Source organism: Miniopterus schreibersii, assembly GCF_964146895.1.
Source record: "Miniopterus schreibersii genome assembly, chromosome: X".
Classification (NCBI taxonomy): Eukaryota; Metazoa; Chordata; class Mammalia; order Chiroptera; family Miniopteridae; genus Miniopterus; species Miniopterus schreibersii.
Genome location: NC_138104.1, coordinates 94,779,818 through 95,026,342, shown reverse-complemented (window position 1 = coordinate 95,026,342; position 246,525 = coordinate 94,779,818). Strand labels below are relative to the sequence as shown.

Here is a 246,525-nt window from a genome sequence, read left to right as displayed (position 1 = left end):
GACGCTCTTGGCATAGTTGTTCTGTCTGTCCAAGGCACATGGCAGCAAGGTTTTGTTCTGTTTTATAATCCTCACCTGAGGATATTTTTTCCATTGCTTTTCAGAGAGAGGAAGGGGGGAGAGAGAGAGAGAGACACATTGATTGGTTGCCTCCCGCTCACGTGCGGACCAGGGCTGGGGATGGAGCCTGCAACTGAGGTCCGTGCCCTTGGCTGGAATCAAACCCGGGACCCTTCAGTCCTCAGGCTGGTGCTCTAACCACTGAGAAAACCGGCCAGGGCGACAGCAAGTTTTTGGACACAGAATCAAAAAACCTAACAGGCGCCCTGGCCTGTTTGGCTCGGTGGTTAGAGCGTCGGCCTGAGGACTGAAGGGTCCCGGGTTTGATTCTGGGCCTGGTCAGGGTGCGTGCAGGAGGAACCACCCGATGTCTCTCTCACATCGATGTTTCTCTCTCTCCCCCCCTTCCTCCCTCTTTGAAAAACAATGGAAAAAATATCCTCAAGTGAGGATTAAAAAAAATTAAAAAACAACCAACTTAATAGTATGAAGGTTCAAGGGACACATGTAGCACCCAAATAAGCACACACTGCTCTTAAGACCTGGCACGGGAGACAGTAAAATGTGATGTTCGCGAGGCAGCGGGAGTTCTGGTGGCGAAGTCATGTCGTGGAGGCTGACAGTCTGCTCCACAAAGAAAAAACCGCTCCCGCCGGGGCTCCCGCAGATCATGGAGGCTGGGGGCCTGCCCGAGATGTCTGCTGCGGTACAAATAAAGGGAGATGCCACCAAGGGTAAGAGGGTGGCTCTCTGTCCACACTCGGGGCCTTCTTTGGGTCCTGCTGGCTTAGAGACAGAAGGCCTCGGGCAAAGATCTTGCTTTCAAGACCCCACTGGCTCTTTGCTGGTGGGCATTCGTTCCTGAGCTGCTGAGACACCGCAGGGCACGAGGGCCTTATCTTTGTCATGTTGTATGTGGCGGAGGAGGGACAGAGTGAGACAGGGTCGGAAGCCCCCCCTTTTTAAGGCAAAGAGCCCTGTATTGTAATATTTTTAATTTGAAAATGGGATTATATTAAAAAGCTGTTCAATTAGTTTTATGAGAAAACTGGCTGAGGACTTTAAAAGGTTCAGCTGGCCCGGCCGGCGTGGCTCAGCGGTTGAGCATCGACCTAGGATCCAGGAGATCGGGGTTCGATTCCCGGTCAGGGCACATGCCCAGGTTGCGGGCTCCATCCCCAGTGTGCAGGAGGCAGCTGATCAGTGATGACTTTCTCATCATTGATGTTTCTATCTCTCTCCCTCTCCCTTCCTCTCTCTGAAATCAATAAAGATATATTTAAAAAATAAATAAAATAAAAGGTTCAGCTGGAGCAGTAGTTGCCCAGCTATTTAGAAATAGAAATAATAAAAATAGGGCAGTTCTTCTCAGTGTGTATAGGGATGGATCACCTGAGGACCTTCTTAAACTAGTCTGATTCAGTTGGTCTGGGGCAGGGCCCAGGAGTCTGCATTTCTGACTGTCAAATAGCTGGCCTTGATGCTGCCAGTCTGTGGACCAGGCCTTGGGTAGTACCGAGCTAGAGAGCTGGTGAGGGGGAGATCAGATGGGTTGCATTGCAAAAAAATGCACAAAGCTGTTGCATGAACCACTGCTGAATTGAAATGTTTGAAATATCAACTTATTGTTACAAGTGGCCTCCAAAGCAATAGATACTGCCCTAGTAATTGCTCAATTGAGTTCATGCCTGATTTCCAAGGGTTTAACATGTTCTCATAGATTTTGTTTAAAAGGCAATTGGATAAACCGTTAATCTGGGGCTCGATTTTTAGCCTTCCCCAAAGGCATTTATACCCCCCGCGTATGAATAATGACAAAACTGGTGATGGATGGAAGCCAATTAGTGGAGACATAAAGCAACGAGCAGTGCAGACATTTTCAAGTCCTCCCTGAATTCTGAAAGGTTATGCAGACCCTGTTCAGTGTGCAGATGTCGCCCTGACAGTAAGGCTCTAAACACAAGGACAAGGGATTATGCTTTCCATTCAGCTACACATGCAGCTCACTGAAGCCTGGATTGTGCTTTGATTTCACGGGTTTAGGTAAGTTTGTTTATTTCTGTGGAGAGTAAAACCAGAACGAATTTGCAATTTGTGCTTGGGTCTTTTTCAGATTTGTTCAAAATACAAAAAATAGTCCGGGGAAGGATTAGAGGTTACATGATTCAGTTTTGACATTGTGCTAGAACAGCTTTTAGTAGCACTTATTGGCCACTTTTGCCACAGCCTCTGTAGAGGGCCATAGAAGACAATGAGATACATTTAGGGCAATTGATAGAGGAAAGAACATGTGGGCAGCCTCTTCAGTAAACAAACAGACAAACAAAAGCAGCATGAAACACCAGCCCAAAGCAACGGGGTACTATTAAGGCTGCTGGAAACAGAAGCATGAAAGGAGTAAATGTAGACCTACTAAGGCAAAGGCTATAAGTAAGCACATATTTTAGTTCAGGGATGGCAGGGATGGAGGTGATTTACTACAAGTACTTTGTAAAATAGCAGACATTTAGAAGAAGACCGCAAGACCTAATATTTATCCCTGCTACAGCTATGAAGAAAGGTAAACTTAGATTTTCTGTTAGCCAAAAGGCCATCAGGTCCTTCCAGTCTTATTTCTCCCTTACCAGAAAGACATCTGGGATAGTGTTATGGTTAAATTGTGTGTGTCCCTGCCCAGAATGTGTCCCTAACCCCCAGTACCCATGAATGTGACTTTATTTGGAAATAGGGTCTTTGCAGATGAGCAAATTCAGGAGAGGTCATTAGGAAGGGCCTTTATCCAATATGACTGGTGTCCTTATAAAAGGGGAAATTTGGACCAAGAAAAACATGAGTACAGAGGGGGAGCGCCACCCTACAAGCCAAGGAATACCTGAGGAGAGAGGCCTGGAACAGATTTCTCAGCCCTCAGAAGGAGCCAACCCTGCTGACACCTTGATTTCAGACCTCTGTCCTCCAGAACTGGGAGACCATTCATTTCTGTTGTTTAAAGCCATCCAGTTTGTGGTACTTTGTTATAGCAGCCCCAGGAAACTAATACACATGGTCTTCGAAATAGGCAGCAGATAGAGGAGGGTGTATCTGTTAGCCGTTACTGCAATAATGCTGCATAACAGGCAAACCTGAAATTTCAATAGCTTAGATCAGTAAGTGCTCATTTCTCTCTCACCCATGTATGGGTTGGCTGGGCTCTGCTGGGCTCTGCCCTGAGCTGTGTGTGGGGTCTAAGTCTGCTTCACATGTCCCAGCCTCCTTGGATCAGTGGCTTCCTGAGACATGTTATGGTGACAGACCAGAGTGCAGGAGGGCAAGCACAGTGATGCACGCACATTTTCAGCCTCTGTGCCACGCCTGTCACTGTCCCATCAGCCAAAGCACAGTGCATAGCCAAGCCTGAGGCCGAGAGGCAAGGAAGTGTGCTCTGTCACTGAGGCCACAGCCAGGATGTGAATGACAGGCCAGTGAAGAATTGGGAACAGTAATTCAATCTAACACATTTAACTTGAGACCTTAATGTAAGATTCAAGGGGTGCTTAATACGCTCTGTTCAGAATTCATGGTGTTTAAGGAAAGAGGAAGATGTCTTACTGAGAGATAGCAGCACAATTTGTCTACCTTGACTGTGACAAATGTGGGAAGACAGAATCTTAGAGCCCTGTGGCACACTTTTAAGTGAAGCAGTCAACAGATGGCCTCTTATTAGCAGAGAGATGGTGAAATCCTTGAAGGAAGTAACCAAAAGCATTAACAGGTACTTGTAAGTACAATGGTGCAGTGAATTTCCTGGACATCCTACGCTGGTATGAGATGCCAAAGCTTGTGGCTTCATGGAAGGAACACTGTTCTGGAAACTTGGGAAAGGTGCCTTTTGGTGAACATATCCTCTTGGTGATGAGGGACCCTGAAGCACGAGACTGAATCAGAAGTCAAGAGTCACAAGGTGACATCGTTTCTTCTTTCTCTGCTTCTAATAGTAGGATCAAGGTTGGCTTGAGAAGCCATCCTCAATCTCCAGGCATGAGAGTCCGCAGTGCTTCGCACGTACTTAGCTACTCATGCCGGGCAAACAGTGCCCACTCCTGCATGTCACTTAGTCAGTGGATGCAGGATGTAAAAGCGGCTTTGAACATAGACTCTGAGCTCAGACCACTGGCTGGCTCTGGGACCTTAGCCCTCTCATGTGCTTCTGTAGAACAGGAGTCGTAATGGCACCTCTGTCTTGGTCCTGTGGGGCTGCTATAAGGGAACACCAGAGGGAAGTGGCTTGCAAACGACAGACATTTATTTCTCAAAGATCTGGAGGCCGGAAGTCCCAGATCAATGTGCTGTGTGTCTGGTGAGAGCCATCTTCCTGCTTCATAAATGGTTTCTCTGTCCCCATGGTGGAAAGGTCAAGGGGCCCTCTGTGGTCCCTTCCATAAGGGCCCTCATTCTGTTCATGAGGGCCGCAGTACACCCTCTTAGCCACCTCCCAAGGGCCCCACCTCCTGATACCATCACATTCGGGGGTAGAATTTCATAATGTGAACGTGCAAGGACACAAGCATTCAATCTGTAGCACCCCCGCCACTGGATCGTGAGCATGAAAGAAAAGAAGCCAGGCCTAGATTTGTGTCTGGCACAGAGTAGGTGCTCTAGCTTTAGCTTTTATTATTTACCAGCAAGTATCCGGTTTCAAAATTGAGTTATGCAAAATCAGAATTTATACCAGTGCAGCCAAACTGTCTAGTATTTTGAGCCACTGCTGCCTTTAAAAGAAATCAAGTGGTGAGATCTTAAAGAATACAGTGGTGCCTCGGTTTTCGAGCGTGATCCATTCCTGAGCCCATTTGGGCTCTGAAACGTTCGGAAACCGAGGGATCCGCAGCCCACAGCTGGGCCTCAGGACCTCGCCCTCAGCGGGAGCCGCGGGGCATGTTCGACTCCCGAGGCGGGTTCGAAAACCGGAGCATTGCCCTCCGGGTTACAGCACTTGTGACCCGAAATGTTCATCCACAGAGACGTTCGAGAACCGAGGCGCCACTGTACTTAGTGCCATGCCCTCTTCAGTCCTTACACTCAACAAGAGCAGTGATACAGAATTGGTTTTATGTAAGTTTTAAAATCCTACTATAATTCTCCCAAATGCTCATTTTTTCAGGTTCTCCACATGTCTTCAAAGTAACTGGCTATATTAAATGATAACACATTTGTGTGTTAAAATTGGTTCAAGTTAGATGTTTGTGTTACATAAGCTCTTAGAGAGTAGGGACCGTTCCCTATTGAGCTTTGCATCCTCGGAATTTACCAGGCACAGAGTTATTAATAATGAGAGAATGGAAATATAAATGGTCAGAGGCATACTGTGCAATAGAAAACATCAAAGAGATAACATCTGGCAGTTTGGGTATGGAAGACCCAGGAACGTACAGAGGACTTGGGTCGGTCAACATGACAGACAGTGAGAATAATGACTACTTTATGTTTTAACTCAGCACTGAGAAAGAAAGCAACCTCCAAAAAATGATGGCCAGCTTCTCTTTCATGGAACGAATGCATTTAACCGGCCGAAACCCACAGGCCTTCAGAATTTAGAAGACTAATGTCAACATCTTCACGGAAGAATTAGAATGCGCCAGTGCTGCTAGAGAAAAGCCATGGAGAGGCTGGAAAATGTTCACGTCACTGTGGGTTTTTGTCATGCACCAAGGAGCTCCTTCAAAAATACCTCCTTGAAAACATCACTGCATGTGAAGGGCTCGTAAACCAAAGCGATCAGAAGTTAGAAGGGCACTTGGCAAAGCTGATCAGAGGGGACCCTAACTGTCCTTTTTCTTATCTGCTGCCCTCCACTACTTGGCTCCTGGCCTTACATTTTCAATTTCTTCACCAATGGCACCTCCTTGTAGACTCATTAAAAACGAAAATCCCCAGCTCTTCCAGTACCTTCCCACATGTTTACTTCTCTAGGCTTCAGCTTTAATAGGTGTTGCCAAATTGCTTCGCAGAGTGGTGTACCAGTTTATACACTGAGGATCAGGGCATGAGAACTGAAGTTGCCCCATTGCCAATACTTTTATAACAAATTGGCATTGTTAGACTTTAAAATTTTTGCCTCTCTGGAGGTTTAAATTTTCATTCACTTGATTACTAATGATGTTGGGCACATTTTTGTAAGTTACTTGGCCAGCCAGTGTTCCTGTTTGGAAAAATGCCTGTCTTCTGTCCAATGGCAGTTGAGCTTTTATTTTCTAATTGATCTATTGTGTTTATATCTTCAGGATAATAATCCTGTGTCGCTTATTTGTTACAAGTATCTACTCCCAGTCTGCCTTTGTAAAATCTTTTTCAGAAGCATTTTGTTTTCATTACACTTTATAACCATCAGGAGACTAGCTTTGGCTGTGCTTTGTCTTTTCATTTATTAATGGTATTTTTGGATACACATGAGTTTTTAATTTTAATATAGTCAGATTTGTCAGTCCCTTTCCTGTATGGTTTGTATTTATTGTGTCTCACTTTAGAAACCTTTTCCTAACCTAATTTTCTCTTAAATTAATATTTTTCAGTATTTTAACCTTTTGCTTTTCATAGTTAGGTCTTTCATTTATCTGGCATTCCCTCTCACCCCCCCCCCCCCCTTTTTTAGTAGGACATGAGGAAGGGTGTTTTTTTTTAATTTTGTTTTTCATTTTTGTTTTTGGTATGCTGAGTTGTAAGGGATTTTTTTTTTCCATTGTGATCACCACTTGTCCCAATACCCTTGATTAAATTGTCCATACATTCCCCGATGATTAGAAATGCATTTGTTGTCCTACATTAAGTTATTCATTTATTCATGGGCCTGTTTCTGGGTCCAACAGCTTTTTTGCACTTGGAGAAGGTGATAGTTCATGGGGCTGTGCCAAAAATGTACTTTCAAAAAGCTATACAGATGGCTACAGCATGCCAATGGAGTATATTTCATCTTATAATATTACAAAAAGGAAAAAAGATGTTGATCACAGTCTAGATGAAATTTTTCCCTGATAGCTCACTACATAATTTATTTTTAAACATTATATTTAAACATTTGAATTAACAGCGATGTTATGTGGGATCAGTTATCAAAGGCTAAATAACTGCATTATAGCAAATTGTTGAAGATGCTGTGAATCAAACATTTTATCATAGGTGGTCGTTACACCTAAGATTGCTAAACTTGTGGACAGAGCATGTCAGCATGTGAAATTCCACCCCCAAAAAGTTGTTTCTTGGAAACTATTCAAATGTTAGTACACATGTTAAGCCTGGGCCCCATGTACTACCTTAAAAAAGAAACATTACTGGTTTTAAAAATTTTTTAATTGAGGTAACACTGGTTAATAACATCATAGAGTTTTCAGTTACATAACATTGATATTTGATATCTGTAAACCCTATAGCATGCTCGCTACCAAAAATCTAGTTTCCATCTGTCTCCATACATTTGATCTCCTTCACCCATTTTGCCTTCCCTCCCTCATACCCTTTTCCCTCTGGTAACCACCAATCTATTGTATGTACCTATGAGTTTGTTTTTGTTTTGTTTGCTCATTTGTTTCTTTTTTATGTATTCCACATATGAGTGAAATCATTCAGTTTTTGTTCTTTTCTGACTTATTTCACTTAGCATGATATCCTCAAGGCCCATCCATGTTGTCACAAATGGCAGCATTTCATCTTTCTTATGGCTGAGTAGTGTCCATTGTGTCCATGTCCCACATCTTCTTTACCCAGTCATCTGTCGAGGGACACTCAAGCTGTTTCTCCATCTTGACTATTGTAAATAATGCTGCAATGAACATGGGGGCACATATCTTTTTTGGAATTCGTGTTTTCATATTCTTCGGCTAAGTAGCCAGAATCGGAATTTCTGGATCATATGGTAGTTCTATTATTAATTTTTTGAAGAACTTCCACACTGTTTTCCATAGTGGCTGCACCAATTTACAATTCCACCAGCAGTGTACAAGGGTGTCCTTTTCTCCAAATTCTCTCCAGCACTTGTTATTTCTTGTCTTTTTAATAATAGCCATTCTAACAAGTGTGAGGTGATGTCTCACTGCGGTTTTGTTTTGCATCTCCCTAATAATTAGTGATGTTCAACATCTTTTCATGTGCCTGTTGGCCATCCACGTATCTTCCTCAGGAAAATCTCTATGCAGATCCTCTGCCCATTTTTAATAAGGTTTGTTTTTGGTTTTTGTTGTTGTTGGGTTTTAAGAATTCTTTAAATATTTTGGATGTTAATCCCTTATTAGGCATATCATTTGCAAATACCTTCTCCCATTTGGTTGGTTGCCTTTATGCTTTGTTGATGATTTCCTTTGCGGTAGGTACAAAAGCTTTTTAGTTTGGTGTAGTCACGTTTGCTTATTTGATTCTGATATTCTTTATGCCAGAGTAACTCCATACCATGTAGTTCATGAAGGCATCAAGGTGATCATTTGCTTATTCGATAACATTATGGACATTACCTATGTGTCAGGCCCTAGCAAGGGGACCGAGTGTACCCAGATGCCTGAAGGCCCTCAAAAAGATGCCCCAACCTACTAGTGGAGACTAATTCATAGACATAGAATAGTGGGCTGGTTGCTCATGATCCTGCATGGTGTGCCCCCTGGACACTTGAAACAGTGCAAGTAAAAATCTGGCCAGAAAAAGGAGGGAGGGAGTGCTCGGAAGCGCTCGAACAGAAGTTCTGATGGTTGGGTAGACGATGCAGTGAAGGGATAACTGTATATTTCCCAGGTTTCTTCTTTTTCTTTTTTTATTCATCATTTCAGATAGAAATGTTTAAGGGAAACAGCAGGGAAGGGCTGCCAGGAACATAGCAATTTGGTTTACCAAGATCATTATATTTAGTACTTTAATGTCTAGCTTTTGAGGTGGGGGTGAGGGGTGTTGAATTCAAGAAAAAGTAAACAGTTGTTCTTAATTACACCATACGATGGGACTTGTGTACTAGCTTCGAACAAAAATAATCCAGCTTTTTCGCCATTACAGGAATGTCAGTGATTAAACAGAATTGATCATCTGAATGGATGTGATTGAGAGTTATTACAGTGAAATAAGGCCTAGCCTTTGAAATGAGCAGCAAACTCCAAGTGGAATTCATGGCTAATAACATCATGAGGCAGTCTATTGTGTAATGTAGTATGTATCACCTACCTTTCTGTTTATATTATGTATTACATTTTTTAAATTCATATATCACCTGATGATTAAACAAATGAGCTTGCATAGATTACTTCAAGAACACTTTCTTGAGGTATTTTTCCTTTTGCTTTAGCTGTTAAGGCTCTCAGTTGCAGTAAGTAGCTCATCCCCAACATCCAAGATCTATATTTCTCTGCTTAAAAAATATTCTTGTAGTTTAAATCTATTTGGGCAGGTTTGATGCAAAAGGATTGAAATTGTAAGCTGTGTGATAAGAGCTCCAGTTTGGCCCTTGGCCCTGGGCAGAAGGGGCCCTGCCTTGAGCCCTGGTTTCAGAGGGTTTCACCCTGACCCTCCTCTGGCTCTGCCCCTCCCCGCGGGGTGAGGGGTCTGCAGTGCCAAGTGGATATGCCTGCTTCCCTTTCTAGAATAGTTTGTGTATTCCCGAGACCTGAAATTTCCTGCCCCCTTCCGGGGCCGTGGGGGTCTCTTTCTCAGTTTGTTATGTGGTCATCCTGATGGAAGACTTTGCTCAAGCTCCAGGGGCTGGGAAATGGTAAAGGCGCTGCTGCTGGGGGGGGGGGGTGAGCAGAGAGAAGGGAGCGGGCTGAGGGTCCTGTGCTGGCATGTTTTTGCATGGGACGTCATAGAGCCTGGGATTCTGAATTGGAACCTGGCCTTCCAGGTGGGAATGAGGCATATTTCCAAGGTAGGAGGGTAGAATGCATCTGATTCATTTGTAGCCTGATTTACAGCTTTAAATGCTATGTGGATGGACGTCCATATGTACTCCAGTCTCAGACCTCATCACGCAGGAGTAGGCCTGAGGAACTATATTATATTTTTAAAAAAATATATGGACTGTGAGTACTTATTAAGCTATGTTTGGAGGAATAATGGCAAATATTATAGTGTGTCAAACAAGCTCTTTTTAGAGTAAAAAAACTGTCAAAAGCATTATGAAACTGAAAGTATCCAGTTGAAATTTGAAAATCTTACAGTAAACAAGAAACATTGCCTATTCCTTAAGTAGGTTTCAATGTATGAGAGAAGTTGGCCACCTGGCTGCTTGCTTAGCGTCCAGAGCCGAGGCTCCCGGAGCTCCCTGAGCAACCTTCCCAGCCAGTAAGATGGCCTGTGGGTACGGGGTGGGTGGCGTGTCCGGTGGACCCTCGCGTTCATCCTGAGGTAAAGGCTGGTGTCTGAGGCCTTGCCATTTCATCAGGGCAGCCAGTCCTGATTTTCTCTCTCATTTGGGGATGGCTGGGACGATGGAAGAAGCCAAAAAAAAATCTTAATTCCCTTCCTCCATTTGTAGAAGATGCCTGACTTAATGTCCATCCAATCCTTTTATTTTTCTTTTCCACTGAGTACTGTATTGGCAGAAAGTTCTGGAGAATGGAGATGTGTCTTCAGTTGATAAAAACCAGGCTCGGTGTACCCAGAGAGCACTTGACATTCAGGAATCCACTGGTGAGTTGCTATGGCAGGCGAGGTGCAAACAAGACTCCTCGGCCACTGTCCTGAAAGAAATTATTTCCCTCTTGTCCTTGATCATGTCCAGTAACGTCAGAGAAAGGTCTTATCAATCCTCTGTCTCTACTCCTTTCTCTTCATTCTGGCTGCAAAATCATATCCGGAGCCTACCCTTTTCAGGCCCACTTCTGTCATCCCACTGGGACCCCGGTTGCAGCCATCCTACATCGTTAAGTGCCTTCTCTGTCGTGTCCCACGGGTGTAAAGTCCACATCATGATGCCAGCCCGGGCATCCAGCGGAACGTTGCCACCTGGAGGGCCAGGGGGCGGGAGCTGTGAGTGTTCAGGCAGGAAAGCAGAGGCCACTCTAGATAGTCGGAGGAGAGGGTGCTTAATGCAGGGAACCGGTTGCAAAGGTACTGGAAGGGCAGGAGGAGGAAAGGGGGTGGCCACCCGGAGGTCAGCCCTTCAGGCCGGCGCTACCGAAGGGGAAAGGCTGAGCCTGAGTCCTGGGCACACTCATCCCGGCTGCTGGGCAGGGGCCTGAGGTCACTGGCAGCCGTAGGCCTCTGCTGCTGTCGCCTCTGGCTCTGCTCCTGTAGGAGCCCGCGCTTGCCGGCCAGAGCTCCGGATAAAACCGGGAGCGGCAAAGGAAAACCAAAGGGGCGGACGCCGCCCGCGGACGGGACTGACGAGCTCCGCTGGCCAGGGAGCCGTTTGCCGATGCGACGTTGATGTGATAGAAGGTCCGAGGGGGGCCGAGAGCAAAAGCGTATCCTATACGCTCAGCATTGCAAAAGGAGATGCGCATACAAGGAAGAAAAACGTATTTTGTTGAATCTGTGATGGAACTGATCGTAAGATGTACCACAATACTATGTACCATTGAGAGAGAAACATGCCGTCAAATTTCATCACACCACCGGTTGTTAACTTTTAGAGATGCTAAAGCTTGAAAAAATGTCCTTAAAATTGACGTGATATCGCCCTAGCCAGTTTGGCTCAGTGGTTGGAGCACCGGCTAGCAGACTGAAGGGTCCTGGGTTCGATTCAGGTCAAGGGCATGTACTTTGGTTGCGGGCTCAATCTCCAGCCCCGATCTGGGTGTGCAGGAGGCAACCAATCGATGTGTCTCTCTCACATCGATGTTTCTCTCTCTCTCCCCCTTCTACTCTCTGAAAAGCAATGGAAAAAATAACCTTGGGTGAGGGGAAAAAAAATTGATGTGATATGGTAAATGCCTGCCCTCAACGTACCTGTAATTTAATGAGACAAATTTCTATAGAGGTTATCAGAATAGAATCTAAGTGGCACCAAAACTAGTCCTAGTCCCTTGGTCAGTACCGTTCCATACTGGTTATTAAATATTTAGAATGTCATCCCCACTTTCATTCCATAAGTTTAATGTTTAGTTTTGTTAGTTCTTCAGTTCACCTTGCTACATCATAAAAAGATTCAATGGTTTCTTGAATCCATTGGTGCTCAAAATGTGGGCCTTAGACCAGCAGCATTGGCATCATGTGGGAGCTTGTTTGAAATGCAAACTTCAGGCCATCCTAGGTCTACTGAATCAGACCCCAGAGGAAGAGCCCAGCAATCTGTGTTTTACCCAGCTCCCCAGGAGATTCTGGTGCCTGACCACTCGAAGTTGAGAATCACTTCTCTATATGCCTCTTGCTTTCAGAAACATCTGAGTAAGCTACCCTTGAACAAATGGCTGTAATTAATCAAAGGCATAAACTTCTATAGGTTAGTAGTCTAACAGAGGGGTTAGGGCGGGTCTGATCAGTTTGAGGATATAGCAGGTAAGCACTAGTTGGGCAAATAGTTATAACATTTTAAAAAGTCTATGCGGTGGAATGCTTTGGAAAAAGTCTTATAGGTTTTGAAACTGTATTAATCATGTTTTATATTTTCTCTATTTTGTGATTTATTTATTTATTTTTTGACATTTTGGGGCCTTGTGGACCCAGGGAGGGACTGCCCTTCCCAAGGTTGGCTAATTCCAAGAGATAGTGAATGACTTGAAATGCTTTTGAAATGCAAACCAAGCAATCCCAAATCGATACTCCCACCCACCTCCTTTTATCAAGCTCCTGCAGGCCAGGCCACTGTCCTTCTGCCCTAAACCACCCCAGGGCCAGGTACTAGACACAACTAGATTCCACTTCTATAGACCAGAGCCTGTTGAAATCATTCAAGCTATCCAATCCCGAACCTGCTCAGCTGCTTACTCTGCCTCACCCATTTCTCCCCTTGGAAAACTCAATACAGGCTGGCCTGCCCCTTCCTCTTGAAAACTGTGAGTAATAAACTCCTCCGTCAAAGACTGTCTCTGTAGTTGATTAAAACAAATCCCAGGTACATTTCAAAACAGGAGTCAGATAGATTTGAGTTCCAACTGGGCTCTGTCATTTACCCATCATGTGACCTTGGGAATATTTCTTATCCTCTGCCCGCTTCAGTGCCCTTGTCTGTGAAACATGGCAAAAGATTCCTATGTCATTGGACTGCTTGCTATAAGGATTGATAATACACATAAAGTAAGTGCATGCTGAAGAAATAGCTGTGTGGCCAAGGAGATGAGAATATCAAGGAATACAATCCCCCTTTAGGCTCAGAAATGAACAAGTACAATACATGGAACAATAGCCTTTCAAATTTATACGTTCTTCCTAATGTTCAAATCAGGAGATATTTTATGTATTGCTATTTTTGTTCCACAACTGAAAACCTGTTTTTGCCATATTAAATGATGGCTGCTGTCCCTGTTAAGGAAATGAAACCTGGTAATTAGTCTTTTCAACAAGAAAATTAGAGGAAGCATAGTTTATCGCTTTTCCCTGGCTCAAGTGTCATTTTGACACGCTACACCTACCTTCACTAATTACCTGAGGTAGATAGGCAAATTTATCAAGTAACATGGCAGAGAGAAAAAAGGTTGGAATTGGAAACCCCTCAGGCCTTAAGACAAATACCTGCTATGTGACCTTGGGCAAATCACTTAACAGCTCCAAACTTTAGTTTCCTCATCTGTAAAGGGAGATAGAACACTTAGCTAAGAAAGATGTTTAAAAAGATCAGATATAAAGTGAGTAATGAGTCTCATTAGTGGAAGGCTGGGGACTTCAAGCCTCCCTAGTCTGAAGGACCTGCCAACAAATAACAGAGCCCCGCGATAGCCCCCAGCTCTGAGTTTTCAGCATTTAGCTTTCCTCTCCCTCTTCTCTCTTCCCTCCCCCCTTCCTCCTTCCAGAGGATGGATGAATACATTTTTCAGGATTTGAATCATTTCCTTCTTTCTCACTGAAATTGTGGCCCACATGGGATTTTACTGCCTGAAACAGAAGATCCCGCACATGCAAATGATGACCAGATGCACTCTTCTCTAGCATAAAGACTCAGCTTCAGTTGTCATCTCGGCCACTGAAGTTGCACTGAGGGTGCAGGATTCAGTTAGCTCTGAATAAATCATCTTACCTGTGAGTCTTACAGGAAGAGACACAAATGGCCAGGCAACTCCCATCTCAGGGTGGGGCTTGACCTATATGCAAGCTGCCCATTCTGGCAGATCCTCCTTCTGGAAGTCTTCCCAACAAATCAGCCGCCCAGGGATTTCTATTTCTCTGGATATTTACTGGCTTTTGGTGTTCTGTAACTAAGTTGCTAAGGGTTTTGCATGTTCTCATGACTGAGCCCGGTTTACCAGTCCAGAATCTCCGGCATGGCTTCTTCAGCTTCCCTCACAGGGCCTTGCACAGGGCCAGGAAACAGAAATATTAAAAAACTTCTATTGATTCATTGATTGACTCCAGTTAAGGCTCCAGATAGTACTGGAGGTTCTTAATTGAAATAGTTGGGAGGGTGCAGGCCAGACTGTTAGCAGACTTACATGCATAGTGACTTCAGTTAACTAATTTTCATAGCTCTTGAGGAATTATAAAATTTTTTGACAATCCTCCCATTTTTTATCCCAGGATAATGACTTTTCACCCCCAAACACACTAAATAATATGCTGTAGTTTCAATATTGTAGTTTCAGACAAAGACACATCGACCAGCTTCCCAGACACAACAGCTTGTTTTATTATTTTTAAAAAATTTATCTTTATTGTTGAAAGTATTACAGATGTGCCCTGTTTTCCCCCCACTGACCCCCTCCTCCCCACTCCTGCCCCCTCCCCAGGCCTTCCCCACACTATTGTCTACATCCATGAGTTATGCACATATGAATGGAAGTTCTTTGGTTAACCTCTTCCTTCACCTCCCTCCTTCCCCGGCCTCCTTCTGAGATACCCCAGTCTGTTGCAGCAGACTGTTGCTTTCATGTCTCTGGATCTACTTTGTTTATTTTGTTCATTAGATTCCACATATAAGTGAGATCAGTCTTTCTCTGACTGGCTTATTTCACTTAGCACAATACTCTCCGGTCCCTTCAGGCTGGCTCAGAGGGCTTGTTTTTAGAAAACATTGAATGGAATGATTTCCAGAAGCAGGTGAAGTGTGAATGAGTTTTTTGTTTTAATTATGTGCGCCATGTAGGTGAGATGAAGAGGCAGCATCTTCTACTACTTTTCAGTCCAGGGGGTCAGTAAACCTTTCTGTAAATGGCCAGAGAGTAACTGTTCTAAGCTTCGCAGGCCATAACGTATGTGTTGCAAAACGACTCAACTCTGAACTTGTAACATCAAAGCAATAATAAACAATATGCAAACAAATGGCTGTGACTTTGTTTCAATATAACTTTATTTACAGGAACAAGCAGTGGGCCAGGTTTGGCCCAGGTGCCCTAATACGCCAACCTTTGCTTTCATCTTTTGTGAGCCCTCATTATTTCTCTGTGTTTTGGACTTCTTTATTTTGCTATAAGGGGACATTTTCCCCTGTGCTACAACTTTATTTTTAAGTGCAGTCTGAGTGCAAGATAATCATTATCTCCCAAAAGGTTGAAAATTAATGTGGAAAATGGCATAGAATGAAAAATGCACTTTATAATCAATGACTCACCAATACCCTTTCCTCTACCAATTCCCACCATCCTGAGTCTTCCTTTACTCCTTTGGTGAGAAACATAAACCATTATATTACATTATACAAACAAACTACTTATTTTCAATATCTTGAAAGCTATTATTTACTCTTAAGAGGTGTTTTCATCATTCAATTAATACATTTTTCTGTCAGCATTGGCATATCTTAGTTTGGGATGGAATGCATCATAATTTTTCTATTATGATTATTGAAAGTAATTTTTGGTTCTATGGCTTTTCACTTAGCAGTTGAATATTTGGGAATGAATTCATGCTGCTAAGTGATGGGTAGGTGTACTTCAGGGTAAGCCCCAGTTGCCCTCACCTGTGGAGAAATTTCCAGTCTAAGGAGGGTAAAGGCTACTGCAGCTAGCATCCCATGGCCACCACTGCATGTCAGTTTGGACCCAAAATGCGTGAGGAGGTTTGGAGAGTGTGTATGGCAGTGATCTTCCTCACTGTCTTGCCATTTTCTGGTTTTCCTATGCCACCTGAGGCTGGTCCTTGGGTCTCAGTGTTCTCATTTGCAAACTATAGATAGCTATACCTTTGTTATCAAGTATATGAGTTTGCCCTGAGGTTATAAGGATATGAAAGTGCTATGCCCATGTGAAGTATCATTATCATTTGAGCATTTAGAAGGAATTAGAAGGCTGAAAACCCCCCACCCACGAGCATCTGAGGTTTCTGAAGCTATATTTTAAGAGCAAGTAGCTAAGGCTAACTTGGATGATTTTCATTGCTCTTACTTCTCCCTTCACTGTTCCGGGCAAGGAACTGTAGATGTTGGAGCTGCAGCACTGAACTTGATGGATATGATTCTTGACCTCATGGAGCTCACAATCTAAGAAGTACTATGAAGTCAAGTCCAAAAACTCTTGGGAGAATCCCAGCCTAGGAGCCAAAGGCTGGCTAGGATGTGTTAGAAAATAACTAAAACAAAACATCAATAGCCAATGAGCACACATAGCTACAGCATACTATGATGTCATAATTTGGACAAGGCTTATGCTCTTCTGACTTTGTGGCAACATGAAGTGAACAGAAAGTAAGGTAGGATGTGTCATGAAATAAGTCTAAAACCTTGGGAGAATCCCATGAAAGGTCTGACCAGGATCGGCCAGATAAGACCATGAACGCGGGGCCATGCTACACTGGGCTCACCAGTGTCTGCTGAGCTCTGGTGTGACCTCCAGGCCCACAGGCACAAGTTTTGTATGAGAAAGAAAAGTGCTCCACTGGCTTCTAAATGTCGCTGAATGTTCCACCCCTACTGCCACTGTCCTATGACCTCCAATAAAACAAGAGCAGGTAAATAATAGTTGTGTTGTGAATTGATATCTATATACAGGGGTGGGGAAAAAGGTTAATAATAAATAATATGCTAATTAATAAAAAAGAAATAATAATACAAAAACAAATTCTGTGTTTCTTATACTCACAACTGTAAACGTACTTTTGGTGGCCCCTGTAATCAGATCATAAAATGCAGATCATTTCAATAGCATTGGAATACTGGTTGCCCTTTCCCATGAAGAAAGCAGATTTTCATAACTTAAAACGTTAGCATAATCAAAGAAATCAAAGACTCAGTCGTTAATCAGTCTTTTCAGTGAAACCAAATGCCTTTGAATTCATCCTGGGGAATCTGCCGAAATGGGTGCTTCATGTAAACAAAAAACATAGTAACCACCCGGCCAACAGAGGCACTCCGATTGTGGGGCTAGAGGAAAAATACACGGGGACACTTTTCATCAAAGCACGCAGGGAAGGAAACACACCCTTTTACCACAATATGCTTAATTTGAAAACTTACCTGTCGTTTGTACAATTCTTAGCACTACAGAGAGGATGTGCTTTTTCTTCCCCCTTAAAGAAAATGTTCCGGTCCAAACCGTCAGCCCCTGTAGGTTGTCTTAATTACTACTTTGCACTGCACTGGACTATGACTCTGATTTTTGGCACATGCTGTCATACACAAAGTTCCCAAAATAAAATGCTCCAGGATATCCCAGGAACCTTAGAAGGCTTTAAAAAGGGACTTGCTCACTGAAAGAAGAGCTTTGATGAAGGCGATTCAGGCGGGCAGAATGCTTGTCGTCAGAAGTCCGTGACCCGTCCGGCCCTGAAGCGGGGCCGGCGGCGCCCGGCCACCTCGCCGGCACGGGCAGGGGCCGTTGGACGGGAACCCAGTTTTGATAAAGACAATTGTTTTCTTCCTCCCCAAGTGACTATACATTTAAATAGCTAAAACATCTGTTCAGCAACACAGTAAAGCATGTCCACCCGGAGCGCCTGAGCGGAGAGCCTGCCAAGCAGCCGGCCGAGAGGGCCCTCGCTGGGGAGCCGGCGAGCGAGGCGCCCACGGCCGAGGCAGCCGAGGTCCGGGTGTCCTGCCTTTCGCCCGGGGGCGGCCGGGGCCACTCCTCATCGCGCTGTCGGAAGCTGCCGTCGGTGGGCGAGCAGGGGGACTTTGGATGCCAACACCTAACAGCCTCCTGGGAGCAGCCACCGAGCCTCAGCAGCGACCGTGCCCGCGCGGCCCGCGCGGCCCTCGCCATGGAAGCAGAGGCGGCGCGCGGCGCGGGGCCCGGGCCCGGGAGGCTGGCCCGCAGGGGCACCCGCCTCGCCCTGGCCGTGTTCGTCGGTGGCACCCTGGCGCTGGGCACCACCCTCTTTCTAGGTGAGCGGGGGTTTCCCGGGGCGGGGGGCGCGGCCTCGGTGCCGCTGGCCTCGCGGGCCGAGGAAGCCTTTTCTCCAGGAGGCGACGCGCGCCCAGGCCTGTGCTCGGCGCAGCCGGGACGGGAAGTGGGTGTGACGTGGCTGCGGGCGGCCGCGCGAAAGGAGTGTTTCTGCACCCACAGGCGGACACTTGCGTTCATTTTGTGAGGAAAGAAACCATGCGGGAATTGCTTCCATTGATTCCTGTCAGTGTTTGCCCGAATGAATCGTCAGGTTTAACTCACAAAATACAAATGAGTTTTTATACATGCGCCTTCAGTGGCATTCAGTTCCTTTCCATGCCAGCGACTCTGGTGGGATACAATTTTAAGTCCGCCTCGCCATTCGATTTAAAAATTAATATGAAGGAAAACAGAAGTTTTCTTTAAAGATTTGAATGGGACTCGATTATTTTAATAACTCTTGGTGAGAATAAAGTACCCAGGGAGAATATGTGGAGATAATAACATATTCTAATAAAAAAAGAATGAAAAACCTTGGAAAGATTGTAGGCATTTTATTTTAATTTTTTATGTTCTATTTTTCTAGGCATTTTAAACCCTTGGCTTTTCGCATACCTTTTTCTCAGGCAGCCCAGGCTACTTCGTTAGCTTGGAAGCTGTGTAGCACCAGGCCTGTGCTCAGGAGATTCTAGGTGCAGTTTGAAATGCAGCACGCCTGGAAACATTCCTTGGCACATACAGGATGCAGGAGGCCATGTTTATCTTGGCAGGGGAAAACCAGTAATTAAACTTTAAAAGAGTTAGGGTTGTGTGGTTGAAAACTCTGCTAAAATGAGCAAACCATCTTTCCATGTTTTCTGTGGCTGGAAATTTAGGGAATTAGGTGGGTTTATTGCTTTCTGGTACAGTTAAACCTCCTACTCCTGCAACCAAATTTGTGGCTCTCAAAAACTGCTATGAGATTTCTTGGCACTTGGGTTTTCAGGCAAGTGTCCTATCCTGAAATTCAAAACCGGAGGAAAAATGATATGAGCATGCCAAGGGACTACATACCGTGTGGGGGGTGACCACAAAGCTAGACTATTTGTGTTTTGAAAACACTCCCAACTTAAAAATCCAAATGATGATTGTTTATGTAAAAATATGTATTCTTTCGAATGATGTTACTGCCCCTTGAAACTTTTCTGAAATTCCATTGTTATGATTACATTCTGGGGCTGTAGCATATTATTTAGAATATTCTTGATGGCAGCAAATCTTTGTTCATTGAGAGAACATGACTTTTTAAGATCAGCTCTAAAGTTTTCAGAGCACGGTAAAGTTCACCAAGCCAGGCAATGCTATTATGGGTAAGGAGGTCTGTATATAATATATGAAAAAAATTATGTTCCAGTGTGCCCAATAACCTGGTTCTCACCGGGAGTCTTTAAGGGGAACTTTAAAGATGTTTGAGAGTAAGGGTGTGGCCATTCTACGCCTTTGCTACTCAAAGTGTGGTCCCAGGACCCACAGCATCAGCATCACTTGCAGGTCTGGCCTCCCCCACCCTGGAACTACTGATTCAGAATCTGCATTTTCACAAATTAAAGTTTGAGAAGCATTGCTTCAGGTGACCACATCCATTTGGATGTATACCTATGAAGGCATTTGCTTTAAAATATATTTACATTTTCAAATTAAAACTTAAATGGTATTTTTGTCAAATGTTTCTGCACTATTTCAGACACTTTCTGTTCCCCCCACCCTTTCACTACCTAGTTCCCCAGGCTCTGTCCTGTCCCCTCCCCACTTCTACCCTGTACGCAGCAAAGTCCTTGTCTAAAAATGTCCTGGGACTTGCCAGGCAATGCTCTTTGTGACAATATTCTGGTTAAGGTCGTCTCTTCTTCAAGGTGCTTCCAGGTTGACTTTGTGGTATATTTTTCTGCATGTTCAAGTTCAGTTGCATGTCTGCAATTTCTAGCATGTTTTCTTACCTCTTTGTATTTTAGACTCTGGAGTAATCTCTTTTCTAAACCTTAGTTCTTCTACAGTAAGAGGGATTGCCACTGACCTTGGGGTGGTCCCAGAGAACTTAGAGCACTGGGATTTAAGATGTCAGGTATAATGTATGCCTATAACCAGTTTATTTTAAAGTGTCCTTTCTACTCCTGCCCCTTCCCCTACCCCTCCTCCCCACAATCTATTTCTCAAATGCAATGATTGGCAAACTTTTCTTTGTAAAAGGCCAGGTAGTAAATTTTTTCAGCTTTCTGGGCCATACTGTCTCTGCTGCAGATGCTTGCTTCTGTTGTAGCACAAAACCAGACCTCTACAATAGGTATACAAACAGGCATGGCTGTGTTCTAGTACAATTTGATTTCTGGACATTGAAATTGGAAGTTAGATCATTTTTATATGTTACAAAATATTCTATTTTTAAATGATTTTTCCAATCATTAAAAAAATGTAAAAACCATTCTTAGCTCATGGGCTGTACAGAAGCAGGCAGTGGAATGGACTGCGCTGGGTCCGCGGGCCTTAGTTTGCTGACCCTCACTATGGTCATTCTCATGTTCTCCATCTGTGGATGACTCCATTGCACTCAGGTCATTTCTGCTGGTTATAGAGAAATCTAAAATGAGAAACCAAACTGCTCTTTACATTTTTAATAAGCTCCTAATCAGTAAAAACTAACATTTTTAATTTTTACATGAAAAATACTTCCTTGTGGTCTCGATTTCATTCACATACACCTTCACATTATCTGATTTAAACCTTTTTTTTTTTTTTTTTTAACTCATCATCAGATAAATATATTTGACTGTAGTTTTGCTTCCTTAGAGGTTTTGGGTCAAGAATTATTTTCCATGAAAGGAATAAATCTTTAATTAAAAAAAAATTAATTATTTTTAACAGATGTCCCCCTTTCCCCCCATTGATCCCTTCCACCCTGCATCCACCCCACCCCCAGGCCTTCCCCATACCAATGTTTGTGTCCATAGGTTATGCATATAAGCATATAAATTCTTTCATTAACCCCCCCCCCCCGCCTTCCCTCTGAGATCCCTCAGTCTGTTCCCTCAGTCTGTACACTGACATATGCTATTAGTTTCAGGTGTACAACATAATGATTTGTTATTTGTATATACTGCAAAATGTTCACAATAAGTCTATTGTGATCCATCATCACACATAATTACGTAGTTTTTTCTTATGATGGGAACTTTTAAGATCTGTTCTCTTATCAACTTTCACATATGTAATACAGTATTATTAAATATAGTCACCATGCTGTACATTATATTCCCATGAGCCATTTATTTTATAACTGGGTGTTTATACCTTGAAAGTAATATCTTTAAATCAAATATTTCATTATTTTTTTTCTAAAATGAAACAAGGCTAGTATCAAGAAAGTATTGTCCAGAAGCATAAAATTATTATTTACAATAAATTTTACTTTTCCATTATAAAATATAACATATGCTCATTAAAGAACATTTGGAAAACATATGGAAGTAGACTGAAGGGAAAATTTCCCCTGTGGTTCCACCACCCAGGCACTGCACAGATATATTTTTACTTAACTTTTTTTTTTTCTTTTTTTTCTTTTTAAAGAAATCAAAACATGCCTTTATGCTATAATACTTCATTTCTTAAAAACAGGCCTGAGCCCGGCTGGCGTGCCTCAGCGGTTGAGCATCGACCTATGAACCAGGAGGTCATGGTTCGATTCCCGGTCAGGGCACAGGCCCAGGTTGCGGGCTTGCTCAGTGACTCTCATCATTGATGTTTCTCTCTCTCTCCCTCTTCCTTCCTCTCTCTGAAATCAATAAAGACATATTTAAAACAACAAACAGGCCTGAGATGTCCCAGAGGCAGTTTCCTGAATCTGTAAGGTAACAGGTGAAAAGGCCATTTGGAAGATGGCAGCAGAGTTCAGAACAAAGGAAAAGCCGGCTGCTCTCAGGCCTTGCCACCCCCACCTCCCACAGCCGCGTCCCCAAATGATGCCTTATTTCTGCCCACAGAGGACGGCGGTAGTGAGTTCCCCGCAATGTCCTCGGCTACCAAAAATGTGTTTGCAATCCAAACTCACACCTGCTGGCCTCAGGTGCTCCCTGGGGCTTCCAAGCCGGGCGGCCTTGGGTCCTGCAGAGACTCACTCAGGCAACACCGGCGGGGGTGGGGTTCAGCTGTTGGTGAAGAGCCGCTTCATCCTGCCGGGTTCGCTCTGCTTTGTTCTGGTGGAAGAATTTGGAGGCTTGGCCCGCGGAGCTGCAGCTGCCGGGTAGCTAGGCTGGGGCTGGAGGAGGAGGGGGTGTGGGGTACGCAGCAGGCAAATAATGGCTCTTGCTAGATGATCGAGTTATATACAATGTATATTCCCCTTCCCCCTTTTGGGGGCCTTATCTGTCTGGGTGGCGCAGGTAAGATCCATAACTTTAAATGCCACACGTGCTCGCTGTCTCCTTCTACTCAGGACTTGGTCCAAATGACATGTTTCAATTTTGCCACCACTAAAACCAGAATGTAGAGTGGTGCCTCGGTTTTCGAACGTCTCCATGGACGAACATTTCGGGTCACAAACTCTGTAAACCCTGAGGGCAATGCTATGGTTTTCGAACCCGCCTGGGGAGTGGAACATGCCCCGTGGCTCCGGCTGAGGGCGAGATCCTGAGGCCCAGCTGTGGGCTGTGGATCCCTCGGTTTCCGAACGTTTCAGAGCCCGAACGGGCTCCGGAACGGATCACATTAGAAAACCAAGGCACCACTGTATTTGTAAATAAAAGAGTAAAATTATGAGACTTAAATCACAGATAATAGGAGATGGAAGAGACTTTAGGTATCTTCTAGCCCAGTGGTTCTCAAACATGAGCCTGCATCACGGTCCCCTGGAGGACTTGTTAAAACGCAGATGGCTGGGCCCCACCCCGGAGTTTCTGATTCAGAAGGTCTGCAGGGCTTGGTAATTTGCATTGCTAACAAATTCCCAGGTGATGGTGTTGCCACTGCCCAGGTGACTCCACTCTGAGAAGCACTGGTCTAATTGTGCCCACTCATCTTAGAGAGAATCGAGTTTCAGAGCAACCAAGAGTCACCAAGGCTACTTAGCTAATGCGCAGAGTCTGGTTCTGTGATACCGAGCCAACTGGATCTTTGAATTCCGTGTCAGTACTGGGAAGGATGAACTGGTATCAACTGTCTTGCATGTGTGCCTGATGGCGGGTTACCTGATGGTGGTCTGCTACAGGCCAGTCATTTCTTTATTTTGGTCTGTTTTTTCAGTGAGTCAAGGTTTCTTAAGTTTCCAAGCTAAACAGGAGTACTGCCTGAAGCCAGAATGCATCGAAGCTGGTAAGTCAGTTTTCCATCCTGTGTCAAATTATAATTATGGTACCTTGGGGAGTGGAAGAGAAAACAGGTGGTATTTTTAGTATTCTGTTTGCCTGAGGTTTACCAAGTACGAAATGCAATGCTGATGAAATTTTAAGTTTACTTTCAAGTCCTGGTGTGAAGTCTTGGAGCGCAGGTTTCCTGTTTTCTTTTTCCATGCAAAAAACAGCTGTGCAGTATTCCAGGTCATTACAGGCAGACCTTAGAGATATTGCAGTTCAGTTCCAGACCACCACAATAAAGCGAGGATTGCAATAAAGTGAGTTGTAATGTTTTCGCTGGTGGAGGGTCTTGCCTTCAGTTTGTAAAAGGAAAAAAGTAAAAGCAACACCTGTGAAGAGTAATAAAGCAAAGCGCAATAAAACATTTGAAACTTATATAATCTTATTAACCAAGGTCACCCCAATAAATTTAATAAAACGAAAGAAAAACAACACGCCAAGCTCCCAAGGTGTTCCTGTATAAGGAAATCAGGAAGGGGCTTGGAAGGCTGAATGGCCTCTCTTTAAGGCCCAAAGACAGAGACCATTGACTTTCCTATGGCCTCAGCTGGCTATAGATTCCTATTTATCTTAAACGGCCTTTCTGAATCCTCTGGTAAGTGGGTGCAGCCTGTTTGCATCGAAACGGGGACCCTCTGTAAATCCATGTTCCACTGTTACCTGGAATCTTTTCGAGTCCTTCTATTCCAAGTCACCAGTTGTTTTACTTGAGGGGATCAGGCCATATACCAGTGGGTTCCTTAAAGTGAAGATGAGTGCTTAACATTGCCTTAGTTTTGCCACAGCTATTAAATTCCCTCCCTAAACCAGCATTAGGGCCGAGATTTGCAGGACCCAGAACCCAGTCCCCCCCATTCCTCAGGTGGTCAGGGACACAGGTGTGTTTTCCAAAGAGCAAGCCATAGGATAAGTTAAGCACATGGCCCTTTATCTTTACTCTTGACCTTAAGAGATTAATGAATTCATTCACCAAATATTTCTCACACTCCAGGCACCGAGCTAGGTTTTGGGAATGCAGGCAGACCTTGCTTTATTGAGCTTCAATTTATTGCCCTTCACAGATGTTGGGGTTTTTACAAATTGAAGGCAAGACCCTCCACCAGCAAAAAGATTACAACTCGCTTTATTGTGATACTCACTTTATTGTGGCAGTCTGGAACCAAACCAAACGCTTAATATCTCCAAGGTCTGCCTGCACAGCAGTGAAGCTGGATGACCAGGTAAGGGAAAAGAGACAACAAGCACACAGGCAATCAGTACACAGGAAAAATATCGGCTGGCGATGCATGTTCTGCAGAAAATGAAAATATTAACATAGAACGTGTTAGCAAGTGATGAGATGGCTAGATTGAAAAGTCTAAGGAAATGTGGTTGAAGTCACCCTGAATGATGACTCGACTCCATAACACTTCTTAGATTGCTGTGTGCAGATCTAGGAAAGGACTTTCCAGGTGGAGGAAACAGCTGGGGAAAAAGTCCCATAGAGAAAAGAGCTTGGTGGACTTGAGGAATGGGAAGAGCTTGCTGCGTAAGGGACAGAATGCAGGTGATGAGGGTCAGTGGGGAAGCCAGGTGCCAGCGAGTTTGGGTGCTTCTTAAGTTTGCTCAAAAGCCTCTCGCCCGGCCGGGCGTGGCTCAGCAGTTTAGCGTTGACCTAGGATCCAGGAGATCGGGGTTCGATTCCCGGTCAGGGCACATGCCTGGGTTGCGGGCTCCATCCCCAGTGGGGGCCGTGCAGGAGGCAGCCGATCAATGACTGTCATCATTGATGTTTCTATCTCTCTCTCCCTCTCCCTTCCTCTCTCTGAAATCAATAAAGATATATTTAAAAGAAAAAAGCCTCTGGAAGTTTTTAAAAAAGAGGAAGAGATGATGGCATTAGCATGTAACAAGCTCTTTCTTTGGAGAGCTAGACTCAGGGGAGTCTTTCTACTGAGTAAATGGAGAAGAGACCATAGGGAGTAAAAATGGAAGAAGGTGCTCAGGTGGGAGGTTATTTTGGTAAGCCAGTTGAGGCGTGATGCTGTCTTGAATTCAAGAGATGGAAAGGGAGACTAGAGGATTTAGGAGATGAGGGCTTGCTGAAGATTGGATTTGGGCTGTGAGAAAATGCAGAGTCAAGGTGATGCTTAAATTTTTGGCGGTGGTGGCATTTATTGAGATGGGAGGGACCAAGGTGAAAGAGCTTTTAAACTGAGGCCTAATACAAAGGTAATGGGTTAGATAATTATGGTATTAGAATTCTTTTTTGTCCCATTCTGAAATATATACATATATATTTAACCAGGCAATGTGTTAAGTGACTTACATGTGCCATCTTATAAAATCTTCCTAAGAACCCTACGAAGTCAGTGCTATCACCAGGCTCAACTGCAAATGAGAAGATGTAGGCTTGTAGAAGCTAAATAACTTGCCCAGGGTCACATCCTGCGTTAGCAGCAGGGCTGGACGTCAAGCTCATGCCTGGCTCCTCTCCATCTGTGCCTTGGTGCCACAAGGCCATGCCATGTACCTCTCTTTGACCCTGGCCCTGTCTTGCTCTTTTTCCTTAATACTAGACCTATGAGTCTAGTGATTAGGCAAGCATTTAAGCTGCTTGATCTTGTCCCTGGAAGGGAGAAAGACTTGGGAATTCCCAGGCCCTTTCCTGTTCCCAGCTTGAGCTGACCTAGGGTTTTTTCCATTGTAGAGAGTATGACCTAGACACAGGTGGGACTATCAGAGGCCGGGTTTTAGACTTTATGTCACCTTGTGCTTTTCTGGTAGGGTTCTTGCAGATATGTGAAAGTAAAATATTTGAACTCATAGATTTTCAATTTGAGTTTAGTCAACCTTTTGTACAGAGGGCCACTTGTTTCATGAGTTTTGTCTTATAATAAATCATCATAACGTAAGAGTGAAACTTGCATAATGATATTTTATAACATCACACAGTGCCAGCTAGTGTTTTGCTTTGCTGTCTTGTTTTTAATTTTCATGTTGGCAAATGACTTTCTAACAATGAAAAAAATATTTTTGCTGTTTGTGTAGTGAAAGGCTCACCAAAGATACAGTCCTCTTTAGTGTAACATGAGCCCCACTATGCACAGGCGTCTGCAGAACAGCTGCAGAGTACACATAGCAAAATTGTTCCAGGGGAAGGACCCAAACAGTGCTGTGTGTGCACGCAGGTACCTTGGGTGTGCGTGGGTGCATGTGCGCACACCTGCGTGCCTTGTGCGTGCGTGTGTGTGTGCTGGGCACCTTGTGCATGCCTGAGTGGATGCCTTGTTTTTATGTGTGTGCGCGTGGGCACCATGCTGCATGACTGCGTGAGTGCCACGTGAGTGCGCCTGTGGGGGCCGCATGCATGTGTGCGTGCCGTTTGCGTATGTACCGTGTGTGTGTGTGTGTGTGTGTGGGGGGGTGCAGCGTGCGTGCGTCTGTGGGTGCAGCATGGGTGCGTGTGTGCCGTGTGCGTATGTGCTGCGTGCGTGCCTGCGTGGCCGCCGTATGCGTGCATGCGTAGGTACGTGCCCCGTGCATGCGTCCATGGGTGCCCCATGCGTTCATGCGTGCCGCGTGCGTGCGTGGCCGCCGTATGCGTGCGCCCGTGAGTGCCGCGTGCGTGCGTGCCGTGTGCGTATGTGCCGCGTGCGTGCGTGCATGGGTGCCGCGTGCGTGCGTTCTACGTGCATGCGTGGCCGCCGTATGCGTCCGTGCGTGCGTCGGTGCGTGCGTGCTGCGTGCGTGCGTCCGTGGGTGCCGCATGCGTGCGTGCGTGCTGCGTGAGTCCGTGGGTGCCGCATGCGTGCGTGCGTGCGTCGGTACGTGCCGCGTGCGTGCGTCCGTGGGTGCCACGTGCGTGCGTGCCGTGTGCGTATGTGCCGCGTGCGTGGCCGCCGTATGCGTGCGTGCGTGCGTCGGTACGTGCCGCGTGCGTGCGTTCGTGGGTGCCGCATGCGTGCGTGCGTGCTGTGTGCGTGCGTGCATCTGTGGGTGCCGCATGCGTGCGTGCGTGCCGTGTTCATACGTGCTGCGTGTGTGGCCACCGTATGCGTGCGTGCGTGCGTCCGTGGGTGCCGCATGCGTGCGTGCGTGCGTGCGTGGCCGCCGTATGCGTGCGTGCGTCCATGTGTGTATGTGCTGCGTGCGTGGCCACCGTATGTGTGTGTGTGTACGTGGGTACGTGCCGCGTGCATGCGTCCGTGGGTGCGGCGTGCGTGCGTGCGTGCGTGCCGTGTGCGTATGTGCTGCGTGCGTGCGTGGGCTCTGTGTGCGTACGTGGACCCAGCGAGGTGGAAAGTGCTCAGCCTCCGAACATTTTCCAAGATGTCTCCTCCGTAAGTTTCTTTTACTCACCTTTTCTCCTTCCTCCTATTTTAACCGTTCTTTAAAGTAAGACGTGGAGAAAGAATAGAAGGAAAGAAGGAATGAGGGAGCAGGTATGCTAATGATACTGGATAAGGGCAGTGTGGCCTGCGTTTGAAACATGATTTGGCCACTTATAAGGCACATGATCTTGGGCTAAGTACGTAGCCATCTGAAGTCTCAGTTTCACCATCTGTAAAGTGGGAGTAACAGTTCTTACTTATCATGCTAGTTGTGAGAATAGAAGGAAATAATAATTGTGGTAGTAGTAATAATCCAGGTCTACAATTCCAAACCGAAAACCAGAGAGCATGGTACCTCTCAGTTGACAAGGCTGGACTTGTCAACTGAGTGGCAAAACTGTGGTGGCAAAACTGTATCCTAAGTTATGTGAGGTTGCTTTAGACTTTGTTTTTCTCATTTATGAGAATATATATATATATATATATATATATATATATATATTCCCAATAGAATTATTAATGTGCTTGTTTTGGGAGTGCCACTCCAGGTGTTGCTGGAGGCATTATATAATCTGTGGTATATGCATTGTATTACTTTTCTAAAATCTGAAAATCTATGAGCTCTGAAACATCTGGCCTCAAGTTTCAGATAAGTGTTTGTGAAATTGTAATACTAAAAATTTATATGTATGGTTGACAGATTTAGCTACACACATAACATTTAGGATGCTCTGTTAAATTTGAATTGCAGATATACAATGACTATTTTTTTTGCATAAGTATGTCCCCATGCAATATTTGGTATGAATTTATACTATAAATATAGTTGTTTATTTGAAATTCAAATTTCACTAGGCATCTTGTATTTTACCTGGCAACTGTATTATTTGGCAGTGTTCCTGGCACTGTTCTAAGCACTTCACATGTATTTAAACATGAAAATCCTGTGGGCTGTTATGATCCCCATTTTACAGATAAGGAAACTAAGACATAGAGAGGTTAAGTAACCTGCCTGAGATTACATACCTACTGCATGATATTGCTGGCATTCACACCCAGGTGGTCTGGCTCCAGAGTCTGTGATGATGCCATACTGCCTTAAAAGGGCTAGCATAGTTCCTGACACAGCAGAAATACCCAGTATTTATTATTATTATTTCCACCCTCCTTCTCTTTCTTGAGCTCTGATTAAACTTACAAACTCAGCCTGGTATATGGGGCGGTACCTCCACCTCTACTACATAAACACTAGCTGGAAACCACATAACAATTTACTTTATATACAATGACTTGAGAGAGTACATAGCACATATTTCATTCATTGTCAATTTTTTTAATTTTTATTAAAACAAGACTCTGAGTTTTTTTCCATGAAGCTGAGTAGGGGAAAAGGAGTTTTGGTGTTTTGACAACTATGGTCCCTTGCAATTCGAAGTCACAGTTCCCCTTCTCAAAGTGCAGTTCTGTTCCTAGCTGTGAATTGTGAACGATGAATTGGGAGGCTGAAGCTCTTAGAGTTTTCCCATTTAGTGGGCTCAGCTCCAAATTCAGTGTGAGTGATGTATTCCTCCACTTTATATCAGGGCTGAGGTCAGAGCTGATCTTGCAGTTTTTCTAGGTACCTGCAAGAACACTGGGGAGATGGGAAGGGATACATTTGAGGGTTGGGAGCCATCCAGAAAACAATGTGCTTATGTGAATAAAAATGTGTGGGAGTGTTCCTTTGTGTGAGTGTAAATATTGTGGAGGACTGAAATTTTTATGGTCAGTGACCCTGAGGTGTCACATAGAAGATTCATTCTGTGGCTGCACAGCCAGTATAACTATAAATAGAGACTGAAATGAAGATTTTGTGTGTCCTAGCATATTTGTATATTAAATAATAATAATAAAATAGTAGCAGTAAGCAAAAATGTAACGAGAGACAACCAAATTCTGAAAGATGAAAATATTAGGCCAATTTTAAATTTATCACTCTTCTAAACCAATTTTTCGCTTTGTTCATTTTTTGGGGGGGGAGTTGAAAATGGTAGGGATTTTGAAGTCCTATAGAAATTAGGATGTTTGTATATTATTTACTTTATTGAAGACAAAAAGCTGTTTGAAATTTTCACAGAAAGTATAGGTAAGAGAAATATCTAGCCTTACTTTGAAACCTGGAGGAACCACACATGTAACCAAACTAATATGTGTATCTGAATTTATGCAGATTATACTTTTCGGGGACAATTTATTCACATTTAGCTGAAAACTCATTGGGTTTTCATTACTTTGAACACAAATGTATTCTGGCATTAATTAGAGTATGAAAACTACCCAGGATGTCATCTTTCCAATGTCATTAAAATATTGGCTGTCTTAAAAAAATTAGTTGGTGCATATCTCTGTGCTAGGGTGGTAGCCAGCAATTACATGATAGTTGGAAGAGAGTCTGAGTTCAATGTTGGGAATTTTGGAACCTTCTCATTTTGTAATGAAAGATTGTTTTTAAAGCTCATGGAAACATTTAAATTTGCACAAACTTCCTACCCATTGGCTGTATTTCATATGTAATTGTGTGGGGGCTTATGAAAGAGGAAAAAATCATACATCAGTCTATTTTGTCTTCTTGTTAACTTATTCACATACTCAGCTCTGCCCCTAGACCTGTACAAGAGAGGCCCTTGCCTTGGGTTTCTCATTTAGAATGCCTCACTTTGCCCCCTCCCTAGTCAGGGAGTCTTTGGGGCCAAGTCAGCAGCCTTCTGCAACCCAGAGTTCCCTGCTAGATAGCCCAAGCCTCCTTCCAGGGACTGTGTTGGTCTCATAGAGGGGTTCTTTACTCTGAGAGCTGCCCTGAATGTCAAGGTGCTCGAATTTATACCTGGCCTTCCAGGTCTTGATAGTGTATTGTAAATATATCTTTTAAATATTTAGATATGACATGTGGGCCTCTGTTTCATTTAGCCTTTGTTGTGGAAAACCCTACTTCAAAGGCCCGAAATGAGGGTGATTTAATATTTCTTATGATTCTGTGGGTTCAGTGAGGGTTCCTCTGCTGATCCTGCCTAGGCTCATTCATACAGCTGCATTCACCTGGACGGTTGCCAGGCCTGGAAGGTCCATTATGGCCTCAATTACATATCTGGCAGTGGGTGCAGGCTTGGTTATTTTCCATGTGGTCTCACCTCCTCCGAGAGGCTTCTTCAGAGCGCAGTCTCAGGGCTCCATTTAAAGGGAGTTAACATGGAATATGCAAAGTCTCTTAAGACCTGACTTTTAAATTTATGAAAAGTTACTCTGCCTCATCCTTTCGGTCAGAGCAAGTCACAAGGCCAGCCCAGATTCAAGGCAGGAGAAATCAATCCTACGCCTTGATGAGAGTGGCAAAGTCACCTTGCAGAAGGATGAGAGGGCTGGAAGGAAATGTCGCACGCAGCTTTGCAAACAATTTAGCACATACTCCACCTGTATGCCTGTCCCATGCCCCACAGATTATTAGGAGTGGTCCTGCAAAACCCAATAACAGTAATACCAAACTTTTAACCCCCTCCCTCAGAATGCAGTAATTTAGTATGGTGCAGTTGGTTCAGGGAGTCATTTACGGGGAAATATAAAAGTCAAGACTTGGGAACTGGTTGATAGGAAATCGTTGTTTAATTTGGAAGAGGCCAGTGCACAACATTCAGTGATTGTCATTAATCCTATGATTTTCTTTTTAAATAGCTGCTGCCATCTTGAGTAAAGTAAATCCATCCGTGGACCCTTGTGATAATTTCTTCCGGTTTGCTTGTGATGGCTGGATAAACAGTAATCCAATTCCTGAAGATATGCCAAGCTATGGGGTTTATCCTTGGCTTAGACATAATGTCGACCTCAAGTTGAAGGGTAAGTTTCTACTGGGGTTTACTGATGCAGTTTACAGGGAGCAATATGCAACAAGAAAAACATAATTTCAGATTTGAAGCATGAGTCTTTACTTTTTAGATATACTGAGTTTATGTTCAAGATTTTTAAAAATGGAAGATTGAAAAGTTGTGGAATTCCAGTATCCCCGGTCTCAACACAAGCTTAGTGTAGGTCATTATGTTCATGTTCACAGTAGTGATTTCTGCTGGTAAAGGATAAATAACATCTAATTGAGATTGGGAGCAAAGGAATAGTTAATGAAAACCATGCTATATCGGTGTACTTATTTGTTTGTCTGTTGTGTTCAGAGCAGACTTTATCACTTGCTCATTGCGTCCTAGATTTTTATGGCTTACAAAATATACTTAACACCTCATCGTTTTTTGACATCACTTTTGAGAACTCTGGATGACCTTGTGTTTGTCATATTGTTCCTGTTAACTTCTAACTTCGCTCTGGGGAGACCGTCTTTTCTCCCATGGCCTTTCTAGCAACGACAAACTCACACACACATACTCACATGTGTGTGTACACTCGCACACTTTAAAAGTTGAAAATGTCTTTTACTAGAGAATCTTCTGTTTGCAGTGGATCTAATTTTTATGCTGAGTTATTGGAGGAAGCCACTTCAGGAGGGAAATTGGTAGATTTCAAAGCTATGTAAAATCATTATTTTGAGAAGGCAAAAATAATGGGTTTTTTTGGTCATTTTGGTAACTGTGAGTTATGCCATATAGCTTACATTCAGTAATACCTACAAAGAATTTCTGAGAAATTATAAAGATCATCAATTATCTTTCTTTTCCAACTTTTTTTCCAAGATATTAAGTACATGAAAATCAAATATATGTTAACTTATACATATATTGTAACAACTGAAACTTGGCAAAATGGGTAGCTTTTGTCAATTGTAAGGAAAAAATGCTTAAATTTTACAACTAGATATAAATTCACATGGACTTACATTTTCTACTGAGAGGCCCAAATTTCGTCATTATAAATTATAAATGAGAATTTTCAAGAATGCCAGTTTTACCCCAACCCAACAGGTGAAATTCCCATACTATGGAACCATAAATAAGACTTTGAGGAATGAATTTACTAATACATATTTCCCAGTAAGATATTAACTCGTGTTGATTCTTCACCTACCACTCTTGCCTATTCCCTGTTTTCCTTCTCTGGCTTATTTTTTCCTAGACAGAGAGATTCATGTGTATGCAGAAGTATCACTGAAGGATAAGAAAAAGACAGGATTTCCAGATAGATACTCCTTTTCCATTACTTACAATCAAAAGATATCTATCTTCAGGGCATGAAGCAGCTACAGTAATTTAAAGAACTTTTTGGAGATGTATTAATGTAAAAATTAAAATCAGTATTGATGCGCTTTGTTTGAGGAGGATATTATATATGGGCTTCTTTAAAATTCATAGAAATAAGGATAAATTGTTTGGAGCAGCACTGGGGTTTTTTGTTTGCTTACTTCTTTTAAAAATGAAAAATTTTATTTCCAAGCTCAGTTGGGGAATGGAAAAGAGCAAAAATAACATGCAAAAAGTAAGATGATAGTCATCCAGAAATCCATCCCTAAAAATAACTACTAATGAAGCAATTTGGTATATATCTTTCCAAGATTTTTTTCCATATGTGAGTACGTATGCATAAAATTATCACACATTTGTATACTTAAAAAATTAGCTGATATGCATAATGTCACCTTTAAAAAATGATGTATTTCTTATAGACATGGATTATGCCAGTAGATATTTTTTCTTATTATAAATAATACTATAATAAATACCCATGTGTACACATCTTTATGTCCTTACCTAAATGTATCCATAGTATAAATTCCCAGAAATGGACCTATCATGTTGAAAGAGTATTCACAGTTTAAGTTTTGATGCATGTAGCTGAATCATACTTTAGAAACTTATTTCTAGGTCTTTTCATATTTTCTTGTGGTTTGACATGGTAACTTTTCTCCTTCAACTGTTGTGTGTGTGTGTGTGTGTGTGATATAAAGTAGGAGTCAGCAAACTATGGCCTGTGGGCCAGATCCAGCCCACTCCCTGTTTTTGTAAATAAAGTTTTATTGAAAGACAGATGCATCCATTCATTTATGTATTATCAGTGGCTGCTTTTGCATGGCAGAATTGAATAGTTGCTACAGAGACCATATGGTCTTCAAACACTAAAATATTTACTCTCTGACCCTTATGGTAAAAGTTTGCCAACTCCCCATGTGTGATGTAAAGCTTTGATATATTTATATTGAATCCGATTAAAACTGTCTTATTAATTAATAGCTTTTTGGTGGATTCTTTGGGATTTTTTTAGATAGGTTATCATAAAATTAAGAAGTAATTATAATTTCCTTTTACTGTATTGGCGAGAGCCTCCAGAACAGTATTGAATAATAGTAATGATGATGGGTGTATTTCTCTTATTCCTATCTTGGGTGGTAATGTTTCTAGTATCTCCCCCCAGATATATTTTTTTCTTCGTTTATAATCGGTAGTCTTTATTGTGTTCTGTTATCCCTAGTTTGCAAAAAGGAGTTGCTAAAGAAAAACCTCTCTTCATTGTTTATAAAGAGACTCAGATGCAGTACCTCTTAATTTCTCTATATTTTCTCATGTTGAACTTACCTTATAATCTTGAAATAAACCCTTCCTATGAATGATTTATTATTTTCTTTTTAGGCATTGCTAAACTTCAGTAAACTAGTATTTGTTTTATACATTTGGATCTATATTTATGATTCACGTTGGTCCGTGGATTTTTATGTGCTAGGTTTGTCACATTCTGTTATCAAGATGGTGCTGGCCTTGTGAAACAAATGGGAGGCTTCCTACATTTCTATGCCCTGGAAAAGACACAACCAAATAAATCGCAGGTTATTCTGTGACAAGTACTGTAAAGGGTGAATTGAAAAATTGATCACAGGCTCTTGCTTCAAATGCCCATAAGGAGACCAAATGGCAGAGTAGTGTCTCCTTTTAAATTGGTATAATCTTGCACCAGATTACATGTTGGAAATATAAAGTGTGTACTAGTTCTTTAAACTTTGAGGTAATTCACATTTACAAAAAAGTTGAGAGAATAGCACAAGGAACTCCAATATACTCTTTACCCAGGTTCCCTGATCATTACCATTTTGCTATATTTGCTTTATCATAATATTCTGTCATTCTCTCTATAAATATGTAGATATTCATTCTCTGTCTAGATCTGTACATTTACGTACAGATAGTAAGAAAATAATATGTCTATAAGTATACAGATATTGGTATACAGATAGACATACGTATATTTTTCTGAACTCTTGCAAGTATGTTGCAGATGATGATTCTTAAGGTATATAAAGAGAGCTGTTCAAATATCAGATATGCTTACAATCTTATTTTTTTAAACACTAGTTCTTTAAATTCTATCTATATCTCTTTATATATTCTCTATCTGTGTACTGACGTGCCTCTCTTTCTGTCTACCCATGCATCCAACCAGCCCGGTAATACAAGCTCATTGCACACCAACTATAAATGAGTTGGAGCATACTTCAGATCCCATCACCCAGCGATAACTTGAAATGCAAACATACATATAAAATCATACGTGATCTTAAAGAAATCATATAATATGTTCTGTTTTTATAATCCACTTTTTACTTGATGTTTACATGTTAACATCTTTTCATGTCAGTAAAAATAGATCTATAGCATCATTTGTCATGACTGCTTTGTATGGGTACTCTACAGTTTAAGCAATTCCTATATTGCCATTTAGGTTGTTTTTACAGATTTTTTTTCCTTATTATAAGCCACTTAGAGCATGAGTTTTAGAGCCACAGAGCAGGATTCGAATCCTGGTTCCCTTTCATTTCTCTTCTGTGTCACTTTTGGCCAATTACTTATCTCAGCTAGCTCAAGTTTTCTTATCTTTCAAATGGAGATAACAATACCCAATTCATGGGGTTTGTGAGGACCAAAGGAGATGACCCATATAAATTACCCAGTCCAGTTCCTTTCATGTAGCAGGCCGTCAATAAATACTTGGCCTTTGCTCCTCCATTTTATCTCAAAGATAGTTCTAAGGCTCACAAAGTAATGTCTATGAAATCCTTAAGTATTATCCTGGTCTTATCCTTTGTAAATATCACGTGCTTTTAAAAATATTGAATACTGTCTAGATATTTTTCCTCACCCTCGGTAAAGAGAACATCCAAAAATAAAATGCAGTACTACCAATCAAAAGAAAACCATTTTCTCATGGCTGATAGAGAACACACAGATATGGCTATCCAATTTGTGAAATAAAATGGATTTGACAGACCTGGCTGATGAAAAATTGCCCTCTATTGAAGTCAGCAACCAGGCTTTGTGAATTTTTTCTTTAAATGGCATATAAGACTCAGATTTCTACTTGGAAAATAAAATAATTTCTTGTTCTCTTCAAGAAGCAGGATTTTATTTTAAAAAGACTGAATGTAGTCATGTGTTTAAATGTCTTAAAATGTCCTTCCTACTAAACCTCCCAAATTTGTCTTTATGTGACCATGGAGATGACACAGCATGCGTTGCTTCTGAACGAGCAGATGAAAATTTTGCAAATGAGTACTTATGAAACATGAGGCAATGAGTGAGATAGAACACTTGTGTCAAACAGAAGACAGATGACTCAAGGTAGGGCCAGCTCATCTCTATTATGGAATAACAGTCTTTGCCAATATTTTGTAAAGAAATGCAGTGTATTATTATGTTCAAGCACAGACAGCACCAGCGGAACAATAAGACGAAGTAGGGTCTATGCATTAATGAGCCGAGAAAGATGATTGTGATTCATAGATCAGTTATTTATTTGTAAATACTTGCTGGTTGAGATTCAAATGATTCTCATAATTAAATAACCCCCTATAATCTTGGCTGTTTTTCCCCCCTGAAAATAATCCTAGCCAAATCAACTTTTACAGATAAGAGAAAGCAGAAAACTTCATTTCAGCTCCAGTAAAGTCATTTGATAATTAGGAAGATCAGATTATTGAAGATACAGTTAATTGTCTTATTTTCCAGATACCATGAACATAATGTAGTGATGTACCAATATGAGCCTTGATATCATTAAGGTTTTTGAAACAAATGATATCACACTGGAGAAAACAAGATGGAGATGCGGTGGGGCAGTGCTAGAGAACACCCAGCCATTGTGGTGGGCTTTGATTCCTGGTGAAAACTCAGGCCCTGTAAGTCTCAGTGAATCTGCTGTATGAACTGGGTGCACCCACTCAGAGAAGACTTCTCTTTTTCTGATCATGTTGACTCCTTTTCATGTGACCACACAAGAAGCAACAGATTGCTAGATTTTACATATGTCACCATCAGTCCTGTTCCAACAGACGGATGCTGCATGAAGATTTGGGCCTGTATAGAGGCCTCTCAGAATGCTGAATGCAATGATTTTACTTGAAAAGTTTTTAGTTGCTGTTATTTACATTTTTCCTAATCTCGATATACCATTTGAGCTTGGGTGGGAATGAGGGTGCATGGAGTGTGAGGAAGGGGAAAGAAGTCAAATTTTAAAAGTTTAGAAAAATCCTGTTAGGAGACATTCATTTCAGATATAGAAATGAATTTCTTCCTGAAGGCTGTGAAGAATGTTCATGTAGCTCTAAGATATGTTCTCTTTCTAATGGCTGAAGGAAGTAAAGAGGCCACGAGAATGGTCACTATGTGTAAAAGCTTGTGTTCTGGTAGTTTTCACAGTTGGCATTTTATGTTTTCTACTTGTGTTGTGTGTTTTTTCCATTCCCAGTGCATCTCCTTGTCTTTTTAACTCTTATGTGCTCCAAGCATATGATTTTAAGATCTGATCTTATCCCCTATGGCTTTTATGTAGCTCTTCTGTCATAGTGGTTAGTATTACAGATAAGTTGGGTATGCTTGATAAGAACCAGATCTATTCATTGCATTCATTCCAAGTATGCTCTTTGATTTGGGGAGGGGGGTGCATTCACTTTAAATAGATTGAAATGCACAGCATTGTGACTGTATTAATTAATCTGTGAACTGAAGATTATTTACTGAGCATTTACTTTTTTCCTGGCACCAATTGCTCTCAGTCACAAGTGACAAAATCCCCAATTCAATCTGGCTTAAACAATAAGGAAAATTTGCTGGCTCATGCAACCAAAATGTCTAGTGTACTTTAGGTAAGGGTTGATCCAGTAGCTGAACTGTGTCATTAAGGATCACATTTCTTTCTTTCTTTCTACTCTGACATCCGCTGTCTCATGCTTCTAAGTCTGTTTGGTTATAAGGTTGTTGCCAATAACAACCAGAATTTACACTTTCTCATTCACATCTAGCAAGGGGCATCGTGTTAGACACAGGAGGATACTGAAGTGCAGAGATTAACAAAGCTCCCAAGATTATCCTTGTGGAAATAAAAAATCTGCACAGCACAAAATGTTTCAATAGGTATTGTAATCAAGACTCAAGAGCTGCACAGTTCAATTATGGTAGCCACTAGCCAGCCACCTGTGGCTTTGAGCACTTGAAGTATGGCTGGTTGGAATTGAGATGTGCTGTAAGTGTACAATACACACCAAATTTCAAAGACTTTGTTTAAAAATATATAAAATATATGATTAATTTATTTTATAATTACACATTGAAATTACACTATTTTAAGATACATTGGGTTAAATAAAATATGTTATTAAATGTAATCTCACCTTTTTTACTTATTTAAATGCAGCTACAAGGAAATTAAGTTGCATATGTGGCTCAGGTAATATTTCTATGAGACAGTGCTGTCTAGATCCCTGAAGAGGCCATTAGAAAGGTGAGCTCTCTGGGAATGAATTCAGATTTGTTTTATTGATAGAGAAGAGTCAGCGAACACCTTTATTAAAAATAATCCCTACTCTAGTCCCCAGTGCCTCTGTACCCTATTACCCGTAAGCATCCCTTGCGGCATTTATAGCCATCTGAGATTGTCTTGTTTCTGTACTTGCTTCCTTGTTCCACGTTCTTCTCCCTCCTGTGTGTCATCCTCACCCCCGCCCCCCACCCGTGGGAGGTAAATTCCCAGAGAGCCAGAAGCTTGTCCATTTTGGCCTCACTGTGATCCAGCACACAGCCTAGTGCCTGGCACATAGTTGGTGCTCAGTAAATACTTGTTGAAGAAAGGAGAGAAAGATCATGCACTCTGTGTGTGGCTGAGTGAAGAGGTGGGGTGGCAGTTTGCTGGATGGGGAGAGGCGGCTTTCTCATCTCTTCTGTCTCCCCGTCCTCCTGTGCCTGGGTTTCTGCTTGTGCTCCCAGAAAAGCCCTGAGATACAACCAGAGCTTGCCCCTGCGGGGAAGGGAAGGGTAATTGTTAGTTCTCCATTTGTGCTCCAGGCCCCAGGAAGGCAGGACCATGAAACAGGGCAGAGCCCTTTCTGGGGCTCCAAGACTCACTGGTGCTGTGATCTCGTGTAAGTTACAACAAGGGAAATCAGAACTCACAGGATAGTGTTTGAGTTAAGGCTCTGAAAAAAAAAAATAGGACTCTGCCCCTTGTTGGCTATGTCACGGTGGGCAAACCACTTCCCTCTGAGCCTCAGTTTCTTTTCTGGTTATGCTGTTGGACGAATTCACTGAGATGCGCTGAAAATCTTCTGCACAGGGCTCAATACATAGCATCTGTTACTACTGTTAACTTCATGAGGATTAAATTAATATTTTAAAAGCACTTAGCACATAGTAGATGCTTAAGACATGTTAGTTTCTTAGCCAAATAAAAATTACAACTTTAATTTATAAGAAAACTTTAACAGCATTACTAAAGTAAAATACTGTGATCTGGTATTTTGCAAAAGTCTCAACATGCTTGTAAATAAGGCCCAAAATGGCAAACCTGGGAGTGAAAACAATAGGTTAGGGTATTTGTGTGTATTCTTAACTTTTATTGACAGACCATGGTCATCACCTTGAACCCTGCAAGGTCTTGAAAATCTAATTGGTCAGACAACACACTCATTGGGGAATGTAAGTTTTAAATCACTTCTACAGAAAAAGAAGAAGGAAGGGGAATTGGGGAAAATAAGAAAGAGTGTCATTGTAGGCTGCTTAGATCCTCTCTAGATGCCATTTAAAAAATTACACCTATATCCCTTTCTTCTCTCTCTTCTTACCCTCATCCCTAGGGGATCCTTAACCCAGGCCCGTAGCCCCTCAAGAGGGCTGTTGATAGATTTCAGGAACTTGCATGGGAAAAAATGCACCATTATTTTTACTAACCTCTGACAGAACTTTAGCATTTTCTTTAATTATGAACTGAGGCAACAAACTTTGATATTTCTCTGACTTTGTTATCAATGCAAGTCATCGTTATTTTTCTCTCAATATAGATGGTTCGGGTATCTTGAAATATTATTTATATACATCACTACTTTGAAATCATAGTGGTAGCTAGACCCAATGCTGGATCTTATTTAAGGAGCTAATGAAGTATCGCAAATATGTCAAACAATAAAACAACTGTTTTGTTAACTGTGTTTCCAAGTAGCTGGTTTCCTTTGTAAACCTGTGTTTCTTCCCTTATGCACTTATAAACATTATTCTGAGAATGGTCTGTAGGTTTTAAGAGTCTACCCAGGGGATGTATAGCACAAAGAAGATTAAGAACCCTTGTCTATGTAAGGATTGCCGGGGCAAGCCTCAAGGAAGTATAGTTTTATTTAATTCCAGCCTTTTGCTGCATCCTATTTCAGGTACTTTGAGTGGAGTTGGCTATTACATGTCCCCATGGGTTTACTCATACCCAAATCTTTGAACAGTCCACTGTCTAGAATCCCTGGATAATTAGCCCAGAACTGACAGTTAATCTGTGTTTGTAAGGATATTAAATGGAACCAGAGATTTGTGTTTGTAGATTTATGCTAATGCGAAGGCTTCAACTGATTAAGTGAAAACTTTATGGAATTACCTATACCAGGGAATAAATATATTTATAGGTGAGATTACTGAATGTTGCCACATGCCTATTATGAAAACAGAGAGTTAAAGGTCAATGCCCAACTGGAGATGATACAGTTTTTGCTGTGGTGTAATGATAGATATTTGCGAACAGTGCAAATGGTTGAAAATAGTAATATGCCAAGTAGAGTCTTTATTCATAAGTACGTGTTATGTGGCATATGAAGGGGCTTGCTCATCATCTTGTCTTGAGGACAGGGACTCTTGTTTGAACTTGGAAGGGCAGGGGCAGGAGAGGGATTACAGAACTGGAAGTTCTGTGAGTGAAGCTCCAAGGAGAAGACTGAATCAATGTAACGGCTTTGTTGGAAGGAAGGATTGAGCGAGGCTGTTGGTGAGAGATGACAGGAGTGAGAGGGGTGGATGAAAAATGTCGACATCCATTTGTGAGATTTTGACTTGCAACAGGGAATGCTGAGCTTGCTGAAAGTGGAGTGACAGCCTAGATATGCTACGCATGGGAATATTGACTGAAAAAATGGAGTGGAAAAGTAGATGAGGGGGCATTTTTGTAGCGTAAATATTGGAACACATTATGAAAAGTTTCCTGCTAGTGAGCTTGAATGTTGTAGGAAGAAAGTCACATTTTACTTTAGAAGATTGTCAGCTAAATTTAGGTTCTTTTGACTATAAGTTCTTTGGTATCACTGACACAGGATATGTGTGCATCCTGAGAAAGACATATATACTCTTACAGTTATACTTCTCAACCTGCCTACACCCAGGTCCCATTTTGCATGGTTGGTGCGTATAAGTATATTTTACTTTGCAGATGTTAGAGGGGTTGCATATTTTTAAAATTTTATTTTTCAATTACAGTTGGCATACAATTATGTTAGTTTCAGGTATACAATATAACGATTAGACATTTATATACCTTATGAAGTGATCATCCCAAAAGTGTAGTAGAAGGGTTGCCTGTTTTTGAAAAGCCACTTCCTGAAAGAGGAGGACTGTTTGGGAAAGGAAGAAAAATCCCAGCTGGCTTTGATGGTAACAATTTGGAGGCAAACCCACATGAGCTTTGGTGGTAACAATTCCTGAAGCTCCTGTAAGTCCCCATGTATTACTACTGTCAGTTGCTGGAAGCTAGAATAATAATGGAGCTGAGGATATGGGATTTTTGCAGGAACTTCCAAGGGTCATCCAGATTTCATACCAAAAACAGAGGACTCAGATTTCCTGGGCCTTGAAACCTGTGTCTTAGAAAAATGAGCCAATTATTTTCCTTGACTATACTCCTGATTGGTCAATGGCAAAACTCAGGCACTAGAAAAATTAAAAAGTTGGTTGCACACAAAAATGCATTGCCCATGTAAATTGAAAATTTTATCCTTGCACTAGCAAACTCTCTGAGGAGATGCCTTCAGCTGTGCTCTCACCCTCAATTCTGAGAACTTTTCAACTGCAACTTGAAGTTGTGGATGGTTTGAGCATCTTTACAATGTGGCAGGGTCCCCATTTCTTCCCTAATTTACTACTAATGGGGGTGTTTCTACTCTCTGTGAAGTGAGCTTTTAGCAAATTCCAAAGAAAATTTGTAAATGAGTGTATCACACAGAGAAGGACCTAACAGAACAGGCACTTTATAGAGAGAGATGACCTTGTTTAATAATACCCTTAGTTACCATTTGTTGAACTCTCTAAACTGAACTCCCAATAAGCCTAAAGTATGTAAGATTTACCCACATTTTGCAAATGAGGAAATCAAGGCATGGAGCAGTACAATAACCAGCCCAAGATTACATAACTAATAGGTAATGGAGCTATGATTAAAATTCGCACAGGTTGACCCTTAGGGCCTGGTAAAAACCCCATTTTGCAGTTGTGGAAGCTAAGGCTTAAAGAAGTTATGTAATTCATTTAGATCCACACAGCTTTGTAATATGAGTCACAAATGCAAGTTACATGTCATTTTACATATTTTCTAATAGCCACATTAAAAAAGTAAAAGGAAACAGGTCAAATTATTTATTTTATCTAACCTGACATATCCAAAATATTGTCATTTCATGTAATCAATATAAAAAACTTATTCACAAGGCATTTTACATTATTTCTTTCCTACTAAGTCTTTGAAATCTGATACTCATCTTATACTTGCATCACATCTCCACGTGGACCAACCACTTGGTGGACCAACCGCATTTCAAGCTCTCAGTAGCCCCGTGTGACTACTAGCTTCTGTGTCAGACAGGGCAGTTCTAGAGCAGTGCTTCTTAACCTCGACTGCATATTGGAATCACTGGGGAGCTTTAAAAACACAGATGCCCGAGTCTCATCCTCAGAGGTTCTGATGTAATTGGTCTGGCTGTGGCCTGGGCGTCTGGATTTTTAAAAACCACCTCCCCCATGCAATTCTAATAGGTAGCCAAGTTTGAGAACCTATTCAAGGGCAATGCCAAAACTAATCTGGTAGAGAACTGAAGCCACCACCCACTGGAGAAGATTTTATGAGTTTTCTGAAAAGAGAATCATTCAAAGAAACAACTGTGACAATATGCTTTCCTAGTTGACATTAAAGAATGCCAGGCAATGCCCTAGCTAATTTATTACTTTCTCTCAATTTACATTTGCTGACGTTTTGGCCAAGTCCTAGGATAATATAAGAAAAGAAAAGATTTCTTTTTTCTCCTTAATCTACACACTGGTCTGGATATGCACCAGTACAACTAAATTAAGGCAGAAAATTCTATTATTTTGCCCTAGCCGGTTTGGATCAGTGGTTAGAGTGTCAGTCCATGGACTGAAGGGTCCCAGGTTTGATTCTAGCCAGGGGCACATGCCTCAGTTGCAGGCTTGATCCCCAGCCCCAGTTGGGCCTGTCACTCTCACACAGATGTTTTCTTTTCTCTCTCAATCTCTCTCTCTCTCTCAATCTCTCTGTCTCCCCTAACCCCCTCTTCCACTCTCTCTAAAAAAGCAATGGAAAAAATATCCTTGGGTGAAGATTTTTAAAAATTCTATTATTTTAATTGAAGGCACAGGTATTGATGTCAGTCTGGAACCTCTGAGCTGTGGAGAAGAGGAAGTTGGGGTTTGAAAGCTGCAGGTTGTTGCCAAAATGAAACATGTTTAGTGGGGAATGCGTGGGAAGTGCTGGGTGAGGAAAGGAGGCAATTGTGGCTCCAGCTGAGGTCTAAAGGCTGCACAGCCCACGGTGTGGCAGGACGCCCACAAAGCTGCTCTTGCCAAAGGCCTCACACCACCTTCCTACTTGGCCAAACTTGTGTTTCTGTCTTGAGACCCGATATTCAGGAATTCAAAGGTCTCATCTCACCCAGAGGTTCCATTGTCCTTAAAATGCTTTTGGAGTCATTTGGAATAATTTTAATAATGCCTTCTTTGATTTAAATCCAAATACAGCTTTAATATTCTGGACACATTATTTCCCAGAATGAAAAAGATTTGGTCTTCTGTAGTGGTAGCACTATAGTTACATGCAGTTTTCTTGGTTTACTTTATTTGACTTAAAATTAAGCCAGAGAACACACAAACACTGATGAGTCATCTATAGCCTGAAGTAAATTAATACCATATTTCATCAAATAAAAAATACTGTCCAATTTAATATGTAGCATTATTTCATGTGTGCTAAGAAAGACTAAACTATTACACAATGCTTTCTTATCACTTGAGATTTTTTGAGATTTTTGTTTTATTTTCATCGAAAGGATTCTTTTGTAATTCCAGTTTTGTCCCGGGAGTATAGCTTCCACTCCATCGGCCACCATCTTTAATCTCTATCTGAAAGGATTCTTTTAGACTTAGACATTAATTTTATCATATATAATAATAGAATTTAAATGGAATATGCAAGCAAAAGATACTGGTTAAGGTATTCCTAAAACCTGTTCACAGTCTTTTTTGATTTCACATCATCAGTGCTCTTTTCTCAAAAAATATTGTCCTCTTTCCATCGACAATAGCAGTGATTCAGCACTTCTTTTAAAAGTGTTCCCAATTGTTTCAGGGATTTTCCTCCGTGACTGACTTTTTGGATGTGCAGTAAGTTTTCATTTCATTGCCAAACTGTGGTGAAATCCTTCTGCAGATATTTTAAGGGACAATTTACTAGCCATGCAACCAACTCATTTCAAGTGCTAACTGGAAGAACTGCTAGATTGGTTCACGCATGGGCAGCCAGTGGGCTACTACATCATGACTGTGCCTGGCTGACAGTTTTAAGATGGGTTCCAATTTCAGAGATGTTCAGATGTGAAACAAATGTGCTTCTTAGAATTGAGAAAATGTGGTATGTAAATTGTATTTCTGATGATCCAGGCTCCCCAACTGCTTGCCTCATCCACCTTGTGTATGTGCTTTAAACAGTTTCATTGAGATTTGTGTTATGTTTCTTCCTCAGCATACCCAGGCTTTAATATTCAGTGGTGTATAAGCAACACTCCCTACTTCCTTCTGCTCCAACTTGCAGCTACAAAAGCTGTACTATATACAGTTCTTCCTGACTTTAAATGTGTATACGAATCCCCTGGTAATGTTATTAAAATGCAGATTCTGATTCAGTAGGTCTGAGAAGGGACCTGAGAATCTGCATTCCTAGCAAATTCTCAGGTGATGCCCACCGTACTGTTATGGGGACCACACACTGAGTAGCCGGGCCTTACTACATCTAGGGAAGGACACTGTATATCACTGAAACAATTCAGCACCTTCCCATAGTACATGTAGCTTAGTTTTTCCTCTGTTTATATTACTATTTTGATGAAGACCTATATATTGTAAATGTCATTGTATTGCTTAAATACAAAGATTACTTAGGGTAAAATGGAAAGACTTTTCTATGTCTTGTCTTATGGTATAGGAAGAGATATTTCTTCCATTGACTTGCTTTGGGAAAGATTTGTTTATTTCATTTTCCCTTGCTTTCCTCCTCAAAAAACTTGGGCAACTTGAATTTATTAGGAAATCTGCATGTAATTGCAGATTAATAACCTACCCATTAATACCACATTAGTTCATTGTGATTAATAGCATCTGTGTGAATGCTTAATGAATTAATAATGAAGGACTATTTGCTTTAAAGTGTCAAGAGAACATTTCATGTTAAAAAAGGCACTACCCATAACAGGAAAATTAATTATATGCTAGTTAGATAATAGCTTGTCACAAGCAAGATATGTTTGTTTGGAAAGCCTTATTGGTGTTGATATTTGCACTGTGAAAGATACTTTCTAAAACATGCATGGACCTTTTAATTTATGAAATGAGAAGGGAATTTTATTTTCATCAATAATTAAGATAAATATGGGAGCTCATATTTATGAGAGAGAGAAGCATGCACATGCACACACACACACATGTGCTAGTGTTCTCACAAGTTTACCTGTGTCACTAACCAGAGACTTCCTGTAGTGGCCATTTAGATTAAGTTTCAGATCGAACTGCTTCTACTACCTGATGTCTATTCTGAATTCATAAATTCACTTCCTCAAGACCCAAATGGTTTTTGTTACTAATTTTATTCTGTTAGCATATCATTTGTTTTCTCTATGATTCCTCACTTTAATTCTGTAATGTCGGCCATCAGTGTTTATTTTTGTCTTTGCCCTACATCCGAGGAAGCGAAGGTCAAGGAAATTATGTGACTTGCCCAAACCAGTCCAGCCATATAATTTGTTCCCCACAGATTATGGGTCTAACATTTCAAATGTCTCCCATTTTAACGCAGGCGGAAAGAGCTGCATGAGCAGAGCTTCTGTCCAGATGGTGCCTTTGAGGAAACCCAAGAAGCCCAGTGTGTTGGAGCTCAGAGTTGGAAGGGAAAAGGGACAAAAGATAAAACTGAAGAGAAAGGAGGGGCCAGAGTAGGCAGGCCTTGCAGGTCATGTAAAGATTTTAGCCTCTGTCCTTGGGCAATGGGAAGCCATTTGTAAATGTCATGTTGAGGGGCTTGGTGAGTGATGCGTTTTTCCAGAGCATACCGACTGCCTGTGGGGAATGGCTTGGAGGAGGGAGTTGATGTATGGAGACCAGTTCAGAAGGCCCCATCATGCTGTTCTGTTCTCTAGCTTGGGATCCAGACAAAGGTAGAGTTTGTCTTCCTTGCTACAGAAATCCCCAAGCATTATTGGGTATCCTTTTCTCCCTAGTTCAGCAACGAGGGTCATTGTATCACCTCTGTAGCTCCTGGTTTTCTTGAACTTAGAAAGGTGCTTTGCCACGTACCCCTGGACACACAGCAGAAGGCTTTAGGGGAGCCACAGCGGGAGCCAGTGGGTGCAGAAATTAGCTCTGGCCCCTGGCCCTTTCCCCCTTGAATCCTTCACTTGCACCAGAGGTGCTACTGCTTCCCCTCTTCTGGAGGGAGAGGGTCATGGACAGAGAAGGAAAGAGAGCCCAGCTCTTAATCCCTCATTGTCAGAAGCCCAGTTTTAGAGGGACAGCATCCTTTCACCACACACTGTGGTTTGAACAGCCAAGAATAGAACCTCTGCTGCTCTCACCTCCTCATGGAAGGTGGGAGTGAAAACAGGGGTTAGTTGGGAAGTGGCTTTTTAAACCTGTGTTTACAGTATTTTGATGCCACAGTCACAGATGAGGGGAGGAATTGTGAAGTCTGCAGCTCAGATTTTTTAGGATTTCAGGGATGCAGTATTTATCCCACTCTTCCTCCTCATAGGGTGTGGTATAAGCTGGAGTTGAAAATAGCTGCCCTGTGTTGTTGTTTTCTTCACTTTAGGAGTCTTCCTGGCATAATGCTGATTTTCCCTCCCTCTTGAACCAGTGAATCGACCATCATCTCAAATCCCTATTGCATTTTATCTTTGAGGAAGGTAATGAACTTTTTATATCCCACATATGAGTGAGATCATATGGTTCTTGTCCTTTTCTATCTGACTTATTTTACTTAGCACAATACTCTCAAGATCTGTCCATGTTGTTACAAATGGCAGTATTTCATCATTTTTGAAAGCAATAATCGAACTAACCAAACTCATAGACACAGACAACAGTATGGTGATTGCCAGAAGGAAGAGGAGGTGGGGGGAGTTAAAAGAGGGTAAAGGGGGGATAAAAGGTTATGGAAGGAGACTTGACCTGGGGTGTTGAACACACAGTACAATACAGATGATGTATTATAGAATTGCACACCTGAAACATACAATGTTATTAACCAGTGTCACCCCAATAATTTTAATAAAAAAGAAGGGAACTTTTTAAAGCTGTGTTTTTCAGAACTGAGGAACTAACTTAGACCTAAATGGGCCAATGTAAGGAGAGTGTTCCAGAATAAAACAAAGTAGTGATCTCCTTGAAGAATGTTGGCATTGAACAAAAATGGAGCTGCAGAGTGAAAGTAGCAAAGAAAGGACAAAAGCTCCTTATTTGACCGTGGCTTGGGTGGAGAATGGGGGAGGAGGGAATCTGATCTGGGGATCACAGACATGAGAAAGGACTGGTGATAATTGTCAACTATACCTCGATAAAGTTGGAGGGGAAAAGAGGGCTGGTGAGTACTGTTGGTTTAAAGAAGGGGTTCTCAAAGTGTGTTCCCTCAACCTGCAGCATTGGCATTACCTAGGAATTTGTTAGAAATGCAAATTCCTGGGCCTTACCCAGATCTACTGAATCAGACACTGATGGAAAACTAATACTGTGTTTTAACAAGCTCTTTCAATGATACTGATGCCGCATGCTCAAGTTTGGAATCCACTGGTTTGGACTAGGGCAAAATGTGAAGTCCAGCCTTAGGGACCAGCTAACTTTGTTCTGTTCTAATTTTACTAGGCCTTCCACCTGTAGCTAGGTGCCTCAGGAATGTGTGTCTCTGGTCACAAATAGGGTGACAGGGCAAAGGGATTAGATGGCTCAGCACAGAGTCACTCCATCACTGCAGAAACAAGTCTCTATGTAACCAGGGAAGACCTTTTTTCCAGATATGATTGTGATATCTGTCAAGAAAGTCCATGAGGGCAGCGCTGCCTCTGGTTTAGCCACTGGGTGCTCAGTTTTCACACAGGAAAGCAGCTTGTAGAATTTTACTGGCTACCTGCAAGTGGAATGAACAGAAGTTAGAGACCTGGGTCCAAATCCAAGCTCTAACCTTTGCTAGCTGTTTCCTTGGATAAGCTCTTACAGGTTTCTCACCTATAGAATGGGGTTAAATACATGCCTCTTAGGGTTGGTCGGGGATTAATTGAGGTCATACACCTGGCTCAGAGTAGGTACTTAATAAATGAATGCTGTCACCATTGGGTCCTTGGATATCTGAGGACTGCTCAGGAAGGACCACTGCAGGGGGTATTTACCATACATGGTCTTTTCCTTGTAATGTTAAGATGTTAGAAACAGGCAGGAAAAAATATATAATTAGGGTTTTTACTATAGGAAAAAAACCTGAAGGTAGATTTTAATGACTTTAAGTTCAGGATAGGCCTTACAGTGAATTATCTGCTAAAATACAAATTATCTAAGTAAAAAGGCTAATTTTATGAGTTAAAATATATTGGCAGATTCATTGTAATAATATGCTATCAAACAGTCATGTTAAAATTTAATTTAAATTATTTTGAAGTGTAACCCTGATAAATATAATCCTTATAACTTCTCTTATAAGTGTACATAATAAAAGAGTTACTTTCTATTAGACTTTTGTAGTATCTGACAGTTTTATAAAATTGATTTCATTATGGACAAAGTGGTCTTTTGTGTTAAAAGGGGGTATTTTTATATTATTTGGTAACCCATGATTTAGGTTGATGAGTTAGAGGTTTTTGATTCCCCTAAAATAATCTCTGTTCCCTTTTCTTAAACTGATGCCATCCAACAGTTATCATTTATAAGATGATCATAAAAAATGATCAGAGAAAAGAATTCTGACAGTTTCTCTCCTTATACTTATGTGGGAGATTTCCAGAAGAATGAGAAATATCAGCTTTTATTGTCCTTTCAGTGTGTCAAACAGACTCAGTTAATCCCATGCTTGACTGGCTATGGGGCCTAGGAACTGCAGAGTTGAGTGTCACACAATTCAGGTGAAAACATGAGGGTTATGGGATCCACAGACCATGACTTAGTTAACTTGAATTTTATTTTTTAATGAGAATAACAATGGGCTTTGCAAACTGATCTAGAGTCTCCGGGTTTAACTGCATACGAGTTTAATACCCTGCATGTGTAAGTTAGAAAAATGAAATTTTTCACTACAGTAAATAAACTGAGGAGCCTGGAAACCAAATTGAAGTCTGTAGCCTGGAAAATCAACAAGGACTAAACATAGTAAGATTAGAGGAGACATTCAACCAGGGACCATCCGAAGGTGGTTTTTAAGTACCACCAAAGAAGAAACCAGGCCATGATATGATAGGTTTAAAAAAATATATATGTCTAGAGAACATTCTGTTCATTATGTAGGTGTAGAAGGGCGTACCCTTCCTTAAAATATAGATTTGGTTTTCCAAACTTGTTATTTTTTGTGTTCTTTCTCTCACTAGAATTAAGAGGACACTCCCCCTGATTTCTAAGGGAGAGATGTTGGCATAATGTACCTTAAGTTGAGGATTCACCTTGATGACGTTTGACATGAATGTTTTAGATTGCAATTACTGTTTCTGTTAAGCAAGTCAGACAGGCAGCCCCAACATTTGTCTCTCAGCAAGTAGGCAGAAGATTCCCTTTAGAACAGGTACATAGGAGTGCAGGGTCAGGGAAAAAACACAAAGGAGCGTGTGTTGAAAGAATTCCTGTTATCTTGAACCATCTCCTTAAAATGGCTTCAGCTCAACCTTGAGGTTCTTGGTAGGTGTTTGCTCAAAGGCCTAAAACACTATACATGTAGAGTTTTTGAAAATAGTATTAGTTGATAAGGTGCTAATTATTGCAGAAACTTCAAATGGCTGTCTCGAGCTCTTGACTTACCATGGGAGTGCCAAGTCCTCAGGAGTCTCATTTTCCTTGGGAATTCCCTCTTCCTGTTGCAGAGCTCTAAATAAAGGGACTGTCTGAGCAAGAGAATTGAATTGAGTGAATAGAACTGATAGTCCTATCTGGCTCCTCAGCTTGAGGAAGTCAAACATTATCTAAGAAATCCCCCTACCCCCTCCAGCAGAGAAGTAGAAGTGGATGATTAAGCTGAGACCATTGGTAAAACAAAACGGGGCTGGGTGAAAAAGGTGAAGGGATTAGCAGAAAACACACAAGCACACAAAAAAACTAAACACCCCCCCAAATCTTAAAGATAGACAACAAACAGTATGGTGATTGCCAGAGGGAAAGTGGGGTGGGGGAGGTAGAAGAGGGTAAAGGGGGGATAAATGGTGATGGAAGGAAAATTGACTTGGGGTGGTGAACACAGTACAATACAGATGATGTACTATAGAATTGTACACCTGAAACCTATATAATTTTATTAACCATTGTCACCCCAATAAATTAAAAACAAGTTAAAAAACCTGGTGTTCGTGAAAACAGATGGCCTCTTGAATTTCATTGAATGATACAGGGAATAGAATGTGAGAATAGGAGATTATAGATGTTAGCATAATCAAGACATTTCTGATTATAAAAAGAAATAAGCCAGCCAGAGAAAGACAAGTATCACATGATCTCACTCATGGGGAATCTAATGAACAAAATGAACTGATGAACAAGATAGGTACAGAGACATAAAACCATGGAGCAGACTGAGGGATCTCAGAGGGAAGGTGGGGGTGGGGCGTGGGGGGGCAGAGATTAATCAAAGAACTTAGTTTCGTATATACATGACCTGTGGACACAGACAATAGTGTGGAGAAGGCCTGGGGGGGATGGGGAGGAGATGCCGGGTGGAGGGGATCAGTGCAGGGAAAAAGGGGGACATCTGTAATACTTTCAACAGTAAAGAAATAAAATAAAAAAGAAAAAGTCAGTCTCACTTCTCCCAGTTCCTTTTCAGTGTGCTAAAAAGCTCTCTCAGACTTGCCTTGTAAGGATTTCAGCTCGGCAAACGTGCATTGAACATCAGCAGTGCCAAGCATTAGGCCTGGGTGTTCAAAGATGAATGTGACCCAGCCCCTGCCCCAAAGAGTACTTGATCTAGTAGGAAATAGTCATTGTTAATGCCAAATTTATGCACCAAAATTATTTTTTGATGATGATATTTGAGGCCCAGTGATGAAAAGTACCTTCTTTATTAAAATTCTCACATGATTCATCATCTGTGAAGTCAGACTTGTGTTGCAAAGGCATGGCTGTCTACTCCGTAGGCAAAAACAAATTTTACGTGGACTATAGATCTAAATGTGAAACAAGAAGGATTCTAGGAGAAAACATAAGAGAATATCTTAATGACCTCAGAGCAGGCAAAGAGTTCTTAAATAGGACACCCAATATGCTAACCATAGATGGGAAAAAATGAGCAAATTGGGCTACATTAAAATAAAGAATTACAGTTCATCACATGATACCATTAAGAAAATGAAGTCTATGGAATGGGAGAAGATTTTGCAATACAAATATTCAACCAAGGACTTGTGTATAGAATATACAAAGAACTTCTACAAATCGATAAAAGGTAGATTACCCAATAGAAATATAGGAAATAGACTTGACTAAGAACTTCACAAAAGAGGATGTTGGTTGTCTTGATTAGAGTTAGTGCCTGGAAGGTAGCACAAAGAGTTTCTGGGATTCTGGTTATAATGTTGGTCATGCGGGTGTGTTTACTTTGTGAAAACCCTGCAAATTATGATTGGTGTACTTTTCTGTAATTTCATTGAAAATGTTTACATCAAAAGAAAATGCCTTGTTTCCAGGAGGAACAAAATATTCTCAGAGGTTAACACTGACTAAAAATTATCCCTCCTCATGGAGCACTGACTCTACTGTGAAAGCAGAGGAAGTGAGTGAGAGCATGGGCTTTGCAAGGTGGTTAGAGCAGGTTCATTTTGTGGAACCGTCCTACACGAAGTGGCAGTGCCTTGGGTTAGCATAGGGCCTTTGACTACAATACCCTAACAGAGGGGAAGGAAAAACTATTTATGGAAGGAAGCACTAGAAACAAGCTTGATTACTTTACAATTTTGGGTATAGCTGACTCAGCCTGTAATCCTGTTTAAGCCACCATTGATGGATCACTTATCATGTGTCCAGGGATTCAAATGGGCACTTTCTGTGCATTGAAATGTTTGATACTCACCACAACTCTGGGAGGTAGGCACTATTATTATCCAGATTTACAGATGAAGAAACTGAAGCTTAGATTAAATAACTTGCTGAAGTTCCCCCTGGAAAGTATCAGCAAGCTGCAACTGGAACCCATGTCTGTATGGTTTGAAAGCTCATCCCCTTGACATGTGTGTTGCATTGCCTTTAAAAAAAAAAGTATTTGATTGAGCATAATGAGAAGAAAAAATACATAATACATGTAATGTTCAAATTTCATGATCAGGAACACTTTGAATGAAATCAGTTTTAAAGCCTGAGATCTGTTTCACTATAGGCTTTTATGAACTGGAGTTTTCCTTTTCTATTGTAATGTGGATAGGAATATCTGCATGTGGGCTTGGGGGAGGACTGAGAAATCTTCCAAGAAACAACACAGATTATGATAGGAATGGCCTTGTGTGGGTGACCCATGAGTCGTTCTCTATGCTTTAGGGACATTTTAATAACCTGAGCAATTGCCTTTGATAGGTATGCTTTGTTTTCTGCTCAATAATGACTCCCTAGGCTAGATTTTATTTCTCTTACCACTAATTCAAATATGGAGATAGAGAAAGTGGATGCTGCTGACTGATGGCCACATCATTGCCTGCATATCAGTGCTCTCTTGCCTGCTTGGGTATGAAGAGAAAGAGGAGATGGGAAAGGCTAAGACAACCTGCGGTAGCTGCATTTGTTTTAAAAGACAAATTCTGGTACAGAATTTTGACATACACAAATTATTGGTATTTGTGCATGGTTAGGATTTTGGGATTACCCTACTTAGCATATGCATGTCTTCTTTTTTCCTTCTTGTGATACAGGGTGCCTCGGTGTACACTCAGGTAGATATTTAATACTTTGAGTTCTTTTGCTGCCCTGGCTTGTTTTGGTCCTCGGGACCTTCACGTTTGTAGCCTTTGGATTGTTTATAGCATTGGAATAATATCACATCTTTAAATGAAATTTGGATTATTTACTTCCAAATGCGTCTCCCCAACAATCCAGTCAATAACTATGGAAGCAGTATGGCAGAAAGGCACATGATCTGATTTGAATAGAAATGTATGTGGGTATGGTTTTAGAACTTGCTGTTTATTTTAAAAAAATCTCCTTTCTTTATCATTGGGGCTAGTTATCCTGCTTTTATTGCTCTGTAATACACAAGAAAGAAGCACTATACAAGTTGAAGTCATTGAAAATGCCCATATTGAACTCAATTTATTTTATTTGAATCTATGTAGTTACACGAACTTGTTTAATTTACAGGTATTTTAAAAAGTTGGACAGGAGCTCTGGATTGCTTTTTTTTTGAAATGTAGAACTTCTAGTTTAGAAGTAGATTCCCCTTTGAGAATATATAATCATTTATTAATTTGATTAGCACTGTACATTGCATTTTGAAGCTATTCAAAGTACTGTAGGAGCATGTGTTGTACTGTCATTTGGAGGCTGCTAGGTTGTTTCAAAAATAACCCCCAAATGCCCTGACAACAGAGCTTGACACAGCTCGATGGAGGCAGTGCCACGGCACTGTATTGGGATTCTTCATCTTGGCTTCATGTTGGTAAATTGACACTCTCAAGTATAACCAAGGTGGTCTTTGCGAGGGAGGGTGGTTTTTATTGAATTCTGGCTTTCCTTGAAATAGTAACAACTGTCATTTTCCACCTTCAAACAATAGCATCAGTGATTTTATAAATAGAAAATCATTTTCCAGGCAGACTTATGTCTATGCTGGCAACCATTTTATACACATGGCCTCATTTAAATGGCCAGGACTCCGAATGTGTAAATGGGCACATTTTCAGGCAATTTGGGTAGGCTTTCCAATCTCGCCTCTCCATTTCCTGTCTAAACAACTTCTTCCATGTCCACAGCATGTTTATACAACATTGAATAAAACTTCTAATGGGAAATTTCTTCCAGGTGACCTCCCTGAGAGGCTAGACTATGAAGAAATCTTAAGAAACACGACCCTGATGAAATTGCCTCCGTTGAGAATATTACTTGGTGCAGAAACAAGGAACAGAATTCAGTTATTTTTGGTTCTTGAATAAATGAATTCTGTTTTTTTGTGTGTAGGTGGCAGAAAACATTAACCCCTGCAGAAGGTCCCATCTCAGTTGGAAATTGAACTTTTGGTTTCTTTGAGTTAGGAGAACTTTTGAGAAAAGAATGTTAAATTGTTTTTATTTGAACCTCAAGCAACTTGGAATTGGTTCTGCTGTCTGCATATCTTTTATAGTAGCGCCTTTTCTAGGGTTGTCTGTCTTTACATTTAATTTTCTGGAGGCTGAGACTGTGATTATCAGATGACCTCCCACTCAGCACCACATGTGGGCAGACACTAATGAATCCTTTCTTAACCTCCTAGCACTGTTGGAGAAATCAATCAGTAGAAGACGGGACACCGAAGCCGTACAGAAAGCCAAAATCCTTTATTCATCGTGCATGAATGAGAGTGAGTAACAAAGAGAAATAAATAAAATACTTACCACCCCCATTCTTCAGAGCTCTTTTAATGTTTAAAGAGATTGTTTAGCCCGGCCGGGCGTGGCTTAGAGGTTGAGCATTGACCTAGGATCCAGGCAATCGGGGTTTGATTCCCGGTCAGGGCACGTGCAGGGTTTTGGGCTCGATCCCCAGCAGGGGGCGCGTAGGAGGCAGCCTTTCAATGATGACTCTCTCATCATTGATGTTTCTCTCTCTCTCTCTCTCCCTCCCTCCCTCCCCCCTCCTTTCCTCTCTGAAATCAATAAAGATATATTTAAAATAAATAAATAAAGAGATTGTTTAAGGAAAACGAGAACTAAGAATTCTATTAACGTTTAAATGTTTTGTTTAAGGAAAGGAACAACTCTCAAAAACTGGGTTGTCACTAGCCCTGTCTTAATGTTCTCTTGCTGGCTTGATGGAGAAAATAATTCTATTTCTATGGCTTGGATTCTTTGGGTATCAATTACCCATGAGAAACCTGGGTAGGGTTGTAAGGGCAACCCCCCCTGTATGTGGTACAGAAACGAATCCAGAGGCCAGGTCTGGTCCAAGAAGGAGCCTGGGAGGGAAGGCACTTGGGAGTGTTGCTGTGTCCCCTAAGAAGCTACTGGGACCTAGAGAAATCTGGATCCCCAGGCAGTCCAGGCTCCTCCTGCTTGCCCATCAGCCCAAGAGTCATCTTGTTGGGTGTCTTAGGCATGTCTCAGTATCTTGGGTCTGATTGGAGTTAAAAGAGACACTTGTCATTCTCTGGTCTGCTTTTTTAAGGCCACTGTAGGAAGAAGCCAGTGCCTCTGAGAAGTGTGTTAACTTGTTTAGGATTTGGGGTATTATTTGGTGAGCTAGAAGATGCTAATAAAAGATGATGAAAGAGTATGAAGCATTAACTCACTTTTACTGGGGAGTGATTGGTTTTATTGAACAGTTTCCTTTAGCTAGGGTTGTTCCTTAGCATTGCAGAGTATAATCAGCTTAACATTGCTCATTGCCTGGGGTTAGTGTAGTAAGCCCATCTTTTATTGTAGGGAATATACAGCAGATTCCCTACTCAGCTCTCCTGGCAAGAACACCAGGTTTAGGCAGTGATATTGCAGTGTGAGTCATAGGTAGCTGTCTCTGGTTATGCTTAGTCTACTGCAGGTCTCTGTAGCAGCTGAAATGTTAACTTGGGGCCTTATGGGAATTTTCTCGTGAGAAGTTACCCTCGCATTCTAGCTTGGTAAGGTAATCCAGTTTGCAATTCTCACTCTCCCTTCATATTTGCACCCTTTCAGAAGCGATCGAAAAAGCAGATGCCAAGCCATTGCTACATATCCTGCGGCATTCACCTTTTCGCTGGCCTGTGCTCGAGTCCAATATCGGTCCTGAAGGGATTTGGTCAGAGAGAAAGTTCAGCCTTCTGCATACACTTGCAACGTTTCGTGGTCATTACAGCAATTCTGTATTCATCCGTTTATATGTGTCCCCTGATGACAAGGCATCTAATGAACACATCTTGAAGGTATAGTGAGAACTTTGTCATCCATTTGTTCAGTCCAAGGTTAGCTTTTTTGGGTTGCTTCCTAGGAAAAGAGACTCATACCACCTTAGTGAAATGATAAGGTAAAAATTCTGTTAAACATTAGGATCTAGAGTATTACCCCCTTCACAAATTTGCAGAATGTAAATCATAAACAAACCAGTTTTATCAGCCTTTCAGGAAGCCAGTGAGTGAGTTTCAAGTGACCTGTGATCTGGCCCTCAAATACCTACTCTAAGCATATGTGGGGCCCTAAATTCCAGTGGGAAGAAAGCTGCAAAGACTTTCTTCTTTTCATTTAGCCTGTTCTTTTTTTTTTTTAATTACTGACATTCAATATTATATTAGTTTCAGGTGAACAGCATACTGGTTAGACATTTATATAATTTGCAAAGTGATCCTTCAGTAAGTCTAGTACCCACCTGGCACCATACGTAGTTATTACAATATTATTGTGCAAAGACTTTCTGAACTCTATTCTTTCCCCCCACCTTCTCATTCCCCTGACAAAGGAAAGAACGCATGCCATGATTCCTTGTTCCTCCATTGCTAATGTCTTCTTGTGTACACGCCTAAAATTTCATTGTCAAGTTCAGTCTGAATCTCTCCCCCTTCCTTTCATAAGATAAAGTGAAACTTGTTCTAAGTGGTTGGCTTGCATTTTCTATCGGGAGAGTAAGTATCCCTTTTGTAAAGGAATGGACCGTGCAGACATACTTTGATATAGACTATTACATTAGTAAACTCAGGAGGCTGTCAGAAAACTACCAACAATGAAAGATTCATCAATGAAAGAGTTTGGCAAGACTTCAAATAACATTTCTCAAAATGTTTGTGTTTTGATTCTACTATTTCTTTTTGTTTTCTGTTACTTTGACGAATAATGAAAATTTTATTGAACCACTGATTCCCCCCTTTAATTCTGTCCTTTGTTGAGCTAGAAAATATTAATGACATATTGATATTCAAATCATAGAAGTATAAGACTATGTTACCCTCTCCTGATATGTCAATTTAAAAAAATCCATACTCTGGAGTTAATTTTTTTATTTATACCAAGGGGCTGTCAGATTTTTTCTGGAAAGGACCAGATGTAAATATTTTAAGCAGTGTGAGCCATATGATCTCTGTCTCAACTACTCAATTCTACTGTTGTACCTGGGAAAGAGCTGTAGACATGAGTGGGTGTGTGGCTGGCTGGCCTGCAGGCTGTAGTTTGCCCATCTGTAGTTTAGACAGTGGAAGTCTTAATAAAAAATATTCAGTCACTGAAAGAATCCTCATCTACTCGAGGAAATTTTTAGTTCCAGAGACAGCTGTTATTTCTATGTTGGGTGATAGAACAACATGGCACTGAGACATATTCTAATACTATCAGGGCAAGACAGGCTGTGCAAGACATAATGATGCTAATGGTCCAACTGACTTCTGTTTAGTGTCAATAGATTACTCTCTTTAAAAAACAAACAGAGCAGGTTTTAAAACCATCATTTTTATTTCAGAACTATTATGATATTTTTCCAAACACCTTAAGTGGTGTTTTCAAGTAAGCAGAAGACTATCTTTCTAACTTAAGTTTAAGTTCATACACTCTATTGAGTGATAGAAAATCTTGATTCACACACAGATAAGTAATTGCAAATGGCAACCATTTCATTTTTCACCTATTTCTGGACCTGGTTAAAATACTGAATTTATTTCTTTAAACATTTTATTATGGAAAATAATACACACAAAAGTAAAAAGGATAGTACAACAAACTTTCATGTACTTATGAACCCAGCTTCAACAGCCAGCAACTTTTGGCTGTTCTTGTTTTATCTAAACTCCTCCTTTTTGGGAAGAGGCTGGAGCATTTTATAGCAAATCCAAAAATATAATATCATTGCATTGGTAAATACTTCAGTGTTTAATGGAAAGGACTCTTATCACAACCAAAAAGTAATCATAATTCCATTATTGACATTTAATACCCAGTTAATTTTAAGTTTTCCTGATTGTCTCAAACATGTCCTTTGAAAAATTTAAATACTTTGTCTTTGATTTTCTTTCTGGATAGGAATCACATGTGCGTTTGGTTGATATGTCTGTTTTTAAAAATATATCTTTATTGATTTCAGAGAGAGGAAGGGAGAGAGAGAGATAGAAACATCAATGATGAGAGAGAGTCATTGATCGGCTGCTTCCTGCACGCCCCCTACTGGGGATCGAACCCGCAACCCGGGCATGTGCCCTGACCAGGAATCGAACCATGATCTCCTAGATCCTAGGTCAATGCTCAACCGCTGAGCCACGCTCGGCCGGGTGATATGTGTATTTTAATCTACAACATTCTGAGGGAAAATTCTTGTTATTGGAGAATCACAGCTTAAAAAATGTCAGAGAAATAATAGAATTAAAAAGTTATCATTTTAAAAAATTCTTAATGAAACAAACAATCAAGGCAGTTATCCTTAATAGCTGCTGAAATCTTTAGGTGAATGGTTGATAGGGAAATTCAAGAGAGATCAGGCTAACATCAAATGAACCCAAATATCAATGGTAGCATTGCTAACTCTGGGCAACCAGGTATTATGTGCCTCCTGATACTATGCAGTGGGAAGCATACACCTTCACCAATGACTTGCCAAAAGAAAAGAAAAAATGAACTTGATCTAATCAAGTCTCTAGTTTTAATACCAGCTTATAGGAAACATGGGGAATAGAGGAACATGGTAACTGATATTTAACAGCTTGCCTTGCATACTCACTATTCAGTTAAACTGATCCTAGAAACCCTGAATTTTTAGTGTTAGAATATTCTGCAAGTATAAGTAGGCACTCGTATACTTACTCCTGCTCTCCTTTGCCAAGATGGCAGCACTTGTTGATTTATTGACAGTAGCCATTCTGGCAGGTGTGATATTAATTTGTGTCTCTCTGATGATTAGTGACACTGAGCATTTTTTCATGTGTCTATTGGCCATCTGTAAAAAATCAAATTGATATTTGGGGCCCCCGGAGCACCTTTTAGGTTTATGGTATCATGGAAGAAAGTAGACTTTGGTGTTCAAGAGATTGAGGTCCATGGTTTGGCTTTATGATTTACTCGCTGAATATCTGTGTACAAGTTCTTTCACCCCTCTGAGTCTCATTTCCCCTTGTGTAATGAAGGGTGAGTTAGAATTTACTTTTCACTGTTGATGTGAGGTTTAAATAAGATTAATTTGGTGACAGTTTATAGGACGATACTGGTACACAGTAGCACACGACAGGCCCTCTTTTAGAGCATGACCAGGCAACTGGTCAGAACCATTTGGAGAATATTTCTCTCCAATTTTTGTACCCAACATACTACTAGATCTCAGATTCAGATGTGAGAAATAGGCATTTTCTTTAGTCAACCTCATCACTGACTGACCTCCTACCCCACCTTTTAGTGGGAAATTGAACCGGCCTAGACACTTCCCTACCTCCTGGTTGCCCCATTTCTCAGCCTTCTCCTTGGGTACTGGGAGACCCTCCAATCATCAGTTATCTGTTTCTCAGTATCTGTTTCTGAAAAAAGCCCCGCTACCACAGTCCATGTTGCCCTTCAAGTGTGTGTCTCTGCGGCTGGGGCCTTGGGCCTCTTCTCTCTCAGATCCTGCCACTCTCTAAGGACATTGACTAGTCCCTCTGTACAGGAGAAACTTTGACTTCTTTGGCTGCCTAGGAGATCCTCTTTTTGCCCTAGGAGAAGTCTCTTTTACCTCAAGCTCTCCTCCCTCAATGTACTTAGACTTCCTTTTCCCCTGTGATGAAATGGTACAGGATTTGCCATAGGCTTAAGTGGCAGAAACACACTGGAAACAACAGAAGTTGGTGCCCCAAAACTTGTCTTGTTACACATGCTTGGGTTTCCGCATGTGCGGGGATAACAGGAATGAGGATGTAAGGGACAGTGAAAGGCTTCCATGTATGTGATCCTGAGTTCCGAAGGCCAGGGTGTCTCAGTGTGTGACTGAGACAGTAACTTAAAGTCATCGTCATTCAGTGGCCTGCAGTTGCCTGACTCCAGCAAACTCCAAAAGGACAGCAAGGACAGGCTCTCTCGGAAACGAAGTTTATGCAATTTCTTCGTCCTTTCCTAGATCATAACTTGTCAGACGTTTCTTTTTGTCGGTTCGTTTCCTAACCTGAGGTTTATTGCAGTTGGAGAAAAACATTCATATTTCAGTTCCGTGTGTTAGGTTTCCTGCATACATATTTTATTTTCAACTTGCTATGTTCAGACAAAAGAATGAAAAATTCTAATAACACAGCGTCCTAATGCTGGCCTCTTGAGAAAGCCTTTTGCCTCAAGACTTTGTTTCTAATGAGGTTTAGTCGACAGACTTTATTCAATCTGTTTTGTGCATTTAAAGTGTTCCCTAGAAACCAAAACAATCTGAAGGTTTAAAAAAGGTCCGGTAACTTCACTTGAATCATTGAGACTTTTACAATAGGTGGATTAAACTTCATTTCATCAGAGGGAAGCTTTGGCTTTCTTAATATTGTCTACACAATTTCCTTTCCTGTGAGACTGAAGATCAAAAGATTCTCCAAGTGATCCAAATCTAATTGAAAGCCAAAACATCTTAATCATAATATTGTGTTTTGTGGTCCTGGCTTACTTAATTTTTGGAAGAAACAGTGGTAGATTGGGAATTGCATTATGATGAAGCTAGGCTAGCTTGTGCCTTGGTTGTTTTAGGCCAATTAGAGAAGAAGATTGAACACAATAATTTGAGGATTTTAGTAATGCACGCAAAGTAGATTTTATGGAAACATCTTTCCCCCCCCTAAACAAGAGCAATATTTTTCCTTGCATTTTTTATAACTTTGTTAACACTTAACTTGGCCTTTGTAGAATTTGTTGTGTATGAAGGGGATTTTCATGGAAAACTATGACTCTATGTAGATTTTATTATTAAAAAAGAAAATATTTGAGATTATAGTAAGTTGAAGAAGAAACTAGAAATAGATCCAAACAATCTAAAATGTATAAACTAATGATATGGGAATGTGGGATCCAGTTTTTATTAAGATACTACTAATCTTTGCATTTTTTTTAGGTTTTTATATAGTTAATTTGACCTAATTTTTTAATGTGTGAATCACATTTAAATTAGAAAATCTGTGGTTAGGATCTACTTTATTTAGTCTTTAGGCATTTGTTGATATTCATGAAAAAATGACCATAGATTTAGAGAAAGTTCTTTTTAAAAACTTCATTTTTAAATTTACGTGCAGTTAAATTCGGTTTTTGTGATGCATGTGTCTATAAGTTTTGACAAATACAGAGTCATGTAATCACCACCATAATCAAGAAACAAAATAGTTCCATCACCCCCCAAAATTACCTTGTGTTACCCCTTTGTAGTCAACCAGTTTCCTCCCCCCCAAACTCTGTTCTCTGTCCCTATAGTTTTCTCTTTTTCAGAATGTGGTTCAACTTCACCTGTGTTATAGTATGGATGAGTAGTTCATTTCTTTTTATGTAGTATTGCGTTGTGTACCAGAGTTTGTTTATCCATTCACCAGCTGAAGAATGTTTGGGTTGCATCCAGTTTTTGGCAATTATGAATGAAGTTTTGTAGGTTTTGCATAGGCATAAGTTTTCATTTCTTTTGAGTAAAAACCTAGGAGTGGGATTGCTGGGTCATCTGTAAGTGTATGTTTAACTTTATAAGAAACTGTCAAATTGGTTTCCAAAGTGGCTCTGCCATTTTGCATTTCCACTAACAATATATGAGTGATCCAGTTTTTCAGATCCTCGCTTGAACTTGGTGTTACCTTTTTTTTTTTGCCATTCTATTAGATGTGTAGTTGTGTTTTATTGTCGATTTAAATTACCTTTTCCTAATGACGAGTGATGTTGAGCATCTTTTCATGTGCTTATTTTCTCTCTGCATATCTTTATGAGTGAAGTGTCTGGTTAGATCTTTTGCCCACTTTTAAATTGGGTTGCTGTTTTCTTGTTGAGTTTTGAGGGCTCTTTATATACTCTGGATATAAATCTTTTGTCATGTACAGGGTGGGGCAAAAGTAGGTTTACAGTTATATGTGGAACAAAGTTTATTCTTGTTATTATTAATTATTGTATTATTTTCTATTTGAACAACTGTAAGCCACTTTTCCCCACCCTGTATGTGATTTTCAGATATTTTCTCCCTGTCTGTATCTTGTATTTGCATTCTCTTTCATAGAGCAAAACTTTTTAATGTTGATGAAGTCCAATTTATTTTTTCTTTTATGGATTGTGATTTTGGTGTGTCTAAGAACTCTTTGTCTAACCCCAGGTCACAAGATTTTCCCTTCTAGAAGTTTATAGTTTTTAGGTTTTACATTTAAGTCTGTGATCCATTTTGAATTAATTTTCGTGCGAGGTGTGAGCTCTGGGTTGAGGTTCATTTGTGTGTGTGTGTGTGTGTGTGTGTGTGTGTATGGATGTCTAGTTGTTCTAGCACATTCTTTGAAAGAACTATCGTCTTCCCTTTGATTGCCTTTAAAGTGCTGAAAGTTTTAATCCAAGAAATTATGCTATTCTTTTCCATAATAATTCTAGTTATTTTGTTTTCTATTATTTGTATTTTTATCACCTATCCTAAACTTTCCAGAGAGGGTTCTAAATTTGCTAATATTTCTCAAAATTATCATTTGATTCCTTTCAAATAAAGTAAATCACTACAACACAGTATTTTAGGGGTGGGGAGGTGAACAATCTGATTAATCAATTCCATCCAGATTGGCATTTTGCAAAATACTGCAGTGAGAGGAGAACTGGATCTGGTGAAAGGAAACAATGATTCTCCTCTGAGCCTCTGCCCAACTGTGTTATCTTGGAAAAGTCACATCACTTCTCTGGCCTTTGGCTTCACCCATCAAATAAGGGGGAAAGACAGATAATCGCTAAGAGCTATTCCCACTCAAATAGCTTTGATGCTATTTAGTATTGATAGAACCTTGAAGGGGGTAGAAACCATGAATTGGGGAGGCAGAGGCAGGTTTCCGATACTTTATAATATCTATCATTGCTGAAGTGTCTATATACCTGTAGCTCTGAGTGTAGTGAATTGTTTTTGTAATGATAACACAAGCTCAAAATATGACTGGGCTGCATATCTCATGACTCTTGTTAACATGGGTACGTAACAATTTATGGTGCAAGCAAAATATTTTGTTTTTATTTCAACAGCTGGACCAAGCGACGCTCTCGCTAGCTGTGAGGGAAGACTACCTTGACAATAGCACAGAAGCTAAGTCTGTAAGTTTTACTCATGTTCAACTCTGTACCTTGTCAGGCTGTTGATGGGTTCATAAGTTGTTCTAGAATTCTTGACTCTTTACCGGAAACGAGCAGTGTGGTTATTTGATGATCATGCTCCCAATGCAGGAAGCAAAAGCCTTTTATTCAGATACATAAATGGCACTCTCTTTCTTCTGAAAGTCTAGGCATCAAGGCTGTGCAAGTCCCTGTGCTCAGTGCCCTCATGATGGAACTGGGGAGTCAGCACACCCAAATGATGAAGTAACCAAGAAATAAACTTGCAGCCATTCCTGCAGAGAGCTCGCTCCACACTACAGAAGTAGCGTGTGGGGAGGGATACCCTGTCAAACAATGATTCTCAAATTGCACTGCTTAAGAATCACCTAGGAAGCTTCTATGAAATGTCTGATTCTTGGGCCACAGCCCTGGAGAGTCAAATTTAGTTGACTTGAAGTGGGGCCTAGGAATCCCTTTCCTTAATAGGTACCCCAGATTAATGAGAACCAGATGGGATCAATCAGGTTAGACTTGTTGGGTTGACTTGGAAACCTAGATTTTTTTCTGATACTGGATTAAAGCTGATTCATTCTTAACACTTTCAATTCATTTTGGAAACTTGGTTGAACTTCCAAAGGAGCCTCAGACCCAGGGTCCCTTAGATCAGGGAGCTCTCTGGTTTCTGGCCCAGTGTGAGACTGTAGGAACTTAGACTGGGAAGTGCTGGCTCACAATTGTAAGTCCCCATTCCTTTGCTGATACTAAACCCTCTATCTAGAAGGCTCTGGAGGGCAGGAAGGTAGCCAAGATCCTAGGCAATCTTTTGGCTGAGGGCAGTCATCAAAGAAGGTTGGCAAGTTTTCCTTCTTGAAATGAATGGAATGAACTTAAAAAATTTTTAATCCTCACCCAAATATATGTTTTTATTTATATTTTATTGATTTTACAGAGAGAGAGGAAGGGAGAGAGAAAGAAACATCAATGTGAGAGAGAAATATTGATTGGTTGCCTGCTGTGTGAGCCCAGCTCAGGGACTGAATCCACAACCTAGGTATGTGCTCTAACCAGAAATCTCTAACACACAACCTTTTTTTGTATGGGACAACGCTCCAGCCAACTGAGCCACCCAGCCAGGGTGAAAGTGGATAGAATAACTTTTGTCAGTCTGGAGGCACCTCTGTTTCTGCTGGAGTCACCACCCTACCAGCAAACATGCTTGAAATCTTCTCCCCCTATAACCAATCAGTCAAGTCCTGTGGATGCTGCCTTCAAAGTCTCTCTTTCACCTGGTCCCTCCTTTCTATTCTTATTGCTCTAGGTCAGGTCCTTGGTAACTTGGTTTGATTACAGTAGGTAGCCTTTCAGTCACCTTCCTCCCTTCATTCCTTCCATCCTCTTTATTCCCTTTGTTGCCTCTGTAGTACCACTTGATCAGTTCTCTTCTCAAAGTTCAGCTCCCATTATGCTTTTGCTCACAAGCTAGGATCTAAATTCCTTCTAGGGAGTTCAAGGCCTCTTCATGACCTGATCCCAAACCACCTTTGCTGTCCCATCTATTTATCCCAGCAAAGGCAGCTCGTACACCTCTCAGGAGGTCTCCTCACTACTCCTGAACCTGTCTCCTTCAAACACTATGTCCTGATTTCTCCAGGCTGGAATTCTCCAGCTCTTGGGTTTCCAAGCACTTAGCATCTTTATTAAGGAACTTATTTTGGTCTCTCTAATGTTACAGTTAGTAATTACATGTTTATCTTCCTCACACACTGAGAACCAGATCACACACTGGGAAATCAGACTTAAACATTATTTAATTTTTCATCTGTACTCCACCCATATGCACAAGAATGCCTAGCAAGACATCTTGCACATTTATTGATTGATTAAATGGTTTTTTAATCGAACTGGGAATTGCAAAACACTGCTTCTAATTAAGTTTATTTGCAGAGCTTGCTTACTGATTCAACAAATATTTATGAAGGGCCTGCTATATGCCAAGCACTGTATATAGGTCCCAACATCATAAACACAGTAAGAATAGCTTACAGATTCAAGATGTATGTCAGGAAGTCTTATTCCAATAACATAACTGTAAGATTATTTAATACCTAGTATATTGACAACTTATAAGTATATCTGAAAGAAGTGACCCCAGTGAGATTCCTCAATTCCCACAAAATAAGGTTCTCCCCTCCAGTGATATATAAGTATCATGAAAATGGGTTTATGAACATGCAGGGAGGAAATTCTGTATTTGCTCTTTGCTCAGTTTTGCTTCATCATTTCTCTCATCTCTCCCTTCTTTTTTCCCTGAGGTGGTGAGGAGAACTCTGTAAAAACTATACAAAACTGAAAAGACATAGTTGCTGGTCTTTTCTTTTTTAGTGTGAAGGTGGCTAAATGGAGCTGGAAGAGAATAAATCACTGTTCATACTAGTCTTTATGTATCATGCCTCCTGCTTTTAGCAACAGCTCTAGCCCATTATTTTATTAAAGCCTCTCTTGCCTGGAAAGAGAAGCCTGACCTTTAACTTTCTATTCTGGGCTCATTTGGAGATGTTTCATGTATCCATGATATTGTTGGTTGCTACAAAACTAATTCTCTTGATTCTTGGTGGCTGGACATCTCTGTCTCTCATGGAAACAGTATCCAAGTAGCTATCACTCTTCTTTCTCCCAAAGTGGTAGGTGGGTGGGTGGTATTGCATAATGCCTGTACCATACTTTGAGTACAAGTGAAAATGAAGGGCATTTATTTCCACCTGCTGCTTCTGCTCTGTATGTCTCTGAAACATATTTTCTGACAGACCGTTGTCATGGTCACTTGCTTCTTCATCTTTTACAGTATCGGGATGCCCTTTACAAGTTCATGGTGGATACTGCCGTACTTTTGGGAGCTAATAGCTCCCGAGCGGAGCATGACATGAAGTCGGTGCTTAGATTGGAAATTAAGATAGCTGAGGTAAGACTTAATCTAAAATCTATTTTTTAAAATTTTCTTTCTTTTAAAGGCAGTATGTCCTGAATGAAAAAATGTATATAAAATAGCATTCTGCGACATTGCCCTTTGGGTCCAAGGTATAACTAATAGCATCCCCTCTGGAAAGTAACAGGAAGAAGAACTGTGACAGAAAGAAGAGCTCTTCATTCCTTCTCCCTCTCTGGTTGAAGCCCATTCAGTGTACATACGCTGCTCAGCTATGGCCAAAGACTCTCTGACTATATTTTCCAAGAGAAACTACTCTATGTCTCCAATAGAAAAATAGTTATTTAATGAATCCTTACTGATTTGGTTTGAGTGGAAGGTGATTTTTAATCTAATCTACTCTTCACGCCATTGCCACTCAGGGTCAGTCTGACATAAGATAGGGACTTAGAGAAGTCTGTTCTGCCATACTGGATACACAAATTTGATGTAGAAGTATATAGGGTGAGCATTTTTCACTGCCTTTCTGGTACTACTTTGTACCCAGCCCTATTTTTTCATTCTTTTCTTGCTATGCTTTAATGAATATCATTGTGTCATATACTGTGTTCTATGTAAGTCACCTTAAATTCTTTCAGGCTAATGGTGGAGACAAAAAGATATAAGAACAAACTTAAGGGAGAGTGAGAAATCCTAAATGGTTAACTTTGTTCATAGAATAACTTTTCTTCTAGAAGAACCAAAATGTAAAATCCCTATACCCAGAGAGAACAAATATAGTGAGATCTGCTTGTTGGGATACCTTGTAGTGGAAAAAAAAGCTTTTGTCAAGAAACACTTGTATATGGGTTGGTAGTCTTTTATAACAAGTTGGTAAAATTCCTAAAGTTCATGGGACTTCAAGTGTTGCTTGGTTTTGTGTTTGGTGAAGTGATGGTGGGGTGTTGAGGTGTGGAGTTGGGATAATGGATAAGGGTGAGGAAGAATTAGTCTTTCTCTCAGCAGCAGTAATGTCTATGTGTACCTCTCTCCAAATTCCTGCTTGCAGCACAAAAAGTTCATTCCTGCACGTCACCTTTGAAGACTATGCGAGGGCCACTACAGATGTTCTGGAGTCAAAGACTGTACCTCTAGGCCTCATCTAAAGGCTGTCTGGATTCCCTTCCCAGGCAAATAGTAGACCCAGAGCTCTAATTTGGACTGAAGCTTTGATACATCGGGGAAGGCCTTGCCCTGAGCCAGGGATTTAGACCAAAAAGGGAACTAAAAACAGCTGGGCTGAGGCAAGACTGGGAATTGTCAAGAGGCTAAATGAAGTGACAAATCCACGGAGTGGAGGGAGGTAGCTGGCAGAGAGCTGAAAACAGCTTCGAGGCCAGAGGGCTCCAACCTGGGCCTGTGAGCCTGAGTAGAGGGAGGAGTGGACAGTCTCTGAGGCAGTGATTCAGACAAAGCCAGGACAATGTTTGTAAGATACATGAAGCTTCTCCTGTGCAGGGTGAGGAGGGAGAAGCTAAGGGCACTGAAGCATTTAGAAAAAGGGGGCAGCTGTCTGCCATCCAGCCCTCTGTGTCTTTGCCTTGAAAAATCTGTGGTACATGAATTTTTGGCATGATAATAATGCTCACCTCCATTTCTTACAGCCCAGGTCACTGGGGACATTCAAAGTTAGTGGGACAAATAGTCCTAGGGAAACTTCTAAAGCTTCCCTGGGGAGGCAGGACAGCCTCGTCGAGCACAGATAACTCATTGTAAACACAGCCATGGAAGTGTGCATTTGAGCAATCCCAGCGAGAGAGATGTGTGCACTAGGGGAGATTTTTTTTTTAATCTTTTTTTTTTTTTTTTTAATATATCTTTATTGATCTCAGAGAGAGGAAAGGAGAGGGAGAGAGAGATAGAAACATCAATGATGAGAGAGTCATTGATCGAGCCCGCAACCTGAGCATGTGTCCTGACCGGGAATCGAACCCCATCGCCTGGATCCTAGGTCGATGCTCAACCGCTGAGCCACACCCGGCCGGGCACCAGGGGAGATCTTATTGATGGACTGGCACTTGTGATCAGAGCCAAGTGGAATTTAATGGAAAGGCTTGAGAGAGGAAATGAATCTAAGCAAAGTCTTGAATCATAGTTCAAGCCCTGGGTGTGGTGATCATGGATGGGGGCGCAAGGGTAGGAAAGTCCTGTGGGAGGTGTTAGGTGGCAAGTTTAACGCAAGGGAATCAGATGATGTGATTCAGGGGTGAGTATAGGGAGCTACTGCCTGTCCATGAAAGTGATTAAGATGACTCATGAGGAAGATGATCATTGCTGCTCTTCTTAAATTAGATTAAACATGGCAGAGGCTAGAAGCTTCAGTTTGTTTTGGTATTGGCAAATAGCCAAGGGCATGCATATTGGGAATGGGAGGAGTGTGAAGAATCAGGGCTGGAGATGCAGGCTTGGAAATGTGTGTCTGGATGGTGACTGAACCCATACCCCCAGCAGTGGGGCCAGGGGAATCTCAAGGCCAGGGAAACCAGAGGGAAAAAGGGAAGTGAGGGAATGAGCTGTTGACAGAATGATAGCAGGGGGCAGTGGTGACCAGATAGTCTAGTGTTCTTCAATGAAAATGTGGCCCTATGGATGAAGGATGGTTTGTGGTTCATGAAACACTGAGCTCATTATCTGGACTCCATAGGTGAAGGTGGGATATTTGTCTCAGTTGACTAACCTCAGTTTGGCTGTCAAAACTGGGCCAATAATAGATTTTTGTCCGTCCATATTATAAGCAAGGAAGGGATTCTGGGTAGTTATTTTTGTACTGAAGACAAGGTTTCACACTGAACAGGACAGGGAGTTTCTTTTTATTTTCTTAAGCTTGCCTAAAGTGATGTCTTTTTTCCTCTTTCAAGTTCAGCACCACACCAAAATCTTGAAAAATCTTACAATACTCTGCAGATGTTTGGGCACATGTAGAAGGTGTCATGAAGTAAGAAATGGTTTCTTTGAAAAAATAACCAAAGTCTCCTTCCAACAGATAATGATTCCACATGAAAACCGAACCAGTGAGGCCATGTACAACAAAATGAACATTTCCCAACTGAGTGCTATGATTCCCCAGGTTGGTGAAAACAATCCAGGGAAATTTATTTTAACTGGTTATTTTACAAGTGATTGTATTTCATCTGTGTGTAAATTTTTGCCTTGTAAAACCTACTATCTTTCTGGTTGTCATTATCTTTGACCATTATCACATATACTCTCCCTTGTCTATGCATCAGGATGCTTTCTGCTCTAGAGGACAGAAAACCTTTCCAAGATGGCTTAAACACTTGCAGCCCATTTTGTTACATGACAGAAGTTCAGACATAGGTGGCTATTGGTGTTGGTTTAGCTGTTTAACAATGTTGTCAAAGGCTCAAGTTCGTTCTTTCTGCTCCACTCTCTTCATTGTATTGGCTTTTTGACTTCATGTTTGTTGACTCAAGCTTGTAAGGTGGCTACCCTAGGTCCAAATATCACATCTACCATCTGGGCAGGGAGAAGGCAGAAGGGACAGTGGTGGTCATGTCTAATGCTTTTACCAGGAAAAACCAAAGCCCTTCTTCTTCTTCTTTTTTTTTTTAAATCCTCGCTCGAGGCTTTTTCTCCCATTGCTTTTCAGAGAGAGTGGAAAGGGGAGAGAGAGAGAGAGAGAGAGAGAGAGAGAGAGAGAAAGAGAGAAAGAAACATTGATGTGGGAGAGAGACATCAATTGGTTGCCTTCCACATGCACCCTCGGGGATCAAGTCTGCAACCGAGCTACGTGCCCTGGGCTGGAATCGAACCTGGGACCCTTTAGTCCATGAGCCGACGCTCTAACCACTGAGCCAAACCAGCTAGGGCCCAAAGCCTTTCTAGAATATTCCCAGATGTCTTCCTTTTATTTCTTATTGAGTAGAATTGGGGCATGTGGCTATCCCTATCTGCAGGGAAGGCTGGGCCAGTGAGTAGCTGGTTTTCCATTTCAATAGTGGAGGCAGGCATGGGAGGGGCCAATTAAACACCAAGACAGTGATGCTCTGAAGAGGGGACGTGTTATTTTTTGTTGCTGCTTGTTTCCCCGGTGCAGGAAACGCTATGCCAGAGGGTAGACCAGTAATATTCTGGGGCATCTGTGTCTGTGTGGACATGACAGTGAATGAGTATTGAAGCCAGGGAGAGTACAGTGGGGAAAGGGAGGACAGTGCAGGAGAGAAGGAGGGGAGAGAAGGAGAGCATAGAATGGAGGGGAGAGTACGGGAGGGGGAGAGAGAGAATGAAGGAGGGGAGAGTTGAGGGAGGGACAGAGAGTGACGGAGGGACCAGCAGAGTGTGTGTGGGTATTACCAGGTTAGTGTACACGTTGTCCATGTGCAGACGGTGCAGAACATGTGTTCCATTTATGATGCAAGCAGAAGGTCTGGATGGCAGTGATCAGGCATTTATTTTCTAGATTTGAGCAATTGCATCCTTAATTATTTGGTTTGAAATCACAAGCAATAGATTATGTTCAACCGACTATATTTGCCTTGCTTGTTGCCTGGCAAGAGTTACTTTCACTCTGATTTTTCTCTTTCTCTTCAGTTTGACTGGCTGGGCTACATCAAGAAGGTCATTGACACCAGACTCTACCCCGACCTGAAGGACATCGGCCCCTCAGAGAACGTAGTGGTCCGTGTCCCGCAGTACTTTAAGGATCTGTTTAGGATATTAGGCTCTGAGAGGAGGAAGTAAGAGCTTTCTTGTGTATTTTACTGTGACTTTTCTCTTTCCTTTTAAATTATCATGCCTTCCCCCTCAAGTCCTTTGAAAATTATTTTTAATGAAAGCTACATCAAAAGGGTCTTGGGGGAAATCATAGTGCCCTTTGTGAAAAATTGGCCAAAACCATTATCTGGTGTAATTTACTTGCTGCAATGACAGCACATACACAGTGTTTTTGCTCCTTATTTCTGGTCTTTCTCCATATTTTCTCTCTGAAAACCTAAATTGTTTGTTACTTTTGCGAATTAGTCAAATAATGATGTTTTCTGAGACTTTTATATGAACATCTTTTCCCCCCAGTTTATTCTTGGTCTATTGCTGCTTTTTTTTACCTGGTTTCTTTTTAACCAATAAGTCACTTTGTGGCAATAAACCCAAGTACCTGTGTTCAGAAGACGTAAGATCACTCTGAGAGCTATAGAAAAATTGCACTGATGAAACAACTTCAGGAACCGCCAGGTTTTTCTTATTATAAAGAATGTTTTAGGATTTGTTGCTGTGCTACTTTAGTATTACAAAACAAGGAAATCTGAAAAATGCCAAGGAAAGAGAATTTTACGTCTTCGTGAAACCATTCAGATTTGACTGCAGAAAATGAAGCACAGAAAGGTCAAGTAGTTTACACAGACAAAGGTAAATTGCCAGGCCATGATTAAAAATCATATTTTCTTATTTGGACTTAGACAAGACTATGTTGCCAGGAGTTATGTTTTAAAAAAAGGCCCCTGCAAAAGTCCCAGGAAGCACTTAGACACCTTTGAAGAGCTGCTGTTCTTTTTAAGATGATACCTTCTTATGGAAAAAGCAATATGTGTTCATTGAGGAAACCATGCAAGAACAGTAAAGGTACAGAGAAGGGAGAAAAAAACAATACATTCACTTAAAATTCTACCAGAGGTAAGCAGTGATTCTGTTAAGTGAAAATTGAATCTAGAGGTAGATTATGTTTGGGTGGGGTAGAGCCTTGCTATTCAAACTGTGCTCCATGGGCCAGTAATGCCAGCAGCCTGTGGTAAAAATACAGATTCCAAGGCCCCTCCTCCATAGAGGCCCATAAAGTAGATCTGGTGTGAGGCCTAGGAATCTGTATTTTAACAAGTAGCCCAAGAGAGTCTTATGCTTACTTTTTTTGAAGGGGACTCAGTACATTAGAAGACTTATTCATATGTATCTCCTAGCTCTGAAATACTATCGGCTTTATTGATTTCAGAGAGAGGAAGGGAGAGGGAGAGAGATAGAAACATCAGTGATGAGAGAGTCATGGATTGGCTGCCTCCTGCACGCCCCTAACTGGGGATCGAGCCCGCAACCCGGGCATGTGCCCCGACCGGGAATTGAACCCTGATTGCCTGTATCCTAGGTCAACGCTCAACCACTGAGCCACGCCCGGCCGGGCTACTGGGCACATTTTAAATTTTGGTGGTAATTTCCATTGAAAGGTGGAGTTTGCCGTGCTATATATGTATTCTTCAGACCTAATGAGTTGGTTGTAAATTAGTAGGTACTTTAAGAAATTATGTTAATTTTATTTCCAAAAAAGCCTAACTTACAACAAAGTGATAGATTAGGCCTTGTTTTACTGTATTAGAATAATCATCTCTATGGTAATGATTATACTTTAGAACTGTAGGACCTGTCATAACAAAAAGGACCAAGAAAGACCATGAGTAGAGGGAGATTTTAACCTGGTTCTTGTCAAAATGATAACTTTATGGAAACGTAGTAAACAACAGTGGAAGAATATATAGATAGAAAAATTTCCTGCAGATAATATATAGATGACATAAAATGACCTGTAGACATTATGAAACTTCACTTTTAATGACAAAAAAAATCTCTTTCAAATAGTTTACTCCTCAACAGCCAAGTCATCAAAAACAACTTGTATTCTGTATATTCTTATGAGATTTCAAGACACTTTATTTCTTGAAAAAATTAATAATACTTTATTTGCATATTACAGTAAGTTTTCTGTGCTGCTAATCATGTTTGATCCTCACTTGTGTTGTATTACAAGAGCAGTCAAGGAAGTGTCCCCTTGGGTCCCCATAGTTACCATATTAGTAAGGTCATACCAGTCACTGTAATAAGCACCTCTAAACTCTTATTGGCTTGTACAATAAAAATTGTGCTCTTGGCTCATGGAACAGTCCAAGGTGGGTGTCCCTGTAAGGTGGCTTTCCTCCAAGTAGTGACTCAGGAACCCAGGCTCCTCCTCCTTGTGGCTCTGCCCTCCTCTGGATATTTGGAATCCTTTCCAGTCAGCTGATAGATGGGGAAAGAGAGGGAGTGGAGGATTGCACAGGAGGTTTTTGTGGTAAGGCATAGAAGTGGTGTGTATCACTTCTACCCCTATTCCATTGGCCAGAACACGGACACTTAACCCATTTAACTGCAGAAGAAGCTGGGAAGTATAGTTAAGCTGTGTGCCCAGCAGCAAAATATCACATAAATTATCTAATTTTCTTGAAATGACCTTTTCTTTTTTGCTTCATCCCCCCACCCCGCCACCATTGACATAGTGAGCACCTGATGGTGAGCATTCCTATATAGTAAGTCTTCACTTAATGTTGTTCATAGGTTCTGCGATTTTAAGTGAAATGATGTATAATGAAACCAGTTTTACCATAGGCTAATTGGTATAAATAAGAGTTGAGTTGCTACAGCATCCCATCAAGGTTCTAACAAAACAGTGTTATTCATGGACCTGCTGTAATTGCTTTTGTAACTTCAAGGCCTAGCACAGTACTTCTCATAGTAGATACTTCATAAAAATTTCTAGACGTTAGCCAGATGCCCCAGTCACTACTATCCAGGAGGTGACATATAAGCAGAACCCCAAAGGATAAGGAGGAGTTTTCCAAGTAGAGGAACGTGGAAAAGGGATGTTGCCTATGTTGGGTGATGGGACTAGCGTGTTGCCTTTGAAGCGGGAGTCCAGAGAGCTGGGGAGGCTTGAGGGGCTGGTTTGGGCTCAGGATGTGCAGAGGAAAGGCTCCATTCCACTTATTGTTTCTAGCATCCTCTCCCCTCTCACCTGGAGGCACCTTTGAAGAAACAGTCAGCCAATCCTTTTCAAGCTGGGTGTCTCTGCTGTGCCTCTTTCAGAGAATCTGTCAGTGAAAATTGCACATGGGTCATGATGATGTTTACCACCATTATGGCTAACAGTTACCTTTGATCCTTAAAATAACTACATGTTGTTCCATTTTACAAATGAAGAAGCTGAGGTTAAGTGACTTGCCCCAGGACACACCTCTGAGAGGAGGCAGAGCTGAGACTCTAAACTGGGTCACCCTCATTTCTGTGTCCCTGTATGGAAAAGACACTTTTCAGACACTTCCCTGTTAGTTTTGGAGATAGACAACTCTCCTGTAATTTTCAGGATTACAAAACCATCTTGGGTTGGTACTAGCTGCCCATTTCTTGACTGCTGCTTTCCCCCTTATATCATGCGTCCTGCCAGCCTGGTGGGATTAGGCCTTTCTTTCTGACTGAGTGGCTTTGGGGACAGTGGCACTGACTGGCAGGTGGTGCATGGTACAAAACTAGAGTAGTGAGATCCCCCAGAGGTGGTGCCAGAGATTGTGTTGGCCCTTGAGGGTCAAGGGAGTAGGTGGGCAGGACAGGGCCATTTGAGGGTTTGAGCTAGAGACTGCCTATGGGGAAGTGGAGTTCGCATTCAAGGTGGAAAGGGAGTGTGAGGATGCAGTGATGTGCTGGGTCCTTCAAGTTATGTGCATGTCTTTCTAATTCCATGTAGAGTAGCTCACATGAATAGTTTGAAATTAACTCGAATGGGAATATTTACAACATGGAAATTGGCAAATACTACAAATTGTTTTGGTTTTTTTTTTCTTGGTAAGCCAGTTGTCCAGGACATTACTGGGTGAGGGGTACTGCAGACTTCCATTCCTTTCTGCCCCCCTCAGCTCTTACACCCACTCCTGACTTGAGGCTGTCTTAGAAACCATATAATTTGGCCTGAGGAGCAAAAATGGGAGGGGGAGGCTGAGGAAAGATGGGGTCGGAGAGATTTGACCGGGGATCTTCTTTCTAGCAGGGCCTGACCAGGCTGGCCTAAAGCAAACCCTTGGAGATTTTGCCAAGCCTCTGTGATCTTTTCTGTCTTCAGTTTTATTTTCATGTAAAGCAGGCACAGTGTACAGTAAAGTGATATGACTCTTGTTGGGCAGGTGTTCTAGAGGCTTACCTGGAAAATGTGCTGTTATGTGTGGACTTCTTACAGGGTTCAGCAATCCTGATGGTGATCTAGGGCCTCGCTGTTCAAAGTATGGCCCATAGAGAGCAGTATAGGCCTCGCCTGAGAGCTTGTTAGTAATGCAGAACCTCAGGCTCTGCCCTAGACCCACCGCATCAGAATGTGCAACTTAGGAAGCTCCCCAGGGGATTCTTACACACATTAAAGTGTAAGAAGCACTGATCTGGGATTTAGAAAGTCCCAGTTTAGCTGTGTGTGCAGAAAGATGAGGAGATGGAGTTTTCCTAGGCCAGTGGTTCACAAACCTGACAAGCATCAGAATCCCCTGGAGGGATTGTTAACACAGACTGCTGGGCCCCACCCCACAGTTTCTAATGCAGTAGGCCTGGGTTGAGGCCCAGGAATTTTGTAACAAGTTCTCGGGTAATGCTGAAGTTGCTGGTCTGGGGACACAAGTTGGGAACCATAGCCTTAGGCATACCTCTGGGCAACCTCTAGGGTTTAGGAAGATTTTTTTGGTTTTGAGAACCTTTGAGAAGAAACTGTTTGGTTCACCTCAGGGAGTGTGACGGAGAGGAGCAAATGCAAGCTCTGGAATCTGAAGACCCAAATGTTAGTCTTGGATTTGACACATCCTTGGAAGTCCCTTGACCTCTGACCTTTGTTTTTTTATCTGAAAATGGAGATAATAATAATAACCATCCCACAGCATCGTGATGAGGATCAAAAAAGGTATTTTATGATCTTTGAAATGCAATACAAATGTTAGCTGCCACTAATTGAGAACAAAGGGCAGCAAAAGCTTCTTAAAAAAACATCTTTCTAGCCTGGCTGGTGTGGCTCAGTGATTGAGCGTCGACCCACAAACCTGGAGGTCACCGTTCGATTCCCGGTCAGGGCACATGCCCAGGTTTCAGGCTCGATCCCCAGTGGGGGGCACAGGAGGCAGCTGATCAGTGACTCTCATCACTGATGTTTCTCTCTCTCTCTCCCTCTCCCTTCCTCTCTCTGAAATCAATAGAAACATCTTAAACAAACAAAAACCATCTTTCTAGTTAGAGGCTTTGAGAAATGATTTCATGTTGCTCTCTTCATGCTGGGTTCTCTTCTGAGATGCTTTGCTTTCCTCTACTTTATTTCTTGTCATTTGGGGAAATTACCATACTGCCGAAATGCTTTTTTGGCAAAAACAAAGTTATTATTTGCTACTTTCAAGGACTGTTGCTGAGTCTGATTTTTGTTGTTTTTTGTTTTTTGTGTTTTTTTTTTTTTTGGTGTTATCTGAGTATTAGGTAGCAGTAATTCAGTCATTATGATCAGATCTGCTCCTGGCGTGGTAATATTAGCACTCTAAAGCTGTGTGCCCCCCTACGTTCTGTCAGTGTATTTATCACACACTGGAGCAGCTCATCAGCGCCATTGGTCTCACTGTGTGAGTTTCCCTGCATTCCATCTCCCGGCTTTCAGGGATCTTGTAATGCTAGCATCTTAGTAATGCCTTGTGCATGAAGGCACACTGTTCTTTCTTTGTACCTACAGATTTCTGCTAAGTGCCTTTGTCAGAGTATTTTGAGGTCTCCGTGATTGGTCAGGAAATTTTTGCTGAATTACTGGAATTCATGCATCAGTGTGTAGCATGGGGAAAGCACACAGACTAGAGTTAGACACACCTCAGTCTTGTCGAGCCTCCATCGCTTATTACACTGATTCTCCAACTTGGCTGCACATTGGGCTTAGCTGGGGGGAATAGAAAGCAGTATTTATGCTGAGTTCCACCCTAGAGATTTGGATGTAATTGGTGTGGAGGGGCCTAAACATCTGGACCTTTAAGACTCCCCAGGTGATTTTACTAAGTTGGAGACCCACTGACTCTATAATCATGAGAAGTTACTTAATGGTTCTAGGCTTCAAGTTTCCTTGTATGTGAAATGGGTACAATAACGTATCCCGATAGTGGTGCTATGGGGGTTCTAGATAATGCCGACAGTATGATTTCAAGGGAGCTGGAAAGGCCCATGCTTCTAAATCCCCAGTATGCTCCTATCATCATGCCTTTTCTACCACCATCCAGCCCCATCCACCAATGTCCCCAGTTAATCTGCACCCTTAAGGGAGTATCTTGAAATCATGTAGGATATCTGCTGGCCTAGGACCTTCTATCTGCACCTATGGACCCAGCATAGCTCTCACACCTAGCAAGTAGTATTTTAAGTTTGAAGACCATACAGACCTTGTGTTAGGGTCAGTCTCTGCCCCGTTGACATTCTCTACACTGGACCCTGATTGCTGCCTGTGTCCCCCCACTATAGCTGGCCTTTTTGCTCTGAGAGTGATGATCCTGCTCACCATCCCCTCTAGCTCATAAGCTATTTCTACATTATTAGCTTGTCTGCAGTTCATTGGCACTGAGCCACGCCGGACAGGGCCAATGCTGAAAAATATCTTATTGCTAGGAGTGCATATCCACTGGGTTAGAGTGCCATGCAAATGAGAGTGTTCTTTTTTAAAAAAAAAAAATTAATATTTCAGTTGTAGTTGACATATAATATTGTATTAGTTTTAGATGTACAACACAGTGATTAGACATTTATATAACTTACAAAGTGATCACCCTGATAAGTCTAGTACAAGGGTGGGTTGTTCTTGATGGGCCAGTTACTATCATCATGTCACGCTGCTCTCACATGGCTGGCTGACTCAAGAGCTGTCTCAGGAATGTGTGTTATTAGTCACTGTGATAATGGCACAGCTGGGAGGAGATGGGTCATTAAAAATTCATCACCACTGTTGAGTTAGAAATTAACTCAGATCACACACACTTCTGAGGTCAAGGCATCTTTTGCTTATAGAAAAAGGCAACACTTGACAAAGTGTAATGGAATTTTAAAATATGTATTATGAGTATTACATGAGCATATGGGGTTGTTTATATGTTTGGAAGTGAACAACAACAGAAATCTGGAATTTACAATCAGTCAAATATTTTCTTATATTAACCTCACAATAACCTGTAAGGTAGGGGTTATTCCCATTGTATGACAAGGAATGATAAAATCAGCAAGGTTAAGTGACTTGCCCAACCTAACATATCTAGTAAGTATAGAACCGGGGTGCAAATCTAGATAATTGGTATTAGCCAATATGTTTCTGTTTGTTTCCAAAGATAAGAATTCATCTGCATTTTATCAAGTCGCCTAATAATTTGAAGGTGTGGGTGTGGACAATTTCTAGACACGAAAGGCTGGGCAACAGTGGACTCCATGCCCTGAGAGGGAAAGCAAAATGTTCATAATGAGGCCTGGAGATGGAATATTCATTTCATCTATCTGTAGTAGGTGGTGAAAAGCAATCCAATTTTGGTTGAGCTTATTGACATTGTATCATCTTATGTCATTTTTCAAGTAAAAGTTCTGCAGTTTTTTATAAGCAAGAGGTTCCTCCAAGGAGCTTTGCCAACAATTTTTCCCAAGGTGTTCTGCAGAGCATCAGATATCAACCTAAATATAATAAATGTGCATCTCTCTCTGTTAACAGGACCATTGCCAACTATTTGGTGTGGAGGATGGTTTATTCCAGAATTCCAAACCTTAGCAGGCGCTTTCAGTATAGGTGGCTGGAATTCTCAAGGGTAAGTTTTAAAAAGATTGTAGTGTTACATCACTGGATAACTTTACATGCAGGAGTAGTTCATATTAACTAATCCAACAAAAAGCATCTTTAGGGATTGGACAGAAGGAGTTTTACAGGACAAGCTCTACTTTTTTTTTTTTTTTTGCTTTATTTCTTTTTATTGAGGTAAACCTTACACATAGTAGTACAGTCACGCCCTACTTTGCTGAAGCTATGTAAACATATTTAGGACAAAACTTGGGGACCATCACATTGTTTTCACTCTCCACCTTTTATCAGCTTATTCCCATCCCCCCCCCAGTGTTTTAAAAAAATGTTTTTATTGATTTTTCAAGAGAAAGGAAGAGAGAGAGAGAAAAACATCAATGATGAGAGTCATTGATCAGCTGCTTCCTGCACGCCCCCCACCGGGGTTCGAGCCCACAATCCAGGCATGTGCCCTGGCAGGGAATCGAACCAACAACCTTTCATTGCATGGGATGGAGCCCAACCAACTGAGCCACATCAGCCAGGACCCCCGCTGTTTTTAACTGGGTCACTGTAATTATAGTTTTAATATTTCTTAGTGATGTAATTGCAACTATTTCATTTCAGTATTCTGGATATTCAAAATGTACATGCTATATGTATTAGATAATAAAATTTCATCTTTAATTTAGGGATGGACATTTGTCTTTAACTTTCCCTTGATCTTCAGTCTTCGAATCTACCCTCACTCTGCTAGGCCCAAGAGGCCTAAATCTAGACTCCTCCGAGACCTCATTCAACTGTCTGAAACACTCTTACTGCCCCCTCCCTCATCTGGCTCTTTAATCTTTGCTTGTCCCCCCCTCTTATTCTCATTTTACATAGGTCTTAACTCTTGTCTTTCTTTCAGAGGCTTTTGTCTGAGTAATTCTCCCACCACTAGAGCACTTAAGGATTTTGTGGCTTTTTACAAAATTAACATTTTAAGAATTTAGTGATTAAAAAAAAAAAAAATTATTTTTCTCTAAATTTGAAGTTAAGCCATGATTTCATTTAACAAATGTTTTCATTACTACAGAAACTGGTAAGTACAGAAATTCTTAATGGGTCATTACTCTTGAGGAGTAACACAGTTATTTTGAATACATTTTGGCCTTTTCAAGTCACTAGAATATTGAGCTTTATATAGAACAGCATAAAACAACTATACATATTGAGGTCATATCAAAGGATTAAGCTACAAAACAAGTAGATTTCATATAGATACGAAATATATATATATTTAACTCCTATGGATCATATAAAAGATGGTACCCAGCTGCTTTCCACCTCCACTGTGAAGAGAATCAGAGAGAGAGAGGTGTAAGAAATAGTGTGAAAATTCTGAGGTTAGGTATGAAGGGATGTTTCTTGAGTGTAAAGTGCTAAATATAATATTGAACTGTCAAAGAAGGTTGTAGACTCTCTTTCTCTAGAGGTTTTAAAAATAGACTCATTCCTTACCTCTGAGAGGGGTTGTGTCACCAGAGAGTGGAGGAAGAATAGATGAACTTAACTGTTAATCCCACTCGCCCTCTGCCAGCAACCTGGGTCTAACATTGTTAGGGGATGCCTCCAGCCACCAGTCTCAGGGCCTCCCTTCCTCACTGCCTGCCTTCCCTTTGCATTTTCAGTGCTCCGAACTCCCAGCCTCTGAGTGCAACTAAATAATATTTATTTACTTGCTTTCATTCCCAAGAGTAAACCTTTGAGCCTTGCAAGTCCTGTTTTGGAACTTCCTTACTTTGTAAATGTATTCTTACAGAGATTTAATTGGGACAGGTGGGAAAAACATTTGCATCTGCTTTTTGCTTGGTTACCAATGTGTTCTTTGCTATCACACAATGTAAATATGCTTCCTGGGTTGTTCATGGTGGGCCATGTTCTCCTGGTCTGCCTTGTGAGTGTACTACCTATAGCAAGGAAACCCTCGGTGGGCAGGAACTTTGATCACCTATTGATTCTAGACCTTTCTTGGTGGAACTTTAGTTCTCATATATTAAATATTATCTGGACATTTGGACAGCATCCCCCCACATCCCTGTAAACTGCAGAAAAGCCATACGGTTGTCTAAATCCTTTGTTTAATGGGGAAAATTGGAAAGAAAGGAGAAAGACATTATTTTTCACTGTCAAAATATTTTCATTTAGTTTTAAATATAACTGGAGACAAGCAGAATTTTTTTTTCTTCATCTGATTTCACCTTTGGCTCTGCTGTTAGATACATGTATATGGGTTGGGGTGTGCATTGTTTCATAGACTGTTTTCTTCAGGTTGTTGAGTTTTTTTCAGCCATAGGTTTTATGCAAGTGAAACTAAATCTGGATCAATTATCTCTCACAGGTAATCCAGGGGACGACAACTTTGTTGCCTCAGTGGGACAAATGCGTAAACTTTATCGAAAGTGCTCTCCCTTATGTTGCTGGCAAAATGTTTGTGGATGTACACTTCCAGGAAGAGAAGAAGGCAATGGTAAGTGCTGCTCCCCAGCTTAGAGCCAGTGGCAGCTAACCGGGCCTGACAAGGACGAGGTGAGCAGGCTGCTGCCAGCGTCACAGTGACTACAAATTCAAACACAGAATGCAGTCACGAAAATGAAGACTATTTAGTAGTGAGAAAAGCATGAAGTCAAGCCACGTAGAGTCAGAATTTCTCCTGTAGAAATTAAATGTGTGAAGTCCATGCTTGGGGGAAAAAAGGGCCTAGATAATTTTATGATTGGATATTTGAACTGTTGTATTTGCAAAAGGTAGAGGTTTTCCAGTCAGGCCTCTCTGTTTTAAAGATGAGGAAGCTGGAGACCCAGAGATGGAGTGACTTGCAATATATTTCACAATTATTAAGTGGCTTAGAAATAGAAATAAGATGCAGGTTTCTTTCTTCTCTCCTTATGCTATTTTCTAAAAACAAAAGGAGTGTGACAGTCTCACAAAAAACAATTTGTTTCTATTTTTTCATGAACTTAAAAAGGTTCTGAATATATTCAGAAATGTAGAATCAATTACTGATGGATTGGATGAGGGATCTGAGAGTTAAGAGCTTTGGGTCTGATTAAGTGGAAGTATGGAGTTGTTGTTAACTGATAAGGGGAATACTGTGGGAAGGCCAGGTTTGGAAGAAGAGATCAGGAGTTTAGTTTTGGCCATGTCGAATTTGAGATCTTATCAGACTTTCAAGTGGAGATGTCAAGGAGGCAGTAGGGTATATTAATCTTAAGTTCAGGACAGAGGTCGGGTTTGAAGGTTGGAAGGGAGAGGATAAGGTATGAAATAATTGTCCAGGGGAGTGGGAGACTGAGGAAACTGAGGAAATATAGTATGGGTGCCTGGAGGCAGGAAAGGCGGAGGTGAGTTTAAAGGTCATGAATTTAAAGAGATTCTTCACCTTGGCAATGTGTTCTTGTTCGTCTGTTTCAGATGCGTTGGAAGAGGGTATGCATTTTGAATTAGAAATTTGGATTTAGCCAGGGTATTTTTTTGGTGTGTATTTTCCTTGTGAAGAATTATGTTTTATGAATGGCATGAAGCAAAATACCTAGGCATGATTAACTAGTGTAAGGGAGGAAAAATAATTTTCCCATTGTCCTTCTAGGTTCTTGGCTAAGATCCCCTGTAATCAAAGACAGATTCACAGGAGAAAAACAAACAGAAGTTTAGTAACATGGATACCTCCTGTATACATGGGAGAGAGACCCAGAAAGATTAAGTCCCCAAAATGGCCCAAACTACCACTTTAATACCATCTCCAGCTAAAGACAAAAGAAGATGCTGGGGTCAGAGGGGCAGTTATGGGAGGTGACTAGAAAAAGCACAGTAAACGAAGGTAAGGTTGTGCAAATCTAAGTCCTTGCCTCCTCCATTGATAAGAGTTTCTAGAGATTTAGTCATTCTTCTCTCCCTGGTACAGATGGGGAGACACCCTTACAATGGAGATTTTCATTGCAAATGTTAATTTCTCTCACAAAAGGGTAACTTCTCTCTTTTCAGAGCTTCTCCTGTGTGTGCAGCCTCTCAAAACTAATCAGCCCCAAATAATCACTATGCCAAAGAGGCATATTTTGAGGTGGTATATTTTGCTCCCCTTCACTAATAACAATCCATTATAGTCAATCAGATACAAATATATGAGCAGCTTGGATGCAGGTGGTAAATAAATACTGAATTTAAAGGGAAAGAGAAAAAAAGTCTGTTGTGATAATTCACATGGTTGGTATTGTGTGCTGCTACACAATAATACCAACTGGTTGGTATTATGTGTTATGTAATTCATAACTATGTATTATGTGCTGAGGTTGGTTTGGAATGCCATAAATCTAAATATATTTACCTGGGTTTTTGCTGTATTTTGATACTTTGGAGAATTAAGCCATGTTGGAGACTTTATATTTGAACCTGAAAGTCCTCTTTTTGCAAATAATTACACTGAAGAATTAATGTCTTATTTCAAAATACTCAATATTCCCATTGTGTGTTTTCTTTCACTCCGTGGTTGGAGTAATGGGTTGAGATTTATCAGATAATCACAGTGGTAACATAACCTCTTGGAAGGATATAAAAACAATTAAGGGATAATGTTTTTTTTAATATAGCAGAACTTTTTTGGCAGTAGAAGCATTTTAAGTAATATGAAAGGTATGTGGATTAATTTGTTTTTCTCAGTTTTGGTGTGAAAGTCCCTTTTTCATGTGTCAGGGTGTGACATTCCAAAACAAAGTTGATTTTGGCAGCCCCCCCTCACCATTTTGATGTACATAGAACATGGAGGTAGTATGATAAGTTACGTAGATGCTCATCTACTTTACATAAATTTATTCGTCTCCCTTAAGCTGAAGCTGTTTGCCTCAGGGAATACTTAAATTGGAAACATAAGAGAAATATCTGGCTTTTTATACCCTGCTACAGGGCTCCCATCCAAGAACTACCTGGAACCACCGATTTATTTACATGAAAAATATTTTGTATTATTACCTATAGCCTGATGGGACAAATTCCAGGGACTGACTTAGAAGGAAGGCTGTGTTTGTTTTATTTACAAAAATCTGTTGTTAAGCAAATGAACACAGTCAGGAGGTTAAACTTCAGGTACTTCTCAAACTCTAATGTGTACAGGAATCACAAGAGGATCTCATTGCATTTTAACTGGGATCTTTTCAACTTGGTTCTGGGGTAGGACCCAAGAATTTGCATGACAAGCTCCCAAGTGTTGCTGATGTTGCTAGTTCAGGGATCACACTTGGAGTAGCAAGGCCTTTGCATAATTCCTTTGCAGACAGTTATCACTAAGAAACCCTGCCCTGGTGATTCACGTGCGCAGGGCAGGCTGCTGAGTTGGACAGCAGTATTTCATTTACTAAAGCCTGTTGCATTAGGCAAGTAACCCCTTCAGTTTTCAGATCAGTGAAACTTTCCCTGATTCAAATTGGTTTAAATGAACTGTCCCAAACCCTGTGTGAAGGCCTCCAGACTTCTTGCTCCTCCCTACCCCCGACCTATTTAGTTTTCCTTTAAAAACTGGTAACCTAGGTTCCTCCAAGGGACTTCCTGCTTCTGTATCTGTTTCTATAGCCTCTTAATGGCAGGGTTGCCTGTGGTTGGCATCCTTTGTCATAGAGTTTGGGAGAGAGCATTTCACTTGGAGGATTCCTTTGTAGAGGAGAAAGCATCCCCAACCCCCAAGCTAGCAGAGTTCACCTCCTTTTCACTGGGGAAAACACAGTTTCATATTACAGTGGTACCTCGGTTTTCGAGTGTAATTCATTCCAGAAGCCCATTCAAGTTCTGAAATGTTCGAAAAGCGAGGGATTCATAGCCGACAGCTAGGCCTCAGGATCTTGCCCTCAGCGGAAGCCGCGTGGCGTGTTCGACTTCCGAAGCATGTTCAAATACCGAAGCACTTCGGGGGGGTTCACTGTGCTCATAAACTGAAATATTCATCAGCGGAGACGTTCGAAAACTGAGGTGCTACTGTATTTCCTCATTACCATGCAAGTGTGCATGTGCACACAGAGTATATACTCTTTTTTCATTCACACATAACTATGGGGGTTTTACAAGTTTAATTAGAAAGGGAAGAATAACATGTAGAAAAAGGAGAATCCTTCAACAGAAAGCCACCTAAAGATGCCACATGGAACAGTGATCTGCCTCTCAGATAGTGGGATAGGCCTTAACCCATGTGGGACTGACTGCACGCCTTACTTGTCCCTGAGGGATAGGCCAGTGGAGTGAGAACAGGGAGTTGCAGAACTCTGGACAGTGGTTATCTTTGTCACATCAAGTAACACTATCCAATTGAACTCAAATATGAGCCACATATGTAATTTTGCATTTTCTAGAAGCCTCATTAAAAAAGGAAACAGGTGAAATTAATTTTGTTTAACCAAATATATCCAAAATATCATTTCAACAAGTAATTAATATAAAAGTTATTAATGTTATAGTTTATAGGCTTTATTTCATACTAATTTTTTGAAACCCCATGCAGATTTTATACTCATAGCACATCTCAATTGGGATTAGCCACATTTCAGTTGCCATGTGTGGCTTTGTATTGGACATGTGGTTACCGTATTGAACAGTGACCATCTAAAGAACTGAAGAGGGATCCCTTGAGTTCAGTAGCAGAGCTGAGTCCCTGGATGAGCAGGTGCTAGTAGCCAGGACTGGGAAGGTAGGGTCCTTGGTTCCTGACCAGCTGGGTTTCATGGAGGGCTCTAATATCAGCAGGGAAGGACTCACACAACACTGGGATTCGTGGCCTGAGAATGAGGTGGGAGTGGGGGTCAAGCTGCTACTTGGTGAGGATGTTTAAGGTTCCCCGGCATACCAGATTAGAGGAGGGGAGGGATTCCAGACCCGACTCTGATGTAAGCACCTCAGAGGCTTGATGTAAACAGCAAGTTAAAGATGTGTAGTGCCTGGGAGGTGCAGAGGACTCAGTCAAATGCCAGGGGTTCCAAGCTCAAATACCCTCACAGTCAGTTAGGAACATTGAATAACATACAGGAGTAAAGCTGGCTGGGTATCAGCAAAAGCCAGGGAAGTACAGTGAGGAGTGGGAATTGCCCTAGGGCTTGGTGTCTGGGACACAACAGTGGTGGATAGGCATGAATGTGCTCGCCATGATTCCACTCAGGCACTCTTCATGCAGGATGCCCCTGGAGGGTTGCTAGGTTTCCGGAGTGTTTTGCCTTTTTGAGAAAAGTCAGAAATATGGATGTTTTTTATGTGAAATCTCCCACATTTTAAATCTTGGTCAATACCTTGGAAGCCAAACTAAATATGTCCTGGGGAATACCATTTTTTGCCTTTAAACACTAACATCCTCCCTCCAGTCTTCAGAACCAAAAATCAGGACCTTGTATGTCAAAGAACTTCTTTAATTTTTGTTATTTAGAAGAAGATTGTGCATAATTTTAAAGTACAGCATATTAGCTAAATATTTAACAAGTTGCTTTTGTGGAAAGTTATACACAGGGTATGAAAGTGAGACTCCCTTAGAGAATCCATGATGTATTGTCACATAAATAGAGATGATGCTCCAGTCCCACTGTGACACACCCTGTTCTGCATGTTCATGACCTGCATGACAGGTGAGAGGATTAGGAGTATGTGTGTGTATATATGGGGGGGTGTCTAAAGTTATTACTTGTTATTTTTCTCTTTCATTTACCTTTATTATTAATGATAATTTATATCTGTAATATATGAATAAATGTCCCCACATAGATAATCCACATCCATGGAGGGCAGGTGAAGATCCTGGTGATGGCTGGGAAGGAAAGGGAAGGGAAGGGAAGGGAAGGGGGAAGGGGGAAGGGAACGTCACCATGGGCCTAGTGTGACTGTGATGGTCAGGATATAATGTTTTAAAAATATAGCAATGATAATAAAGTAGTTAACTTTTACTGAAGTTTAACTGAATGTCTGGCACTCTTCTAAGTGCTTTCAATGTGTTAATTCATTTAATCCTCACAATCGACCTATAACTGCTATTACTGCTCCTATTTTCCAGATGAGGAAACTGAGGCTCAGAGAGGAAATTCCCCACAACCATACAGCTAAAAAATGGTTTAGGTAGGTTTCAAGCCCAGGCAATCTAGCTTTAAGTCAGTTAACTACTTTATTATCATTGCTATATTTTTAAAATATTATATCCTGACCATCACAGTCACACTAGGTCCATTCTCTTGCTTCTCTCTAAAAAACACTTGATTTTTCACCATTTTTATGACTGGAATGAGGAGACTTGTCATAATGAAGAGACATAGTGGCTCGTCTTATAATTAATTCACCCTTATCAGGAAATTATTTATTCATATATTAAGATATTACAAAAATAAAAGATACACATTTTCTATTTGTTAGCATTTTAGAAATAGGAAACAGTTGGAATAGATTTTGCTTCTAGTACAGTATTTCAATATTTTAAAGACAAATACAATTGAAATTTAATTCAAGTCCAACCATTGGACATTGCATTTTTGTGATCACATAATTTTCAGAAGAAAGAGGGAAACAATAAGAAGTAAGTTGACTATCAGAAAATTCACCTAACAGCAACTTTTGAGGTGTATCTTTCAGTCCACACACTGAGCTCAGTTTTTAGTATTTTCTACATATATCATTCTGAGGAGTGATCTTTGATGTTTGGCATGGTGACCCAAGGCTCTGTAAGATTTTTTCATCAAAAGGTCTTTTAAAAATGTTTACCACTCTTTAGTTACTAAGGCAAATGTGAACATATACATCCAAGAACAATTTTCTATTAAGTGTTGAAGCAAAAAAAAAAAAAAAAAAGATTTTTCTGGTTTAACTGTCATTTCTAGAAAATTCAGTAAAATTGGAGTTCCCATTTAAACATTTTCGCTGAGCTAAATTATTAAACAATATCACTTTAGCCCGGCCTGGCGTGGCTCAGCGGTTGAGCATTGACCTAGGATCTAGTCGATCGGGGTTCGATTCCTGGTCAGGGCACATGCCCGGGTTGCAGCTTGATCCCCAGTCGGGGGTGTGCAGGAGGCAGCCGATCAATGACTCTCTCATCATTGATGTTTCTCTCTCTCTCCCTCTCCTTTCCTCTCTCTGAAATCAATAAAGGTATATTTTTAAAAAACACAACATCATTTTATTTCATTATAGACATTGTGTCCCAAACTACTTACCTTTATTCATATATCTCAATTCTGTGAATAGGCATTTTTTTGCTGCTCCCTCAAATTTTCTGTGTTTTTGTTATAGGGTGAACCGTGTTAAAGAAAACTATATTCTGATACTTGTTAAAATGGTAAGGAAGACTTTATTTAGGACTGTTGAAAAAGGTGTGAAGACTTTCACAGTAGGAGAGAGAGAGATTGGCTTCAACAGCTGGGGGTTTATGGCCAACAAGCATATCGAGGGGATCAGTAGGTGGAAATTTACTAAGAGGAAACATCTAGGTCAGGGGACTTTTGCTGAAGATAGGCCAGAGTACTCAGATATCAAGGGTGTGTGTGTGTGTATGGGAGGAATTTGACTAGATATGGAGGCTGCTCAGATGTTAATGGTAGAGGATTCTCTCTGAACTGACTTAATCAGGATTCTTGCTAAAACTGGGCTGTGCAGACCTGGCAAGGACAGGATGGGGACTGAGGTCCAGGCCTGGTAAAGAAGAGGTCTTAGAGGAACCTGACTAAAGTTTTGTCAAGTAGAGAATATTTGTCAGCCCTCAAATCAAAGCTAAAGTCACTGGTCTCTTACTATACATTAAAACATTCCGTATACAGAAGGTTAATCTAGTTAACAAGGAACAAATCTTTTATTACACTTCAGATACAGACTTTATTGAGTGAAGAATTAAAACTTTACTTACTGTGTAAAACAATTCACTGATTTCTCTTGTACTCTGGTAGCTTATTCTTTTTTCTCTTTATGGTAAAGGCATTGTTCATGTCCCCAAGTAATGAAATAGATGACCTACAGTATCTTCCAATTTTCTGAGCTGCTCTGCGTGAGCAATTCTTGTAGTAATTCTTATCCTAAGAACAGGTTTCTCCTCCCACCCCATACTGCTGCAGCTGGTGCCGAAGACTTAAGTACCCACATGGGTCCAATCACAGTGGTGGAGTTTGAACTTGCAACCTCCCTACACTAGGAGTTCACCTCATTAGTGAGCCAAGATAATTGAATTGATGTACTGCCATTAATATTCAAGTTCTCCAATTCCCCCGCTTACCATTTCTCTCAGTGGTTGAGTAAATGAGATGTAACTCTAACGTTGGTGGCAGAAGTCACATGAAAGTCAGTGTCATGTATTATAGCAATGCTCTGATATGGAGGGGTTCTTCGTTCCTTGCAGCTACTGCTACTCAGGAGGATTGATTTTAATATAGCCATTCTACACAAGTCATGCAAAGAAAGGATATTCTCTCTGACTTCTAAGTATCCCTGTTTCTGTTTTTCTAGTCAGTGGTATCAACTACAATGTCAAGATCAGGTTCTCTGGGTCTTTGCTGTCTAAATTAAGGCCAGCCAAAATGATTTGCGTTTCAAAGGGCTTTTTAATATAGTTATAAGATATTGGCTTTATATAGAAATTACATCCAGTTTTCTGCAAAGTTGCATTAGCATCTCATATCCTAGCTCTACTCATATAAATTTGGGCCTGTTAATTAATTTCTGTGTTCCTGAATAAATGGTCCACAAATTTCTGCTGCAAAAATAATGCTGCATAATAATCAATCACAAAACCTCAGTGGGCTTCACCAATAAGCAATTATTGCTGATACACCTGGAGTCAGTTGGATTTGCAAGGGCAACTCTGGTTATTTGGAGGGCTTCTTGAATGTTTGGGGGGTTGGCTAATCTAGGTTGGCTTCAGCAGAGATGATCTGGATGACTCAGCTCTGCTCCAGGTGTTTTACTTCCTTCAGCCTGGCTAGCCTGGGCATGTCCTTAGAGCGATGGCAAAGGTGCAAGTGAGCAAGCAGAAAACTAAGGCCTCTTGAGACCCAGGCTCAGAATTGGCATAATATCATGTCTGTATTCTGTTGACTAAAGCAAGCCACAAGGCCAGTCCAGATTGATCAGAGTAGGGAAACAGACTCTGCATTTTTAGTGAAAGGAATTCCAAAGCTGCACAGCAAAGGTATAGATAAAGGAAAGGGTATAGAATTTAAACCTTCACCCAGCCGGGCACGGCTCAGCGGTTGAGCATCGACCTAGAATCCAGGCGATCAGGGTTCGATTCCCGGTCAGGGCACATGCCCGTGTTGCGGGCTGCAGCCAATCGATGACTCTCATCATTGATGTTTCTATCTTTCTCTCTCCCTCTCCCTTCCTCTCTCTGAAATCAATAAAGATATATTAAAAAAAAAAAAAAAAGAATTTAAACCTTCATTGCAGTGAATGACAGATAGCTATACAAAAGTACAGTAGTCTCCCCTTATTTGTGGGGGATAGGGCTCAAGACCCCCAGTGGGTGCTTGAAACCATGGATAGTACTGAACCCTATATATACTATGGTTTTTCCTATAAAGGCATACCTTGGAGATATTGTGGGTTCAGTTCCAGACCACCACAGTAAAGTGAGTCATAATCTTTTTGCTGGTGAAGGGTCTTGCCTTCAATTTATAAAAAGGGCAGGATCTGTGAAGTGCCATGAAACAAAAGTGTGATAAAATGAGGTAAGCCTGTACATACATACCTATGGTAAAATTTAATTTATAAATTAGTCACGGTAAGAGATTAACAGCAATAATAATAAAATAGAACAGTTATAACAATATACTGTAATGAAAGTTATGTGAATGTTCTCTCTCTCTCTCTCTCTCTTTCTCTCTCTCTGACCACTGATCTGATAACCAAAGACAACTACTAAGTGACTAACGGGTGGGAAGCATATATAGTGTGGATCCGCTGGACAAAGGGATGATTCACATCCTGGGTGGGATGGCATGTTTATTTCTGGAATTTTTCATTTAATATTTTTGGACTGTGGTTGACCACAGGTAACTGAAACCACAGAAAGGAAAACCATAGATAAGGGGGGCTACTGTACCTACCTCATTGGTTTGTGGTGAGGACCGAGTGACATAATCTATGCAGAAGGCTTTGCACAATGCCTGGTGCATAGTAAGTGCCCAGTGAGTGGTAGTGACACTCACAGTATTATTACTGTGTGTCATGCCTAAGATTAATCATAAGGAGAAAATTCATATCATGAAAGTCCTGGCATGAACTGTGGCAACTCTCCTAAACTGAGATCTTCTCTTTCTAATTTCTCTTAGAAAGAATGAGAGTGAGGAAGGTACCTGGGGGTTTTGCTGTTCCTAGTCCTCCATACATACCCAGTGTAGTACCTTTCAGTTGGGGTAAAGATCCTTTTAATGCTAGTGCCCTGGCCACATTCCAGAACCTGCCCTATCATTTAGTGCTCAATCTGGCTCATAGGAGAGTCTCATGAAACTGCCCAAGCAGCCAAATGTATTATCTATAACAGATCCAGGTTTCACAACTCTCTACAGACTAAATCTTGTTACAAGAATGTCATCAGACCCCCATTCTGACAGCTCTTTTTAAGCAACCTGTGATAAAATGACATCCAGCACAACAAATAGTTTAGAAATCTTATTGGAATTATCTTGAAATAAGTGTGGATACTACTCTTGACCTTGTCCCTGACTGTGCTGCCACAATGACAACACATTTGGTCCACGTTTCTTGTTTGTTGTCTACATCTCTGGATAACATTGGACACTGTTGCCTTTGCCATATATTATTGGCTATAGTCTTGTCAAGCATATCTGGACAGATCTATGGACTGTGAAGACCCTGTAGTAGAAATTCATTTACTGAAAGAAAGTATTTAAGCCCTCCAACAGAGCTGAATTTTGGAAGTGACCAGGCAGAATTATTTTGCTGGGAGAGAGGGAAGTTTACCCACAATCAAAGGCTAGATCATTATGAGACTGGTTGACTTCTAAATATTATTCTGGTTTTTGTTCCATTACCTCTCAGATATGGAAAGTGGGAAACAGGAAAAGATGAGTTACAAAATTAGAACACAATCTATCTGTTCATATCCAGTAAATAGGATTTTATTCCTTATTTCCTCTACCCCAGTCTCAGGCTTTTTGATAAAAGGACATGTTAAACTTCTGTACCACCAAACTAACCTGCTACTTGATTATTTTTTTCTTTTGCCAATGTGATTTTTCTTTTGCAAACTACCTATGCAACTTTGTTAATCCTGACAAAATGGTATGATCTGTTTTATTAGCTCCCATGGCTGCCAGAAACCTCAGCATTTTCTAACTATCCTTAGTTTTCTGGCTTTACCTCGTCTCCCACCTCAGTATGGGTCTCTTCTTTACTTCTTATTTTAGTGCCATTATTATATCTTTATCAGGAACCAATTCAAACTCATTTAAATAAACAATATAAATAGTGAGTCAATGAATATTTAATATTTATTGGTTCATTGCTTTATTTAATGTCTGTATTTCTAGTAAATTTCCAGAAAGAAAACTTTTAGGGACTTCCCTCAGATTGCAGCCTATTTCTTCAGGGCCAACCGCATAAGTTAATGATAATGATTTTCATTTTTCACATTTACTAATCAAGTGGTTATAACTTAAGGAACATTGCCTTGATCTAGACAATGGGGATACTAGAGAATTTTTAATGTTAGGTTTTATTAAGATATTACTTATAATTTCTAAATTATTAAAGAGGAAAATCTATTCAACATTGTCTTTTATTTAAGAATTTCATTAAAATTACATTATTTTAAGATTAATGCACATACTCAACCTTGAAGATTTTTCTTTTTCGTCTTTTTTAAGAACTCAGTTTTTATCAGTGGAGTGACCTCCGTGTCCCCACTGGTTGTCAGTGGAAGTGGACTTCTTGGGGTGCCACGAGGAAAAGATTTTCTGGAGGCCCCCATGGGAGGATGAGGTATCATGGAAAGTTTATTTCAATGGAATTAAACCCCGGAGTTCCCAAGGTCCCATCTCCCTCTGTCCCACCAAGGAAAAAGTCCCGTTTTCTCTTCAGCAGGGCTAGGATTAAAGCCAGTGTCCAGAGTTTCCACTCCATATTTGCACAGTCCAGTCCAGCATCTGGCTAGTTTAGCTTGTGTTCCCAGCTGCAATCCATTGCATGTGGGGTCTGCATGGCTGTTGGCCATGTGGCTTCTAGGGTCACATGGCTATGGAGGGAGCACAGGTGAGTGCAAAGAAGCAGGAACAAAGCCAGAGGAACAAGAGAGAAACGAGAGGGAGAACTCTTTTGTCAGGGACTGTGTGTTCCCAAATTTTAGTGGGCTTGCAGTGGCTCCACTCCCTCTGGCCAGTTATCTTTGTTCTCAGGTTAGACCGACAAGCAGGCACTTTCCCTGCATTACCCTGACTTTACTGCACACGCGCCCATCTCCCCCTTTGTTGGACTGCTTCCCCCAGTGATCTGCAGGGAATGGACCGGTGGTTCCCTGGGGAGTATGAAATTGCGGCTTCCTGGTGAAGCTGCCCAGATGGCCATGCTTGTAATGTCTGGCCTCCCCTTTGCTTCTTTCCTATTATTAATATTAATAACTAGCTAATTACAATGGTGACACTATCAACCTATAATCATTTCTACCAGATTCATTAATATGTATTTGAACGATTCTTAGCCATCTGTCCTGTACCTTGCTGGGATCATCAAGCTCAGAATGGTCTGTGCTCACTTACTGAGTCAGTTGATTTCCACTAAAGTTTATATTTGGAATAATTGCTGGGATAACTGTTGTACCTTAGCATATGTAAACAATATTTGATTCAATGTCACTTCTTTGCTAAACACCCACTGGAGGTTTTGAAAAGCATAAGTCAACTTGTATTTATTGAGCATCTGCTATATGTATTATGTGAGAGATGAAATTGTATCATGTGAAAAATATGTGAGACATGACATTGTAAAACTAACAACTTTGAGTTTACAGACCATTGTAGGGAAGGAAGAATTAATTTTCCCTCTACCTTTTAAGATTCCTGGTTGAGACCCTTCTGTACTTAAAAGATAGATTAACAGAAGAAAAACAAGTAGAAATTTAATAAAATGGATGCCTCCTGTGTACATGGGAGAGACCCAGGAAAACTGAGCAATTCCTTTAAATGGCCCAGCCACCACCTTAAATACCATCCCCAGCTAAAGACAAAAGATATTGAAAGGGGTAGGAAGCCAGTTATGGGAGGTGACTAGGGAAAGCATGGTACGGTTGTTATGTAGATTTACATCTTTGCCTTCTCCAGTGATAAGATCTTGTTTCTAGAGATTTAGAGTCACTTCCTCTTCCTGGTACAGATGGGGAGACACCCTGACAAATGGAGATTCCCTTATAAATGTCCATGTCTCTTACAAAGGGTAACTTCTACTTAGGTTTTCAGAGGTTCTCCCACGTCTGCTGGTTCTTAAAAACAACCAGCTCAAGATAATCTTTATGCCAAAGAGGCATAATTTGGGTTGCAAATTTTGATCCCCTTCAACACTTTATAGTTTGCTTATATATCTATGATCTCATTTGATCTAAATCATGATTCCTGTTCTCAAAGCTTACAGATCTTGTTGGGCACACCAAATAAATATAAATGGCAATTAAACACACATCTATATTCTGATTGTAAGCCTAACGGGAACTCAGAGAAGGCACTGAAAGTGTAGGTTTAAGTGTTTAGGATTCATGCCTATGAGGTAGGATCTGATTTGGCCATGTAGAATGTCTTTATTGCCAGAGACTGGACTGTAGTGTGTTAAGTATGAAGTAGTATCATGTCTAAAAAACGTTTTATACCTTAATTAAAAATACTTCATTGCTGAAAATGCTAATAATCACCTGAGCCTTCAGTAAGTAGCAGTCTTTTTTGCTAGTGGCGTGTCCTGCGTGATGTTGATGAAAATGCCATGACTGTGAAGCACAATAAAATGAAACTCAATAAAACAAGATATGCCTGTATTGGCATATGTCCCTTCAAATGCATTAATCGAAACATCTTAACCCTTTATAAAAACACAAAGTTTCTATGTCCATGTGATGGGAGAAAGGGTAAGGAGAGGTCAAAAGAGAGACAACAGGTGTCACAGTTTGTAATTTACTAAGATAGGAGAATCTCATTACAAAATAACCTCTCCTGGAAGCATCACAGGTGCATGCACATGCACGTGTGATTCACCAGTGCCTGGTGCCTGATGTAGATTACTATGGGCAAAGTCCTGGGGCGCAAACAGTGAGAAGGGGAACCAACTTTTAAATAACACTGACTGAGGTAAAGAGCTAACAGCTGCTCATAGACAAATCAAATGAACTATATTTTCACAATGTAGATCCATAAAATCTAAACTAAATAGATGGTTAACAAATTTGCCTGGAGGGCCCTTATCATGAATGTGGTTGATTTTATCATAATACTTGAGTTAATTTTTGTATGTTATATTTTGACTTTTGACTCTAAATAAATATTTTCTATGGATAACTTCGCCCTGTGACTTCCACTTTACGTAATTTCTATTAATGTTATGTGTTATCTGGTTGGGGCATTAGGTCAAGGTTTGATGAAGAAATACAATTTCTCTCTTTTTATGTAGTTTAAAATTATAGCAGGCTTTTGCTGCCTTGGGGAACATGACTTGACTGAAGGTGATATTATTATGTGATGCTGTAGAGTAGTCTAAAGATAAAAACCATAAGTGTTCAGTGACTTATCTTCATAGTTCCAGCATGCTAAAATCATTATTTTTCTTATTTGCATTGACATGCCAACTAATGACATTAATCACCTTGAAAGATTTTTCTTTCTCTTGAAGTCTGCTGGGGTAGTTCAGCACCATTTCACTGAAATGTTCTATAATAAGTCTGTAAAGTCTGCAAAAAGAAAAAATTGAGAACCTGTGGCGGGGCCTGGGATGAAGAGTGGTGGTGCCTGAGAGGACCAGGGCAGAGGCCAACTGAGGGTCATGGAAAAGCAGAGGGAAGTGATTACTACTTGGGTTTTGACGTCTGTAAAAGGGCCACGAAGATACTGAGTTAGCAAAGCATGGATTTAGGGAAGACACAGTTGGTGGGAGGAGGGCAGAGGGGCTGGAAGGGAGAGGAAGAAGGGAGCTGCATATGAGTCAGCTATTTATCATTCTTCATCCTGGCCATAGGCTGAAATCTTTTTGCCTTTTTATTTCCGTTTGGCATGCCAGTCAGCAGTGTACAGACAGAGAGCTTTGAAAACCTGTACAAAAATGCTTAAAATAACAGTTAATTGATAGTCATTATAATGCCCAGGAATGGCATTTAAAAATCCACATATAAGTGGACCCCCTGCAGTTCAAACCTGTGTTGTTCAAGGGCCATCTGTATTCTTTGGATACCATCCCCTTTTGCCCTCTCATGGTTTATTCACGTCTTTTTTCACTCCTGTATTTTCAACATTTTCCTCCTCACTGGATCCTTTCCATCAGTGTCTTTTCCCCCCCTATTTTTAAGAAGACATTTTTTTAGAGCGTTTTAGATTTACAACAAAATTGAGAGGAATGTACAGACATTTCTCATATACCCACTCACCCCACACATGCGCAGTCTCCACCATTATCAATATCACTCAACAGAGGTGCATTTGTTTACCAAAGATGAGCCTACATTGACACATCATAATCATCCAAAGGCTATAGTTTACCTTAGGACTCACTCTTGGTGTTGTACATTATATGGGTTTGGACAAAAGTATAATGACATATAGCCATCATTATAATATCAAACAAGAGTGTTTTTACTGCCTTAAAATGCTCTGTGCTGTGCCTATTTATCTTTTCCCCTCACCCCCAACCATGGGAACCACTGATTTTTCTATTGTCTCTATAGTTTTGTCTTTTCCATAATGTCACATGGTTGGGAACATACAATTTGTAGCCTCTTAAGATTGGCTTCTTTTACTTAGTAATAGGCATTTATGGTTCTTTCATGTTTTCTTATGATGTGATAGTTCATTTATTTTTATTTATTTAAAAAAATTTTTAATCCTCACTTGACGATATGTTTTTATTGATTTATAGAGAGAGGGAGGGAGGAAGGGGGGAGAGAGAGAGAGAGAGATAAACATTGATGTGAGATGAAACATTGATTAGTTGCCTCCTGTACTCGTCCCAACCGGGGATTGAACCTGCAACTTGGGTATGTGCCCTGACCGGGAATCAAAGCCACCAACCTTTTGTTGTAGGGAACAACACTCCAACCAACTGAGCCACTCAGCCAGGGCACTCATTTATTTTTAGTACTGAATAATATTCCAGTGTGTGGATGTACCATAGTTTATCATTCAGTACCTACTGAGGGACATCTTGGTTATTTCTAAATTTTGGTAATTATGAATAAAGTTGCTATAAGCATCCACATGCAGGTTTTTGTGTGGATAGAAGTTTTCAATTCCTTTGGGTAAATACCAAGGAACATAATTGCTGGATGATATAGTAAGAGTTTGCTTAGTTTTGTAAAAAATTGTCAAACGGTCTTCCAAAGTGGATGTACCATTTGCACCCATGACTGAGAGTTTTGTTGCTTGATTCTGACCAGCATTTGGTGTTGTCAGTGTTGTAGATTTTTGCCATTTTAATAGGTGTGTTGTGGCATCTCGTTTTAGTTTGCTTTTACCTGATGGCATATGATGTGGAGCATCTTTTCACAGGCTTATTTCCCCATCTGTATGTCTCCTTTGGTGAGGTGTCTTTGGCCCATTTTTAAATCAGGTTGGTTGTTTTCTTATTGTTGAGTTTCCATTGCCATTTAAACATCTCTCACATGGTCACAACCGCAACAGCAGCAGTAGCAGCAGCAAAAAACATATGCACACAACCCAAACCAGAAACCCTCAGACCCCCTCTCTTAACCCTACATCCACTTCTACTCTGTCTTTGCTTTCTCTCCAGGCATGCTGTCTTCACTTCCCATGCCCTCTTCATCCCACTGATATCTGGCTTCTGTCCCCAGCCCTTTCTTTTTGAACATTCCCAGTTTCAGAAAATGGCAGGATGATCCACCTAGTTGCCTTATGTGAAGCTTGGGAATTAATCTGACTCTCATACTTTCCTCACCTCTCCACATACGAATTAATCACCCAGTTTCATTGATTTGGTCACTGAATCCCTCTCAAATCAGCCCACCCAATTCTTTCCACCCTGATTGCCTCTCTCTAGTTTGGGAAGATATTGTTTCTCTTTTTATGTCAAGGTGATGGACTGAATGATGTGCGTTGCTGCATGATGAGGTCATAAAGACTTAGGGGTGCTGGTGGCTGCACAGGCAAGATCTAGTCCCTGGAGATTTCCTTGTCATTTTAACACCCTCCTTCTATGGGTTTTCTCTTTGTAATGTTTATTTCTGTATCTCTCGGTTGGTTCCTTTCTACTTCCCTAGCATTTTCCTCTGATTTATTAGGGACACCTCTGTTGTTCCTATGAGTTCTGAGCTCATGACTGTCATTTAGCACTGTGTTGGGGCCCTGGCTCTGACCCTCCCTCGCTGTAAGAGCTGGAACAGATTATGGACTCTCTTGACTTTTATTTTCTTATCTGTAAAATAGGTGGCTTCCCCTAGAAAGTGGGTCTCCACCCTGTCTGCACAGTCACCTAGGAGCTTTTAAAACTCCTGGCACCCAGGGTGCACCCAGACCAGTGCCATCAGCATCCTGATGCATAGAGGCCTCAGGATTGTTTAAAGCTACCCCCAAAGATCCCAGTGTGCAGATAAGATTGAGAACCAGTGACTTAATAATTTTAAAGGATCTCCTGTCATTTCATGTTTTTATCGTGCCCCATTCCCAAGTTGAGATTTCTCTTCTTTTAATGTTTTTACTAAGTTGGGAAGAAATCTCTGTGAAGTTCCCCCCACCCTTTTCCATCTGCTGTTTGTTCTTATTTACATACGATGGAACCCAGCCTACTGATTTATAGCTCTGGTTCCCTTACAACTGTTATTGAACTGAAAACATAGCTGAAAACTTATTAAACAGAAAAAAAATTATTTTGAGCTTTGTACTGACAATTCATTATAGAACCAAGGGAACATCTAAACTTTTTCCTGTATAGAATTAATTCTAAAAATAGATTTACAATCCCATAATCTCAAATGAAAAACTTAATTCTGGTGCTAAACCCAGTATTTATTCTTTCTTGAGTCTCCCATTAAGAAAAGTGAAGCATCTGTGCAGGAGAATGGAATTTTGAGAGGGTTGCATCCATAAACAGGCAGGGCCTCACCAGACCGTTCCGTGTGGGCCTCTGAAGTTAAGTATTAGCATCTCCCTCCCCCAGTCCTCTCTGCTGATGCACAAACACACTCTGGAAGAAAAGCCAGGGCAAACACATTAGGAACATGGATGTGGTCTCACTGTTGAAACACTTTGGGACAGGTCTTTCAGAAGATAGCCTTTCAGTAGCACTCCCCCCCCCCCTTAGACCTACCATTTGAGATTTGAAATAACATAAGACTTTTCTGAACTCCAAGGGAGTAGAGAGGAGAGTAGGAAGACGACAGAGAAGAGCCAAGCATTTGGTTTTACCACTGGCACTAGATTTGGAAAGAACTGGAGTCCTGACATAAGTGTGATTTATATCGGAGGTGTGTACTTTGGGATGCTAGTTCTCCCTGCCTGTTTCTTTGTTAACAATATTTCTTTCAACTGTTCACTCACTTTATTCTGCAATACCTGTCTGAAATATACAGCCGATGCCTTTGCTTCTCTCTCTCAAATCCTTATTAGACTATTGAAATCAGCTGCTACCTTAATAAGAATGGGCTTATAATTGTTCTCATGGAAAGAAATGGTTAATTGTCTTCTAGTGGTAGGAGGAAAAAAGCTTTTTCTTAGGAAAAGTAATGTTGCCAGAGCATGGAGTCAAGCTGAAAGGAGCCTGTTTCCCACCATATTTAGCATTGAACTGTTTCTCATGGCCTAAAAAACCTTGTTTGAAGCTTCTTGATTTTTGACCTGCCTCTTTGGGTATTTATTTATTTGTTTTTTTGTAGATGGAGGAATTGATTGAGGGTGTTCGCTGGGCCTTTATTGACATGTTGGAGAAAGAAAATGAGTGGATGGATGCAGGAACCAAAAAGAAAGCCAAAGAAAAGGTAAGGATTCCTTTTTTATGAAGGAAAAAACACACACACATACAAAAACCCAACACTGACTTTAGGTTTAATGGATTTTCATGCTCAACATCGTGTACTTGATTTTTATATTGACTGAGCTCTTGACTCTGAATGACCCCAAAGTTAGGTGTCTGTTTTGGGATGGATACATAGATTTCATCACTAGCAGGTAAGAGAAAATAAGATGACTTTTTCTTTTTTGAACTACATTTTAAACACCTTGTAATTCAGCCTTTCCTTCTCTCCTAATTGCTGTCTGTAAGAGACACATGGCTTGCTGCCCAGCGAATTTTTGCCATAAACCATCATTGGCTATGGCAGAATGCAGAGCAGTGGGGAGCCTTGGGGAGCAGCTGGCAGAAGAGCCCTCAAGGCACAAAGGAGAAAAATCCATATTGGCTGTGTGTCCTTCTGTTCTGTGCATGATGTGTGCAAATGTCCTTAGGCAAATCATTTCCTGTAACCTATCAGATTTACTTTCTAATCCATCATTTTGCACAAATGATCCAACTAGCATGCATGTAAACTGCAGACCAGTGGTAGACCATTGTGTAGGAATAGAAAAATATTTCCTAATGGAAGTGACACTTGCTATGCCTTGTAAAAATTTCTGGTACTGTGTAACAAGATAAGGGAAAAAGAGAAAAGTATTAGCAGCCATGCTGTTGAAAATAAAGAATGGGACCCATCTTGAATTCTAGGTATTCTGATGGAGTTGGATCTCAAGTGGGTAGGGAACACCTGCTACATTCTTAACAGATGCTGCTGTGCATCTGGAAGACTCTGAAATTAGCAGCATCTTTTCTTTAGAGATGTATTTTTGAGACTTTCCTGATGATAGCAATAACCTGGGGTGTCTGGACGCTCTGTAGCTTTCCGGACCCCTCCCCAACAAGGTCCGATTTGGTGAATTGGGGGTGTAGTTCGAACATTTGTGATAACCAGTCTCCCTGGTGAGTCTTATCACTAGGCAGGCCCAAGGAATACTACTTAGAGTCATACTGAGTCATGCTGTGCACAAATATTTTTGCCTTATGGTCAAGAAGCAGAGGGAGAGGACTTTTATGGCAGTGAAACTAGTCTGTATGATACTGTAATGGTGGATACATGTCATAATACATTTGTCCAAATTCATGGAATGTACAACATTCTGTGAATTCTAATGTAACCTATGGACTCTGGGTGATGATGATGTGTCAGTGTAGGTTCATTGATTGTAAGAAACGTACCACTCTGGTGCAGATGTTGCTAATGGGGGAGGCTATGCAGGTGTGGGGGCAGAGGATGTATGGGAAATCTCTGAACTTTCTGTTCAATTTTGCTGTGAACCTAAGTCTGCTCTAAGAAAATAAAGCCCAGTAAAAAAAGGGCAGCATTCTGGGAATGCTTAGCCTTGTTGAAATGAGAACATATAGCAGTTTAGCAAGGATATTTTCTAGAGCTTAAATACTCCTGAGATGGATAAACATTGCCATAGATATTTTTGTCAAAAGACAGGAAAAAGGCTGTTCAGTGTTTACAGTGAAGAAGGAGTTGGATGGCGGGGGTTGGGGGTGATGGAGAAAGACAAAGGGCAAGTTTGATTTTTTCCACCTTTAGAATCTGTCAAAGCTGTCTTAAGTCATATAAGGCGCAAGCTGATGAAGGCAGGAGCATGCAGGCTGTGATGAGAAACTTTCCAGATGGTAGATGAAACTTTCAGCACCAACATATTGTTGTTTTTTCGAAGGCTTCATTTATTTGTCGGGCTAGCTTGTAATATCTGGAACAGGATGTGTCTACCACTGAGTAGTTGACAGCTCAGTGCATTGGGAGCTCTTGATCCTAGCCTGACCCCTCGTGAACTGAGGATCACCAGCGTGGAGGATGGGGTGGAGTGATGAGGGGTGTGTACCTGCTGTGAATGGATGGGTATCAGGGGAATGTTCTGGGGATTGCAGTCAGTTCTTTGGGAAATATGACTGGTGATTGCCTCAGGGAGATCTTCCGAGTTGCATAAGGGAGTGGATGCTTTACTTTTAGGCCTTCTAGGCAAGTGGCCATTGGGTTCTTGAAGGAGGATTATTCTCAGTCTTAATATTAGACATGTTCCTGTTTGCCCCCCTGAATTGCTCTCTAGTCTTCAGTTTTTCTTCTAAAAGTACAGTAGATTCCCAATTAATGTCATCAATAGATGCTACAGTTTTAAGTGAAATAATGTATAATGAAACCAGTTTTTACCATAGGCTAATTGATATAAACAAGAGTTAAGTTCCTACGGCATCTCACCAATGTTATAGCGAAATGATGTTGAATGAAATAACGTTACTTGAGGACCTGTTGTATTCTTTGAACATGCCAGGCTGTCTTTGAGCTGAGTTCAACCTGCTAGGAGTACAGATATCAAAGGCAATTGTTCTACTGGATCTCATCCGGTTCCCTGAGTATATCCTGTATTTCAGAGTTCATAGCAGTTCCTTTAATGAAAGGAAAGAAAGAGGGAATGTTGTCCAAGAATTTCCAGCAGTTCTCAAAGGCAGGTCAGGCCCTGGACCCCAGGAGATGCAGATTTTCTTTCTCTGAATTAAATCAACATGCAGTTCTAGAAATGACCTCTGGGTGGAGCTCGTAGTACTCACAAAAACAACATTCAGAGAGCTGAAGGCTTTTGTGCAGCATTCTGCTCTGGGGTTGTTTTTGAAAAATAATTTTTTTTCTTGCCCTTTTTCTCTGCTGTCCTCGATTTGATTGCCTTTTAATAGTCAACAGGAAAGGAGAGACTCTGCCTAATAATTCCTTGAATCTTAGAAGAAATTCCCTGACAATCTTAGGGCTTTGTCTCTCTGATACTAAGTAGCCCCTGCATTAAGACAGGATTTGCCTACACTCAAAGTGGAGGTGAATAATTCTCCTGCTCTTCCTGGTATGACTTGGCACTGTTCTTTGGGCATGTGTTGTATGCAGTATATCACCCAGGCGGAAGATTTCTCATCAATAATAGTGCCCACACGGGCCAATGCTGAGTCACTTGGCAACCTATTGGGAAAATGGAAAAAATGTTCTGATTTGCAAGGGGAGAAGCTTTTCTTTTCCTTACCATTCAGCTCTGGACTGCAGCTAATTACAGTGCCTCCTAAGGGGTATTGACCTCAGCATTCCCTACTGACTGGCCTCCTGAACTGGAAAGGTCCAGATACCTGCAGTGGGCTGAGGCCTAATACCTTGGCTTTTGTGGCAGTGACCCGGGTCTCAAAATGGAATTGTGGGGATGTGGCTTTGTCGTGCTCTTTGCTAGAGGTGATCACTATAAAAGGTAAACGAGGATGCCTCTGTTCCTGTAAAGGATAAATTTATCATCTCTGTCTCCCTGCCTTCCCTCTCATCACTGAAGAGGTCACAAGTGGTTTTGTGTTGTGAAACCAACAGTGTAGGTTTCAACTGGAAATTTAGTATGGTGAAAAAAGTATCCATTTTTATTTAGGATTCTGTATTCCCTGCCAGCAGGTGCTCTTATTGTAAACAAGCAGCAAAGGACAGGAAGCCTGTTATTTTTCTGGTTATCATAGATATTGAGTGAGTATGAGGTGATACAGATTATTTTGGGGGTGTCCTCTGAAAGATTTTCCTTTTCCTTGAACAGAGCAGGAGGATCTCAAGGTTACTATGTAATGATTCAGAGGTGTGGCAGGAAGGGATATAGCACTGCCCTCTGCTGTCCTGGCAGTGGGAGCAGGGTTTCTGCTGGTTAGTTTTGTGTCAGATCAGGAGGAGCAGCTTCCTGAACTCAGTTGGTCACCAGTTGGACTTGATTCTGTAGCCAGAAGCTGGATCCTTTTAGGAAATGTTTTTGTACTCTTTGCCCCTGGAACCTATGCTTGCCAGGCCACCCCCAGAGGAAAAGACCCAGATGGAACTCCTAAGGTGGTTATATCCTCAGGATGCTATGAGTAGCCTTAACCTTGGCCACAGCCGGTTCGAGGGTTTCTGCTTCATTGTCCCATCTCCACAGTCCTGTGACTCCTGGGTATAGGCTTTATGGTGAGGAAGGAAGAATTTTCCTATACAGGTGACAAACAAAAATTTCTCTCACCTCTTTGGCTTTGTCTCTGTTGGAGAAGAAAAATAATCTTTCCTTCTACCCTTCTAAGTTCTTGACTGGGGCCCATAACAAAAAATAGGTTAACAAGAGAAAAACAAACAGAAGTTTATTAACATGCATATCTCATACATGCATGAGAGAAATTCAGATAAATGAGTAACTCAAAGAGGTGGCTTAGAACTCGGGCTTATATAGCATCTTGCACAAAGAGTAATAAATTTATTGAGAAATGACAAGACAAAGGAAAGCAGTTTTAGGCTTCCAAGTGCGGCAGTTGTGGGAAGGTAAATATATTGGAAACTAATGGTAGGTATAGGCTAGTTACTGAAATTTGTTATATAGATTCCTCTGGTGTATCTCCAGGCTGTTAGGGTCTATGACTGTCTCCAGTGATTCACTTTTATCTTTCTGGTAGAGAGGGGAGGAGGGACAACTTTGAAAATTTATGTTTTGGACCACTTACCTCAGAAGCTTTAGTGAGGCCTAAACAGTAGCATAGAAATGGAAAAGTGTCATTAAAAATATAAAATAACTTGTTGATATTATGGCTTAGAGACATTTTTCTTGTGAGGAAGGGTGAGTTAAAAAGTGAAGTCTTGAGGATTTCAAGATGGCGGCAGATAGAGTGGAAGCTACACTGACACTCTCCCAGGACCAAACTGGAATTACAACTAAAATACAGAAAAACCATTCTGAATAATCAACTGCAATTGAAGACAAGCTGGAGAGCACCCTCATAACCAAGGAGGAAAAGTGGAGACTGCATAGAGACTGGTAGGATGTGCAGAGGCGCAAGAGCGCCGGCTGGGCTCCCACAGGCAGCAGCTGAAGGTCCAGAGGGATATCTCAGCTGTGTGGGGTTCCCACTGAGGACCTGGGCTTCCTAGCCCAGAGCACCAGAACTGAGAAAGGTGCCCACAAAACACCTGGCTGTGAAAAGCAGCAGGGTTTCTATCTGCCAGGGAGAGACGAAATGCAGGCACCCTCTTAAAGTGCCAACATACAAAGTTTTGTGTGCAGCCACTCCCCTTGGGCTCTGGCAGAGGGAGGGTAGAGTGGACTGGCGCGGTGTGAGAAGAACCCAGGGTTTTGGGCTCTGGAGATGGAGCTCAGATGGCAGACATCTGGATTATTGTGCTGAGTCATTCCCCCATACTGCAGAGGACATCTTTCTCAGGCAGACCTTTGCCAGCCAGGCGGCTTTTGCCTGGGGGAGAAGCAATTGCCCCACCCACTGGAAACCCTCTCGCCTCACCCTGTGGAGTTTATACCTTGCTGTGATCTATAGCCTAAGGCTCATTAAGAGACTAAGATCAACCAGCCTGCAGGCAGAGGTGGACATCTGGAAGCTTTGAGTCTGTGCTTAGAATCTGTTTCTGGACCCAGGCCTTGGAAAAGCAGACTTTGGTGTGCATCTTGGTCTTACCCAAATGTACCCAGCCCCAGCAGAGGGAATGAGAAGCCAGCCCAGCAAAGGGAACCACAAGCTGTGGGTTGTTGATAGCTCCAAACAGGGTACTTCAAGGCCAGTCACAAAGAGCATCTGACATTGGCCTGCACCAGAGATCCTCCAAAAGACTGAGAGTCCTAGCAGATCCACCTAATACATAGAAACAAACCCAAAGAGGCAGCCAAAATGGGGAGACAAAAAAACAAGCCCCAAATGAAAAAATAAGAGGAGTCTCCAGAAAAAGAGCTGAATGAAATGTAGATAAGCAATCTATCAGATATAGAGTTCAGAATACTGATTGTAAGAATGCTCAACAGCATGAGAAAAGATATAGAAACTATGAAAAATAACCAGTCAGAAATGAAGAATGACATAGCAGAAATAAAGAATACATTGGAAGGAATAAACAGCAGATTAGAGGAAGCTGAGGATCGGATCAGCAAGTTATAATACAGGGTAGAAAAAATCACTCAAAAAGAGATCCAAAAAGAAAAAAAAACAATTAAAAACCAGGACAGCCTAAGGGAGCTGTGGGACAGCATGAAATGTAACAATATTTGTGTTATAGGAGTGTCAGAAGGGGAAAAGAATAAGCAAGGGATAGAGAATTTATTTGAAGAAATAATGGCAGAAAACTTCCCTACCCTGGTCAAGGAAAAAGCCACACAAGTTCAGGAGGCACAGAGAGGCCCACACCCAGACACATCATAATTAAAATGCCAAAAATTCAAGGCAAAGAGAGAATCTTAAAGACAGCAAGAGAAAAGCAATCCGTTACCTACAAAGGAGCTCCCATAAGGCTGTCAGCTGATTTGTCACCAGAAACTATAGGCCAGAAGGGAATGGCATGAAGTATTCAAGGTAATGCAAAACAAGGATCTGAAACCAAGACTACTCTATCCAGCAAGGCTATCATTCAAAATAGATGGTGAAATAAAAAGCTTCCCAGACAAAAAAAGGCTAAAGGAGTTTATCACTATCAAACTAGCATTGCAGGAAATGTTAAAGGGACTGCTATAATTAGAAGAAAAAATATAGAGAGAAACATAGGCATAAAGAATTAAAATGGCAATAAATAAGGACCTATCAATAATAACCTTAAGGACTTTAAGGGAGAGATTGACAGCAATACAATCATAGTTGGGGACTTTAACACCCTACCGACTTCACTGGATAGATCTTCCAGACAAAAAACAACACAGAAACAGTGACTCTAAATGGCACCTAGATCAGATAGATTTAATTGACATTCACAGCCCAGCTGGGCGTGGCTCAGCGGTTGAGCATCGACCTATGATCCAGGAGATTGAAGTTCGATTCCTGGTCAGGGCACATGCCCGGGTTGCGGGCTCCATCCCCAATGATTCTCTCATCATTGGTGTTTCTATCTCTCTCTCCCTCTGCTGCGCTCTCTCTGAAATCAATAAAGATATATATTTTAAAAAAATAATAATAATAATTGACATTCACAGAACATTTCACCCCAAAGCTGCAGAATATACATTCCTCTCAAGGGCACATGGGTCATGCTCAAAGGGAGACCACATGTTAGGACACAAAATAAGTCTCTACAAGTTCAAGAAGATTGAAATCATATCAAGCATCTCGGATCACAATGGCATGAAATTAGAAATCAACTACAGTAAAAACACTCAAAAACATTCAAATACCTGGAAGCTAAATAACATGTTATTAAACAATGAATGGGTTTCCAACAAGATCAAGAAAAAAAGAAAAACTTCCTGGAAACAAATGAAAATGAACACACAACAACCCAAAATCTATGGGACACAGCAAAAGCAGTCCTAAGGGAAGTTCATAGCACTACAAGCCTACCTCAAAAAGCAAGAAAAAATTTTAATAAACTATCTAAGCCTACAACTTAAAGAATTAGAAAGCTCCCCTGTAAAGCCGTCCAGACCAGGGCTTTTGTTTGCTGGGAGTTTTTTTTATTGCTGCTTCAGTTTTATCAGTTGTTATTGGTCTATTCAGGTTTTCTGATTTTTCCTGATTCAGTTTTACATGATCTCACTCATATGTGTAATCTAATAAACAAAAGAGACTGAGGAACAAAATAGATCCAGAGACATAGGAGCATGGAACAGACTGATGAATCTCAGTGGGAAGGTGGGGGTGGGGGAGTGGGTGGGGAGATTAATCCCAGAACTTATATGCATATATGCATAACCCATGGACACAGACAACAGTGTGGTGAAGGCCTGGGGGGGAGGGGATCAGTGAGGGGGAAGAGGGATATCTATAATACTTTCAACAATAAAGGTAAATTAAAAAAAAAAGAAAATTTATGTCCTGCCTTTAGGCAAGTTGGAGGAGAGCAGGGAGCTTTTCTTGCATCTGTTGCTTCTCAGTTGTCTTCAGCTTGAAATATTTTTTATGTCTAAGAGACATATTTCGTGGTGACATTCTGCTTTTCTTCTTCTTTAAGCCCTGCCCAACCCAAGATTTTAGATTTTCCTTAAGTACCCAGTCTATACCAACCAAGTTGGTGCTCTGCCCTCATCCCAAGCCCAGTGGTTTTCAAGGTGTGCTTCTAGACCAGCAGCAGCAGCCTCACCTGGGAATTTGTTGAAGATGCAAATTCTTGGGCCTCTCCCCAGAGCTGCTGAGCTATGGGAGGAGGATCCTGCGATCTGTGTTTTAACAAGCTTTCTGGGTGATTCTGGTGCATGCTCAGGTTTGAGGCCCACTGCCCTTGCCATTGCCATTTTACTGCACACTTGTCTGACTTCTAGCTGCCAGCACCTGCATTTTGCCCAAGAGCTTTTCTCTTCCTGCTGGAGTCTGCTATGCCACTCACACAAAAGGCCCAATGGTCTGGAGAATGAGCACATCCAATGATTGATGGAGTTTGTCATGTATGTGCCCCAGCCCCCTCCTCCCTTGAGTGCATGTTCTACACAGGCTCCTGGAGTTTCCCCAGTGGGGTAAGCTCCAGCTGCTCACACTAACAGATAGCTCAAAAAGATACCCTGCCTTTCTCCACTCATTTCCCCAGACCCCTAGTGGTGTTTGGTGTTTCTTCCACTTCCCACCTTCCAAATGAACTGCTTGCATGTGAATCCTTGTCTTGGGGTCTAGTTCTGGGGGCCCCCCACTAGGACATAGCCCCTGGGGTTTGTGATCTTCCCGTCCTTCCTTGCTTTAAGGTAACAACACATTGGATGCTAGTATCTGGATGCTAGCACCACTTCAGCAAATTCAGTCCCACAAACATTTCTGGAACTGACGATGTATCAGGAGCTGCAGCTTCAGAGGTGACCAACTGCAGTCCCTTTCTGCAGGGTTTTTCACATTCCCAGGAGAGCACAGCAGGGGTGTGGATGGCAGGCAGATGGGGAGAGCTGTTAGTTAATGTGACGGAGATGCAACGTGGTCCTGTGAATCTAGGGCAGAAAGCTTCTGAGGAGCCCAGACATGCTGTATGGGGGCACCTGACTCAGGGAGTGCTTTGCTGCCCATGCTCCTGCAGCCTGTAGGCAAGGCTTTCTCTGGCTCTTCCTCCTAATCCCAGTACCTCTGCGTCCAGCTGTTACTTTCCCATGGAGTCCTGCTCCATCTCACCTATTCCTTCTAAACTGTTTTGTAGAAGAACAGCAAAGGAAAGGCTTGGTCAGACTTTCTCCTGCCCTTCCCTGGTACAGACTCAAATCTGCTTGTATAGTTGCTCAAGAATGCAGTCCCCTTGGCTCCTGCCTCCATTCCAGTGCTCACCCAGGGACTGACAAAGCAGCATGTAAACCATCTCTCGGGATCTCTTCCTATTCCCCTCCGGCTCCCTGGCTCTCATGGGTCACCATCTTGAGCTTGCTGGTACTCTCTGGCTCCATCTCTCTGGCTCTGTGTGTCTCTGTCTCTCTCACATGCACATACAGGCCAAGTTAGTGTTCTTGTATCTCCTCTCCCTCACTATTTTCAACAGGGGAAGTACAGTATAGAGGTTAAGTGTACAGACTCTGGAGAAAGACTGCCTAGGCCAGGAGCCAGTGTCTACCCCATATTAGCTGTATGACCCTTTGGAAATTACTTAACCTTTCTGATCCTCAGTTTTCATGTTCGTAAAATGAGGAGATTAGTACCTACCTAGAGATTTGTTATAAGGAGTTAATGTAACTTCAGTACTTAGAAGAGTGCCTGGAGCATGAGAAAGGCTCTCCAAGTGTGTTCAGCTATTTCTTCCACATTGCTGTCCTGTGGGAGAAGAGAAGCTTTGCCCACACTGGTTGGTGAGAGGAGGGAGATGGGAAGTGAGGTTCTATGTGTGTATCTGGGTCACTGTGTTTTCCTCTGGGTTAGGAAGGAGGTGACATAAGCCCATAGTTTCTGAGGTCCCTTTCACCCCTCAGGTGCTCTGATGTTCCACGTCAGAACGCTTCCCTTCCCCTCATGGCATCCCCTCACCCAACCCCTGCAGGGCGGTTCATAGTGAGCCACTCCTGTCAAGAGGGTAATGGGAAGGCATTGCTTTTATCTGTGGATTTCAGATTTTCTTTCTGTTTTTGAACAAATTCAACATTATCTTTGTGATATATACAGAGTGGGGGCAAAAGTAGGCTTATAGCGGTTAGTATGCAAAACAGAGTTTATTCTTGTATTATTGTTTATTAATTATTGCAGTTTCCATACAAACAACTGTGAACCGACTTTTGCCCCACTCTGTATTTTAAACATGTAAGCAAATATTTGGTGTAAGTAGGAGTTTGATGCATGTATTTCTCAAAGGCACATTATACCTGATACCTTATTGTAGTGAGTTTACTTTAATCATGTGTCAGTGTTCTAGAGCCTCATGGAAATATTGCTTTTGGCTGATGCTATAGGTCATTGGTTCCCACACTTGAGGTACATCAGCACCATCTGGAGGGCTTGGGTTTTTTTTGTTTTTTGTTTTTTGTTGTTTTTTTTAAGAATATATCTTTACTGATTTCAGAGAGAGGAAAGGAGAGGGAGAGAGAGAGATAGAAACATCAATGATGAGAGTCATTGATCGGCTGCCTCCTGCACCCCCCCGACTGGGGGTTGAGCCGCAACCCGGGCATGTGCCCTGACTGGGAATTGAACGGTGACTTCCCGGTTCATGGGGCAATACTTAACCATTGACCCACACCAGCTGGGCTGCTTTCTTTTTTTATTGACTCATTATGCTTATATATTTCTTACATGTCTATGAAATACTTAGAATAGCTTGAAGAGAGGCCCAGCCATTCTAATTGCAATTTATGTAGTTAATAGTGTAAAACTCAAAAGAAATATCCAGATACATAGATAGCATGTTGCTTTCTTGAAGTAAATCGTTATTACTGCAAATGATTCCATTTTAGTCTGTGTTAGTTTAGGTAGGGAGGTGAACATTGTTGAGGCTGGTTAAATTTGGATTACTAAGATCCTGGACAGTGATACTTCATTAAGGTGGCATTCCTAAAAATGTGTTCCTCAGATCCTGAATTCCTTGCATTATTAAGAGTTGTTATACCACCAAAGATTCATGGTCAAAGAAATTTGGGAAACATTGTTTAAAATAAAGGTACATTGTTTTTCTTCTCGGCTGCTCACAGCCCTTAATATTCTAATGTGCAGTAAGTTCAAGAAGAGTATATACTGCTTTTTTTCTTTTATGTTAGTTTCAGGTGTACAGCATAGTGGTTAGACAATGATATGATTTACAAAATGATACCTCTGATAAGTCCAGTACCCATCTGGCATCATACATAGTTACGACAATATTATTGACTGTATTTTCTATACAAAAAGCCTTCTTGATATAGCTCCAAAGGCTTCTTCTTGGTCACTTTCACTCTGATTCCACATCTGTCCCCAGGAACCATGCAGAATATGTCTTCCACATAAAAGCCTTTCCAATATTTGAAGATGTTTAAATGTCTTTCTATTTCAGTTGAACTATCTCTAAGTGTTTCTCATTAAATTAACCAACATTATATGCCAGGCTGGATGTTCTAAATGAGTTATAAATATCAACTACCTCAAAGCCATAATATACATATGAGGTAGATCAAATCATTCTTTTTTACAGATGGGGAAACTGAAGCCCAGAGATGGCAAGCAACCTTGCCCAAGGTCATGCAGCTAGATGGAAGAGCTGGGACTCCATCTCTGGCGATCTGGTTTTTGTTTTTTATCTATAGTGCCAGTGGGTTTCAAAGTGTGAGTGTGGTCCCCAGACAAACAGCATTGGCATCACCTAGGAACTAGCTAGAAATGCAGATTCTTGGCCCCACCCCAGATCTATAGAATCAGAAACTCTGAGAGAGGATCCAGGAATTGTATTTTAATAAGCCCTCCAGGTGATTCTGATATAGCCAACGTGTGGGAATCACTGTTCTGTGCTGTGGTTCTGATGCCTCATCCTGCTGGCTGCTCTCTGGGTTTCAACATCTTTTTTTAAAGCTCAAGTTCAAAGGTAAATACAACATTCTGGATATAGTCCAACTCACACAGCACAGTGGGAATATTATTACTGCCTTTGTTTTGCATACAAATTACATTAAGAAATCCAAAGTACATATTATGACTATCTTTTCCCCTCAGCCATGTCACTGTTGGCTTATAACAAATTTACAGTCAGTTAATTTCTAGGTCTTTTTTTTTTTTTAATCCCACAGGAACCATTGTTAAGCACTGTTGCTTCAAGTCCTATACTTGGAATTTTTCTTAAAACCCTCCTTCCAGAACTTTATATATATTTTTATTAAAATCCACTTAATTTTCATTCATGGCTCTGGCTTTTAAAAATATATATGGAATCTTCTTTATGTTTATTATTTTTGTTATAAAGGCCTGTGCTCCTTAAAGAAGATCTGGAAAGTGAAATACAAAAGGAGAAAGAAAACAAATGTTTCCAGCTGTAATCCAAAACATAAACACTGCTAACATTTTTTTCAAAATATGTCTAGCAAATATGCATTCTTTTTAAAAAATATATCTTTATTGATTTTAGAGAGAGGAAGGGAGAGGGAGAGAGAGAGATAGAAACATAAGTGATGAGTCGTTGATAGGCTGCCTCCTGCATGTCCCCGACTGGGGATCGAACCTGTAACCCAGGCATGTGCCCTGACTGGGAATCGAACCACAATCTCCTGGATCCTAGGTCAATGCTCAACCACTGAGCCAGACCTGGCCGGGCAGCACTGCTAACATTTTGATGCATGATTTTGTTTTTTCCTCTGTACATAGGTTTGAATAATGCTGTATATATGAATTTGTTTCTTTTTTCTTTTTTCTCTTAACATTTATAAGCATTTCTCCTATTATTACATAGTCTTTATAAAAGAATTTTCATTGTTACTGTATATTCTTTCAGTAGTTATATAGGAGATTACTTAAACAGTTCTCCACAGTTGAGTATTTAGGATGTGCTATTATTCATAATACTGTGATAAATATTTTGTGTATAAAGGTTTCCCCCAAATTCAGGAGTAATTCCTTAGAATGGCTTCTCAAAAGACTCATTTGACATTCAGTACATCAACTACTATCTCCACCTCTATCTCATTCATAATTTGATAAATCTGCTTTTTGATATGATTGTGTTTCTTGGTTATTAATGAGCAAGCTCACAAAATGAAGTGGAATCAGCTTATTTGCTCATCCTTTGTAGACTCCTTCCAGGTTCACCTATTGAACACATTCATGGAGACCCTGCTCTGTGGCAGGTCTTTCATTAGGTGGTAATTAATTCACTAACCAATGGATTTTTAGTCCAGTTGTTCTACTTCCAACAACTCCATGGAACTGTCATCTGATTTCTCCATTTTGTCTGTGAGGAGATCATGAGATATTTAGCAATGCCTTGATATAACCCAGTTACAATATATTTTAGGGTATTACATGATTCATCAATCTGTTAGTCTATTTAAAAAGTGGCAACCTGAAGAAACTGAACAAACATTCAGTGAGCTCCCATTCTTTCTAAGGTCCAGCGTTGTCCTCAGTGCAGATCACATCGTTCCATGGGGTTCCAGTTTTTCAGACTCCCAAACCAGAAATCTCAATCTTCCCTCCCAGCCAACTGGAAGCACTTGAATCTCTTTGAGTCTTTCTTCCAAACAACTTGCAAATCTTTACCATTTTTATTTCATAGTTTTTTCCTCCCTTAGCTTCTTATCCTTTTAAATTTTTTTATTGAGGTGAAATTCAGGTAACATAAAATTAACCATTTTAAAGTATACAATTTAGTACATTCACAGTATTGTGCAACCACCACCTCTATCTAGTTCCCCAACATTTTCATCATCCCAAAAGTTTCCAATAGGAAACTTCATACTCATTAAGCCGTCATTCCTCATTCTTTCCATCCCCCAGCCTTAGGTGACCACCAGTCTGCTTTCTATCTCTATGAATTCACCTATTCTGGACATGACATTTCATATAAATGGAATCGTTCAATATGTGGTCTCCTGTACCTGGCTTCTTTCACTTAGCGTCATCTTTTCTGGGTTCATCCATGTTGTAATATATCCTCTCACCCTTTTTTATCCATGTCCCCATTTATAGTCTTGGAAAGAGAATAGCAAATCCTTTTCAGCATTTCTGATAGTGGCATACTTCCTGTCTTTTTTGAGCTTTTGAAATATCCTCATAGTGTTCATTCATAATTGAAAAACTACCCCCAAAATATAGGTTACTGAATTGAAGTGAACTCTGTAAGGGGAAGATCTATGGCCAGCTGCTTTTTTCTTATATGCTTAGAACCTGACATGGCTTGTCACTCTCTTCTTTGGCCACTGGTTAGACCTTATTAAGAATCATGGTTCCACCAAGCATATAGGCAAGGCGCACATTTGGGGGACCTCAGTTTCCTCACCCATGAAATGAGAAGTCGACTACTGTTTTCACAGAGTGTTTGGGAAGATTAAACAACTAATATATGTACAATGATTAGCAAAGAGCAAATGCTTAGTATTATTAAGATGACATATTCAATTTTTCCCAAGTTTTCTCTTATTTCCTCCTCACCAAATAATGTAGTACTCCATTATAGTCTCCTACAATTGGGAAAGAAAAGGCAGTTACATTGTTTTCTTTGGGGTAGAGGTACAAAGTGGACTTGTATTTATCTTGACTTTGTTTGATATTTTTGAACATTTTATTGTGGAAATTTTAAAATGTGCACAAAATTGTACATAACAAACCCCTAGGTCCTTATCACCCAGCCTCACCAGTGAGCAATATTTGCCATTCTGATTTCATCTACTCCCCACCCCACCTGTTTTTGTGTTTGAGAATTCTAAAGCCAATCCCAGACATTTTACTGTAAACATTTCATTATCTATCTCCAACAGATAAGGATTTTAAAAAAACTAACCACAATACTGTTAACAAACCCAACATATTAACAATACCTCAATAATTGTTATCCTGTCTGTGTGCTGTTTTCTGTAATTATCTCAAAAATGTTAGTTTCCTTTTTTGAAAGGTTGGTTGATTCAAGTTGGTATCCAAGCAGGGTACACACATTGCAGTTAATAGGCACATCTTTTAAGACTTAAGAAAATTTAAGAGCCTTCCTCTCCCCTTTTATTAATGAAATTTATTTGTTGAAGAAATTGTGCCATTTGTGTGGTAGAATTTTCAACAATCTTGATTTGGCTAATTATATCCTAGTGTCATCTTGTAGAATGTCCTTCTGTTCTGTACATTTCCTGTAAATTGATAGTTGACTCTAGAGTTTGAATTGGTTCAGGTCCAGTTTTCTTTTGCCAAGAAGACTTCATGGGCAGTGCTGTGGGCTTCCTATTGCTGCCCACCAAGAGGCGCGTGGTGCCAGGCTGTCCCACTTCCACTGAAAGTGTCGGGCAGTGGATTTCAGGCTTTGCCAGCCTGGCCCTTCAGTTCTAACCTCTGCATCAACCTTTCGCCTTAGGAGGCGTTCTTCTTTCTTGACTGTGCCTTAGAATCATGTGGGGAGCTTAAAAATCCAAATGCTCAGACCAAACCCCAGACCAATGACATCAGATTCTCAGGGGAGGGACCAGGCGCCGGTTTTTTTAAAGTTTCCCAGGAGATACAAGTGTACAATCAGGGTTGAAAACCATTGTCTTAATTGTTTTTGAAGTCATTGCTAATGTTGCATAGATACACGAGTTCATGAGGAGTTGCAACTGGTGATTTTCAGAATTCTATCATTCTGTCCCCATTTATTAGCTGGATTTTTTTTAATATAAAAAGGATTTTCACCCTGGCCAGTGTGGTTCAATTAGTTGGGCGCCATTCCATGCACCAAAAGGTTGCTGGTTTGATTCCCAGTTAGGGCACATGCCCGGGTTTCGGGGGTGTGCAGGACGCAGCTGATCGATGTTTCTCGCTCTCTCTCCCTCTCCCTTCCTCTCTCTCTAAAAATCAATAAAAATATTTTTAAGAAAAATACTTTCTCTCACGAATCACTTGATTATGCTGACATACAGTTTATACTGATATAAATTGCTGAAAAGACAGCATATAAATGTCTGTCTGTATTTATTAATTTTCTCAATGAATTGGTACCCTAGTACCTCTAAAGATGGCAAGGCAATTTTTAAAAAATACCATGATAAACTCAGGGGATTTTATCTATTTGAGTCATTTAAATCCATTATAATCATTATTGTTTTATAGCTCAAATTGTTCCGTATTGGCCAACTCGAGGCTTTTCCTTTAGGGTATTTTGACATGACTGCAGTTGTTTCTGACAGTGTCTTTGCTTCCTGGCATGACAAGATATTCTCTTTAGTGTTTGACTTCTATTTAATCACAAACTATTTTGAACAATCTATAATCAGTGCCTTAATTAGTTCTTTCACCAATGAGCAGTATATTGATTTTTTTTTTGTCATGGCAGGGGGAGAGGCTCCTTACTAACTGGAAATACAGAGTTTCAGTAAGAAGCAAATTTGCAGAAATATGGATGAGAAGTTGATGTCAATTATCATTTGTAAGGGGCATTTCAGTGGACATACATGTAATATATACTCTGATTTTTGAAAAATTTTGCAGTGTTCATTCTCAATGCTGATCATCAAGAATGTAAACAATTGCCATACATTAAAAAAAAAAAAATGCTAGTGCCAAGGAATAGAACTAATTTGAACAATATGGAATAATGGAACTCTATTAAAAGATGAAACTTGGAATAGTAAATATTTAAATATTTTACAATGTCAACAAGCAGTAATAGTTTAAATGTGGTACTGTAAAAATGTTTAGTTTTTTAAAAAATTTATCTTTATTGTTGAAAGAATTATAGATGTCCCCTTTTCTCCCCATTGTCCCCTTCTACCCCACTCCCATCCCGGACCCCAGGCCTTCACCACACTATTGTCTTTGTCCATGGGTTATGCATATATGCATATAAATTCTTTGGTTAATCTCTCCCCACCCACTCCCGCCTTCCCTCCGAGATTCGTCAGTCTGATCCATGCTTCTGTGTCACTGGATCTATTTTGTTCATTAGTTTATTTTGTTCTTTAGATTCCACATATAAGTGAGATCATGTGATATTTAGATGAGTGGATAAAAAAGCTGTGGACATTTACACCATATAATACTATGCAGCTATAAAAAAGAAGGATCTCTTACCCTTTGGGACAGTATGGAGGGAACTGGAGAGTATTATGCTAAGCAAAATAAGCCAGGCAGAGACAAAAATGTTTAGTTTTTAAGTGTATATATTAGGGATTATTTTGGGTCAAGGGATGGGTTGGTTGTAGGACTTTGAAAGTAATTGGGAAATGCCATGATTGTCTCAGAGTGAGATTCCAGAGGCCCAAAGCTGAGAACTGCTTTTTTAAAATTACAGAGAATAATTATTACTTTTATTCTTGAGATGGGTGGGGGAAGTTTAATGCATGTCTTTATTATTTGTCTTTGATCCAAATCCAAATTGAGTGTGTTAGGAATTCACTTAAAAGTACATGTTTAGTTTGGTTTAATAAAAAGAATCAGTTTTGATATATTGATTTTTAATTTCATGGGAATGTTCATGTTCTCGGTGTATATTTTGTGATGCTCCTCCCTTTCAGCCCAAGATGAAACTAATAGCCATGATGTGTTTGCTTATCTGCTATCTCTGGGGTGCGTCTGCTGCTGTCAGTGGGTCCCTTCTTATCTGGCTGCTGGACCTGCTCAGTCAGTTGTACGGGAATGTCAGTTCCTTTAATAACCCTAGGGCCAGACAGGCAGATAGTGGAAAATAGGTGAAGAGAGAGAAATTGTATTTAACCCGGTCTTCTGAGTTGTCATTTTCTAGACCCTCGCATAGCTGGGTAAAGGCAGGCTGAGGGTGTGACAGCAAATCCACTTCTGACAGAATCTCATTTATGAACTGGAGAAACAACCTGATACCAACAGTAGAAAGAGTAAAAGAAGTTGGGAAAGAAGGAAAAGATTTGGGGTTGGAAGCAGTGCTAGGAAGAAACAGCATGACCTAAGTATTCCAATAGAGGGAGGCACTGCCAATTTTACAAAATCAATTTCAGTTTGATTTTAAATATAACTCTTGGTGTTTCAAATGAACAAAATTTCTCTTTTTTTAAGGAATTTATGGAAGGATTAATTCCTTATAGAGGATTTTGGAGTTTTGTGCTATCTGTTTTCATTCTGGATCAGTTGCCAGAGGGAAGAGAGCAAGTTTTAATTTTCTTCATGTAGGTAGAATGACTCACTTACTGCAGTGGTTCTGTGCTTGAGTTACCTATTGCTGTGTCACAAACCACCCTAAAACTTGCTGACTTAAATAAGTATTTTATTATTTTATTATTTCTCAGGATTCTGTGAGTTGCCTTGGGCTCAACTAGATGGCTCTTCTACTGGTCTCACCTGGAGTCTCTCATGCAGTTGCATTCAGATGGCGGCCATGGCTGGATGTCTTAGTAGCTTTTTGGGTCATGTGTCTGGTACCTCAGTGTTCTTCATGTGGCTTCTTTCTCCAGCAGGGTAGCATGATACTCTTATGGGGAGCTACAGGTTCCAAGAAGGAGGAAGCAGAAGTTGCCAGTCTTCCTAAGATCTGGGTTCAGAAGTCCCAGAATGTTTTGTATGCTGTATCCTCTTGGTCAAACCCAAGGACAAGGCCAGTCTATATTGAAGGGCAGAAGAATGACTCCCCCTCTTGATGTGAAAAGCAACATGAACACATAGGGAGGGTAGGCATTGCTGGCAGCCATCTTTGGAAAGTATTTACCCACAATCTGTATTCTTTGCCTCTCTCCTCTGTGTTCAGTTTTTTTATTGTTTACATTAGAGAATTTCAAACTATTTTTACTCCCTCTCTTAAAACTTGACCACGGAGTGTCTTTAATTTTTTTTTCCTCTTTTCCTATCCCACTGGTTAGGTTGTTTCTTATTGACTGAATTTTTTTTTTTCTTAGCTCAAGACCAGTATATACACTGACTCACAGAATTATTTGAGTAAATCTAATTAGTTGAACTATGATGGGGAAAAGACTCGACCTCAGGCTGCAAGACCTTCCTGCATAGGTATAAGAAATTCCTGTTAGGCTTTAGAAACCAGAACTGGTTAAGGTACAAGGAACCCAACCCCATACTCGCAGACAAATAATTTTTTTCAGTTTTACATTTGAGTTCCTTAGTAAATAAACTTAATCTTCAGTATAGACACTGACTTCCTATATGTACTTCATAACCAAAGACTCCTGGTGTTGGAAAGGAACATTCTTCACTATGTGTCCTTGCTGACCTAAGGTAAAGGGGGAAGATGGGCCACTTTTGGTGTATTCTGGTGTTCCCAGCACTGACACTCACCATGCAGGCTAATGAGAGCTTCCTGGGGGTGTAGGTTTGTAAGGATTAAACTAATGAGCCAAATGGGACTATCCCAGAGCAGCATAGAGTTGAGGACAATGCTGAGGTTGTATCCTTTAGGGCTGCAGAACAGAGCTCTTGCTTAATTCTGATGTTAAGTTATGAAACGAATCTGCTAGTTTGTGGAATAAATTTGGCTGGTGGTTCTAGGCTTTTGGAAATGAAAGTTAAGGTTTGGCAAAGTGGTTTGTATAAATCTGTAATAACTTGTGTTCTAACAAGGTCCTATGAGTTGTTCTAAGTAATTTCTGATTTCCATTAAAATTATTCACAAAAGGAGCTTGTCAGAGAGAGCACTTTTGAAATGAGAAAATCACAGAGTAGAAGAGATGATCTCTTCCTCTTCCTCCTCTTCTCTCTCCTGTCTTTCCAAGCCCTCCCTAACCATTGCCTACTTATTTGAGTGTTCCTTCTCAGCATCTCATGAGAGCAAGAGCTATGTGGGCTGCCACATGACCTTGTTAGAGGAGCTGGAAGCTCTGCAGACTTTCAGCCTGGAGTCCCCTCAGACCTAGACCATCAGTAGTTAAAAAACAACTCTGCAAAGGTGATTCCAAAAAGCAGCCAAGTTTTCCCCCCAGTTTTGTTGAGAAATAATTGACATATAGCACTGTATAAGTTCCTGGTATACAGCATAATGGTTTGACATATATATTGTGAAATGATTACCACAATCAGTTTAGTTAGTATCCATCATCTCATAGAGATACAACAAAAAAAAGCAAAACTATGTTCTCTTTGTGATGAGAAGTCTTAGGATTTACTCCTTTAACAACTTTCATATACATCATACAGCAATGTTAACTGTAGTCACCATGTTGTACATTATATCCCTTATTTATCTTATAACTCAAAGTTTGTACCTTTGATCACCTTTCTTCGTTTCCCCCTCTCCCCACCCCCTGCCTCTGTTAAACACGAATATGATATCTTTTTCTATGAGTTTGGGTTTTTAAATCAATTTAGATTCCACATATTAGCGAGGTCATACAGTATTTGTCTTTGTCTGACAGATTTCACTTAGTGTAATGCCCTCAAGGTCCATCCCTCTGTTGCAAATGGTAGGATTTCCTCCTTTTTATGACTGAATACTATTCATATGTATATGTTAATCACAATTTCTTTATCCATTCCTCCAATGATGGACACTTAGGTTGTTTCCATGTCTTGGCTATTGTAAATACTGAAGCAGTCAAGTTTGAGAAGCAAAGCCCTACTAGAGCAGTGCTGCTCAACTTGAATGTATAGACCAGTCTCCCAGGAACCTTGTTAGAATGCAGATTTTTAGTAAGTTTAGAGTGGAGCCTGGGATTCTGCATTTCTAACAAGCTCCCAGGTAAGGCTGGTGCCCCTGGACCATACTTTGAGAAGTGATAGTGTACAGCAGGAGTTGGCAAAGTGTTCATGTAAAGGACCAGATGGTAAATATTTGGGGCTTTATAGGCCATGTGGTCTCTGTTGCAGCTATTTATATCTACTGTGATAGCATGAATGCAGCCATAGGTGATATGTGAACAAACAAGTTTGGTGTGTGTCAATAAAACTTTATTTACAAAAATAGGCAGTAGCCGGAATTTAGCCTGCAAGCCATGGCTTGCTGACCTTGTCTAGAACTTTCTTAGTCTCAAGTTTTTGACTAACATCTTGCTGCTTTCTTCTCTTGTTGGGCTGAATCTTGAATAAGAATTAAGTGGTTTTATAAGAGTTTATTCAGTGGCTTTGTTGAATGATGAATAATTGATGATGACATTTAGGCTGCTGTTTACAAACAGCCCACGTTTTCCCTTGGCTGTGGCTCATTGCTTTGCCTTGAGTATAGGTGGCCTTTCCGATTTCCTTCCTTAGACTGCCTTTTCAAAGGTAGATCAAAACAAAGCTAGAATTTGTTCCAAAATATGGTCCATGGGCATCCCGGAATAAATAACCAGGTCTGAACTGTGGAGGCAGAGGGTGGCTTTGGATTGCAATTTCTTTATCTGTCTCCTGCCATTCACTTCTGGAGTTTAGTCTGTAGGGATAGAGGCTGGTGACTTATGTCATACCCATAGGTATGGCTATTACAGCAGCAGAAAGGCACGTGTTGCTGGTAATGTATTCTTACAAGCAGATAATGCAGGACCAAATTGTCAGTTTTGGGGACCCAAATTTGGAACCAAGGGCCCTTCACTCAGAATGTCCATGTTTCATCTTATGGGCTTCTGGGGTAAGGTTCAAATGTTCCTAGTCTGCTGCTTATGGTACGTTACTGCATTTCTAATCCCAAAGCCAATCATGGTTAAACTTCAGGAAAGTTTTGAGTTGTATTGGTTCAAAATTAAAACTGGATCTCATTTGTCTTTTAAAAAAATCTTTATTGTTGAAAGTATTACAGATGTCCCCCCTTTCCCCTCCATTGACCTCCTCCATCCCGCACCCAACCCCAGGCCTTCACCAACTCTTGTCTGTGTCCATGGGTTATGCATATGTGCATATATGTCCTGGTTAATCTCTCCCACGCCCGCCCCAGGATCCCCAAAGGAGAGATGTTATCCCTCTTTTGAAATGGGAGGGTGAGTCAGAAATCGATGGCCAGGATGCTCATGCTAGACCCCTTTCCCAGGGTGTTTTCCCAATGGATCGCTTCCATAAGGTTGACAACCTTCTCTCTCTGGGCCCCATTCCCTGGCACCTTTCTCCTACTGGCGAAATCTCATTTACCTCATTACTTTGGTCTGAAAAATAGATGTTCTGCTATTTCCTGACTGGAAATACTTTCTTCCCTTTCCTTTTCTGTTTTGATCTCCTCTCTTGGCCAAGCCTTGGTCTGCCAGTGGTTCTCAGTCAGAGTTTAGTACCTACCACTGGTATCCAGAACCAAAAACTCAATGGTAGGATTTTTAGGGCAGGATGGAGAATTTCTTAAAAGTATACCTACACTCGATCTGCAGGCCTCTTGCCATTCTTACAGCTGACAATGTTATGTGTTTTGGCATGTTGAATATGGCTACTGATGCAGAGGTGGCCTGTACAGTATACATTTTTAGTTCATTTGGATTTATAAAAATGAATAATATTTATATAATAAAATATTACTTTTCATTCCTCAAAATATGGGGTATTTTGGGAAAATATGCCTTTTAAAGTCAGGTTAAAGCTAAATTAATCTGGGTTCAGGAGCTGGTTTTCGCCCTTATTGCCTGTAGGATTTGGGGAGAGCTGTTTCTCCTTTCTGAGTCTAAGCTCCCTCCACTGTGAAATGGAGATGCTCTGTACCCACCTGGGGGAGGTGAAGTGAAATTTGGATGTGATGAGGAAGTACTTAGCCCAGTACCTGGTCTCTAGTAGGGGTTCAATGCAGAGCATTGTTTTTGTTATTGAAAGTGCCGTTTGTATTGTTAATAATTCCATTTAGCTCTGAAATCTCCTCTTTGAAGATGACCTTTTCACAAGGCACATCCCTTTCCTTCCCATTCCAGCCCACCCTGTCCTATCCTGTCCTCTACATTCTTCTAGCAGGTTTATTTATTTATTTTATTTTATTTTATTTATTTTATTTATCTTATTTTGCATCTTGTTCTCCATATGTGACCAACTGTGAACTTCTTGAGGACAGGAATGCAGTTTATTAAACTGTGTATCTCAGCTCCTGCTGCACATAACATGGATGAATCTCGCAGATGTCTTGTTGAGTGAAAGAAACCAGACACCAAAGAATACACACTTTTTTTTAAAGCTCAAGAATAGGCAGACCTAATCTGTGGAGATAGAAGTCAGAATAGTGGTTACCTTGTGGGCACAAGGGTTACTGACTGGCAAGGCACCCAAGGGAGACCTCTGGGTGCTAGAAATGTTTTAAATCTTGCCTCAGAGCCACAAATACAGGCATGCGTGTGCATTTTACAAATCTTTGATCTGTACACTTAATATGTGTGTCCTTTGTATATGTCATAATTCAATAAAAATTTCAAAAGATGTTTTCCAGCCTGTAGTGCTTATTTGGTAATTAGCAGTCATTCAATAAAAGGTCACATATTGAACTGATGTTATGATGAAGAAAGTGTGGTCAGTCTTAATCACCAGGTGATTAAGAAAGATTCAAGGCCAAGTTTTATGGAAGTTGTAAATAGAATTTGGCAAAACACAGTGGGTGTAATTCATAATTAGAGTTCACAGTGTTATTCACAACACTTTGAAACTTCACCTGGCTGTTTCGGAAAATATGCTAAGTCGGGGTTGCAGGACTTGTTACTTGGGACCATTTGTGCAGGTAGAGTGGCAGGGAATGAAGGAGAACGAGGGAAACAGGCCCATCAAATTGGTGGGAAATCTCATTTTTTGAGTCTCTACTTCCTTCACCTCCATCTTTTCTGCCGGTCTCCTTGTCCTTTTTATCAATTCTACTTTGAAATGAAATCCGCAACTCTGATAGATGTTCTGACGCTTCTGCAGCAATTCTGCCAGATGGCATTTGAATTTCGGTACTCTGTGAAAAACGAAAAGACCAAACACATGCACAAATAAATGAAGGTTGAATTAATCTTTATAATTAAATGGAATATTACCCTGCTATGACTGATTTTAGCTTTCAGATTGGATTGCATGCTAATTTTTCAGTGAACTGTAATTGTATTAACATGGCTTTTCAGATGATTCAGAGTACTTAAAAATGGATTTTGCCAAATTACTGAGAGAAAAGTTATTAGAACTTTTAATCTAAACAGCTTTGAGATTTTGGGCTATATATGTATTGTGACCTATAGTTGCAAAGTGTTTTCCAATTGTTGATTAATTCTTTGCTCCTATCATCCTGGGATATAGGTGCAATTGGCCAGAAAATAAGTTGAACTGCAAATGCCCGAGGCACATTAAAAAATTTTGGGGAGAGAATATCATGGTGTTTTCTCCATAAAGTGCTCCTAGTGGCATACTAGTGGTGACTATTAGTGAAATCCCTAAGGAATATTGAAGGAGTGGAGGAGCCCTCTTCTTATGGTGGATATTACAATGTCAGGGCTTCCCAGAAGTGGGTCCAGAAACCTTGGCAAGTTCCACGGTCTAGAGACAGGAGTGTATCAAACATGAGCATGCATGAGGATCTCCTACAGTAGTTGCTCCTAACCCAGGGTGATATTGTACCCCACAGGGGACATTTGGCAAGGTATGAAGATGTTTTTGGTCACAACTGGAAAGTGGGGAGGAGAAATACTGGCATTTAGTGGATAGAGGCCAGGGATGCTGCTAAACATCCCACAGTGCACAGGATAAACCCCCCCAAATAAGAATAAGTTGGTCCAAATGCCAGTAGTGCTGAGTTGAGAAACCCTGCTTTATGGTAAAGTTGTTACAGTGCTGATTCCTGGGTTGTAACACAGAGGCGTTCAGACTTAGTAGGTCTGAGGTAGGTCCATGAATTTGCATTTTTAACAAGCTCCCAAGTGGTGCTGATGCTGCCAGTTCAAGGACAAAGCTTTAAGAAGCCCTGAACTAGAAGACTTCAGTGTCAAAAAAACAGGCCATATGTATGGGCATTGGCCCTATATCATCCACCTCCGTTAGAAAAACTATACGACAATTCAGAAAAGTTATCTCTTTTGATCTCTCTCCCCGTGTTATGAGGAAGGTAGTTCAAAAGTTTTTTAGGCTAATAAAGAATTGTTCAAATCAGAGGTAAATGTTTTATTTTTAAAATTTTTATTGAATTGGGGCGACATTGGTTAATAAACACATAGATTTCAGTTGCACAATTTTATAATTCATCATCTGTATACTGTATTGTGTGTTCACCACCCAAAGTCAAACCTCCTTCCATCCCCATTTATTCCCCCACTTTACTTTCCTCTACCTCCCCCTACCTCCCTTTCACCCTGGTAATCACCATACTGCTGTCTTTTTTCTTTGCTTAATCCCTTCACCTATTTCACCTAGCCCCCCAGCCCTCCTCTCCTCTGACAGCTGTCAGTCCGTTCAATGTATCTATGAGTCTGTTTCTATTTTGTTTGTTAGCTTATTTTGTTCATTAGATTCCACATATAAGTGAAATCATATGGTACTTGTCTTTCTCAGAGGTAAATTTTAATGGAAAGAATGATCACAATTCCTACTCATTTGAGCTGTTGATGAGAGAAGGGCGGTATTCTTATTTAAGTTAATCTCCAGCTTGCCTCTTGTTTAAATAAGTAATTTAACAATTGGAGGAGGGTTAAGTAGTTGATTAAATCTGAGAAATGTTAAGTGTTAGGGACCAGATGCTGCACGTACATTTCTAAGCCCTTTGAATCTTGACTTTTACACATTACTTCTAATAATTTGTATACATCTTTACTCCCCAAAATGCATTGATTTTTTCCGTGGTATTGATTCCCATATCTGGTTAATATTTTTATGCTGGTTCTGTTTTAAAATTCATGTATTTACCTCAACAAAACTTGAAGCGTTATTACAAGTTTAATCACATTTTTATATCTTGATGGGACTGTCCAAAAATATTAACCTTTTAGGGGTTAATATTTTAAAAATACGCTGAACTCATGTAACTCAGTAGCAAAAAAAAACAAACAATCCGATTAAAAAATGGGCAGAGGTTCTGAGTAAATATTTTTTCAAAGAGGACATACAGATGACCAACAGGCACATGAAAAGATGCTGAACATCACTAATCATCAGGGAAATGCAAATCAAAACCACAATGAGCTATCACCTCACCCCTGTCAGAGTGGACAAGTGATAACAAACGTTGACGAGGATGTGGAGCGAAGGGAAATCTCGTTCGCTGTTGGGGGGGATGTAAACTGGTGCAGCCACTGTGGAAAACAGTATGGGAGTTCCTCAGAAAGATTAAAATGAGAATTATCATATGGTCCAGCAATCCCACTTCTGGGTATTTATCTGAAAAAAAAAAAGAAAACACTAATTTAAAAAGATACGTGCACTCCTATGTTTATTGCACCATTTTTTATAATGGACAAGCTATGGAAGCAACCTAAGTGTCCATTTATGGATGAATGAATAAATAAGATGTGGTATATATACACAATGGAATACTACTCAGCCATAAAAAGTATGAAATCTTGCTATTTATGACAACATAGATGGAACTTGAGGTTATTATTCTAAGTGAAATAAATCAGACAAAGACAAATACTGTATGATTTCACTCATATGTGGAATCTGAAAAACAAAATAAAATTCATAGATACAGAGAACAGATTTGTAGTTGCCAGAGGGGAGCTGGGTTGGGAGGTGGACAAAAATGGGTGAAGGGAGTCAAGACGTACAAACTCCAGTTATAAAATAAATATGTCATGGGGTTGTTATGTAACGTACAGCATAGTCACTACAGTCAATGTTATATTGTGTATTTGAATGTTTCTAAGAGAGTAAATCTTAAAAGTTCTCATCACAAGAAAAAAATTGTAATTTTGTATGGTGATGGGTGGTAATTAGACTTACTATAGTAATCATTTAGCAGTGCATACAAATTTGAATCATGTTGTACATCTGAAATTAATACAGTTATATGTCAATTATACCTTGATAAAAATTAATCTTTGTCCCTTAGTTTTCCCTTGCTTTCTTTATTACTAGTTTTGAGAATTTTGGGAACCTGTTATGTAGAAGAGGTGTTCGCAAACTTTTTTCTGCAGAGTCAAATAATAAATATTTTAGGCTTTACAGGCCATATTGTCTCTGTTGCAGCTACTCAGCTTTGTGTCTGTAGTATGAACGTGGCCATAGACGGTACGTAAACAAATGAGCATGGCTGTTGTTGGAGAGGAAAAACTTTCCCTCTACCCTTTTAGGTTCAGTGTTTGGGGGCCTGTGAATTAGATTAGCAAGAGAAAAGACAAAGTTTATTCCCTTGAGTAAGTGGAAAAACACTGAAAATGTAGTTCAGAGAAGCAGTGAGAATTTGGGTCTTATATACTATCTTAACAAATGGAGGGAGGGAGGATTTCAGGGGACAATAAATGTTGGGAAATAGCTGAGAAATATATGGAGGAAACGAACAGAAGGTAAGGTTTGTTTCAGTAAGATCTGTTCATGCAATTTCTCATCTCTGGTGATAGGAGTCATTCTTTCCTCCTAGAGTGGGAAGTCTCCATTAAGGGGGACTTATGACAGTGGAATTCTTTTGGAAGGCTCTGCTTTTAGGCAGATATGGGTAGTACAGAAAAAGACTCTTTCCTGCATTTGTTGATTCTCAAATGCCTTCAGATCAAAAGAATTCTTATGCCACAGTCGTATATGCTAAACCCCTTCACTGTGTTTCAGAAAGCTTTATTTTAAAAAACAGGTTGTGGGTTGGTTTTGGCCTGAAGGTTGCAGTTTACTGACCCCTGATGGTAGAGCCCTGTGTGTTGGATAGAGACATATTATTTACTTTTGCCCATATAAAAGCCTAACTATAATAAAGGAATTTTCCAGCTCTTGGGCTTATATCTATCTTGGCTATGTCTGGAAAAATAGATTTAGCTAATTGAGACTTTGGATACTCATTTGAGCAAGTCTAGTAGCAGCTGTTCTATTTGCAAAAACTTTGTGAGCAACTTACTAGATGTAATTGAAAATAATAAAAAGACGTTGATTTTAAAAATTATATGATCTGTGCACTCTCCTATTCAGTTTTAAAGGGAATACATGAGAGTTGCCTATATTTTTAAGGTAATACTGCCCCTACCTTCAGGGAGACGTGTTGTTTTATGGATTAATCATAGGATGGTTTTGGGTTCTTAACTCTATCACTACTCCCTGCTCCATTTATTTACCCAGAAAACACAAATATGATTTCATTCTTTAACTGTTGGATACAGTGCTCACCCAGGTGTGAGGACCATCGTAAAGACACCAGGGAAATGTTTACTGCCATTATGGCTCAATTATGATTTACCTGGGCCTGATTAGTTTCCTTTTTTGGACTGGAAAAACTGTCTACCTCCAAGATACATGGAGTTGGTGTTTTTAAGAGAGAGGATGGATGGGTGGAGCTAGCTTACAATTTGGAAATGCCTTCCTAGAATGTTGTCCATTATTGGAGAGGGATGGGGATTGTCTGCTGTACTGACTGGGACAGTCTTCAGCAGGGTTATGGATGGGAGACCTGAAATCAGAGTGTTCCTGTGCTTGTACTTACAAAGCTCCCCGATTCATGGGCATGCTTATCTATCCACCCAAGCATGATGCATGAGCCTGTGAACCGCACCCAAAAGCAATTTGCAGAATTAAAGTTTTTGAAGACTCATAATACATCATTGCCATTCTTATCAAGACAGTAAAATTAGATTTGTTAGATAACTGCATTGTTATTATTTGTGGAATCCATATAGCCCTAAAGGATATTAAAGCCTGTTCCCCAGGCTAATTTTCATCAATACCATTAGCTCTGCTTAGGATAATATCTTCAGCCAATCATTTGTTTGGCGTTATGGTAATTGCCATTGTTTTGAAGGATAGCATAATTTATGTACAGTCTCCTGAACTTCTGGGTGCTTAAAGCTCAGAATTTTGATATATGTTGACTAGTTATTACAGAACTCATTGGAGAAAAAGAGGCCTTGGTGTGGTTAAGCCTGACTGAAGCTTTCAAAGCCATTGCAAACTTAAGAATGTTGTGCTATAAAGTGTTTATGAAAGGGCAGTCTATCATCAGTTCCATGTTTTCTTATGTTGGTTAATTTAATAAAAAGAAGAAAATATGCTGAGACTTAACTATGTAGAGAAAAAACACAAAGCTGTTTAATAAGTGATTAAAGGGATGCCTTTGATGTAATATATGCAAGACATTTGAGAATTTACCTGACTCTCCTAAATAGACAAGTCAGTGGGGATTAAAACAAATGAGCTTTCTGTATTGCTTTTTGACAATCAGCTTAATACTAAGTGGCTTTGAAAATTCAGGAGTAAAGCAGTCAACTTAACCAGTTCTTAAATCAGCTTGGTCATCCGTGTAAAACTTATATGCTGTTTCAGAGCTCACGGCCAAATAAAGCGGAATTATGTTTGGTTCTATTCTTTCCCCCAGGACTATCAAACTGTATACCTTGTGGAAAATCCTAGGGGGAAGGAGTGACTTGAGAGTTTAAATCACATTGTGTTTTAAATTTTCAGTGTTCCTTGTTTTTCTGAGTTCAATTGAAGTATTTTCTCTCTCAAAGTAATAATCTTCACTTTATGAATTCTATGTTATCTCCACAGAAATTGTGATTTTTTAAAAGCTATAGCCCTAAGATTTTAGGACAAGTAATAAACTCCCAAGCAATTAAGATTTGTTGCATGTACGTGTTAGTAATAGCAAAGAGCAAAACAAAACAAAACAAAAAAGTAGCCTGGCCGGGTGTGGCTTAGCGGTTGAGCGTCGACCTAGGATCCAGGTGATCAGGGTTAGAATCCTGGTCAGGGCACGTGCCCGGGATGAGGCCTCGATCAATGACTCTCTCATCATTGATGTTTCTCTCTCTCTCTCCCTCTCCCTTCCTCTCTCTGAAATCAATAAAGATATATCTTTAAAAAATAACTAAATAAAAATAAAAAGTTGCCTCCCACATGCGGGCTGATGCTCTAACCACGGAGCCACACCAGCCAGGGCTATAGTTCATATTTTTCATTTAAAATTTTTTTCTTCTTAAAGAAGACCCTTTAACATTTCTTGTAATACTGTTTTGGTGGTGATGAACTCTTTTAGCTTTTCTTGTCTGGGAAGCTCTTTATCTGTGCGTTGATTTTAAATGATAGCTTTGCTGGGTAGATAATCTTGGTTGTAGGTCCTTGCTCTTCATCACTTTGAATAGTTTGTGCCGATCCCTTCTGGCCTGCAAAGTTTCTGTTGAGAAATCAGCTGACAGTCTTATGGAAGCTCCCTTGTAGGTAACTAACTGCTCTTCTCTTGATGCTTTTAAGGTTCTCTCTTTGTCTTTAACCTTTGGCATTTTAATGATGATGTGTCTTAGTGTGGGCCCCTTGGGTTCATCTTGTTTGGGACTCTCTGTGCTTCCTGGACTTGTGCATCTTTTTCTTTCACCAGGTAGGGGAAGTCTTCTATCATTATTATTTTTCAAATAGGTTTTCAGTTTCTTGCTCTTTCCCCTTTCCTTCTGGCACCCCATGATGCAAATGTTGGTATGCTTGAAGTTGTCCTGGAGACTCCTTAAAGTAACCTCATTTTTTTGGATTCTTTTTTTTCTTTTTGCTGTTCTGATTGGCTGTTTTCTGCTTCCTTATCTTCCAAATTGCTGATTTGATCCTCTGCTTTATCTGTTCTACTGTTGACTCTCTCTAAAGTACTCATCATTTCAGTTATTGTATACTTCATTTCCGACTGATTCTTTTTTATGGTTTCTATCTTTGTTTTTATGTTGCCTCTCTCTTTGTTGAAGTTCTCACTAAGTTCATCTACTCTTCCTCTAAGTTTATTGAGCACCCCTATAACCAGTGTTTTGAACTCTGCATCTGGTAGATTGCTTGTCTCCATTTTGTTTAGTTATTTTTCTGGAGTTTTGTTTTATTCTTTCATTTGGGACATGTTGTTGTTATTGTTTTGTCTTCTCATTTTGGCTGCCTTCCTATGTTTATTTCTGTTTATTAGGTAGAGCTGCTATGCCTCCTGGTCTTTTGTAGTAGGTGTCCTGTAAGGTCCAGTGGCACAGCTTCTCCTGTCACAGGATCTGGGCACTCCAGTTGTGCCCCCTATGTGTGCTGTGTGCACCCTCCTATTGTAGTTTTTCCTTGTTTACTGTTGGCATGTCAGTGGGAGGGGTTTACTCCAAGGCATATTGAGTGTGAGGACTGGACACAGTCACAGTGAAGGATCTGCTATGCAGAGGCCCACCCCATGGAGCAGGACTTGCTTCAGCAGGGCTCTGGTGCCCGATGAGTCTGCCCCTTGAATGTGTCATTTGTAGAGGTGGTTAGGTGGTGCTCTGGTGTGGTCTGAAGCCATCCAGAAGCTGGCCACCGGGTGAACTGGCTCTGGTGCCTCCTGGGAAATGCAGGCCAAAGTCAGCTGCCAGCTGTGCCCTACCCGGGGCAACCTGGCTTGAGCTATAAAGCCATGTTCAGGTAGCTGCTACTTGTGCTGGGCTTGTAGGTGCCTGGAAGGGTCCAAGTTGTGAACCAAGGCCAGCTGCTGCTAGAGCCGGGCCTGGGGCCACTTAAAGAGAGGTTCAGGGTATGCCAAGGCCAGATGCTGCTTGCTTGGGTTTTGTGAACCTTTGAGAGATTTTGGGAAAGTCCACAGCATGAGCCAAGACAGGCCATTTGTATGAAAAAAACCCACTGGAAATGGCTTGAGTGGGCCTGCAAGTTGGGTGGGACGAGGTCTCAAGGAATCATCAGGGTAGGGTGAACAGTGTTAGCCAGGTTGGTGGAGATTCAGATATGGCACCTGCCTGCCTGCCTGCTTGCTCTGTGGGGCAGGGCTCAGCAAACGCACAGTGGCCTCTTCCAGCATTTCTGTCTGGGAGAAATTTGCCCCTCCAGCTCTTGCTCTGATGCCATACAATTCAGTTCTTCCCCCTATGTTCCTGGCATCTTTCGAGCTGCTGTCCCGGTGGAGGAGCTCATAGGGAGTGAATCCAAGTAAGTCCATGCACAGGCCCTTTAAGAGGATTGCCTGGGACCCCTGCAGCCTCTATCTCACTCAGCTACAATCCCCACTGGTTTTCACAGCCAGAAATTATGGGGACTTCTCTTCCTGGCACTGGAACACTGGGCTGGAGGGCCTGGTGTGGGGCTGGGACCCCTTCCTCCCCAAGAGGGACCTCAACAGTTAAGATATCCCTCCTAATTCTTAACTACCACACATGGGGATGGGGCCAGCACATTATGCATCTCTGTTCCTCCTACTAGTCTTGATGTGACTTCTTTTTTAATTCCTTTGTTGTAGGACTTTCATTCAGCCAGATTTCAGGTGGTTCTGAATGATGGTTGTTCTGTCATTTAGTTGTAATTTTGATGTGCTTGTGGGAAGATGTAAGTTCTGCATTTACCTACTTCACCATCTTGACTGGAAGCCTATAAATAAAGTTTTATTGGAACACAGTCACAGCCATTTATTTCCGCGTCATCTACAGCTGCTTTCCCAGGTACAACAGCAGAGTTAAGAAGTTGTGATAGAGATCATATAGCCTGCAAAACTGAGATTATTTACTATCTGGCCCTTTACAGAAAAAGTTTGTCTACCCCTGATCTAGGTAATCCAGCTTCTTCTTTCCCAGTTCCTTTATTATCCAAATACCTCTTTCAACTGTCTATTTCACTATATAGGTATTAGAAGTAAACTTACCCACATTTTATAATGAGGAAACTGAAGACCAGAGAGGTTCAGAAAATTAAGGCACTGCTGATATTTTGTAGTCATGATAATGGCAAGTTGTCATAGAATGTTTTTCTTCAGTTTCTTTATACAAATACAGCAAGGCCATGGAACATTTATATATTTTTATGTTCCTTTAGCATTGAGGAGAGTCCTGAGCCTAGAATGCACCACCAGTAAATAGTTGTCAATTGATCAAAAAGTTATATTAAAAATATAGTTTTATATCTAAGCCCATTTCCTGTTTTATTGGCACTCTTAAGTATATTTTTAAAAAATTTTGAATTTTGCCCAGCCGGGCATGGCTCAGCGGTTGCGTCGACCTAGGGTCCAGGTGATTGGGGTTTGATTCCCGGTCAGGGCACATGCCCGGGTTGTGGGCTCGATCAATGACTCTCTCATCATTGATGTTTCTCTCTCTCTCTCCCTCTCCCTTCCTCTCTCTGAAATCAATAAAGATATATTTAAAAAAATAAAAATAAAAATAAATAAATAAATTTGAATTTTAACTTAAACTTTTAAAAGAAATAAGGCATCATCCTTGTGAAAACTGTTCTCTCCTTTGATATAAGCAATCTTTTTAAGAGGATCTTCTTTATCAGGGAGACTGAACATGGAAAAAAGTCTTTTTTAATTAAACATTTTTCATACACTTTGGTTCTTGATGATTTACTAGTCATGGAGAAAGCTGAAATGCTGAAATAAAGGAAGAGATTTTTGGTATTCCAAATCTTCTACCTGCCGTTAATGTTAAGGAACTGTGTCCTTTGTAGCCTTATGACATTAAATTTTTTTTTAAAAAAATCACTGAGAAAAAATTAAAATATAGTTTTAGTTTTTATCAAGATTTGATTCCAATGAATTTGAAACATTGCTCCATTTTAAAGAAAGTCCCCTAGGTTCTTAAAAAGTCTCTCTCTCTTCCCCCATTTTTTCCTCCTATGGTAAGGCCAGTTAACATAGGAATGTTGTGATGTGGCAGCATTGCATGATGTTCTTTGTCATATGTTAGACTACAACCTTTCATATTTTCTGATACGATTGTTGATGATCTGAGTGGGTTTATCAACTAAATTAATCATTATATGAGTCAATATTTATTGAGCATTGATCACTTGCTATATGCCTGCCACTATGTCCCATGTGGATAACACAGTCGTGATTATGTGGAATAGGCCATTGGCTTAATTTGAGTAGTGTGAGAAGGAAGGTTCTCTCAGTTATAAAACCCTCCCTTATAATTGGACTTATCCCTTTGGTTAATGAACCACTCTTAAATATAGATATTTCTTCAGGGTTAACGATTCCTATTAGTCACTCACATTTTACTTTAAATTAGTTTGAGGCCCCAATGACAGCTAATGGATAAGCTGCTTTGCGGGAATAACATTTTTGATGGGTGAGGAGGGAGGGGGAGATGAATTTGGAGCAGAGTGTATTGCCAAGAAAAGGCCAGTTTGGGTGTGATCGGAGAGCAAGTGGTATGACACCAGGGCCTGCTAGATGTTGGGAGGAATGGATGCAGGAAAGAGAAAGGAGGGGTCGGCAGAAATCAAGGTGGCAAATAATAAAGGCAATCTTTGATCTTTTCTAGAATTAGCTTTCATAGTGTTTCTTGTGTCCATTTTCTGAGGTGTGCAAATAATGTCTCTCAAAAAAGTCTGAACTTTTTTGGGGGTGTGAATAGCCTGGGTTATCCTGGCTCAAGCTTAGAGTCTGGCATTGCTCTGGAAATCTTCCACCGTGCTTCAAGAATCTCGTGGGCACATGTCTCCCCATTGATCTCAGGGTTGCTTCAACAGCCTTTCTTTCTCACCATTTTGTGTGGCCCCCTGAAACTGGGCCTATGACCAAAGAGATCAACATGTCCACAGGGGAGTTCGGGTATTGATTAAGGGTGTGATCTCGTCTGAGCTCCCCTGGAAGACCGTCCAAACAGGCACCCAGCAATTACTCTAAGTCCTTGGAAGAAGTCATGCTTCTACTTCCCTGTGTAGTATATAGTTAATATTTATTCATCGTGTACTCTGGACCAAGGCATAAAAAGTACTTTACATGTCATGTCATCCTGAATCATTGCAGACAACCTTATGAAGTGGGTACTCTTTTCCCCCCTCAAACTATATCTGATGAAAAGGAGAGTGTGTTAGGATTACATTCAACTACAGCTAATGGAAAACATGACATATAGTGCCTCAAATAAGGGGTTTATTTTCCTTCTGTCATGGAGGGGGGAAAGGGCACTTCAGGCCTGATAAGGTGGGCTTCAGATACCATTAACTCTTCTTTCCAACATCTTTAGCCTGTAGATTTCCTTGTCATGTTTGTTGCCTTGTGGTTACAACTGCTCTACCCTTGGCATTGCATCAGCGTTACAGGGAGGAAGAAGAGGAAAGGCTAAAACAGTGGTTCTCACCTGGGTGCGATTTTGTCCCTAAGAAATATTTGGCAATATCTGGAGACATTTTTGGTTGTCACAACATTGGCGGTGTGTGTATTGCTACTAGCATCTAGTGTGTAGAAGCCAAAGATGCTGCTAAACCTACAGGGCACAGGACAGTGCTCACAAGAATTGTCTGGCCCAAAATGTCAAGAGTGCTAAGGCAGAGAAACTGGCCTAAAGGCAGAAAGCATATGCCAGGTGAGTTTGTCCTCTTGTAAAATGGATTCTTGGAAGTGGGTAAAGGTGTTTGTTTTATGTCATTCGCCAGAATCTCATCCCACGGCCAAATATAGCTGCAAAGAAAGCTGTGCGATGCATCTATTTTTTGGGTCCATTGTCATCCCGAGCAGAATTTGGGTCTGATAGTAAGGGAAGGAAAGGAGAATGGATATTGGGTAGACAATTGGCAGTTGTCATGAGCACCCCTTTCCAGAGGTTTGTGTGAATAAAGGATGGAGATGCATGCACTGGTTAAGGAAAACTCTAGAGTTTTTGATCAGCCACAAGCAGGCTAGGAAATATTTTTTGCAGGACATAATATGCAGTCTACTATTTCTTAATACCACTTTCTCTCAGTATTTGCAGTGGGACTTGTCTTTGCTTCTTGTCTATGTAGCCTGTGAGACAGCTGATTTCAGGCCTCCCTCACTAATACTTTACCCTTCAAGAAGTCATTAAATTGTTGGTGCTTCATTTCTTTTATTCTAAAAAAATTCAATAAGTGTGATCACTATTTGCCTTAAAGAGTATATCAGTTAGAGTTTATTCAGGAAAAGGGATGCCCGTCTAAGTATATGAGGCAGGAAGATATGCAATATGGAGAACTGGAGGCTTGTGCAACCATTGGGAAGGCTGGGGGTAAAGGGCAGAGTGTGCCAATGATCTCTGCTGCCCTAACACAAAAGGGGTCTTCTCAGGAGAATGCCTGGAAGCTTCTGGCAAAGTGTGGTATCTGCTGTCTGCAGATGCCCTTATACCTACCCATGGCTGCCAACAGTGACTGAATAAATGGCATCTCCTTCTCTTCAACCTTTTGAATCTCCTGCTAGTGCTTCTCATTGGCAGAGTTTAGCATGGAACCATGCCCATGGGATTTTGGGAGATGTTGTTCTGAAGCTTCTCAGGGAAGAATGGAGAATGGGGTGGGATGGGAGGATGTGGAATTGACAACAGACTGGTAGAAGGGGCATTTGAGTTTGAATAAAGGCATTTATTCAGCACATTTTGGGGGAAAGCACTCTATGCAGATGTTGGCAATGTTGCTATTAGTATTATTGCCTTACTCCATCTATGTGTCCTTGGGAGATGACTAGGGATTCTTTCTATTTCTCTTCTGACTCTCTTCAAGTCATGGTGTTGCTAAATAAGTAAGTAAATACATAAATACATAAATAAAGGATTCAGTGACCTGCATAGCTAGAGCAGAAGATGATATAGTCTGTGTAGCTTCATAATGCACTGTGGGGTCCCGTAGTGTGAGGATTGTAAAACAACACATAATTCACCAGCATGCTTTGGAAAGACCAGTATTCAGAAAACAATTGTGGATGGCTCAGCTTGTATATGTCTTTATTTTGGAGCTCTTTATTTGCTGTAGTTATGCATGTGACTTGTGGTGAGCTGATAAAATACAATGAGGTACTAAATACAATGAGGAAAATAATAAAACAATCTTGGAACAAGGTAACGTATAGACATAAGACATATAGACATAAGACATATTGTTTGGTGTTGAGGGGAGAGTTGTAACCTCTGGTTGTCTGGTGTCTGGGTCACATGAGGCTTTCAGTGTAACTCACGGGCTTTGAAGGCAGAATTTGATCTATGCTATATTTGAATCTCTGGAACAGCAAAACCCATTATCCCTGTGTCCTATGGCACTTGTAAAAATCTTTGATTCTTGAGTTTCAGGTTTCTGCTGATATTTAATATTTGAATTATCTCAAGGATGATAAGGAAAACGAACTATCTTACTCTGTTTCTTGAGTGAAGGAAATTGAAAGGAAGTAAAGGAAAAAACTCGTTACCAAGAGTAGTGTGCAAAGGTCACTGGTTTTGCTTTGCTGGAATAAAACTAGTGTGTTTGGGGTTGCCTGCATTCTGGATCTTCTAGAGGCAAAGCTGGAGATGAGGATTCATGTGCAAGTGGTTTGTGATTTATTCAGCAAGTGCTCCCAAGAGTAACCAGCAAGGGAATGGGTGAAGCCAGACAGGGAAGGGTGAGAGACAGGCAAGAATGCAATTTCAGGGGAAGTTTCAGACAGCCTGATCCTGCGGGGAGTTCTGGAGTGCCAGTTATACCTTGCAGTTTGTCTTGAATTGTGGCAAAGAAGTTGCTGGGCTTTCATACTCCTGCATAGTCAGTCATTGGCTGAGGGCTGCTGCTGTGCGAGTGGGTTTGGAGACAGATAAACTCCTAGGGACCTTCAAAGAATCTCAGGTGCTGGCCATTAGAAAGGAAAAAGAACAGGTGCTGGGGAGGGATGTACAGAAGTGATTAAAGGGATCCCAGCAGGTTTGGGGAAAGCCCCAACAATGTACTTACTCTTTGAGTGAGCTACTGTTTTGTTTTTATGAAACCCAGAATCTGAGGAGAGGAGAGAGAAAAATTTTCATTTGGAACTGCAAGGGTTGGAAAACCTTTTCTATGAAGGGCCAGGTAGTAATGTTTGAGGCTTTGTGGACCACAGGGTTTCTTTTCCAACTAGTCAACAGGATCATTATAGTGCAAAAACAGCCATAGATTTCATGTAAATGAGTGGGCATGGCAGTGTTGCAATAAAACTTTATTTACAAAAACAGATGCGGAGGAGGGAGGACTAGATTTGGCCTAGAGGCCATAGTTTGCCTATGCCTGCTCTGGAGGCTCCTTGTATGTGCCCAAGGTGATTTTTTAATTCATTCCCTATGTGCTGCAAAACACAGGGAATAATTAGTATGGCTATCAAAAGGATGGTTATAATGCATCCTAAATTAGCCTGGACCCCCTACCTCCAATCTTTCATCATTACAATTTTGCATGAATAATCTTGTTGAAGTGTGACTCCTCTCATTTTACTCCTGCTAAAAATATTTAGTTCTCTGTTATCAGTAAAAAAAAAAATCTAGACTCTTTAGCATTGGCATTCAGGAATCCCTGTGATCTGGCCCAAGCCAGTTTTTCTGTACTGTTTTCTACTCCCCACCTCTGTGTTTTCTGGTCCAACTATAGCAGCTACTCACCATCTCTCCCCCATGCCCTTTGTTTCCATTTCCCTGACTTTCCTCCTGCTGCTTCCTCTCCTGGTGGGTCCTTCTGCTCAACTCTGCATTTTGAAATCCCAACCATTCTCTTAAGACTCAGTTTGTACCCCTTCTCCATTGAGTATTCTCCCCGTGTGGAAATAGGCTCTGCTCTGGACTTTGATAACAATATTGTCTGTTTCTATTAACACCTTTATTGTATGTATCTTATACATATAGTTATTTTCTACATTCACTATATTTTTTAGAATTTTAGAGCAGTGAGTAACTTAATTTTTTTGCTCTTCACGGTGGGTTGCATATAGTAGATATTCAGAAAATGGAGTTTTCAGATGAAGGTTGCATTCCTACATCCTGCGATTATTAATGATTTAAGTGCTGAAACTCTGACATCATTTTTCTTTTTCCTTTTTTATAGGCAAGAGCTGTTCTGGCAAAAGTTGGCTATCCTGAGTTTATAATGAATGATACTTATGTTAATGAAGACCTCAAAGCAGTAAGTGCTAAATTTACTGTAGTTTTTGTTCTGGCAAGTGTCACTGGCCTCATGCCTTTCAATTCACCCAAGTCCAAGCAGTTAAAGCCGGTGGTGCCAGAAAGCACCAACTTTTGATTCATTTCTTGGCTAGACACGGGTCTCCGTGCGCCAGGAGTATCACAAGATTTAGAGCAGATTCAACATAAAGGAGGTGTCAGAAGGAACGTATAACTGAGTGGGCACCATAAAGCAAATGGACTTGGATTTGGCCTAATTTGATCATAAAGGAAAGAATTAAGCAAATTGAGTATTTTACAATTAGTGGGCACATTCTAATGGTGAACATAAGATATTTGTTGTTAAACAATCTTTATGTGCTTCATTCGTATTGAATGACTAGTAATAAATCTGCAAGCTAGGAGTTAACTTCATTAAACTTAAGTATTTTTGCAAATTAAGTGCATATACATACGACTCTATAATTTATTGTGATTTGAACTGTATATTTGCAGTAAGTTAATGATGGAAGAATAGTAATAATTCTTTTTTATTCCAGTATTTTGGGACATGTATTTTTCCAGTAGGTATATTCATTACAGGTATTTCTAATCACAACCACTGTTATTTCCTTTCCTATAAATAGTTCTGATAAAGAATTTTGATTGCTCACAAAATCCCTGTTTTTACCATTCACTGAATTTTCTTGAAAAAGTAGTGTTTTTTGGAATTCTTTAAATATCAGTGGTTCTGAGGTGTAGCTCTTTCCTGAAATTGAGGTTTGACAAGTCGCATATCTGAAAGCAATTCCAGCTTTGTAGATGAATGTCAGAATTTTGCAAGATTATTCAAAAGTGAGAGAAGGCTTTAATTAGATTCTCCCTTGGGCTCTAAGATATGGCCTTCCAAGTATTGATCCGGTTGCTATGGAGGAAGATAATTATGCTTCGCAGTATCCCACAGCTCAGACAGCCCATCTTCTTATACATTGTTTTGATGCTGAAAAATCTCACTGTTGTTATGATAATTAAAAATACTGATGCATTTGACACATTTATGTACATTATCTTTTAAGCCCCATAGTGATACTCTGAAGTAGATGGTGCTTAGCCCCATTTTGCAGAAAAGGAAGTAGAGACTCAAAAAAGTTCAGTGATTTCCTGAATCCACATAGAATGTCAGAGCCAGGACTGAAATCTAGGCCCAGGAAGCTCTGCTTGTAATCTGGGAAGGGGTTCTGCAGGGTCCTTGTGAGGCAGCCATGCTACAGGGACAGAGGAGTGGGTTTGAAGAATTGGTAGGAGCTGCTTACCTAGAGCTGGTTGGAAGGGAGAAGAGAAGAGGGGAGGTCATATTGTCCAGTGGTTAAGAGCACAGCCTTTAGAGTGATTCTGCCTCTTCCACTTACTAGTTGTTTGATTTTTCTGCAGGTTACATAATTTCATTTAGCCTCCCTTTGGCTATCTGGGTACTGGAGATAATAATAACCAAGTCTTAGTGTTGTTGGGGTGATTAAGTGAGATTATATAAAATGTAAAAGCACCTAGCATAATGACTGGCATATACGTAGGTTCCTTATAAACGGTAGTTGTTACTTTGTGGATTAGTATGAGAACTGGTGCTGCTAAGAAGAGCATTACCAGGCACAAAGCACCTTTGCAGGAGAACCTGTACAATTACATGTGATTGGTAAATATTTCAAGTCAAGGATACAGATAAGAAGGTTTGAGAGGCAGTTTGGTGTAATGGCCTACCATTTGCTAGCTGTGTGACCTAGGATCTCTGTGCCTGAGTTTCCTCATGTTAAAATGGAGATAATAATGATCCCTCCCTTATAAGGCTGCTATGGGGATCAGATAAGTTAACATATTTAAAGTATTTAGAATTGATCCTGGTACACAATAAGCACAATATAAGACTTAGTTATGACATCTTCAATTTGTACTTATGATAGTAAATTATTTTTGTTTGGAAAAGTCATCATGAATTAACTCATGTAGTATCCAGGTGCTTCAAATTGATTTAAAAGGCTGTACAAATGGAACAGTGTCAAGCTCTAATAAAATAAGTTAGCATTCAGGGCTCATTCACAATATTTAGTTGATCAAGTTTTGTTGGCAGTGTGCTGCTGTTTAAAGTCAGTGCCCCACATTTATGGACTCACTGAATGTGGTACCTCTTGTGAAAAGAAACCAGATGCCAAACAGGATGCAGTGTTGGGCATGTTCTCTCATTTCTCCAGAAGCCATTAGACACATTTTTAAGCACTTCAGTGAAGAAATGGCTTTCATGTGACTCATTGCTAAAGCAGACACAATTACACCCCAGAGTTTCTAACACCTTAAAAAACAGACCATGAAAAAAATCCAAATACATGAAATAAAAATACATTTGTGTTCAGAAACTGATAGAGAAAATGAATAAACTCCAACCTGAAAATAAGTAAAGGATGCTTGATATGATAGTAATAGTGTCACTGAGGTTAATAGCAAAAGGGCTAAAGTATTGTGGGTACACAATGGGACCGTGCTTTCAGTTTGGAGAAACATGTAGATAAGGACTACTCTAGGGCCTATAAGAAATTTCTGGTTATACAAACTCCGAGCATGAGAGGCTTTTACAAATGAAAAACAGCTTAGTTATTTGACACAAATGAAGATATGATTCATCAGGTACAAATGCAACAGTAAAGAGGATAGAGATTAGGTAATGGATCAGACGAGGTCAAGGAGAAAGGTTAAAAACCGAAGTTGGGCCTATGTGGAGATAAAGAGCAGATGGAAAAGAACTCAGAGGCAAATGTAAAGAAGTAGAGCAAATTTGTTTTTACCCCCTTTGAGGAGGACAAGGTAAATTGAGATATCCAAAGAAGTATTTCTGTATAATAATCTTTCTGTAGTTTTTGAAAAGAGCAAGAAGAAAGGAAATGCCCTTTATGTGAACCCCCAGTAGCATGCAGGAAAGCCCACTAGTTAGCCTAAAAAGGTAGGCATCAGTACATTTTCAAATAAGCCTTATTTAGTGTTCCTTTATTGATCCTTAGTGGAAATAGACTCAAGAGTGGTATGATATCAACCTTGGAGAGATTGATATATCAGCAAGGAAAGCCAGAACCACACTAAGTATTTCAGAGAGAGGAGATTTAATACAGGAGGTAGTTTGGAAGGCAAAAATCAGGAAGGTGAGGTAAACCAGAGATTAATAACTTCAGGAAGCTATTGCCACCCCTGTGTCTAGGGACACAAAAGGGAGGAAGTAATGGTACCATCATTTAGGGGAACAGCAGAAGAACTGCCACTCCAGCCGGGGCTGTGAGGAGGAGATGAAAATTCTAGTCACCATCAGAAGAAGAAAGAGGAGAGGGAGTGAAAGGGATCAAGCCCCAAATCCTTCCCCTCCTGCCACCTGCTGATTTCCCCCAGCCCTTCCTGTTGGCAGGGAGCCAACTGGCAATGGAGCCTGGGAAACAGTTTTTGGATGCCCAGTGCCAGCCTTATAGAACAGGTAAAAGGGTGGGCATGTACCCGAGAGACTGTAGGTACATAATTCGGCCCCATTAAGCAGTTCACTCATTCTTGTGAAAGCCAGTGGAGAATTGCAGTAGGGAGGAAAGTCAGAATCACAGTTCACCTCCATTTACTTGACAGAACTGGATATGGGTAATTTTTTTAAAAAAAATTTTTATTGATTTATAGAGAGAAAGGGAGAGGGAGAGAGAGAAACACTGATCTGAGAGTGAAACATCAATCAGCTGTCTCCTGTGCACCCCCTGCGAACTGGCAACCTTTTGGTGCACAGGACAATGCCCAACCGAGCCACACCAGCCAGGGCTGGATATGGGTAATTTTTCAGAAAAGATCAATGTTTCTGGAGAATGATACAAACATGCATATACAAACATGTAAATATGCATATAGAGATACAGAGATATTATGTGAACCCACATAATATTCTCTGGAATGAGTCTCGGTCTGCTCTGGCTAGTGGAACACTCATATATGTGAGTTGTGTGTGTTTGTTGTGTGTGTGTGTGTGTGTGTGTGTATGTGAATGTAAATATGTAAATATTTATATGTGTTGTATGTTTTATGTGTGTATAAAGGACAGAGTGCTACTGCCACTATGCAAGAGTGAGGTAATATTTAGGTGGAATGCTCCAGAAAGACAGGTTGTTAAAACATTGAAATACTTCTGTACTATTTAGGAGCAAATCAAAATAAAACATTGCCCTCGGCCCTCCCAAGTAACCTCTGGCCACCATGGCCCTGGAGAACCAAGAGTGGGCACTGGAAGGGGATGCCCACCAACCTTCCAGCCAGCCCTCCATAACTCACACACACTGGCCTTCATCTAGAGTGCTCTATTGGCCAGAGCAGACCAAGACTTCCCTTTATCCCTGGTGATGGTGACAGGGCATCTGGTTCCGCCTAGTTCCTGGCTGGTGTGTTAGCTATTGCTACCTCACCCTTATGTGGCTGACTGTGGAAACTACATCTTCCGCAGTGTACCATATATGTAGGTTAAGCATTTTGAATGCACACACACGCACACACACACACACACAACTTATGGGCAAAGTCATATAAACAAAACAATCTTTTATATTACTTTGCTATTTAAATAAGGGAAAATGTAAATATAAAATCTGGATCCATTAAGTATTCAGAAGGTTCTTTATGTGCCTAATATAAAATCTTTCTTACACATATTTGCATATATCTCTAAGTCTCTTTAAGTAGATTTAACATAAACAAAACATATTCTAGAATCTATACTTCCTGTTGGCTTATGTAGTGTTTAATCAACACGTACTTAGCGATTCTGCAGAGAAGCTGAGCATGCTTCCTTGCTCTACCCTTACTATGTGTTTTTCACCTTTGGTGGGGGGAATAGCTTTATTCTTCTATTTAGTCTGTGGCATTTGGTGAGAAATTCAGATTCCCTTAAATTTTATGATCTGGAGAGCTATTCCTAGGAAATGACAGAAGATCCCCAATTAGTTTTGTAAAGGTCACTCAGTTGAAAAGTCAGGCAATGGAATTGATTGAAAGTCATTACCAGCTTGACCTAGAATTTAACCAGTAACTGAAAGGACAAGAGGCTTTTAAGCCAACTATTGCCCCTTGCAGTTTAAACGTTTTTTGAAGACTACAAATGGTTTTAAAAAATTAATGTGCATTCATTCTTGTTGCTATCTCTACAACAAGTGGAACTTTCCCAGTGGTTGCTGAGTTTCATAGTTTTTTTCTCACTCAAGGGCTTATTGAAATATTTGAAATTATCAAAGTATTATCACATAGTGGAAGTTTGGGAACTAGAGGAAAGAAATGAGACAGCATCCATAATATTGCTAATTGGATATAATAATACATGCTTCTGTTTTAGTGTATTTTTTCTGTTTTTATAGCTGGAATTGATGTTTATATATAATTTCGTATACTGGTCTTTATAGTTAACATAATGTTTTGTCCTCTGTAACCTTTATTACCATTATTTTACCACCTGTATGTGTTATATAAATTGTACCATGATTTAGTCACTGCTTCTCCTCTCACTGTAATTCTTACCTTCGCCTTCCCCTTCCATGTACTCTTTCTATTAAATCACTGGCTTTATTATGTTATTAGGACCAATAGAATATTGAAGAAGAAACCTAATGATTTGGACCATATAGCTTTGCCAAGTTGCATCATTTCTCTAACGCTGTGTCCCATCTATCACAAGGTAGTAATTGCGGCTGGCCCCTTTCTCCCCCCACGCTTAACCTGTCTCACAGGAAAAGGTTAGATTTGTCCCCATCACCTGTGAATTCTATTAAATAGAATAGATCAACTAAACCGGGCTAAGACATAGCAAATACCCTCAGTTTAATACGACAGTTTTTAGATTGTAACTGTTCTTCTAAACACAGATGATAAGCTGTTGGCCACTGTAATTGCTTACCTCTGAGTTTTGCTCATCATGGTTATTTTCATGGCTGTGGTAGGACGTTATTTCTTAGAGCATTTTTAGACCCGGGAATCTCCTTCTTTAGGACATTTTTGGATTTTTTTCACATGATATCTGTAGAACAACCTGAATATCAAATTTTTCCCTCAGATGAGCAGGGTAATCTCACGACTAGCAAATTCTTCTAAAAGTAACAACTGACCCCACTGATACTACCAAGAAAGTTAATATTTTTTCATTGATTTTTTTTTTTTTTTTAGAGAGAGGAGAAGGGGAAGGGGGTAGAGAGAGAGAGAGAGAAACATTGATGTGAGGGAGAAACTGATCAGCTGCCTCCTGCACGTGCCCTGACCAGGGACCGAACCTGCAACCTGGGCATGTGCCCTGATCTAGAACCAAATTGGCGACCCCTTGGGGTATGGGATGATATTCATCCAACTGATCCACCTGGCTAGCGAAAAACATCAATATTTTTGAAGGAAGTTCCTTTGGGAGAATTTCCTGGAAATTGTTCTGAACCCAAGAACATATCTGAATTTTTTATCAGTTACAGTCATATTCTGAGAGTTCTGGCAGAGCTGTCTCAGGAACAAAACTGAAAAAAGCTAAGGGTTGAACAGTAACACATTTTTTGAACTATGCAGTCTGGAAACACATTAGGATTGCTAGATGAGGTTGCTTCCTAAAACAAGGAGCTTACTCTGTTTCTTCTGCGGCTGAGTATAAACATCTATCTTAAAATACAATCGATTGTAAGATTTCTTTTTATTATGAAGAATCTCAAGCATTGGGAAAGTATGTAAAATCATATTTTGAACAAATAGCTTTAACAAGTATTAAACATACTGCTATATTAGCTTCATACACGCACACACACGTTTTAAATGAATAAAGCAGATACATGTGTAATCCTCACTGACCTAATATCCTTCCTCCCTGCCTGCGTCCTTCCCTAGGTGTAAACACTATTTTGAATTCAGTGTTTATCATTCCCATGCATTTCTTTATGCTTTTGCTACATAGGTACATATCTGTAAGCAGCATACAGTATTGTTCTACAGGATTATTTCATGGTCATGTGTATAGACCATTTGTTTAAATCCTGTATTGTTTTCCATTATGTGATCATACCGCAGTTTATTTATCAGCTACTTCATAAGAGGATTGATGGAGGGACAATTTAAAGTCATAGCTTTATAACTTGTTGTCCAAGTAGAACTCCAAGGATGCCAGGACTTGATGCTTTCAATTCCTGCCTTTTCTCCCTGTGCTTTTAGTTACTTTACTCCTTTCTTTTTCTTTCCCTGCCCCCCTGGAAAGACTAAGATGAATCACTAACAGAAGTTACTCTACAGATGTAATGGGTACCCATATATGTTAGGGAAGAGATAAACCTAAGCCAGGCATTGACCGACAAGCCGCTGTCAAGGCTATAATCAATAAGTTGTATATAATCATTCATATCTGTACTGTAATCCCTGTGGGTTTCCTATACACTCACTATATTTTAATTTTTACTTTTAAAAGAGCCTCATGGTTTAAATTTACAAAATATTACAACTGATAAGAACTTGATTACTCTTGGTTATGTGCTTATTCAAATGTATATTTTTCTTATTTTATTTGTTACAGTAGTATATTTTAAGACCAAAGCATTAGAGATCATTAAAAATCATTGCTTTTCCTTTTACACAGATATTATTTACAATATTTTGGTTAAATACTGCTAGTTTTGTAGATGCAGTGCCTGTAGAATTGGAACTGTCTGCCATTTTCCTTTTGAAAAGGAACTCAGGAACCAATGATGTCTGTTTCCCTATTTTAATAGACAGTGTTGTTGTGAGCCAATAGCTTCCTTTTTTTCCATGAAAGCTGTAATCTATGATTTGCCTCTGTAATTTCATTATTTTTGGTGACCAGTGCATTTTTGAGTGTTAATAGATAAAGTCTATGAATAATTAAATTATCCTTGGGACTCCATTGTGCTTGGGGTGGAAAATAAGTCTCTGAATAGCTTTCATTTGTTTCCCTTCATGAGCAAATGTCGATTACAGTAAATTGGATTTAACGTTTAACTAAAACCATCATCTGTAAGCTAAATGAGGTTTCACCTGATGAAACCAAATGTTATTAGTAGAACCTATGTGACAAATAAATAAAATACACATTTTACAAAAGATCAAAGAATCATATGGGCCAAAAAATTTCAAACCTAAGTAATATGTAAGAGTTAAAGTAGATTTTTCAATTATAAAGCAAAGGAAACACATTGTAAATTACCGCAGCTTATTTTTTATTTTTTTATTTTTTACTGTGATCCATAAATGACCATATTGATTTTTGAGCTTTTTATTTTAAAAGAAAATCACTGAGATGAAGTCTCATGGCTTTGTGCATACTGGGTTAACCAGTGATGGCTGAGAGATTGGTGAGGGGCTTCTCTGTTGATCACTCATTTGTGCGCTAATTTTTTTTTTTTTTTCTGAGCCATCTCTTATCTGAACTTAGAATAATGATCCTTTTGGTTTATTTTATTCAGATCAAGTTTTCAGAATCTGACTACTTTGGCAACGTCCTGCAAACCCGCAAGTATTTAGCCCAGTCCGATTTCTTCTGGCTGAGAAAAGCTGTTCCAAAAACAGAGTAAGTAAAAAAAAAAAAAAAAAAAAAAGTGAAATAGATAAACATGTTGGTGGGAAATGGAGTCTCTTTAGATCAAACTTTGTAATTCCCCTCAAGTCAGAGTAACTAGCTTGCCAGTTATCTTGCTTTGTCAAAATCTTGTTATGTTTTGGCAACTATTATTTCTGCTATTATATGAATCAATTGTTCAGTTTAATTATGGCTGCCTCACTCCTAGCATCAACACATATCAAAAGAAGGCTTATTAGGGCTTATTAGGATGCCGGCATTCAAGTTATTTCTAGATCTTGTTTCATATATATCATATATATGATAAATTTCTCTAGAATGTCACACTCAGGTAAAAACTTTTGAAGATCTTAAAAAAGAACAAATATTTTAAAAATAAAGTATGATTGCAAATGTAGAAGCAATTGTATAATTATTAAGTAATTAGAGAATAATTGTTGAGGTGATGAGTGTCAAAGAACTGACAGCTCTTTTGTAATAGTAGTTATGATGTACTCCCCTTCTTTCCAGCTGCCTGTGGGTACTTGCCCTGCAGATAAGAAAGTTTCCTTAGGAAATTTTGGGGCCAGGGCCAGTCATGACTTTTTTTCACTAGCAGAATGTGTGTGATGATGATGATGACAGCAGCTGGAAGTTATTATGTGCTTATACTGTGTCAGGAAGTGCTGTACATGTTTTAATTCATTTCACCCTCTTGTGAGCTCTGTGAGGTCTAGGTATACTTATCATCCCCATTTTACAAATGAATAAGAGGCTTACAATGGAGAAATTCTTCAGCTCTGGTTTAGATTACTTTTTGTTCTTGCTTGCTGGCACTTTTGACTCTGTTCTGCAATGGCCCACTTCTCCAATGTGTTTATTTCTCTCTTCTCCAGATTGGATCATTTCTATTGATCTATCTTTAGATTCACTGATTCTTTCTTATACATTCTGAGATTTGCTGTTGACTCACCTAACAAATTTTTCATATTCATTATTGGACTTTTTAACTTCAGAATTTCAATTTGGTTGTCTTTTATAGTTTCTGTTTCTCTGTTGTGATTCTTTGTTGAATAATTATCATCACATTTTCTGTTAATTCTTTGAATATAGCTTATTTTATTTCTTTCAACTAATTTATAATGGCTACTTTCAAGTTTTTGTCTGCTAAATCCAACAACTGGACTCATTTAGAGTCAGTTTTTATTGATTGCTTTTTTTGTTTTATACTTCTCTCTTCCTTTGCATAGCATAATTTTTTTGTTGTGTTGAAAATGACATTCTTTTGATAATATATTGTAGCAACTGTGGATTCTGATTTATTTTTCTGAGGCTTTTTAAAAAGTCACGTTCCTGGACTCTCACTGCAGAATCTGTGTCCCCTATAGTATGCAGCCATGGATGTCTCTGCTCATTTTTTAAATTCTTATTTTTATTTATTAGCCTTACTTCCTAGAGTTTGTCCCTGCATCTGCATAGTTTAGTGCTCAGGACAGAGCTTGCACTCAAACACTTCTAGCCTATAGGGCTTCTATCTACCCTCTGCCAGTTGGTCTGTGAGGGGGTTGGGAGTACATTCAAAGTCACAACCAGTTCTCAGTCAGCCTTGGATTTTACCTCCCACTGGGCTCTCTCTGCTGTCCCCTGTACATGTGCCTGGTTTCCCAGTCAGCCAGGCATCTGTGGTGAGCTTATCTCACCCTTCTATGACTCTTTTAGTTCCAGGATCTCCTTTTAAAATTTCTGGCTAGTCCATTGCTCTCCCCAATGGGAACTGTGATTTTAGGCTAGCAAAGCTATGGGTTTTCCTCATTTGTTTTTTAGCAAGTTCAACAGTTTTAGCTGATAAAGATGCAGGCTTTCACCTTTCCCCTAATTGAGTCCATCCCCTATGGCCAAAAAGCTGCTGATTTTCCAGCCAGCCCTATCCTAATAAAAGTAAGTTCTCACTGACTGAGCTGGGAGGCATGGGAGCAGTCCCAGGCTAGAAGGCTATAGACTCCTATTCTACTTCCTTCCAGCTCTAGCAGTTTTTCAAAATTAAACCTTTTTTCAGTTTGTTGTTTGCCTTTGATCAATTCCCAGAGCCCTAAAGTGGTTGTTTGTTGACAACTTTGTCCAGGATTTGTTGACCTTTTCATACATCATAGCTGGAAGCCTGGCTTCCATGCCCACCCTTTTTCATGGCCCTTTTTAAAAACTTGACTGATATTTTGGCCTCCAGATCTCAGCTGGCTCTTTTTATGCTCTCTGGTCTCTTGTTACTCTTCCAACTCTCTGCTCTGCCCTGGCCTCTAGACACTTTAGGTTCCATACCCTCCCTTGGCTTAAACTGTGATTACCACTTCTCCCTTTTAGCCAGGATTATCATCTAGCCATTCCGGCCTTCTACCCTTCAAACCTTCCTACAACACGCACCCACACAATTAGTTAAAAGTGTTTGACTTAAGGAGTAGACCTAAAGCTGAATCACTCCCCTACCCATCCCTGACTCCAGTCAAAAGCACAATGGAAGAAAGCAGAATGCTTTAGAGCTTCTTTGGAAATGACAGATAACTGGTTTAAAGGCGTCTCCTCCACTGTCCTTGGCTCTCTCCTCTCATCACAATCTCTCAGTCCATCTCTCCTACTTCATTCCCAACCTAAATTATTCAATAGTAATTTTACACTTAGCGTCCTAAAACCAGCTTCTCAAATCCAATGACTTCAGCAAATGGTTTCTAATATTCCAGTGAGTATTTACATGTAGTATGGTAGTCACAGATTTATGAATATTGTCCTGTCCTTTCAGATCTACTTCAGATCAATGCAAACTTTTTTTTTTCAACTTGTGGAAAATTGAAGACTCTTACCAGTATTTCTGTGAAATTTCTGGGTCTTCTCAGGAAATCCTTCATACTGGAGATGCTGCCAAGTTAATCCTTCAGTTTCAAAATGACGGCATTTATTTGGGTGTGTAGCAAAGCCTGAGGTGCTAATTGAAAAACTCCTAAATGTGTCATCTTGAACATCGTCCTGAAATACTGGTGGGCTGTCAGGTTCTGACATCCTTGACTATTTCCAATTTCTGTGCTGTCTGCCGGTGTGGGCTTAGGGAAACTGCGATTTGCAGTTTTATTCTGTCAGTGAAAACAAATACCTCTTGCAGAAGGACGTTAAATTGGTTAATGTTTCTGGAAAGTTCTGCAGGAATGAAAATCAGTACAATGCTAGTAATTCTCATTTCCTCTGACTGTGTGTCTGTTTCAGGGAAAGCAACATTAAGAAATTTAAGGTCCTTTTTATACGGTAAAGTGATGTAATAGTTAATTTTCTAAAAGAAATTTTGGACTGGTCCTTTTCTGGCATGGTAGGTAATTTTAGCTTCATGATACCCATTGGCTTTAATGGACATCTTTTAGGTCTGAAAATTCATAAGTTAATCGAGTAGGGACAATTCTGGAGTATCTCTGCTAGACTAGTTTACTTAGTTTGGCACATCATGATTATATTTCTACAAAGCCCTGAGATAGCATTTTGCTTATTCGTGAATATAGGAGATAAATACCCTTTATCTTTTATTCTCATGGAATCAATTTTTGCTGCACTAATGTGCATTAAGAAGTTTCTAACATGATGGTAAATGTCAGCAAGAATGAAATTAATTGAGTGGTCATCCCTGAAGGTACATAGTTAGGATTGGTTCTCAGAACTGTCACTTCATCAGCTTGCTTAAAAATAGAGGATTTACTTCATTTCTCAGGTTGAGTCCAAAGCAATTTCTTTCCCTCAGGATCCCCTTTCTTTGACGGCAGGGATTTTAAACTAGCTTCCTTATTAACTCATTCTCTACTGTGGCTAACCATGACTGGGTTTTCTTTCTCTGTCTTCTGAAAAATATGTAAAAAATCCATCAGATGTCTACACAAATTATGGCCCTGCGTAGAATTTTTATTTGCCAAAACATTATCTATAACATGACATGAGAAGGGTATAATCTACAGGATATTAGAAACAAAGTGAGAAATACTCTGGTTTTTCCATTCCATACTCCTTATACTATCTTTGAGAGCTGATAGGGAAAATGTAAAACTCTGGCTTGATGTATATCTATTTTATAGGGTCCAAAGAAATCAGGGTGCCAATGTCTTTTACTTTAGATCATTGTATTTCAGTATGACAGTCCTTTTATGTATCCCATTGTCCAGTATAATTTTATTTTTATGTATTTTTGGATTTGAAATTTATATGAGACCACTTCCCTCCTTATCCACTAAATTATTCCCTAAACATAGAGTGTAGGAACACCCTAAAGACATAGTAAGAAAAATTTAAAGCACATGAATGACATTCCTCATTTATTCAAATAGATGTATACATAGCAATAAATTCATTTAAATAGATTTAGTGATCATCTGCTCAGCACATACCATTTGGACAATAGTTTAGCCCATAAGGAACTTAAAATCCATTTGGGAGGTAAGTTTTGCAAACTCATATGCCTTCAGGGCCCAATCAGTTAACAAACAGTGACCTGGACAGGTGCAAATGAGAGGGAGTAGAGAGGACTGTGGAGCACTATTGATTATACACCTAATTTGTAGGCATTCCAATTTAGTACCTTTAAAAATTGTGTTGGGCCCTGGCTGGCATGGCTTGATGGTTAGATCGTCAGCCTGCACACCAGAGGGTCACGGGTTTGATTCCTGGTCAAGGGCACATACCTGGGTTGCAGGTCTGATCCCCTCCCCCAGGGCGCATGTGGGTGGGGGACAACCAATCCATGTGACATACCTCTACCTACTATAGCTAACAACATTAGGTCAATAAAGGTGCTTTCATATCCACTTATTTCCTCAGGGAAATAGTCCAGTCAGTAAGTTTGTGTTAAACATCAAGACTTATTGAAATACTAATCCTAAAGTTGAATGAAAATAATACATACTTACGGAAATGAGTATAGGTTTCAGTTTTGACAGGAGAAGGGACACGCTCTTTCTTGCTTTCTAAAAAAAATATCTGTATTGATATTTTTAGAGAGAGGAAGGGAGAGGGGGAAAAAGAGAGAGAAACATTGATATGAGAGAGAAACATCAATCAGTTGCCTCCTGCATGCACCCTGACTGGGGATTAAACCCGCAACCTGGGTATGTGCCCTGACCAGGAATCGAACCAGCAATCTTTTGGTGCACAAGATGATGCTCAACCAACTGAGCCACACTGGCAAGCACAACACTCTCTTTCTTGATATCCAATAATGTCTCCAGTATAATACAATACTTTAGAGAGCTAGTTTGAGGTCAGACCAGACTTTGTGCAAGTATATAATGCTTATAAATCTTGCCCTCATCTGTATAATGGGCTAGTAATTGTTATAGTTGCTATGGGGAAAAACCTGTGAATAGGAAGTGCTTAGGACATAGAAAGTGCTCAATGAATGTTAGCTAATAATAATAATCACAGAATGACATATTCATGGACTTCTTTATAGGTGGGGAGAAGGTATGGGTGGACTAACTAGAATCAATATTTGGGTTTCCTACTAGTTTCATATTACTGACTTAAATTATTAATTTATTAAACATAAATTAGTCAAATGATTGTTCTGAAAAGGAATTTATACAAGTTTATGTTAAATAATTTAGTTTCAAACAAATTGCTTTGTTTTAATCATAAAGGGCAGTGGCTGAAACTCACAGCCATCTAAGTCAGTGGTCAGCAAACCGTGGCTTGTGGCTAAATCTTGCCTGCTTCCTGTTTTTTGTATGGTTCATGAGCTAAGAATGATTTTTAGAGATAAATGTTTGCAGTTGATTTGATAATGCGAAGCACTAACTTTGAACTCCAATTAAGCAAAATGTTATCCTACCACGAAAGAATTCCACTCTTCTTATTAACACATTGTATGCGGGAAACATATTTATACGTTTTATGTTGACTGGTGGTAGAGCACGCGATAAAAACTACCCGCAAACAATGTTTAATAAGCTGGTATTACAAAACATGTACTTGATTATTATATTTTGAATTTCATTAAAATCTTGTGAAAAAAAATTCTCTCACTATAGAAGTACCTACAATAACATCCTTGATTTTGCCTCTTTGCAAAATACCTACATGTTTGCAATCTGACTCTTCACAGAAAAAAAAATTTGCAGAGCCCTGATCTAAGTAACCTACTATGCGTTTAAAATGGAGTGTAGACTCTTCATAGCTGGAAGGTACTCCCAAGATCTCCTAATGCAACCTTAATTTCAGAGCTAAAGCCGAACCCCAACAAGGTAGGCAACTGTTCTACCACAACCCAGCTAGTTGGTGATAGCGGCAGGACGAGTCATTACATCTTTTGGTGCTTAAATCAGTAAACTTTCCATCAAAGTAGGCAGATCCTCTGGATAGCATGGTTGTACTTTATTAATGTCTCTTTACTTGGACCTCTGTGTTAACACTAGTCCCATTTTTTTTTAAGGTGGACAGGTCAGAGGCTATGCTGCATAGTAACTCAGCTGTCCCACAGACCCATGAAACTCAGCTTGTTGCTGTGTTTCCATCTGCGGGGAGAGCCCTTTAGAGTCTAGGATTTCTCATAAAAGCTGTTTCAGAAGCACTGGCACTGACTTTCTCTGTTAAGTTAGTAACAGTGTATAACCAGGCATGTTAATATGTTCTCATTGAACCATGTTCAGTTTAGGATGAGATTGTTTATTGAGCAGAGCGATAGCCCTAAACTGAAAGGATAATTTCCCCACTTGTCCCATATCCCCATTGTTCTCTGGTTACTTGCTAATAAATCACGCCACATTGTTTGTTCTTGCTGCCCTCCTGCCTAGAAAATGACGATCACTTGGTGATATTTGCTTCTCTTGCTACAGGTGGTTTACAAATCCAACAACTGTCAATGCCTTCTATAGTGCATCCACCAACCAGATCCGTGAGTACTCGGTTTCTCGTCTCCTTGTTAATCTGGTACAAAATGAAGGGAACTTTTCCATGACTGTGATTAAGGGTAGGGCATTTTTAATTTTGCCCCCGAAAGTGATCAGGTGTGTTGGTGAAGGAAGTTTGTCTCCATACCCATATGCTCAATTTTCCTCACTCTCTTCACCTTAGAAGTTTTTTAAAGCTTTATATCACCAATGAGTAAAAAAACCAAAACACCACACAAACAACTACAATAAATAAAACTACAATGAAGTTAGTGAAGTTGGCCATGAAAAGAAGCAAGCTTCCACTTTTCTCTCAGAATGGTCTTACCATTTTGTTTATTTTTAGGATTGATGGGAAAAGCAAGAAGATAACTGGACAGATTGTAGAACCCGGAGGGGACTCTCTGTATATAAGAAACATTTGAAAATGTTCTGATTAACCTTAGAATCTAAAGTCTTGAGTTCCTTTTATTTACATGCTTTGGGTACATGTAATTATAAATGCCAGCATAAGTTTAAAAATTATTAAAGATCAGATTGGCACAAATTAAAAAGTCTGACAGCACCAAGTGTTGGCACCTGGGACGGATGCTCACTACTGGTGGAAGTGGAAGTTGGTTCACTCAGTTTGCAGAGTGATTTGGCAACACCTAGAAAAGCCAAAAGATGTGCATGTATATCTTCGACCATCGTTTTCACTCTTGGTGTGTGCCCTAGTGCTGTGATTCTCAAAATGTGGTCCTGAGACCAACAGCAACAGCATCACAGAGGAACTTGTTAGAAATGCACCGTAGACCCTGGACATAGGGCCCAGAAAGATGTTTTATTTAGCCCTCTAGGTGACTCTAATGTAGTTTGAGAACCACTGCCCTAGAGAAGTCTCATACAAGTGAGGCCATGTGAGAATGCTCATAACAATATTGTTCATAATAGCAGGAGAAGGAGAGTAAGCTGTGTGTTCCTCCACAGGAAAATGAATCAAATGTGGCATGTTCACACAAAGGAATGCCACGTGGCAGCGAACAGTGAGTGACCTAGAGTGACATGTATTAACATGGATGAGTCGCACAAATATTAGATTGGGTGGGGGAAAGAACAACATGGGAAAATATATTGAGTATGTTACTATATAAATAAGGTTCAGAAGCATGCAGGATAATTCCCCACATGTAGTAAAAGTATGAAGACATTCACAAGAATGACAAATGGCAAGTTCAGGTTGGTGGTGACCTGTTACGGAGATGGTGGGCCGCTCCATTCCTGCTTGAGCCCTTGCTAGTTTCTCATCCCTCCCATCCCCTGCACCTCTTCTGGTCTCCATCTTCACTCCCTCGCTTGGTAATAACATCAAGTCTCATGGATTTAAGCACATCTCCATGCTGTTTGTTGAATGTGGGAGATAGAGTTCTAGAGACTCGCCACTCTTGACCATGACCCCCCATACCTGTAATCGCCTCCTCGCTGGCCTCCCTGCTCTGTCCTATCCCCCTTCAGCCAGTCCTAAATATAATAGTGCAGCCATTTTAAGGTGCCTTACAGTCATCTCACTTCCCTCCTTTGCTCAGAAACTGTTATGAGCTTCCTGTCTTATTCAGAGTAATAGCCAGGTTACTTGTAATGGCCAGAGGACTCTTACCAGGCTGCCTTTATCTCCCCTCTGTTCCAGCCACATTGGCCTCCTTCCCGATCCTAGAGTATGGGACACTTCCCTCCTGGCATTTATACTCTGGGCTCTCTTTGAATCGGAAAACTTTCCCGAGTGATCTCCATGGTTCACACTCCCACTTCTTTCAAATAGTTGCTCGAATGCCACCTTCTCAGTAAGGCATCCTGCTTGCTCACGGCAGATCCTTCATGCTGGCCCTCATTCTGACAGGACTCCCTGGCCACAGAGGACAGCCCTGAGACTGTGGTCGCCTGTTCCCAGCAGGCACATCTCCTTAAAGTTGCCCTCAATGTGGCCACATTTGGGAATGGCAGTCTCTGCAGGAATGGTCTGAAAGGGTAGTGAACAGAAGGAAAACCAGCAGATGGTAATTTTTGATTTTTACATTAATTTATGTAATAAATAAGTTGTTAACTATTTTGAATATTTCAAATGTCACTCCTTACTATAGAAATATTCATTATTATTATGAAAATACCATTGCTTTCTTCCCCCCACCTTTATTGAGGTATAATTGACAAATAAAAATTGTCTGGCCCGGCCAGGCGTGGCTCAGCGGTTGAGCGTCGACCTAGCATCCAGGCGATTAGGGTTCGATTCCCGGTCAGGGCACATGCCCGGTTGTGGGCTTGATTAATGACCCTCTCATCATTGGTGTTTCTCTCTCTCTCTCCCTCTCCTTTCCTCTCTCTGAAATCAATAAAGATACATTTAAAAAAAAAAAAATTGTCTGAATTTAAAGCATATAACATGATATTTTGATACAGCTCCAAGTTGAGAACTACAGTGCATATGGAAACTTATGATATTTGGAATATAAATTATAAACATTATAATATGAATTATATTTATATAATATCAATTATAATATGACTTGGAAGAACCTATTGGGCAATAGAAAATGCTTTAGATTATCCATTTTAAAAGAAAATGTTTTACATAATATTTGGTACATGCAAAAGAATATATGTAACATGCTAGAACATATAAAGTTGTAAAGTATATAAGAAAACATGATAAATATATGACTATGAGTCCTCCACCCAACCAAGAATTGGAACATTCCCAATATCATTGCACCTGTCCGTGCCCCTCCCCATCCCATTCATCTCTCCCACACCATAGAGGTAACTACGCTTCTGATTTCTGTGTTTATCATTTTCTTGTTTTTTAAAATAAATTTTGAATCATTTAAGTATCCCTAAACAGTATATTTTTATTTTTGTTTATGTTGTAGCACAATAAGAATGATATGCATATTGCATGCAATCTTAAGCAACTGTGTTTTTTCAATTAATGTGTTTTTAAGATTCATCCCCATAGCATGTGGCAGTAGTTTATTTCATTTTCACTGCCATGTAATATTCCATTGTGTGACTGAATCCCAGATTACTTATTTGTTCCACAGACCTTTTCTGTTGAGAGAGCTCTGTGTTTCCCCCCAGATTTTTGCTATTATGAACAACACTGCTTGGTATATTCTCTTACATGTCCTCTGAAACAAGTGTTTGGAGTATATGCTACAAATGGAATTACTGGCTCGTAGGGTATGCAAATACTCAACTTTACCAGATAACACCGAATGTTTTCCAAAGTGAGTGTTCCAAAGTATAGAAGTGTTTTCATCAACTCTCCTTTTCATCACTTCTTGGCATTAGTAGACTTAATTTTCACCAATCTAGTGAATGTAATAGATCAGCTCTTATGCAAGAAAAGGCTTCACCATGTTTCCATACTCACTCTCCAATGTCAGTGAATGCTTACTGCTCCTTTGGGGATTTAAGTATGTCTCATAATAATTCTGTCTCTAGGATTCACCCCTGCTCAACCTTTTTCTTGTCTGAGAAGAGCTGATCCTATCAGAGGTTTACTGAAGAAGCAGCCATTTTAGGGTAACCCAGTGGTTTCTCAAAAGCTCATGAGCAGAGGGGGTTTGGAATGAACAATTTGAAGCAGTATTTTAATTAAGAGATTCAGCTGTTTCTATTTTCCTAATGACCAGTGCTTGCTCTCATTGTAAATTATATTCCCAGGCAAGATGACAAGGAATCCTTTGGGTGATTTTTTTCTCTCTCTGATTTTTCTGGACTACAAATTAAGACAGGTGGAGTTCCTTCTTATACATTTCCCCACTGGGTTTCCTGGGACTCCCCCCAGCCCCAACTGCCTTCTTTTTGCTTCACTGAAGAAATGAAAAATTGAGGTGATTTTCTGAAATGAACATCTTTATTGATTAGGGGTTGATTCTGACAGCATGTGGCCATCTGTTTAATTGGGTTTCACATCTAAGATGTAACTATACTTAGTAACGTGATTTATGAGAATTTCATTCAGTTCCCATTATCGTTTTCTGATTTATGCCACTTAAGTCTGCTTTTGCATGCAATACAGACTTGAGTAGAAAAACGAAAATCCTGTAGTTTTTTGCTTTTTTTTTTTTTGCGCAAGTCCACGCCTTTGTGTGAAACTCTTATGATTTGTGACCATATTTCAATGTTAGATTTTTTGCAGGGTGGATATAGTTCCTTATTTTTCTACCCTTGTCAAGCTGGGTAGCAGTGTCCTCAGATACAAAGTACAGTAAAATAATAATGGTTTAAGTCTGTTGTATAAGGAATTTTATACTCAGGAACAATTGCAGAATTTAATTATATTTTAACTGATAAGGTGGTTAAAGAAAAAAACAAGGAGCTGAGATGATTGGTGCCCAAGCTTGTGCTTCCCTAACTCTGTGATAACTGCAAAACTCGTCTACCTAGTTTTAGTAGGGAAATAGTGAGAACCTTGATGGGAGATCATGAGTGCTACTGATTTGGTTGTATGACCTTGGTCAAGATATCTCTCTCCTTCCTGACCCCTGTTTTCCTCATTTGCTACATGTTGAGGTTACCTAGCCTACAGATTTTTTGGGTGAATTTGAAAAGTGCCAGCACATTGCCAAGGTTAAAGGTAGTGCATCTAAAGCTGGCATGCCAGTAATCCCCAGGATAGCCAGTCCTTCACAGAACAAACAGCAAGATATGAAAAATTTGGAGGGACATATTTTGGACTTTTCATCTCAAAATATTTTATAAGTTAAAACAATATTTTTGTTTACTGAAAAAATGCAACCAATTTGGAAAAGTGTTTGGCAGTTTGTTGATATTTCGTATAACCCAGAAATTCCATTTTTGATGATGGATCCTTATGTTCACCAAAAGACATATAGTGCAAATTTTCATAGCAGCTTTTTTCATAATGGCAAAAACCTGGAAAGAACCTAATGTCTGTCAACAGAAGAATAGGTAAATAAATTGGTATATTCATACACTGAATGTTATATAGCAATGAAAATGAGCAAATGGCTCTGTGCTTCAGTGTGTAAGAACGCCACTGACTTAATGCTCAATGAAACAGTGCATGGCTCCATTCATAAAGTTCAGGAAGAAGCAAATGAATCTGTGATCTGAGTGGGAGAAGTAAAAATAATGGCTATCTTTGTTGGGGTATTGGCTGGAAGGGGGCACGGGAAACATCATCTTGATCTGGGAGGTGGTTGCACAGGAGATACATGTGTAAAAACTCACTGTGTTCTACCATTGAATTGGTGCCTTTACTGTAGGTATGTAATACCTCAACATAAACAGTGACACCCTCATTCCCCCCATAAGAATATTTGGAACTGCACATAGAATGCACAGACATTTTGGATTAATAACAGGTTACCTCAGGCCAAGCCTCCAGAGGCATAGACCAGGGATCAGCAAACATTTCTGTAAAAGGCCAGGTAGTACATATTTTTGTCTTTGTGAGCCATGTGGTCTCTGTTGCAAAATCTCAACTTTGCCATTGCAGTTGCAGACAGTTCATAAAAAGTGAGCATGACCGTGTTCCAGTAAAACTATTTACATGCACTGTAGTTTGCCAACCCTTGTTATAGAGCACTGTTAGAGGGTGGGATCCAGGGAACCTTGACGAGTGTGCTGACCCAGCTTTTAAACTACTTTGGATCTGATCGGGTGGTGGTGCTGAAACTGGGAGGGTGGTAGAGTGAACAGGTCACATTTGGTTTTCATTTCTACTGTCATGGCTTGGTCTTTAGGATAAAATTCATTTCATATATTCAGTATCAAAGTATATCTGCAAAATGCCTCATTTCAGTTTATTTTCATATGCATCAAATCATATTATAGAATTATTTTAAGCAAATAAAACCTTGGCTTGTAAACAGGCAAGGCCTAAGGGCTAAAACCAATGATGTTATTATCTTTGCTGTTATACACAAGGGATTTGGTTGCCTGAGTTTAATCACAGATATTCTGCTAAAGAAGATAAGCCTATGTCCAGAGGCTAGGCTTATGCTAGCATCAAACTATAGAATTAATCCTGAAATCAAACATAGATTTATTTTGCTGTTAAGAAAAGAACTGTGTTTCAAGCTGAGAGAATTTCTCATACTTTGTTGACTCTGCCTAAAACCATAAAGTGGAAGCTAAGTTAACAAATACTCACCTGCGGCTTCTACTGGAATGCAATGAAATTATATTCCTGAATCCACTTGCTGCTGTTTTGGGGGACATTTTGGGAATAGTCTTCCAAAGTTTTGGAGCTAGAAGGAAGGAAACTAGAAATGGTCACCTAATCCAAACTTCTCATTATCTAGAAGAGATCTTGACACTCAGAGCAACTCAGTAATTTTTTCCAGTTGTTCACTTAATATTTATAGAGGCCCCAGTGATTCGTACCTCCTGGTATTCACACCCCTGTGCAGTCCCCTCCCACACTGAATAAGGCTGACCTTTGTAACCAGCAGGATACTGTAGAAATGATGGAGTATGACTTCTGAGACTAGGTCATAAAAGACATTGTGGCTTCTGCCTTGCTTGCTTGGATTGATCACTCTGGGGGAAGCCAGCAACCGTGTCATGAAGGCATTCAAGAAGCTGGTGGAAAGGTCCCTGAAGCTTCCTGCTCATAACCAGCACCCTGTGAGTGTGCCATCTGGGAAGAAGACCTTCAGTCCATTCAAGCTTTCACATGCCTGTAGCCCTGGCTGACATCTTGACAGCAACCCCATGAGGGGCTCTGAGACAGATCACCCACATAAGCTGTTTCTGAATTCCTGGCACAAAGAAACTGTGAGATAGTAAATGTTCATTGTTTTTAGCCACTATGTTTGGGATATATTGTTACATGGTAAGAGATAAGTTATACAGAAGTTACAACTTGACAGGTACTGAGTTTGGTACTAGGGTATATAAGATGTTATGCTGTAGTGCTTAAGAGTGTGGGCTTTGATTTTAATTCCTGGCTTGGCCACTAATAACTTGCAACCTTGGGCAAGTTACATAAACATCTTTAAGCCTCAGTTTCATTATCTGTAAAATGGAGATCAGAATAGTGATTATCCTATTAAGTTGTCATGAAGATTAAAGGAGATGATGTATATGAAGTACTTGGAAGAGAGACTGGTTTATAGTAGGTACTCAATAAATCTTAGCTACTAAGAGTCCTTGCTTTTGAGGAGTTAGAAGAGACAGACTTGCTACTAGTCATTTAGGAAACATCATGACAAGTGTGCAACAGCAGGGTGTGCAGTGCATCCTGGGAACCACAGAGCACGGTTAATTAATCTGGGAGTCAAGATTGGCTTCTCCCTGAAACTGACATTTTAGCAGGCTTTGAAAGGAAAAAGAAATTCTCTTGACAAAGAATGTAGGTTGGGACATGACGGACACACTAGAAGAAGGACTGGCTGTTACAGAGGCAACAGACTCAGCAGAGAATGGCCCCGAAGCAGAGGGTGAGATGGTCACAAGGCCGGGCGGGGGGAAGAATAATGGGAGATGCTATGTGGAAGAAGTAGGTGAGGGCCCTGCAAGCCAGGCTGAAGAGCAGGCCATGGGCTGTTGTATGTTTTCTTTGGGAGGCAGGAACTTAAGCTTCTCTTCCTTAGTCTTATTCTTAAGGATAATGGCTTGGAGAGGGGGTAGATTGAGGTACTTGGACAAGTTAGAAGTTTGGCAGATGCTTCAAGAGAAGGATGGGGAGAGTAAATGTAGGTAGTGACATTGGTAATGGGGAGAAAGGAGTGAACACATTAAATCCTAAAACGTTGTTCTCAAATAATTGTGTTGTGATGATACAGTTAGCAGTTTTCCAACCTTTCTACTGATGCTATGAAAGACTCCCTTAAAATGGAGATTATAATTGTTCTGTGCAGCCCCTCTTCACTGAGAACCATTAATGCAACAAGCATTGCGCCAGATGTTGTAACATATACAGAATGGGGCAAAAGTTGATTTACAATTGTGAGTACATGAAACACTGAGTTTATTCTTGTATTATTATTTATTAATTATTGTATTATTTTCCATACAAACAACTATAAACCCACTTTTGCCCCACCCTGTATTACCTTTAATCTGCACAGTAGTTCCGTAAGCTTGGAATTGTGGGTCCATTTTACAGAAGAGGAAACTGAAGCTCAGAGAGGCTAAGTAACTTGCCAAAGACCATACTAGTAAATTGCAGAGCTGGGAGTATAACCCGGCTTCTCTGATTGTGTACTGTTAATCTTCACCCTATACTGTTGAATACTGGATAGGAAGTTTGAGAATTACATGAAATTATACATGTGAACACACTCTGAGAAAGGTTAAAAGCACGATATAAATATATTTTATATCATGCCCTCTCCATGCAGTGGGGGATTGTTTCTGTTTGGTATGGAAACAAGATTTATGGGACATGGGGATAGCCAGGTAAGGGTCCGAAGGTTGGATGGTCCCCAGGTCTTGGTGATTCTATGTCCCAAAGGGCTGTAGCACTGAGCAGTAGTTCATTATTGCCTCCTAGAGTGCTGCTCTCTGCAAGCCCTTTGGATCTGCCAATGTCTCCTTGCATCCCTGGAGTGGGGTAGAATCGAGGGGGTTTATTTGAGAGATGTCATAAGCTAGTTAAAAGGGAATAATTGGATGTACTCTCCAAAAAGGTTTTACTTTACAAAACTTACTATGAGATTTTAAAAGTTTTAAGTGAGCTGAAATTAAGTCATGAACAAACTTTGAGTAGTTTGCAAAATTGCCAGATGATGTACTTAGCAAGGTTGTTGGACACCTGCTATAGCTATTTTAAGACATTCTTGTCCTGGTCCAGTCGAGGACCTGGAGGTCCTAATACAGCCCCTGTCTCTGAGGCCTGGCCAAGGAGGCAGCCAAGAATGACATTCTGGGTAGTGCCACTGGAGGATAAGGGTCCACTCAGCTGGAAAGCCCTGTAATCCCGTGGCATTCCTGTTACTGCGCTTAGTCCCATGACCAATGCCTGGAGGAACCCACTTACCACCAGTAGGGCACTGGTGGTTTTTAAATAGTAGAGGACTGAGCAGATTCACTGCAAGGCTGGTATGATTATCAGGGGCGTTTAAAGCGGTAGGGTGTGAGTGGGACTTCACAGGAAGCCAGCATCCTGGATATAAGCCAGAGCGAGGAGAGTATCAGGAAGCTGGAAAAGAGCCGTGGTGATGGGGACAGGAAGTCAGGCAGCAATCTCACTAATTTTTCTTGATGGTCACAATTTCACACATCCTCCCTTGAAAAACTCAATTGTCTTTTATCCTTATTACAAAAGTAGATCATATTTATTGTAGAAAATAAAGCTTTGTGGCTAAGTCTTTGTGCAAATCTGAGACTGTTTCTTTAAGGTTAAATTCCTAGATGTGGAGGAATTGCTGAGTCAAATGTTATGCCTAATTTAGGGATTTTAAAATACATTCTACCTGCCTTCTCTTGAGAAAAGTGGTACTGTTATTGGAGGGGAGAGGTCCTTGTCCCCACCTGGTGCTAGTGGGGTGGACTTCTTGCAATATCCTGAGAAAAAGAATTTTCTGAAACTTGCCTGGGAGTATATGACAGTCCCATTTCCCTTTGTCCTGCCATAGAAGAAGTGTAGTTGGGGCTTCAGTAGAGCTAAAATCAAAACCAGTGTTCAGAGTTTCCATTCCATGTCTGCACAGTCCAGTATAGCATCAGGCTAGCTTAAGTTGTGTTTCTCCACTGCAGTCCATCAGTCCATTGCATGTGGGGTCCACATGACTATGGAGGAAATTCGGGCAAATGCAAGGAAGGCAAGAGCAAGCCAAGAGCACAAGAAAGAGAGAACTCCTTTGTTTAGGAGATTATGTATTCCCAAGTTTTCACGCGCTTGCAGCGGCCATGCCCGTTCTGGCCAATGATCGCTTTTCCCAGGTGTGACCTACAGGCAAGTACCTTCCCTAGTCACCCCAGCTTTACTGGGCATGCGTATATCTTTCCTGGTTGGATTCCCTCCCCCAGTGTTCTGTAGGGAATTAGGCCTGTGGTTCCCTGGGGAGTGCAAAGCTGCAGATTACTGGTGAAGTTGCCCACATGACGTGCCTATAATGTCTGGTCTCCCTTTGTTCCTTTCCTATTATTAATAACTACCTAATTACAATGGCATCAGTACCAGTTTATATTTCTACTAACAATGGATGAGATGGATTTCTTTTACCAAGTATGCATCATAAAGATACTATTGGAGGAAATGACTAGAGAGACTCAGTTTTGTATCCAATTGATATGGGAGAAAATGTTAGTCATGTTTTTATTCTTGAGACCATTATCTTATACCCAGGAATGGATCCCGAACCCACAGAAGTATTTGTTGAGCATCTGCTGTTTTCCCAAGCCTGACTAGACATCAGTGCCTCTGGTGTCAGTTTTGAGTACCTGGGACAGCAGTTGTGTGTATGACAGTAAATGTTGGAATGAGTAGAATATGACCATCTAAGGTTCGGGTGGGAGGAAATGTTTGGTTTCTCTGCCAGGTGTTGAACTATCGTAGTGGTTCTCAAAGCATGGTCCCTGGGCCAGCAGCATCAGTATTACTTGTGATAAATGAGCATGACCTGGTCCTACCCCTGACCTACTGAATGAGAAACTTCAGGGGTGGGCTCAGCAATTCATGTTTTAAGATTTTGACCAACAAACCTCTGCTAGCTAATCAAGTCTGAGATGCACTAAGCTATAAAAATGCAGCAAATTCAAAAGAGGCCCAGCTTGGTTGGGTCAAGGTAGGGGAACTAACTTGTTCTGGTTTTCCTGGCACTGTCCCAGTTTTGGCACTGAAATGCCACACCCCAGGAGCCCCTTCAGGCTTGGGCAAACAGGACGGTTAGTCATTCTGGGAAAGAAGGGGGGCTTCTCTTTGTTGCAGCCTGAAGGTAATTATGGCCGAAAAAGAATAGAGGGGACAGAAGAGAATGTTTCAAGGTGGAGGACAGATCTTAGAAGCTGCTTTCTGCTTGTCAGTTCTAGGCTGAGAGATGTGGTGGCAGGAGGTTACCGCAGGAAGCCAGCAGATGGCTAAGGCATCTTGCTGAATCCCTTGACATGAGTCACAGCTGTTAGAACTTGATACCTTCTGGAAAGGAGAAGGTTGGTATTCACCAAACTACTGCAAGGTGCCAAATTTTTTTTTAAAAAGCCACTATTAATCTTAGCAGTGATGACAATGAAATCCCTATACAGCAAAAAACATAACCCAAAGTGCTTTGTAATTGCAGCAATTTCCATGTCCCAACTGATGGCCCCCTAAATTCTAGAAGAATGGTATCTGGTTTATCTACTTGCAGGAGCTGATCCGGAATAAGAAGTAACACTCATTCTTTCTTAGAGTGAGCGTTTGTCCTGGTTTTCTCAGGCCGGTGCAATTAAAACCATTCTCGTCTTTTTGTACAGTCATAATTTGTAAGTCATATAAAGTCTCAGTTTTGAAAGAGTCTGCAAAATTATAATAAAAATATCTAATCGTGTGTTACAAGCATGGTGTTGAGGACTGGTAAAGAGAGGAGAATGAGACAGGAGTGCTGATTTATATACACCAGCCAAGTGTCATTGTTTTTGCTAAACCAACAGTTTTTGAAAATTTTTTTGCATATTAGAATTGCCTAGGGAGCTTTTAAAACATACTGATGCTCAGGGCTCCATCCCAGAAATTGTGACTTAATCGGTCTGGGGCAGGGGTTGGACATGGGCATATTTTTAAAAAGCTCCTAGGGATTCTAATGTGTAGTTGGGGTTGAGAATTGTTATCCTGACTTAAACCAGTGGGTCTCAACTAGCATGCCCCAGGATAACCTGGAGGCCTGTTGAGAAATCCGGACCCCGCCCCCAGAGTGCCTGTTCCGGGGAGTCTGGAGTGGGCCCAATGATTTGCATCCCTAACAAATGCCCTGGTGCTGCTGCTGCTGCTCTGGGACCACACTCTGAGGATCAGTGTTCTAAATGATTCCTACCTCAAACTCCAGCTAATCTTACAAACCATATCTTTTCGCCTTAGTATAGACATGTGTATAGATAACCTCTCTGCCAAAATGCCACTACGGATCTAATCCCATGTATCCAGTATTTTGTTTCTTTCCTGAATTTAAAACATTTTAATTAAAAATATACTTTAGAGAGATTTGGTATCAGTTCCCTTCCTTTCTAAATCTTGCAAAATAGGATGTTTCTTCCGGTTATATCCTTTTTCTCTTACTAGGTTGTAAGTTCTTTGAGGACATTTGTACATTCAGAATTACCTGTTTTGCTTGGAACATCATAGGTCTTTTGTAAATGTTAGTGGTCAGTGATTATGTACAGAAATTGCAGCGTTATAACCAAACCCAATGATTCCCAGTTGTTTTTATAATATTATCTAAATATACTAGCATCTCTAAGATTAGGGTCATAAAATACGTTTATTTAGTGAACTATAGAACTAGAAGTAACTGTGCAGGACAAGTAAAGTCAAATAGGTCAGCAGAAGTAAGTACAAGCAACTCTTACCATGAAGTATAATAACGCTGATAAGATGACACATCAGCAATAAGCCCTGAAATGTGGATTGATGCATGGATTAGATTAGTTCAGTAATATACACTTAGGTTTTTGAAAATAACTGTCATAACATGTACTAGAATAAATTTGGTTTGGTTCTGCCAAGGCAACTGCAGGTGGGACTTGAAATTCATTAAATCTAGGAGCTTTTTTCATAGCTAATTTTTGAGTTGATAACTTTGTATGGCCCACAAATGATGTTATAAATATCCAAATGACCCTTAGCAGAAAAAAGGTTCCCCACCTCTGCTCTATAGCAACATGTAGTGACTAATTTTTTAAATGATATTTAAAGCATTAAGAGATGACTAAATTGTTCTCCAGATGCCTGCAACAATTTACACTCACAACACGCTTCCTACACCCTGACCCATATTACCTATTATCAAATTTATTAATTTGTGCCGACCCAATAGTTAAATTTCTTTTTTGTCTCCCTCTCTCTTTCATATCTCTCCTATTCATATACATATACGTGTGTGGACACACACATTTACACTGTGAGGAATGGCTCCCATAAATATACTGATAGAAAAAGGGGTTGCTTTAAAAGTGTGAAAGAGGTGAGGCAGTGCTGAAATGGGGAAGAAAGGAAATACAATGGAGATGCAAGAAAACATAAGAAAAGCCTAATAAAAGGGGAGAGAAAAAGAATTCCTTTTCCCTTTATTTATTTTTTACTTTTACCTTTGGTAAATACAACTTACCCAGTTTATGAGCTAAGATATTGAGTTGGCCATGTTGGGATTCAACTTATCATTCTTGCCAGTTGACATCTCCAGAAGTACAGCTTAAACTGTTAATGCATTCACTTCAGCAAAACAGTCCTGAGGGCATCCGATTCTTCTGTTGATCGGTAGTGGGTTCCGTGGCCCGATGAGCTAGAAAGAAAGATACAGCTGATCAGGGGAGCATGGTGGCTGTCGCCTGTTAGCCTGGGGCCACTAACAGCAACGGCGGCAGAAATGGAGTCTCGTGCAGGTGTCAGATGTTGTCCTGTAAAGAGATTGGCAGTGGACATAAATGCTTCCAGCTGGGCATATTTCCAAGCAGGAAAGCCAGAATGATTTAATAATTAAATCACATTGAGTGTTCTTATTAGGAAATATCATTACTTTTTGATGATATATTGTGTGAGATGGAATTTTCTTATATACACTGTGGTTTGCATATATATGTGATATACATGCATATGTGTAATATATATGCATATATATATCGAAATCAGAATGAGTTACTAAAAGTAATCACCAACAAAGAGGATGGAATATTGATTTAAAGATGCAAAAGATATTAAAGGAAATGTAGAGGCTATGAAGATTAATATGATGTTGCCCTTTAAAGTCAGATGCATTTTCCTTTATGTGAAAGCAACAGAAAGAGAGAAAACTATTAGCTGGAACCATCTCTGTTTTGCGATTAGGTTTTTGCACCTTGAAATCTCAAACTATGATATTATTAAGAAAATATAAAGAATATATATACATAAAAATTACAGAGAATTAACATTTTATTTCTAAATTAAGAACTTGCTTTCCTACCCTCTTTTTTCATAGTGTCCTGCCATGGAGGGGAGGTAGAAAGAATGTTTAAAGGGACAGAGGGCAGAGAAAGCATTTTATCTCATAAAACCACTTTCAGTCTCAAGGGGCTTTGAACAGTGGCCCTGGAGCAGGCAAGGACATTGAAGAAGGTGTCTCTTTCTCTTTTCCTTACTATTCTGTGTATTCCCAGTTGTGATGACTTGTAAATGCAGCTCCTAAGATCAACTCAGGGTGCTAAATTTAGCAGTGAGCTGCAATGAAAGCAAAGCATTTCTCCCACTCATTTGTATCCTGGCCAGCTACATAATTTGCAGGGCCCAGTGCAAAATAAAAATATGGGGGCCTCCTATTCAGAAAACAGGAAAATGTACTGTCAAAGGTGCTAAAATATAAAGTTTTATCCTGCCTTCTGTGGCCTCTCGTTCTCTAGACTTGTCATTTCTTTAACTTGCTATTTAGTGCTGTTGTGAGGAAAATTAAAATTTTAAATCTCTAGCATAATTTTACTGTTCATCTTTATATTGTGTGATGCCAGTTTTATATGCACATATAAGAGCTTTTAACTTGTATGTGGAATCACCAAAATTATACAGTTTGTATTTTGTAGCTTGCACATGCATATGTATTTTGTTCTTACCAGAGCAGTGGAATTGCTGCACAAAACTAAGTCAGCTGTTTTTATTTCACTTCTTAATACACACACATTCTACCAACACTGTCTACTTTTGGCTTACTGATGAGTAAGAAAGGAATGAAAGGAAAGGAAACCGTGGGTCGCCCTATCTTTCCCTTTCCTTCTATGTTACCATTTTCAGTTTATGTGATTGGCTAATACAGGGAAGTAATAGGAGTCAGAAAGAGTATGGCAGAGTTCCTTGATCATTCATGTTTCTTAGAGTGCCATTGCTGCCTTTGGTGATCAGAGCAATTTCTGGTTCCAATGGAAAGAGCCCTCTTGGGGCTCTCAGAGCCTCCACCTACTCAGCCTAGATGTAACATGCTTACCTTGTACTCGCTTTGAGTCTTGCTGAACTCCTGGGGAGCAACATAAATGCTTTATGCAAATGAGGCTTGCTCACACAAATACTTCCTTGTCTCCTTGGACACCCCTTACGAAATCACATTCAAAGATAAAATTATTCAGAGTTTCAAGACAGTGACAGCAGAGCATTAAACCAAGTTCAGGGTCCTTCTGCTTGAGAGGCTCTGTATGACTGCGTAGGTTGTGTGTTCATGAAGGTGGCCCTTTCTATATTAGGGGAAGCTGCTGGATAGCCAGAAGCCTCCAGCACACTCTGTATATGAAGGAATAGAGTTCATAGCAGGCTGGACACTGCCAATAGTGTATATGCAAAATGGTTTCCTTGAAATTGATGTAATGTACTTATTTCAAATTCAGTTGAATTAATATCTTAGAGACAGTTGGATCGCTTAGAGGGCTCCCAGCTCCATGAAGAGTACCTTTCATATGGGCCTTTGAAATTTTAAGGCTAAAGCTGGAACCAGGTACTTAACATCAAATCAATCTCTTTATCCCTTAAAATTTTGTTTGTTTGTCTTTGTTCTCCCAGGATTTCCAGCAGGAGAGCTCCAGAAGCCTTTCTTTTGGGGAACAGAATATCCTCGGTAAGTAAGTGAGTAAGGAAACCAGTTACTGACAAATAAGGAAGAACATGCTGCTTTGGCAGAGCATAGAAATAAAACAAAACAAAACAAGCCAGTGGTTGTTCAGCAAAAAGAGAGCATGGAGCCTGGCCTGGGCTGGCCCCACTCTCACCATTCTAGGTATTTGTTTTCTGATTCTTGTTACCAGGGTGTATGACTAGACAGAAAAGCCAACTAGGACACAGGTAGCTTTCATTTTTATGCATTTATTCACTTATGCATTGACTCATACTACAAACATTTGGACCTTGAAGGATTGTTGGCATTTGATTTGAAGGTGATGGGTCTGAAACCATTCCATATAGAAGAAACTATGTGAGAAAAGACAAGAAATGTGCTGATAGAATGGCAAAGCGTTTAGTTTGGCTAGTCACACTGGTGTATGAAGAGAAGCAGTGGAAAAGAAGTCTAGAAAAGAAAGTTGATGTTTGATATGGAGGGATCTGAATGCCAGGTAAGGAGCCTGGACATTAATAGGCAATAGAAAATACTGAAGTTTTTGAGCAAGTAAAGGTAATCAAATTTGTCTTGGGTAGCTATACAGTGGTTCAAAAACTGACAGCATCTGGAGTTAGGGATATCAGTTTAAAGGCCATTAATACCGAAAGATTGTAGACTTACGTAATTCAGAATTTCTATATATAGTAGGAATTCTGATAATATTCATTGTCAATAATATCACCACTTTTATTATGTGCCTTTGCTTGCTCTGGTGCTTTAATTCACAGAAAATTTAGTCTTGCTTTTTAGAAGTTTAGTCTTTTGTATTTTGGTTTGGATAAATGACAACATAAATATGATTAAATATGGTGGCAATGTTTTGATTTGGACTCCCCCAGAAGCATACCCTATGACAAAGATTCAAGTGCAAATAGTTCTTTTGGGAGGTGACACCAGGAAACACTGGCAGGGTAGTGGGGGAGTGAGACAAGGAGGGAAGGAAGCCAATAAATTGTGTTATAGGAGTTTTCTATGGCTTCTATAATAGAATTATCACAAACTTAGTGGCTTAAAGCAATGTAAATTTATTAGTTTATAGTTCTGTAGGTCAGAAGTCCAACCTGAGTCTCACTGGGCTAAACACAAGGTGTGGGCAGGGCTGCATTCCCTTTTGGAAGCTCTGGGGAAGAATCTATTCCTTGGCTTTCCTCGCTTCTGGAGGTGGTCCATATTCCTGGCTCATGGCCCTCTTCTTCCATCTTCCATATCCGCAAAGTTGCGTTTCTTTGACCAGTCATACGTAGATACTCACGTCTTCTTCTGACTCTCCTCTTTTGCCTTTTCCTCCACTTTTGATTATATTGGGTATACCCAGATAATCCAGGACAGTCTCCCTATTTCAAGTTCAGCTGATTAACAACCTTAACTCCCCTTTGCCATATAATAACATATTTACAGGTTCTGGGGGTTAGCATGTGGGTATCTTTTGAGGGCCATTATTCTGCCTATGACATGTCTGTTCCAAAGCCAGTTATCACTCTGGGCAGCTGAGGCTCAGTCCTGCTGCAGAGCTGTAGAATATGCTTCAGTGTGATCCCATCTTGGGGGCAAGGGAGCTAGGCGCTTTATCCTACAACTCACCTTCCATCATTGCTTGAGGGCTTCCACCAGGTGTATGAACTCCCTGGCATTACCCAGCCTAGGCCAAGAGGGATCTGGTGGCCGGAGAAAGCAACTATAGACGGTCCCTAACTACGGTCGTTCAGCTTAAGATTTTTCAACTTTACAATAGTGTGAAAACGATGTACATTCAGTAGAAAATGTACTTGAAATTTTGACCTTTTCCTGGGCTAGTGATTTGCAGTATGATACTCTCTCATGATGCTGGGCAGCAGCAGTGAGCTGCAGCTCCCAGTCAGTCATGTGATCACGAGGGTGAACAACCGATATTCTACAGTGTAGTCATTGTGTTAGATGATTTTTCCCAACCATAGGCTAAATGTAAGTGTCCTGAGCACGGTTAAGAGAGGCTAGGCCAAGCTATGATGTTCTTTAAGTTAGGTATATTAAATGCATTTTCAACTTAAGATATTTTCAGCTTACAGTGGGTTTATCGCGATAGAACCCCACTGTAAAGGGAGAAGCAGCTGTGGTTTGAGGTGCTGGTAGTTGGAAGCTGTTGGAGTGATGTGCTTGGAAATGGTGGGTGCTGAGTGGACAGGAGCAGGCAGCAGTAAGCTTACTGAAGGAAAGCACCGTTGTTAGCATAAGTGAAAATGAAAATGGTTTGTATGGCCCAAATCCATTAATATCATCCCAGGCCTCAGCTACATAGTTTTCATTAGTGTTCACATATTTGGAATCAATTTTCCCTATTGTTAAGATGAGAAATTAATATATATTTATATAAAATTAGAGGTTTAGGTAAATATTCTCTTAGCTCCCTTCAAAGTAAAGAAGTTCTAGAATTCTTTAAATGTGCTCATTACTAGCAGTTTAACTGAGCTTCTATTATTGTGGTTGTATACCTGGAGACTTGGAAATAGTCTGGTTTATTTTTTTTTTTAAATATATCTTTATTGATTCCAGAGAGAGGAAGGGAGAGGGAGAGAGAGAGAAACATCAGTGATGAGAGAGTTATTGATGGGCCACCTCTTGCAGGCCCCACGCTGGGGATCGAGCCCACAACCAGGGCACATGCCCTGACCGGGAATTGAACCGCGATCTCCTGGATCAGGTTGATGCTCAACTGCTGAGCCATGTCTGGCCGGGCAGTCTGGTTTAATTTTGAAGTTATTGATTTAATGAATTTTTGGGGGATCTATGAGATGATTTTCTAATGTAAAAGTCAAAATCATAGGAACTTAGGAAACAATATTAGTGCCTATTAGTTCAACATTATACAGAACCATATTTGAGACTTAAGTGGGAGAGAGCTTTGCATTTTTTCCCTAAAGAGTTCTGCGTCTGCACTGAAACCATCCATCCTCTATTAGGATCGGCATTTGAAATATGGAGATGCTGGACACATAGGAATCACAGTCCAGTGAGGTGGATTCCCATGCATGCATCTGTTCTGGATGGATAGCTTTTAGAACCAACTAGTGCTTATCCTTTCTGCCCACACTGGTCAGTTAGCCCTCCCCTGAGTGTTGGGTCTAATTATGGGGAGATTGGTAGGCTGCATTGTTTCCAGAAGAGAGGATCAGGATTGTAAATGGCCTAAGACAACATATCCCAAAGTGTGTGTTCCATGAAGTAGTAATAGAGTTAATTCATCCTCCCCTTCCCTTTGTTTTGGAGAATCACGATACTTAACAGCATAAAAATTACTAAGACGCTCTGTAAGAAAGACACTTATTTAAAAGTGTTTAAACCAGAGGTTCCTAAAATCCCCCTTTCCCTATGTTTTGAGAAAATGCTGGTCTAGAATTCATGACTGAAGAAAAATAGTTGAAAGAACTTGAGAAGAGAGCATTTGAGGAAGAACCTCATAACTTCGTATTTTTTGAAAGAAAGTTAAGGTGGCAGAATGATTTACTATATTCAGGGGGTCAGAGGTTGTTCCGCTAGAGACTACACTAGACCAATGGATAGAAGGCATAGGAAAGAGATTCCAGGTTAAGAGGCCTGTTTTTAAAACCACTGAAGAGAGAATGGGCCACCTCAGAAGAGGGTGAGCTCCTGGTTATTGACAGTGCCCAAGGAGAAGTCTTAGGACCATTTGAACAGATTTTTGTAGCGGGGGGCCATGAGTCAGCTAAAGAATGGAACTAGATGACCTTAAAGACGCTACCAACTCTGAGATTTTTATGAATTTACATTTCAAGCATAGAGTAGCTCTTACTTGATGACCACTTGACATAATTGTTACTCCAGGAAGCATACCCTGTGCATTTGTTAAGCCCATTGGGCAGTAAGTACAGAAGAGAAACTTAGTAGGTGGAAAAATGGTTATCTCCCCCATTTTATTTTTGGAAGGCTAGATTTTCTCTGCCGGAGTCTTCTTGTTCTGGCCAGCCAGTCCTATTTTAAAAAGGCATAAAGTTTATTTATTTTTATGACATGCTAATTTAAATAATGTCCATTGATAACATGGAAGATGTGAATTTAGTATTATGAAACATTATCATTGTAAGGCTTAGTCATATAAAATTCTGTCTTCTTTGTCTCTTGTCCAAAGGATTGCAATTATGTGACTGAGAATTGGAACTTAAAATGATTCAACCATTTTCTGAATTCTCCATTACCCTTTGCAAATAGGAAGCTCATTGGAGCAGTCCCTCTGAAGGGGCATTTATTGCAGAACAGTTCCTATAAGCTTCCATTGTTCATCCCTTAAATTCAGCAGCATTGACCAAGGCTTGTAGAGGATCAAATGTGATTGTCAGGACTAAGAGGTCTGGAAAAGTGAAATGTTACAAGCTGTACAGTGATAGCTACTGCTGCAAAAATTAGCACTATTACAAGTTTGTCCCACACTGCTATGATAGCTCTATGATTGAAATGCATAATTTTACTCTTACTTCCTTAATGAAGGTTTGCAATGATGGAAAAACAGTAGGAAGCATTTTTTCAAATGCAAATTACCTTGCAGGAAAGAAATAACAAAGGAAAGAATTGCCACCAAGGGGAAAAATTAAATCTTGCAGCACTTCCTTGGGTATAGTTGAGACAAACAATTAGCATGTTAAGGATCATTATGTCCTGTAATAACATGTTGTTTCAAAAACTCTCCTTCCTTCCACTTATGGGTCCTATCTATTTGCTAGGTTACTTTGATGTTGCATGTCAGGAAGCAACTGTAAAGTATTTTTTAGCATAATTTCAAATCTCAGAAAATATCCTCATAACAAGGATTTTAAATTGTTGATAATCCTCATCCACACATTAAATAACTACAATAAGTCACATATCAATCTGTCACTTGCATGAAATGGTAAAGTTAATCAATTAGTTAAATCGTTGTTAGTTTCTTACCGTGTACTAGGTACAATTCAGCAGCAGTCGAATAGGTAAGAGTTTGACCTTCATGGAACTTAAAGCTGAGAGAGAAGATCCCAGACACATATGTATGGAAGCCCCCTTATTTATTTCTTCATATATCATTAAAATGCTTCTGTTTCAGTTATCTATTGCTTTGTCACAAAGCACCGCCAAACAACCACTATTGGCACATGATTCTGCAATTTGGGCAAGACTTGGCCGAGACAGCTTGTCTCTGTTCCCTGTGGTGTTTGTTGGCTGGGGAAACATAACTGGGACCAGAGGATCTAAGATGACTTTGCTCACATGTCTGGTGTCCCAGTTGGACTGGTTTGAATGGCTGGGGCCTGGCTGGGTCTCTCTTCCTTTAAAAGTCTCTCAACTTTTGGTGTCTCTTGCTTGCTTCACTTGGCCTCTCTGTCTCCAGCTGATCATCAGTCAAACTTATTTACATGCAGTTGACTTCCAAGGGCAGAAAATATGAAACTACAAGGCCTGTCAAGGCCTAGGTCCAGAAGCCACATCTGGCCCTTTCTGTTGCATTCTGTTGATCATAGCAAGTCCCGAGGTCCATCCAGATTTAAGGGAAAGGAAATAGTTGCCTCTTGATGGGAGAAGGGAGCCCATGCATTCAGGGTGTGTGGAATTGTCATTGGTCACCCTTATAGATAATCTACCACATGCATCTTCAGAGGTGAAGAGAAATGATAAAATGCCTTTTCCAAATCTGATGAAGGCTTCACAATCTTTGCCATTCAGCTGTGAGCTTGTCTGTCACAGAAGCAGAGAAACGTGACTACCTTGACAGCAGAGTGATCCCTTTTAATCTCTGCTCTATTCCTTTTTTATGACTACATTTGGAAAACAATTTAACTTCTAAGTCTGCAGAGATTTTTCAACAGGTTCTCAGATAAAAAATAAATGGTATGCTGACTGACAGGATCTGTTCAAACCCTGCTACTGCTTTGGGTGTTTATAAATATAAACTACAGCTAGAGCTGATATAGAACCATACAAACCTTAGGGCTGGAAGGGACTTTAGAAACCATCTCTTTCACACCCCTAATTTTACAGGGTAGGAAAAATAAGGCCCACATATGGTCATAATAACAATGTTAGAATTTATATTTTCTTTGTCCACGTCAATGAAAAGGGTGTGTTTAGATTTTTTTAAAACAATTTTGTGATTATTAGATTGTTATCAACATGGTTACTAGAAAACAGATTATCTTGGCTTTTCATTGAAAAAATGAAAGGATTATGCTCTGAGATTCATGCTTGTAATTTTCTCCAAATTATATATTTATGCTATAGATCTCTGAGTTATGGTGCTATAGGAGTAATTGTTGGACACGAATTTACACATGGATTTGATAATAATGGTAAGTATTGGTTCATTGTCTAAGCTGCTGCTTTTATGATAATGTTGACTGTATGGGTGTTAATTGTTGCTATTATTTTTGCATAGTGGCATCATCATAGATTGAAGATTGTCCAATGCAGTATTATTGCTGATTGAAAACTTTCCCCCATGTCTTGCAGTGATAGCTTGCAATAAATAAATAATTGTTCCCATTGATAGAATGATGAAAAAATGACCTTGTAATTTCACTGATGTTAGCTGTGCATTTAGATTAGAATTGCTGTAGCTGCCACAATAATTATAGGAATTACTTTATAGCTTCTTCCCTTTGTCATTTCTTTGTTCACCATCTTGAGATGCTCTCCCTGGAGGTGGGAGCTCTGCTCTGAGGATGATTATACATGCTGCCAAATTAGGACTCAGTGAGTTAGGAATCTGGAGTTTGGCTGACTGGTTCCTTTATACTATTTCAAGGATTATGCAGTGCTTAATCTCTGTTTTTCTCTATGCTGGCATAGATTCAGAATTTTAAAGAAGGCTACGCTTTCCTAATAATGCGTAATATAGAATATCCTGTGTACTCTGAAGACATTTAAGTGAAAGGAAAGAGCAGGGTATGGCATAAACTAAAGAAATTATCACTCTTTGAGAGTTACCATCATTTTTAGTCAACACTTCTTTCTCCTTTAACTTTGGAGTATTATTGGGAAGCCATATGAAACCTCCAAAACTTATGAATTAGTAGCAAATTATGATCACATCTCCATCCACACAAAGATTTATAGGTAAGCTCAAAAACCCAGCTGGCCCAAGGCAACATTAATAGAGGGTCCTCTTTCTTCCATGTCTGTGGTGTCTCCAACACCCTTTGCTGGGTGCCTACCCAGGGCCAGAGACACTTTTGGTTCTTACCTTCTGCACAGTTCTTCCTGGGTTCCTACTAGCCCTTCCTTAATCACACAGGTTTTGTGTTCACCTGGTCTCTCTCCCTGTTAACATACAGCTGTCTTCTGAATACTCAGAGCTACACTTTCTATTTCTGCATGCTTGGTTTATCTGAGAGGGTAGTCTTAGCTAAGAAACGAAAGCCAGTGTTGGTCTCTTGCTTCCTGGCCTTTCTTCCTGGGACATTTAAGTACAGTTATCCCTCAGAATCTTCTAGAGGCCTTCAGGGTTGTCTCTCAAAGGGCAAAATCTGATGATGGTAATTTCATTCTGTAATCAGTACTTGGAACAGTACATTGCACAGATAAGGACATGCCCAGTATCTATTTAATAATTGGTTGGTTAGTGGTTGGAGGACAGTGATTCCGTGCTCTCCCAGGGGGATGGTAATGGCATCCAGCCTGATTGAAGAGCTTTGGATTGTTCCAGTTGACATCTTTGCTTGGGGAACTTTCTTGTATGTCTAGCAAAGAGTTCTCTGCATAATTAAATTCAAACCAGTAGTAACCTTGAATGAGTATAAAAGATAATTCAGATACATGCAAACATTTTTGAAGGGTATAGAGAAAGTGAAGAGTGAGCCTGTAGCAAAAAAACAAAAACAAAACATGTATAACTAATCTCTTTTTTTCTGTTATGTTTTGGAGATTTCCATTCTTGTTCCAAGTTCTCTTTTTAAAGCAACCTTCCCTGTCAAAGCAGGACAGATGGGCCTTCCATCCACACTGATGGCCGTGGAATGATTCATAACACAGGTTTTATGTGTCTCTCAGTTCCTGGCAACTTGGAGGAAACACATTCCTGTAGGGCTGAGTCAGGGGCTATGGTTGCACGGTGTGAATGACTCATTGGGCTGTTCCTATGGATCATTTGGAATTTCACTGGTGGTGGTGCTCCGACTCCCTTCATGGGCTTCCTGAATGAAGCCATTTCATTTCATAATCCAGAGAACACTTTGGGTCGTATTAGGTGAAAAAAAAAAAAAAAGAATCCAAGACTGGTTAAGAATGGTGCATGCTGTAAGTTGATGACCCTTACTATTAAAATGCTCTTCGTTGCTTAGAAGGAAAACTTCCTCACACCTCTGTCTCCTTTGTCCTCATTTTACAATGAGTCTGTGACACTGGAAAGAAGGTGGGAGCTGCTCCCAGTAGTAGTGTCTGTTGCTGGGACTGCTTCTTAAAGGCTTGTTGAAGTGAGGGGTAGGGAGGTGAAGAAATCAGTCTCCATAAATAATACAAATATCTTTTAACTTTCCTTTTTGCTAGGTAGAAAATATGATAAAAATGGAAACCTGGATCCTTGGTGGTCTCTTGACTCCGAAGAAAAGTTTAAGGAAAAAACAAAGTGCATGGTTAACCAGTATAGCAACTATTACTGGAAGAAAGCTGGCTTAAATGTGAGTATAACTGTGGTGAAGGCGGCCTATTGTGGGTTTTTTCCCATTTGGACATTAGCTTTAGGTTGTTGGTTCTCAAAGCGTGGGTCCCAGGCCAACAGCTTCAGTCTCCCCTGGAAATTGTTAGGAATACAAATTCTTTTATTTTTCCAATTCACTCACATTTGGGGAGGAAGATTGTGTCAAGATGTGCTTGGGAGTAGCTGAAGTCCAAGTCTATAGTAGTCCAAGGGATTTTAGATACTAACTGAAAAAGGCATGGATTTAATTTATAGTCATCTGGTAGCCACAGGGTGGCAAGGGACAAATTCTATCTTTTGGTCCTAAACAAGACATCTAGTCACCCATAACTTTTTTAAAAATTGAACTTACTGAGTTGACAATGGTTAATAAAATTTTACAGGTTCCAGGTATACAAGTCTACAGTACATCATCAGTATATTGTATCCTGTGCTCACCACCCCAAGTCAAGTCTCCTCGCATTACCATTTATCCCCTTGACCCTCTTCTCCCTCCCTCTCCCCACCTCCTTCTCTCTGGCAGTCACCATACTGTTGTCTGTGTCCATGAGTCTTTTTTTTTCTTTGCCTAATCTCTTCACCCTTCTCACCCAGCCCCCAATGCCTTCTCCTCTGATGATTAGTGACCCATAGCTTTTTTTGATAGCGAAACAAAGAACAATAGCCTTATAAATGCTCTATCCACCTTCTGTAATGACTAGATGAAATTATGCAGTCTTTCACCATTTACTGCTCAAATATTTCCACGAAAAATGTCCAAGGTGTGCTCCCATCCTAGTCAGTAGTCAACAATTATCAAGAGCCCAGCTACACTGTTTCTTCAGCTGTTAGCATAGCAGTATTGTCAAGGAAGCTACTGCTAAGAAAATCAGTAGCCTTATTTTTTTCTCTTAAAATTTTTAAATTCAATTTATTTAAACTAAAAACAAAACAAACAAAAACAAGTTCACTCATTTCCCCTACCCCCCATCCTCCACCTCTAGCAACCAGAATCTGTTCTCTTTATCTATGAATTCAGTTTCATTTTTATTTTTTTTACATTCTACATATAAATGAGGTCATAGGGTATTTATCTTTGTATGACTTATTTCACTTAGCATAATACTCTCTATGTCCATCCATGTTGTCTTAAATGTCAAGATTTCATTCTTTTTTGTGGCTGAGTAGTATTCCAGTGTGTGTGTGTGTGTGTGTGTGTGTGTGTGTGTGTGAGAGACATCTTATCTGCCCATTTATCCATCATCAGTGGACACTTAGATTGTTTCCATATCTTGGCTATTGTAAATAGTGCTGCAGTGAGCATGGGGGTGCATATATCTTCTTGAATTAGTGTTTTCATTTTCTTCAGATACATTCTCAGAAGTGAAATTGTTGGATCATATGATAATTCTATTCTTAATTTTTTGGGGGAACCTTCATACTATTTTCTATAGTAGTTGCAGTAATTTACATTCCCACAAAAGTGTTCTTCTATACATCCTCGCCAACACTTGTTAATTCTTGTATTTTTAATAATAGCTGTTCTAACAGGTATGACATGATATCTCACTGTGGTTTTTATTTGAATTTTTCTGATGATTAATGATGTTCAGCATCTTTTAATGTACCTGCTGGCCATCTATATGTCTTCTTTTTAAAAACGTCTATTCAGATCCTCTGCCCATTTTGTTTAAATCAAATTGTTTGTTTTTTGCTATGAGTTGTATGAGTTCTTTGCATATTTTGTATATTAGCCCCTTATCTGATATATGATTTGCAATTATCTTCTCCTCTTCAGTAGGTTTCCTTTTCTTTTTGTTCATGGTTTCCTTTGCTGTGCAGAAGTTTTTTTGCTTTGATGTAGCCCTACTTGTTCATTTTTGCTCTTTTTGCTTTTGCTTTTGGTGTCATTTTCAAAAAAATCATTGACAAGACCACTGTTAAGGGGGAGGGGTTACTGCCTGTTTTCTTCTAGGAGTTTTATGGTTTCTGGTGTTCAAGTCTTTAATCTGCTTTGAGTTAATTTTTGTTTGTGGTGTAAGGTAGTATGTAAAGCAGGAGTGGTAACTTTTTGGGACTGAAGCTGGGAAGGTTTTGGGTGACTTAAGAGATCAGTGTTACCTGAAGATTTGTTTTCATTCATTGGTATTGCCTAATACCTGGGTGATTGAGCTAGCATGGAAGTAGGACCCATGGCTTGAAGGTTTAGAGCAGGGTGTATTGTTTCCTGTTGCTGCTATAGCAAATCACCACGAATTTAGTGACTTGAAATTACACAAATTTATTATTGTACAGTTCTGTACGTCTCACTCAGGTCTCCGTGGGCTAAAACCCTAAGGCGTCACCGGGACTGCTTTCTTTTTTAGCTGCTCTAGGGAAGAATCTGTTTCCTTGGCTGTTCTAGCTTTTAGAGGCTGCCCACATTCCTTGGCTCATGGCCCCTTCCTTCTTCAACACCAGCAATGCCGGGTTGAGACTTTTCACATTGCATCACTCTGAGACACTCTATTTGAAAAGGACCCTTGTGAGTACATTGGACCCACTTGGACAGTGCAGGCTAATGTCACCATCTCAAGATCCTTACCTTAATCATATTTTAAAAATCTCTTTTGCCACATCAGGTAACATTTTCACAGATTCCCAGGATTAAGACATAGACATCTTTTGGCAGGAGCATTATTCTGCCTCCTGTGCAAGGATGGGCAAACTTTTTTTGTAACAGACCAGGTGGTAAATGATTTAGACTTTGTGGGCTGTTAGGCCTCTGTCATAACAAGTCAACCCTGCCATAGTAGTGATAGAACAGCCACAGGTGATATGTACGTGAATAGGCGTGGCTCTGTGCCAGTAAAACTTGAATTATGGACACGGAAATTTGAACCTCACATAATTTTCACAAAGCCACAAAATATTATGCTTCTTTCAACACCCCCCTCCCCCAATCACTGAAAAATGTAAAATCCAGTCTTACCTTGCAGCATGTACAAATACAGCAGCAGGTTGAATTTTGGCTTGTGGATTTGGGATTGTTTTATGTCATAGCCTATTTAATAGTTTAAGGAACAATCATCAGATGTTTGGAAGAATTTCTTCACCATACTTGGCTGGTTATCATACATATTGCAAACCTCAACCTTTGTTCCCCATGAGAACTAACCTCCTTATAATTTTTCTTGGAAATTGGTGAAGGTGAAATGGTGGTGGCTGGTCTTGAACTCTTAGTCCTATGTGATGGTAAATTTTTGGAAACACAAGCACACTGAAAAGAATACTCACGTTATGTGAGTTAATCAGAGAAAGTAATCTGTATATTGACATTTCTGTTTTTTCCCATTTAAACTAGAGTCACTGAGAGTATTTTTTAACATTTCATTGGAGCTGGTTAAATGGGTGAGAATAAAGAGGTGGGTGAGAAGGAAGTGTGTTGCATAATAAAATAGAAATTATTTTATTCAGGACTACCTTGCTGGGGTTCGTTTTCTATCTCACAATATATTATGACTACCTCTGATTTATTGAATGTAATTTTCTCTTTAAAATATGGCACTTTTTATTGCTATCATATTTATGCCTCCTGCTGAATGATAGTTTACTGTGAAACACTCTTTTTTCCATTTCTTCTTGTTAGGTGAAAGGGAAGAGGACCCTGGGAGAAAATATTGCCGATAATGGAGGTCTGCGGGAAGCTTTCAGGGTATGCACTGCAACATTTGCTGTGATTTTAAAACTTAAGCTCTAAAACACCATATGGGTACACCTCAATTCACAGCAGAAACATGTTCATGAGGAGTTAGATTTCTGTAAATTGTGTGAATTTCTGTAAGTAGAATTATATTTCCCCATTGACTGTATTATACTCTATTATATGAATAGAGCTACATTTGTTTTTTTTTTCTTTTCTTTTTGGGGTGTAGTCACTTTCTAAACAATATTTGTTATTAAGAATCATGCATTTAATGGATAGTTTTCAGGAGATATATTCATAATAATATCAGAGCATGCTACAGAAATCTCGGGGCTAGGTTCAGATGAGTTTTCCTTCCTTATAATTTTCTCTGAAAATACCAAACTTCTGTATTATGACCAGAGGCTAGTGGTTCTCGTATAGTGGGCCAGCTAAAAGTCCATAATACTGTTTTCATCATCCACTGGTCCATGTTAAAGAAGAAATGGAAGGATGGTACGGAAAGGTTTTCATGAAGCTAAATACATTCGATGTAAAGACCAGGCTGTGATTCTGAGATTATATCCTTCCTCTATTCTAGTTAAAATATATTGTACTGTAAAAGATGACAGTGATTGAGCATGATCGTTTTCCCTCTTTCTTGGCAAAATCCTTGCCGAGGGTCATCTATTCTGCTTCTCTCACCAGGCTTACAGGAAGTGGATAAATGACAAGAGGCAGGGAGTTGAGGAGCCTCTTCTGCCAGGCATCACATTCACCAACAACCAGCTCTTCTTCCTGAGCTACGCTCACGTGAGTAGACCAAAGAAGGGGCGTCAAAGATGAAAGTAGGACTTTGGCTTGCTTCCTTGATAAACAATTTGGAACAAAAGTTTAATGGCATAACTTTGATTTTAGCTGAAATTTTATCTTGCTGCTTATTTTCAGGATAAATTTCATTTTTTTAATGTTCTATGAGAAATTTTTAGCCTATTATACTTTAATTGGAAGCATTATTTTACATTCGTTTCAGGTGTACAGCATAGTGGTTAGATAATCATATACTTTACAAAGCGTTCCCCCTGATATTTTGTCATCTGTAGGCTAGGCCTGGATTATTCCACCAGCCTTATGGCACGTTTTCCTGACTTTGGCATCTTTCCACCACTGTGTTACATGCCACTGAAATACCACTTTTATTTCATTACTGACCTGCTGAAGAACTTCAGTGGCTCACAAGTCCTACCACATCAAAGCTAAACACTTCCAGCTAGCTTTTTAAAAAGTTCTCCTCAGTCGTATCCAACTCTACCCACCAGCTCTAAATTCCCACAGCTCCACCAGTCTCACCTTTCGCTGGGAAGGTGGCCTCACGTCCAACCCATGATGCCATGCCCATTACTGTCTCTGTAGCGTTGCTTTGATTTTCCTTCTATAATGTGACCCCCTGTCCACTCCTCCCTCTCCGATTATTGAATCCCATATTTATCCTTCAGAACCCATGTCAAGTTTCACCTCATCCACGTAAGCCACAAACTTCCCCAAGGACTCCAATTCTCATTTTTGTAAATCTTCAGTTCCTCTATACTTACCTTCATTACCATGCAGTTGAATACTTAATTGTTCTCAAAATGTTGAAGACTTCTAGTTTTATCGTCATAGTTAATCTTCTGGATCCTTTCATTTCTTATGTATCTCCATAGCACCCAGCAAAGATGCTGGATATATTGAAGACACTTGATAGTTTTAGATGAATTACTTGAAAAGTGTAAGACTAACACAGTTCAATTGAGGAGACTTTGTTTGGGGTTAGTACTAGGTCTTATATCTAAAATAAGCACACACACACACACACACACACAGTCAGAACTTTGTAGAGCAGGGCTTGGCAAACTAGGACCCATGGGCCGAATATGGCCTGCTGTCTATTTTTGTAAATGTTATTTTATTGGAAAACAGCCATGCACTTTCTTTTAGATATTGTCTGTGGTTGGTTTTGTGCTACAATAGCAGAGTTGACTAGTTGGTCTGCAAAGCCTGAAATATTTACTATCTCTCACTTTACAGAAAGAGTTTGCTGACCCCTACTCTAGAGGACAGAGTGCAGCGTCCATCAGTTCTTTCTTACTTACTTAAGGTCCATCTTAGTTCCTACGTTCTAGTTCACAACATCATTGTAGATGAATAAAGTAAACTAACCAATAGCAACATTACAGTCATACTTTTGAAATGCTTCCAAATAAAATTCCAAGCCATATATAATTTATTTTAAACTAAAGAGATTTAGGAAAAATTGAAAGCCATTTTATATCACTAATGAGAAATTTATCTTGGAACTTTTCCTACTGACAGATTGAGATTTTTAGTCTTTTGCATGTTGAAATAAGTCTACTTACAGGGAGCAAAGTTATTTTCCCTCCTGAGAAGGTACTAGGAAAACAGTAACAACCATGATGTGTTTTCAGCAATCTCTTAAATGATATAGGAAGCAGACAATACTATACAATAATGTACGAATATAAGATGAAATAACATAAGAAATGAGGTAAAATTGAATGCCAGAAACAACTTCACTGTAGCTAGCTTATGAGGAAGTTAAGAAATCATATTAGAAAAGCATCTTCAAAGTTAAATTCGGAACCACAGAGACTGATGGTGTATCTTTATGAAAAGTAATAGTATCACATGACCTTTCCTGCTTCCTGTATCCCTGTAGTTTCTGTGACCTGCCAATTTTTCCTTCAGATTTTCGCATCTTTCTACTTCTCTCAGTTCCCATTCCTACTCATTTAGCGGACACTCATTGGGAACCTTCCTGGAGCCTTCCGTAACTAATCTTCTAACTAGTTTCTCCTTTCCTTCTACTACTATATGTCCCTGACAGATAAATCTTTCTAAAATATGATTTTATCATTTTCCTGCTCATAACAATGTGTAAGTATAGTTTAAGCACTTTAGGCTGCTGGTCAAGATTTCAGAAATCTGGCACTGTCCCCCCTGGTCTCCCACTGCTGCCCATTGTGCACCACAGGCCGGCCAAGCTGAATGTCTTGCTCTTATTTTTCTCTCAGACTCGTCTTTGCTTCCCTTTTCTCCTCCACTTTGAATTGCCCCCCTCCTTCATACCCACGTGTCCTAGCTCTTTTCATACTTCAAGACTGCATCATGTTTCAAGACATACTTCAAGTCAGGATTAAGTAGGTTATGGTCTGGGGTCAAATAAACAAAGGAAGTTTATTTCTCGTTCATGCTCTGTGTCCAACATGGGTCAGTAGTGGGTCTCAGCTCATAGTTATTACTCAAGGACCTGGGTTTTAGAGTCTTTATTTTGACATGTGTTTCCATGGTCACCACTGGAGTAGGAAAGAAATATGAGGAAATGTGCACTGGCCTTTAATGTAGCATCTTAAATTGTTCTGAAGGCTCTTAAAACTTCTGCCAGTTTTTAAATCTTCTCCAGGAAGTGACATATATCACTTCTCATTATTTCATTGGTCAGAGTGATGGATAAGTGCCTCCTATCCAAGGGCCTGGACTAGGGTAAGGCCAGCAAGGCACCCAGGGTGCAAAAAACTAACTTCTCATGACTACACTCAAATGATGTTTGATTCATTTTATTGATTCAAATGACTGTGGTTCCATTGGATAAGGACTGTTGCAAGCGTTATATTAGATGAATACTTTGGTTGATTCCTGGGCACATATACTGCTCTCTTGATCTGTAGCATTTGTCTGGAAACCTTCCTAACTTACTCAAATTGTGGAATTATTTACAATGATAAAACCTTCTACTCTGGGGATTAGAATAATAGATGTTACTACTGATGAAGGTTTTATCTGATCTACTAAAACTGTCATCCATCAAGTCTAAAATTACTCTTCAGTATAATTTGGAGCAATTAAAGCAATAGAAAATGTGTAATTGGAATGGAATCGTAATTATCAGGATGCTTTTCTCTTCTAGGTAAGGTGCAACTCCTACAGACCAGAAGCTGCCCGAGAACAGGTCCAAATTGGTGCTCACAGCCCTCCTGAGTTTAGGTAAAAAGGCAAATGGATGATGCTAGTTTTTAACTGTGCCTCTCCCCTCCTCCTCCCCTATGCAGTCATCCCAGCTCTTTACCAAATAGGTGATCTGAACCAAAGCCTATATCGTGAATAGTGGTATCTCCATTTTGCAGACAAAAAATTCTGGCCAAATAGAAACTAAGCATGGACCAAAAAAGCCTCTTCTAAGACAAGGATGCGAACTTATGTACTGTGCCTTAAAACACTTAGAGCTCTGGTTTATCTTGTGTTACAGAATATGCCATTGAATGCGTCTTGTTCTGTATGCAGCCCGCCGACAAACCCAAATGAGTGCCCACTTTCCCAATGGCTCTGACCACAAAGGAGGGCATATGGTCACGTGAAGCTGTTATCATTCATGTCTAGAGTCAGAAGCTCTACATTTTGTCTTTTAGTTTGAATCTTATTTTGAAACATTTGCTTATATGTGAAGGGAAAAGAATTATGAATAACAATCTTATTTAATTGTCAGAATGTATAAAATATTAAGTAAAAATAAAATTAAGGTTGCTATTACTTATCCTGTGCTAAATTTCTAGCATAGTTTGAGGGAAATTTCTATAGTAGGGGACTGAGAATTATAATGGGAAATACAGGAAACCATAAGTATTTATATTTCTTCATTCTTTGCTTAGAACATGTTATATCTCAATTTCTTTATATTTAATGTTTAAATGAATACATTAGCATAGTGCAGGAAAGGCATCTAAAATTTCTCCTATATTTTAAAATCTGATTCCTAAAACCTTGCCTTGAACATGCTTCAGAAATTGACTATAAATTACCCAATAGCATAAAATCTAATCACTGTGTTAGAAATTCTCCCCCACTGGGCTAAACTGTCAAGAATGCTGACAGTCTCTAATGGACTAAAATGTGCGCCCACTGACAAATGGTGCAGATGAAACCATGCAGTAGATTAATTACTCAGAAGATAAGTTCTTAGAAACTCATTTCCTTTTACTAACTAGTTGCCTGTAATGTTGGATTTTAGCTGATAATTTGCAGAGCATACTTACTAATTATCAGCTAAATTCTATCTTTAACACTTGGTCAGGATGAATCACACCATGAAATATGCATCCCTACCTAAACATCCCAGCTAAGACACAGGAGATTATGGGGATTTTTTCAGATATTGGCCATTATATTCATTCAAATGCCCATAGGTAAAGAAGTCATTAGGGAAGAAATAGTCAGTGATTGAGAATGCTGAATCTCCAGTCAGCCCTTTGAACATGCAGTTCAGTAAGAAATAATGAAGAGAGGGAGTTTTTTTTGCTGGCTTATTAGTGATGTTTGCAGTAACTGTATATTTTGAGTACAGCAGAAATCACACAATGGAAATACTACTTCCAAAAGGCAGTTACAATCAGAGTTCTGAGTAGGAATCTGCAATCTTTACTGCAGTTGGGGGAACTTGCAAGAACCCCAGATTTTGAAGTTAACGCCAGTAAAGGATTCCTTATCAATAACAACTAGACACCATTCATTGGTTTATTGTTGCATGAACCAGATTATAGATACAGATGATCCTTCAAACATAATAAGGATTTAGAGAAAGTGTTTGTGTGGAATGAATGAGTTTTTTAAAGATAGTGATAGCAACAGCATGGATGAATTTTATGGACATAAATATTGACTAAAAGAAGTCAGTGACAAAAGAGTGACTACTGTGTGATTCCATTCATATGAGATTCAAAAACAGGCAAAACTAATCTATGGCAACAGAGATCAGACTAGTAGTTATCCTTGGAGGTACTACCAATATGGCCCCCCAGGGAGCCTTCTAGGTGCTGGAAATATCTCATGTTTTGATCTGGGTGGTAGTAACGTGGATGTATTATACACATGAAAAAAATCTATGAGCTTTACATTTAAGACATCTGCACTTTGTATCAGTTATACCTTCCATAAAAAGATAAAAAGTAGAAAAGCTAAGTATTGATAAATTCTACAGTTTATAGGAATTTGTAGAGTTATAGGAATATACAATCCTATACTCAATATGTTGGAATTGTAAATCCTGCAGTTTATAGGAATTTGAAAATATTTGGAAGATTAATAGGACTGTTTGCCTGGCATTCCGGAGGTGCTGGTTCTAGTCTCAGCTGTGTTAAACTTTTTTTTGAAGTTTACTTAACCATTTTGGGTTTCCGTTGTCTGCTTTGTAAAGAGATTAAATGAATGCAATATCCCTTCAAACAATATGCTGCTACAGTTTTATCCAGAACCTGTTGATATGTAAGAATTAAATGACATGGGCTTTGACATATCTTTTTCAGGGTCAATGGTGCCATTAGCAACTTTGAAGAATTCCAGAAAGCTTTTAACTGTCCATCCAATTCCACAATGAACAGAGGCACGGACTCCTGCCGACTCTGGTAGCTGGACTGCTGGTTTATGCCATCCTGAGAGAGCTGTACAGTGCTAGTAGAGGCTGCACTGAGCACAGATCACCTACTGCTTTAGGCCTATATTCCCCTGAAAACTTTTATTTTTAATTCATCTTCATTATTTGGGTATTGCTTGAATCTAAATGCTATCTTTTCAAAGTCATAGGGCTTAGAAATGGAATACAAGAAGTGAACCAAGGTATGTTTCTTTGGAAAACCAAACCAACAAAAATAAATTCTTAAGATACTTTTATTAAAATGCTATCTGCTGAATTGTTGCAATTGTCCATTTTAGTGTGTAACCACAAGTAAGTGGTATGTAGCATTTTAATCTATATCTTTTCTATAGCTTTGCGGGGGGGGGGGGGGGGGCTAAGTAGAATGTATCCAGAAAAAATGTTAGTCTTTTAAACTTTCACCCCTCAATGCTGAGGATATGTACGTGGCTACCTGGGAGGTTTTCTTGCTTTGTGAAATGTGTTACTTGGTTTTATGTATTGTCATTACACAGCATTTATTAAATCTTAGGTAGTTAAATTAGAAATATGTTGTATCTTCATTTTACAATTTTTGATGACGTTTTTGCCTTTAGCTTTGGAATCTGTTGGGATGAAAATGGCCCCGCAACTTGTATCTAATGTAGCCGACCACCCTGTTCAAGTCATCAGGAACAAAGCTCGGAGAAAGGCTACTTGATCAGGGACTTGAGTTTATCAAACAGAAAACAGGATGCATCCTCAAGCCCCAGAAGTCAAAACTCTCAGTCATGTAACAGCAGGGACACTAGGAGAGGAGATCTCCAGAATTCAATGTAGTCTGCTCCAACCTCAGTGATTCTGTCTGTCTGCCAGAAACTTTTCTTTAGCCTGACTTCTGTTTGTCTTGTTACCCTCCTATGTGTGCATTCTCCTGTTTCTAAAACTAGTAGGCATCGAACGGATGCTTTTCTAACATCCCATTAGGAGCATATAGCTTTCATTCTATTTCAGTGCAAAGGGCCAAGCACTACACTGAGGCAGGTGCAAAGTGCCCTTCTGTTTCAGCTCAGTTAATGTTACCTCTCTCTTAAAAGTTCTTTTTGAAAAATTTCTTTATTGAAGACATTTAAAATATATATATTTTTTGATTTTAGAGAGAGGAAGAGAGAGAGAGATAGAAACATCCATGGTGAGAGAAAGTCATTGATCAGCTGCCTCCTGCACGCCCCCCACTGGGGATCGAGCCCGCAACCCGGGCATGTGCCCTGACCGGGAATCGAACCAGTGATCTCTTGGTGCACCAGACGACACTCAGTCCACTGAGCCACACCAGCCAGGCCGAAGACATTTTTGAATCTATTGATTAAATGTAAAATGCTCTGTATGATTCAAAGAAATGTAATTTTTAGTCTAAAGAGTCTGTAAGGAAGAGCAGTACCGTTTCTAATCCTCAGAACTTTATCCTTTCAAGTGAATGCCTCCATCTCCTGTGTGTGTGTGTGTGTGTGTACTCACGTGCACATGGTCAGGATAAAATAATAATGGCCTTTGAGTGGTTACCTGGCTTTCCTGGGTTCTTAAAACAGCCATGCCCTGCTTCCAGTATTCATTTGCACATGTGGTTGTGGATTAACTGGGCCAAAAGGAGAATCTCAAAAGCGAAGTGACACATTCATACTAACCATAGGAGGCCATTTTGCATCCGTGATTTGTTATCCTTTAAAGTGTGTGTGTGCGCGCGCGCGTGCATGCCATGTCCTTGTGTCACCATGGGAACTTCTGGTGGGAGAAAAATGCAGGGACACCATCAGGAGGAAAACAATTACAGTGCGTTAGTCAGAGGAGAGTGATTTCCCCTTTGACTTCCTCCGCTCTGAATGGATAAACTTTGGAAGGGCAGCTACCTTTCCCCCTCTTAACCATGGCTTAAGGCGACCTTCGTTTGTAATTTTAAAAACAAGCATTATTAGGTTAGGGGTGCTGGAAACGTATGTGCCTTTTCTCTGGAGGAATCATTCTGATGTATTTTAGACATACAAGATGCTCCTCGTTTTATTCCTGTACTTGGACATTAAAATCACCTGAGGTTTGCTATATTTATAGGAAAAGCATTTTCCTTCTATATTTGTTTTTTTAAACTCCAAATAAACACTTTCTTCCAAATCAGAGAGTGTTTGATAAAAGCATAGAATTATGACTTTGAGAATGGGAATTGTTCTGTCATTTGTTGGTTTAGGAAAACTGGTTGGTGGTCACTTGGGCCCTCACAAAGTTTCTAAACGGTGAAGCTGCCTTGTCTTGATGAACTTGACTTGACATAACTCAGTTACGCTGAAAGTGGTAGGAAGGATGGCCATTACTAAAACAAAACCAAACCAAAGCATTACTAACTACCAAATCATCACTACTAGCTAGAATGATGTGCTACTAGGATTGTATTTCCAAATACATGCTCATGTTTAAGTTACCAGGCTCTCCTCTTGTCCCTTCTCTTCAACACAGGTTGCTGAAAGAAGTGGACTCTGATTAAGTGGTAGAGGAAAGGGGGTAAAATGCAATTGGAAGGGAAGGAAAAAAGGAGGGAGAAGCTGGCCTAAGAATGTGATTCTGAAGAAAAGACAGGATTTTGGCAATCCTCGCTGAGCACATCCGCTGGAGGGGAGCCATAAAGTTTTACAAAAATAATTACGGTAAATTAAAAGGAAATTAGATACTGGATCTCAGACTAGGACTGCCATAACACACTTCTCTGATTCATAGATCAGATGTTCTGCCAGTGAACTATTATCTGGGCATTGGAAGGAGGTAGGTTTTTTTGAGATTCTGTATTAGTCAAGGGCTTTGTGTGTATAAAATGGTGTTCTTTGGGCTTGCCACCATTGCCCAAAGTGTGCTGAGCTTTTCACCAACCAAACAGTACTGGCCTCCTATTTCCATTTTTCCCTTTTATGAGATGGACTTGGACATGATTAATGCAAACTCAGGATTCATAAATTATCCTGAAGTTTATTCAGTGCCTTTCCTCAATGGAGCTTAAAGCATAGCACATAAATTTCATCTTATTTAGCCCTGGAGCATTGCTGAGAAGCAAGTAGGAACTACGGCTTGCCACGCAGGTTATGCTCGTGCCTGAGAAGTGCAGAGGTTTGAAATCGCTTGTCAAGTATTCCAGAGGCAGGGAAGGCAGAGCCTTTGTTTTTTGGGCTGCTGACCTTGGCATTAACCTTCATTCCTTAGATTACCTATGTCTAAATACATTTACCCTGTCAGGATTTCTATAATCTCAGCATCTGATAGGCTTTGTCCTTGATACTGTTAGCATTATGTCTCAGTTGCATGTTAAATTATAGAAGAATATATGATTATTTCATGCAACAAAATTCTCATTGTCAGTGGCAGTGTCCTACTGGTTTAAAGAAAGATGTTCTTGGACTATGCATTTTATATCTAAATGGTCATTGTATTTTCTTCCCCTGCTTGTGAAATAATGTGAACAACCATATTAACAATAAAAAGTTGAAAATTTTCTGTTTCCTTTTATTTTAAAGAATAATAAAATATATTAGATCTATTAACATATTTAGCTCTGTTTTAGACAACAATATTTTCCCATAAAGTACACAAAGCACTGTACTAGGCTAGATTTCTTGGCTTAGGAAAGTGAGACTTGAATGCAGTAACTTATCCATAGACAATGGGAAATTTGTGAGGTCATTTTATTTTCTTCCAGGATATAGTCAACACATTGGTTTATTGCTTATGCAATAATATTTCTATTGAGAAAAAAAGGCTTCTGAGCAAATTATCAACCAACATAGGGCTGGTCTTGCAAGTGCCAATGAACATTACAGTTACTATCAAACTAAAGAATCTGTGTGTTATCATTTTTAGCAGTGTAGTCAATTTATAGTCACTCATTCAGCACACAATACCTGAGCACCCATTATAGGTGTTTAAGTCATTGAACTAGCTGTATGTAGGCAGATCAGATGCGATTTTAGGGCCTCAATGAGCGGTCAGGTGTAACATGGGAGGCAGATACAATCTGCCCTGTTATAATTACCTTGCTTTGTGACAAGTGTGATGATATACAAGGACATGAGGTTGTGGTTTGGTGCACAGAGAAGTAATTATTTGTCTCTCCTCCACTGGATACTATCGGTGCTCTCTGCCTAGATCCTAGCAAGTCCCTTTTACTTGGCACCCAAACCTTAACCTTCTGTGTGTTTTCTAATTAGCTGTGGCTCTCTGGGGTGGCTGCCATCATGCTACTGGAGCCTCTTTGCCCCATATAACTTTCAGAGAACTGTAAGTGCTAGGGAGTTTATATCCCCTGGTGACCTCTGGACAATGACGTAGTGGTGCAGGACAATGAAATCTTGACTGCCTTACCTGAGTCAAGACAGATCCAGAGGCATACCATAGAATTTATACTAACTTCTCTATGGCACATTTTGGCATTAGGCTGTTAGTGCAAGTAGAGCTCCCTGTTGATTCTTTTAAATACCTTTCTGGCATGAGTATGTTCTAAGATCTGGGAAAGTATGCAATGGTTTGTAGTAGCTGTGCCATAGCATCCATGTACAGGAGATAGACATCAGATGGGATACAGAGTTGGTGGGTAGTGAGTAGCTGAGTGTGGCCTATTAATGCCCTTCTTAGAGAGTTTAGTTTCTGAACTGATCCTTGAAATAAGGATTTTTGTGTGTAGGGTAGCAACAGAAGGAAAGATGCATAAAAATGACAGAGATTATGAGTGATCTCTGAGGCATGGACAGGAAGAAGAGGCTTTGGGGGGAATGAAGGCAAGAAGTCTAGAATCTCTCACTACGGTTTATATGATAGATTTTATAGATCATAAAGACCAAGAGGTATTGAGTCTGCTTCGATTTATATATATGATCAAACTTTGAAGGAACCTAATATTTCCAATTAGGTTTTAGGTATTTGCATGTCCCTCAAGTTCCGCTGCTTTCTTTATTAAGATCACACTAGCTGTCAAAACAGATCATCTCAATGTCTTAATCCAATTGAGGTTTTGTTCTTGTGTTCGGTACATACAAAATAGATACTAATGATCAGTGTGCTTCTCTCTTCCAGTTGGTGATTTAGGGCCCCAGGTTCCTTTCATAGTATGATTTCACCATTCTCAACATGATTGAATGCATGCTCATCTACAAGAAGCTGGTGGAGAAGAGGCCTTGGAAAATATTGAGCGGAAGGATTGGTTGAGGCTTAGAAGTTATCTACGTCACTTCTGCTCATATTCCATTGATTAGAACTCAGTCATATATCCCAGGGGAGGCTGGGATATATAGTCTAGTGTGTGCCCGAAAAGAAGAGGAAATGAGTTTGGCTATCAGCTAGCAATCCCAGCCACACCTTCTAAAGTGAAATATGAAGCAGTAACTTTGAGCTCTTAAGGATTTAGGAAATTGCTTTTGAGCACAGCACAATGAAAATGCAAAATGCAATTGATAGCCTGCAGTTTATTCTGTAGGAGTCTTTTTAATTAACAGCTTAATTGGATAATTTAATCCCCTTCAGAATTGGAGATATGAAAATGAATATAAGATACTCCCTGTGATCTGACGATACCGTGTTTTAATAAACACACCAAAGTGAGCCCGGAAATGAGCATCACAAAAGCATTACCATAATTTGTGATCAGTGGAAGAAAACCTGATCTATAATTTTAATTATTTCTGAATGGTTTAGATACATGTCTCATTTGAATGTGTACTTTGTTCTGTTAATTGTCTCAATTAGGAAGATAACTGAATATAAGATTCTGTGGCTATGCCATGGGTTTACAATATGTTCTAAGCTTTTAAAATATATCCCATTGAGACAGTAAATAAAATATCCTATGAAATAAAATTATGAGATGAGAAATTCTACTCATCATGTTTTTGTTTTATGTTTTTTCCACTTGAAAGAGAAGTTGAGGCTCAGAATCCAAGAAATGAAGTTAAGTGTCCATGAGCAAGACACAGAAATACTGTTTGAATTAATTCTGGCCGGGGACTGCACTTTACAGGGAAAGAAGACTAGGTAAGCAAGTTAAAACCCCCAGTGTAAAAGATACCTGAACCATTGATTATCACTTATGCTGCCAGTTGGGCTGAAATGCCTGCAGATGATGTAGGCAAAAAGAGAAGTGTTGTTTACCAGTTAGAAGTAAATTCTGTCAACTTCCAAACTGATTTAGAAGTCAGTGGAATCAGTATCCTGGTAACAGTCACAAGTCTCCCACTCCAGTGACATTTGATGAAGAAAAAATAATAGCCCAGAGCAAATTTTTCCAAAATTGACCAGATTTTTAGTTGGCATTTGTAAATGATTCCCCCTCCCCCAATGATGATCATGATAAGAATGGCTTCCATTACTTGACACCCACTATGTCGTTGGCACTCTGCTAGGGTCTAGCATGCATTATAGCTAATCTCCACAACAGCCTTGCAAATACGTGTTGCATTTTCACTTCGCAGGTGAGGAATACTTGCGTGACTTGCCAAGACCATGTTAGTTATTAGAGGAACCAGGAATAGAGTCAATTTTGTCTGATTTCAAAGACCATTCTCTAGTGCTCCATTGGGCACATGGAACAATATTCACAAACCTGATTTTGACCTGTAACTAATTGAAGGTTTCAGGTTATGTTCCATAGAAAAGAATCAGATTACAGGTATTTGTACTTGATGGTAGTTCCATCTCGAGTCCTTCAGAGAGTTCCCCAGAACCTGTTCTTCACTGATGATGCTGGTGTCCATTTAGTGAGCATGAACCATGTGCCTGCCAGACATGCACGAAATGCTTTATTTTTTTATTTCATCGAATTTAATCATTACGACAACTCAATAGTCTCCTAAAATTATCATCCCCATTTTATAGGTAAGGCAATTGAGGCTTGGAGAGGTCATTGGCTTGCCCATGATTATTTAGTTAAGAAGCAGCAGGGCCAGATTTGAATCCAGTTTTATCCAAGCACTCCCTTAGATGAATGTATAGTTGTGGTGACGCTAAGCCCTGGATTTCTGGGCTGGAATAAGCCCTCAGTTCAGTTGACTTACTTGTGTTCAGCCCTGTGATTGCCTGTGTGCTGTCTGTTTGGTCTTCTGAAACCAGAATGTCTCCAGGTCACCTTCTGCAGAGAACAAAGCTTTGCTACTCTGCCTGTCAGGTAGCTGAAGGCCTGTAACTTTAGTTACAGACTAAAGCAAGTGCTGTTTTTAACCCTGTCATGCTTACTGAGATTCACTGTTACCTAGAGCTTCCAAGGCCTGAGGCCTTCTGGTATTCTACAGGGTACTTCAGCTTGCTTCTAGCAGGAGTCTTTTATTTTTGCCCATGTGGGCTTACGTCTTTAAAAATATATATTTGAGTATCTTTTTTGTTGGAGAATAGATCAGTATCTGAGTAACTGGAAGCCTACACTTTGTTTTCTAATGGGAAAATGTAACAAAATTTGTTTTGAAAGAAATGCTGCTATAGATACGGTTCTATATTGAATTATTGCCTGTACCCAGCAACATCTGTAAGTAAAGTGCCTAAAGCTTATTTTAAACTGCTGAATATTGGGAGGTTTTATTTTACACAGAAGCCAATCCTTTCTTTTCTAGTTATTTTAATAAAACAAGCATACGTAAACATTTGATATCACCCATTTCTCCTAAAGCCGTGTAACTTAGTCTTCGGAGAATGCATTCGAGATGAAAGGAATGAGTCTCCGCCCACCTTCCGAAGTTGCCCAGGAATATATCTCGGGAATGCCACAGCGGATTTGTCACAAATGCTCGGAGGAAATTTTTACTTGTCGACAAGGGCCAAGTTCCATCCTTGGAGGCTCACATTTCCACCCGCATTCGCGCCCATACGCAGGCTCCTGCGCAGATCGAGTTCGAGTTAATACGCGTAGCTTGTTGGGCAGAAATCAATCGAAAGCTTTTTTCAGCGTGAATGGTTCTTTAGGAACTGAAAGCTCAGTGCCTCAATTTTATTGTGAACATTGAATAAAAACCATTTTAAAACGTTCAGCATATTAAAACTACCCTACGAATGCCAGTAATAATGGAGGCACCCCGCCCAGGTCCGGCGTGGCCTAGAGTAAGCCTGGGCGCCGGGTAAGAGGAACCAGCCGCCCTCCCCCGCTGCCCAGAGCGCCTGCGCGGGCTGCTAGTAGTCGCGGCGCATTTTCATCAGCCCGGGAGTTCGGCGACTTCATAAGCAATTTATACGAACAGCCGCATCATTCCTGTGTTAAAACACTTCAGTGAGCTATCCATGATATTTACAATAAAATTACAACTTGCCCATTGCTTTTTGCTAGTTGCAGTGGTGTTTTCGTTGCTGCTGTTTCTCGATGTATTAAGCTTCTCCCTGTCCCCTCAGGCTCAGGACCTGCACTGCTTTGCCTGAAGCGGCCTTTGCGTATAACCCTGTTGACATCGGCACCTTGCGCTTCCTGGTCTGTCACCTCACCTCGCTTACGTCTTCCTGGTCTAACCAGCGGCCAGTTCTCTTTCCTCTTGTCTTCTCTTGTCTCTTTCCTGGCCCTTGCGGACAAGTAAAAATTTCCTCTAAGCATTTGTGACAAATCGCTGTGGCATTCCCGAGATGTATTCCTGGGCAACTTCGGAAGGTGGACGGAGGTACACCCCTTTCATCTCCAATGCGTGCTCCAAAGACTAAGGTACACGGCTTTAGGAGAAACGGGTGTCACCAAACGTTTACGTATGCTTGTTTCATTCAGATAACTAGAAAAAACAGGACTGGCTTCTGTGGGAGAAAGCCTCCCAACACTCGGGCGGGAGCGCACCAGGGACTTCGAGGGACAGGCAGGCCCGCGCGGCGGGAGCGGAGTGAGCGGGAACGGCGCAGGGCCCGGACGGCAGACGGGAAACTGCCCTCGGCCGCCGGCGGCCAGGACACCGCCGCGGGCCTGCCGTGTTCACTCTGTGTGACGTGGGAAGCCGCTGGCCACTTCTGAGCAGAGCAGTGGAAGATCTGGCTCAGGACTTCCAGGCTGACTCTGGCTGTGCTGAGAAAGGAGCGGGCGAATCCGGGGTGGAGCAGGAAGACGGGAGGCTGCTGCGGCCACCGCGTGCGCGACGGCTGTGTCCGCGGGGACCGCAGGGGGCGGTAAGCGAACAGTAACAGAATTTATGGGGAAAGCCAACTCCTCCATAATCCCATTACTCTCAATTTCCAATTATTTCTATTGTACTTGTCTTTTTCCATGTTGCTCTCGGGATCCAGGCGTAATTATATGGTATCATTTTAGTCAGAGCCTAATACAATTCTGCATGATATTTTCCATTCAGTATTGGCATGTGTCCATGGTGCTTTATAATAGTCCATTGAAATGGCAGCATAATCTTCTTTAGAGTTTCTCTGACATTTTATTCAATCATTTTTTATTGTTAGAAATTGATTACTGAATTCAATTTTTAACTATTGTAAATAATACCGAGATAAATATCTTAATGTGTAGGTTTTTTGCCTTTCCTCTTGGTTGCTTTCTTACAATAAATATTGAAGAGTGAATTTACTTGATCAAAGAGGCACGATGTATATGCTTTTGTGGCTTTTGAAATATACTAACAAATTGCTTTTGGAATAGAGTAACAAATATACAAACCTAACAAGGCTGTATGTATGAGGATACATATATTGTTTTATAACACAACTAGATCAGCAAAGGGTCTTGCCCATAAGAAAGTTACAGTATATTTTGGGAATAGATGTGTAAGCCAACAACTTTAGTAAAGGACACACTATTAGAAGGTACCACATTTAGCAAAACCCGATCAGTTCTCGGTCTTATTAATTTTATTTTAACTAATATTTTGCATCTATTGAATATATAAAAGTGTGATTGGTTGTTAATTTTACTAATTAACTTTTTGGTTTTGCTTCATTTCCTGTAAGTTACCCATATAGTAATGCCCTTTGTTCACTTTTTTAAAAACATATCTTTATTGATTTCAGAGAGAGGAAGGGAGAGGGAAAGAGAGAGAAACATCAATGATGAGAGTCATTGATCGGCTGCCTCCCGCATGCCCCCTGCTGGGGATCGAGCCTGCAAACTGGGCATGTGCCCTGACCAGGAATCAAACCCTGATCTCCTGGATCCTAGGTCAATGTTCAACCGCTGAGCCATGCCCGACCGGGCCCTTTATTCATTAAGCTGTTAATATCCTGATTTTTTTCCTTTTCAATGATACGAGATTTTTATTGCTTATTATTTGTAGTTATTTTTTAATGAAAAAAAATTCTTCTGCTCTGCTCTGATCTTCATCTTTGTACTTCTGCAACTTAGTGTTTTCATTTTGTAAGGTAGTGGAGACAGGCAGAATGCTTTACTTCATACAGTTTGCCTTGCTGGAATATGCTTCATACAAAGGAGTATAAAAAATTAACACAAATTTAGGAAAAAATACAATGTTAAATGCATATCAGGTAAATGAACAGATATTTACTGAATCACTTGCTAGATATTATCTAGGACTGGGAACCCAATGATGAATGAGTTGTAGCTCCCAGTTCTTTAACAATTTAAAAATTATTTCCAATTCATAAAGAAAAGTAGATATGTAAATAATTTCAGCAGTATGCTATATTTTGCATCTATTGAATATATAATATATATCATAGAATAGAGGTGAACACAGGGTTCTTTGGGAACAGGACTGGATAAAAATATTTATAAAGGTAAGAATGAAAGAATTACAATTCCCTCAGCTGTGAAATAAAAATAATAAAAAACGAACAAGGAAGACAACTCAGTAGAAAAGTGGGCAGATTATGTGAACTTGTTTGCACAGAAGGATATCCAACTTTCCAACAAATCTATGAAAAGATCCTTAACTTCACTAGTCATTAAGGAAGTGCAAATTAAAACTACAATGTGATTCATTTAAACACCCCTCTCTGTAGAATGGCTAAAACCAAGAAAGAATTTAGATAAGCAGAACTCTCATACACTGCTCTTGTGATTATAAACTGATACAGACACTTTGGAAGACTATGAGGCAATATCTTCTAAAGCTAAAATACACATATATCCTATGACACAGTAATTCTATTTCTAGGTATTAAGTCACTATCTTAATAGGTCAAATGGTTGAATATTGGCAATTTCATATTGTTCAATATAATGTATTTCCAACAGAAATGCAAACATGTTCACCAAAAGACATGTAGAAGAATGTTCATAGAAGCACTATTTGTAATAGTTCAAAACTGGAAACGTTGTTCTTGACTTGCTAATCCTCACCTGAGGATATTTTTCCATTGCTTTTCAGAAAGAGTGGAAGGGAGGGAGGGAGAGAGAGAGAGAGAGAGAGAGAGCGGTTGCCTCCCGCATGCGCCCCAACTAGGGACAGGGATGGAGCCTGCAACTGAGATGCGTGCCCTTGGCGAGAATCGAACCCAGGACCCTTCAGTCCACAGGCCAATGCTCTAACCACTGAGCCAAACCAGCTAGGGCTCACTATAAAGCTTTTTTAAAAAAACAGTAAAATAAATATAAGAAAATCCACATAAGTTCTGATATCCCCCCTTCCCCAAAATAACTACTTTGGTGCTTTTTGAGGGAAATAATGAATATGAAATTCTTCCAAAATTATTTTTTCCACCCACTTTTTGAGCTCTTGCTTTGCTGGTACTCTCGGATACTCCTGCGTCTGTTGTAGAAATGTAGCTAAGAGATTAGACTTGGTATGGGGTCTGTTTGGGAAGCCACCGTGGGAGAGGTAAAGATCCACCTGAGTTTTGTTTCACCCACTGGAGGCAGCCAGGGGACAAGCAGAGAGCAGAGTTCCAGGCAGAAAGGCCAGGCTGCTGGAAAGCATGCAGATGGGGGGGAAGAAGAAACTGCAATATACAGATGATGCAGCATAGAACCGTGTACTTGAAATCCATATAATTTTATTAACCAATGTCACCCCAATAAATTTAATTAAAAACACATTATGCATCACTAAGCATGATACCTGGCAGAAAGAAAATGGTCAACAAATAGGGAACTTTCTGGAGTGATGGAAACGATTGAGGTGATGGTTACATGGGTGTATACATTTATCAAAACTCTTTGAACTGTATGCTTAGTTGCACTTAATTTTATGTAAATTACCTCAATAAATTTGATTTAGAAAGAAATATCTTACAAAAAATAAAGAAAAGAAAGGAAGAAAACCATTGGGAGGGACTGGGAATGGCTTGCTAGAGCTGGAGCTTGAAGAGTGGCTGAGGAGCAGTTAGCGATACGCAAGAGCTTGACAGAGGCCAGATCGTGAAGGGTTATGCTGCTGAGTTTGGACTTGATCCTGTAGGCATCTGGGAGTCACTGAACAATTAAAATTGAACTAGTGACATAATTAGATTTCTATTTAATGAGGAGTAAGCTGGTGACGGTGTGGAGAACACTTGGAGAGGGGTAAGACTGAAGCCTGGGGGACAAGTTAAGAAGCCATCGCAGTAATCCATTGGTACTGACATGCTGGTGCCGTGGGATAGAGAGGTGGGGATGGATATAAGAGCTATTGAGGAGGCAGAGTTGTGCTGGTGGGACTTGGTACTTGATGAGTTTGGAATTGATATGTCAACATGGTGCTTTTTTTCTAAGTAAATAAAATGGTAGAGCCTTCAGTTTGATAAATGATGGAACTCATCTAGCCTTCTTCCTGTCTCTCATTTCCCCGTTACTACCTTTCTACAGTGACACAGGTCAAAGGGTGTTGCTGTGACAAACAAGAGAAAGCTTACCAACCACTCCGATTGCTTCTTAGAATGAAAACTCAATGACACATTTCATATTTTTTCAGTGGAACTTCATGTAGATCATCTTATGCACTAGCATGCGAACTTTTAAATTTTCCAAATGAGTCAGTTGAGAGGGGAAAAGGTAGTTTATCTGAGAAGCCCTGTGTTAATGCCATTCTGAAAACAGAAAAAAGGGGTACCTATATAAACTGTCATATACTATTATACACAAAAATCAATTTGTGCATGTGCATATATGATTATATAGGTATAAAATATCTACATACACATGAATAAACATACACATGTATCTACACATGCACACACGCCCATATATACGCACTAGAAACTTACACAACTATGTTATATCCTTGAGATTTTAGATACAGAGATTCTCTGGGTATATGAAGAATAACATATTTTTATTTAATTTTTCCTTTCTTTTTAAGGTTATATTTCGGTGGGAGAGGACCTGGAGGATATTTTCCTTTCTTTAATTACCTCGCTGCATTTCCTTCCTTTCAATTTTGGTTTTTATAAATGGGAACACTGTATTAATCCATTCTAATTAAAAACCAGCCATGCAACCCTTCAGTTAAAGAAACAATTTTTAGTCTGCCTAGGATATCATTTAGTCAGAAATTGCCTCTATGGCTTTTGGAATTATCACCACTGCAGTGCTCTGGTGACCACTGGGGCAACAGCTTTACTAGCTGATTTTATTCTAAAAATATCGGGCATTGGCCCAGAGCCTTTGCTCTGGAGAAAGATGCACAGCTCTTCCGTGGGGGCCTAACAGAGGGCGGACATTTCTATTCCTACCATAAAAGAAGAGCGGGAGTTATGGAAGGGCAACAAGAAAAGGCCAAGTTCACCTTCTGCTTTCCACAGAACACCTCTTCGCCTTCCAGCTGCCAGAGGAGCTATCCTCTTCTTAGTCATCTCCTGCAAAGGTAATTACACAGAAGCCCTCTGAAACCCATTTCCACATTTGTCTAAGACATTCTTTTATCTTCTATCCATCCCGCATGCTCTAGGTCCTTGGTTCCGCCCTTAGCTGGCCCTTGGCCAGATGGGAGACCAGCTACGCTGACTCGCTTACTCTCCCCAGCAGAGCCTTTTCTGTGCAGGGGATGATTGTCCTTCATCACGCCGCCTTCCTTCCCCTCCTCTGGGCTGAAAATGTCCATCTTTAGCTTTCTCTGTGGCCTTCTCCTCGTCATTTTTCTGATCCCTTTACTTTTAACTGTTGCCAAACACTTTTCAGGACTGGACCTAGTACTATGCAGAAAGCCCGGTTGATCTTGCTCTCCATCTCATGGGAAAAGGTAAGAGTTAAACTGGGTCTAGGAAAACAACAGAGTCAAAACCGGTGCCCCTATGCACAGTTGTGGAGTAAAGTCCAGTATAATTGAGCCATGGGTCAGAAACCCCAGAAGTCAGTAGAAAAGCAAGGGCCCCAATGCAAGGTAACATCTTCAAAAACCAAAGCCAAGTACAAAGCCCTTGTTGGTCCAAAAGCCCGGGGAGAATCCAGCAGACTTGCTCAGTGAGGGGAGCAGCCTGGACATGGGCCAGGGTAGTGAGTGGGCAGCTTCAGCTTAAAGTTCAAGTTTCACTGTCGTGGGGTGGAGAGGAGCAGGCATCTTCCAAACAGCTGAAGAATTGATCAGTAGTGAGTTGGGAATACTGTACTGATTTCCTTTTCAGGACAAGACAAAGTTCCTCCGTGGCACGAAACATAGGCCTCAGACCCTTTGGTGGACCAAGACCAAACTCATGAGGATGTTAAATAGATGTGCCCCAGGCCAAATGGTTGCGCCCTAATTGGACCATGTGCTAGTCTTTTGAGCTTCAAAAACTTGGGCGTCCTTTCTCTTTCCCTCCTCTCCTTTGCCTGCTCCATTCAGACTGTGACCTTTCAGTGTCTCCCTCATACTCACTCTTCTTGGCTTCTAGTTCCACAATCAGACCTGAACAGTTTCAGCCCTGAACTGCTTTCTCATAGGACTTTCTGATTTCTGCCTCAGTTTGCCAATCTATACTACACTCTGCTCCATTTCTTTTGTATCTTTACTCAGTGATTTTTGAATTGTCTATAGGATAACTTATACCCCTCATTAGTCCGTTCAGAGACCCCCAACATTTAGCCCTAAACTACTTTTCCCAGATGTATCTCCTGTTTCCTTATATGACCCCTTTATTGAACCAAGTATATTGCCTTTGGAACACACTTGCTTTCCACGTGTGTTTTGTCCATGTCATTCCCTTGGAAGGCCAATCACTCTCCTCTCTGCCCATTTAAGTTCTATCTTTAAAGATGCAGATCTGGTCTTAGTTCATTGAAGGTCTCGGACAGAAGTTCTGTATGGCCCCACAACTCTCAGAGCACTTTCTGTCCATTTCCGTCATCCAGCCCTGTACTGTACCAGGCTGTTGTTGGCTTTCATATGTGTTTATTGACTTCCCTGTCTAGAGTTTTAAATGCTTTGATGGCAAAAGTGGGCTTCTGGAGGTGAAGATGTCACTCTAAACAGCTTAGCATTGTCCTGAAGGTACTAAATTTGCTGTGGAGTCACTGTAGTTACAGTGCCACAGTGCAGTGATTCTCAGTATTTTTCAAAGATGAGGATTCCTTTGTTCCCTTTTCATTGTCAACATTTTTTTTTTATCTTCCACATGTGTTGTGATTCATTGATTGAAATAAGAAAACAAAAAACACTGCAATGACCAGAAGCTTTTGTGAATTTGATAATGCTTTACAACGAAGTTTTAATTCAGTATAGCAGTACCCACCTATATTTGAAAATTAATAGTGTGGTATTTGTAAGATGCTTTTATTTATTTGGTCTACAGATAATTCTTAGTGAGCATGTGTTTTTGCTGACACTTGCAGTAATGTTGGCTCCCCATGTGTCCTGATACCCCATTATTTGGGCATATTATTTTTTTTTTCCATAGGGCTGTTGTGAGGATTAACTGAGATACCATATATTAGGTTTGTGGCTCAGTATTTGGCGTTTAAGTGATCTTGATCTTTTTTTCCCTCCCCATGCCACCATCTGCTCATTTTGAAGATGGGGACCTTCTGGGCAATTTGATTTGGATGGGTCAGAGTTTGGGGCAGTAAATGTGAAGAAGTATGGCAGTGTCTCTGAGAGGGAAAGTAAAAAGGTATTAAAGATCACCAGGAGTAACAGTTCTTAAATGTTTTCCTCTCAGGACTCCTGTACTCTCTTAAATATTGATGACCACAAAGAACTTTTGTTTATGTGGAGCATATCTATCGAGAAACTCTAAAAATATTTCTTTATTATTTCATTTAAACATAATAATAAACGAACACATTTTTATGAAAAATATATATCCCCAAAGGAAAAAAATTACTGAGAAGACTAGCATTGTTTTAAATTTTGCAAATCTTTGTAATGTCTAGTTTGGTAGAAGACAGCTGGATTCTCATATCTGCTTCTGCATTCAATCTTTTGTGATGTTTGGTTTTGGTGAAATAAAGGAAGAAAATTCTGGTTCTTACAGATTTGTTGGAGAAGGGAGAAGTAGCTTTTCAGATAATTGTGGATAGTCTTTTTTGAAACTAAACCAAAACTCAACAAGTGGTAATTTCTTAAAGGTTAGTTGCAATATGGGTCTGAAATATATTAAAGAAGTTTTCTTACTCTTTTATATTAAAATTCATTGTTGTCTTGATTTTAAATGGGTCTTTTAATCATGCATGATTTTGTAACATCAACCATTGGAAAATATTGGTTCACTGAGTTATGCAAAACTTCTAAATGTTGACACATTTCATCATACAATTTCAGAAACTTGGATTCATTATTAATCACTACTGGTCTCATCAGATAAGTACTGGGAAGCTGTCAGGATCATGGTGGCAGATGTGAGATTTTCAAAATCTTAATTTTTATTCAAAAGCTTGAATTTTACAATTGGCAACAAATACTGTCACTTTTTTTCCTTGAAGTAACGGGCTGACTGTGTTCATTTTTGAGGAAATATCTGCCAAATACCCAAGATTGAATAGCCATCGTTTGTCACTTGCTCTTTCAAGTGAAAGTAGTGTTCTGCAAAACAAGGAGGTTTTAAATGGGTCTTCACCTTCCAACTCAAATGGAAACATAAATGCTTTTCCTTGGGACAGCCACTGCCCTTTGACATGCAGTGAAAGTGCTTTATGAGTGCCTTCTATGTTGTTGCACAAAATACAAAAAAGATGTGCACTCAAGGGTTTAGATTTAATAAAATTAAAAAATTTTAGAGTTTCACCAAGGACATTCTTGAGCGAAACAGGCATTTCCTTTTTATTGTGTGGCAGTAAAAAATACAGTGATGACTAGTATGGTTTGGTACCGTTGCCTTGCTTAGTGCTACGATGTCAACAGTATTACCCACCATTGCTTATGCAACATCATTGCAAATGTCAGACTGCAAATAACATCTTAGTATTATTATGGAAATAGTTATGACCTCAAGAACCCTCACCAAAACCCTTGGGATTCCCTAGGGGTCTGTGGACCACATTTTGAGAACCACTGCTCTAAACTTTTGCAAAGGGCCAGCCCTCCTTGGACATAAAATATAGCTACTAGCACATTTGGGAGGACAGCCAAGGTCTTTTTCACACAGGGCAATTTGCCTTACTTTTTGGACCAGAGACGGACTTTTTATTTCTTTGCAAGACTGAAGGCATCTGGCTTGGGAGCACAATTATTCTCCACTCACCTTTAAACTGCCTCAGCTATTACTAAGTCTCTGGCAGTGATATGTTGATTATGTGAATGTAAAGCCCACAGGAGCCAGAAGAATGACAGATCAGATTCCCTTAAATGAGAAATAAAATCCAGGAGCCTGGCAGAGGGACATACGGCTCTCGCTCCCACCGACCTTTGGTGTCACTCTGGTAGAATGACTGCTTCTGGGCCAGATGGCAACGTGGCTTAACCGGAGATGTCTCATCCTGTTTCCCAGCATTAATTGTGCATGTTGATCTCCGTTGTGCGGTCCATAATTTTTCATCACCAACCTCATTTAGATTTTTTTGAAGCAGTGGAATTCTAACAGGCCTCCATGAATCCCAAGCAATTTCAGAAGGTCCAATTTCTTTTAAATCTCCAAACCCAAATCTTTTGATATCCAATCACTGCTACAGGCTGAATGACACTGAATCTTTTGTCAATGGAATGTAAGTCTAGCGACTTTTAAGAGAATGAGATTGAAGGGCAAAGTCTCTATGCCCTAAAGGAGGTGGCTGAATGGAAGCCCAGTGAACTTTTTGTTTAAAAGCACTAAATAGGGATCTAAATAGGTAAAGGCAGCTTTTCAAGTGTAGCAAGATAGCTTCTTAAATCTGATGGGGATAAATGGAAGGTCAGTACCCTTTATTTTATCAACAGTTTCACCAAATAATATTTATTAAGGGCTTTCAGGTCAGGCTTCTCAGCTACAAACAAGCAAATACTTTAAGCAGAGCTATTGGCGGTGCTGCACCGGAGCAGCTCCTGGATGCAGGTGTCTAGACTAGAAGTTAACATCACTTGTCTAAAGTAAAGCATGCTTTCATGACTCAAGAGCTGAACTTAGAATTTATTCTAAAATAAATTGAAGCAGACCCAATGAGCAACAAAAGGAAATTTAGCCAAGTAGGAAAGAAAGCTGGCTCTTTTCACTCAGGGTCAGGTGTGAGGACAGCATTTTGTCATATGGGAAATGTTTCAGTCTAGGCAGAAAAACACTGGTTCCAGGAAAAAAAAAATGAGTTATGAACATTATATTCGACAGACTTTTTTCCCTTTGTAGTCATGGTCTTTGAATTATATGCACATCAATTAAAAAATATACTGAACCCTCATAAACAGCCCAGCCAAAAGTAATTGTAATTGTAAAACAGGAACATTTGCATGTCTTAATGGTCTATTTAGTTTTTGCTCAGAATTCTGATTTGCTGGTTATAATAGGGGCAGAACATTCATACTTTTGTAAGAACTACTTTGCCTTGTTAAAAAATACAGCTTTTTAAAAAAAGCCAACAATATTTCACATGATCTAAAATTTCAACAAACATGTAATGGGAGGCCTAGATTGAGAGAATAGTGTGTTGACCATGTGTGTGTTTAAGCAGGTTAGGTGTATTTGGAGACTCCATGAGATGGGCCCGTGAGTGTATCTGCCTGAGGGATGAAGTTGCCTTCTGAGGGTAAATGGGTCCTAAGAGAAGACAGCATTGCTGGGCTACTGGAAAGAACCAAGAACTGGAGGACACTGTCAGAGGTGAATGACACTGTATATTCACATTAAAGCACCTACCATCACCTTGCACTGCTTGAGTCCTAGTCACAGGGCAGTAGTTAAGAGCAAGTAAAAATTAAAAGAGCAATTTCAGAAAAATCTCTTTAACACAAGGGGAAGTGTTGAGTCTGAAGTGCTCTGTAGTCCATGTAATAGAGTGAAAGAAAAGGGGGAAAGGAAGCCCATTGTTCTTGGACTTAGCAGCACCTCCGGTGAGTATTGTTTCTTTGCTAGGGCAGCAGTGACTTTGGGCATCGATGGGTACTGGCGCCTTTGGTGACTATCTGGCATTATTGTGTTTTCACCATTGGTGCAGCCAAGAATCAACAACCAGGAGGAAGCAAGATGGCGGCGTAGGGAACAGGAAACCAACATAATTTCCTTTCACCATGTAAAACAGTAATGGGACTGTGGATAGTTTTCAGTTCCGATGCTAAATAATTCTGAGAATAAGCAAACTTAGCCATTTGTCCCAGGAAATACTTTTTCATGAAAGATAAAATCGTAAGCCAAATAAAAGAGTTTACTTAACAAGAATAACCTATTCCCAGTTAATACTCACTTCAGTATTCTCACTTCCCTGTGCCTACCAATCTATAGCTGTCGTGTTATAAAATCTCCCTATTAACCTTTCGAGACCTGCCCTAAAACCGCCCAGCCCAGTCCCTGATGCTCTGCCCTGCTGTCATCCTTCTGAGACCCTATTTAGACTGTTAAGGTAGTCTTCTCCTCTACTGCGGTAAGTCTTAGAAATTGTCTTCGATTGATCAATGGGGTTTTTTTCTGGTGTTTTCTGGGGAGAGTTGACAGTCGACGTAGCCAAAAGGGTGAATGTCTGCACATTCAGGAGAGACCCCCTGAGGTGTTGAGGAGCCGCAATTATGGGTAGGGGTGAAGCCAAGTGATTATGGTTTGTTGCTATTTTTGTGGCCTAGTTTCTACTTACAGGAAGGTGAAACCTGAGGAAATTTGACCTAAATTACCATAATCATTCTTTAAGCAAGGACACCAAGTGTCTAGTCCTGTGAAATTACTATGTTCACTACTTTTTACATGACTCTTCCTTGATAAGATAAATACAGTGCTCCCTTCCTCCAGACAAAGATGATTTTAAATTCACTGAATCATGACAAAATCTTAAAGGTGTGTGTGTGCGTATATATACACGTTCCTGTACCTGCAAACATATATATACACACACATATACATATATATATACACACACATGTACATGTATGTGAACACACACATTCTCACACATACACATATATACCATTGAGGGATTTCAGGCAGTTTACGAAAATGCGATCGGATAAAACTCAGGAAATCCGGGAAGGCAATGCTCGAGGAGCCCGCTGGGGGCTGTTCCTTCGGCTGCGCACCCTTCCCTCCCATCCGGCTCTTTTCCAGCTGAAGGCCCTTTGCTCTCCGGCTCGTGAAGAGAGGCCTTCACGACCTCAACGCCGAGCTCTTTCCCCCTTGTCCAAGCTATGCGTGGCTCCCTCGCCAGAGTGGTCCGGTAGGGCGGGGGGAGAAGGAAGCCCTCAGAGGTGAACGCCACGCAGGCTGGGGTGGGATCCCACCTCCCCTCTGCCTCCTGGGCCCCAAAGGTTGTGGCAGCGTGGCTCCTGCTGATGGTGACACTGGGTTCAGGCTCGGCGAGTTCTGGATCCTCGGGTGGCCTGGATGTTCGAAGAAGAATTCCTTGAAAGCTCATTTTCTTCTTTCTTTCTTTCTTTCTTTCTTTCTTTCTTTCTTTCTTTCTTTCTTTCTTTCTTTCTTTCTTCCTTCCTTCCTTCCTTCCTTCCTTCCTTCCTTCCTTCCTTCCTTCCTTCCTTCCTTCCTTCCTTCCTTCCTTCCTTCCTTCCTTCCTTCCTTCATTTTTCTTTATTTTTAAATACATCTTTTTTTTTTTTTTTTAATATATCTTTATTGATTTCAGAGAGAGGAAGGGAGAGAGAGAGAAACATCAATGATGAGAGTCATTGATGGGCTGCCTCCTGTGAGCCCCCTGCTGGGGATGGAGCCCGCAACCCAGGCATGTGCCCTGACTGGGAATCGAACCCCGATTGCCTGGATCCTAGGTCGACGCTCAACCGCTGAGCCCACCCGGCCGGGCGAAAGCTCATTTTCAAGCAGATGAGCAAGGGCGGATCTGTGTCTGAAACTCCAAGGACTGTGAATAGGGTGCCTGCTGGTGAATTTGAATGTGGCCAAGGGTATGACGACAGTGTGGGCGAGCTGTTGAGGAGCAGAGAGGCTTTCCCCAATGCCTTTGGGACGGCTTCACCGTAAACATCAAAGGTGAAAGGGATGATTCACCAGTTCATTTCTGTGACAAATGAGATTTTCCTATTAAAATCTATGGGTGAATGATTCCATGCAAGCGTGCTTTTTGCTAAGACTGTGCTAATTTATATAAAAAACAAAAATACCCCCCCCCCCCCAATGGAGATGTGTCCAGGCTGCGGTGTTCCCGAACTGAGGAGCATGGGCGGTTCTATGTTCACGTGTAGCACTGTCCAAGGATGCAGTAGAGCATCTTTGTCTCGAGGGGACTTACAGATGCCTGTCAACCGCCCTAAGGGAGTTGAAAAACTTCTCACCTGTGCTCTACTGGAAAAAGTTCATCCTCCTATTGCCTCGCCGACAGCTGACATCCCTGAAATGCTGCTGGCCAGGAGGCATGTGAGCCCCGTCCCAGGGGAGCAGCACGCCCGCCAGGCTGTCTGCACCCCGCAGCGCGTGCCACGCCAGCCCGATGCTCAGCCACGGGGCGATCCCTGTGCTGCTCCAGCAGAACGGTGTCCGCCTCCTTCAGGCCATCAGGAGGCAACAGTATTTCAACAAGAGAACACAGCAATTTAAGAATCGTCCTTTTTCCGTGTGACTCAAATTGCGGTGCTAAACAGCCATCGCCTCCTGCCCCCGCACCTGCTCGCCAGCACCCCAATACCAAAGTCCAACGGGGGTACCGGCCGCTTAGCATGTGATACCCCCAGAGCGTCACGCAGGAACCCCACCACCTCCACCGCCGGTGAACCGACCACCCAGCGGCACAGCCGGCCCAGGACCCAGGGCCCAGGTACTCCTCACTTGGCTTGTAGTCAAGTGCCACCTGCACCCATCACTTCAGATCCGCTACCAGTGACTTTTCCCGCATATATTACTGCCCAGGTGCCACCTTACATCAACCCTCCTCCTCCAGGATTTCCTCTTTCTCAAAATGGGGGTCCGCGTGCAAGTGTCCCTTTAACCGTCACAGCCCTAGCTCTTTACCCTGGTTCACTGAACAAGACACTCGGAGCCCACCCTTTACACAACCAGATGAAACAAATCCTGCGTCCTGGCCCGCATCAAAGGGATTTTCACCCCCCACCAACGCAAGGTCCCTTTCCCACACCCCACTTCTCAGATCGTAGCGTTAAGATCAGACAAGATACAAACCATATATATTTTTTTTCCTTTTTTTCTCCTTTCTTTTCTTATTTATTTATTTAGTTAGTTAGTTAGTTCAAAATATTACAGATGTCCCTTTTTCTCCCCAATGACTCATTCCAAGATACAAACCATGTTAACAAGGACGATATCTTGAACTGAAGAGCTCATGAGGGCAAGATCCTTAAATATAGTCAACCTTGTGATTAAACTTTGACTATATCGGGAAGGAGAAGCCCTTGTCACAGACATGGCTGTAAAACACCGACGACTAGGAATGATTTCAAGCTCTACACTGTAGTGTCCATAAATGGCTCAGGTGAGCGCAGCTGCGTTTTAAGAACCTTCTTCCCTTAGTGTGGTAAGATGACCCAGAGGACCTTTGGTAATATGAGTTCTTGAAATAAATTTGCATTATTTCACTTTCAAAAGTATTGTTTTTGTTTAGGTGTTTTTTTTTTTTTTTTTGTGTCTGTGTGTGTGATATATTCTGTTACCTTGTGTAAGATTAAATTTCAATATGGTTGTAAAAATGCTATTTTTATGTAAACAATCACAGTCACACACTATTTTTAAAAAGAAAAGAAAAGAAAAAACCTGTTTTACCACTGATTTTCCATAGTACAAAAAAAAACACCTAGAAGTAAAAATCTACAATATACTGTAAGGCAGACAGCTAAATGGTAGAGAACTATTTCACATTTTAGGCACTGAAATTTTGAGGTATAATAAGTATATAATGCATTTCACTTGGATGCCTTTTCATTTTTAGGCAGCTCTAGAAGCACAAAAATACATCAGAATTCCAACACTGTGAGAGATTTATGTTTGTAATGTTAAAAGGCATTCCTAAATCATTTGGAAAGAAATGGCCAAAGTAATGGACTTTATAAGCTCCAAGCTGGTGGGGATGCTGCTACAGTACTTGTTAGTACATTTTTCACAATGGTTGGAATCACATCATGTAGCGACTTATTAGTCTTAAGTAACATTATATCATAGCACTGCTGCAATGGTGCCATTTAGATGAAGCGTGTGCTTCTCCAGTCATTGTCTTAAACTAAATATTTAGGGCTGAATGGACTTTATTATAATCCCTTTTTTCACGGTAGAGTTTGGTCCTTTTCTTATGGTTTCTTGCTTACTGGGTTTTAAATTACAATTTAAGTGCCATGGAGGAATTTGAATAATTTATTAATGATAGGCATTCTTATAGTCACAGACCCGCATTTGCTTGGTTTCATTCGAGTGTGATAAGAGTTTCTCCTCTTACTTGAAGTAAAAGAAGCTATTAATTTCTCTCCTATTTCTTTTATTGGTAAAGGATTCTAAACTGGAACATATTAGTATGAAGTTAACAGTGAAGAATGCCGGATAACTTTCTATTGGAGAAAAGTAATGACTAAATCCTATAAATTTCACTGCTTTATAAGATGCCTTTACAATCAGCTTTTGCATTATAGGGACTTCTTATATTCCTGCTAAGATGACCACTTACACTTTATACGTAGAATTCATATGTTTTGTATTGATATTCTTAGGATATTAATATATATCATTTGAGTAAATCCTCATGAAGTTTTTCCTCCCCTAAATGGTGCATAATATAAACATGAAATGTGTAGTATCGGGTAAACTTATTAGATAGTTTATAGTATGTGAATTTAGAACGTATTGCTTTTTGGCAAAGGATGAACTCATTGCTAATTCATCATTTTATCCTGTTGGATACAGGCAAAACAAATTCTTATTTTGGCTGATCAAATGGCAACACCTCTCTGAGCTTACAGTTGAAGTTAGAAATAATATAAACGGCCATTTTAACCTTGACCACTCTGAAATAACTAGTACACTTTTTTTAGGTAAGTGATTTTTTCACACCTAGCAATTTGAGAGTCCAGTGTTAATGCAATATTTGTGGTGAGAAAGCCTTGTTATTAGAAGCACAGAGTGCAATAGTGTGAAATGGTGGTGGTAAATGCTTCTGTTATATTATTGTAGGTACTTGGACTGGTATAAACTTGACTCCCTTTTTTTTGCCTGAGTTTAGGAGCTATTAAAATATTACTATTAAGATACAATATCATTCCATGTTTCCTGGAATAAGAAAATAGCCAAAATCATTTTAAGTCTTCTCAATGATCTATGAAGAGCCCTCCTGCTTTTATTGAAATTCACTAGGGTTGAATGTGGTATGAAACCACTTAGATGTATTGAACAAAAAAATCAGTATCATGATAAAATTTCACATGTTAAGAAGGCAGACTTTAGAAAATGATTTATTTTCATTTAGGTTTGGGAAATAAAGATGAATATTCCTCTTAGCAAAGGAGTCTATTTCTTTTGCCCCCTTGAATATGGGCTGGCCTTGTGATTTGCTTTGGTTCATAGAATGTGGTAGCAGTGTCACTGTGCCAGTTCTGAGCCTAGAGGCTTTGTGTCCTGCCGCTCTCTCCAAGAATTCTGCCACCAACTTGGCCTGTCTTGCTGGAAGATGAGAGAACACATTGAGGAGAGCTCATTTTTCCTGTTCAAAGCCATCCTAGACCAGCCCAAAGTCAGCCATCCTCAAAACATGTGAGAGTGGCGAGCCAAGATCAGCAGAGCTACCAGCTTAAGCCACACTTGACTGCAGACCCATGCAGGCAGGCGCTCATCTGAGACCAGAAGAACCACCCAGGGTACCTGTAGTTTTGTGAGCAATAATATAAATGCTTATTGCCTTAAGTCACTGAGTTTTGGATGCTTTGTTATACAGTGATAGTTAATTCACAGAATCCATTTTTTGTCTTCACTTTCCCCCTGTGGTCAAAGAATCATGCACTGTTCAGTTTTACAATTAAAATTTGCTCTAAAGTGATATTTTTAAAACATGAATTACAAATATCTGATGTTCAGATATGGGGAGAGTTCACCTTTGAAAAGGCTTAATACACTATTTTCTTCAGGTTTTGTCATTTGCACACATTCATTTCCCAGTTTCCACATTAATGTCTAAGTTATAAGGATAATTAACCTTCAGTAAACTGCATAGTAACCTTGAACAAATTGTGGAGAATTTAGCTTAAGTAGACATTACATATGCAGCTGGTGTTTCCTAGAGTCTTGGTGATCAAATTACTAAAGACTATATGCAAAGTCCTGTGCTTATCAGCATAAAACCTTATTCCAGATTTTCTCTTCTGAATTGCTGTCCTGGGATCTCCTAAGTTTGTGGCAGCCATTTGTGCAATAGCCGAGCTATTACCTTGCTCTTACCTTGAGGGTTAAGCTCTATTTTTTTATGACTGACAGATGTGTATTCAGGGAGCATATAGAGCCAAAGTCACTATGCCGTATAGTCTTCATCTTTGAATCCAAGGAGGCTCAGGTTAGCATGGGCTGCTTCGGGGGGAAACCATCCTTTCATGGTTCCCAACAGTCCAAACTGGCTTTCTGAGTTGGTGTCCTAAAGCTTTCTTCCTCTATGCAGTCCAGCCGTCCCATCACTCTGTTATATTCCAATCACATACGAGCAAGCTGTTAGCCCCCCAGCTCTGCATAAGCCCAGATGTCTGTTCCCAAGACTGACATCACTTTGGGTACCACTTGGCTGCCTTTTAGGCAGTGAGGAAGCAGTTGGGCAAACATCTGTTTTAGGGACAGATATCGGCTTAATCTTAGGTTTTTAGTTTAGAACATTCTTAAGAATGTAATTCAAAATACTTTTATTTTTTATTAGGGGAAATAGCTCTAAAATTGTGTTTTATTTTTAAAAAGCAACATTGCTCATTATTGAATATACAATGTAGGAAAAGATAAAAAGGTAAAATTATCTGTAATTCTATAGGCGACTTTTTGGTGTATATTTTTATATGCATTTATATGGTACTTGGTAAAAAAAAGATTTCAAGTTTCAGCCTTTTGTACAGTCTTTCCCTTTTATTAATAATTAATTATTTAAATAAAATTTGTTAGAAGGTCAACTTTTTGTTGTTGTTAATCGTCACCTGAGCACCGAAGATATTTTTTCCCATTCCTTTTGAGAGAGAGAGAGAGAGGGGGACATCCATGTGACAGAGACACATTGATTGGTTGCCTCCCGCACTCACCCCGACCGGGGTGGGGAGCAAACTGCAACCCAGGCCCGTGCCCTTGACCAGGAATCGAGCCAGCGAACCTTCGGTGCTCTAACCACTGGCAACACTGGCCAGGGCAAGGGTCAACTTTTAATTTTTATCTCTTAAAACCACATGGCTTATTTGCATTTCAATATGTGATGGCGTGGTCACTTAAAACTGAAAACGTTAACTCTAATTTACTGCACACTTTGCTTATGTTTCACTGCAGTCAACGTGCCGGGGCCTTTCTTTAGGGCACAGAGAGAACATCTACAAGTCCTTGTCTGTTATAAGGTCTCCTGACGAGAGAGCTTCATTCCATGTCGCTGTGCAACAGCATAGTCAGAGATCCCCAGGGATTAGGACGCGGGCACCTTGGGGTGGAGGCACTATTCCGCCCACTACAACGCTTATTCTTAACTTTTGGAGATTTAAATAAAATTGATATTGCCTTTTGCCTTAATTCATTGGCTCTTTGGAGAGATCAAGGTTTCCCTCTTTTCGTTGTCATTTCTTCAGAAGAAAGTGGTTTGAAAATTTTGTGGTTATTTAGAACATTTTATTGAAAAGAGAACCCCTACCCCCAGGATTTTATAGTTCTGAATGTAAAAGCTGATCTTCACTCAAGGCTACCCAATAAAACATGTCCCAGGTGGCAACTAGAGACCATGAGGTCTATGAAAATAATTGCGTCCATATGTTAAAAATGAATCAGCTTAAATATTTTAAAAAGAGAATGTGTTATTAAATAATCTATCTTTGGAGAAAGGGGAAGAATACTTAAAAAATTTTTTTTTCTTAAGAGCCTGGTTTTATTTATTTATTTTTTCAGGTTTTCGTGCGGATCCTGTCCGTGTTTTATTGCGGTATATCATACTTACAGAAAAGGGTACAAATCATGCATCACGTAGGGAACATATCCATTTAACCTGAACACAGATCAAGAAACAGGACATAACCAGCAACCCCAGAAGGTCCCTTGTGCCACATTCTAACAGTAACCTTTACACTGACTTCTTAATGTGGCAGGATAGTAAAAAGCTAGAAAAATCCCTGGGCAAGTGGAAGGGGGAAACTGAGACAAGGAAATTAAACAAGGCCAAGCAGTTTGAACAGCTTGCAGCCAGTTTGTGAACTGCAAGACCTTATCTTCCCCAACCGAGGACACTTGAGAGTAAATGGTTTATACCTCTCCTCCCTAGCCAGAGAATACAGAGCTTAAATCACCCTGGCTGGGGAAATCGAGGACAGACACCCAATTAATGTCATTTGTGCCAGCTAAATCGAAGGACAAATGAAGTCAGGGAAACAAACAACAAAAACCCAACTAGAGCCAGACAGGCCCAAGATAAAGTAAAACAGTAAAGCAGAGCAAAGAATTATCCTAAACTCCCCTATACACTCATTTTGATGCATCAACAAATTAAAAATGCACCTGGAGAGCAAATAAATATTCTGTTGAAACCCTTCCCTAAGATTCTTGCCTGCAGAAGGAAGCTAAAAACTCTCAGGACAAAGACCCACGGCAGGCTACCTCTAGAGCATGCCCATGCCCCTCCCAGGGCATGAACTTTTTATTTCTTCCTCAACTCTAAGGATCCCCACGACACTTGCAACCAGGGGAACAGTGGGCAGGGGCTGCTGGTCCTGTGCTTACCCCCTGAACCTGTCTCCAAGATCCCCTTTTTCTCTGATTTTCTCTCTCCTGTTCCTTCTTCTACCTTAAGCCCTCCCTTTGTTTCACTGCCCCCACCTTTAATAAACATACTCTCAGAATCACCTGGACCAGTGTTGTGAAATCTTTCCTACATGAAGTGAAGAACCCACACACTACCGGCGGGCTCTAGGCAGACCCGCTCCGGCCCATACCCTGTCCAGTAACATTCACACCATAACTATGCATGGTGTTACATGGGTACCAGATTTATTGGGATGATCACTTAGTAAGTTATATAATGTCTAATCACTGGGTTGTACACCTGAAACGAATATAATATTGTATGTCAACTGTAACTGAAAAATAAAAAATTATTTAAAGAAAACACACACACAAAGAAACAAACAAAACAAAACAAAAAAACCAAGAGCCTGTTTTATTTATTTATTTATTTATTTTAAATTTATCTTTATTGTTGAGAGTATTACAGGTATCCCATTTTTTCCCCTAATTGACCCCCTCCACCTCGCTGACTGTGTCCGTGGGTTATGCAGATATGCATATAACTTCTTTGGTTAATCTCTTCCCACCCTCCACCCCCCTTCCCTCTTCCCTCTGAAATATGATCGTCTGTTGCATGAGTCAGTGTCTCTGGATCTATTTAGTTCGTCATATTCTTCTGTTCATTAGCTTCTTAAAGAAGACCCTTCAACATTTCCTGTAGTGCTGGTCTGGTGGTGATGAACTCCTTTAGCTTTTCCTTGTCTGAGAAGCTCTTTATCTGACCTTCTATTCTAAATGATAGCTTTGCTGGGTAGAGCAATCTTGGTCGTAGTTCCATGTTTTTCATCACTTTGAATATTTCTTGCCACCCCCTTCTGTCCTGCAAGGTTTCTGTTGAGAAATCAGCTGACAGTCGTATGGGGGCTCCCTTGTAGGGAACTAACTGCTTTTCTCTTGGTGCATTTAAGATTCTCTCTTTGTCTTTAACCTTTGGCATTTTAATTATGTTGTGTCTTGCTGTGGGCCTCTTTGGGTTCCTCTTGTTTGGGACCCTCTGTGCTTCCTGGACTTGTAAGTCTATTTCTTTCCCCAGGTGGGGGAAGTTTTCTATAATTATTTTTTCAAATAGGTCTCTTTCTTCCCCTTCTGGCACCCCAATAATACAAATTTGAGCCTCTTGAAATTGTCGCAGAGGCTCCAAATGCTATCTTCATATTTCTGGATTCTTTTTTTTTTTTTTTTTGTTCTTCTGGTTGGGTGCTTTTCGTTTCCTCATGTTCCAAATTGCTGATTTGATTCTCAGCATCCTCTACTAAACTGTTGATTCTCTGTAAATTATTCTTCATTTTAGTTCGTGTACCCTTCATTTCAAATTGGTACTTTATTATGTCATCGATTTTCTCAGTTATTTCCCTAATAGTCTGCTTAAACATCCTTATAAACAAAATTCTGAACTCTGTAGCTGTTAGCTTGCTTGAATCTATTTCATTTAGTTCCTCTTCTAGAGATTTTTTCTGTTCTTTCCTTTGTGACATGTTTCTTTGCCTCCCCATTTTGGCTGCTTCCAGGTGTTTGTTTCTATGTATTAGGTAGAGCTGCTGTGTCTCCTGGAATTTGTAGAGTGGCTTTGTGTAGTAGGTGTCCTGTAGGGTGCAGTGGCTCAGCCTCCCCAGTCCCCTGAGCTGGGCCTTCTAGGTGCTCCCCTGTGTGGGCTGTGTGCACTGTCCTGTTGTAGTTGAGCCTTGGTTGCTGTTGGCGTCACTGGGAGGAACTGACACCCAGGCCAGTTGGCTGTGAGGACCCGCTACAGCTACAGCCAGAGAGCTGCTGTGTTGGAGACACCCCTATGGAGCAGGATTTACTTCAGTGGGGCTTTGGTGTTCACCAAGTGCACCCCTTGAGTGTCACTCGTGGCTGTGGTAGGGTTGTAATCCAGCGTGGTCGAGTCTGACCACCAGGTGCACTGTCTCTGGGGCCTCCCGGGAGGTGCAAAGTCAGCCTGTGCCAGTGCCTTGCCCAGGGCCACCAGCATGAGCTACTCAGCAAACCGTAGTTGGCTGCTCCTTGTGCTGGGCTTGGAGGTGCCCAGGAGAGGCCCAGCTATGAGCCAGTGCAGCTGCCGCTAGTGCCAGGCCTGGGGCCACTTATCAAGCCGTATGGGGCACACTCCTGCCTGTTTGAGAGATTTTAGGAGAGTCCTAAGCCTGAGGCCTGAGAGGCCACTTGGACAGAAAAGCCCCTGGAAATGGCCCGGATGAGCTGCAGGTGGGGGGCGGGGCCTCCGGGAGTCACGGGGCGGGGCCAAAGGTGAGAGTCAGGTGCTGGCGATTCAAACATGGCGCCTGCCTGCCGGCTGTGCGGGGAGGACTCGCCACAGGAGCCATGGCCTCCGCCAGCCCTTCTGCCCGGGAGGAAGCCGCCCTCCGCCTGTCGCCCGGATCTCAGGCAGGTTAGTCCCTCCCCGAGTGTCCCAGGTCCCTTCAGGCTGCTGCCCGGCGCTGGGCTCAGAGGGAGCGTCCGAGTGAGTCCGCGCGCGGCCCTTTAGAGGAGCTGCTGGGGCTCCCGCGGCCTCCGCGACCCTCAGAGACAGTCCCCGCTGGTTTCACAGCCTGGAGTTGTGGGGACGTCTCTTCCCGGCCCTGGAGCCCTGGGCTGGGGCCTGCTGTGGGGCTGGGACCCCTCGCTCCTCCGGGAAACCCCCGCCGCCGAGATTCCCTCCCGGGTTTCCCCGCGGCACCGGGTGTGGGCCTGCGGCCGTGTCTCCGGGATCCAGCCCCGCCCCGCCCGCGTCTCCCCCTCCTCCCGTCTCGGTGCTGCCTCAGCTCCCTGGTTGCAGGGCTTCTGTGCAGCCGGATCTCAGGAGGCTCTGAGCGATGGTGGTTCTGTGTTTTAGTTGCGATTTTGATGTGGTTGCGGGAGGCGGCGGTGCAGCTGTTACCTACACCGCTTCTTGTTTGTCCAAGACCCTGTTTTTAGATCAAACTTGCCAAGTCTTTCATTATTGGTATCCCTTTTCATTTATAGTTAAGGCCAGAGGTGTCCTTTAAAAAGTCCCCTATATTTAAGAATCCCAGGTGGTTGCTCAGATCTGCCTGTCACCTGCCTCCTGAACCTGGTCGTCCAGAGCACTGTGGTCACCAGCTGCCTCGTTACTGCATTGGTTTTCCCTTCTCCACCTGCCTTGGGATTAGCGGTTCTGCTGAATTGTCCATGTGATCTTCAGTCTACCTTTACCCATGGATATGTTTTGTCAGCCCAAGTTCCACGCTTCCCAGTTGGAAGCGAACTCTATTGCATTTCTGTGCCTATCCCTGGCTTCCAGAATCTAGTGCATATTAGGAGCTTTGGGTGCCCAGTTTCCAAAGAGGGGTGTTCATCTCTTCAGTTACTTAAATAAAGTAAGTGTAAGAGACAAAAACATTTAATTGGCTATATCTTAACAGCTCTTACCTTCAGCTGCTGCCTCCAGGGAGCTGAGAGTGGAAAACAGGAAGCAATCTTACAGATAAGGGTGGTCTGAGTAATGGGGGCTCTCTTGAAAGCAACTTTCCATCCATAACTTTTCCTATTCTTATTTGAAGATGGAGAGGTGAAGAACCCCTGGAGACACATTGTCAAAGGCTTCGCCTTGCAGGGATTTGGCAGAAGGTATTAAAAAACTCATTTATACAGCAGAATAGTTACAACCTTCATGTCTTTCATTTGTACTAGCAAATAGCGATGGAAACAGCCGTAAAAATGCATTTGATGAAGGCCGTGAATTTTAAACACTGAACTCTAATAAGTTACCATATGGAAACTCAGATTACTCCTCAATTGCACTATATATCACCTCTGATATAAGGGCAGGATGAGTCTGATATGAACCAACTTGGACCCGCCTGGGGCAGTACAGAAATGTATTTGTGTACAATGCACCAGTAATGTGATGAGAGAGAAAGTGAGTTACAACCATAAAAGGCTGGGATTGCTGGGTCGTATGGCAGATCTATTTTTAGTTTTTCGAGGAACCTCCACAGCATTTTGCACAATGACTGCACCAATTTATATTCCCACAAACAGTGTATGAGGCTGCCCTTTCCGTCACATCCTCGCCAACGCTTGTTATCCAAAGAACTAAATCTTGAACCAACTGGTCAGTTCTGTCCTTATGATGTTTTCAAATTTGTTTTCTATATGTTTGTCTTAGTTTTACCTTTTCCTTCCCTTAGTTTTCCTTGGAGTGATTTTTTTCCTTTTTCTGGAGATGAAACTCATCCCGCATATTTGATTTAGTTGCCTCACTGTGATCTCCTGTATTACAACGTCTTTTATTGCTACTAAATGGTAACAACCCACAGCCATAGTTACAATAGCTAATACTCACAAATGACCTCCTGTGAACTGTTCTAAGTACTTTACATACGTCAACTCAGTTACTCACCACAACACAACTTATAAGGCAGGTACGATTGTTATCCCTATAATGAATATTAAATATTAAATAACTTGCCCAAAGTTACACAGCTAAAAAGTAGAAGGGTTGGGGTTCCAGCTCCAACAGCCTAGATTCAAAGACTGAGCAAATAACTTCTCTAATATTGCTGCCTCTTCCAGTGATGTATATTCTAAAATTCTCTCTGGCTACAGTAACCTAACTTAACCCCCTACACCGAGACTTAGTTTTCAGGCCCTTCCTCAGGTACAATTCTAGTCACTCCCCCTAAGGTCCTCTCACCTCCTAACCCAGCCTGAATCTTAGGTTATCGTATGTTATGAGTCAACCTTATGGGTTCCTCCATCTTTCGGCCCTTAAGTCTCAGCCCTTTGCCCAAACTGCTTCATGTGTATTTTCTAGTTCTAGTCCTCTGGGTCCCACGGGAGATCACTGTGAGCCTACCTAGGTGAGTCCCATTCCAAATTATACTTACCAACCTCGGGGTGTTCTTATTCTGAATGGTTATTCGTTATGTTTTCCACACATTTCCATTTCTCCCCTGATGGGAAGGCTTTCTAAACATTTCTCTCTCTCATTGACTTTTCTGCCCAACTGTGCCTCCCACAGTTTTAGCAGATGACCTCAACTCCTATGGCCTGAGGGAAAAAGTCAGAATTGAACTTTCTAAGCTCCCTTTCCACCTCTAGAAAACTTATCTGTCATGTTATCCATCCTTATCATCTTTTTTAAATTAAATTTTTTTCCATCACCATTTATCCCCTCTATGCCCTCTCCCACCTCCCCCCACCCTCCCCTTCGCAAGCACCACACTGTTGTCCATGAGTTCTCTCTCTGTGTTTTTGCATTCTTACGTTCCACGTATCCCCATTGTGCCCCTCCCTTCCTTTCTCCCTCTCTCCCCCCTTCCTTCTTTCCTTCCTTCTGTGAACATCTGTTGAGTATCTACAATATGCCAGGCACTGTTCTCGGGTCTGCGGATACCACAGTGAATATAACAGAATTCCTGCTCTCTTGTAGCATACTCTAGTGGGCTAGACAAGTGAGAAACAAATCAGTGTACATCACGTCAGATAATAATCAGAGCTTTGAAAATAAATGAAGTGGGATAAAAAAAAAAGTTAGAGGATCCTTGGGGGACAGTGCTTCATTTTTATATTTAATAGTCAGGGAAAGCTTTCTCTGAGTAACTCCTGAAGGTAGAATTGCCAGATTTAGCAAATAAAAATACAGGGCATCCAGGTAAATTTGACTATCAGATAAACAGTGAATATTTTTTAGTATAAGCATGTCTCATGCTATGCTGAAAATTATTCATTTTTATCTGCAATTCAAATTTAACTGGATGTCCTAAATTTTTTCTGGCATCCCTATGAAGGAACTATGGTGATAAACCATGCACATGTCTGGAGGAAGAGGTTTCAGGCAGAGGGACTGTCTTTGGGATATTAATTTTATGTCTGCAATTGTCCTAGGCATTGGGGATACAGAAAATCAATAAGATAGTGTTTGCCTCCTAACTGCTCTAGCTGTGTCACTCTTCTCTCCCCCCTAGCTTATTCTGCTTACAGCAGCCAGAGCAAGCCTTTTACAATAGAAACCGTGTTTCTTCTCTACTTAAAACCCTCCAATAGCTTCCCTTCTCAGAGTTAAAGCCAGAATTCTTAAAAAGGCCTGCAAAGACCTAAGCCAGTCGTTCTGGTATTTTGCTACACATCGATCTGCTGGGGATCTGCTGCCTGGGTCCCGACCCCAGATTCTAATTAAACCTGTTTGTGTTACAGCCTGTAATTTGGGATTTTTCAAAGCTTCCCATGTGATTGTACTGCACACTGGAGTTTGCGACCCCCCTGCCTTACCTGACCTCAACCTCCTGCTTTAGGCAACAGATCGATATTTCTCTCTCACATCGATGTTTCTCTCTCTCCCTCCTCCCCCCCCTCTAAATATCAGTTAAAAAAAGAAACATATTTTCAGGTGAGGATTGAAAAAATAATCCCCCAAGGAACCAGCAGCACCTTCTCAGTTGCTACTTGAGTTGGGGAGGCTAAGTATTAGTAAGTATGACTCTACTGGCCTGTCGAGACCTTGTCTTTGTTTTGAAAACCACATAAACACCTCCCTGCACACATTGACCTTCCTTTTGACCTCTGAGGTTTTAGCTATTTTACAAATTTCCCTTTATAACTTTTTGAAAGTCAATTTTGGTATATTTGATCGTATTAGTAACCCATTTGATTCACAAAAATGAATGAAAATTTTGGCTTGACCAATCTGTGATCTGGGATGTTGTTGCCTAGGTAACAGCCTATGTGGGCGTGGAATTAAGGATAATAGGCCTAATGGCACATATGAAAAGAGAACAGATTGCCTGGTAGAAGGTGGTGCATTAGATTTCTCAAGCAACTTGAGATGCCATTTAGTTCACTGGAAGAGGCCATTTTCTAGGCAGTTAGAGGAGTAAATGACTCAGGAAGAGATGTTGTTTGACAGTAGGGATTTCTGTGAGGGGATTTTCCATCATCTTATTTCAACTTCTTTCACTTCAGTAGTCATGGGGGAAGCTATGCTGTACACACACACATATAGGGAAGATACACATATCTGAGGAAGAACGATACACATACCAGTCCCTGCTTGTGTAGGTCATCCTCCATGCCCCATTGGGTGGAAAGTATTTTCTGTACAAAGGCAAATAGATGAAATCTTAATTCTGTCTCTTTTCCCAGCGATGGTAGTCGAATCAATATGTTGCACCTCTAGTAGGAAATAAAGAGCATTTATACTGTGGAATCAGCTAAATGTGTGTGTGTGTGTGTGTGTGTGTGTGTGTGTATTAGGATTTGTTGAGCTTCCTGGTTCTGGTGGCACAAAACAAGCCCCATATTGCTTAGTGCTTCATGGCCAGCTCAAAGTGTGAAGTAAGAAGATTCCTTCAGCCCAATTCCACACCCCAAAACTCTTCTGGCTGTTTCATTCACTCACCTACCTTTAAAGGTGCTGGTGTGACAGCAGGCTCCGCATGTGAGATTTCTTTGCATTACAACAGTGTGGAACTGGATTTTCTGGAAGATTCCTGTCTTCCAGAGAATTTTAAGCATCCCTTGAAAACCTAGGTGATAATGCCGCAATCTCAAGAAACCATAAGCAAATAGGTCCAGGGATTCAAATGTCAGAGATAGCATCTCTTCACATATGATAAGGATTTTGATTAGGATTTCAGAGCTTTGATAATGTTATCAGCGCTCCAGGGTTTTTGTATCTAAAATGATAAAGTCTTTCCAACTGCAAATGCTTTTTCCTCTCTGGTTTCATGATGTTCGTTCTTCATCACGTTCAACCTCTTCATTAACCTCGCCTAGAGAGTAAACCCTAGACCCTATTCCTGTCTTTCCTCCAACTGTCTAATTTGCACACCATTGCTTCAAGTTCTTAGTATGGTGCATTGCAATGACTCTGCAGGATAATCATCAGCAAATGTGTTGACATTATAAGGAAACAATGTGGTCCATTGAAAGAAACTCCATTTAGAGAAAAACTGTATGCATGTTATTAAAATAACATTATTTTAATTATTTGATGGAAATGTTTAATAATGTTTCTTTACCTCTTTGGCTTCTTCACTGGGGAATTCTGAACGTGGTCTAGATGTATTGGATGACTGAGGATCACTGTGAAGAGCCATGGTTGTGCTGAATCTTCAGGCCCTACTGATGCCATCAAGGGGGCTTCGATTCCTTATGTGGCCCGGCACTATTGCGCCTTTTGAGTACAACCTTGGGTTTCCCTTTTTAAGTGTCTCTTCTCTCCTTATTACCACAGTCAGCATGTCTGTTTCTACAAATCTCCCCTTCAAACTTACAGCTATTCTTCTTAAAAAATATGGCAACCAGGTAACTCAGTTCATTGGAACATAAAGTTAGAACACGTAAATACTCAGTGAGCAACAGGTTCTTTTTTTAATGAGTAAAGTCATTCCCCTGTAGACTCTACTTAGGGAAAAAGCTGCAATTTGAATAAATAAATAAGTTTTGCACATGAACCTGGCATCATCTATTTTGATTGCTCAGGTTTTTCCCCTTGTAATTTCCTATTTTATGTGTAGTTGAATTGACTAGATGGGTAATTAATTACAGACAAGAGAATTGTGACCATAGTCTCCCTCCCTCCCTCCCTCCCTCCCTCCCTCCCTCCCTCTCTCTCTCTCTCTCTCTCTCTCTCTCTCTCTCTCTCTCTCTCTCTCTCTCTCTGTGTGTGTGTGTGTGTGTGTGTGTGAGAGACTACTTCCCTCATAAATTATTTGCTCTGAATTTAGAGATCACTGCACCATTTCTTTCTGGTGCTTCAGTAGTTGGGTCTCAATTGCTTTTCCTTCTCTCTCAAGCATTAATGCTCACTAAGCCCTCAAAGTCTGGCTTACTAAATGGGTGGCTTCTATGGTTCTGATTAGAATTTTAGAGCATGTAGCTGATAGAGTATTGTATGCTAGGGGTGGCTAACACTTTGCATATGTTCTTTGTTGAGTTGGCAGATCCACCTGAAAATAGGAGATGATTCTAATGGATTTTCTGGGTGGGTTGTGGGACCCTGTTAGTCTCCAGGGTTCAAACACTTTTTGGGGTTTCTTTTGGACAAGAAACTCTCCAAAAGGCTTTGGCCCTGGAGGCAACAGGGCCCTTAAAACCTAACCAGAAAGTCTGTTATGATCACCCCTACTTGTTTTTATGTGTATATTTTTACTTTTAATTTTCTTTGTTTGCTTAAGTCAAGTCAGTGTATTTAGAGCACTGGAATTTCATATAAAAAGCTTCAGAGTTCTTCTCCAATGAGCACACTTTAGAGATGGTGACACAGGTGCTCTGGATCTGTAATGAAACTCAGGGTCAGCAGACTGTGTCCTCACTGTAGGGAAAAAGAGATCTCAGGTCCGGGCAGTATGGCATAGTGTTTAAATAGAGACCCAGCCTGAAGGGCTGGGCTCAGAGTTTGGGACTCTTAGGTGTCACTCAGATGCTGAGAGACCTCAGGAAAGTTATTTTTAACCTTTCAGCACCTCAGTTTCCCTATCTATAAAATGAAGACAATAATAGTAACTACTTGGAGGGCAGTTAGGAAGATTAAATGCATTGATACAGTATTTGCAAAGTACTTAGAAGAGTGTAGAGCAGGCACTTGGCATAACCTGAGGGCAATACAAGTGTTAGCTGTTACTATCATGTTTCCTTCTTTTCCAGCATCTCATTTTTCTACAGACTCTACTTAAGGAAGCCTCTCCTATTTGAATAAATAATTAGTTTTGGGAATGGATGTGTAAATCAAAGTGTAAGTTATGAATTTGATGAATGTTTTCATTGTGGATATATTTTATTACTCTACAAATGCACAAGTAAAGTACAATAAATTTATATTTATCTAGAATGGTTATTGAAAGATCTATGCTGTTAAATTTTGTTCTACTTAGCCATTACAGCATAAAATATAAAACCAATTTTGTAGTTTATAATTTCCAAATACTTTTGCTAAGAAATTATTATCCACCCCATTTTACAGGTAAGGATTTTTGAGGCTCAGAAAGTTTAAATGAATTATTCTGAAGTGAATTGCTAGCAGTTTGGACTTGAACCCAGATTTTCCATCCTGAAACCCATGGAAAATTCCTCTCATCCATCTACATTTAAACGACTTCCTTCAAACCAGAAAGCTGTCTTTCTATCATAATTCAAAACATTCTTCAGGTTATTGCAACACTTCAACCACCATTGCAAGCGTTTGTTATTATGGAGCATTACTGCAAACGGCTCTGGCTGTTGGAATTTTCTGGTGGTGTGCATGCTGGATAAATGGAAGTTTCACCGGGGTAAATGATCATTTGTGAGTAGAGGCTAGAAGCAAAGCTGGTTGTTTTATTACTTAACCATTCTATTATATTATGATGGAGCTATGCATTTGTAATGTGTGTGTGTAGTTCTCTTTGTAAACTCGCTGCTAGAACAGATACAGGAGATGAACAGCGGGGAGGGTCAGAGAAGGAAATCGTGTGTCTGTTTAATGGAAAACTTCAAAGTCAGTAAATCTTGTTTTTGCTTCGGAAATTGTCACCACAAACCCCCTTGCTGACCCACACATATAAACAGTCTGCAGCAGCGGCTTCAAGTTGATGCTTTCAGAATTCCTCCTTGCAAGATTACCAGATAAACATAATACGATTTTTGTTTCTATTACAAGGGAATTCGAGTCATCCTCTCCCTTCCTGATTGCAGTAATGGAGCTTTATCTTATTTGGGGCTCTTAAAAACGCTGCCCGTACTTGTATGCTTTCATATATTATTCCAGAGAGAGAGAGAAATTTAATTTTGATTAGCTGAGCTCTATGAGTCATTCTGCTAACTGGCACCACCAACCACCTCCCCACCAGACTGGCCTTTGCTGAGGGCTCTAAATTTAGAAACGGAATGAGACTGCCTGGGGGTTACATAAGGACTATTTTTAGAACGCCGTTCTACCTAGAGAGCCCTGTGCTGCTGATTTGTTAACCACAGGCTGAAGGAAGCCGTGATTACTGACTCTCCACGCTGTTCGGGTGCTGCACCCTTCAGGGCCCAATGACATTTGCAGTTTTGTTTACCTGCAGTTGCTCATGTTTTTGTCGTCTGTGCCGTAAACACACTGGAAATCAACTGTGTTCAAACACAATGGCAGTATTTTTTTATTACCACCTCTCGTTCAGGAAGCCTCCCAATATGCATTATAATTTTATCTTTCCCTTCTTGCGCTTTGTTGCTGTTTTTTTTTTGTTGTTTTTTTTTTAAAGAAGGGAAGGAAGTCATTTGGGCTGCTCCTTTTCTAAGGCTCTTATCCGAGCTGATGATGGCACATGTCTATCCAGAACAGTGAAGCTTGGTTTGTGTTTTCCTTACCAGGCACTTGTTTTTACTCTCTTCTGCGAGGGCATTGCTGGAGCTGATTGAGAAAAAGAAAAGAGACAAGGCAAACATTAGGAGGCATGCTGTCATCCGAGCAGAAAATGAATGGATGCAGCAGTGGCTAGAGAGAGAATGGGAATGGAGGCAGTGTTTTGCTTGTCAGTGTATCCCCGTTGTTTCCCAGCCCAGTGCTGAAAGTCGGCATCAGCCCCTCCTGATTTTTCTCGGTTGTAGTTACCAATCAAGTACATGTACTTCTTTGGAATTTTAATGCAACGATGGCAAATCTCTCTTATTTATTTGGACTTTTTGGTTATTTTTGAAGGAATTGGATGGTCATATAGCTAGTTGCCTAGGAAATCTGTTTAGTTAGAGTCACATCCCTTTCAGTAATCAATATAAGGAGCTGAGGTTTTTAGTTGGTATATTATGTGCAGAGCAAGGAAAATGTTGTAAGAAGAAGTGAATGGTGCACACGAATGTGAGGGCGTTCCTAGCAATAAAATTAGAACTGCTAGCTGAAGTAGTTCACCAAGACATGGCAAAGACATTAGTATTTTCCAGCGGTTCTGGGATGCAAGAAACTGGATTGTATAACAGTGACCCAGGTAGCTGACTCTGGGTGGCCTGGTCAATGAACTGGCTGGTCTGGGGCCCCTCTTTCTTTCAGTGCAAGTGTCTGGGTACCCAATGTTTACTTGCTAATCCTTTGTCTCTTAGCTCATAACATTATTTTCTAAAAAATAAGTCTGATTATGTCATCTCTTTCTTAAAAAGCAAATGGGCTATAACACAGTCCCTAAATAATGAAGCTATCTAAGTGCCAACCAAATAAAAAGCAACTTGTCTGTTTATTAATAATATGATTTATATAAATATGGAAACAGGCTGTATAATATATGAAATAAATAATTATCTTTCTCAAAAATGGGGGTGGGGGAAAGAGAGAGAGAGAGAGAGATAGAGATAGATATACAGTGGCACCTCAGTTTTCTAATGTAACCCATTCCAGAGACCGTTCAAATTCTGAAATGTTCAAAAACCAAGGGGTCCAGGGGTCCACAGCCCACAGCTGGGCCTCAGGATCTTGCCCTCAGCGGGAGCCCCAGGGCATGTTCGACTCCTGAGGCGGGTTCGAAAACCGAAGCATTGCCTTCGGGTGTACGGCGTTCATAACCCGAAATGCTCGTCCACAGAGACATTTGAAAACTGAGGCACCACTGTAGATGTGAGAGAGAGAGAGAGAGAGAGAGAGAGAGAGAGAGGGAGACTGACTGCTTACAGAATATCACATTACTAAATATAATGCTTGATTTGGCCTAGTCAGTGCGATTTCTCCCTGCGGAGTGGCTGCACTGAAGCTCAGCTTTCCATGGGACTTGTGGCTCCCATACCCGGACAAAAGTGGCTGTAGCTTCCCATAGACCCCATAGACCCCAGATACCCGTTAGCTGGTGTTCTCAGGCAACTCCTGCAAACAGCTGGGACCCAAATCCAGACAGTATGGTGCCCAGGAGTGTGTTTGTGAATTCTCTGACAAGGCCAGTGTCTCTCATATTTGCTCTAAGATTGAGAGTGAAAGGGCCAGTGTCATATCCTGGAATGCAAACCAATGACCTGGCCCTGGGATGCCTCTCCATGTACCTAATGGAAGGGGGGAACATTTGTGTCCTTTCTTATCTTACGACCTTAACCTTGTAAGTTTTCACATTATATGGCGTGACACTGTAGATTTTATTTTGTCTTTTTTTTCTCTAATCCTCACCTCAAGATATTTTTTCCATTGCTTTTCAGAGCGAGTGGTGGTGGGGGGAAAGAGAGAGACACATGGATGTGAGCGAGACACATCAATTGGTTGCCTCCACTCGCATGCTGCAACCGATCTATGTGCCCTTGGCCAGAACTGAACTCGGGACCCTTCAGTCCGAGGGTTGACGCTCTAACCACTGAGAAAACTGGCTAGGGCTATTTTAAGTCTTTTAACACTAGAGGTCATAACCGCAGTGGACCCACCTGACACATCAGTTGAACAAAATTTATCTTGTCCAGCAGGAAAGGGTCCAGTGGGCCACCTTGGAATTAGGAGATACCCCTCCTGGGGATGCAGAGAAGGTACCTGGAGGGCTGGTGAGCAGGGTCATTTGGGATGAGGGAAGGCCACTGGAGGACCATGGTGATCTTGAATTACCACAGCCCCTGGGAGGGCAGCCCAGGCAACTCAGCCCAGGAATGGCCAGTAGTCCAGTGGCTTTATTGTTCACCTGAGAATACAAGGACATGGAGAAGCTTGACATTTGGAAATCTTGGAGTGGTGGACTCATTGTGAGAGCAGAATCCTGGGTGCTGAATGGTGGCATCAGGTGCTGAAGCAGCCCACTTTCTTCCCTCGAGTCTGAAACCCTGAGCCCTAAGAGCAGGGAATGGAGAGAAAACCCTCACCCCAGGATGCTGTCCGGGCAGCTGGGGGCATCCTAAGCATATCACCTAGGAGCTGTTTAGAAAAAAATCCAATACAGCTAGAAATGGAACATTACCAGGAAAGAGAATCAGGCTCCCTCTAGGCTAGTGCTTCACTCTTGGCTAGAAAAATTGCTAGATGTTTGATTGCTTGTTTCTATCTGTAAAGTTAAATGAGATGCATTAGGACAGGTTTAACACAGGACCCCCTACTGCAAAATAAATAGCTAAACAGTGTACTGGACATATCTTGTGCTTAACCTCATATCCTCTTGCTCCCCATATATTTCTGTGGTGGCAACCAGCTCTATGCAGATGGACATATGCACCTTACCTTAACTACTTAAGTGATGAGCTGAATGTACAAACCTGAAGGGAGTTAACCCCCATGGGAAAATACTTGGCCTCTGGGGAATGGCAGTCATTAGATAAATATTACTCCCTAGGGCAGACAGTTCTGAGGTGCATTCTACATGACTCCTCAAGGGATCCCCAATAACGTGCTCTTAAATTGGCTTTCCATCCTATTTCACTCTTCCCCATACCCCCATTTTTGTTCCTTGGGATTACATTCCAAAGCAAACTACCTTTATGCAAGTCATGCCATGGAATCCTTGTCTCAGACTCTGCTTTTTGGGAAAAATAAAATCAGAAGGTGACAATATGCCCGTCCTACTGTAGGATGCAAGGTTAGCAGAGCAGATGTTTTGAAATTCAGAACCTAGTTGGAGAGAGACCGCCATATTGGGAAAATCCCTCTGGCATAGGGTTTCTCAACCTCAGCACTATTGACATTATGTACCTGATAATTCTTCCTTGTGGGGGGATGACCTGTGCATTGTAGGATGGTCAGCAGCATCTTTGGCATCTACCCATTAAAGGCTAATAATACCTCCCCCTAACCCCAGTTGTAACAATCAAAACTGTCTTCAGGCACTGCCAAGTGACCCCAATGGGCAGTTCATCTCCAGTCGAGAACCACTGCCTTAGGGGAACAAAACCCATGCTTCATGACCAGCAGATTGTCTGAGTCTTAGCATGTTTCTCTATGGGATAATAGAGGATGGGGGACATGTAGCTTCCATATTAACCTCATCCTGACTTTGTAAATTTCCCTTTTCCTAGGGAAGCCCATTCTTTAACTCATACCAGGCAACAATGTGGAATTCGTGCTAAACTCTCTCATACAACTGATGGTGGTTCAGACAGTGGTTTCAACAACCTGTATTTGAAAAGCAAGGATTTAATTTTATAAAAAGTGAGAGTTTTGAATAGACACTAAATCCAAACCCAGATGGTGCCCTGGGAGAAGACAGAAACAAGAAAAACATGGCCCTGAAAGACCTATGGAAACAGTAGTCAAATCCCCAGAATTCTATAGAAAACAAAAGGATGACTTTGTTTTGCTCAATTTACTTGGCTCCGCAGGAAAAGATTTAAAACATGAACACCTAAGGACAAGATCTCAGCTCACATCCGTGGGCGTTTCATTAATATGAGTCCACTCTTCTTCTGTTTTGTAATGATGGCTCCCCCAGAGGAGCTTCTTACACTTAAATTCACATTTTCTGCCAAGAAGTCTTTGGAATTCTGGAATTTTTATTATTAAGGTTCCTGACATCTCAGAGATTGTTTCAGACACCATAAAACTCATCCTGTAATCACCACATTTTCAGTTTGAATCATTATTGTCCCATTTATAATAAATGTAGTGATAACCCATTTATCTGTAAGAAATATAAAACTTGGAATCATTCAAGCAAGAGCATAGTCTTATTGGAAGTTTAAAAGGCCACAATAACAATCAAGGAATGGAATATTATGTGGCTATTTAAAAATGAGAAATATCTCTATGTTCTGAAATGGAAAGCTCTCCAGGATATATTCTGAAGTAAAAAAAAAAAAAAAAAGTATACAGCAGTGGGTATAATATGCTAACTTTTGTGTTAAAAATGAGAAAATTATAATGCCATATTTCTATTTGCCTAAAGAAATTCTGAAATATATTTGAGAAATTAATAAATAATTACTTGTGGGGTTTTAAGGGATGGGGAAGTAGACTAATGTGGGACAGGGTGAGAGGGAGAGTTTTCATATATATACACACATATATATATGTACACACATACAAATGTGTATGTAAACACACACACATATACATAACCATGTATGTAAACATAGACATATATGTAAGTGTTCAATCATTACCTTTTGGAAAAGTAAATATATATTTATATATGTATATGTAAATGTGTATGTACATAAAATTTAAAGGTACTATGGCATATTATTGGTCAGAGATGTTGAGGTCTTCAATACTTTAGTTTTTTATCTTTACCTTCTCCTTTTCTTTCCCTCTTGTTGTCCCTATGAATTTTACCTTATGTCAAACCCCAAAATAGAGTAGGATCAGATGAGTCTGGTTTAAACCAGTGGATGCTTACCTTCCCTCCCTCCATGGGTTCATACAGACGAAAACACGTGACACCAAAGGGTAGCATAAGGGCTTTTTCAGGCCTCCCCCTGAATTGTCATTGGCCACTTCCAGTCTTTTACATGGAGGAGAGTTGACAATTCTCATTTGTTACTCAAATAGAGATTTAAACTCAGCAGTTATCCCCCAGCTTATTACCTTTCCAAAGCCTCTTTTATGTAGAGGTTTCGGTGCTACTATTGAAGAAAATGTTTACGGGAGCAGGGAGATATTTTCTCCCGTTTAGAACTTTTGTTTATAGCTGGCTCTAACTTAGAGGGCCATGAGTCATGTAAGCTATAAAACCAGGTGTGTGAGACTCAGATAATGAATTTATCTGGGTTATTACTTTTCAACAAATTCAACCCAGCGTTCCCCTTCAGACTATGTAAGGTGTATTAACCAGCTGCTGCCCCAATAATACTGCACAACAACCCCCAGACTCAGGGGCTTATAACAACAAGCATCTATTCTGTTCATAGTTCTGTAAGTTGATTGTGGTTTGGCTGGTTAAGGCTGGGTGGCTGTCTTTCAAGCTGCATTTGGCTGAACTTGGCTCTGAGTTGTGGACTGGGTTCAGGTGTGCTTCATGTATCTGTTTATGGGGCCCAGGCTGATAGAGCAGTGGCTTTTGCAGCATGGTCTTTTCAGAGATGAATTTTGGAATGAAAGATCTAAGCCCAATCATATAAGCACATTTAAGGCCTTGCTTGTATCAAGTCTTCTAGCATGCCATTGTTCGAAGCAAGTCCCAAGGTGAAGTGCAACACCAAGGGGACAAGGAAGTAGAGTGCATTCATAGAGGCTGGGGAGGAGGAATATTTGCTGAACAATAATCCAAGCTGTTGCAGAAGGTACCTCAATGTTTCCTCTGGATTTCAAAGGGAAGAAAGCACTTCCTCTACTCTCCTTGAAAATATTCTGTGTGAATTTAGAACAAGGGATTTAAAGAGCCATCTTCTCTTCATGCTTACCCTAAGGAGGCCCACTTTTACTCTCTGGAGTAGAGGTTTTAATTATTTACATGCTTGTTTCCTCCTTGTTATTATTAGGTCCTCCTCAATCTATTCTTTTTTATTAAATTTATGGGGGTGACATTGGTTAATATGATCATATAGGTTTTAGGTGTGGGTTTCTATGTTACAAGACCTGTATATTGCTCTGTGTTTCCACCACCCAAAGTCAAATCTCCCATCACCATATATTAGGACCCCCTTCACCCCTACTCCCTCCCTTCTGGCAACTATTCTTATAATATTTATCTGCTCATTAAGATTTATTTTATTTTTAAAATATATCTTTTATTTTAAATATATCTTCATTGATTACAGAGAGAAGAAGGAAGAGGGAGAGAGACAGAAACATCAATGATGAGAGAGTCATTGATCGGCTGCCTCCTGCACGCCTCCTGCTGGGGATGGAGCCCACAGCCCAGGCATGTGCCCTGACCAGGAATCGAACCTCCATCTCCTGGATCCTAGGTCGATGCTCAGCTGCTGAGCCACGCCAGCTGGGCTGCCCATTAAGTTTTTAATTCCTAGCTTATACATACTATTTTTTCCTTTATTAACTTTAAGAAGTAATAGACCCAAACTAAACCAAACCAGAGTTGTTTATCAAAAATCTGGTATGTGCTCAGCTATATTCTAGTGTTCATCATATACTGAAAACTGTTCTCACAATTCCCTACCCTGAGGAGTTCATAGTTGAGTTTATAAATTGGATTAAATACTGAACTATGTGATATTGACTTGGCATGATAGTTCATAGGCAAGATGATTTTTTTAAGGTAGAGCTAGTTAAGAAGAACGTAGACATTGATGAACAGGTAGAATTTGCATAGAGAGAAAGGAGGAGGAGAAGGGAGGGCACTACTGGAGGGTGGAACAGCATAATCAAAGGCCCGGAGGCAGGACTAGGCCTAGGCTGGAGTAAGGCTTGCTGCATAACCAAATTTACGTCGTTTAAGGTTTTAGATTTCATACTTAGACCTCTATGATCCAAAATGAAGAAAAACAGAAGCAGGCAAAGTCATGGCCAGGGTATTGAACAGGCTCTAGTGGACATGACTTTCTTGTCCATTTCTTGACTGCCATTGTGTTGAGCACCAGACAGGGAAGCCTACACCAGGATAGCCCTCCATCAACTGCACGTGCCTCTGGTGACAACGTCCAAACAACTTGTGCTTCACTGGCCAGGACCCAGCAATCATCTTCATGTCCTAGACCCTTAAACTCTTAGGTTCCTTAAACTGAGGACTGTGCTTTCTCTTGGGGGCTACCTACCAGCCAAGGACTGGGCATCTTCCTTCTTTTTCTAAAACTTCATTGTAGGTAAAAAATACACTCTTTAGAAAATAAGTAATGTTTTGTCAGGTAGGGCTTCACTGAGGAGACACTTTAGGGTTTATAAGCAGGGGCCAGAAACACCAATATTGGGGTTGAGGCTTAGACATACTGGTAAAGAATCTGCTTGACCAAACTTTAGTCAGGCACCTGACTAGGCCCATCTGGGCACTTCCTTGTAAAATATAGTTTTAGCAAGAACCTTTCTAAGTCATTTTAGCAAGTGTCCCCCGTCCTTCATATCTAATTCCCTTCAATATCAAATCAATATCCATCCTCTGCCATTCCCCACATGATGTCTGAAAACCTTGGCCTGTCTTTAGCAAAGAACCCTGATAGGTCATTTTAGAAAGAATCCTCCTTACCCCCGACATTTTCTCTTAGTAATTTTTTAATTTACTGCCCCTATCCCTGCTTCTTGGCTATAAATTTCCACTCACCCATGCTGTATTTAGAATTGAGCCCAGTTCTTTGCCGAGGTCTCTTTCTTCTATTACAACAATCCTGAATAAAATTCCCTGTTATAACAATCCTGAGTAAAATCAGTTTTCACTGCTTTAACTATTATCTAGCTCTGGTTTTTCTTTGACCATACCAAGAAGCCATGTGACCTGGAGGAGGTCAATTCAGCTTTTTGGGACTCAGTCTCATCATCTGTAACATGAGGGGGGTTGTAGTTTTCAACTCTGGCAGCACTTTGGGATCACTGGCAGAGTTTAAAAAATATCCCACTGCCCAGGCCCCACCCACATCAATTCAATCACAATCTCTGGGGGTGGGACCTGGAGGATCAGTACTAAAGACAAAACAAAACAATAACAGCTGATTTTAATGGGGAGCCATGGTTTTTAATGCTCTTAAAATCTCTACTACCTTTAAGGTTCAATAATTGCATAGGATAGCTATAATTATAGTAATACATAGCTATTTATTATTATTGGTGAACATTCAGTGAATATGTATAATCCACTCTGCTAAACAGTTTGCATGCATTATCCCATGTCTCACATCAGCCCCAGGGAAGAGGTCTTATCACAATTTGCAGATGAAGAAACAGAGTCCTAGACTGGTTCACTTTGTTTCTTCCAGGATTACATTGCCAGAAAGTGAAGGTGTTAGGTTCAAATTTGTGTCACTTGACTTGAGATCTTTAATGCTTTGACCAAAATTAATAAAAATTACAAAATAATGCCAAAGGAGACCAAGATGAGACTGGATATTTTGTAGTTGTGGGGACACATGTGGTGAGGGAAGTGCTGTCAGGCTGGAAGGGTATGGTAACGCCAACCTTGCTTGTTTCCCAGACTCATATCCAATATTTTGAGTGCTTTTAAATGGAGCCATTAATTCATTCTTGAAGACGTGTCCTTTGGGTGGTAAGTTCCTGCTGTGCCATATTTTGCTACTTAAAAGAACCAGTAAAAGACTCAACATGGAGTATGAGACAGATGGCCTCGGCTAAGGGACATTTCTACTTATGAAGCGGGCTTGCCAATTTCCAGGGCTCTGATGTGCTTATAATTCACACTCTTTCCTCTTGGCTTGGTTTCCCAGCCCATCTCCTGGTGCCTGCATATTTAGAGCAGGGCCTATCAGGGGGAAATTGCAGGTAAAAGAACTCCACTGCCTGGTGATCTGATGGTCATTAAAACATGGTCATTGACCAAATCTCTTAATGCACACAGCTCTTCGGTTGGCTTACGAACACACTTTTGAGAGGATTAACTGCAAAGCATGTTTAATGGAGGGCAAATCAGTCTGTCTCAAGCACCACAAATGGGATTCAAGTTTTACATTCTGGAAAGCTTTCCTGGGAGGAAATGCCTATCATATTATGCCACCGAGGTTGTTCATTGTCATTCAGCATCAGAAATGCCACAGTGCATACATTTGGGCATTTAGTTCTTGTTTAGCAGATTTCTGAAGAAACAAAGTGGTGAAGAGAAAACACTGTAAATTAAGCTGTCAAGTCCATGTGTTATTTCACTGTAAATATGCATATAGTCTGTCATTAAAAGCTGAGTGGTGCTCTCCACTGCAGGAGGAGGCATTTTCTGTTACTTTGTAACTTTGGTTTTCTCTTATGGAAAGTTTGCTCCTTCAATCTTAACACATTTTCTTGACATTTTTGGGGTCCTGTGACGAGCTTGCTTGCATTCATGCATTCATTCATTCATTCATTTATTCATCCATGCATTCGCTTATTCTGTTAAAACAAGGCAATAGGCCCCAAATGGAGTCACTTATGCCAAGCCCCGTGTCACCAAACGAAGACTTAATTGCAGTTTTGGCTCTCCCAGAAATGGAGTCTCACACCAGTCAGTCAGGAATCACCTGATCAGCACTAATTAGGTCATCTGCCTGCTAGACCCCCGCCACCCCTAACGGAAGGTAACTTTGCAATAACAAATCCAGCTTCTTTGCCAGTGTAACTTACTTGTCGCTGCTCTCTTCTGCCTGTAGAAGTCTTTCATTTTGTACAGCTCTTCGGAGCCCGTTTCTATCTGTTAGATTGGATACTGCCCAATTTAAAGTGACTTTTTCTGAAACTGTTAAACTTTTTAACATGCCTCAGTTTACCTTTTAACAATTCACTTCTTGATCCTTTCAACAAACATTTATTGAGTGCTGATTGGGTGCCAATGCCGCCTTCATTTTCCAGTGCTGCTGTTTATGACAGTCCTTGAAGCTGCCCTACTCCCTTCCAAGGATGAACGTGCATCTTCTACACTATAATTATCAAACGTGCAACTGTTTATTAAACTTGTAGTATAAAAGATACAGCGTTTACAAAGGCTATTCAATTGCAGCTTGTAAAGTTAGCCAGCCTAAGTTAAGCATTTTCTTCATTCCCCATTTGATAGGTATGATAATGCCTGGTCTTCCTCTCTCTTAACTTTTACGTCTTTAGGAAGGGAAACCTTTGGCTCCTTTTTCTCGTCTTGCTGTGGTGCTGAGCTCCCTGAGCTCCTCCTGGCTTTACTGCTCGGTGACTTTGCTTTGATTTAAAGCCCTCGCAGCTGCCTCATTCACAACAGGACTGCAGCTTCTTTCCCAGCCCGTTTCCACCAGCAGCCAGAGGAGGTGTCCTGTGGGGGGAGGGGGCAGGCAGGGAAGAGGCGCAATGACACAGCATCTCTCCCGCTTCCTCTTCTGGCTCTCCTTGCTCCCTCTCTTCTCCCCACTCTCCCCTCTCCTCTCCCCTTCCCTCCTCCTCCCCTCTTGCTCCCTCCCCTCCCCCCTCTCTTTCTTCTTTCTCGTTTATTTTTCCATTAGGCAGACAAATAAAAAGAAGAGGAAAAAAGTCTTTACCAAGGTGTTTTAGGTGATAGAGTAATTCTCTCGTTCCCTCCCACACCCTTTTCTTTTTCCCTCTAAAGGAATAAATGACTTCTTTCCTTTTAACTGGCCCGCCTCACTCCCTTTCCATCTTGATTTACTTGCTGGGAGGAAGCAGTGGAGCTGATGCAGCTTCACTTGCAGACAATACTTTTCTTGCTCGTCCTAGCAAGGGGTTACCTGCACCAAAATTTACCAACAACCTCAATAATAGAGTTACTCAGAAACAGGTTTTTGGGTGTTTTTTTTGTTTTGTTTTGTTTTTAGTTTTTTTTTTACCAACTATAATTCACACAGAGCAAAACACCTTACAGTATTTCAAAGTGAGTGTTTTCCTTACACTCGTTGTCAATGTTAGGATAGTTTCCCAGTAGTATTGCTGAATTTCTGTGGATCTATCCACACAGTGCAACTCAGGTCCCCTTGAGAGCGAGGATATGTCTTGACAAGGCAGTGAAGAGGGGAGCTGGAAGGACTGCTTTAAAAACCACCATTGGGAAGTTTTAGCTCAGTCGGTCAAACAGCTATATTGATACCATTTGGTCATTTGCTCATCATGAAAATATCTCTGAACAATCTGAATTGCTAATAAATTGTACCTGAAATAAATTTATCCAGGGCTGTGAAGAGTGTTTTGGCTGTTGACTAAAGTTTAATATACCTGATATGGAAATCTCATTCAATGAGTTAAATCATAGATCTATTTTTAATTTGAGCTGGCACATTTTAAAATATGAAATATCCTACATGGGCACATTTCAAAACCCTTGTAAAGTTGAAAACATTACAGTTGAATCTGAATGATCATCTTAAACTTTTGTGTCTTTTGATTTGCCCCAAGGGAATGAAAAATGTGTTTTAATGAAATAGCTAGGAATGCTGTCATTGAAGTACTGTATCCCTTTGGGTCACTATCCTTGGCACAGAATGGATACTTGTTAATGTTATTTTCAGTTTAAAAAAATCTCAGTGAAATTATTCATCTGTTTTGGGAAAAACATTTCTAAGGAATCTGTAGCTGAACTCTACTTAGTCTATTTCTTATCACTCTCCTCCTCCTCTAGTTTGCTCTAACCACTCTGTACTTCTTGCTGTTTATCAAACACACTAGGCTCATTTCAGCTCCTGGGCCTTTGAACTTGCTGATTCCTCTTAATCTGAGAGCTTTGCATCTTTAGCTCCCTCACTAGGCATGTAGGTATGTCACAGATGGAAGCAAGCATGGCATTCATTGCCATGCCTGTCAAAGAAACGTGTGTATTTGCCGAACCTGCCTTACTGACATCCGCGTTAGATCATTAGGCAAAGTTGAAAAACACAACTTGGAAATCACTGGCACTGGCTTGGGATTTTATTATTGAGGTGGCTGCTACATGACCCTGAACCTGAGAGATCCTCAATATAACACACTCTGGACCACTTTGAGAAATTTGCCTGTCCTTTTGTAACATAAATCAGGCAATCATCAATCCCCAGTGAGAGTTTATAATCTCCTAAATCAATCAAATAATGCCTTTCAGAATCCTACCTCATTTGACAAAAATTCCTCTTTGACCCTACCCAGTCCTTCTGCTTGGGGAGACTCACTGCTCACTGAACTCACTTTGGCACATCACGATTTCCCCTTCCCTGGGGAGCAATAAATTCAGCTTTGATCTGTCAGCTCTGCTGGCCTGGTCATTTCAGTACTACAGTGCCTAATGACTTCATTTTCTTCCCCCTCACTGTTTTAGGCTTTTGTCTCTAAAGTCTCTAGAAGCTCTGGCACTTAATGCTGGTGTCTTTGTTTTCGGAAACCCCCTGTGGCAACATGGTGTATTCCCTTCCTAGGGAGGAAGAATTCTGTTCTGGATCTGGGACCACCACCAGACTGTTTTAGGTGGTTTGTTCTGAAAAATTATCATACAAAAACCAATTCCTGAAACTCCATCAGATCTGACTCCTCTTCAGGCACTTGCGAGCTTTGTCCCCCAAACAAAACAAACCCCCTAAACTTTAATTACTCTAGCTATTTGTTTTAGTTCCTCTCCATGGGTAAGATTTACATTAATTAGAATATAATGAAGCCTGCCCTTTCAAACACATTTATTCCTTTGTTTGCGCTTATTTGAGCAAACCCACTGCACTGTAGGTGAGCACGAAAGAAGGGAGGCTTTGAAACCGGCTTCTGCAAAACCAGACCCCCAGACCTGACCTTCCCCCCAATTCCCGAGACACTTGCGGCTTTGTCCACTTGAGATTTGTGAACGGAGACCTGTGGGTTTTTTTTTTTCTTCCTCTTGTTGTTTTCCTCCCTGCAGAAGAGACACATTTTCTCAGAAAACATTTCCTCCTCTGCGGCTTTCTGGTTAGTATTCAGGCCACCACCTCTGTTATCAGACGGTGGCAACAAAGCTTTTCCGCCTGAATCTTCTGCGAGGTGGCGGGGGAATGGATTGCACAGTAATGAGCTGTTTTTGCAGGCTTCCTTCGGGAGCCTTTTCTTATATCCCTTGGCAAGAGGAACTAATTCAAAACAGCAACTCAACCCTTGGGCATCTAAAATTTGCAGAAATTCAGCTGACTTGACAGTAAGAGGGTCTCCCTGAAAATCAGTGCTGTAAATCAGAGCTTCGTTCTTCAAGGGGAGGGGTGACTAGAGGGTTTCTGGAACCTTATATATGACCTTTTCCCCTATCGCTGTCTTCAAGCCAACTGAAGACAGTAGGGAGCTTGCTAGGAGCTGCTTTTCTTTCCTGATTATGCTGTTTCATCCTCTGAGCAACATGAACTGAGAGTTTCAGAGCATTTCCTCCCAGAGAGGCAATCATGGGCTGTGTTACTCTTCATGAACTTGACCAAACAGACAGTTTTCTCGAGAGCAGGGCCAGACAATTTTTTCTCTATACCTCCAGTAGCTAACGCAGTGCCTGGCACTTACTGGACCCTTAGTGTATACTCAGTGGATGTTAACTGAATGGTTGGGGGGCTAGAAGTGACTGTGCTGATTCTATTTTCCTAGCAATCATTGCTGCTGTCTTGCTGATGTCCTGTGCTGGGGTGTTACCCGGCGTGTGCTTCCATTTCTTCTGGCTCCAGCATCTGGTTCTCTTCTCTTCTGTGTTCAGCTGCTAGCTCTCCTTCTTTCCACCCATTCTCTTTGCCTCAGAATATGGTGACTCTCCACCACCCTGGACTTCTCTGCATCCACCCTGAGAAACCTGTTGACGATACACATACTCATACACATACACATACATACACACAATGCACGCAGACAGTCACACAGACATACACAGACACATATGTGTGTACATTCACACAGATACACACACATATATATACACACATCCACAGACACACACAGAGACACACTGACATACACACACTCCCTTATGGCCAGTCTCCAGCTCTGCACATTTCCTCCTTTTGTAGGTTCTGATTTCTTTCTCTCTCACCCTCACGTCTCTCCCTTCACTCTCAAGGGTCTCTTCATTCTTTCAACCAAGACTGACCCTCCATAATCCCAAGTTCTGCCCTGTTTTATGCCTTTTCTAATCCTCCATTTCTATTCCTTTGGTGGGTTCCAGTTCTTCACCCCTTGGCACTTCCCTTTATTTACATATATCTTAATTTGCTGGAGGTTGGAATTGAGAAGGGGTGGTCTTTACCTTTCAGATTTACATTTCACAAGTGAAATACCCAAGCAATGATAGTGTTCTGTTTCATTTAAACTAGTGATTCTCAACCAGGGACAGTTTTGCTGCCAAGAGGACATTTGGCAATGCCTAGAGACATTTTTAGTTGACACAACTGGCAGGGGGTGGGGGGGAGGAGGGATGCTACTGGAATCTAGTGGGTAGAAGCCAGGAATGTGGCTAAATATCCTGCAGTGCACAAGATAATCCTACAACAGAGAACAAATGGAGCCAGAATATACAGCATGCCGGGGTTGAGAAAGCCTGGCTTCCACATTCTTCTACCCTCTTTCTCAGGCCCTCCTCCGCTCCGGCTCCTGATTCTCTGGGTCCTCACAACCTAATCTCCTTGTCACTTGTGTCCCATGGCCCAAGTTGTTGTTCCCCTGCTGCCTGGAGAGCACTGCATGCTTGTTTTTCATCTCCATGGTGAAAGCTAAGCAGGAACACTCCTCAGCTCATGGAATCATGACTAGTGGGAGCAAGGATGGCTTTCAGAAGTTTGTTTTCTTAAATCCACTTGATTCTTTAGAGAAAAAGAAGTAACTTTGCTGAGGTCGCACAGCCACTCGGGACTGTGGCAGCGGGGATGGGGGGGCGTTCTCCGCTCCCAGCTTCCTTCTCTTTCCACTCACTGCTGTTGGTCAGATAAAGGAGATACAGTGGTGCCTTGGTTCTCAAACGTGACCCGTTTGGGAAAGCCATTCAAGCTCTGAAACGTTCGAAAACTGAGGGATCAACCGCCGACAGCTGGGCCTCAGGATGTTGCCCTCAGCGGGAGCCTCGGGGCATGTTTAACTTCTGAGGTGGGTTCAAAAACCGAAGCATTTCCTCCTGGGTTTACCGCATTTATAACCCGAAATGCTCATCCACGGAGACGTTCGAAAACCGAGACACCACTGTACAAGCTAACTGTCTGGGCATGGACAGGAACCGGATTGATTGGTCTCAGTGAAGTAGGGACACAAAAATGCACCCCTCGACTTCTTTTTCTGAATTGCACCCTCTAGCGCTCTCTGAAAGGTCTCTACCAGCTGGTGCACCTTCCTGTTTTCTTAAGGGGGATGCCATGACCTGGCCGCGTGAAACACAGTTCTAGGCAGGTCATCAGGAGCAACAACCTTGGGCAGGCACACCTGTCATCTCTCTTCACCTTTTGCCTTGTAGACAGCTACGTACTGGGTCAAGAATTGCTGGAATCAGGGCACAGAGAAGAGCATACACACAAACTTTCTGTAATCAGGGGCCAAAATTTGAGATAGTTACAAGACAATCTGGGCAACTTACATGTCTTACTGCCTTTCTTCACCTCTCCGCAAACAACCACATTCTATGAGTACAGAGCAGGGTATTTTGGTGGAAGGGAAAGAGGGTGGGCCAATGATTTCCCCCTTGGGTCCTTTGACCTACAAGCCTCAGAATGGCTTTGGATGTGTGTAAAAATGCATGTTCCTAGGCCCATCCTAGACCTCCACTTAGCACCTTTGATAGGTGGGGCCTAACACTGAAATTTTTAACAAGCTCCCAGGGCATTCTTCTACAGTCATAAGTTTAAAAAACACTGACCCAGACACTTGAATTATTAGGCTCCCCCCACCCCCCAAACAGTCCCATGAAGTCAGAAGCTTTTGGATGATGCGTGAATCTCAGAGAGAAAACAAACCCTGCTACTAACAAAAGGAAAAGGAGAAGAAACAAAAAAGCAGCTCTTTTTGGTGACATCTCATGGCCATAAGGTGAGTGAGTTTGCTGGGAGTTTTGAAGATGTAAAGGCCACATCTGGGAACACGCACAACTTGCAAAGGAGAGATCAGGCTTTGCTCTTGTTTTGGGTTTTTAAAGGTCTGGAGCTAGCCTCTTCTGCTCTTTTGCCATGGTTTGGGTGACCCCTTGGGAGACCTCTTAAACAGAGCCCTCTCCTTGAGGGCTGCTTTTACCCTACTCTCCAAGGGCCCTCAAGGTGCCTGCTCATTGATTCACTTTGAATAGGTATCGGTATGTTTTAATGGAGAGGGTTCAGGGGCCTTGAGTACATTCCTCATTTCAACAGTAATGCTGACAGGTTTTTGGCTCTTCCCCAGGCATGAATAATTTTTCAGGGATGATGACACTCCCTCTGTGCAACTAGCCACACGTCCTGGGTAAGTGTCTCTGTTTATCTCTGTCTACCCACTTGTATTTTGTAAGACCAAGCTTTGGATTCCCCTCTCCTTTTCCTCTTTCCAAGACTCTTAGTCATTTGCAAAGTGGAAACTGCTAGGCTGTCTTGCTACTCCACTGTACAAGAAGTGCAATGTTTCCCAAACCATGAACCATATCCTATTTTACTTTCAGGAAGCTATGCAGAGCACAGATTCCTCTGTGTTTTGTGTGTTTGTTTTGTTTTTTTGTTTTTTTGTAAGTAAACGGCATAATTATCTGACCTTAGTTGATTGTTACTTTATTTTTTACTTTCAAAAGAGGAGGAAAAGAAGGAATAGAGTTGTAGTGGCCAAGCCAGCTTTAGAAACTCCCCAGAAGCCCATAAAACAAATTTCAAAAATTTGGGACCAATCAGATCCACTAGATAATCACTTATTCTTTGCTTCTCATATACACCTTCATCCAAGGGCCTCTGCACTTGCTGTTCTATGGCCATGCATGCTCTTCACCCAGTAATTGCTTGGCCAGCCCCAT

At 40.7% G+C, this 246,525-nt stretch overlaps 1 protein-coding gene across 2 annotated transcripts; it reads left to right on the top strand.

Annotated features, from left to right (window-relative positions):
* Positions 1-17,803: 17,803 nt before the first annotated feature.
* On the top strand, positions 17,804-190,303 carry PHEX (phosphate regulating endopeptidase X-linked). 2 transcript variants are annotated; one of them, XM_081125341.1, is made up of 22 exons: positions 17,804-18,409; positions 23,682-23,750; positions 31,810-31,971; positions 55,540-55,626; positions 56,936-57,162; positions 64,379-64,447; positions 67,290-67,406; positions 70,393-70,476; positions 71,961-72,106; positions 79,897-79,990; positions 82,343-82,471; positions 101,024-101,125; positions 139,897-139,974; positions 148,442-148,545; positions 155,385-155,443; positions 171,100-171,154; positions 177,434-177,501; positions 179,696-179,826; positions 183,454-183,519; positions 184,198-184,302; positions 187,454-187,530; positions 189,843-190,303. In XM_081125341.1, the coding sequence occupies exons 1-22, from the start codon at positions 18,286-18,288 to the stop codon at positions 189,943-189,945; spliced, it is 2,256 nt and encodes a 751-aa protein (XP_080981467.1). In that variant the 5' UTR covers positions 17,804-18,285; the 3' UTR covers positions 189,946-190,303. The 2 variants fall into 2 exon arrangements, with proteins under 2 accessions (XP_080981467.1, XP_080981468.1); XM_081125342.1 differs by lacking the exons at positions 17,804-18,409; positions 23,682-23,750 and adding an exon at positions 24,974-25,011.
* Positions 190,304-246,525: the final 56,222 nt, after the last annotated feature.

Bases quoted from the DNA above. Each gene is read 5' to 3' on its own strand.
- PHEX (XM_081125341.1), top strand. From the start codon at position 18,286: ATGGAAGCAGAGGCGGCGCGCGGCGCGGGGCCCGGGCCCGGGAGGCTG. The intron at 79,991-82,342 runs GTAAGTTTTAAA...TATCTCTCACAG, and splicing joins GGTGGCTGGAATTCTCAAGG to GTAATCCAGGGGACGACAAC. The intron at 155,444-171,099 runs GTGAGTACTCGG...TTGTTCTCCCAG, and splicing joins TGCATCCACCAACCAGATCC to GATTTCCAGCAGGAGAGCTC.